Raw genomic sequence first — 243,793 nt, forward strand, 5'->3', positions numbered from 1 at the left:
AAAGAGATGGGCCATATTTCTACAGATCACCTCTGATTTAACCCCTGGATCAACAGTCAGGTTTTAGAGATAAAAGTCTCCCACGAGAAAGTCTACAGCAGAAAGATGATACTAGTTTCGTATACTCGGGGAAGTAAACCAAGTCTCAGGCCAGGGCCGGCTTCCACACTTCGATCTGTGTTGTTGAGATGAGTTTCATAATTGTACAATGGAAGCCACACAGGAATTAAGTTTAGAAAGAGTGTAAGTTAATTAACAAATAATAAATCTATAGCAGGGTATTAAAAGAGACCCAGGGGCATCCAGAATCATTAAGTTCAATGGCCAAGGGCAGTTTCTGTGAATTCACGCAAAATATTTCTTGATGCTATTAGAAAAGACCTGTTTTTTAAAAAAAGGATAAAAGGTTAAAGGTGTAAGTGTGTAAGTGTGGTGTCTCTTGAGAGGGTCCAAGGAGGAGAGAAATCAACTTGTCCCCATAGGAGTGACCAGGGCCACTAGGAAATGTTAGGGTTTCTCTCAAGAAACAGCAAAGATGACCCCTTTTCAAAACTTTTTTTCCTCTTTTTGTAAAAGATGATTGATATTTTTGGCTGATGATTAGGTCCAGGAATTAAAACTGCAGCACAAAACTGAAGGAGAGTTTTGGTTGGAGACACAAACTTAACCTTTTGAGGATGAGATACCAAGAGCTTCCTGGGGTATAGCTAATTTTCAGAAGAGACAGGGGCTCTTACAAGCAGCCTTGGCTAGAGTCATCTTGACATTCTGACCCCGTCCTTGGAAAACTCATCCAGAGTTGAAAAAAAAAAAAGAAAGAAAGGACAGGAGCCCAGTAGCTTCAAGGAACACAAAGTAGTGTGATACCTGTGGGGGAAGGATTCTCCCCAGACTTCCTGAAAGGAACTTCATCACTAGGGAGAGTTGCTTGATTATGGTGGCCATCAGTGACAGCAAGGTCAGCTTCCCAGGCACAAGCAGTAGCCACATTGCCAATTAAGGCCATGAGGTAAGCTACAGTCAGAGCTAGTGAGCCTTTAAGTAAAGCAAACTGCATTCACCTCCAAATCACCTGCTTTTGTCCTTCCACAACCTCTGATACCTTTTTTTTAATAGACTAGACATTTTAGGTTTACAGAAAAATTGATCAGAGAGCACACATAGTTCTCATATACTACCTCTATGCCCCCTATCACTCACTCACACACACACACACACACACACACACACACACACACACACACACTGTCACACACACAGCTTCCCCTATGATTAGCCTCTTGCATGAATATGGTAAATTTTTTTACAACTGAACCAATATTGACACATTACTATCAAAGTCCATAATTTATGTTAGGGTTCACTTTTGTTTGTACAGTTTTGTAGTGTTTTGACAAATGCATAATGACATGTGTCCATCATTACTGTAGCATGTTAGGTAGTTTCACTGACCTAACATGTCCTACTCCATCCATTCATTCCTCCCTTCCTTCCTATTAACCTCTGGCAAACACTCCTCTTTTTAATGTTTCCATAGTTTTGCCTTTTCCAGCTTGTTATATAGCTGAAATCATAAAGTATGTAGCCTTATTGACTAGTTTCACTCAGCAATATGCCTTTAAGATTCTTCTGTATCTTTTCATGGCTTGAAAGCTCATTTCGTTCTAGTGCTGAGTAATATTCTGTTGTCTGGATGGACCACGCTTTATTTATCCACTCACCTTCTGAAGGACATGTTGGTTGCTTCCAAGTTTTGGCAATTACAAATAAAGCCAATATACATATTCATGTGCAAGTTTCTTAATGGACATAATTTTCCACCTTATTTGAGTAAATACCAAGGAGCACAACTGCTGGATCATCTGATAAGAATACATTTAGTTTGATAAGAAATAGTCCATTTGTCTTCCAAAGTGGCTGTGCAATAAACCCGCAATAAATCAGAGTTCCTGTTGCTCCATATCCTCACCAGCATTTCATGTTATCAGTGTTTCAGATTATGGACATTTTAATAGGTGTGTAGTGGCATCTCATTATTTTAATTTGTAATTTCTTAATGATATATGCTACAGAGCATCTTTTCATATGCTTATTTGTCATCTGTATATCCTCTGGTGAGGTGTCTATTTATATCTGTTGTTTATTTTTAAACTGGGTTATTTGCTTTCTTATTGTTGAGTTTTAAGAGTTCTTTGTATATTTAGGATTCAAGTTCTTTGTCAGATATATATTTTGCAAATATTTTCTCCCACTTTGTGGTTTGTCTTCTCAGTTTCTTCACGGTGTCTTTCACAGAACAAAAGTTGTTGTTGTTGTTGTTTTCATTTTAATGAGGTCTTATTATCAATTTTTTTTCTTTCATGGCTTTTGATTTCCATATCTATCTAAATACTCATTGTCGGGGTGCCTGGGTGGCTCAGTTGGTTGGGCATCCGACTTCAGCTCAGGTCACGATCTCGCGGTCGGTGAGTTCAAGCCCCCCGTCGGGCTCTGGGCTGATGACTCGGAGCCTGGTGCCTGCTTCCGATTCTGTGTCTCCCTCTTTCTCTGCCCCTCCCCCGTTCATGTTCTGTCTCTCTCTGTCTCAGAAATAAATAAAACGTTAAAAAAAATTAAAAAAAAAAAAAAACGATAAATACTCATTGTCAAACTCAGAGTCACCTAGACTTTTTTCCTATATTATTTTCTGGAAGTTTTATAGTTTTGTGTTTTACATTTAGGCATATGACCCATTTTGAGTTAATGTTTTATGAAAAGTATAAGGTTTGTGTCTAGACAAAAATTTTTTCGCATGTAGATGACCAATTATTCCAGCACCATTTGTTGAAAATGCTATCCTTTCTCCATTGAATTGTCTTTGGTCTTCTGCCAAGGTCATTTGGCTATATTTGTGTGGATCTATTCCTAGACTCTCTTTTCTGTTTTAGTGATGTATTTGTTTATTCTTTCCCCAATACCAATTTTGTTTCAATTGCTGTCGCTTTATAGAAAGAAGACTTGAAGTTGCATAGCGTCAGCCCTCCAACTTTGTTCTTCAAGAATGTGCTGGTTATTCTTGGTCTTTTGCCTTCCCACATGAACTTTACAACCAGTTTTTCAATGTTCACAAAATAAATTGCTGAGATTTGGGCGTATGAGGAGGTTGTGTTTGAATCCATAGATCAGGCTGGGAACAACTGACATCTTGACAATGGTGAGTCTTCCTATCCATGAATATGGAATATCTCTCTATTTATTTAGATCTTTGATTTCCTTCATCAGAGTTTTGTTAGATTTACACCTAAGTTTCTCATTTTTTAGTGCTAATATATATAGTGCTGTGTTTTAATTTCAAATTCTAATAGTTCAGTTTTACTTTATAGGAAAGCAATTGACTTTTGTATTTGAACCTTGTATCCTGCAACCTTGCCATAATTACTTGTTAGTTCCAGGAGTTTTTGTTTTTGTTTTGCCAATTCTTTGGGAGTTCTTTCAGATTTCTTGATATGTTTTCCTGTTATTTTTATGTAATATTTATTGAGCATCTTGACAAATATTTACTTTTGTAAGCCTAAAAGTTATTCTTTAAAAGTTTAAGGAAACTTGACCAAAAGCACTGGTACTTGAATGTAAAATGTTACCATATGCATGAAATTACATATTTCAGGGTAGCACGAGTTTTCAATGTTAAATCACACTAAACTTTTAAGTCAAATTAAGCAGACCTGGTATTGACAGTGTAGCTATAACTTTGATGTTAGTAAAAACAAAATTGGCAACTTAGAATTAAATCATGATAAGGTTTTGATACCCTTGTTTTAAGTTATTAATGAAACACTTCAAAACACTGAAGTGTCCAGATTCTCAAATGTTTGTTGCATGAGTTTTGTTTCATTGTGCGTATCGTTTTTCAGTGAATTTCTGGTATATCTCAATCCTCAAACGTGATTATCTTTGTTGTATTGGCATAATCAGTGATTTTTACATTCAACAATAGCATTAGAACAAGTTCTATCAGCAAGAAATATTTTCAATGAATAAATAAGATTTCATAAATCATGTAAGAATGGATTTAAGCTTGCTGAGTGTAAAGACTGAAACTCAAGTTACTGTAGCTGTAGTGACTGCTTATTGTATGAGCTTAGATGCTAGCATTACATTGTGCTATATGTGTTCTGATTTTATTAAAATGTTGAATTACAAAAAAATCATGCCAACTGTAAACAGTTTTATTTTTTTCTTTCCTGATCTGTATATATTTTATTTCCTTTTCTTGTCTTATTACATGTCATGTTCATGTCATGTTCACTTCCTTCTGAACATCTTTTTAATGGCCATATCCTTATTGTTGACTATTAGTTACTAACTATGAACAATTTTACTTAATTCGATATGATTTGATTGAATGGGTTTCGTTTGATTTGATGTGTTTATGAAGCTTCCCTTATACTCTAGTTACCAAGTTTCAGCAATTGTGGTAAACCAGCCTCTCAGGGGTGAGTGATGGACCAGGGAAATGACAAACTGAAATGTTCATATTCCTGTGGGATCTAATTGGCCTAAATAGTGGCTTGGCAGGCACATTTGTAAGAGAGCCTGTTCTATAAGAAACATTTTATATTCTATCTAGATAAATAATTTCTTATCTATTTATTCTAAATGAATATCTATAATATTCACTTCCATTGATTCTGCAGGTGAAAATCCCCAAACACAATGTCTCCACTTTAAAAACAACTGAAAAAATCACTTTCACTTCTATGATAAAATTTACCTTAATTGTATTCATATAAATAAAATGTGACATGTCCACAGACAATGATCAAAAGTCAGTATTTCCATAGTGAGGAAGCGAGTGTTCTTAAGGTCTAGCAAGATGTGGTGGTATAGGCAATTGCTTAATTTGCTTTCATCTATGACTGCCCATCACACACACACACGTGTGTGTGTGTGTGTGTGTGTGTGTGTGTAGCCATCTTATAACCTTCATTGTGAGACTCTTTCTCTACATAGAGCAGCTAACTTTCTGCATCCTTCAACACTATAAGCTAATGCCTACTTTTATACACCAGTAAAATGCAGACTTTCTTTTCCTAAAGTGCAAATATTAATGAAGTTACTTTACTCCTAAGGTGATATGCAAGACAGCACTTGTGGTAAGGAACACAGTTGAAAAAATACATTGGTAAGGAGAGCATAGCTACTCTTGAAAAGAAAGTAAAGGACCATCTCACATAACGTTGTTGCAAATCTCAAAACAAAAGACAGGAGGAAATTACAGGCTGCCATTTTTATTTACAACTTTCCTCCAACCAGAGCCTACACTTACAGTGCTCCATCTGAAACTAATCTTTGTGGGAAGGTCTCAGAGGGAAGGCCAGCCAACTGGCACATTGTTGCCGGAGCCGCCGATGCCACAGCCTCTAACAGGTATGGCCTCTGGCCAAGTAACCCATAGCATCTACCATGAAAGAATTATTGTGCAGAAGATGGGCAGCAATGAGGGGGGAAGGGTGGGAGAAGGAAGAAATTATGAAAATACATTTTTACAATCCAAAATGCAATTGAAATTCCAGTCTTAATCAAAAACAGTAACAGCCTCTGCTAAATACCCACAAAAGCCTGCTAAAAATATGTGAAGTTCATCCAGAGTTCAAATCTCAGAATTATTGTTATTTCCCAGCTTAGGCCTATCAAAACCGCCATGAAGCCTTTTGTTGTTTTAGTGAGAAGATTGTCTGTGCAAATGGACTAATGTGTTATATCACAAAAGGAAGCCAGAAGTGAAAGAAACTTGACAAATCTTGCCATTTCACTGAAGTTTCAGAGCATTGTGTTTGAAGTCAGTGAACATGAATTTGAACTTACTAGCTTCCTGACAACTTCACTGAGCTTCGGTTTCTTAACTTTTAAAACGGATTGTGTTAAGCCACCACACTGCCTGGAATAGAAAAAAGGTAATAATTGCTTTCTTCCCACTGATGTATGGCTGGTTTGCATCCTGTGTAAGCCCTCTCTGTGGTCAGGCTTAACACTTCTTGTATTCGCCCTAAGTGGATGAAAACTTGTGTCCACAAAAACCTGCATACAGATGTGGATAAGCAGCTTTACTTATAATTGCCAAAACTTGGAAGCAAACTAAGATGTCCTTCAGGGGTGAATGGATAAACTGTGGTACATACAAACGATTGACTATTATTCAGCACTAAAAATAAATGAGCTATCGAGCTATAAAAAGACATGGAGAAATCTTAAATGCACATTGCTAAGTGACAGAAGCCAATCTGAAAAGACTAAATATTGTATGATTCCACCTCTAAGACAATCTGGAAATGGCAAAACTACGGAGACAATAACAAAATCAGTGGTTGCCAAGGATTTGGGGATGGATTAGAGGGATGAATAGGAAGAGCATAGCAGACAGTGAAAATACTCTGTATAGTACTATAGTAATATATACATGTCATTATATAATTGTGCAAACCCATAGAATGCTCAAAACCAAGAGTGGACCATAACATAGACTATAGACTGCGGATGATCATGATGTGTCAATGTGCATTCATCAGTTGTAACAAATGTACCGCTCTGGTGGGGATGTTAACCATGGAGGAGGCTATGCATGTGTGAGGCTAAGGGTATACAGGAAATCTCTGTTCCCCCTCAATTTTGCTGTGAACAAATGGAAGTACTAGCTTTAAATATCCCAGACAATATTTATGGCTAAATTTGACTAACCTGAAGCCAGAAGGAATTGGCAAGCCTGAGGCTGGGATGCGTTGCTGAATTATCCCTGACCATTCATGCCATTTCATTTTGGTATAGTAAATGACTTATGATATTTACTAGATAACTGTCTTTTGAGGTATAATAGGCACCATTTATTTAGTGCTTATGATATGTCAGGCACTGGGCAAAATTATTATTCAGACACTATAAAAATCCCATAAATTACTGCTTTTACAAATCAGAAAATGATGCTCAGACATGTTAAGTAATTTCCCTAAGGTCACACAGCTATTTAAGTGCTGAAGCCAGGGACTACTGGACTCAAAAGGCAGTGTTTTTAACCACTGTCCCACCTATCTATTTTTTTTGAAGTATCAACTCACAGAAAAAAGAATAACGGTATTCTCAAATTATATATTAATTTGCATTCAACATGAAACCCATTCTGTTAATTATCTTCTTTGTCAGAAACAATATCTTTATGTGCTGAGGCAGTTTGTGCTCATTGGTGTCCAAAGGAATAAATAATGGCAGCTTTGCTCAATGAAATATTATTTTCTGGTCACTAGCATTCAGAAAGAACCCCTAGAGATTAACAGCCAAACAAACATACAGGAGTCATAAGGCTTCAGAAGAATTCGTAGGCAAAGAGATCATGTTTGAAACTTAAGCCACTGACTCCGGGTTGGAAAACATAGAAGACTTTAACTCCACATTAACTCAAACTACAAAAAAAGCACATTACATCAGAATTTCAAATTCAAATTTCAAATTAACATAGCACATATGAATGATAAATGAGAGTAGCTATAAATAAAGAAAGCCCTCCCGCTTGGACTCCACCATGTAGTACTTGCTTATTATAGCCAGATGTTTCCGATCACCTGCATCTTTAACTTTCAGGAACGATTTATGCCGCATTATAAATAATGGACTGAGATGTTTCCTTATTGAAGTGTGACTGGCTTGGTTACACTTTTGGCACTTGTTTTCCTACTCCTCAGTTATTATTTTGCAGAGATGTTCTGGGAAAGGTGCAGAAAGTCAAGTATAGTCTGTGAGGATTGCAGTCAACAGTGCCAAACACTGACCATGGACCAATCAAGATAAAGACAGTCAAGAGTCTATTTGATTATGTGACAAGGCCACTGGAAACTTTGACAAGAGAAATGTCACAGATTGGAAAGTGTCGGGAGCGAGGGAGGGCTGAGAAAGTGGATTCAGGGAGTACAGACTACTCATTTCAGAAGCTTGGCTGTCAGGACAAAGATGTGAGCATGTTAAAACCCCGTGAAACAGAAGCCAGGAAAGAAGAACAATCAAAGTAAGAGAAAAATAGCTGACAGTTCCTGGTGTCCCAGAGGGCAGGAAGGAATGTCACCCTTGGGGCTCTGGTGAAAGCACACTGCAGTTAGGGAAGGCTATAGGAAAAACTTGCTACTCCAGGGCAAAGGGAAGGAGCCCCTGAGAATGACAATTAAGGAAGAGGCAGGAGTGCTGGAAAAATGACATCCTTAAGACCCAGGGACATACTACCTGCTGAAACCTGGAGCTTAATCAGCAGAACAGGAAACTCCCCTCATCTCCCACTCGAGTTTGTTACGCTGGGTAACAAGGAACAGCAGAAAACCACTGGGAGAGTTGCAAGAGCGTGGAGACAGGCCCACCGTGAGTGCAGAGGGAGGACCCGAAGCTGAGGTTGCAGCAAACATTGTGAAAACCTACCGACAAAGCAGCCCCACCAGAAACACAGGTATCACTAGAGGAATTTGAAGTCTGTGGTGCAGAGGGTAACTCTAGGAACAGCAAGCCTCAAACCTAGCTTAATTCCTAACTAAATTAATTCACATTCCCATGACAAAGGCCTAGCAGAAAGGAAAGGTATGCCCATTTCCAGGTATAAAACAATCTGCCTCAGCATCTCCTGTCTTATAGCTTTCAACAGAAAAATTATGAAGCATAGGAAAAAGTACACATTGCCAAGAAACAAAAGCAATGCGGAAACTGAAAACTTAATGGTTAAGATGCTAAAGTCTCTACTAGAAACGATGGGCAACATGCAAAATCAGATGCGCAATCTCATTAGAGAGATGGAAACCATGGGGGGTAAAAAAGAGAGATAATTCTTGGGGAGGGTATAAACAAATCTTGGATTGGAAACAATCTTGGGATTGTTTGTGGGAACAGGAATAGAAGGTGAAGGAGAATGAGGGGTTAATAGCTGTGATATTATTTACTGAAGATGAAAACATAGGAAATATAGTTTGGGGAGGAATTTTCCTTATTTCAGATTTGGACAATTTGAATTTTTTTTTTTAATTTTTTTTTTAACGTTTATTTATTTTGAGACAGAGAGAGACAGAGCATGAACGGGGGAGGGGCAGAGAGAGAGGGAGACACAGAATCGGAAGCAGGCTCCAGGCTCTGAGCCATCAGCCCAGACCCCTTCGCGGGGCTCGAACTCACGGAACGTGAGATCGTGACCTAAGCTGAAGTCGGACGCTTAACCGACTGAGCCACCCAGGCGCCCCTTGGACAATTTGAATTTAAGGATTGGTGGAACATCCAAGAGTGTGTTTTCAATATCAATGGTAAATAGAAATTTAAAATTCTGGAGAGACATCTGGGCTAAGATCAGCAGGATATGGATAGTTGCTTGAATCACTGAAATGGACAATACCCCTCAAGGAGATTGTGTGCACTGAGAATGTAAGAGGGCAAAGACTGAAAACACTGCGAGAACCAGTGTTTAAGGGTTGGGCAGACAAAGAAGGAGTCACCAAAGAGACAAAGGAGCAGAAAGAATGGCAACAAAGTATGGAAATGGTGTAAAATGCTTCAGAGAAATTAAGTGAGATAAATGATCACTGCATTTGGCAACAAAGATGTCATTGATAAGCAAGAGAGTCAGGTAACTCGAGGAACAAAAAGTGCGTTGGGTGAACAAAAGAAAGGATAGAAGCAGGAGAAAATACCTTTTTCAAGAAGCTTGGCTACAAAGGTAAGAAGAGAAATAAAGCAGTAGCTAAATGGAGACACCTTATCATGAGACTTTTTTTGCCATGGAATCAGCTTGAACATATTGAAGTGCTGGTGTGAAGGATCCAGGTTGAAGACAAAGGAAGGGGGAATGGGGAACTTACCTGATTACATGGCTTCAGTGAAGAGATCAGTGTCCCAGTGTCAACTGACTCTCTTTCATTCTTCCAGCATTTATCTAGTGTCTATTATGTAGTATGTGATGTGTCATTGAACAAGTCATGGCCCTTGACTTACAGGAATTTATGGCCTACAGAAGCATACAAAACAGTAAGAAAAAAAGATATTGCTAAGCAGCAAGGTAGGAGTTATAGCTTAAACCCAAGGGTCTATGAGAACACATAGAGAGGGTACCTAACTCAGTTTTAGGAGGTCAGAGACAATTTCCTAAAGCCAGAAAATGTAGAGAAGGAGGAGTTGCCTGATTTCTAAATGAATGATATAATTTGTGAATTATCCATGTGACTGAGCCATGGTGGGCAAGGCATGTGCTGAGTGGGGAGAAAAAGATGCTGGAGAAGGAACCAGATCATGAAGAGCTTTGTTAAGTCATGCTAAGGTCTTTGGAATTCAGGCAGGAAAGTGGATAATCCTCAAAGTGTTTTGCCTGAGAAATGCAACGATCAGGGTTAAGTTTAGAAAGCTCATTGCAGTTGCATGAGTAGAAATGATTGGAAGGAAGCAAGAGTCCCCTTAAGATGGCTTAGAACAAATAGGAAGGTGAAGTGGGAGATGTGAATAAGGCTTACATTGGAAAAATAGACTGATTGCCTAGTCAGTCTGATAGTTGACTCAGACCTTAAGATTATGGATTCATAATAGCATTCATATATGATTGTGTGATTCCTTCCATGAACATTTGCCAGCTTACATACAGGGCTGTAGAAAGCCAACATTTGGATGGCATGGTTGAGTTCATGCCAGGTGAGCACAAAGGAATACAATGGGTCAAGCTGAGATGAGGGTGTTGTCGAGGGGTTTTGAAATGAGGGACCATGTTGTCTAAGCTGGGTCAGAAAGAAATTGAAGGAGGAAGGGCTATTGGGAAAATATGGAGAGTTCCAGGAATGGAGGGAAGTTTTAATAAAATCAAAGAACTTGCATAGACATAGTGTCCAAGGAGAAATCTGGAATGACATAAGATTGTGGTCAAACAGAAGCTTCTTTGAATGTTAAGATTTTATTCCAGGTGAATAAAACAAGTTTCAGGATGTGGCCATTGAGTCAAAGTGTAGTATAGGCTAGGTGAGCAATCACACCAAAGATTGGCTTGAAAATTTTAAAAATATATTTTTAAAATGTGAAATGTTTATTGGAATTGAACACTTGATTTGAGATATTGTCTCTGTACTTCTCATCTCTTTAAAGTGAAAACTATTCTTTGAAAAAATGGTGATGGGGTGCCTGGGTGGTTCAGTCAGTTAAACATCTGACTCTTGATTTCGGCTCAGGTCAGGATCTCACAGTTTGTGAGTTCAAGCCCACGTCAGGCTCTGCACTGGCAGTGCAGAGCCTGCTTGGGATTCTCTCTCCTTCTCTTTCTGCCCCTACCCTGCTTGCTCACTCGCTCTCTCTCTCTCTCTCTCTAAAAAATAAAATAAACATTTTTTTAAAAAATGAATGAATAGTGATGATGTAAGCAATTTAACAGAGTGGCACAAGGGGTCTCTTCCTGCTTCCCCCAGGAAGCTTTCCATGGAGGAATGTCTGCCTTCGCCTGCAAAGACACTTTAGAATCTCCTGGGTCTCCCATTTCCAGGTTAAGGATGGAAGTTAAGTGAAAAGTGGAAATAGGACCTTCAGCCCAGAGTTTGCAGATTGCTGCCTGGACAGTACCTAGAGTTCACGTCCCTCTCATCTGGCTCCCCACCAGCATCACTTGATTAACTTCTATTCAGTGTTCTGGTCTTTTAAATGCCACACTATTAGGCGTTTATTGACACCCAAACTAATTTAGTTCTTCCTTTTATAAGTGTTCATGGCACTTCCCATTCTTGTTTCTTGTCACTTATCCCAGCTGTTAATGAAAGAATGTGTAATTATTTGTTTTATGTTTCTCTCCCCTCCTGGACCTAAGTCCCCTGGAGTCAGGGACTGCGACTGTATAGTTTGCAAAGGCATATGTAGTCTCACGATAAATGCCTGGAACCAAAAATGGCATAATTATGCCTCCCCTTATGTCTGTGGGGAGAGTCTAAAGAAGAACTCACTAAAATGTGTATCACTTAGAAGCAAAGCACATTAAAACCGCCTGAATCTGATTCCTGACTGCCGGCTCTGACGTCATCCCCTTGCAGAAGCCTGGACAGCGCTGCTCACAGCCCACCTGATGTAAATGCATCAAGGTGGGGTCTATTTTTAGCTACAGCAAATTACCATTCCTTTATGCTTTCAGGGTTTCATCTTTGCAAATGAGTTCTCTTGTTCTTAACATTTTTCAGAGTAAAGTAAGGCTGATGGCTTTTATGAAGAAAGAAAACAGTCTTTAAGACAAAGAGCATTTCTCCTTTAATCTCCACCTCACTCAGAGGTTCAAAGAGCCTTTACAGGGATGCTAGATGCTATTCCTCAGAATAGGGATGGTCCTTCAGACTTTTTGTAAAGACACTGCAAACTTGAACTTGCAGAGGAAACTCAGCCCAAAGTAAACAAAACAAAAATTTGATGGTGAGTCTGGGACATGATGTTCCACAGTGATGCAACTGGTTAATAAGAAATTGACATCATATAAACATTTTTAAACTATATTTGTAAATATGTTTGTGTCATATAAAAATGAGCTACATGAGTCCACAAAATAAATGCAGTTTATATAAGGTCCTAAAGATTAGGGTGCACTTCATATCAGTCAGGTCACTTCCTGTATCACAAGTGATATAGACAAGGTCAAAGTTGTCAGCTAAAACATGACATCAGCACATAGAGAATCCTATTTCCTGGTGTAGGGGAGTGGAAAGACAACAGAGGGGCCTGTAGATCAGGTAGACTGATGCAGGGAGTAGAGGTGTCGCTTTTTACATATATTGAAATATTTGAAGTATAACTTTATATATATATTTATTAATGTTTATTGATTTTTGAGAGAGAAAGTATGAGTGGGGGAGGTGCAGAGAGAGAGGGAGACAGAGAATCCAAAGTGGGCTCTGCACTGACAGCAGAGAGCCTGATGCAGGGCTCAGACTCTTGAACCTTGAGATCATGAGCTGAGCCAAAGTTCGACTCTTAACTTACTGAGCCACCCAGGTGCCCCCTATAATTTTATATTTTTAAAAATATTGTTTTAGAATACAAACACTAAAAATTAAAACTTGGTGTACATTTTTTGATTAACAAGGATATGAAAAAAAAGTTTCAGAATCACTAAGGAGTCCTAACATTTTTATGTTCAGTAGGAAGGCATAGGCCTACAAAGGCATAGACCAGTCATAAAATTGGCCCCAAAGTAGGATAAGTAGAAGGAATAAGATTAGGTCGGTTCAATTTTACCTTCTACCTTTTTCTCCCTATTTTAACTTTTTCTCTGCAATCAGGAACACCATGTACAGTCCTGTTTCCATGCATTTGGCAGGCAGAATAATGATTCCCCAAAGATGCCATGTTCTAATTCCTAGAACATGTAAATATTTTACTTTACAAGACAAAAAGGACTTTGTATTAACATTAAAGTTAAAAAATTTGAGATGAGGTGAGGTACCTGGGTGACTCAGTTGGTTAAGCATCTGACTTTGGCTCAGGTCATGATCTCATGGTTTGTGGGTTCAAGCCCTACATCTGGCTCTGTACTGAGAGTTCAGAGCCTGGAGCCTCCTTCGGGTTCTGTGTCTCCCTCTCTCCTTGCTCGCTCATGCTCTCTCTCTCTCTCTCAAAAATAAACATTAAAACAAAATTTAAGAATTTGAGATGAGAAGATTATCCTGGATTACCTGGGTGGGCCCAATCTAATGTCATGACTCCTTAAAAAGTGCCAAGAATGCAGAAAGATAGGTCAGAGATAGATGTGAGAAGGGTTAAACCCACCACTGATGGCTCTGAAGATGAAGGAAGGGGACCAGAAGCCAGGGAAAGTGGTAGCCTCTGGAAGCTGAGAATAGGCTTTAGTTTAAAGCCAGCAAGAAAACACAGACCTCAGTCCTACAACTGCAAGGAGCTGTATTCTTCCAACAACACAAATTAGCAAGAAATGATTTCTCTCTTATGGTCTCCAGAAAGGAACACAGTCTGCCAACACTTTGGTTGTAACCTGGTGAGACTATACTGAACTTCTGAACTGTAGAACTGTAAAATAATAAACTTGAGTTATTGTAAACCACAAAGCTTCCAGTAATTTTTATGGTAACAATAGAAAACTAATGCAATGTCTTCCCTACCCTTTTTCTGTGTTTGCGATGCCCTTCCCTCACCTACACTCGTTTAAATACCACATTGTCAGTGAAGCCATCTTGACCTCATGGATCTCTCCCTGCTCTGTTCTACATGATTGGCACATATATAAAGGAGCCAGTTATTTGCTCATACCTATGTTCTGGCTCCGTAGTGAGATTTTAAGACCCTTAAGAACAAGGATGATGTATCAGTGACTGTGGTCCATTGCAAAAAAGCGCCACAAATCCTTTCCCTGCCAGTATCCACACTCTTGCAATGTGACTTTGAAGATACTCTCACCAAAAGATGGATTATATTCCTCCACCCCTTAAATCTGGGTTGGTCCTGTAACTTGCTTTGTACATAATGTACATAAGCAAATGTAGCTGAAGCAGAAACTTGACTTTGAGATCACCATCATGTGAACAAACCTAGACTAGCCCAGTTATCCAACTGCTAGCCCAGCCAATGGCTAATGAAATGTCACACAGGTGTGTGGACCATGGGCCGCCAGCTGAGGGCAGGCTCAAGAATGGGTTCAGCTGACCAGAATAAGAACCACTCAGATGACCCCATCCAAATTTCTAACACACAGGTTAGATTTGGGGCTAGTTTGTTAAATAGCAAAAGCTAATTTATATGTAGCTCAATGCTCTGCGTTGAGCTGTTGGTCGATAATTTGGGATGATGCTTTTGATGATGAGGATAATGACGGTGATGACAACAATAACAATGATGAAAATAAAAAAGAAAGCCGATTCTCTCCTAGTAAAATGGAGGGTAAATGGCATCATTTCCATATTCTAATACCAGGCAATTCCAGTGCTTATTAGTTGAGGAGTTTCAAAATTTTTGTTCAAGTAAATTGGAAAGCACAGTATCTAAAGGTTTTAGGCTATACACACTAGAGTCTATTATTAGTCTCTAACAAATCCAAAATAACTCTGTACTAAGCTTTGTATTGGCAACTTTTATTATTTCAATCTCTCTCTCTCATTGTGTCAAAACAGTAAAAGGAGACAGACTGTTACTCTACTGCTCCAGTTCTAAACATACAAGTAGACTTTGGCTAAAATCCTCTCAGGACTTTGTCACATGAGAAATTCAACCAGGAATTGTCATCAAAGGTAGCTTTTACATGGGAGCCAACAGTAGCTTATCTCTCATCCAAATAATCTTCTCTATCTGCTCAACTCACAAAAAAAGTCTTCAAGTGTTATGTTTATAAATGTTCTTAAGTGAATTAAGTAGTAGGTAAGCCCTGATATTTAGCCTGAGTGGTTTTAGGTACAATGTACTTCTTTCAGTCTATATTCCATAAAAGTGTTTGAGAATGAGGTGGGAACAAAGAGCAGACCCACAGAGACCAGCAGAAATAAGGCAAAGTCACCAAGAATGTGGCATAGTCACATTCCAGTGCCCAAGGAGGGGCATCCCTGATCTGCTAATCTTGCTTCTCTTTTGGCTGGTGTGGGTAAAGTTCTTGCCAAATACATTCCTTCTGACTAATCATTTGAAATGTCATTAGCCCAGCGCAATAGAGGTTTTGTCACCTCCAAGCAGAAGAAATATTATATAATCCTAGAAATTCTATTTGAAAGGCATCTCTGAGTTGATCTGATAAAACTTCCCACATATTACAGACATCCTTTCCAGAGTTAGTCGTCCACACCCTACTTGAATTCCTCAAGTGTTAGGAAAATCACAATTTCCTGAGACAGCCCATACTATTTTGAGCACCTATAATTGAGATGGAGTTCTTTTTCATATTAAACTGAAATCTATCTCCCACCCACTGAGCCAAATTTTGCTTCTAGAACTGCACACCATACATGTTTCCTCCCTCCCCTGCAACTGGGTGCTGTGTTTACAAGCCCATGCTCTGGCGTCAGCAGACTTAAGGTCAATTGTCAGCTCTTTCCCTTGCCAGCTGGGCAACCATGAGCAAGTCTACCTCTCAAAAATCAGCATTCTCAACTATAAAAATGGAGTCATAATACCTGCTTTATAGGGTTATTGTGAAAAGGTAACACATTTAAGGTGCATAGTAGTGTCTGACACATAGTATGTTATGAGTAAATGGAAGCTGGCATTATTACTCTGCTTAACGACCTTTCAGATATTTGCAAAGAACTTTATTTTTCCATAAAGTCTTCTCTTCTCCAAACTGAGCATCTCCTTCTTCAATCATACTTCAGAATATGGCAAAAATTCTTCTTTCCTGGATCTAGATACTGTATTTGCTTACAGCTTATATTTGCATTTAATGCCTAGTTTATTATTTTTTCAAACATTTATTTTTGAGCAACAGAGAGAAGGGGAGGGGAAGAGAGAAAGAGAGAGACAGAGGATCCAAAGCAGGCTCTGATCTGTCAGCACAGAGACTGATGGGGGACTTGACCTCACCAACTATGAGATCATGACCTGAGCCAAAGTCAGACACTTAACTGACTGAGCCACCAGGTACCCTTAGTGTCTAATTTAAATGATACATGGCTAGTTATGGAAAGAGCCCAAATGTCCATCAACTGATGAACAGATTAAGAAGATGTTGTATGTATGCACACACACACACACACACACACACACACACACAATGGAATACTACTCAGCGATGAAAAAGAAATGAACTGCTATTTGCAACAACGTGGATGGAACTGGAGGGTATTGTGCCAAGTAAAATAAATCAATCAGAGAAAGACAGCTATCATATGATTTTACTCATATGTGGAATTTGAGAAACTCAACACATGAACATAGAGGAAGGGAAGGAAAAATAAGATAAAAAACCTAAGAGATTCTTAAATAGAACAAACTGAGGGTTGCTGGAGAGGGGGTGGGGGTGAGTTAAATTGGTTATGGGCATTAAGGAGGGCACTTTTCAGGATGAGCACTGGGTGTCATATGTAAGAGATGAATCACTGTAAGAGATGAAACACCACTCCTGAAGCTAAGACTACACTGTATGTTAACTAGCTTAAATATAAAACAAAAAAACAAACAACAAAATCACTCAATATCAGGGAAATACAAATCAAAAGTAAAAGCTATCTCTCCATACCAGTCAGAATGTCTAAAAATGACACAGAAAACCACAGGTGTTGGCAAAAATGTAGAGAAAGGGGAACGCTCTTGCACTATTGGTAAGAATGCAAACGGGTGCAGCCATTCTGGAAAACAGTATGGAGGTTCCTCAAAAAGTGAAAAATAGAACTACAGACACAGAATTTGCACTACTAGGTAGTTAGCCTATGACACAGAATTTGCACTACTAGGTAGTTAGCCAAAGGATACAAAAAGGGACACATGTACCCCAATGTGTATAGCAGCATTATCAACAAGAGCCAAATTATAGAAAGATCTCAAATGTCCATCGACTGATGAATGGATAAAGCAGAGCTGGTGTATATATATAATTTACTCAGCCATCAAAAAGCATGAAACTTGGTCACTTGCAATGATGTGGATGGAGCTAGAGTGTATTATACTAAGCGAAATAAGCCAGTCAGAGAAAGACAAATATTATGATTTCACTCATATGTGGAATTTAAGAAACAAAATAGATAAACAGAGATAAAAATAAAGGCAAACCAGGAAACAGACTCTTAACGATAGTAGACAACTCTCCCGAATACAACTGGCAGTTTACCTATTGCCAGAAACTAGAACGAATTTCCTCTAGCTGATAAAACTGGACAGAAAGCAGGTCCATGGCTCACTGGGGCAATTCCATCATAAGTCTGTCTGTCCCTCCTGATGGCACCCTACTTCAATATCACAAGGTCTATACTTTTGGAGGAGAATGACTCTTTTGTCATTCATTTGGTCTCCAAGAGAAAACATTTTTGCTGGTCTTGTTGCATCTTTTAGTCTACCTCTTTGAGGTGAGGTGAATCAGCTGGTGGATAGACAACAGGCACTAGCCAAGTTTCTCAACAGAGAACACCTGATTTAACAATGTCATGAGCACAAGAACTGTGGCCTCTACATCTGGACCAGTGAGAGCTAGTTGACCTGCTTATTCTAACCACTAAACCAGTAGGAAGGGAGTTAGTAAGCTCATTTTGGCACTCCCATTAACTTACATCCCCCCACCCTGCCTTCTTCATTATAGAGATGATATTGTCCCTCACCATTTGCACACTTCATGTTCTTATTTATCATATGCTCAGTGAGTGAGGAAAGACGCTATGTACCTGCCACCTCCAGACCCCAGTATGTTCTGGCCATAATCTGGACACAATCCCATTGCAAGAGCGCTAATGTCTGAAGAAGCCCAAGGGGCTGCTCTGGCTCCCTGCCCTGCTCCACCCGGAGCAGGAGTTCTCTGTATACAGTCCATCAGAAAACCATTCTGAGAGGGATAGAAACAGAAAGAGACCTGGTGGGTCATAGCTTTTCACATGCTCCATCTGTTCAATGTCAAAAAGCTAAGAAATAGGTGTCACAGAAGATCCTATTTCAGCACAACAGACTTAAAATAAATGACTTCTAGACACTGGAAATTGTTACTCATTTTAACCTGCAGTCAGCTATAAGTTCTGAAAAAGAGGTAAGATCTACCGAGTAGGTAGGGCGCAGCACAAATGGCAAACCATCAATCGTGTACGACGACAAGAACTGGATAGACTTCTCATGATAATTTTTTAATGCAAGATATTCACAGCTCAGCTTCCTTTAGGAGTGGCCATGTAACCTACTGCTAGCCTTTTGGGGGAAGAGTCTTTGTGGGGAGCTTCTTAGAGTTTCCTGTTTTATGAAAAAGAGCTAGCTCTGTGCTAGCATGTGATTACAGCAGCCATCTTGGAATCATAAAGCCACAACATTGAGGTTGACCCAGTAGAAGGATGCAAAGAACCTGGGCCCTTGATGACATCAGGATGCTCCTGAACAATTTACGGAATTGCCAGCCTGCAGACCTGTCTGTTTATGGTGACAAAATGTCATCATTGTTTAAGCCATTTTTAGCTAGGTAGTCTGTTACTTGTAGTGAAGATATTCTAATTGTTACAGGCACTAGTGGCAAACAGGATGGAGGCCCCTCTTTGTAACATCTCTCTTCTGCTTATACTTTTTAAATATAGTTGAGTATGTGTGTCTGTATGTGTGTGTGTGTGTGTGTGTGTGTATATATATATATATATATATATATACACACATATCCAAACAGGCCTAGATCCTATTTGCCACTAGTGCCTGTAACAATTAGAATATAAGGATATTCTATAAGATATAATTTATATTCTATATATTCATAAATATATATATTTATATATTTATGAATATATAAAATATATTGATATATATGTATATAAATCACATACACACACATATATATATGTCAGTATATACTTTCTGGCTTTAATTACATACAATTAAGTGTACATAGGAAAAGAAATTTTAAAAAGAGTAGATAAGTACAGTAAAATGTTAACAGTGGTAACTTTTGGGAAGTAGAACTATGAATAATATAATTTCTATGTCTCTATATTTTATTTTTTTAGTTTTTAAAAAAAAATTTTTAATGTTTGTTTATTTTTGAGAGAGAGACAGAGCACAAACAGGGGAGGGACAGAGAGAGGAAGACACAGAATCCAAAGTAGTCTCCAGGCTCCAAGCTGCCAGCACAGAGCCAGACTCAGGGCTTGAACTCAAGAGCCATGAGACCATGACTTGAGCCAAAGTTGGACACTTAAATAACTGAGCCACCCAAGCGCCCCATGTATTTTATAATTTTTTTTTTTTTTTTTTACAAAAACAGACATTAAACTTTATATAGAAAAAAACTTATTTTCAAGAAGCAAAACTTTCATAAGGGCAAATTTTGGTAGTGACAGGGGAATTCAACCGTGTTGACATTTCACAGAATTTTCATTTGGCTAAAAGGAGAGTATCTGTTATATTACTATACAAAGAATGCTGCATAGTTTCCTACTAACTGAGAAAAGAAAAATAGGAAATGGGCCTAAGTTACACAAGAAAAGTTGAAAAATTAAAGTACTTTCTGTCTAATAAAAATAGCAAGGAGCCAGGCTGGATGATCTCCAGGTCTACCATCCAGACAAGAAGAGGTAAAGACATTCCCACAGTTATTTCTCTAAGAACTCTAGCAAAATACTATAGCCACTGATTAGAAATGTCTAAGGATTGGGAAGGAGCCAAGATGGTGGAACAGCATGGAAGTCTTTTGTGTGTCTCGCATCCATGAAATACAGCCAGACCAACACTAAACCATCCTACACACCTAGAAAGCGGATTGGAGGATTAACACAACAATCTGCACAACCTGAACCACGGAATTCAATGGGTGCACGGCATGGAGAGATGAACTTGGAGAGTGGGAAGCGAGGTGCTTTTGTGGGCGGAGAGAGGAGGGAGACTGGGGGGTAGGGGAGAATACAGGAAAAGCACCTTTCGCCAAAAGCAGCTGGAGAGAAAGTGGAAAATTGCAAACAGCCGCAGGGGACTAAACTAAAAAGGGAGAAAGAAGAAAGGAGAGGGTTTAAATTCCATTAAGACTGTAAACAAGGGTAGCGCAAAGGCTGCAACTCCGCAGCTCCATACCTGGTGGTGCTCTGGTGGGAAGGGTGAATCCCCAGGAACAGAGTAGCGTCAGGGAGGTTCTCAGGCCACACAGGGAAAAGCGGTTCCACTGCCGGAAGGACATTTGGTAGAGACTGTTGAAGCCACCTGGTCCCAGCAGACCCCAGAAAATGGCCACATTCGCTGGTGCTGGAACAAGGTCGTTAAGGGTGAAGCCTGGTGCCCGATGTGTGTTGTGATTTTCCATGGTCCCTCAAATGCTGCTGCTACACTATCTCAGGAACTTTTTCTGGGGCGGGCTGGCACTTGGCCACAGTCTCGGGGCACCAGCAGCAGCAGGGTCCCACAAGCGTCCCTGGGTGCAGCCGACATTCGGCCATTGCTCGGTGAGACCCTCCCACAGAGGGGCGGAACCGGTCAAAGACGCAGTCCTTCCGGTTGGGGAGACATCTGAGACAAAACTTGGGAGAGAGGTACTGCCTGGGGCTTGGTCACAGACTATTAAGAAGCAGGGAGTGGACGAAAGTGGAAGACAGAGGACGGTGCGCAATTGTTGATCAGGGAGAACAGAGTTCGATACCTGGGTACCTGTGTGACTCCATTTTCACCGCCCCAGCGCGTGCGCATGCGCACCTACAAGCCGTGCAACCATCCACCCCAGTAGGCTAGCAGCGCCATCTAGCGGAGAACGGAACTGTTACACTGAGCCCCGCCCAACTGGGCCAACCTCGCTCTTCAAGAACACAAGTCTCACTGCCTATTTAGTTTATGGACTATCAACTATTACATAGTCTGACTTCTAGGGGAAAGCGAAATAGTTTCGGTCCTATTTCAATCTGTTAGCAGGTTCATCTATTCAATTTTCTTTCTTTTCTTTTTTCTATTTACACTACTTTGATTTTTCTTGAATACTGAAAGAAAAAATTCATTTTTATTTTCAATATTTATTAAAAATATTTTTAATTTTTTACTATATGTTTTACTTTTGTGTAAATTTTTTTTCAAATTTTATCTTACTTCCATCATTTTATTTTAGTCTACTTCAGTGTATTCACCTTTTCAATTTTCAAACGATTTCCTTTTTTTATTTTTTCTTTTCCTTTTTTCTCTTTTTATTTCTTTTCTTTATCTTCAATGCAGAAAGAGCAAAACTTCATTTTTACTTTCAATTTCTATTAAAAATATTTTTCTTCAATTTCTTTTACTATAATTTTTGCTTTTATGTACATTTTTTCAAATTCGATTTTACTTCCATCATTTTATTTTAGTCGACTACAGTGTACTCACTTTTTCAAATTTTCAAACGATTTCTTTTTTCTTTCTCTTTTTTCTTTTCTGTTTCTTTTCTTTTTCTTGAATACAGAAAGAGAAAAAAATCATTTTTATTTTTAATTTTTATTAAAAATATTTTTCTTTAATTTTTTTCTACTATATTCTTTACTTTTGTGTAATCTTCTCAAATTCTATTTTACTCCCATCATCTCATTTTAGTGTACTTCAGTGTATTCATTTTTTTAAATTCTCAAACGATTTCTTCCCCTCCCCTTTTTTTTCTCTAATCTGTCAAACCACTTTCGACACCCAGTCCAAAACACACCTAGGATCTAGCCTCATTTATTAAATTTGTGTGGGGGTGTGTGTGTTTTTAATTTTTTAATTTTAATATTTTTTTAATTTTAATTTTTCTACCTAATTCCTTTTCTCCCTTCAAAATGACAAAACGAAGGAATTTGCCCCAAAAGAAAGAGCATGAAGAAACAACAGCCAGGGATTTAACCAACACAGATACAAGCAAGATGTCTGAACCAGAATTTAGAATCACGATAATGAGAATACTAGCTGGAGTCAAAAATAGATTAGAATCCCTTTCTGCAGAGATACAAGAAGTAAAAAATAGCCAGAATGAAATTAAAAATGCTATAACTGAGCTGCAATCATGGACAGATGCAGCGGCAGCAAGGATGGATGAGGCAGAACAGAGAATCAGCGATATAGAGGACAAACTTATAGAGAATAATGAAGCAGAAAAAAAGAGGGAGATTAAGGCAAAAGAGCATGATTTAAGAATTAGAGAAATCAGTGACTCTTTAAAAAGGAACATCAGAATCATAGGGGTTCCAGGAGAGGAAGAGAGAGAAATAGGGGCAAAAGGGTTATGTGAGCAAATCATAGCAGAAAACTTTCCTACCTGGGGAAAGACACAGACATCAAAATCCAGGAAGCACAGAGGACCCCCATTAGATTCAACAAAAACCGACCATCAACAAGGCATATCATAGTCAAATTCACAAAATACTCAGGCAAGGAGAGAATCATGAAAGCAGCAAGGGAAAAAAAGTCCCTAACCTACAAGGGAAGACAGATCAGATTTGCAGCAGACCTATCCACAGAAACTTGGCAGGCCAGAAAGGAGTGGCAGGATATATTCAGTATGCTGAATCAGAAAAATATGCAGCCAAGAATTCTTTATCCAGCAAGGCTTTCATTCAAAATAGAAGGAGAGATAAAAAGTTTCCCAGACAAACAAAAATTAAAGAAGTTTGTGACCACTAAACCAGCCCTGCAAGAAATATTAAGGGGGAGTCTCTCAGGGGAGAAAAGATGAAAAAATATATATAAATACCAAAAGCAACAAAGATTAGAAAGGACCAGAGAACACCACCAGAAACTCCAACTCTACAAGCATCATAATGGCAATAAATTCATATCTTTCAGTACTCACTCTAACCGTCAATGGACTCAATGCTCCAATCAAAAGACATAGGGTAACAGAATGGATAAGAAAACAAGATCCATGTATATGCTGTTTACAAGAGACCCACTGTAGACCTAAAGACACCTTCAGATTGAAAATAAAGCAATGGAGAACCATCTATCATGCTAATGGTCAACAAAACAAAGCCAGAGGAGCCATACTTCTATCAGACAATCTAGACTTTAAAAGAAAGACTGTATCAAGAGATGCAGAAGGGCATTATATCATAATCCACAGGTATATCGACCAAGAAGACCTACCAATTGTAAACATTTATGCACCAAATGTGGCAACACCCAAATATATAAATCAATTAATCACAAACATAAAGAAACTCATCGCTAGTAATACCATAATAGTAGGAGACTTCAACACCCCACTCACAGCAATGGACAGATCATCTAATCAAAAAATCAACAAGGAAACAATGGCTTTGAATGACACACTGGACCAGCTGGACTTAACAGATATATTCAGAACATTTCATCCTAAAGCAGCAGAATATACATTCTTCTCCAGTGTTCATGGAATGTTCTCCAGAATAGGCCATATACTGGGACACAAATCAGCCCTGAGTGAGTACAAAAAGATCGAGATCATACCGTGCATATTTTCAGACCACAACGCTATGAAACTCGAAATCAACCACAAGAAAAAATTTGGAAATGTAACAAATACTTGGAGACTAGAGAACATCCTACTAAAGAATGAATGGGCTAACCAAGCAGTTAAAGAGGAAATTAAAAAGTATATGGAAGGCAATGAAAATGATAACACCACAACCCAAAACCTCTGGGATGCAGCAAAGGTGGTCATAAGAAGAAAGTATATAGCCTTCTTGAAGAAGGCTTTCCTAAAGAAGGAAGAAAGATCTCAGATACACAACCTAAACTTATGCCTTAAGGAGCTGGAAAAAGAACAGCAAATAAAACCCAAAACCAGCAGAAGACAGGAAATAATAAAGACTAGAGCAGAAATTAATGCTATCTAAACCAAAAACAAACAAACAAAACAAAACACAGTAGAACAGATCAATGAAACCAGAAGCTGGTTCTTTGAAAGAATTAACAAAATTGATAAACCCCTAGCCAGTTTGATCAGAAAGAAAAAGGAAAGGACCCAAATAAATAAAATCAAGATTGAAAGAGAGATCACAACCAACACAGCAGAAATAAAAACAATAATAAGAGAATATTATGAGCAATTTTATGAGCAATTATATGACAATAAAATGGGGAATCCTGAAGAAATGGACAAATTCCTAGAAACATATACACTACCAAAACTGAAACAGGAAGAAATAGAAAATTTGAACAGACCCATAACCAGTAAGGAAATCGAATTAGTAATCAAAAATCTGCCAAAAAACAAGATGGCCAGATGGCTTTCCAGGGGAATTCTACCAAACATTTAAGGAAGAGTTAACACCTATTCTCTTGAAGTGTTCCAAAAAATAGAAATGGAAGGAAAACTTCCAAACTCTTTCTATAAAGCCAGCATATCCTTGATTCCAAAACCAGACAGAGACCCCACTAAAAAGGAGAACTATAGACCAATTTCCCTGATGAACATGGATGCAAACATCCTCAACAAGATATAAGCCAACCGGATCCAACAATACATTAAAAAACTTATTCACCACGACCAAGTGGGATTTATACTTGGGATACAGGGCTGATTCAATATCCATAAAACAATTAACATGATTCATCACATCAATAAAAGAAAGGACAAGAACCATATGATCCTCTCAATAGATGCAGAGAAAGCATTTGATAAAATACAGCATCCTTTCTTGATAAAAATCCTCAAGAAACTAGGAGTAGAAGGAGCATACCTCTAGATCATAAAAGCCATATATGAATGACCCAATGCTAATATCATCCTCAATGGGGAAAAACTGAGAGCTGTCCCTCTAAGGTCAGGAACAAGACAGGGATGTCCACTCTCGCCACTGTTATTCAACATAGTATTGGAAGTCTTAGCCTCTGCAATCAGACAACACAAAGAAATAAAAAGCATCCAAATCGGCCAGGAGGAGGTCAAATTTTCACTCTTCGCAGATGACATGAAACTCTATATGCAAACCCAAAAGATCCCACCAAAAAAAACTGCTAGAATTAATTCATGAATTCAGCAAAGTTGCAGGATATAAAATCAACACACAGAAATCAGTTGCATTCCTATACACCAACAATGAAGCGGCAGAAAGAGAAATCAAGGAATCAATCCCATTTACAGTTGCACAAAAAACCATAAAATACCTAGGAATAAATCTAACCAAAGAGGTAAAAAATCTATATACTAAAAACTATAGAAAGCTTATGAAAGAAATTGAAGAAAACACCCAAAAATGGAAAAAAGATTCCATGCTCCTGGATAGGAAGAACAAATATTGTTAAAATATCAATACTACCCAAAGCAATCTACATATTCAATGCAATCCCTATCAGAGTAACACCAGCATTCTTCACAGAGCTAGAACAAATAATCCTAAAATTTGTATGGAACCAGAAAAGACACCTGAATAGCCAAAGCGATCTTGAAAAAGAAAACCAAAGCAGGAGGCACCACAATCCCAGACTTCAAGCTATGCCTAAAGCTATAATCATCAAGACAGTATGGTACTGGCACAAGAACAGACACTCAGATCAATGAAACAGAATATAGAACCCAGAAATGGACCCACAAACTTATGGCCAACTAATCTTTGACAAAGCAGGAAAGAATATCCAATGGAATAAAGACAGTCTCTTCAACAAGTGGTGCTGGGAAAACTGGACAGCGACATGCAGAAGAATGAACCTGGACCACTTTCTTATACCATACACAAAAATAAACTCAAAGTGGATGAAAGACCTCAATGTAAGACAGGAAGCCATCAAAATCCTCGAGGAGAAAGCAGGCAAAAACCTCTTTGATCTTGCCCACAGCAACTTCTTACTCAACACGTCCCTGGAGGCAAGGGAAACAAAAGCAAAAATGACCTCATCAAAATAAAAAGCTTCTGCACAGCAAAGGAAACAATCAGCAAAACTAAAAGGCAACCGACAGAATGAGAGAAAATATTTGCAAATGACATATCAGATAAAGGGTTAGTATCCAAAAATCTATAAAGCACTTATCAAACTCAACACCCAAAAAACAAATAATCCCGTGAAGAAATGGGCAAAAGACATGAATAGACACTCCTCCAAAGAAGACATCCAGATGGCCAACCAACACATGAAAAAATGCTCAATATCACTCATCATCAGGGAAATACAAATCAAAACCACAATGAGATACCACCTCACACCTGCCAGAATGGGTAACATGAACAACTCGGGCAACAACAGATGTTGGCGAAGATGCGGAGAAAGAGGAACTCTTTTGCATTGTTGGTGGGAATGCAAGCTGGTGCAGCCACTCTGGAAAACAGTATGGAGGTTCCTCAAAAAACTAAAAATAGAACTACCCTACGACCCAGCAATTGCACTACTAGACATTTGTCCAAGGGATACAGGTGTGCTGTTTCGAAGGGACACATGCACCCCTATGTTTATAGCAGCACTATCAACCATAGCCAAAGTATGGAAAGAGCCCAAATGTCCATCGATGGATGAATGGATGAAGAGCAATCAAAAAGAATGAAATCTTGCCATTTGCAACTACGTGGATGGAACTGGAGGGTATTATGTTAAGTGAAATTAGTCAGAGAAAGACAAAAATCCTATGACTTCACTCATATGAGGACTTTAAGAGACAAAACAAATGAACATAAGGGAAGGGAAACAAAAATAATATAAAAACAGGGAGGGGGACAAAATAGAAGAGACTCATAAATATGGAGAACAATCTGAGGGTTACAGGAGGGATTCTGGGAGGGGAAATGGGCTAAATGGGTAAGGAGCACTAAGGAATCTACTCCCGAAATCATTGTTGCACTATATGCTAACTAATTTGGATGTAAATTTTAAGAAAATAAAAAAGAAAATTAAAAAAAAAAAGAAAGAAAGAAATGTCTAAGGATTGGGCGCCTGGCTGCCTCAGGTGTTGAAGCGTCTGACCCTTGATTTCGGCTCAGGTCATGATCTCGCAGTTTGTGAGTTCAAGCCCCACGTCAGGCTGCGTGCTGCTAGCTCAGAGCCTAGAGCCTTCCTCAGAATCTGTGTCTCCCTCTCTCTCTGCCACTCCCCTGTTCACGTTCTGTCTTTCTCTCTATCTTTCTCTCTCTCCCTCTCTCAAAAATAAATAAAAACATTTAAAAAAAGACATGTTTAACGATTTTAGAAATCAAAAATACACAGCTTTTCTATGCAAGGCCCCACAAAATAATTGTATGTATAATTACTGAATATTTGTTCAGAACATGAACAGTACTTGGATAACAGGAATTTAAATCTCCCCCAAATGACAGCACTGACAGCTTGTGATTTATACACATGGTTCATAATCCCCATATATTGCTACTCTGAGATATTCCTTGGCAAGACAGGAGTTGAGAAATGTGATTTATTCTTGGGTCTATTTCATTAAGAGAAAAATATACATGCAAGGGAAAGAACCAGATCTTTTTTACTTTCAAAATTACTGCTTTTAACTATAAACATATGTTAATCATCTAGTATATTTCACATAACCAGTTACTAAAAGATAAGAGGCAGTATTTGCTCTAAAAACAATTGAAGGAATAAAAAATAAAGCAAAAAATTTTCCTAGTTTTGAAGACACACACATTACCACAGAGATGACACAAAAGATTATGTGGTGAGAACAAAGCCATGCAGGAATTCTGCAGAGGCAGAGCTTATTGCTGGGGGCGGAGGGGCGGTGGGGAGGCCTTTGGTGGAGAGGTAGAAACTAAGTGAGCATTCCTGGAAGGAAGGATGGGGTCTGGGTAAGTGATGAGATCAAGGACACTCCGGGAAGGTCTTTGAATGAACAAGGCTCAGACACAGAACATGGGCCATGTTTAGAACATGGACCAACGAGGCTATATAGGCAAACGATGCAAGTCCAAGAGAGCGAGAGATTGGGGAAACTAGGGAAAGGTCACATCATGGAGGGAGTTCCACACCTGACTAAAAACTTCTGATTTTATCCTACAGTACAGTGGTTACTTCCCACGCTCGAGTCAGACAAAAGTTTTTCCACTTAATTGCTACATGACCTTAGGGACATTAGTCACATCTCTTTCTTGGCTTTTTCATTCCCTTCCTTCCTTCTTTGCATCTTTCTTCTTTTCTGAGTTTTGCTTTACTTGTTTCGTCTTTCATTATGAAAATTTTCAAAGATACACCCAAGTCAGGGCAACTGTGCAATACATCCCACGTACCCATCGTTGTCTGATCTCCACCCTTCCCTCTCTGTCCTCAACAGCCTTCTTACCTATTGCATTAGGGCTGATATGATTAAGTATCTGGGAGCACCTGGTTAAGGAATTCCCACAGGTGGGAGGAGCTAGGAAACGCTACCTGAGGAGCACCTACGTGAAGGCAGTATCCACCTTAAACTCAAGATACACGGGCCCCAACTGGGGTCTCATGCTTTAAAGGAACTGCTCCCACCCTCCTCTGGCCACTTTCCTTTCCACAGGGAAAGGAGTCCCAAGAAAAGTTACCTGCCTGGAGCCTGAGCCTCCTCAACAAGCCCTGATAGCTGGAACCCAGGAATTTCCTGCCTAAATGTCCTTGAGGCCACCTCTTGGGCTTGCTGTTTGCCTGTATGTGCACCAAGTCCTAGAGGAGAGCAGGTGGTTGCTTGAGAGGTGAGTGTGGGCAGAGCTTTGACCTGCGGGCTGAGGCTCCTCACCTGTGTGTGAGGTCCCTAAAAGTACTAAAGAGGAGAGTAGAGGGAGAAAGAAAGAGTCCCCCAGCCCCACCTTGTTCCACAGACCAAGAGCTCCCATCTGGATCTCCATTCTTGCCCCACAACCCACGAACATCAAGGGCAGACTTCTGAGAGGAAGTGCCATCTACAATTTGTCTCAATGTTCCTGAATTTAAATTTATGCCACTGATGTCTTTTTTCAGGTCATCTCCCAGGACTGCCAAAGAGCTAGATGAGCACTGTCTGAATGCCTGGAGGAACGGAGTAAAGTTTGCACATGACACAGTGAAGTTGGCCAGTATGGTGGTCACCAGAAGAAGAGGGATGCACTGAACCCTGAGGCCGAAGTGGACCAACATTCTCTTGGTGAGAAGATCTTTCCAAGGGCTTTCTCTATCAGAGAGCTACAGCCCTATAGTGTTTACAGCAAAAAATGCCTGTGAATGCCTTTGTATAAGACAGAATTATTGTCTATGAACATACCTCATTTGGGAAGGAAAGAAGTGCTAGGAGTAATACCTATGACATCCTAGAATTTAGCATCAAAGTGTAAGGGGAGGGTGGACCAGGGGGTGCTATATGTCTTAACAGGCATAATACCTAAAGAAAAAAGTAGAAAAGGCAAAGTAGGGCAGCCCACAACAGCAATTAGTTTTTATTCCTGAGTGGATAATATGTGGTTTCATTTAAATAAGAACACAATCTCCATTAACTTAATTTGTAAAAGCAATAACTCCAACACTCCAGCGATTGCCCTAGTAAGGCATTTTTAGACACATCATTGCTACTTCGAAATTAAAAGTGAATCAGTCCTGTGGAGTTAATTACCAGTAAATATAACCTAAAGTAGGTCTCCCAAATGGCACTGAGCCAACATAAGATGGTTCTCAGTGTTAACCAGAAACATTGGAAGATACCAGGTACTTGAAAGGCTAAGTTTATGTGTGTGGCAAATGCTTTGGGGAACAGTGGGAGAAATCATTTGCAGCATTCCCATTAAGAAACAAAAATAAAGGCCTGATTAAAAGAAGACCTCTTTGCTAGAGATTTAGGGAGGTGTCCCCCAGCCCTGTCCCCCAAAAAGGAAAACCTTCAGCTCTCTGTTGTTATTGTAACCTATTCCCCAATTCAATTATGCTTACAGAAAGGAAATCATACCTATTTGTTTTAATGCTGGCATACGACCCTATTTAACTATATAAGGTAGATATAATTTTAGAAACTAAAATAAAGTTAAATAAGGCCAGAACAAAGAAGTTACTTTCATCACCAGTGGATAGTTTGGAATACAGTGTCCTCTGTGACGGTGTTCTCGAGGAGATATTCAAGAAGACCAGAGACAGAAGAAAAAACTCAGAGGTATCATTGTCTGAACTTTAATTAAATATTTGAATCAAGGAAAATGGGAATAGATGAAACCGTAGTGAGAGAGAAATGGTACATGCACAAAGGGGATAGATTAATAAAATGACTGCTGATCTATTATTGGTAATGAACATATTTGTTTTGTTTTACTACAAACATGTCCAAGTTTCCTGCAACTTCCATTATTATTCAAACGCACGCATGTTCCCACTATCCTGATAATGTTCAAGAGTGCAACAACACAAGCTGTTTTTGTTCTGAACTGCACAGTTCATGGAGACTGTTCAGCCCCATACTTGATGTAGTTAGCAGTCACAAGGCTAATACATGATTAGCTTAAGTTACTTTTTTTCCCATTTTAATTTTCTAAAGTGATTTCACATGATGTTGTGTTTCAACTATCTCTAAGTAAATTTAGTAAACCAAAGACGGAAATGACAAGCCTCAAATTCTACATTTTAAAACAGATTCCCATTTGAACTGTTTGCTATATATAACTGAGTTTATGACACCTCCTTCAACAGACACAATATTAATGTTGAGTGCAATGGTAATATATATACGAACTACATAAAGAACAGTGTTGTTTTCTCATGTGTGGCTTGTCTAAACCCTAGGAGAGCACAGACCGCTTTGCAGAGCCAAAACCATTATTATTGATCCATCTTGACTGTGGTTCCATTTGCAAGATAAAGTCCCAGCTGGGAGTTTCTCATAAAGTGGGTCAAGACAAGAACTGTAGGGTGGCCAGCGTATCTCCGTGTCTCTTTTCAAATAACTGACGGCCACTTCTTCTGGTGTCTGGAAGAAGCAAAATGTCCTTGTCTAGAGGGTATTGCTTTAGTATACCACATGCCCAGTAAGTTCTAACATCTAGGAGCATGCAATAGCAGCTAATATCAGCTATGCAGTCATGGTATTATTAGTGTTTAATTATATCATGTGCATTGAGATATTTTAAATGTTAAAGAGAAAACAGAAGGACTTATTCTCTTTAGCAACCATTATAGTACAGAATGTTCAAAGCTGCAATCACACTCATAAGGCGAATAAACTGATTACAAAATGAAGGTAGCCACAAGTGTGCATGCTATTAAAAACATGAAACTGGTACCTAAAATAGATAACCCCCTTATTTGTTTTCAAAATTCCATTGCTGGCTCAGGCCACCAATCAGCACAATGGAAAACTTTCACTTCAGCAAGGTAATGCTAATGTTCAGTCTTAGAAGTGCAAAAACGAGTGTAAAATAATAAATCTGTTTTCTCTTCTCTCACTGGCTAAGATTCTATCGCATTCGGCAAGGATGCGACTTTATAAAAACAAACCCTTTTAAGAATAAAGGGCATGAGGTCTTAATGGCAACTCATACTGGTGTGCATACCTGTGGTCTCATTCTTCGGGTTGATACAAAGGCTAACTTATAACAGAAGCATCATCAAAGATAGGTTACTTTCCTAAATACTTCTTAAATATTATTTCCTTCATCAATATTATTTCCTTTGGCTCATGCACACTCGAGGTGCTTCATCTATATTATAAGACGATGAAGGTGGGAACGGTAATACATTATCAAATCTCTTTTTCAAAAACAGTGCTGAAATAAATTAACCTGCTCTTTTGAAAGGTCGGTGTGCAAGTTCTTGAAGTTTCCGGTGTTTTGATTTTCGGATTTCCCTAAAACACAGAAACAAAGGGTAAAAATCAGGTAGCTGTTCAAAATGACTTCGGGGACCCCATTTAGGGAAAGACCTTGGTTCGACAGGTATCCCACCGGGGTCGAAGGCGAAATCTTCGCACCGATTTATCGGGCTCGGCCAGCAGGAGTCTTCGTTCAGGCAGAGGGTACTTGACGAGAGCAGGAGGCCACGCTGACGTCGGCATCTCGGCATCTCCGCTTCCCTCGGGGCTCCGCCGGGTCACCAGTGCTGGCCGGCGGCGCGGGTGCCCAGCTGCGCCTGGGACACCGCGGGCACGGCCGTGGCGGCAGCGGCGGCCGCCGCCGCGTCGCCGACGCCGGGCAGGACGGAGCGCACCGAGCGACGGAACTCCTCGTTCCTCCACGTGTAGAGCAGCGGGTTGAGCGCGGACAGGGCGCAGCACAGGAGCCAGCTGGCCGCCTGCACGCCCCAGGGCACGGGCAGCGAGAAGCCGCTGGCCAGGCTCACCCACACCAGCGGCTGCGTGGCCAGCAGGAAGACGCAGCAGAGCAGAAGCACCGACAGGCCGCTGAGACGGCGCTGCGCCCGCCGCGGGTGCAGCGCGGGCGGCAGGGGCTGGGCCTGCGCCGGGTGCGCGGCTCCCCCCGGGCCCGGCGCGTGCGGGGCGCCCGGGAAGGCGGCGGCGGCGGCGGCGCAGCCGGGCAGCTGGTGCAGCAGGTGGAAGTTGAGGACGCTGACCCGCTTGACGCTGACGCGCACGCGGCGCACGATGCCCAGGTAGCAGTGCAGCAGCAGCGCCGTCTGCGCCAGCAGCGCCGCGGCGGCCAGCAGCGCCGGGTAGTGGACGCGCGGGGGAGCGGCACCGGGCCGCGGCGCCCAGGGCGGGAGCAGCAGCACGAGGCCCAGGGCGAGCGCCCAGGAGAGCGCCAGCATGCCCGCCGTGTGGCGCCGCTGGTACAGCGCTTGGTAGGTGGCAGGCGCCCGGGTGATGAGCAGGTAGCGGTTCAGGGCCACCAGGCAGTGGGACAGGAGGGACACGGTGAGCCCGAGGCCTAGCAGCCCTCCCCGCAGCAGGCGGTAGCTGCCGCCGGCGCCGTCCCAGTCCGCGGGGGGCTCCGCCGAGCCGGTGGGCAGGAGCCCGAGCACCGCCTCCTGCGGCATCCAGAGGGCGCAGACGCTGAGGTCCGCGGCGCAGCCGTTCACGATGAAGGCGTTGCTGGTGGTCTGCAGCTTTCGGAAGGACGACACGAGATAGATGACCATGCCGTTGGCCAGCGTGCCCCCGATGGCCAGGCCCGAGTACAGAAGGGACACGGGGATGCGCCGGCCCGCCCACGACTCCTCTTCCTCGCAGAGCAGCAGCAGCGATCCCCCGGTGGTGGAGGAGGTGGACGTGGAGGAGGAGTTGGTCATTCTGGCCAACTCTTCACACCTCGCTTGATAGCATCAGCTTCTCACCGCGCGGCCCATCCTGACACCCACCTGCAGGGAGGGCAAAGACATCCCTTCAGCCCTCTGCCACCGACACAAAAGGCTGGAGCAGAATAATGGGCTGGGGGAGGGGGAGAGAAGGAGCTCGAGAAGAACGGGGGTGGCAGATGACAGGTGCCTGCCTCGGAAATGTCTCCAGTGCCAGGGGAAAGGCCTCTTTACATTCAGCAGGAACCAGGGAAGCCCTGGGACAGAGCAATACCAAGAGTCTCCCCATCTCCCCCCAAACACCACACACACACACACACACACACACACACACACAGGGAGAGAGAGAGAGAGAGAGAGAGAGTTGGGAATATTGCCAGATGGAGCCCCTAGTTTCCAAGAGAAAGCAAAGCAGAGATATCCCAGCTGGGGAAAATGCCAGGGGAGAGGGGTTGGGGGATACCTTACTTTTGGGCTGGTCCTTAGCTGGCAGTAGCGGAGGCAGGGATGCCAGGAAATACCTCCTCAGCAGCAGCATCTGTGGTCCCAAAATCAACAGGAGAAACTCAGCTGGGATCAGTGCCAGGAGCAAGTGCTTGCTTCTCCCGAGCAACATCCACACACATGGTCCTAGGCAGAACCCAGCAGCTGCAGGGAGGCTTCCCAGCTGGCAGCAGGGCTGGAGAAGGCTGCAAGCCCAGAAGGGTGGGCAGGCAGGCAGCAGAAGGAAGGATGCTTGGCTGCAAAAGCAGAAGCTGAGCTCAAGAGGAGAGCACCCTGTGCTCAGAAGCAAGAGTGGTGGCTGATGTGGTGAACCCACACGAAGCTCTCTCGTGCTCACTTATACATCACCCAGGGAAAAGGCAGCCTTTCCACGCTTGGCATGAATTATTCAATAGCTTCTATCTTGTGAAAGGGAAAAAAAAAAAATCTTGTTCAGAAAGTCCTGTAATTAACAAGTTTCTCTGTCTTTTCTTTTCTCTCAATCACCTTATTCTTCACCCTGCTTCATTTTTCTTTCCTTCATTTTTTCCCTCCCATCAGTGTTAGAATAAAATTTAACACGCTCCTAATATATGTCATCCTAGCCTCATGCGTTCGGTAGGCAAGAATTTCCTGAGGGACAAATATATTTCTAGCACCCAGGACTGATCTCTTCCATCCCACACTTTCAGAGAGAATTACTTTATGTTCTAAGTGAAATTCATTTTTTCTTTGGTAAGATGCAACATGGACAATTATCCACAGAAAATCCCCACGTCTCAATTTAAATCATAATTTTTATTTTATTCTCCTCACCGAACTCCCTTCCAGAATTTGGCTTGTGTTGGGTAATGAAATGGTTAGAGGGTAAAAATGAAATAAGGTAAAAGTAGGTGTCAGGGAGAAACAAAGAAACCTGAATAATCCACAATGTCAATGACAAAGATGGCTCTTCCTTTATTGAGAACTTTTTATTTTGTGGTCTTAGATGGAGATTTGCAGTCAGATGTTGGAAGTTTCTTTGACGCAGCACTTATTCAGCCATTCCACATGGGAAATTTGCCATAAAAGCCAACCGTCTTTCCCCCTCCCCCCTCCCAGTGATCATTTTTCACTGGGAAACTTATTTATTTGAAAACTTAACTGACTATGGAATATGGTAACCTGGCATGAGGGAAAACAATGCTAGGTGGGGTTTCAGGACACCAGAGTTCTAAGCCGAGCATCCAACAACTGGCCTTGGGATGGGTCATTTTTACATCTTGTCAAATAAGAACTTTTCACCCAGTGACTTCCAAGCCCCCCCTTTTTTTCCCCAAACTTTCTGTGAATACGCATGCATAAATTCAACCCTTCTCCTCCCTAGTTCTGGAAGCGTACCTCCTACCTAACATGTGCTGTAGTCCTGGATCACCTAGCATTAAGTCCTTTCCAGGCTGCCCACAAGGGGAACATTTCAGAATCGAGTGCAAGACTACAAGATGTACCTCCTTGGACTTCCTCATGCCCTTTCAAAGAACCGCATTAGTTAATGACTGTTAAGAACTCTAATGAGGTTAGAGCTAAACACGACTTGATGGGTTTAGTCCTTTTAGGCAGTAATCAAGCAGAATCAGTTGAGTTGGGGAATTAAGGAGAAGAAACAGAGATTTGCTTTTCAGAGGACTGAAGGTTCAGATATCAAGTTTATTGATGTTGAAGAGAATTAGCCATTGTCCGTTGCCTGCCGTCATTTGTCTTTATTGAGTCTGAGTACATCAAGCACAGCACGCCCACAAGAGATTCCTCTAATTGTTTATAGAATCTCTGCAAAGAGATTCCTCTAATCTCATTGTTGAGATTAAGATTTCCTCTCACATCAAGGCGATATTTGAATTCCAGGTTCCTGGTCCCAGCTGTTGCTTGTGCGGGCAGAATCCCTGCTGAGGGGCTCTCGTTGCAGTCACTCACCTTTCTGCCAAGATCATGCCTTCTTTAGCCTTGGCCTGGCAATGACCAAGTTTTTCTTTTTATTTGGTTTGGGTTTTGTTGTAAGCTCCTGAACTTACATAAAATAGGGTGAGGGGTTTTTTTCTGGCTCATTCCCAGCACCAGGACCAGTGCCTGGCATGTAGAAGGTACTCAATGAATAATTACTGAGCCAGTGAATGGATGGCTATATAAATGATGTCATTTTTTTCCCGTGGTGAAATGATAAGTGATTTTCATGACCACTTCTTTCCTCCTGCACCCAGCAGGAACTTGCCCCATCAACCATCCTTGTGATACATGTCTAGTCTCTCTACTCCCACTGGCTGCTTTCCCTCGGCTTCAAAAATGCCACTTTCACCACCATCTAATAAAAACTTCCCCTGCTCTTCATCTCCTTCTCAAGCTGCCTACACAAGCTCACTCCCTCTCCTGGAAGAATGGCTTGGTTTCTGCTTCTACCTCCTTTTCCTCTGAATGCTTTTGCTCTCACCCCCGAGATAGTTTCCACCTGGCTAAAGTTCCTCCTGTATACAAAATTGCCTCCTGGACATTATTACTCGTGTGTTCTATGGGCGTCTCAAACCCCCAGGGTCCAAAACTGATCCCCTCACCTTCTTTCCAAACCAGTCCCTCCTTCTCCTATATTCCAGTCTCAGTGACTAGCATCACCATTATCCTGATGCCTAAGTCAGAATCCTAGCTGTAATTTTTGATTCCTTCTTTTTTTTTTCTCTTCCTCCCTATACCCATCAATCACCAAGTGTCATTATTCTACCACACTAATGTTTTTTAAATGTATTCACTGATCTCTATTCACTCTGCCACTACCTGGTATCAGACAACAATCGTGTCTTCTCTAAATTATCCCAACAAGCTCCTAACTGATGTCTACTTGCAATCTTACCTCCCTCCGACCAAAGTGATCTAAGACTAAAAGACAGCATTTGACAGGTGTTAAATATTTTTTTTATTTTTCCCCACCCTCCATGATAATGTACATTCCTTGAAAGTACGAGCTTTGGGGCACCTGGGTGGCTCAGTCAGTTAAGCATCTGACTTTTGGTTTCAGCTCAGCTCACGATCTCATGGTCCACGAGTTGGAGCCCCACATTGGGGCTCTGCTTGAGACTCTGTTTGAGATTCTGTCTCTCTCCCTCTCTTTCTGCACCTCCCACATTCTTTCTCTCTCTCAAAATAAATAAATAAACTTCAAAAAAAGAAAAGAAAAAGAAAATAGGAGCTTTGGTCTGATTACTAGTATTATTGGAAGCCCCCAGAACAATGCCAGATACATACTATACCCTTAATACTTGTTGGAAGAAATAGTGAGCAAAAGTCACTATTGTGCTTAAATTCTTTCACTAAGACCCTGTTGTCCTCAGGGGAATCGTAAACATCATCATTGCTAATGTTACTGAATACACACCACATGTACTGGGCATTATTTTGAGAGCTTTTCATCTATTGTTTCATTTGGTCCTCATGTCGGGCCTGCCTGCAACAGGGCAGGAGTCCAGATATAAGATCACAGGCCACATGTCCAAATATTTTAACAGCATCAATCAAGCTATCAAACTGTTAAATAAAATGTTCTGTTCTAACTTGACAAACATACTTGCATGACAACTGGAAAGCTAGGCTCAATTTAGAATTCTTAGATTCATAGATTGTTCCAGGCTGGTGGAATGTGACAACTTGGCAAACTTGCCTCTGTCCCACTGTCCACTCCCCTCTCTCCCTACCCTCAGCTCTGTCATCACAAGCCAGAGGGACTTGTTTTATACAGGACACTCCAGCCTGCCCATCCAAGTCCCATCCACACCCTTGTCATACAGCTATCCCTTGGCATCCTCTCAGACCTAAGACGGTACCTGGAAGGCATAGTCAGCCATCAGAAGGACAAAGCCAGACCAGGGAGGTCCACACAGATCATGAAAGTGTGTTCGTGGGGATTCTCAGGTCCTGAAAATGCACTTGAGTCTATAAAGGGTATGCAAACCCATTCTTCCATACTCAACCACCACACTATGCCGCCTCCCTTGGTAAAGTTGAGATTCCTTAACATGGATTAGCTGCTGTACATAAAGCTGATATAACAAGGCGACCCAAAACTGTAGAGGTTCAAAAAACAAATAATTCATTTATCTCTCACAAAGGTGAATGGGCAGTCCAGGTGGAAGGCAGATCTACTATGCAAGGTAATCCAGAAACCCTGGTATCTCCTTAGTTCTCCCCCATCCCTTAGGACAGGAATATTCAAGGTGTGGTCCCTGACCAGAAGCAACATCTGTCTCTTGGAAACATGTTAGAAATGACTCAGACACACTGAATCAGAATTTCTAATGATGGGGCCCAGCGATCTGTTTTAACAAGGGACTCTAATGGTTGCTAAAGTTCTAGAACCATTGCCTTAGGATGCCATCCTTGGCTACGTGGCTGGCACTGTTTCACCACTACCACATCCACATCCCAGCTGGCAGAGATGAAAAAAGAAGAAAGAAGGGCAGCTGGCTTCCTTTTTAAGGATGTGACCTGAAAATTTCACATCTGCATACAGCCCAAACAGTGAAAACTTGAGTCAGAGGGCAGCTGCTTGCTACAGGAGAAGCTGAGGCCACTCCAGCTGAGTGTTCACACGTCCTGCCAGCGCTCCAGGAGGACAGAAGAAAGGAGAGAGCAGACAGTGGGCAGTAGAGGGAAGCCAGTTACCAGGTTTGCCCAGGTTTAAACCTGAAGGTTTGAAACAAGGCTGTTACCATTTGGGCCCTTTAAGCACGGTGCCTTGAGCAGACCAGCTTTTCAAGACCCTTTGAAAATGCTTAATATCTGAAAAAAAGAATTACTGGCTCTGAAATATAAAAAAAGAAAAGTTTGTAATAGAAATTAATATGCTATTAAACAGTCAACTGCAAATCAACTCGTTATTTGTAAATTACTTTAAGGTGGGACGGGGATACATTTTCACATGTTCGATATGATTGACGTGTGATGGGGCCTCCGTAAGTGCTGAGGTCTGCACAGGTCTCACAGTAGCCCTGAACAAGCGCCCGGCCTCTTCCAGCCTCACTTCTGCACCCCATCTCCCTCCCCCAACCCTGCTCCAGCCAGACTGTAGACTTGCTCTCCTTGAGTGGGCCTCGGCTGTTCCTCCTGCTCCTGCCAGGCATGTCCACTTACTCAGGGCATGCCATTCCTGTGGCTGTCTCTTTGCCATCTGGCCCCACTTTTGCCTAGCTAAATCCTTCTCATCTTGCGGATCTGAGTTCAGACTTCATCTTCTGCAAGGAATCTTCCTTAACTCCCAAGACGGCTTGGCCAGCCTGTGTGCCCCAAAACACGTGACCATAAGGCTGCCATGGCCAGGCTCCCGAGGGATTGGTTATTCTCTCCCCAAATGGTAAACTGGTCAAGGGCCAGGCTCCCTTTTTGGTCAGAGTGCCTGACCCATTGTAAATACTCAAACATTTGTTGACTGAATAGGTCCCTTGAGAATCTTTGATATGTAGGATCAAGATTTCAATCTCAATTACCTTCTCAAGAGATACAGCCAGCGTCAGAGGCATGCAGCAAAGTGTTGTCATTGCTGATTTTTCTAAAATACTTTAAAAGCTACATGCAACCATATCCTCATGCTTTATGCCAACAAATTATTTTTAAATAGAGCTCTTGTTGATAATAATCCCCGCTCATACAACCGCACACCCACCCCTGACAGGGTCCGGTGTGTACTTTTCTTAGTACTCAGTTTTAATACTGATACTAGTTTCCTAGTACTCAAAATCCACCAAACATACTCTAGCAACTCTCTCACATTCTTTGGAAAAACCAAAGGGTGAGTGGCTGCAGTGAAAAACTGCTCTTTCCTAGTGCCTTCCCTGTGTGCTGTGAGCCATGCCACAGAGCAACCTCACTCAGCACAGCACTGAGACTGTCTAAAAGCCCATTTCAAACCCCAACTGTATCTCCTCAGATCTTGGTGCCTCAGAAAGAACACAACTGAGAAGTATGTGAGCCTCTTTGGACTATAGAAGAGGTTTTGCAAAGGAACGACAGCTCTGTGTTGCTTGACAGCCAAATTTAGGAGTAATTCAACCACGTGTGAGCATTTAGTATGACAAGAAACCACAATAGTAGAGTTTTTAGAAATTATGAATTTATGGAATCATGGACTGGAAACGACCTGTGCTTTGTTCCTTCCTAAAGCCCTTTACCTGGGATACCTGAAGCCTTGTAATGATGATTCCCAACTTTTCTTCTGCCCTGTCAGACTTGAGAGAGCACATAAACTTGCCTCAGCAACAGCAGCTCCCTACTAAGGGTAGTGTCATCAGCCAGTACCACAGGGCATGGTTCTCATCTGGGGGCCACTTCGTAATGTCTGGAAGCATTTCTGGTTGTCACAAATGGGGGCAGGGGGTGTTACTCCATCTAATGGGTACAGACTAAAGATACTGCTCAACATCTCACAATGCACAGGACAGAACCCCACAGTAAAGAATTATCCAACTCAAAATGTCAACAACGCCCAGACTGAGAAACCCTGTCAGAGAGGTGAAGAGCTCAGGGTAAAAGCCAGAGCCTGTTTGTAATTGCTGGCAAGTTATTTCACCTTTCAGATCTCAGTTTCCTCATTTGGAAAATGCAAATAATGTCACCTACGTCTAAGGGGTTGGGGGGAGTCTTATAATGATTATTTTTATGCAAACAGCTTCACCAAGTAGCCAGGGTGTAAGTGTGCTGCACATGTTAATGACGATGGTGATTCCCAACCTGGGGCAGGAGTGGAGGGCGTAAAGGGACACACCCTCTCAAAGAACAAATCTGGAGGGAGTGAGGCTGGCTTACGAAACACAGGTTTAGATAAACCAATTTTCCAGCTCTGAGTCATTGCCACAGGAAGTCCCTATAAGCATTTTAAGAAAACTGAGATCTTCCCCAAATTTGTGTGCAAACATGTATGTGTGTGTTTGTACATTTTTCTGGAGAAGATTAAATAATTATTTTAGCTTCTCAAAGGAGTCTGTAATCTTAAAGGGTTAAGAATCATTTGATGTTGGGATGTCTGGGTGGCTTAGTAGGTTGAGAGTCTGACTCTTGATCTCGGCTCGGGTCATGATCTCATGATTCATGAGTTTGAGCCCCACATCAGGCTCTGCACTGACAGTGTGGATCCTGCTTGGGATTCTCCCTCTCTCCCTCTGCCTCTCCCCAACCCCTGCTCAATCTCTCTCTCTCTCTCAAATTAAAAAAAGCATTGATGTCATTCAATCTCTTCACTTTACAGAAAATTGACAGTGAATGACTTCCCCCAAATCACACACATAGTGACGGATCTATGCCTCAAACCAGGTTGTCCCATGACACTAGTCCACTGAAGTGGGCTTTGAGAGTAACACAATTTATAAACACACGACAAGGTAACATAATAAACGCAAACACAACTCTTCATTCTAGCACTATCAATTTATAAATCTCTAAATTTGTCATTTCAGAGTTAATTGGACCATGGTCTTCAAATCTCCTATACCAATATCACCTGGTTCTGGATCAGAACTACTCTCTGGGCCCAGGAATCTGATTTTAACAAGCTCCCCAGGCAATTCTTTTCTACACTAGTATTTGAGAACCACTGAAGCAGAGGCCATGTAGAATGATCATGTTAGTTTTTGAGTGTTGATTTGTAAAGTTGCCAAAGCATTTCTTTTCTGAACTACATTTTCAGCTTTTCCAGGAAAACCAATTTAAACTAAAATTGCTTTGGCTTGGTCTCTGTCCAGAAGTGGCTTTTTTTCCAGTAAGGGTTTAATATAGTTTATTTTTTTAAATGTGCTTGAAAAATATTTCTGTCTGGTAGAGATAGGAACTGGATGGAGACCATCCAGTTTCATGTTTTCAAGCATTTAGGAATTATTTTAGGTAATTGAAGTGATGAGATCAAATTACTTTAAAAGAGCACTGTGTGTGTGTGTGTGTGTGTGTGCGCGCGCGTGCGTGTGTGTTTGCGTGTGTGTGTGTGTTTTCTCACATATCACTGATGGGGGAAAAGATCATACGCTCTTCGGTACCTGGCCACAATTATCATCCTTGATTGAAGTTAAGCAGAATTGAGATAAAAAATGAAATTACTTAAGAAAAATCTAAGAAACTGGTCATGTAATTTTAAAGTTTAAATTAGATTGACTAGGAAACAAATAGGACAACCAGGAGCTACTATCCTGTTTCTACCTCATTGAGACAATCACTGGTGGTTAGAAAAACTAATATATTCTATTTTCTTCATCTCAGAAATAAGGAGCCTACTCCCAGCTCAGGAAGCAAATGGACACTGCAGTTTCCAGCAGCCCTTTTCTCAGCATATTTCATTATTCTATAATCCTTGAAAAATTTCCCAAATGCTGGACACAGCCTTCAGAACCTCTGTGAAAACAACTGTCAAATATGTGTTCGAAGCCTCTCTGTCATGGAATTTAAGAGTTAAGGACATCATGGGGAGCCTGGGTGGCTCAGTCGATTAAGCCTCCAACTTCAGCTCAGGTCATGAACCCACAGTTAGTGAGTTTGAGCCCCGCATCGGGCTCTGCACTGACAGTGCAGAGCCTGCTTCGGCTCCTCTGTGTCCCTCTCTCTCTCTGCCCCTCTGCAGCTCGTCCTCGCTCTCTCAAAAATAAATATTAAAAAACAAGAGTTAAGGACATCAGCACATTTCAGACTGCATATTAGACATAATCCACTTAGATGCCTTTCAAATACCATAGATAAAACCAAACTCTCCATGCTTGCCTCTGGTTGGGGTGTGGGGTAGGCGGTGACTCTCTGTGCTAAGCACCTTACAAGCACTGCCTCATTTTGTCCGACCATCCCCCACCCCACATACCACACATTTGGTGGGAAACATAAATGTATACGCAGATCCTGTCTGCAAAGAGGCTGCTCCAAAGATCCAGCTTTCTTCGAGTGGGGTACAGCAATACTCTGTACCATGTCTTGATCGTTATTTCTGAACAACATTGTTCTCCAGGGCTGTCCTATAACATCTTTGTCTTGCTATACAAGTGTCGTGGACGTTTGTTTTGTCTGCTCAGAAAACCCCTTATTCCACACTTTTGGGGGGACTAGGACACCTACTGTCCAGAAAACTACTATCCTTTACCTGATTTCAAAGGGAGGTGCTCTTTTCTTCCGTGAGCCCAACTCCCTCAACCTAATAAATATGGTTCATAAGTCTAGAGGTGAATGTGAATCCCTTCCCCTGGGTATGAACTTGAAACTTAAAGTCAGCCAATGTCTCTCCAGGTGACTAAGGCTTAAGTTGCAGCATGTGACAGTTGTCAGTAGCCCTGCTATCTGCCGTGCAGAGAAAGAGAAAAGGTATTCCTGCTGGTTTCAAGCTCCTGGTTCTACCTGTACCTGAAGCCCACCCACTTCCCAGTCCTTGGGCTCTACAGGCCCCTGTGTCCTCAACTAAAGTTGGGTTTCTCTCACAATATTATTTCCCCAACTGGACTGTGAACTCCTTGCAGGCATGATGAAGGCATGGAGATGACGCCTTCTCATCTTTGTCCCACTTCTTTTTATTCCCCCACAGTTCCTAGCACATTCCCTTGAGCAAGATATTTGTTGACTGATACATAAGAGGGTACTCTTTATTATATCTCAACCTAAATGTCAATTGTGAAAGCCACCCTGAAAAATTAAAATCTTATTTTAAAAAGACACTGTTAAATGGTTGGAAAACTTGGCTTTCTTCTCCCAATTTCTTAGCTCTGGTGTGTACCAGGAATTGCTGGGGAAGTTTTTAAGAAGGAAGGAAGGAAGGAAGAGGGGAAAGGGAGGGAGGGAGGAAGGAAGAGCTTAAAAAACAATTTCAGGCTTATGCCCCACCTTCTAGTTCACTTGGTCTGAGGTAGAGCCTTGGTGCCACTATTTTTAAAATACTGCCCGGGTGATTCTAATGCAGTCAGAATTAAGAATCATAGTTCCATAGGAAGCTCACGTTACAACTGTTTTAGTGTTCAATTTATGTATACAAATCCTTTAAACATGGCCAGCTGAGGAAATGGACAGCCTGGAAAGTTATATTCCAATAAAGTTAAAAAGATTTTCATCTCTTAGTTTTGTCAGTTTGTGGAAAAGCAGTAAGGATTCATCAGGTAGTTCATTTTGTCCTACAAACCATCTCTTCTCCTCTTGGTATCATAAAGTTTAGAAGGTACAGACCATGCTGGTGTGGAGGGCTGGTGGGAACCAGAGCACCAGACGGCTCCACTGGTCTGGAGATGGCTCTTCCTTCTAGTTCTTTACCAGGTTCTTAATTAGAAAAAATACCTTGGGGCACCAGGTGGCTCAGTTGGTTAACCATCTGACTTCAGCTCAGGTCATGATCTTACAGTTCATGGGTTCGAGCCCTGTGTCAGGCTCTGTGCTGACAGCTCAGAGCCTGGAGCTTGTTTTTGGATTCAGTGTCTCTCCCTCTCTCTCTCTGCCCCTTCCCTGCTCACACTCTGGTGCTCTCTCACTCTCTCTCGCTCTCTCTCTCTCAAAAATAAAGTAAAATCAGAAAATCAGAAAAAAATAGATACCAATATTTACTCCTACATCTCCTGCTGCCTTCAAAACCATCTCAACACATGGTCCTCCTCTGGAAAGGCTCCTCTGACCACACCTTCTCTTCAGATTTTTTCCACACTCTCCCCTCAAGAACATCAGCATTTCCCAGGAAAAGGGTGTCTTCAAAATGGATGGCCATTGTTTAGGTGCTTGTATTCCTCAAAAGACTACCAACTTGAGCACAGAAGTTTTCACTTTACAGCTGTATCTCCTCAGTAACCCTCAATAAATTTGGTCAAATGAATGAATGAATAAAATAGCAACCCACAGCCAACTTTCCAATCTCTGTGGGTCAGTGTGAGTTACTTTCTTTGATTCCTTTCTCACTGTCTCAGTTCTTTCTAGACCATTAAAGACACCAGAGGGAGCAGGCCATTAAGTGTTCCCAAATCCTTTCTGATAAAGCCTCTTCAAAGGTCTGCTCCTAGCAGGAAGCTGTCTCAAACCAGATTTCACTCAGATTTCTACATCTAATGGCCAAGGTCTACCCAAGAAAATGAAATTGATGTAGCACTTATTTCTGAAGCACTGGGAGAAGATATGAAAAAAAGTAAAAGTCAAGTGAAATAAAAGGGTCTAATCTATACCTATGATGAGTCAGGTACCTGGGATACAGCAACAAAAAGCAGACATTAAAGATGCCACAGCTTTGTGATGGGGGGGGTGGGGGGGGTGGGGGGTGGGGGTGGCGGGCGGAATTACACTTCACCAAACACAACATATGACAAGGCATCCTGAAGAAGGTGGAAAGTAAGTGGACCACTGAAAGGATTGACAATATATGGCAAGTAATATATATGAGAAGAAACCTTAAAATGTAATTCACAAGAGGAGCCAGGGTCTGTTTTTGTCCAGCATATCATTTTTGTGCAGGAACAAGAAAACACATAACATTCCAGGTATTCAGATAGAGTCATTATTTGAGTATAGAACATGATTTTTTTTTAATGTTTATTTTTAAGAGAGACAGACAAAGCACAAGTGGGGGAGGGGCAGAGAGAGAGGGAGACATGGAATCTGAAGCAGGCTCCAGGCTCTGAGATGTCAGCACAGAGCCCAATGTGTGACTCAAGCCCACGAACCTTGAGATCATGACCTGAGCCAAAGTTAGACACTTAACCAACTGAGCCACCCAGGCGCCCTATATAGAACATGCTTTTGGAAAAAAAAAAAATCTGGACGTATGATCTGTTATCAAAATTCAGGTTAGCCAATTTGTGAGAATAAAAGATTTAAATATTTTACTCTTATTAATTTCTGGGTTTTTTTTGTGAGTCATATTACTTCTTAAAATAAAAGTAACATAATGAGTAAAACCCACAATACATACTTTCAATAAAATGGTATTAAGTATAGGATTCCAGTTATAATATCGTCAGGTGTATTGGTGCATAGTGTTTAAGCCCATTAAAACCAAAAGAACGACACAACTCGGAAAAGAATTTCCCAGAATTTATTATTAGGACAATGTTAAAATTTATCTAAAGAATCCCTTCACAGCCTCAACCCATTTATTAGATGCTGCCCATTGTGTGAGCACAGAAAGAGAAGCTTTTTCTAGAGCGTGTCAAAAAGGTCCACAGGCAGGTTGCTGTGGGAACCTCAAATCTGAACTTTCTGCCTTTGGCCAACTAATCCTTTCAACACTACATTAAAACGAGTTTTTTTTTACAATTTTAAGAATTTCATTTTCTTACATAAGGCCTCATGTATGAATTCTTGGTCTTTTTGGATTCTTCATGCTGGCTGAGAATCAGCAAGAGATTATTTCATAGATGTCTCTAAGGCTCCCTGCCTCGAAACATGGCCTATTTTCAAAGCAATAGCACGGTTTAACCAAACTTTTTCTGGGCCTAACAATATGTGAACCACCTGAAGCTTTAACATGCTGAGACCCATCTTGCTTGAGAGGTTTCTGGTTATTTTACTTTGATGTGCCCTTTCCTAGCAATCAGGTCGTATTTGACAGACTGGCTCTAGGTAACACAGCAAAAATGTCGGGAACTCGGTTTTGCCATTAGCACCATGTTTTAAATCTGGGCTGGACCACCTGCTAGCTGGATGAACTTGGACAAGTCACTTCACTTCTCCACGTCTGTTTCCTCCACCTCAAACCTCTCAGTGCTATCTAGCAAGATAACTTATGGATTTACTATATTCTTAATATACCCACAAGGCTTCACTGCTTTTGCTGGTCTGCAGATGCCAGGCTGGAGATGTAATTGGGATCATTTGAACTGACAAAATGTCTGGTTCATAGGTCTTTTCCTTAGAATATTCCTGGGAATTTTGACTCATATAAAGCCTGTCCAAGGTAGCTCAACCTTGGGATCAGGCTAAATGGGAAGCCTTGGGCATCCGTGACTTTCTCTGTGCAAGCAGCCCTATTGCTTTGTTGAAGGTATTTTAAACTTCTTTATTTTTTTTCTTATTTTTAAAAATCCAGGACTTGTTTGATTTATTCTTAGTTTTAGATTATTCTAGCCCATCCTTTAAAATTTTCAATTCCTGGGGTGTCTGGGTGGCTCAGTCGGTTAAGTGGCTGACTTTGCTCAGGTCATGATCTTGTGGTTCGTGAGTTCAAGCCCCGCGTCGGGCTCTGTGCTGACAGCTTAGAGCCTGGAGCCTGCTTTGGATTCTGTGTTCCCCTCTCTCTCTGCTCCTCCCCAACTCACGCTCTGTCCCTGTCTGTCTCTCTCAAAAACAAAATTAAAAAAAAATTTTTTTCAATTCCTAAATGCTATTATCTCACTGTCTCATTCTTTTTAAAGTTTGTTATTTATTTACTTAGAGAAAGAGAGCACAAGAAGGGAAGGGCAGAGAGAGAGACAGAGATAGAATCCCAAGCAGGCTCCGTGCTGCCAGCACAGAGCTCGATGTGGGGCTCAATCCCATGAACCATGAGATCATGACCTGAGCTGAAATAGAGTCAGACACTCAACCGACTGAGCCACCCTGGTACCCCTCTCACTGTTTCATTCTTTAGATTTGCCTCTTATCTCATTTTAAGCAGTTCATCAGTTTATATAAACATTTTATCATTTCATTTCTATGTTACTATTTTAAGTGTATCTTTTTTATTAAAGCTTCAGTGGTGTCTTTATTTTCACTGCAGTTACTGTTTTTTGCTTTAATTTTTTTCAGTTACTTTTTTACTTCAATATTTTTGAAATTGCGATATTGTTAAAGCTATAATAACCTATTTTTATTTCTTTCACTTACTAAGTAGCAGGTAAATAGTAAGAGCAAAGTTTTGAGACTAGTTCATCTCTGAGAGCAAAGATGATTCAGGGAGTTTTTCGTACTCCAGTTTCCCCTGAAAGGAATCCACTTCTGAATGTATCCATTTAAAAACAACACAGAAATGAGAACTCTGGCCCATCTGGAGCACTGGAGACCCCAAAGGATAGCATTCCTCTCTACAGATCACGGCTCCTGCCCTTCACGAAGAAGCCTTCAGAAACAGAGACTGTGGGTCAACTTCGTAACGTAAAACTGCACATTCATTAAGTGGGCTTTGGTTACTACCAAATTAGTCAGCTAAGATACACAGTGTACAAAACTACATTTACATAGCAGGTTTAAGACTGACGTCCTTAGAAAGGCCTGCTTTCAAGGTTGGCCCTAGCTTCCACCTGGGAACTTGACTGGTACACAGCTCCCTGCACTGACATCAGGCTTTCCCTTGTTATCACGGTGGTTCGAGGTGCCCAGAGCGTGCAAACAATAAGGTTTATGCAGAACACCTGCTTTCCTTCGGGAAGTCTGGAATTTTGGCTCATGCTAATCAGAGGATGCTTACCTGACCAGCCCCCAATAAAAACCTTGGTGCAGAGTCTCTAATGAGCTTCCCTGGTAGACAACACTTCACTTGTGTTGTCACCACTGGTTGCTGGAGAATTAAGCACATCGTGTGTGACTCCACTGGGAGAGGATGCTTGGAAGCTTTTGCACCTGGTGTCCTCCAGGCCTCACTCCATGCACCACTTCCCTCCGCTGATTTTGCGGCTTCCTTTCACTGTAATAAATCTTAGCTGTGAGTGCACCCACATGCTGAGTCATGTGAATCCTTCTAACAAATCATGGAACCCAGGGGTGATCTTGGGGACACCGACAAACAGGGCTTCTCCTAGCTCCAGAATGGCTGCTAATTAGTCCCTGACTCAGTAATTGACATTTAGCTCTCCTCCAGACAGGATGGATGAAATTTTCCTCTTTCGGTTTACTCTAGAAATTAGCAATCCCAACCCCCTGTCACTGAAAAAGGAATCCTTAATTAAGGATAATTTTCCCAACAGATTTAAGTTTAAAATGGATCAAACTATCGTAAAGTCTCAGTTCATCAGCTTGGTCGAGGGTCAGGGTCTCTCACTTCTTGTCGCAATGGGACAGCCATCTTGGGGCCAGTGCCCCTCACTCAGCCTCTGCTGCAGTGTCTGAGAAGGAGAACTCCGAGGCTGGTGTTCCGTGCCAGTGGGACAGGAGACACTCTGAGCTGGTGTTTCTGCTCTGCTTTATGGTTTCTGAAGTGCAGTCATTCAATGTGGTCCCCGGCCATTACTCTGCGGCCATTGAAGGCATGTGATCTAGGTGATAAAGCAGGGTACTGACTTGGCCTGAGGCAGCAGGAAAATCTTGGACAGGATGCTGTACTTGTGAAGGAAATTGGTGTGAAAAATGGCCAAGGGAGAGAAGTGAATATTATATACTTCCTCAAAACAGGAAAAACTAAGGCCTAGTCAACTAACCCCACTGGTCACAATCAGCGGATGCCACGTTATTTACAACCGAAGCTACGTGAGAAGCTAATTGATTACATCTTTCTAGAGTTGAGAAACCGCCTGGAACTTGCCTCGTGGGGTATGGCATCTCTCTCAGAATGTGCAGTGCGGCATTAAAAGTCTCTCTGCCTGCAAGAAACCTAGATTTTTAAAAAGAGTTCCATTTCCTCCAGAGTCTTACTTTCTTTTTAAAGACAAGAATGGATTGGCTCCTCTAATCTCAGGTCTCTAGGACCCCCATATCTCCCAGGTTTTGCTTCTCAGTGCAAAAAAGGCATATGTTATACGTCACAGCTTCATCTCTATCAGCTCTCAGTAAGGCCAGATGTACACCAGGTAGATGATAGATAGATACTTATGTAGACTATCATTATACTATTCTGGTCCCTGATTTCAATTTGTCTTTTGAACTTTCTATTTTATGTCCCTGACAATCATTTTTGGAGATCTGGATGTCAAGATTGACAATCTCACTTGGAGATTATCTCTTCTTTAAAAACATTTTAAACCACTTTATTGAGGCATGACTGACATCCAAAAAGCTGTGCATATTTAATGTATACAACTTGATGGGGTTGGAGGTAAGTACACATCCAAGAAACCACTACCAGTCTTGCCCATCACCTTCAAAAGTTTCCTCCCATCCTCTTGTAATAATTGCCATTATTATAATTTTGTAGTAAAACCACTTAACAGTAAGATCTACCCTCTTAGCAAATTAGTAAAAGGGTACAAAGTAAGTTCTAGAGATCTACTACACAGCTTGGTCTTATTGTTAATAAGCACGTATTGTAGTATTCTTAAATTTTTGAGTAAAATAAATACCAATAAGGTGTCCTGGAGATGAATGAAGGTGAGCATTTAGCGTAAACTTGCCTAACCCGGGAAGAGAGGACCAATACCCTATGACATCTGAGAGGACTATTCGTCTCAGCTTCCGGCTCCAGCATCTGTTATCTCAAAACCTGGTGTCCAAAGCCCCTTTTTTGCTCCTCTGTGATACACCTGGTCCATTCTTTGAAGCCAGTTTAAATCCCTTTGGAAGAGAGCCATGATAGTAGTAAACAAAATACATCTGACAGATCATTACCCCCAAATCTGAAGTTTCATGTAAATGTATAAACATTTGCAGCTGGAATCATTTCTACAGTTTCTACCTTGACCCCTTTTTCACTTAGGAGTCCAACCTCTCAGAACCACTTTGGTCAACTTGATTAGAACCAAAAGAGAAATAGCCAGTGGTGATGTGAATCTTCGTTATTTGGGTGGTATGGTTAAAGAAAGGTATGGTGAGTGAAAAGGTCACTTAGTTTATGTTTGTCCATTTGAAACCAGTTTCCAAGTAACTGTATGTTGCATTAAAAGTAGTCTTTCGAAGACAAAAATCATATGACTTCACTCAGGACTTTAAGAGACAAAACAGATGAACATAAAGGAAGGGAAACAAAAATAATATAAAAACAGGGAGAAGGACAAAACAGAAGAGACTCTTAAATATGGAGAACAAACAGAGGGTTACTAGAGGGGGTGTGGGAGGGGGGATGGGCTAAATGGGTAAGGAGCATTAAAGAACCTACTGAAATCATTGTTGCACTATATGTTAACTAACCTGGATGTAAATTTAAAAAAATAAAATTAAAAAAAAAGTAGTCTTTTGATGTAAGTTTCTACTTGCACTCACCAAAAAGGTTTAAAATTCTCTAGAAAAGCTATTTTTCTCCTTCTTGATATGATTATCATAATTCAATCCATAGAAAAGGAACAGGGTGGGAATATATTAACATTTCAATCCAGCTCAAAATAACTTCATACAATTATTTTCTACGTTCCTTTCTAAGCCATGAATGCCACTACTATGAAAGCTATGTGTAAATAAAGAAGTTTTATCTTCTGCTATAAAGTATATCTTGCTGTAATTGGAAATTCTCTAATTAATCTTCAAAGGAGACAGGCTGAGACCAAATTCTTGCCTTGCTGGGCGTTATAGAGAGGACTGCAGGGTTTTTGCAAGCACCATTAACTCTGCCTTACGAGGTCACTTCAGGAAAGAGCCCAGACTTCTTCCAGAACATGAAACACCACAGAATACTGTCCAGCTTATATACCGACAACTGGTTTAAGTGGAAACCTTTAACACATTGGTGGTCTAACAAATGTCACAAAGGAAAGCATACAAGTGTGAACCATTTTGAAAATACATTTCTGTGGCTTATCGTTGGTAAACTCATGTTCCACCTGTTCATTGCACCCCAGCTGAATAGATATGGGGTAGCCTCTCCAGCTGTGTTTGGAGGTTTATAAATCATCTAGGGACAACAAAACCATGTAAACTCAATAACGGCTAGGTCAGGAAATTTGTTGGAACTGGTTAACTGACTGACTAAATAGTTTGACTATGTTCTTCATAAGAACTAAATCTGCAGAAAAATATTTTCTGCCCTTCATGAATTCCAAAGAACTCTCCTTCCCTAAGATGTGGTCCCATGACAACTTCAGTACCCCAACTGTCTCCTGCAGTGTTGTGAGAACTTCTCAACTCAAGAAGTGAAACTACCTTCCCACCCACACCTTTTTCCCTGTGTTCTGGAAAAAAAAAAAAAAAAGTAAAGACAAAAGAGAAGGGCAAAATCTTAGAAATTTCACAACCCGATGAGATCCAGTTTTAATACATAAAGTATCTTTAATAAGTAGTGTAGCTTCTTTCTCTCAAGCTGCCTCTTCCAAGAGGTGAGGTTTCTTCCATCTGATTTATTTCTATAATTTCTCCTTAAGAAAAATGGCCATTCTTACTCAAAAGGCACCAATCACCAGTGTATCATACAATAGTCGTAAATGACCAAGCAGGACCCAAAACTCTGATCACAATCAGTGTTTTATTAACAGAAAGGAAAATTATGCAGAGAGAAAAACAGCAGGAGCCTGACATTATCTGACTTTTGTGAAAGGCAACGTATAAGGTTTCTTTGTGCTCACTGTCATATACTTCAAAAAATGGCCACAACCTGGAAAGTCAATACAAGATAAACTGAAAATCCAGAATGGAGATCTTGAGAAACTTGAAAGGCACCAACCAGAATGGATCAAATAGAAAATTATAAAGAGACTTCAGTACACTGATAACTCAAAATCCAAATTATAAAAGTCAGGGGAAACATAAATTGCATAAAACTTTTATTATTTATTAGCAGTGCATTTTTCTACACTTTAAAATAGAACAAATTATCTTTTGGAAGGTAAACTATTCATAACAAAATACATGTCAACAATTTTTTTATTTTTGGAGTAGAATTACTTTGCTATATACTTTCTATATTATATACATACACTTCTTGATTTGTCTATGTATGGACATGTGTACAAATAATTCTAAGACATACACATGTTGATACATAGGACTAATATACAACATAATTATGGAGAATTTATAGTAGTCAATTTTACAATCATTTCAATAGCTGCACACAAATTAGTGTTCACAGAACTAAAACTGTCCATATGGTTCCCTTTTCCCCACTTTTCAAACGTCATCTGAATTACTTTTCACTGATTTTTTTTTAAATACTACCATCTTCCTGTACAACTAACCACTCTTTTTTTTTAAAATAACTCATAATAAAATATTTTACTCTTTCAGTTTTAGAAAAGGTATACAATTTAATTTCACTTATTTTAATTTTTGACTCCTAAAACATACAATTCATTTTTTTCATCAGCTTAGTGCAATTATTTGGTACTGCAGTTACTGAAGCTTAAGTAATGAACCTGAGCCAAACATTCATTCAAATGCCTTCTTAAAATGTAAAACATGAACAAGATGTTTTGCCGAAGCATGTGTAATAGCCTCAAGGTACCCCATCCTTAATAAATATATTATAAATAACTCAGTGGTTGAGAGGAAAGCACTTCATGTGGATCCACTTAACTGTCTGAACAGTCCATTCTTAAGCAGCATGGAAGATAATCAGAATCTAAGGCTCCCCACACCCCATGGAAATGAAACCTACGGGCTTCTGAGGCCTGATGCCAGATTACACTTACATAAAAGGGCTGTGAGCACCTGTCAGGGGTCCCTTCATTTCCACGTTAGGTTTCTGACATGCTGGCTTGTGTCTTAGGTGTTCGTAATCTGTTACAAACATATCTCCTTTAATACAGAGAAACAGCAGCATCTTATTCAGTTTTTTCTCTTCGTTGATTTAAAACTGGTGCCAGACCACGTGTGGTTACAGACAACAACCTCGTACCAAAAGCAAAATATTCTAACTGGGTTAAGAACTCTCTCGAGAGGAAGAAAGAAATAAAAGCATTTGGAATGTGGAGTCATTTCATAGAGAAAAACTGTGTTTTCAGGAGAAATGTTCAGTGAATTCTGATCTTCAACTGGATGTTAAATTTTGTTAAAGCCCCACAAGGATGTGAAACTAAACAGCTGAGCAACAAAAACAAAAGGGAAGGGAAACGGTCTGAACAAGCCATATCAAACGATTATCCTCTTGCCAGAGATAAACTTGCATAAACTCATTACATTAGACTGACTTCCCAAAAGAATGAACTGATCTGCCCTATTCATAGGGGACATAAAAAAATCACTTTCTAAAAACTTTCTCCCTTACTTTTTCTTAATAAAGAGGAATTATTTATTCATCGTAGACAAAACCATACTAAATAAATTCAAAATACAAATTTTTGGTAGCAAACGACAAGAAAATCTAAGTCAAAATAGAGTCTAGTTTTTACATAATTTTATAGATTTATAAATTTATCAAAATAGTCTTTTAAAGTTCACAATACATACATAATGTAACACTGTACACGTAAAGGTAGTAGCAAATGTATTACCAAAATACATTAAAAATAACCTTTCAAAATACCAAATTCAACATTAAAACGTTCTTAAAAAGCATTGACATCTCCATAAACATAGTTTCAGTGCATTTATAGTAGTCATTAACCAGAGTTTTCTGGTTTCAAGTCTCTTGAAGGTCTTATGTGAGTGCTCTCCTTAATTTAAGGTAAGAAGGCAGAAATATCCCTCGAACAGCAGTGGCTTTCTCTCTACATTGCTCGTCCAGATGAAGACACTGTGTCTAAGAGTGGAACAGCCTTCGTCGGAGCGGCAAGGCCTTAGTAATGAACATATTCAGACTGAAGGGACTGTGCAGGGGGGAGAGACATAAACTGAGGTTAAAGCCCATCACATACAAGACTCGTGGTACACATCATGCAGCTATTTCCTTCAACACAAGGCAGTTTGGGTCTATTATATAGAAGATAAGTGAAATAAACTAAGAAAAAAATAGAAAAGGCTGGGGGGAAAAAAACAAAAACAAAGCACCTGCTAAGAATAAGATATGCAATTACGTGGAGTGACTGCAAGAAAACTTTGTATTTTAAAAGGCCTACGATCTATTAATAGCAGTTAAAAATGAAGTATTATGTGCAAATTGGTAGGTAGCACTAAACTCACTTCTAAGCTTTTGTGCAATAATGAGTTTTACTCAAAAACATTAAGTGATATTTGTAAGTAAATTGAAGTTTATCAGAATATACTTTAAGATTATATATACTTTAATCCAATGCATATCAAATGTTAAATTTTTTTTTTTCAACGTTTTTTATTTATTTTTGGGACAGAGAGAGACAGAGCATGAATGGGGGAGGGGCAGAGAGAGAGGGAGACACAGAATCGGAAACAGGCTCCAGGCTCCGAGCCATCAGCCCAGAGCCTGACGCGGGGCTCGAACTCACGGGCCGCGAGATCGTGACCTGGCTGAAGTCGGACGCTTAACCGACTGCGCCACCCAGGCGCCCCATCAAATGTTAAAGCTTCTAAAGCAGTAGAGTTAGCAGTCATCTAAATGAATTCCTTAAGAATGCTTGAACTTAACAAATAGCTTGCAAATCCTTTCCATGGAGGGGGACACAAAGCACTACTACTTTTGAAATCTAAGCTCAAGACCCAAAAGCCCTTGTGCAGAAGAATCTTGCAGTTATAACATGATAAATAGCGGGCAGCTTTCAAGAAAAGAAGATACACAAAATCTTCCCCCGTCATATTAGATAATCACATATAAAAGGAACATGGTTGGGATATGTAACCAGAATGCATTGATAATAGACATTATCCAGGAAAAGAGAAAGATAGAGAGGAAAAAATTGCCAAATACTTATATTTGAGCAGCAAACAGCAGTTAGAAAGAAGGAACACAAATCAGTTTCACATGAACATATTCTTTTGCACAATTCTTCAAATACCTTAGAACAACAAAGTTTACTTGATTTGCCACCAAATGTCCTTTTCTACTTCTCCAATAATTATTTTTCAAGTTGATCTGTAGCATGCTATTAATAGGTCTTATCAGTTCTGAGACTGGCCCATTTTGTGGATGGTAGGGGTATCGGTAAAAAGAATGTCAATTATGCAAAAATAATCTACAAAAGATTCAAACTATCTTTGCTCAGCTTCAAAATTCCAGTGAATTTTATACCCTATCGACAGCCATTTACTCAGTAAGCATCTATGAACACTGTGAGTCAAAAAGTCACCAGCCTGTCCTCAAGGGCTAAAGTCCACACTGTCATACAAACAACATGAAGAGACAAAGGTGTCAATGTTCAATAACATGCATAGCGTGAAGTAACACTGTACACAAGAAAGGATCAGGCAAGGGAAGGGAAGGCTTGGGAAAGGCAGAGGCTCCCAAGCCTGCAAGTTTCAAGGAAGAGGTTAAATGTTAAGAGCTGCTAGGAAGAATGGAAAAGGCTGGCAAGTTGACTTTCTCACTACAGGATGCAGTTTATGCCAAGGCTTCAGAACAGGGGACATGATCAAGAAGTAGGGCACTATAATGTAAATATGCCTGAACTCACAGAAAGCCTAAGAGGTAAGACTGAGAAAAGTCCAGTAAAACTGTTCCAATGTCTTGAAGCCTACATAAAATTAACCTGTAGGACCCTCAGTTGCCATCCTAACAATTAGAACTTAAAAGTGGACTATTATTGGGGCACCTGGGTGGCTCAGTAGGTTAAGCATCTGACGTCAGCTCAGGTCATGATCTCACGGCTCGTAAGTTCAAGCCCCACGTTGGGCTCTGTGCTGACAGCTCAGAGCCTGGAGACTGCTTCAAATTCTGTGTCTCCTTCTCTCTCTACCCCTCCCCCATTCACTCACACTCTATCTCTCTCTCTCTCTCTCAAAAGTAAATAAACATTAAAAAAAATTTTAAGTAGACTATTATTTTTCCAGCTGTTTTTCGCAGTTTCTTTTGAAGTCTGGCAAGTAGGCCAAGAGAGCAGGGCCAGGTGGTCCTCCCCAGCTGCAAGTCTGCTTGCTTTACAATGGCCAATGCTTTGGTAGTAATATTGAAATTTTGCTTTTGTTCCAGTTAGAAAAGTTATTTATGTTACCACTAATGGTACTTCTATAGCTCCTCAGATTGTTTGTAAATTTAGAACAAAGTTGTTTCTGCAAGCAGCCCTAAAGTTCCATCAAGTCTCAATAGACAGAGATATAGCAAATGAACAGATACTAGGCAAGTGACCTTTGTTAAACTAACTCTCTTTCAGGGTAAAGTATTTCATATGTGCATCAATATGGAGGGGGTAAATATGTGTATGTACATATCTTTATTTATTTTATGGAATCATGATGCCCACTGAACTGGAAAACAGAAATAGTCTACAATCACTTTAGGGATTTCTATCATTCATAGAAGTATATATTCATATTCACCTCTGGCAGAAGCTTTCCTTACACACAGCAGCGGTCATCACTCTGGCTGCTGTTTCATCTAACCTACAGATACAGTTTAGCACAATCCCTCTTGCTTCCTCTGCCATCCCGCCCCCTCTCCCCCCACATGTGCTCAGTTAATGTTGCCCAACTGGCTCTGAGTCCTCTGTAAACAAATAAAGACATGAGTTGGCTGAAGAATGGACCTTCTGTCATGCTGGGGTAATTCATTCAACAAATAATGATTAAACATTAGTAGTATACATTTGGCACTGGGGGATAAAAATAAGATACAAAAGTTCTTCCACAGTTTGTTTATACGGTATAAAGAAAGTGAAAGGAAATAATAGATCAGTAAAGAGACTTAATAAATTAGTCTGACATCAGCATTTTGTAACAAATTAACTTCCTTTCATTTTCAATCTAAAACAAAAATCTTAATGGAAGTGGAGTTAGGGAAGAAAGAGAACTGGTAAAGTCTACAAGACATATTCACTTGAAAAAAAAAACATAACTAATATTTCTAGGCTTTTTCACTGGGGAAGCAATTATGTGGGATGACAGTAACATTTTGATTTCACATGCTTCCATGATGGCATTGTACTGAGGGTCTCTGGCTCATCTGTTACCTGTATCCTAAAGTTACTAATAAATATCCCAGAAAACACAATAACCCATTATTAGCATTGCTAATTTTTATAGCAAAGATGCAAATGTATTTTGTATCCCACAACCAATATCATTACTGCTGTTGACTTTATTATTCAGGAAATAAAGTACAACTATCTGGAATTCTTAATAAACGAGATATATTACTGAAGAGGTCAATTATTCTGTGATAGATATTTGCTGAGTACTTCCTATATACCAGGCACAGTTCTAAACATTTTATATGTATGAACTCATTAAATACTCCAGACAACTCATTTTACAGATAGGAGATTGAGGCACAGAGCAGTCAAGGACTTTGCCCAAGGTCACACAACAAGGAAGTGGAAGAGCTCATATTTTAACTCAAGCAGTCTGGCTCAAAGCCCAAATGCTTAGCCACCATAGTATAACACCTCAATATACTTCTAGCCTTTGTCCTGTGATCACTGCGTAATCAGTCAGACATTCTCTATCACCCAAACACAAACAATAACCTGAAGCAGGGGTGCCTGGGTGGCTCAGTAGGTTGAGCCTCATGGTTCATGACATGGAGCCCCACGTCTCAGCTTGGAGCCCACTTGGGATTCTCTCTCCCCCTCTCTCTCTCCCTCCCCTACTCTTTCTCAAAATAAATAAACTTAAAAAAAATAACTTGAAGCATGGTGTGATCCTGAGCAAAGAAATATTACAGTACAAAAAAAAGAAAGCAATATTTATTATACCATAAAGGAGATATATACATTTTAAAATGAAAAATCCTTATAGGACCTAATCCAAAGTAATTTTCAGGAATACTCTAAAAATAAATTTCCTTTATAAAAACACCCACACTTCAGTATTCTGATTAAAGTTTTAATTCTGCTTGGCCAATGTTTATCACTATCATAAGAATTAATACCTAATGCATCTGAAATAAAAAAATAAATGCAGGAATGACAATGGATACGGTTATGGAGGAAGCAGTGCTTGAATTATAAATATTATTTTACAAGGTAGCACTTATTTGTATAATCAAGAGATTTTAATTTCTCAAACAGAATATTCAAGTTTCTGTGCCAGTAAGTTCAACGGGGTTATAGTGAGTTAAGACCAGATCAAGTTTATCATGAATATATGGTGTTTTTATAGTGTGAATCCCATAAAAGTAATAATACAGCAATATTCAGCCTGCAAAATAAGGATAAAATTACTTTACACTTGCAGCCCCCAAAATTTTTATGTCAAAATATAAGCTTCCATCAAGAAGTCTTGTTCCCTGAAAGCAGTTAGATTTGACATAAAACAAAGTGTTAGGTAAGGAGATCAAGACAATTTGTTCTGTTCTGGAAATTTGCTACTAATCTGTTTTGGCAGATGTAGGTAGTGACTTTAAAAATTTAGCTATTCTGGAGGTGTTTCTTTTTTAAACAGCCCAGTTACCTAATCACGGTAGAAAAATGTCTAATAATGACAGGTATAAATACTGTAAGATGGTTACTAAATACAACTATACGTTGACTATCAAAAACAGCAAACTGTAAAGAATAATGAAAAATTAAGGTCTTTGCCAGAAAATTAATGAAATGGTGTCTTACTGTTCACATAACTCAGACCAACAGACCCTAGGACCTGGAATGTTAGTTTCATACTCGGTCAAAATCCTGACTCTCAATCGCCACGTGCTTTTGCCATACTGACTTTCTCTCTCCTGTATTTTCCCATCTTCCGAGTCCCTTAAGGAAGAGAAAGTAGTCTACTTGGTTATTGTTGGTTTGAGTTCTAATTACAGAAGCAAAAAGCACCTTAAAAAGTGATTTGCTTTCATGGCATAGATAATTAAAAAAAAAAAACAAACAAACCACATTTGGCAATATGGTATCTTATTTTAAATAAAACTCTGGTGTTGAATTTTAATGAACTGGGGAAAAAAAATAAACATTGATTAATAATAAGTTTATCTATAATTGCCTCTATACTCTGGGGTCTTTTATGGCTTTGCAATAGTTTCCAGTTTTTGTATTGCTTGTATGTTAACGACACGCAAAATGTGTTCATTGATACCATTTCCACAAATACGGTTTCACAAGACTGAATGTTTGGCATTTGCTAGCATAATAATACTTCTCCAACAACACTGGTAGAGAAACATAGCTGCATAAGATTTTTTTGGCTAAGGATTTTGATAAAATCTGCTTTGAAGGAGGTGTAACATTTTTCTATAACGTTCTCTAAGCATTTCAGGGACCCCAAGATTTAACAAGCCAATTTTGTTTAATTAAAATGCTATATAAAAAATTCTTTTACCTTCCCACCTAACTTTTAATATATTCTTTTTTTTTTCTGAGTGAACTTAATTGTGCTTTTCAACAATCACAAAAAGCTCATTTGTTAGATGACAGATGGTTGTTGACACCTTACTTGACTCAGCCAACCATTCCGTGAACGTTTCCAGTTCATCTGAACGCCAAAATTATATTGATGCAAGCTCGGTTAAAATGTATTTTCTCTTATTTTAGTAAAGTCACATTTCTAAAAAAAAAAAAAAAAAAAAAAAAAGAGAGAGAGAGAGAAAGAAAAGAAACTCTCAGATGATTGTATATTAAAGCAAAAGCTGAAAATCTGTTTTCCTTTTTGTTAGTGCTTCATGTGCTGACGGTGATAATGGGCTGCTAAGCACCTTAGCTCTTTGCTTCACATTCGTGGACCTAGATATATTATCCAATTTTTAATTCAATAAATATTTATTAGGTACTCACTGTACTTTGGCACCTGAGAAAACAAAGATGCCTCCAAGAAGCTTAAAAGCTAGTAGAGGGGAGAGAGAATCACATACAGCTGTCTAGAATATAAAAGCAACTCGAAGGTGGGGGGCGGGGTGGGTGTGAATAAAGTCCCACGAGAGTCAAGAAAGATGGGTCACAAATGTTTCATCAAAGAGATAACTGTGGAGACAGGCCAGGAATTATAAAACCAAGCAGAGACAAGGAAAAGCAGAGTGAACCACATGTGTTAGGGTGTGGGTGCAAGGATGTGGCCCTATTGCAGAGTGCTGGTGGGTATGCCGTGGGGAGCTGCTGGAGAGATAGGATGGGGGGGCACAAGGGCTGCCAGGGAAGGGCCCCAATGCCAAGCCAAGGGATCTGACCTCCACAGATCTGTGGACCCCACAGGCAAAGTAGAGACAATGAACAACTGGGAACACAGGAATGGTCTTAGAAATCTAACACTGGCCACAGTATAGAGAAAAGATTAAAGGCGGGAGAGACTTAAGGCAGGAAGAAAATTTAAAGGGCTATTCCAATAGTCCACAAAACCTTAATCAGGGCAACGCTGTTGAGAACGGAAGAACAAAACACAGACAGCTCCTAGGGACAGCTGATAGTACTGAGTGACTGGATGTGCAGAAGGAAAGGCGGCCGTAGTGTCAAAGAGGATTCCAAATTTCTAGTGTGGATGACAACTACTAAGCCAGGAAACAAAAGGAGGAACAGGCAATTGAAGAAGCAGGTAACACCCATAGGAAGTTAGAAATTGCCCAGGAGACAATCACCCAGAGAGAGAAGTGGGCCAAGGTCAGAGCCTTGGGAAAAATCATGAAAGGGTTGGCAGAGGAAGATAGACAGGTAATAATTTTAGGGGGAGGGAGGATGAGAAATAGGAAAATAGCATTCTAAACTCAAAGGAGACAAAAAGAATAAGCAAAAAAGGCAGCTGATATTGTCAAATGCTACAGAAAAACTAAGAAGGAAGAGATCATCTGATCTGGCCTGAAAGAAGTCAGGGGCAGCCTGTGGGAGAGGCTCTCACCAGAATGGGGCTTCTCTGGTCCCAAGGTTGGCCATAAAGGAGACACTGTGAGAGGTTACAGGACCCAGGGAAGCAATTGGCAAGATCACTCTGACCAACCCGGATGTACCTGTTTGCAGGTGAGGAGACAGGCAAATGGAGTGGAGTAGGGACTAAAGACATAAGAGAGGAAGGCCATGGATGAGTGACTCCCTAGAACAGTGTGGAAACAACAGTACAGGGGGGCAGAGTTACCATTGGAAAATGGTAGAAAATAGTAAAGATTCTTTTAACCTAAAAGGAAAGGAAAAAGAAGGACATGTCAGATGAAGGGACACTTTGAGGCAGAGAAGAGGACAGTTAGGGGAAATCACTCCTGATGATTCTATGTTCTCAGTGAGACTCAAGGCAAAGTCAACCAGCCCTGGAGGCTGGGGCAGCTGTATTGACAAAGGATGCTAAGAAGTTTTGGAACAGCCAGTGTGGGGAATAGCAAGGGAGCCAAAATGGGATAACTAAACTACTTATGAGCACCCAAGGGCCAGGTAAATTAGAAATTCATTTAAAATGGAGTTAATTGGTGGCAACGTAATGGGATTTTCTCCAATAGTGCTTAGAAGAGAGAGACTAGAAACAAATAGAAAAAAAGTGGACTTGATCTTATTTTGGAGGCTAGTGATTAAGTGGCTATGGAAAAAAGATCCAAGTACAACAGAGAACATTGGAAAGAGGAAGCAGAAATGACCATGTGGGCCACAGAAGGTGGGGAAACAGGCAGGGACCACAGAGAAGTCTTGGGGAAGGGTTAGTAGGTGGGGTAAATGTCTGAGAGGAGACTTACAGGATTCAGGATATCAGAAGAAATGCTTTAAGCAATAAAAAGGCCAATGAAATGGATTTCGAAGTGAATAAAAATAAAGATCACCGGAGTTCAGAAAGTTTAAAATACAGTAGTCACTGCCTCTCTGAATCTTGACTTCCTCGTCTGTAAACTGGACTAAATAAATAAGCTAATGTATATATGAAGCACCTACTACAATGGCCAGCACATTGGAGGTACTCAATAAGTTACTAATGATGGCAATGATAATGATTAGAAAAATGTTATTGTTGTCGAGAACATTGGCAGTAGCCCAGTGGCTAGAGTAAAGCCTAAGTCCTCAAGGAATAAAGATGAGTGAATGGCAGTGAGGAAGACAAAAACAGCAGCACACCATCAGGTGTGGTTTTCAAAAAAGAAATTACAAATACAGTGTCTAATACATCTTAACTGTAAAGATTTGAGAGTTACCAGAAAGAAAGCAATTTGCACTTATGGGGTGAATAAGGAGAATTAGGTTGGAATAGGTCAGCCTTATTTTGCTCACTTTCAAATAGACTTTAACATTTTCTCCTTTAGTTTACTGCTCGCAATGCTCTTACTGCTTGCAATGGGTTTACTGCTTGCAATGTTTGTGCTCCCCACCCACCAAATTTATGTGCTGAAATCCTAACCGTCAGTGTGATGGTATGAGGAGGGGGCCTTTGGGAGGCAATCAGGACAAAAGAGTGGGAACTCCATGGATGGGATTCGCATTCCTATGGGGCCTGGGGAGCTCTCTCACCCTCACACAGCCACATGAGGATAAAATGTGTGGGAGAAAAGGCACAGCAGGACGCAAAAATATGATCAACTTCTTTAAGCCCACAAACAAACCAAGTCACAGTAGTAGGCCACTGGCTACAGAGATGGAAGTCAGCAGTGACGGCCAAGTGTTCTTGAGGGTATACAGGCCAAATGCCCCTGGCCTAAAACTGAGGCTGGGATCCCCCACCTGTGAGAAGGACTTGAGAGGGACCACAACCACTGCCCTGGGGCCGGGGTTTATGCAGAGCTGCATCCTTGCCTGAGAAGCCAGCCTACTGAGCTCACCAAGGGAATAGAGCCTGGGTCATGAAAGTCTGTTTCTAGACTGGAGGACCGGGGATGGGGGGGGGGGGGGGGGGGCGCGGTTCAAGTGGAACCAAGAAGAAAACCAGTGGATGAGGAGGGAAAAAAAAACAGAGAGAAGTGGGGAGAAACAAAAAACTCCCATCCAGTGTGAACCTACAAGTGAAAATATTGAAACACACGAGGAGGGGCACCTGGGTGTCTCAGTCAGTTGAGCATCCAACTCGATTTCAGCTCAGGTCATGATCTCACGGTTCGTGGGTTCGAGCCCCACGTTGGGCTCTGTGCTGACAACACAGAGCCTGCTTGAGATTCTCTCGATGTCCCTCTCTCTCTCTCTCTCTCTCTCTGCCCCTCCCCCACTCTCAAAGTAAATAAACATCAGAAATAAATAAAAATAAAACACACAAGAAACATGAACACCAAGAGAACTAACAAAGTTTTCAACCAGGAGATGAATTCTCACAGGCTGAAATGCAAACAACAAAGCCATCTCAAAACAACCTGCCATCTGAGATCCTCAAGGTGAAAAAATGAAGAATACCCATAAAAAGAACAAGAAATTATGAAACAAAAATAGGCGGGTCCACATAAAAACAGATGGCTGTCATAAAGAATGAATGATAAATGTTGGCAGTAAAAGACACAGCCATTGAAATCAAAAGGTCAATAGGTTGGGGACACATTCCAGAATGGACACAGTTAAAAGAGAATTAGTGGGGAGTGCGTGGATGGCTCAGCCAGTTAAGCGTCCAACTTTGGCTCAGGTCGTGATCTCTCAGTTAGTGAGTTTAAGCCCCGCATCAGGCTCTGTGCTGACAGCTCAGAGCCTGGAGCCTGCTTCGGATTCTGTGCTCCCTCTCTCTCTCTCTCTCTCTGCCCCTCCCCTACTCGTGCTCTCTCTCTCTCTCTCTCTCTCAAAAATAAATAAACATTTTTTAAAAATTAAAAAATAAATAAATAAAAGAGAATTAGTGGATTGGAAAATAGCAGGAGGAATTCAGTTAGAACACAGCCAGAGTAACAGGAATTTAAAAATATAAAACAGAAGGAAAGAAATACTGAGGACAGATTGAAGGGCTCCAACATAAGTCTACGGGGTATTACAAAAGGAGAAGTGGAGGGGGGCAGGGAGGGCACGCCTGGGTGGCTCAGTCGGTTGAGCGCCCAACTTCGGTTCAGATCATGATATTGCAGTCGTGGGTTCGAGCCCTGTGTCAGTCTATGCTAACAGCTCAGAGCCTGGAGGCTGCTTGGGATTCCGGGTCTCCCTCTCTCTCTGCCCCTGCTCCACTCACAGTCTGTCTGTCTCTCTCAAAAATAAATAAACATTACAAAATTAAAAAAATAAATAACAAAAAATAAAAGGAGAAGTAGGGGAAAGGCAGATAAAATCCAAAAAGATAGTGGCTGAGAATTTTTCACCATTGAAAAAGTCGTCAGCCCTGAGACTGAAAGTATACATTAAGGTCCAAAGATAAACTATATGGAGTCCATATCGAGGTATGTTATGGTGAAACTTCAACGAAAAAGAGAAAAAACTTACAATAATTGGTTTTGTCCTTCAACTATAGAAGCTTTTTAAGCAAAGGATGACATTAGGAAACTAGTATTTAAAGCAGATTCTGGCAGCAGTGCAAAGACAGAGTGAAGGGACCAGAAAAATGACAGCAGATGATCAAGTAAGCCAGAAGATGCCTCCATGGAGCTTTCGGTCTAGTGGAAGAAAATGGCTTATCCATCTTTGTCTTACCGTCCTGGACTAAAACAAGACTGCACTCATGGTAGACACTCATATAAATATTAGATAATTTTTTTAATTGGGCAAGTCTTTACACATATATAAAAAGCACTCTCGTTTGCTCCTGGCTAAATAAATAAGTAAAGCAAGATCAGAAAAAGACTCTTTTCTACTGACTTAGCAGTATTTGGTATTAAGTATTTGGTATTGGTAAAACAGAAAGTGTCAGATTAAGTTGAACAACCAAGCCGATTAAAACTCCGACGTACTTGAGATTAAAGCAAGTTCTATACCTGAAAGAGTCCTTTCAAATGGAGAGTCAAACAAAGCTGACAGACTTTGTACAGGAAATTAATGTAAACCACTATTTAACATGGGAAGCTGAACTGACCCTTAGCTCTATCTGCAAACACTATGTGTACCTAACAGCTGATACACAAATTTAAAGGCACCATCTGAACCATGCTAATCTCAAAGCAACTTGATGCTTTGGCAAGTAACATTCCCAAGTCCACTTAGAAAGGAAACAAAAAAGAATACCAATGCTGAGTAAATGCCAAAGATGTGGTTCAAAGATTGAGCTCACATTCTTGGGGCACCTGAGGGGCTCAGTCAGTTAAGCAGCCAACTTCAGCTCAGGTTATGTTCTTGCAGGTCATGGGTTGGAGCCCCGCCTTGGGCTCTGTGCTGACGGCTCAGAGCCTAGAGCCTGCTTCCAATTCTGTGTCTCCCTCTCTCTGCCCCTCCCCCACTCACACTCTGTCTCTCTCTCAAAAATAATAAAACATTTAAAAAATTACAAAAAAAAAGGAGTGAGCTCATGTTCTTGATATTAACATCCCTTAGCTGAAAAATTTAAGGTAATGCTGAAATTCCATCAAATCTAAGGTATGCCACAACAAAGAGAAGAGAGGGGAAAACCATAACAATTTAAACACACAAGGTTAGAAAGCTAGTACTAATCCTTAGTATCAAATATAATATTTAATCTTTGGTGCACCTGGGTGGCTCAGTCGGTTAAGCATCCAACTCTTGATCTCAGCTCAGGTCATGATCTCACAGTTCATGACATCAAGCCCTGCACTGGGCTCTGTACTGACAGCGCAGAGTCAGCTTGGGATTCTCTCTCTCCCTCTCTCTCTCTGTCTCTCCCCCACTCTCTCTCACACACACATACACACTCTCCTCTCTCTCTTTCTCTCTCTCTCAAAATAAATAAGTAAACCTAAAACAAATAAAAACAATATAATATTTAATCTTTAATTAATCTTTGTGATTCAATATTATACTTAAAATCAGGACAGGATGATAGTTTTTGAAACACAGAACAGGCAGAAGGAAAAGACATCAAATTTAAATCAAGAAAAGCTGTTAACCTCCCACTGGAAAGTAGGAGCATTTTATTGGGAATGGATGTTTAAACAGTCAATAAGCAGTTCATCAATGTCACACAAACATTACTCCAAAGTAAAATTAAGCAGGCTTTTTTTTTTTTTTTTTTAACGTTTATTTATTTTTCAGACAGAGAGAGACACAGCATGAACGGGGGAGGGGCAGAGAGAGAGGGAAACACAGAATCAGAAGCAGGCTCCAGGCTCCAGGCTCCGAGCCATCAGCCCAGAGCCCGACGCGGGGCTCGAACCCGCGGACCGCGAGATCGTGACCTGAGCCGAAGTCGGACGCTTAACCGACTGAGCCACCCAGGCTCCCCAAAATTAAGCAGGCTTTAATGCAAATGCCAATCACTCAGATTTTCACCAAACTGGGTATTTTACCAAGCTGGATCTAATATTTTGATCTTATTCTAAGTCCCACTTTAAGAATCAGTAATTCCTTCAATAAATAAATAAAACATAAAACATATTCCGACTAATGCCAGAACACAGAAGAACTTAACCTATTCGTTGGCTACCAAGGTTGTTCTGACACTGGTCAAATTTGAGATTGAGAATACTGAGAACAAACCGGTGGTTGCCAGAGTGGATGGAGGTGAGGGGCGGGCAAAATGGGTGAAGGGGACTGGGAGATGCAGGCTTCCAGTTATAGAAAGAGTAAGTCACGAGGATGAAAAGTACCGCATAGGGAATATAGTCAAGGCTATTTTAATAGCCTTGTATGGTGATAGACGGTAACTACACTGGTGTTGAACACAGCATGATGTATAGAGAGGCTGAATCACTGTGCTGTATACCTGAAGCTAAGGTAATGCTGTGTGTCAACAGTACTTCAATTAAAAAAGAACTATAGCCAACAAATAAATGTAAAGGGACAAAAATAATATTGGAGACAAAAATAAAGTTGCCATATGATTACCAAAAAAATAAATAAGTTTGAGGTGGAGAATTCATCCACAAAGTCTTCATAACCAAGAGCAGGCTAACCAGCTAAGTCTAAACATGGCTGTGCCCCGTCACACAGGGAACTTAGCATAAGGAGAATGCTACCGTAAAACAGTAGGTATGCACACAATATTTCATCATTTCAATTTTCCTTCCAACTGTAAACTAAAGGAGTATTTTTTTTAATGTTTATTTATTTTTGAAAGAGAAAAACAGAGAGTGCAAGCCAGGGAGGAGCAGAGAGAGAGGGAGACACAGAATCTGAAGCAGGCTCTAGGCTTTGAGCTGTCAGCCCAGAGCCTAACGTAGGGCTCAAACCCACGAGCTGTGAGATCATGACCTAAGCTGAAGTCGGACGCTCAACCGACTGAGCCACCAAGGTGCCCCTAAAGGAGTATTTTTAATTCTTTTCTGTGTCTAGTACTATATTAGAAACGATAAAATATAAAAGAACTTTATGAAACTTGGTATGTAGACCCTCAAAGAAAGTTTAAAAGTTGAAGACAAGTCTCACAGATACAGACAATACGTAAACAAATACAGAAGCTCAGGCATGTAATACCTACAGTATATGTTGATAAAGTACTAAGTATGCTTCAAGGATAGGAACAGAGGTGAAAAAGGAAAACTTTGGGTGGGTTCACTTTCTTGAGGACAAGGGAGCCCACATTATGGAACAAGCAAGGGAAATGAGGTACAAACATACAATAAAGGGAACCGAGGACAGAGGGCCTGAAAGCTCAGGAAAGGAATTTAGGATTAATGTTCTAGCATTAGAGGATCCTGATCACTTCTGACCAGGTGAGTAAAATGATGAGATCAGCATCTCTTACCCAGAAGTGCTTTAAAGTGTGGTTGGCAAACTACAGCTCAGCGGCCACATCCAGCCCACCACCTATTTTTGTAAATAAAGTTTCACTGAATCACAACCATACCATTTGTTTATGCATCGAGTTGGAATTGGCACACAAAGCCAAAACAGGCCCTTTACAGAAAAAGCTTGTGCCCCTACTTAAAGTATGAATTAATTAAGAGACTGAGTTAGGAACAGCCTCAATGAGGCTAACACAATGACAACAAAAAAGGTGAGAAAACAGCAGAAGAGGAAAATGGGAAAATTCCAAGAGACAATGAATGGCATCACTGATATAACCTGAAACATTACCATGAGAATGTCTCTGGAAATGTCTGAAGACCAATAGATAAGAGTGAGTAACAAAGCTTAATATAAGCTACTGCTTAGTAATAATAATCAAATTACAAAAAAGGTTTTAATACATGATGCCCAAAGCAGTTGTCAGAAGAATCTTATTATAGAGCAGCTTATCTTATTTATATTTATACACCCTACAGATCAATACAATAGAAGCTTATTCTGAAAGGCTACTCCATTAGGTCCATAATTAATGTGACCTGTGACACTGGAGTGACAAAAAAATTTTGTAACCAACCGGACACTCTCTCTGTCTCTCTCTCCCTGTCTCTCTCTCTCTGTCTCTCTCTCTATATATATATACATATTTCTTTTTTAATAATAAAGCACATTATTTTATAACTCTTCAAACAGTTCAACTGATGCAAAAAAGATGTTTACTAAGGACCATAATTTTTCTTTGGGTAGTTAAATTTCCATTTACAAAAATACATACATCATTTAAAAATTAATAATAAATATATGGTGGATCTGTTGGTCACATATGATTATTTAATAGCATCAATTCTATTGTGCATATTAAAACACAGAATAATTATTGAAAGTGCATAGATAGCATTTACCCAAGGACACCTACTGAGGTAGGGACTGGGGACAGCAGATAGGGCTCAAACTAGGTTCCCTCCCTTCAGGGTTTCTATCAAGAGCTACCATCCACACAACTGCCAGAATTATCTTCATCAAATCAGATCTGATCAAGTCACTTTGCTTACGAGATTCCAATAGCTCATGGTGCACTTCCCAGTTTGGCTTCCCCTTAACGTCCCAGCCTTATCTACAAGTAACCTCCCCAGGCTTTAGTGACACTGGAAAACTCACTGCTCTTAAAATAATAGTAGCTAACAATTATGGAGCGCCATCTATAAGCAACTCTGTAAACTAGTCCATATGATTGATCTCAGTCATCACAACCACCCTATTACAAAGATCTTATCATATCACCACATAAGCTTCAAGGCTCCGCAGTCAGAAAGACGCCTTTCAAAGTACACAGCCCTATGTTGTATAAAATTTACAAAAATTAATATTTTGTATTCTTTATCTTACATAGGTCCTACCATATCATATAAGCTTCAGGGTGCACAAAACCTAGTCTGCCCTTGATTATTATTATTCCGTTTTACTGAGACTCAGAGAGGTTAAATAACTTGCCAAAGTACTCACCACAAGGAAGTGGCAGAAATCAAACTTTAACCTAGGTCTATCTGTCTTCAGAACCTAAGAGTTTACCTACAGTACTAAAGCTGTGCTTCTGTTCATACAGTTCCCATTGCTTGCAATGGCCATTTCTCTTCTTCCTATTTTCTTAAGTAGACTCCCAGGAGGCTCCTTCCTATTTATGCTCCAAAGCCCAACTAAAATGTTATCTCTTCTGCACATCTTTCTTCGACCCTTCCTGGAAAAATGAGATACCCTTTAGATATCCCTGTATTTTATTTTAAGTTTATTTATTTATTTTGACACAGAGAGAGACAGAGTGCAAGTGGGGAGGGGCAGAGAGAGAGAGGCAGACAGAGATTCCCAAGGAGACTCCACACTGTCAGCGCAGAGCCCCGACGTGGGGCTCAAACCCACAAATTGTGAGATTGTGACCCGGGCCGAAATCAAGAGTCGAACACTCAACCAACTGAGCCACCCAGGCGCCCCTAGATATCCCTGTATATTAAACATCTAATATATATATATATATATTACATATATAATTACATATATAATACATATATATATACATATATATATTACATATATAATTACATATATAATACATATATATATACATATATATATGTATATATATATATATATATATATGATATAATCAAAATAATATGCTTTTTGGAGTCAAACTGACCTATGTGCAAATTACGCCTCTGCTATATATTTGTGGTACAATCTAAGGCAAAATATTTAATCTCTCAAACCCTCTGGAGGAAGTTACTCTAAACACACTGACTCATTTAAACATCTAACCATTCATATATCCATTCAAGAAATACTTAATGAGGGCCTCCCATATCCCAGGCACAGAGCATACAACTAGGACACAGAAAACAGAGGCACCGCCCCTGCCCTCACAGAGCTTACAGTCTACCAGAGGATACAGATAAGTGAACAGATGATTAAAATGCAGAGTGAGAAGAGTATTGATTAAGACCAAGGCAGGGGAGAGAAGAGTTTACGGGGAAAGCATCATGACCTCACCCAGACTTTAGGGGTCAGGTAAGGACAGTGGAGATGAACAGCAATTCAGTGGCAAGTCTCTTAAAAATAAAACAGAGCAAATATTCAAGACAGATACCTCAAGTAATTTCAATTTAATAAAATACTTCCACCCCACCCACGCCATAATCACACGTCCCTCATTTCTTAGGCATTTGAAAACTCCTCTGAATGTCAGGGAGGGAAAACTGATTTTTTTTACAAGTGGGTTAATAAAAAAATGAAACCTTGTGCAGTTTCTACTGGCAGCAGAAACCTCAAGACCAACAGAAGAGGCCAAATAAATAAAAATAAAATCTGATTGTTCTTCAGGATTCTGTCACAACCATAAGAATTCCTTAACATTTGTTCTTGTTTTCTGTGTTAAAGCACTTAATGACAGAACAAGGAAATCATTTTTACATTTTTCTGGGGGCTGAACTGCTGCATAAAGTGAGAGCAATTGCAGCTTTCAAAAGAGATGCTAATTGCAGCTTCTAAAATATTAGACTCTCTCTAAACACCCGTCACCCTCATCCCCTAGGAGTTTCTGGGTCTTTCTTAAAGGTGCTGGGAGGATACTGCCTTACAGACTGCATTTCCTACCCAAGGGCTTAAAAACATTTCTGTTGAGAGATTTATTCCTAGTTCTTCAAGGGTCATATGCCTCACAACTTAGGAAGTGCTGGAAAGAAGAACCATCTTATTTAGACAAGAAACCCACAATTAGAAAAGCTGTACTGGAGTGATAAAGGAAAACAACTTACAACCTCTTTCTTTATTCCTATAAAATGGGAATTTCCATCTTAATCTAGACTTTGTACCAGCAAACCAGCAGGGGTAGGACCTGGAGCCTCCCTTCCCACAGAGGTTTTCTAGGCAAAGATAAAGGAGGGGAAGTCAGCTCTAAGAGACCTGCTACTTCTTACTTCCTGGGAGGGTGAGAGGGAGGAAAATGTTGTCATGCTGGCAATTCTATTTATAAATGCTTCTCTTTACAATGAGATGACAAATTTAAGAGAGAGAAGAGGGGAACGGCAGCAGCTGCCCACACAGACTATTACTTTAAATTTAATTATCAGAAAACCACTCTCTTCAGGCCAGGAGAGGGATGAGGAGAAGGAGGAAAGGTGAAGACAAATATCAAAATATGGAATGAAACCAAAAGCTAAGTTATATAAATATGGGAGGGAAGGGCGATCACCAATCATCTAAAGACTATCCCCATGCTTCAACTAGCCAAGAGGAAAACTGAGATCCAGAAAAAGTAGAATGTTATTCTTGCCAAGCTCCCAATGCTTCTGGTATTCAGCTACAAATGCAGACTACACTAAATCTTCAGCTATGAAATCGGCAAGATAGCTATATAATTATCTATACATCTATATGTGTACACTTTTTCTGAAAATGAACAGATCTGTATTCTGGTCTAACAATGAGGTTGACCCACAATCAGTATATGAAAACACTCACAACTCAATTCCTGCTGGGAAGCACACGACTTGCATATCTTGTTATGAAAAGGTAAATACCTATCCTTTTCCATCTAACCCCCTAGTTACTAAGATTTAAGTTTTTACTGATACAACTATACCCATAATATCATGAGATCAGATTCAGATTAAGTGGTGGAGTGGGCTGGCACTATATAGGAATTTAAAATAATGTTGAAAAACATTGAGAATAAAATCATATCTGGAAAATTATACAGTTGACCCTTGAAAAATGCATGGGTTAGGGGTGCTGGCCCCCGCACAGTCAAAACCTGCATAGAACTTTGATTCCCCCCAAAACTTAACTACTAATACCCAACTGTTAACCACAAGCCTTAGCAATAACATCAACAGTCAATTAATAAATTATATGTATTAATACTGTATTCTTACAATAAAGTAAACTCAAGAAAAGGAAATGTTGGAGCGCCTGGGTGGCTCGGTTGGTTAAGTATCTGACTCTTGATTTTGGATCAGGTCATGATCTCATGGTTCATGAATTTGAGCCCTGAGTCAGGCTCTGAGATGACAGTGAGGAGCGTGCTTGGGATTTTCTCTCTCTCTCTCTTTATTCCTATAAAAGGAATATTTATTCTCTCTCTCTCTGTCACTTCCCCACTCGCACACACATGTGTGTGCTCTCTCCTCTCAAAATAAATGTTTTTTTTAAAAAAGAAAATGTTATTTAGAAAATCAAGAGGAAGAGAAAACACACATATATTACTGCATTGTATTTAGTGAAATAAATCTGTGTGTTAGGGGACCCATGCAGTTCAAATCTGTTGCTCAAGGGTCAACGATATGTGCTAGAAAGGACTGTGTGTGCATAGAAGAGAAAAAAAAAAAAAGGCCTCTTTGAAAAGAGGCCTGAGGTTGAGACAGGAGTGGTAACGTGTCCAACCAACACACACACACACACACACACACACACACACACACACGTGCACTGTGTCCTCATGTTAGAAAAGTGGTCCCCTAAAAAAAAAAAAAAAAAGAAAAAAAAAGAAAAGTGGTTCCCTAAACTACCATCTAAGGGAAGTGGGTCTCATTAATTATTCCATTGGGTTCCTGTTTCCCAAGAAAGGCACACTGCTACCAGCACCTTTTGTCCCCTCTGCTCCCCTGCAGAAATCACTCCCTGGGTAATGGTTGAGGAAATGTTGGTAGAACAGCAGGCATGAAGGAGTCCCAGGCCCCAAACTACCCAGGACACTGGAGTTTGCTTGTGCCCTGACTGGACTCCGTGTTGAACTCTGAGTTGCACTTTGATCTGTGAGGTTGATTTCTCCTTCCTATTTTGTCCTTGTTCTCTCAAATCAACACTCACATTCCCATAGATATGAATTCCCCTTGAGGCAATCAAAATATGTGATTAAAGTGACTCATAGCAGGGTGTGAACCAACCGATTTTACCTAACAGGGATTTCCAGGTTAAAGGGGGGCTTGGTAACCTCAATACAGAGTTCCCGGGGAAAATGTGTTTGATGATCTTTCATCCTGTCTCTAGAAGACTAATAGCTAATTTTAAACATCTTCCTGATACTCTGCCTTCCCCTTCCTTACATCCCAGATACCTACTCACGGGCCCTCCTTATAAACACCTTCCCATTTGCCATTTTGTTAATTCTGGGTCAGTTCCCTGAAGGAGGGGACATATTCCAGAGCCTAATGGTTAGTTCTGAGAAGCTACTGTTCATTCAGCACCTTCCACACTTAAATACTCTGAAATTCATTCATTGATATAAGATGTGGAAAAGCGAAGCTTCCCAATGCCACTGCAACCATAGCAAATACCATCTATGGTGTGAATCAGCTCCCGGCTTTGCACCAGATATTCAGAGTTGATTCAAAAACTTAACTGAGAAGTAACGTAAGTCAACGGTGTCCATGATGAAGGGAATGAAAGCGGTTTCCCTCTGAAGAGGGAAGGAGGAGGAGGGGAAGAAAAAGAAGGAAGGAAGAAACCCCAGTTGAAACTTGGCATTTACTTGAAGAGGAGCCAGCCGAATGTACGTGCATAGACAGGTTCACAGCACAGAGGGAAGGCATCGCTCAGAAGGCTTCCTTGGCGCTATTAAATTTCTTTGGCGGCAGCCTCGGCTGGGGAGGCAAGGCACAAAAGTTGCGTTCAGGGTTCTGAGGACCAGGAGGTGGTGTCTGCGAACTTACGGGGATTGAACGGCTCAGGAATCTCGCTGAGGAAGAAGAGAGGCCGGGGTAGGCGGTCCGAAGAACCGGGCTGTGCTCCTCCGCTTTGACGCCGCCGTGGGGGCTCGGCTGGCTGCTCACGGTGCTCCCGCTGGTGCTGGTGCTTCTGCTGTACTGATTGTTGTTGAGCTCTGGGTAATTTCTGGCAGACGGCTGGGAGCTGCCATTCAAGAGGTTGGTGAACGGGCTGGCTACGAAACCCGCCTTAGAGGACGAGGAGGCCTTTTTGTTCTCTGGCTCCTCTGTTGCAGCGTTCAAGTTCCCTAGAGAACTGGCTAGCCGGGAGTTTATGGAAAAGCTGAATGGAAAACACAGGTGGGGAGGGGGGAGGACATAGACAACGATGTACGCTCATGCAGAGTTTGTGTTTCTAAAATACACAGTTAGGACAAGAGGGGAATGGGATGCAGACAGCTCTGATCAAGGCAAATGGGGACAGAATGGCTTCTTTATCGTCTTGGTGATATTACAACATATGGCCGTTAGTTATACACGTTAACTTCCTGTCTAAGCAGTTCACTGCGACCCAAGAAGCTGGCTAAACCACTCTGACCAGATGTCTTGAGATAGGACATCTGGGGGCTCTATGTGTCCTGAGGTAGGGAGTAAGTGAAAGGGGCTATATGAGAGTAAAAGGTAGACTGAAGTGTAAGATTTAACCCACACAGATTCATTCAAATGTCCCTACCCATTTTAGTTCTGCCCATACACATCAAAGGAGAAATGATGATACCACATATCATTAGTAGGTTCCACTGAACTCCAATTTCTGGATCACATTAGGCAAGCTGGAGCTCCACTATAGAAAGGGATGCCATACAGCACAACCTCCACACGACCCTGTCCCTCAGGATGGGAGACAGAACAAAAGCCTTCTCTGATTTCTCCCCTTCTCCCTGATCCCTTCCTCGGACAAACTTCTGCCAAACTCATTGTCTGCTACAGATTTCCTTTATCCCCCCACCAGCATCTGAGAAGAGGAAGAGAAAAATTACCTTCTTACACTGGCGCCTGAGGACAAAGAACTTCTGTTTATCCTCTTGGCCGTCGCTGAGGGGGACAGAGCCACTTTTGAGGTCTTCAAAGTAGATGCAGATCCTTGTGGGGAAGAAGTCAATCTTTGTGGAGAAAAATGGGCAAAATGTCACCTGAAAGCTGTGTAATCTTAACATTCAGCAATCAACTAAGACAAGATAAACTCATAACATTAAAGGCATCGTGGCAGGTCATGATAACAGTGATAGCAGCAGCAGTCAACACTGACAGCACACTTGCTCCAAGTCAAAAGCTCTTCTAAGAACCTTACAGACATTAGCTCATATTCACAACAATCCTATGAGGTAGCTACGATTGCAATCCCCACTTTGCAGGTGAGGAAACCGAGGCAAAAAGGAAAAGTCACCCAAAGTCAGTGAGCAAGTGACAGAGCTGGTATTCAGATCTAGGATCCAAAGTCCTGTCCTTAACCATGATCTTGCCATGCTTGGTCACTTCCCTTCTTTGATGGAGGCAGTCATTCCTCACATGTCCTTAGGCTACATGTGTGTGTGATTGTGTGTGTGTGTGTGTGTGTGTGTGTGTGTGTGTGTGTGTGTATGTATTTGTATACGTATATATTTTTTATTTCTTTATATATTAAATCTGTCTTCTTCTTTCCACTCTCCAACTGCCCTAGGTGAGGCCACCACTATTCCTTACTCTTGACTACTAGTAACATCTTTTAATCTTATTCATTAAAATTCAAATTCTGAATAGCCTCAGGTAGAATCTAAAATATTTAATTATGCCACTCACTGTTTAAACCATTTAATTTTTACTTGGTGCCCAGAAAGCCTGAGCTCCTTGGCTTTACTTATGAAAGCCTCCAAAATCTGCCATTAGCCTTTGCAAGCAGGTCCTTTCTATCCATGCTTTCTCATTAGACAACTCTACTCCAGCTATACAAAATGCTCGGAATTCCCTGAATGGACTGTATTCACAGCTTCGTCAGGCTTGCACGTGCTGTTTTTCCTGCCAGGGCATCTTCTCCTCTCCTTACCTCCCCTCTGCTTCCTCTCTTCCACCTCCATCTGCCTCATTCCCATTGGTTACCCTTTGAAGGCCCAATCAGTTGGAACCCTATACGGCAAGGCTTCACTGAATTCCCAGGCAGGGTAAGCAACCTGTTTCATCATATATTCTCATAGTAAATCATAGCCCTTATACCATATTCCACTGTCTGATATCTGTCTATTCCCCTTGATATAAGCTCTACTGGGGGCAAATGACTGTCTCCCACTTCAATTCCCAGTGGCTAGTACAGTGCCAGACTCAGAGAGGATGTTCAGTAAATGTCTGCTGAGTGGACAGAGAGGGAAAATTGACTCAAACCTGGACTACTAGGGCCCAGTCACAGTTTTTAATACCAAACCTGTTTTATCCTGAGCAAACCATTTAATGTACCTGGACCTAATGTATCTGTTCTAGAAAAGATTATTTACTTGTAGACTCTCGCCTTCATCCTCTTCCCCCCAAACAACAGCTTAAGTACATGGTTTGCCTCTAAAACAAAGATGGGGAAAGTGGTACAAGGAAGCAGCTCAAGCTTCTGGAGAAGTCTGATCCCTCTCAGAACTGCCTGCACAAAACAGCCCTAAAACCGAGGGCTGAATGAGAACCAGAGGTGAGGGGTGAGTTGGATTTTTACCCCTATCGCATTAACAGTTTTGGCAAACATGTCTATGGCCCCCATTAAGCCCTACACTGCACGCTGGTACCACTGGTACCCAGGAACCACCCTGGGATGCTTTGGGGGACATTTTTGCAGAGAAAAACACTAATGTTTCCTCTTCAAATAGAGGACGGGGAAGGAAATAAAACTAGAAAATAAAGGAGAACAAACACATGTAAAAACTAGGGGCAAAGAGAACTGACAGAAATATTAAAAACTCAAAGGCAAAATCTATCACTGGACTGAAAGGCACATTGCAGAGCAAGGGTAATTTAGAGACCCCACAACGTGCTGGAAGCACAGACTATGTTAACATCACAACGATAGCCACATGGCCCTGTGAGCACCTCAAGAAAACAAAAATCCTCTTCATGGTGAGCATTAAAAATAAGGTGGGTTGTAACAATCTGGAACACAAAGGAAGGAACTTAAAAGGGGAGAGCTGTGCGCGATTTGTTTTCACCAGTTTAAGGGTTGGGAAATGTATCTAAAGGGCAGTGTTTATTTACAAGCTACTAGAAATTCACCTCATTCACAGTACCTGAAAGGCTGGGGCACTGCTCTTAGGTGCCCTTTCGTATCATCCAACCTACGGAAATCAAAGACAAATGCTCACGCACTGCCAGGTTCGCACGTTTAAGCAAAGACCAAAAGGCAGATCATATGGAGTCAAACCAGTACAAATATTACATTGGCAAAAGGGAGAAACCTCCCAAATGTATGATATCAGTACTCATTCCGTTTTTAAAGTAAATCCTACAACCAGCAGGAAACCAATTTTAGTCATTTTGTTTCATCTTGACTTTCATTTACAGCAAATTGCTTTAAATCAGAAGGTGGTGTTGCATCCACTTAGGGTAAAAAATATTTGGGGTGCCTGGGTGGCTCAGTCGGTTAAGTGTCCGACTTAGGCTCAGGTCACAATCTCATGATCCGCGAGTTTGAGCCCCGTGTCGGGCTCTGTGCTGACAGCTCAGAGCCTGGAGCCCATTTCAGATTCTTTGTCTCCCTCTCTCTCTGCCCCTCCCCTGTTCATGCTCTGTCTCTCTCTGTCTCAAAAATAAATAAACGTTAAAAAAAAATTTTTTTTTAAATTTTTGATTGATGACACCATGATGCTGTTAGAAAAAAACTGAATTCCAAAAAATGAAACAAAAATTCTGAGAATTAAAAAAGAAAATAGAAAAATCATATCAGAATAGCCTTGTAAATTTTGGGTAGTGGACAGTCTCTCACTCTTTTGCCTACTTATGTGCCAAGTTATGTGCCAAATTATCCCTCTCTCCCCCTTAAGATTTCTTAAGAATCAAATATAAATCTGATTGAAATTAATTTTAAGCGAGATAAAGCCATTTCTTAAGAGTTTCAAGGGGGGAGATGGTGAGTAAAAGAGATTAGAAATCTTGAAGGACCTTGCACTGACTTAGGTGATATTCATAGCGAGCAGAGCACACTCTGAACAGTACTGGATTTGAAGATCAGCTCCAATCCAAATCCATCCCACCGGGGAGGGGCTGACGTTCTCTAACCTCAAGCAACCAACCCAAATGTGGGTAATGATGCATATCTTTTGTGTTAATTCAGTTAATCCTCATCTCCAAACTAAGTACCTAACGTGGCTCCTGACAGTAGTAGCTGCTCAGTGAATGGTACATCTCTTCAACTTTCTAGTGGTAGTTGGTGGTTATTACCAAGACCAGGCTTGCTATCCCATCTTCTCATGTTACTATGGCAAACGATTACCTTGACTTGAGCTATATACACCTTCATTTCTCAGGTCAGGGCACCAGTACTCAGAGCATAGGTAATGATGTGCTCAGACCTAATCTGACTTGTGTTATAATCCTCCCAAATAACACATGAAAATTAAATCCCCTGTGAGTCTGTTTGACATGTATCCTGCTGGCAAAACACCCCTCTTGTTGTGCATGCCTCTCACTTAAAAGGCAAATAAAAGTAGCCACTTCTCATTATAATCATTTGTGAACTTGTCACCCCAGTAAAGAATCTGGACGATATTCACAGATTTTTGCACCTACATTGATCCTGAAGACTTTCTTCTTTAAGTAATCTGAACCATTAGCAGGATCCAAATGTTGGGATCACAAGTCAAGTTCCATCAGTTGATTCTGATTAGTAATTTTAGACTTTAAGCTCAGGATGGTTATTAACTGTACAGACACAGGTAATAATTGCTTATTCAATTCTCAAATAGAGAACATAAAGCTAAGGTGTTAGGATATACCAAAGCTTGGCATTCAGTACTTTTCTACACATTCTAGATTCAAAACAAAAGCCTCAGCACACCTGTGAGAATAGGACACGACAAGATAGGACACCCACTCGTGGAGGGAGAGTAGAATTCCAAATGGAATTTAGAGCACGGTCCCAGAGACACCTCACTGCACAGCAGTTTAAGGTGGGACTCCAGAGGGGCACCTGTGTGGCTCAGTCAGTAAGCGGCCAACATCAGCTCAGGTCATCATCTCGTGTTTTGTGGGTTCAAGCCCTGAGTCAGGCTCTGTGCTGACAGCTCTGAGCCTGGAGCCTGCTTCGGATTCTGTGTCTCCCTCTCTCTCTGTCCTCCCCTGCTTGCTCTCTGTCTCTGTCTCTCTCCCAAAAAAAAAAAAAAAAAAAAAAATTAAAAAAAAATTTTTTAAAAGAGGTGGGACTCCAGAGACTGAAACTGCAGGAGCTGCTTTCAGTAAGCTTCTAAAACTTAGCTTCTCCCTATAGTGATAAAATAGTTAACAACACAAAATGGCAATAAGCCAAAAACAAAACCAAGAGGTAAGCATGGCACTTGTATAATGATATTCAAAAGAGAAGATTAAACATCCTATCCACAAATGGAGGCACGAGATAAATTTAAAAGCTTAAAATTGATCTACCTAAATGCACAGGATGGTGAGGAGCGTGGCTGTCTCTGACTTTTTAAGGCACGTAGTTTGTCTCCCTGGGTTATACTATTTTTCATTTCCACGTCTTCATCCTCTTCTAAGTTATTCTGGAAAAAAAATGTATGTACCATAGAAAGGTTACTCTAAATAATTTTGCTTTATATTGATTTCTTAATAGACTATACACTCTATATTTCGTATAGCTGATCTTAATATAGATTATCTTAAATAGCTTTAAAACACAGTGAGTTCACATTATCTATCTATCTATAGAAAGAGATAGATATATAGATATAGATATATAGATATAGATATAGATATAGATATAGATATAGATATAGATACACTAACAAATGTTCAACTATTCATCAATTAAATATATCTGTCAAATTCCAAATCAAAGAAGCACAGGTATGGATGCGGTAGAATTTAAAAGGAGCTCCTTGTTACAATGGACCACAACCAAAGAGAATCTCATGCACACAAAAATCATGTTTTGGAATATAGCTCAGACACAGACAGGCTCAATAGACACATTACAAATAGGTTTCCAGAGATTGCTAGGATCCATCACTGCAAATTCTATAATTTACTTACAAAAATGAAAGATAAAACAATTTAGGATATCTATGTGATAACTTGTTAAGATCAATTAACACTAATAAAAACATCCAAGACCTTTTGAGAAGGAGTTAAAGCCTACTAGATTGGGAAAGTGTGTTTCCTGCTGAAATAAGTCTTACAGTTTAAAATATGTAAGTTCCACGCTAGGTCTTTTCACATGCCAGCTCACATTTAACTCTCACAACTCAAGGCGGGCAGGACACTATTACCTATAAAGATTTTAAAAAGGAGGTACTCAAGGCACGTGGGTGGCCCAGTCAATTAAGTGTCCGACTTCAGCTCAGGTCACGGTCAATGAGTTTGAGCCCTGCATCCAGCTCTGTGCTGACAGCTCAGAGCCTGGAGTCCACTTTGGATTCTGTCTGTCTCTCTCTCTGCCCCTCCCCCACTCATGCTGTCGCTCTCTCTCTCCCAAAAATAAACAAACATTAAAAAAAATGTTTTTCATAGTATTCCCTGATAATTGCTTGTATTTCTGAGGGATTGGTTGTAATAATTCCATTTTCATTCCTGATTTTATCTAGTTGGGTCATCTCCCTTTTCTTTTTGAGAAGCCTGGCTAGAGGTTTATCAATTTTGTTTGTTTTTTAAAAAAAACCAACACTTGGTTTCATTGATCGGCTCTACAGTTTTTTTAGATTCTATATTGTTTATTTCTGCTCTGATCTTTATTATTTCTCTTCTTCTGCTAGGTTTGGGGTGTCTTTGCTGTTCTGCTTCTAGTTCCTTTAGGTGTGCTGTTAGATTTTGTATTTGGGATTTTTCTTGTTTCTTGAGATAGGCCTGGATTGCAATGTATTTTCCTCTCAGGACTGCTTTTGCTGCATCCCAAAGCATTTGGATTGTTGTATTTTCATCTTAATTTGTTTCCATATATTTTTTAATTTCTTCTCTAATTGCGTGGTTGACCCATTCATACTTTAGTAGGGTGTTCTTTAACCTCCATGCTTTTGGAGGTTTTCCAGGACTTTTTCCTGTGGTTGATTTCAAGCTTCATAGCACTGTGGTCTGAAAGTATGCATGGTATGATCTCCATTCTTATATACTTATGAAGGGCTGTTTTGTGACCCAGTATGTGATCTATCTTGGAGAAGGTTCCATGTGCACTCGAGAAGAAAGTATATTCTGTTGCTTTGGAATGCAGAGTTCTAAATATATATGTGAAGTCCATCTGATCCAATGTTTCATTCAGGGCCCTTGTTTCTTTTTTCTTTTTTTTTTTTTTTTTTTTTTTAATTTTATTTTTGGGACAGAGAGAGACAGAGCATGAACGGGGGAGGGGCAGAGAGAGAGGGAGACACAGAATCGGAAACAGGCTCCAGGCTCCGAGCCATCAGCCCAGAGCCTGACGCGGGGCTCGAACCCACGGACTGTGAGATCGTGACCTGGCTGAAGTCGGACGCTTAACCGACTGCGCCACCCAGGCGCCCCAAGGGCCCTTGTTTCTTTATTGATTCTGTGTCTAGATGATCTATCCATTGTTGTCAGTGGAGTATTAAAGTCTCCTGCAATTACCACATTCTTATCAATAAGGTTGCTTATGTTTGTAATTGTTTTATATATTTGGGGGTTCCTGTATTCAGCACATAGACATTTATAATTGTCAGCTCTTCCTGATGGATAGACCCTGTAATTATTATATAATGCCCTTCTTCATCTCTTATTACAGTCTTTAATTTATAGTCTAGTTTGTTTGATATAAGTATGGCTACTCCAGCTTTCTTTTGACTTCCAGTGGCATGATAGATAGTTCTCCATCCCCTCACTTTCAATCTGAAGGTGTCCTCAGGTCTAAAATGAGTCTCTTGTAGACAGCAAATAGATGGGTCTTGTTTTTTTATTCATTCTGATACCCTATGTCTTTTAGTTGGAGCATTTAGTCTAGTTACATTCAGTGTTATTATAGAAAGATATGGGTTTAGAGTCATTGTGATGTCTGTAGGTTTCATGCTTGTAGTGATGTCTCTGGTACTTTGTGGTCCTTGCAACATTTCACTCACAGAATCCCCCTTAGGATCTCTTGTAGGTCTGGTTTTGTGGTAATGAATTCCTTCAGTTTTTCTTTGTTTGGGAAGATCTTTATCTCTCCTTCTATTCTAAATGACAGACTTGCTGGATAAAGGATTCTCAGCTGCATATTTTTACTGTTCATCACATTGAAGATTTCCTGCCATTCCTTTCTGGCCTGCCAAGTTTCAGTAGATAGGTCTGCACTAGTCTTATCAGTCTCCCTTTATATGTTAGAGCGTGTTTATCTGTAGCTGCTTTCAGAATTTTCTCTTTATCCTTGTATTTTGCCAGTTTCACTATATGTCATGCAGAAGATTGATTCAAGTTATGTCTGACAGGAGTTCTCTGTGCCTCTTGGATTTCAATGCCTTTTTCCTTCCCCAGATCCAAGGAAGTTCTCAGCTATGATTTGTTCAAGTACACCTTCAGCCCCTTTCTCTCTCTCTTCCTCTTCTGGAATTCCTATTATACAGATATTGTTCCGTTTCATTGCATCACTTAGTTCTCTAAGTCTCCCCTCATACTCCTGGATTTTTTTATCTCTCTTTTTCTCAGCTGCCTCTTTTTCCATAATTTTATCTTCTAATTCACCTATTCTCTCCTCTGCCTCTTCAATCCAAGCTGTGGTCACCTCCATTTTATTTTGCAGCTCATTTATAGCATTTTTTAGCTCCTCATGACTATTTCTTAGTCCCATGATCGTTGTAGCAATAGATTCTCTGCTGTCATCTATACTTTTTTCAAGCCCAGCAATTAATTTTATGATTATTATTCTAAATTCTTGTTCTGTTATATTGCTTAAATCATTTTTTGATCAATGCGTCAGCTGTTGCTACTTCCTGGAGTTTCTTTTGAGGAGAATTCTTCCATTTCATCATTTTGGATAGTCCCTGGGGTGGCACAGAACTGCAGGGCACTTCCCCTGTGCTGTCTGGAGTAACTTGTGTTGGTGGGCGGGGCAGCAGTCAGACCTGATGTCTGTTCCCAGCCCACCGCTGGGGCCACAGTCAGACTGGTGTGTACTTTATATTCCCCTCTCCCAGGGGCAGGACTCACTGTGGAGTGGTGTGGCCCCTGTCTGGGCTACTTGCACACTGCCAGCCTTGTGGTGCTGCTCTGATGGGATCTGGCTTATTAGCCGGGGTGGATCTGCAAGGTGCACAGGGGTGGGAGGGGCAGGCTTAGCTAGCTTTGCTGTCAGTGGTCCCCTGTGGGAGGGGTCCTGCAGCACCGCGAGGGAGGCAGACCCATCAGAGGGATGGATCCACAGAAGCACAGCGTTGGGTGTTTGCACGGTACAAGCAAGTTCAGTGACGGGAACTGGTTTTCTTTGGGATTTCAGCTGTGGGATGGGACAGGGAGATGGTGCTGGCCAGCGCCTTTGTTCACCGCCGAGCTGAGCTCTGTCTTCCAGGGCTCACCACCTCTCCCTCCCGGTGTCCTCTCACCCTCCTGCTCTCCGAGCAGAGCTGTTGACTTTTAACATTCCAGATGTTAAGTCCCGCTGGCTGTCAGAACTCCCGCAGTCCGGCCCCTCCACTTTTGCAAGCCAGACTCGGGGATTCCACCTTGCCAGGCGGGCTGCCCCTCCACTGCCCGAGCTCCCTCCCACCAGTCCGTGTAGCGTGCACTGTCTCTCTGCCCTTCCTACCCTCCTCCGTGGGCCTCTTGTCTACTCTTGGCTCCAGAGAGTCTGTTCTGCTAGTCTTCTGGTGGTTTTCTGGGTTATTTAAGCAGATGTGGGTGGAATCTAAGTGATCAGCAGGACGCAGTGAGCCCAGCGTCCTCATACCCCACCATCTTCTCTACTCACAATGTTGTTTTTTTTGAGAAGAATTAGTTTTTTGAAAAAACAAACAAAATTGATAAACCTCTAGCCAGGCTTCTCAAAAAGAAAAGGGAGATGACACAACTAGATAAAATCATGAATCAAAATGGAATTATTACAACCAATCCCTCAGAAATACAAGCAATTATCAGGGAATACTATGAAAAATTATATGCCAACAAACTGGACAACCCGGAAGAAATGGACAAATTCCTAAGCACCCACACGCTTCCAAAACTCAAACAGGAAGAAATAGAAAACTTGAACAGACCCATAACCAGTGAAGAAATTGAATCAGTTATCAAAAATCTCCCAACAATAAGAGTCCAGGACCAGATGGCTTCCCAGGGGAATTCTACCAGACATTTAAAGCAGAGATAATACCTATCCTTCTCAAGCTGTTCCAAAAAATAGAAAGGGAAGGAAAACTTCCAGACTCATTCTATGAAGCCAGCATTACTTTGATTCCTAAACCAGACAGAGACCCAGCAAAAAAAGAGAAATACAGAACTACAATATCCTTGATGAATATGGATGCAAACATTCTCAATAAGATACTAGCAAATCGAATTCAACAGCATATAAAAAGAATTATTCACCATGATCAAGTGGGATTCATTCCTGGGCTGCAGGGCTGGTTAAACATTCGCAAATCAACCAATGTGATATATCACATTAATAAAAAAAAAAAAAAAAAAAAGATAACCATATGATCCTGTCAATCGATGCAGAAAAAGCAATTTCTGACAAAATTCAGCATCACTTCTTAACAAAAACCCTCGAGAAATTAGGGGTAGAAGGAACATACTTAAACATCATAAAAGCCATTTATGAAAAGCCCACAGCTAATATCATCCTCAATGGGGAAAAACTGAGAGCTTTCCCCCTGAGATCAGAACACGACAGGGATGTCCACTCTCACCTCTGTTGTTTAACATAGTGCTGGAAGTTCTAGTATCAGCAATCAGACAACAAAAGGAAATCAAAGGCATCAAAATTGGCAAAGATGAAGTCAAGCTTTCACTTTTTGCAGATGACATGATATTATACATGGAAAACCCAATAGCCTCCATCAAAAGTCTGCTAGAACTGATACATGAATAGAGCAAAGTCGCAGGATACAAAATCAATGTACAGAAATCAGTTGCATTCTTATACGCTAATAATGAAGCAACAGAAAGACAAAGAAACTGATCCCATTCACAACTGCACCAAGAAGCATAAAATACCTAGGGATAAATCTAACCAAAGATGTAAAAGATCTGTATGCTGAAAACTATAGAAAGCTTATGAAGGAAATTGAAGAAGATATAAAGAAATGGAAAAACATTCCGTGCTCATGGATTGGAAGAATAAATATTGTTAAAATGTCAATACTACCCAAAGCAATCTACACATTCAATGCAATCCCAATCAAAATTGCACCGGCATTCTTCTCGAAGCTAGAATAAGCAATCCTAAAATTTGTATGGAACCACAAAAGACCCCGAAGAGCCAAAGTAATATTGAAGAAGAAGACCAAAGCAGGAGGCATCACAATCCCAGACTTTAGCCTCTACTGCAAAGCTGTAATCATCAACACAGCATGGCACTGACACAAAAACAGACACATAGACCAATGGAATAGAATAGACTCCAGCATTGGACCCACATAAGTATGGCCAACTAATCTTTGACAAAGCAGGAAAAAATATCCAGTGGAAAAAAGACAGTCTCTTTAACAAATGGTGCTGGGAGACCTGGAAAGCAATATGCAGAAGGATGAAACTAGACCACCATTCACAAAAATAAACTCAAAATGGATAAAGGACCTGAATGTGAGACAGGAAACCATCAAAACCCTAGAGGACAAAGCAGGAAAAAACCTCTCTGACCTCAGCTGCAGCAATTTCTTACTTGACACATCTCCAAAGGCAAGGGAATTAAAAGCAAAAATGAACTATCGGGACCTCATGAAGATAAAAAGCTTCTGCACTGCAAAGGAAACAATCAATAAAACTAAAAGGCAATCAACAGAATGGGAAAAGATATTTGCAAATGTCATATTAGACAAAGGGCTAGTATCCAGAATCTATAAAGAGCTCACCAAACTCCATACTCAAAAAACAAATAATCCATGAAGAAATGGGCAGAAAACATGAATAGACACTTCTCTAAAGAAGACATCTAGATGACCAACAGGCACATGAAAAGATGCTCAACGTCGCTCCTCATCAGGGAAATATAAATCAAAACCACACTCAGATACCACCTCACGCCAGTCAGAGTGGCCAAAATGAACAAATCAGGAGACTATAGATGCTGGCGAGGATGTGAAGAAATGGGAACCCTCTTGCACTGCTGGTGGGAATGCAAACTGGTGCAGCCGCTCTGGAAAACAGTGTGGAGGTTCCTCAAAAAATTAAAAATAGATCTACCCTATGACCCAGCAATAGCAGTGCTAGGAATTTACCCAAGGGATACAAGAGTACTGATGCATAGGGGCACTTGTACCCCAATGTTTATAGCAGCACTCTCAACAATAGCCAAATTATGGAAAGAGCCTAATGTCCATCAACTGATGAATGGATAAAGAAATTGTGGTTTATATACACATGGAATACTACGTGGCAATGAGAAAGAATGAAATATGGCCTTTTGTAGCAACGTGGATAGAACTGGAGAGTGTTATACTAAGTGAAATAGGTCATACAGAGAAAGACAGATACCATATGTTTTCACTCTTATGTGGATCCTGAGAAACTTACCAGAAGACCATGGGGTGGGGAAGGAAAAAAAAAAAAGAGATTAGAGAGGGAGGGAGCCAAAGCATAGAGACTCTTAAAAACTGAGAACAAACTGAGGGCTGATGGGGGGGGGGAGGGAGGGGAGGGTGGGTGATGGGTATTGAGGAGGACACGTGTTGGGATGAGCACTGAGTGTTATATGGAAACCAATTTGACAATAAATTTCATATTTAAAAAAAATTTTTTTAAGGAGGTGCTCATAGAAGTTAAGAATATTGCCCAAGCTCCCCTAAGCTCTTCATGACAGCTATGATTTTAAAATCAGATTTCTTAACCCCAGATACAATGTTCTTTCTAAAATATATGCCACAGCACACTAACATTGCACCAGTAGAGATTTTATTTTGCCCATTTCCTCCCCTGAATAATTCATATGAATTTGGTAAGATTCCTTGCAGCCATAAAAGTCCCCCCCACCTCTTTAGAGCTAGAACTCTTATTTGATGAAGGGTATACAAAAATATACTTCCCTCAGTCAAATCCTAATCATTTCTGATAGCCATTCCGGGATCAAAATACTTCTTTTCTCCCTGTCACCTAAGGTGGGTTGCATGAATACCTCTGGGGTGAGTAGGCATGTCCTGGGTAAAAAGACCACACCTTACTACTATAGCTCTGAGTGTAAGAAAGAAAAATAGACCTACAAAGCACACAGCCAGTGGGAAAGAAGAAATGAAGATAAAAGCTTTCTAGAGGGGGTGATCCCTTAACTGGGTCTTAAAAAAGCAGTACAGGTGAAGCCAGCCAATTCACACTTTGTCATCCTGGCAAAGAACAATAGTTCACCAGTCACAGGATCCTGGAACCTTAAAGTCAGAGGATTCTCTTTAAGTCATAAGTTGCCCATAGATAAAAGTCTCCAGAATCCGTAATTGTTCATCTCTGTCCATACAACCCCAGTGGGGAAGAATCCATTACCACCCAAGGAAGGCTGCAGGAAGGGAAATAAGGCAGGCCTGAAGGCTAGGCTTGCTCGCTGGATGGTACACAACACAATCAACATGGGTGTTGTTACCGGTTACTTGTACCTGATGGAAGGACCAGCACATAGCCAAAGTCTCTAGAATACGAAGTGGGGTCAAGAAGTATATAAGCCTTCAGGGCACCTGTGTGGCTCAGTCAGTTAAGCATCTGACTTTTGCTCAGGTCATGATCTCGTGATTCGTGAGTTCCAGCCCTGCGTCGGGCTTTGTGCTGACAGCTTAAAGCCTGGAGCCTGTTTTGGATCCTGTCTCCCTCTCTCTCTGCCCCTCCCCCACATGCACTCTGTGTGTCTCTCTCTCTGAAAAATAAAGATTAAAAAAAATTTTTTTAGTAATAAAAAATATATATATAAGCCTTCATGGGATAGACTTCTTGAAGGACCTGACAGGATCTTCACCCTCATCAGTCAGATTCACTGTCTAATGTGTGCCTTTGTGGGAAAGCCAAGAAAGTCTGTTTGTCTTTCCAACTAGGGGAATCTTTGTGTTCCCAACTTTGAAATTCCTTCAAAATTCTAAGGAAAAGTGATCCTCAACCTAAAATTCCAAAATTCAACCTATCAGTCAAATGTAAAGGTAGAACAAAGATACAAAAATTTACCTCCCACACACTCTTCCTGAGCAAATTATTACAGAAGGTGTCAGGGAAAAGGAAAGAAGATAACAGGAAATCCAGGAAAATTAGGAATCTAACTGAAGAGTGTGAAAAGAAGGCCTCAGGTCAGAACGGTGTAGTGGGGCTAGAGAACAACCAGTCGAGGGTGGAAAGGAGTAGTGTCTTCAGGAAAAGAATGAACTTGGCAAAAAAAAATTTGCTGTGTTAAGATTTTGAAAAAATTCTAAACTGCTTGGCAGAATATGTGGGGGCCAGGGTCAGGGCGGGAGTGGGAAGGGGGGGGAGATAGCATTATCTCTTCCCAAGTACACAGAAAACTATGCAAATAAAAAGGCAATTAACTCACACCTGAACTCATGTAACATTGTGTCAATAATACTTTAATAAAAATAAATAGATAAATATAAAACACTAAAGAAGTAGATAACTAACTCTGCGAAAAACAAAGAGAGGGTCAACAAAGAAAAGAGAGTAGACTACCAAGCTCAAGAGTGAACAATCCTTACACGGTAATAATGTACATATTATTGGGTTTCACAAAAAAATTATGATATATAGCCATATCAGGAAAAGCACAGGGAGCATGTTAACATCTGGCTGGGAGAGCTAAATCCTATCTACCACAACCAGGAGGCAATTGAAAAATGTCCAAAATCAATAAATTGTTTAATATAGCATTAGAAGGGAAACATTTATGTTCAGAAATATGGTAGTGAAAATGTGGATGTAATTTGCTTAGAGGTTTCCCCTTTTGGGAGTTGGTCTAGGGGTACAGAAAGGTGGGATAGGGTACTGATCTTTTTTATCAGAATTCAGTACTTTTTGATATTTCTAAAAGTGTAGTCACATATTACTTGAAAAAATGAATACTAATTTAAAAAGATACACAGTTTAAAAATTAACACTATTTTACATGACAGTTATGTTACATGTGTTTTCTCCCCACTTTATTATGTATCTTAAAAGTGAAATATTTTTTTAATTATAATACATTTCAAATGTAGAAAACAATAAAAAAACTGCAACAGACAGCTAACTACCCAGATTCAATATATTTTCTACTTAAGCTCCTACTTTTAAGGGGTTTAAAATACCCTAAATACTTTTCCAAGAAAAAGAAAATATTACATATAAAGACTCTATGATACTTGTTTGTCATAAGTAATAACAAAATACAGATAAAAGTGAAAAATTATTAAAACCACCTACATATTTACCATCAAAAGCAAAACACATTAGTACTCTGGCATATAGTCTTCCAGACTTTTCCCTGTGTTATTCATACCATCCCCCACCATACTTCTTTCTGACAAAAAGAGGTTGAGTTACATATATGCTGCTCTCTAATTTACTTTTTCACTTAAAAAAATACATTGTTGGAAGTATTTCAGGGTACATTTAAAAAACAAAAGACCAAAAAACCTCTACATGATTATTCTTTATGGCTACATAAAATCCCATGGTCTACATATACCAAATTTTATTTATTTTACCCTTAGTCAGGTTTTTTCTGTCTTTTGTCACTATGAACAGCTCCAACAAATATCCTCCTCTATGCATACGGCTTTTAAACACTGTCCTATTATTGTCTTAAGATAGATTCACAGAAGTGCAATTGCTAAAGACATTTTAAGGTCTTCTGACACATATTATCAAACTGCCCTCCACTTTAAACTCCAACTGGCAATCTTTAAGGTCTTATTTCTGAAATCCTTGCTAATACTGCATACATTCTTTAATCTCACTCAACTTGAGAGGCATACATAGCATCTCGTCATTTAAATTTGTATTTCTTTCATTTTCTAGGGAAGCAGAACATTATTTATGCTTACCAGCCATGACGATTCCCATTTTGTTTTATTTGTGTATATGGTATTTTCACATTGATTTTTAAGAGCTCTTTATATTTAAAAAATAAGCCTAATTTGAATATGTTGCAAACATTTCCTCCTAGTTGATTACTACGAGAAGAATGAACTGGGTAAGGTGAAGACGTGGGACAGGGAGGAGGGGGACCCAGTTAAGTGGCTCATGCAGTGGTCTGGTGAGAGGTGACAGACTGGATTTTAGGGTATGAGAAAACTCGTTTTCTTAATGTTTATTTATTTCTGAGAGAGAGACAGAGCGTAAGCAGGGGAGGGGCAAAGAGAGGGAGACACAGAATCTGAAGCAGGCTCCAGGCTCTGAGCTGTCAGCACACAGCCCCACACAGGGTGCGAACTCACAAAACGCAAGATCATGACCTGAGCCAAAGTCGGATGTTTAACTCACTGATCTGCCCAGGAGCCCCAGGGTATGAGAAAACTCTTAAGTCAGGACCTGGGGAGAGGAGAGGGAGATCTCCCCAGGACCTGGGGAGAGAGAGGAGAAAGATCCAGACATGCAATACAGGTCTGAATAAATCTGCTGAAACACAAATCACATATTTTTTGTCTCAATGCATCACCCTTTATTTTATTTCTGTGGCTATTGTATGAAGCTTCAGCTCAAAGGTATAGAACATATAAGCCATAAAACCCTCAGTAAGAGATTAACAGCCTTCAAACTCTCAACAAAACATTAAAACAATGTTATTCAAACTACATTTAAATTATGGAATTAAGAAACCAGAAAAAGCTGTAAGAAAGAGGATTCTGGCCTTCCGGAATCCTGAATATAACACACAGACATGAATACAACTAAGCTCTGTATTTATCAGGGCACCTAGAACACAAACACCTGTGAGGGGAAACTCTATTAGAAAACACAGTTCCTCTCTCATGAGGCATGAATCAGTTCCAAGAATTGTGGACCTGGGGCAGTTCGAAGACTCTCCTCAACGGGCGCTGGTAGGTCTCATTCTTTCTACCAAATTCATTCCTTATAATAGCTAACAACAGTCACAACTGATGAATGCAGGGAACCTACCCCAGGCCTCCCTTGTGTTCTTAGGCATGAGCCCCTCTCCCCACAGAGTTCCAGTGCAGACCCTCTCTGGCCTGAGCTGCTTAGATTCCCTAGAATTTGCTAAAAAGAAACAAAGTCACGTGGTTGCTGGTGAACAAAGGAAGGGAGCCTCATCCAGGGAAGACCCTCATATCTTTGCTCGCCATGGAGAGTGGTGTTTGGTCAAACTACCCTTTGCCCTCTGGTAGGTCTGAGCACCAGCTCTTTCTTTTGGATACTAGCTTGCTCTACATAAAGGCAGGAAAGTGAGAGCCAACTACGATACCTAAAGAAAGACCATTTTAAAAGATGTACTTATTTACAGAGGATGGTCTAGCAAAACAGCAAATAATAGTGCAAAGTACAAAGATTTATTTTATTTCATCAGTTGTTCTCTATATACACACGAGATGAGAATCAAAATAAAATGTGTTCATAGATTTCCATTGGATAAAGTAATTACTGACCAACGCATTAATAAAATGGTGACAGAGTAAGACACCGGTGTGTGCCATTAAGAGAAAAAAAATCTATTAGATAAAATATAGCACACTAGGGAAAAAAAGACAGAAGAATATAAAAAAATGATATAAAGGGAGAGTTTGAAATATAAATGAGTAAAAATAGAGGTGAAAGGATTGAAAGAGAAAGATGATAATGGATTTTTAGCAGGTTTAAGTGATTTGGCTAGGAAAGGTGGCTGGGTCATCTACAAAATTCTTTCAGCTCTCAGATGTTGAACCTGTGAGATGTAAAAGCTAGAGAAAGACAAAGATGCCATCGTCAAATTAAGTTGCTTCTGATAAATAGAAAGTTTGGATTTATCAGAGCCCCCAAATCTGTCTTCTCTCCTTCCTTGCTGTCACTGGTTGAGACCTTTACCACCCGGGACCCCCCCTCCCCCATCACCTGAGCCTCTCATGCCCGGCCACACACCAACTCCAGCACCCCTTCCACTCCACAGCCAGAGCAGTCTCCCCAAACCGTGGCTCTGTGTACTGGCACTGTCTTGTCCAATAGCCTCTGCTGGATCCCAGTGGCATTCAGATTGGAACCAGAATGCCTTAGTGGTCCTAAGAGTGGAAAGAACAGGGCACCTGGGTGGCTCAGTCGGTTAAGTGTTGACTTCGGCTCAGGTCATGATCTTGTGATTCGTGAGTTCGAGCGCCGTGTGGGCCTCTGTGCTGACAGCTAAGAGCCTGGAGCCTGCTTGGGATCCTGGGTCTCCCTCTCATTCTGCCCCTCCCCCACTCACACTCTGCCTCTCTCTCTCAAAAATAAACAAACATTTAAAAACTATTAAAAAAAAAGAAGCAAATGACTTCAGCTCACATCCATCTCACAATTTGTGAGTTTGAACCCCACATCGGGCTCTCTGCTGTCAGCACAGAACCTGCTTCAGATCCTGTTCCCCCATCTCTCTGCCCTTCCCTGCTTGTGTGTGCCCTCTCTCTCTCTCTCTCTCTAAAATAAATAAACATTAAAAATCAGAGTGGACAGAACAGTGCTTGAAAGTATGGCCTTAGAGATTTAATTTTTGACTTCATGGATTTTTTTCTAAGATGCACCCTGAACATGAGGATTTGATGTAAAAGAGCAAAGGACTTTATAAATTACAGTATCTTGATGTCATTAAAACACTACATTCTCAGGGTACCTGGATGGCTCAGTTGGTGGAGTGTTCAACTCTTGATTTCGGGTTGTGGGTTCCAGCCCCACACTTGGGTGTAGAGATTGCTTAAAAATCAAATCTTTAAAAATTAATTAATTAAATAAAACACTACATTCTTATTTACCTGATTGTCAATTTATGTGAACTTGTCTGAACATTAGCAGCACTTATACCTAATTAATATCTCGAAGTCAAAAGCATCTGTTTGGTGTGCTAATACTGGATTATCACCCTGGAGTAGGAAAAGTTAACAATAATCACAGTTCCAGGAGAAATGTATTAGGATAGGCTGGCTAAGGTTATGTTCAAAGTTACTGATGTATGGGTGTCTGGTGGCTCAGTCGGTTAAGTGCCTGACTCTGGACTTCAGCTCAGGTCAGGATCTCATGGTTCATGAGTTCAAGTCCCATGTCAGGCTCTGTGCTGACAGCTCAGAGCCTTCTTAGGATTCTCTCTGTCCCTCTCCTGCTCACTCGCTCTGTCTCTCTCTCAAAAAATAAACTAAATAAAATTTTTTTATTTAAAAAAAATTACTGATGCAATATACTAAAGCCACATGTAGGACGTCATGGGGAGGCAGCATGATACAGAGAAAGGCCTCACAGTGCATGGCTGAGTACAGACTCTGAGGCCAGGGCACTTCTGTTTAAATAACAGCCCCACAGGGCACCTGGGTGGCTCAGCTGGTTAAGCATCGGACTTGGGCTCAGGTCATGATCTCGAGGTCCATGGTTCAAGCCCTGCATCAGGCTCTGTGCTGGCAGCTCAGAGCCTGGAAACTGCTTCGGATTCTGTTCTGCCCCTCCCTCACCCATGCTCATGCAGTGCCATATATGTCACTGTCTGAGATCTTAAGTGCACCATCATTCAGTGGTATTTCTGAATTCTTTCATTTCTGCACTCTAATTTCAAAAATAATAACACTTCTGAATGGCTAGAGTTAAAGTAATAAATTGGGGGTTCCGGGAATAAGGAAGAGGAAGAGAAACTGCCCAATACCTGAATACATGCTCATATTTAAAATTGACTTAGTTTAGTAAGTCAGAGAAGGACAGACATCATATGTTTTCACTCATATGTGGATCTTGAGAAACTTAACAGAAGACTACAGGGGAAGGGAAGGGGAAAAAATAATTTCAAATGAGAGGGAGGAAAACCATAAGAGACTATAATAAACACAGAGAACAAACTGAGGGTGGATGGGAGGGTGGGGGAGAGGGGAAAATGGGTGCTGGGCACTGAGGAGGGCACTTGTTGGGATGAGCACTGGATGTTATATGTAAGCGATGAAACATGGGAATCTACCCCAATAACCAAGAGCACACTTTACACACTGTATGTTAGCCAATTTGACAATAAATTCTATTTAAATAAATAAATAAATAAATAAATAAATAAAATTGACATTTTAAATTTCAATCATATTTCATTTTTCATCCTCTAGTGAGAAATAAATGTTAATTATTCTTAAATTCGACTAAAAGAGATCTAAAAAAGTATGAGAACAAAATGTTCTAACTACCAGATGTTAGTTTAATACAGATTATGACATAGGAAACATCATATTCCCATAAGATAAATATGTTTCTCAGATAGATGGATAAATTGTATGTGCCTCTTTTCAGAGGTCATAACTCAAAGCCCTGTTTACTTGAACAAACCCTAAGAAGGAAATGCTGACCAGAGCAAGAAAAGTATTCTTGCTTAGCTATATTATCACATTAAAATGTCAGTTCAGATCCTTTTTGTTTGCTTTGAATAGGCCAGACTACTACAAAGAGACAAGAAAAAGTTAACAAAGGCTGTGAACATCAACATGACCTTGGCTGAGATTTACATTTTGTCAGGACAGATGACTCACACCAGTAAACTTGGCCGCTTCATCAGTGGCTGTCCTGGAGTAGAGACCATGGGGCTGAAAAATTGGTTCTTCTGGCAGTCCCCATCCTGTGTCCTTGAAGAAAGCCCACTCTCCCTAGCATAAGCACTCTGGTTATCTTTCTTGGTGAAAGAAACCTGTTTGGCATGCCACTTGTTGACCTAAGAGAGTTATGATGTGTTCCTTCCATTTGGGGTTCCCTGAGGGCCAAGCCGGAACCATAGACTTTTGTTCAAGGCCCTTGTCCAGGTCAAACGTCCAAATAGAATGTAAATCCACACTTGTGGCTTAAATATTTTTAACGGCTTTTTTTGTTCCTTTAGGGACATAAAAATATGAATACAAACCAAGCGCTTAGCTTACCTCAGGCATATTGTGGTAGAAAAAGCTAAACCAGGAGGTAGACTCCTAGTCTCAAGGTAGTCCTACTATTAATTAATGCTGTGACCTTCAGCAAGGAACAGAGTTGGTGGGGCCCTGGTTTCTGATCCGCACCAGAGGGGAAGTGGAACAAATGATTTCAAGGTTGCTTCTAGCTCCAAGAATGCCCATGATCCTACCTGTTGTAAGTCACTTCCATTTTTAGGTAGCAGGGTGTAACAGAAAAAACAGATTCAGAATCAGATAGATGTGGAATGGAATCACAGAGGTTAGAACTTCGGTGACATTCAATTTCCTTACTATAAAATAGAGGGGTGCTTGGGTGGCTCAGTCAGTTAAGTGTCCAACTCGATTTCAGCTCAGGTCAGGATCCCAGGATCGTGGGATTGAGCCCCACATCCGGCTCCACATGGAGTCTGCTTGGGATTCTCTCTCTCTTTCCCTCTGCCCCTCACCCCACTGTCTCTCCTCTCTCTCTCTTTCTCTATCTCTCCCTCTCAAATAAATTTTAAAACCCCCTTTTTAATGGAGATCATACTGCCTAATTCACCAGTTAGTTACAAAGATTAAATGAGACCATGGATATTACCAGTTTAAAGTGGTTTGCTTATATTATAGAGCCTCCATTAAAAAAAAAATTGCCCCTAATTATGTTTTCAACTCTGGACTTTAGAAACCAACATGCATTTGAGCCTTTCACAAAACCACTTGTGGTATATATTATTTTTTCAATTGTCACATTAATTTTTTCCTCTTTATATCCATTTCCATCTTCAAATAGAAACTTTGTTTTTCTATTTCCTTTTTGTAAATACTCTCCAAACCAGAGTACCCTCCTTTACAATTGTGTTCCGTAAGTTACAGCTTTTTTACTTTTAAGGATAACTGCTTTCTTTGCTCTGATTCTTGTTTTATCAGTGGATAACTACACCTAAAAATATTGGCACTCTCAGCATCTCAGAAAGGAGATATTCCTATGTTATATGTGTTCAGCTAGGAAACAAAGAAATGCAGAACATTAGTCTTAAGGAGACATGAAAATCTTCCAGAGGAAAACTCACCTCTCCAAATCTTTCCACGTTTTGTGTTTTAGACAAGTTTCCACCAATAGACATATCATCCAAGCTAGAAAGAATTTTGTTAATACTCCCTTCATTGGATGGTCTATTTTTCATTTTGGATCGGAAAATGTCTCCTTGGACCCATAACGATGCTTGTTTTCTGTAAAAAAGAGAGAAAACAAAATAATCTGTAAAATACATTACTATCATCTCCTTGAAAGTATATCTTCTAAATAAAAAGATTAGCAGATATGCCTTTACAAGGCAGACTAGAAAGATTATGAAATTTTAGAATTTTTTTAAACAGTCATTTTCTGAAAGTCAGAATAAATAATAAAGTTCTATATGAAACACAAATACCTATCTTCCAATACATGTCTATAATATAACCATATATGAGTTGACTATTAAGGTTCTCAGATGTTTATAATACATTTCACAGCAGTAAAGACTATGAGCCCATTTGCCTTTTAAATATGAATCTAGGGTCGCCTGGGTGGCTGAGTCAGTTGAGCATCCGACTTCGGTTCAGGTCATGATCTCGTGGTTTTTGAGTTCAAGCCCCACATCGGGCTCTGTGCTGACAGCTCAGAGCCTGAAGCCTATTTCAGATTCTGTGTCCCCCTCTCTCTCCGCCCCACCCCTGCTTGTGCTCTGTCTCTGTCTTTCAAAAATGAATAAACATAAAAAAATTTTTTAAATATGAATCTAATATCTGTAAGGTATTTCTCAAATAGCAATTTGATATGTCTATAAAAACAGCTGGAGTGAAGTGGACTCAAAGGTATATGTGAAGAAACTTGAGTTAAACAGGGATATTGCCTAAAAGAGTACTAAATACCTAATTGTGTGGCTCCATGAAAGGCCCTGGAAGAACTTCAGAAAGAACTTCAGAAACCTACTCGTCCCACATAAAAGTAAGGTATGTAGCCTCAATTAGCTTATCCTTTAAGAAAAAGAAAATGTTGGGGCGCCTGAGTGGCTCAGTCAGTTAAGCATCCAATTATTGGTTTCGGCTCAAGTCACGATCCTGCAGTTGAAGGGTTCAGGCCCCATGTCGGGAGGGACCCCGACACTGTCAGCACGGAGCCAGCTTGGGATTCTCCATCTCTCTGGCCTCTCCCCCCCACTCACGTGCTCTCGCTTTCTCAAAAATAAATAAACATGAAGAAAAAAAGAAAAAGAAAATATGCTTCATCTGTAAGTTTTCTTTTATTCAATAAGGCACAATTATAACTGCTTTTAAGATTACAAGAAAAGGACTTCAAATATGTATATAAAAGGATACTCTCGGTTTTAAATTTTATTATTAGAGTCAACTTCATGCATTTCTTTTAAGATAAGTTACCCCATCGGATGCTACCCCATTCTATTCTATGTCATATTGTACAGAATAGAAGTAAGCTAAAATTATGGTTCATCATAATGAGTATTAACATCCAGTGAAATAACAGCATTATCAAGGAGATGCTACCAATAAGAACATAGATTTATTTTTTGAGGCAACAGAAAGGCTAAGGAGTACTTTCTCTCAAAGATTCCACATAAAATTCAGGTTAAAACATGAGAAGAAAAACAATGACAAAAAGTCCTCCCTGAATTATGTAATCTCATTGCGCCCTCAAGAAAGGAGTCCACCTTTCCTTTTTAAAAGAGTTGACTTTCAAATCAGAACTTTTGCTTATGGTTAAATACTGTTTAAGTCTTGAATAAAATATAAACTTTTAAATTGCAGCAAAATTTTACATGTGCAATACCTCCAACCAAGCATATACACGTCCAAGTATCACCCTATAGAGATACATGCCTGTATACAAGATGAGAAAATGATTACTGCAGCATTATTTGTAATAAAAAAGAAAACTGGAGATACCTAATGGACAACTGGCTTATTAAATCATAGTAAATCCATTCCGCGAAATATTATACAGCCAGTAGAAATCCTGGGATGGACCTACATGTGGTGATAGAGAAGAGCAGCTATGAAATAAAGCATTAGTAAATGAAAATATAAGTGACAGAGTGTGGAAAGTGTGATCCCATTTTTTTTGTATTAAAAAAAAGTTATAATTTAACCCAAACTTCAGTTATCTGGAAGAATATATAGGAAAACACTGACTGGTTACTCCCAAGAATGAAAGGAAACTTTCACTTTTTATTGCTTGTCTATACTGTTTGACTTTTTTTTTTTTAATGTTTATTCATTTATGAGGGTGGGAGAGGGGCAGAGAGAGAGGGAGACAGAGGATCTGAAGCAGGCACTGCACTGACAGTAGAGAGCCTGATGCGGGGCTCAAACTCACCAACCATGGGATCATGACCTGAGCTGAAGTTAGGAGCTTAAATGACTGAGCCACCCAGGAACCCACTGTTTGACTTTTTAAAAACAATGTGCCTCAGATGCTTTTGAAAATAAAACATTAAGTGATAAATAAACAGATCAAAGCAGACCAAAGCTAGAGTTAGTACAGAAAGGAACCTTTAAAGTTGTTAACATAAAAGATAGCAGACAGCACATCACTAGATTGTTTTAACAACAGTATTTATAAATAACTTTAGAAAGAAGTCAATTTAGTAAGTGCCCAAACGTTAACAGCATAGGATAAGACTGGATGGCTGTGAGGCTTTTTTTTACATATAATATCCTACCTCACTTTCAAATAAGAAGTGGTTTTTTTTTTCTTTTAATTTTTGCTCTTTTCCAAATAAAGCAAAAGGAAAAAGGAACACCTTTAGATCCTATTTCTGAGACAGTATAGAGGCTCTACATATAAAATATGTTGTCCATATATAAGACTAACTTAGCATTTCTAACATTGTTCTAAAATTGGAATTCATTAAATTATCTTAAGAAATTTCCAGCATGTTTTTAAACAAATTAAATTTTAAAACAAAAACGAGGTGAAGGTTTAAATATATGAATAAAATAAAAACTCCAGAAGTCTACACACACCAGTTCCTAGGGAGTGTGGCAGTATCTGCCTTCTATTACGGCAGATTTTCTGAGCTTAAGATATATAAACTTAGGGGCACCTGGGTGGCTCAGTCAGTTGAGCGTCCCAACTCTTGATTCTGACTCAGGTCATGATCTCACAGTTCATGAGATGGACCCCCACATCGGGCTCTGTGCTGAGTGTGGAGACTGCTTGGGATTCTCTCTCTTCCTCTCTTTCCCTCTCTCTCTCAAAATAAATAAACTTTTTAAAAAAGATATATAAATTGATGAGGTTACCATAATCACTGAGTTACATTCAATGTTTCTATACCAACTGCCAAAATACATATTCAAAAAATACTTTTAAGTTTTGCTTCCTTTGTGATAACCTTCATAAAACCATGGTATAGCCTCCATGCTACCTTGCATTTTCAGAAATCCTTGCTTTAATTTTTTATTCCTCCAGATTTTTTCCACTTAATGCTACATCTAGTATAACTCTTTATCTGATGGTTGACTCTCATATCCTTCCAATAGTAATAAACAGCATAGTCCTTGACACGGTATGAACAATTCAAAAAAGTAACTGTTAAATTCATAAATGAGTACCTTGAGCCTCTGGCCAAAACGCTCAGTATTAAAGAACTACTATTTCACAGGGAGAGAAGATTCAGCTTTGCCACAGACAGAGAAAAATTCAGATAAATGAAACATCCAGAAAGGAGAGAGATATACAGATTAAACACAGAATTCCTGTCCCTCAAAAGTTCCCAGTTAAGTACAAGAAAAGCAAACAACTGAAATCCAATTTTAAAGCTCTATGACCAAGACATGCCCTTAACTCAATCTGAAAGAATCAGGAAGAAGATCCCTGAGAATTCAGAAGTATCTAGAAAGATTAGCAGAACTTAGCCAGTAAAGAGTTTTCCCAGAGCAGAGAAACACAACAGGGGCTTGAAGAAATAGTGATATCAAAGAACCCAGCATGTTTGGATAACTGGGCTGTTTGATTTGGCTGAAGCAGAGGATATGACAGAAGTAAGCAGCAAGCAGTTTGTGACGGGCCCTGAACGCCACTCTGAGGAATTTAGATTTTTTTATGTTTTAAGACTTATTTATTTTCAGAGAAAGAGAGAGAGAAAGAGAGCATGAGCAGGGGAGGGACAAAGAGAGAGGGAGGGAAAGTACCAAGTAGGCCACACAATCAGTGTGGAGCCCAACACAGGGCTTCATCTACAACCATGAGATCATGACCTGAGCCAAAATCAAGAATTGGTCGCTTAACTTGACTGAGCCACCCAGGTGCCCCAGGAGTTTAGATTTGATCTCAAAGTTTATCCCAACATTACAAAGTCTTTGGGGATGAAAAACATGAAGTGGAAATGGAAACCGAGGAGTTGGAGGACCGAAGAGGCCACACTGAAAAAAATTCCAGTTCCAAAATGTTACCAAAGGAAAACTCTGAGGCTGCTGCCAACCTAAAGATGGAAAAATCACAAAGTGACACCTTTCACTTGCTTGGTTTAAAAGACTCAATCTGTCCCATCACTGGGAAGACTTGATGTGAACCTGAATATTAAAGATGAATCAGGTGTCAAAGCTGATTTGTGTGTTGCTAAGAGATGCTCTACGCAAGTGCTCCTTATGAAAAAGCAGCACGCCATGCAAATTCCTCTCTTATTGACAATAGAAACCACGCTGGCTTTTATTGTGGTGTCTATTACTCCTTAAAAGCCGCATCTCAAACAGAAGACGTACAACGTGTATTTTTAAGTAGCATTTAAAAATCACATCCTATGAAGCTAACACACCGGCTCAAAGCAAATCTAACGTAGTGGATTTTCTAAGACAGCACGAGCCTCTGCCAAAAGAACATGTGCTTTGAAATAACAGGAAGAGATCTGTCTTGACTTAAACAGAGCCTTTTGAGAGAGGTAGCCAGTGTTGCGGGTCAAGTGTTTTTGGCCAAGTCATGGCCCTGGGTCAGTTAGGCCTGGGACATAAGAAATAATTAACCAGGCTTCATTACAAGTGAAGTCATGGCCTTCACAAGTCTTTTTAAATATCTGCTTTTAGGGGCATCTGGGTGGTTCAGACGGTTGGGTGTCCGACTCTTGATCTCGGCTCAGGTCATGATTCTAGGGTCATGGGACGGAGACCCACATTGGGCTCCATACTGAGCATGGAGTATGCTTAGGATTTTCTCTCTCTCTCTCTCTCTCTCTCCCTCTCCCTCTCCCTCTCCCACTCTCTCTCCCTCCCTCTACCCCTCTCCCTCGCTCATGCATGTGCACAGTCCCTCAAATAAAAAATAATTTTTTTTATCTGCTTTTAAAACTCCTCAAAAGAAAGGCAAGGTAGTTGTATCATTACGGGTGTTTCTGTTTGTAACTGACCTCTTCTCCCTCACACCCTTGAGTCCAAATGAAGCCTATCTCTCCACCATCTTGACTCTGTCTTCATCACTTCTTCCATCCTGGACACATATCTGTCCAGTACCCTAACCTCAGTGTCCATCCAAGGCCACCAAATTTGGCCACTCTTTAAAGAAACCCAGCCCATTTTCTAGTCTGACTTAGGCCTGCTCTAGCTGTGCCTGGAGCACCAGTCTGCCCTGCATGCCTCCTGTACTCCACTGCCCCAGGGCTATTACGGAAACAGAGGTAGTTCCCTGTTTAAAGAACTGGACTGATGAAATGGTCTAACTTGACATCAAAGGTAGACAGACCAGAAAGCAGTACCCACGATTCAGGAGGTGGAAAGGAGACAGGTGTTCAAGTTCACCTCATAGTTTGGTACATAGGGAAGACTTACGGGGAAGATGTTAAGAAAGAGAATTTGAGGGTAGATGGGAAAGCTCTTGATTCTGAATCCCACAAGGACATGTAACTGGAAGAGAAAAAATTAGAGAATTCCCAAAGCTAATTCTATTTAGGCATAGACCCCCAGAGTCAGAAGCTGGTTCAATGGTATCACGACAAAATACAAACTTTACAACTAAACTAGATGCATTATCGCTTACAGTACATTCTTTATCCACCTCTAACCCTTTTCACACAAGAAATAAAACAAAAAGCATTCAATCTCCTGGCTTTAGTAATTGACAAGAGTATTTCAAGGTACATTTCTGATGTCATCATTGCCCACAATTCTTACATATACCTTATCCTCGATACTGGAACCCACATTAGGATTTCATCTTTGCTTAGCTAATAGATTCAATACAATTGGTAGTCAACCAATGAATAAGATGGTGCAATAGTAAATACTGAAGAGCAGTTCAGAAGTTTAGAAATGGGTGTTGCTGCAAAAACGTGATTGTCAAATAGTGCAAACTCGAACCTATGCAATGTGCTTGTTATTCTCATAAATAAACCATGACATTGTCTCTGGCTATTTTAAATTCCAGTTTACAGTAGTCTAGGTTTTAATTTCTGTATTTTAGAAAGATAAATTCTTAAATCTTTAAAATACATTATTAAAAAACTTAATATATATTTCCTGAACTATTTCATGTATCTAAAAAAAAATTACAAAAAAGAAACAGGAGGAATCAATTATAATTAAAAACTCCAGGCATTATTGTTAGATCTCTCAAGAATTTTTCCATTTTCTTGAACAAGTTTTCTTCATCTTATTTTTGGTAATTTCCGAAAAGAAAAGGCAATGGTTTAACTGCTAATTTCTGATGTTGCTCATCCCAACTATGAAACTTACCAAATGCTACAAGCACCCAATTGAATGTGGCAAGTTGATATTTACAGGGTAAGAATGACCCATGGACCCTTGTTATACAATGTGGTTGGGGACCAGCAACATCACATCACCTGGGAGCTGGTTAGAAATGCAGAATCTCAGGTCGCACACTGACCTAGTGAACCAGAAACTGCATTTAATAAGATCCCCAAATGATTCTTTTGCGAATTATTATTTAAGAAGTATGACAGACAACTGAAGGCTTACAGCTAAATTAGAATGTTGACAAATATCCAACTGAATGGAAGTTGATGACAATATCTATGATAATAAAGCAAAAAGGAGGAGTTCTTGATTTATGGATTTAGGAATAAAAGAGAGTCCAACCACAAAATTGTTGCTCCCTTAAGATAACTTTATTCAAAACAGAAGCTCTACTTCACAAAGACAAAACAATCTGCAGAGTCCAGATTTAGGCTTTATGTGAGTTCTCTCTGTGTCAGGAGGAAATTTAAAATTAAAAGAACTTCCATGTTCATGGTTTGGGAGAATTAATACTGTTAAAATGTTGATAGTGTCCAAAGTAATCTACAGAGTCAATGCAATCCCCATCAAGATCCCAATGCCACCTTTCACAGAAATAAAAAAACAATCCTAAAATTTGTATAGAACCCACACAAGACCCCAAACAGCCAAATCAATCTTGAGAAAGAAGAACAAATCTGGAAGCATCACACTTCCTAATTTCAAACTATATTACAAAACTAAAATAATCAAAACAGTATGGTAAGGACATTAATGCAGACATAGATTGGTGAAACAAAATAGAAAGCCCAGAAACAAACGCACACATGTATGGTAAATTAATTTATGACAAAGGAGTCAAGGATACACAATGGGGAAAGGACAGTTTCTTCAATAAATGGGTATTGGGAACCCTGGGGAGCCATATGCAAAAGAATGAAACCAGAACACTATATTACACCATACATAAAGGTCAACTCAAAATGAATTAACGAATTGTACATAAGACCTGAAACCATAAAACTCATAGAAAAAATCATAGGCAATAAGCTCCTTGACATCAGCCTTGGCAATGAATTTTTGCCTCTGAAATCAAAAGCAAAGGCAACAAAAACAAAAATAAACAAGTAGGACTACATCAAACTAAAAAGCTTCTGCATACCAAAGGAAACCCTCAACAAAATGAGAAAAGGCAACCTACCAAACGGGAGGAAATATTTGCAAATGTATGTCTGAAAAGGGGTTACTATCATAATATATGAAGAACTCATACAACCCAATAGCAAAAAAAAATCAGATTTAAAAATGGGCAGAGGATGTGAATAGACATTTTCCCAAAAACATACAGACAGCCAACAGGTGTAGGAAAAGGTGCTCAACATTACTAATCATCATGGAAATGCAAATCAAAACCACAATGAGTTATCACTTCACACCTGTCAGACCTGTCAGAATGACTATTATCAAAAAAACAAAAACAAAAAACAAAAAACAAGGGGGCACCTGGGTGGCTCAGTCGGTTAAGTGTCCGACTCTTGATTTTGGCTCAGGTCATGATCTCACAGTTTGTGAGATCAAGCCCCACATCAGACTCTGTGCTGACAGCATGGAGCCTGCTTGGGATATTCTCTCTCTCTCTCTCTCTCTCTCTCTCTCTCTCTCTCTCTCCCCTTCTCTGCCCCTACCCCCACTCACACTCTCTTTCTCTCTCTCCAAATAAATAAATAAACTTTAAAAAAAAAAAAACAAGAAATAACAAGCGTTGGAAAGACTGTGGAGAAAAGAAAACTCTTGTGCACTGTTGGTGGGAATGTAAATTGGTGCAGCTATTACAGAAAACAGTATCGAAGATCCTCAAAGAATAAAAAAAAATTTTTTTTTAATCTTTATTTTTGAGAGAGAGAGAAAGACAGAGTGTGAGGTGGGAGGGGCAAAGAGAGAGAGGGAGACACAGAATCTGAGGCAGGCACCAGGCTCTGACCTGTCAGCACAGAGCCCGATGCGGGGCCTGAACTCACAAACTATGAGATCATGACCTGAGCCAAAGTCAGATGCTTAACCGACTGAGCCACCCAGGCACCCCTCCTCAAAGAATTTTAAATAGGATTACAAATGATCCAACAATTCCATGTCTGCATGGAATGAAAACACTATTTTGAAAAGATATATATTCTCTCATGTTCATTGCAACATCATCTATAATAGCAAAGTCATTTTAGAAACCAAAGTGTCCATTAATGAATAAATGAATGAATGAATAAAGAAAATGTGAATACACACACACATATTCTGATAAATATCACAATATTAGCTGTAAAAAGGAAATCTTGCCATTTGCAACATGAATGAAACTTGAGGGTATTGTGCTAAGTGAAGTAAGTCAGAAAATAAAGACAAACACTGTGTGACCTCACTTACATGTGAAATCTAAAGGAAAAAAAGGAAAGAATTCATAGATACAGAGAATAGATGGTGGTTGCCAGAATGGGGGACAGAGGTGAAATGGGTGAAGGGGGTTGAGAGGTACAAACTTCCAATTATAAAATAAATAAGTTCTGGGGATGTAACGTGCAGCATCATGACTATAGTTAAATAACACCATACTGTATAACTGAAGGTTGTTAAGAGAATGAATCTTGAAAGCTCTCATCACAAGAAAAAGAAATTTGTAACTAGTTGTGGTGATGGACGTTCTAGACTTATTGTGGTGATTATTCCACAATATATACAAATATCAAATATTATGTTGTACACCTGAAACGAATATAATGTTATGTCAATTACATCTCAATAAAAATTTTTAAATTAAAAATAAATGCATAAGTAAAAAACAACGTTATTATATCAGGCCCATAGAAAAGAATCTTCCTAGGCTAAAGCCCCTGAAGGCTTCCTTTCTAATGAATGAAAGTTTTAATGGATCATGATCCAGAGATCAGCACAGTGCCACAAACTGAGCATTCCATACATAGAATCACACAAATCATAAAAGCAGCCTGATCCCACCTCTGGATTTCCACAGGCTGTCCCTGTGAAGGATGAGTTTAGACTTGGTTCAATAATAAAAGAGATGTGTTTGTGCATCGTTTTAAAAACTTTGAGGATGGTTGGTAGAACACAGATTTGGGGTTCACAGTGGAATTTTCAGCTTAAGAACAACAGTTTCGAGTAGAAGAAAAAAACATTTGATCGTTGTTTTGCAAACGATTTTATTTATATCCTAAGAAAAAACTGAACTATAAGATTTCAGACCATAACGAGGAAGAGGTCTTGATCTGTCAATACGGAAGTTCATCGACTCACGAGGATGCTAATAAACATCCCTTTTACTGCTGGGGAGATAGAGGAAGTTTTCTTCAAGATGCAGAAATCAAACACCTGGCCATATTTTGGTCTTTGAGGACTAGCAGGGTGTGCTTCCCTAAAGTCACAGATTTAGAATTTATCTTACCTAAAAGGCACTGAGTGGCACTTTCACTTCTAAAAGAATATAACCCCTCTAACTTGTACAGTCATTTTTGACAGATGAAAACCTGTCAGAAAACTTTTTAATCCTCTTACTTTTTTCTTAATGAATGTGTGACTTATTCATGCTTTTGCGTCATTGTTGGTGTCACTCTCTTCATCTCTCATCATTAGTCAGGCTTCAAAGCCTGAGACTGACTTCCTTGAAACATTCCTGGTACCCATCCATCTCTAACCCCTCACTCTAACTTCTAGCCCCTTCAACAAGACCCATTCCTCTTACTTTTTTTAATTTTTAATGTGTTTTTTATTTATTTTTGAGAAATACAGAGACAGAGCATGAGCTAGAGGTGGGGCAAGGGGGGGGGGGGTGGTGGTGGGTGGTGGGCAGAGAGAGAGAGAGACACAGAATACGAAGCAGGATCCAGGCTCTGGGCTTTCAGCACAGAGCCCGATGTGGGGCTCCAACTCATGAACCATGAGATCATGACCTGAGCGGAAGTCAGACGCTTAACCAGCTGAGCCACCCAGGTGCCCCAAGACCCATCCCCTTTAGATGGCAATAGTCCTTTTTCAATCTCCCTCTACCCTATTCATCTTACACATGGCTGCATCCCAGTGTTCTTTAAATAACATGTGGATCTCAGGACTCTCCTACTTTAAATAGCCCAAAGTAGCACTGTGATGAATGAGAGAAGTTCAGAATGCCCATGTTCACAGAGGATCTGTGTATCCTACTGTACATAGTTACTGACTATCTACACACATCCATGAGCTTCCTATCTATACAAAGCTGCTCTAACACATTGACAAACACCTAGTGGTTCAGAAGAATACTTATTTACTTTCAAACACTTCTGGAAGTCAGAAGGCCAACATCGGTTTCACTGAGCTAAAGTCAAGGTATTGGCAGGCTTGATTCTTTCTGGAGGCTCTAAAGGGAGAATCTGTTTTCCTTGTTTTTTTCAGCAGCTAGTGGCTGCCCATATTCCTTGGCTTATGGCCCCTTCCTCCAGCTTCAAAGTACATCAGTTCAATCATTGATTGAATTCAATTCAACCTTTGATTGATTCAATCATATTCAATCAATTCAATAGAAGCTGTTGGTGTGATTTGTCATGCATTTCTGCCCAGAGCTGCACGAATGCAGTCATGGAGGCGTACTTGGCTTGTACTCCATATCTGGACTCAGGATCAGAACTGGCCCTTCTGTTCCTGACTCCAAGACGAATTAACGTGCCTCAGCCTCTTCCTTGAGCCAGACCAGGCTGGCCCTTTGGAATGGATCAGGGTGGGAAGAGGAATGTGCAGATGCCCAGGCTCCTAAGATTGTGAGACACAGTTAATTTTTTTTTTTTGAAATGTATTGTCAAATTGGTTTCCATACAACACCCAGTGCTCATCCCAAAAGATGCCCTCTTCAATACCCATCACCCATCCTCCCTTCCCTCCCACCCCCCATCAACCCTCAGTTTGTTCTCAGTTTTTAGGAGTCTCTTATGCTTTGGCTCTCTCCCACTCTAACCTCTTTTTTTTTTTTTCCTTCCCCTCCCCCATGGGTTTCTGTTAAGTTTCTCAGGATCCACATAAGAGTGAAAACATATGGTATCTGTCTTTCTCTGTATGACTTATTTCACTTAGCATAACACTCTCCAGTTCTATCCACATTGCTACAAAGGGCTATATTTCATTCTTTCTCATTGCCACGTAGTACTCCATTGTGTATATAAACCACAATTTCTTTATCCATTCATCAGTTGATGGACATTTAGGCTCTTTCCATAATTTGGCTATTGTTGAGAGTGCTGCTATAAACATTGGGGTACAAGTGCCCCTATGCATCAGTACTCCTGTATCCCATGGGTAAATTCCTAGCAGTGCTACTGCTGGGTCATAGGGTAGGCCTATTTTTAATTTTTTGAGGAACCTCCACACTGTTTTCCAGAGTGGCTGCACCAGTTTGCATTCCCACCAACAGTACAAGAGGGTTCCTGTTTCTCCACATCCTCTCCAGCATCTATAGTCTCCTGATTTGTTCATTTTGGCCACTCTGACTGGCGTGAGGTGGTATCTGAGTGTGGTTTTGATTTGTATTTCCCTGATGAGGAGCGACATTGAGCATCTTTTCATGTGCCTGTTGGCCATACGGATGTGTGTCACAGTTAAGACAGCTCACTCAGGACTGCACATAAGCAAACTTAATGACTGACCATAGATCACACTCAGGTAGTATATGTATTGCCCTGGTGGGAATAGCTAGCTGGAAGTCTCACCTGAGGGGAGGACACTCTGCCCAGGACCCTCAAACAGGACTCCAGCCAGCTCTTCACCAGAGCCCAGGGGGCTTCCCCAGTCAGGAGGGTGGATGTTGTAAGTACTCAGTTTGAGCTTTCTTTGTTTTTCTCTATACCTCTCTCCTTCTCTCCCCCACCCCTCTGTCTCTCAAAATAAATAAATAAACTTTATTTTTAAAAATCAATGCAATCCACCACATTAACAGGCTAATGAAGAAAATGGCATGATCGTACCAATCAATGCAGAAAAAGGATTTGACAAAATTCAATACCTATTCATGATAAAAACTTTTGGGAAAATGGAGGGGAATCTCCTCCACTTGATAAAGTACATCTATAGCAACCCTCTAATTAACATTACATATAATGATGAATGCCTAGATGCTTCCCCCTAACCCCAAGATTGGGAACAAGTAAAGAATGTCTGCTCTAACCACTCTTATTCATCATAGTGCTAGAAGTTCAAACTATACCAAGGGAAGAGAAGAAAATAAAAGACATGCAGATTGGAAAGGAAATAAAACTGTCCCTATCTGCAGACAACATGATTGTCTTTGCAGAAGTGCCCAGGAACTCACATGTGTGCATACACACACACACACACACACACACCCCTAAATTTCAGGATACAAAATAAACATAGATAGAAAATCAACTGTATTTCTACATACTAGCAATGAACACCCAAATTTAAAATATAATACTATTTATAATCACTCAAAAGAAAGTGAAATACTTAGGTATAAATCTAACAAAATAGGACTTGTATGTAGACATTGTATGTAAATCTACATACAAGTTGACATTGTATGTAAATCTAACAAAATAGGACATTATGTAGAAAGCTACACAATGCTAATGAAAGAAATCAAAAGAGATCTAAATAAATGAAGAGACATATTGTGTTTATGGACTGGAAAACTCTATAGTACTAAAGAGGTCAATCCTCCCCAAATAGATAGAGATTTAATCCATGCCTATCCCAATCGCAGCATGACTTTTCTGTAGATATGGATGACATTATCCTAAAATTTACACAAAAAAGAAGAGGATCTGGCCTTCTGAAGACATTTTGTTAAAGAAGTAGAAAGTAAGAGGAACCACTCTTCCAATGTTAAGGCTTACGATATAGGTACAGTATCAAAAGAGTGTGGTATTAGAAGGACAGACATATACACCCATGGAACACACAGAATAAAGAACAAAGAAGTAGATCTATACCTATGCCCTTCATAACAAAGACGTCAAAGCAATTCAAGGGAGAAAGGATAACCTTTTCAACAAACAGTCCTGGAGCAACCGGACATCCACAGGCAAAAAAAAAAAAAAAAAATGAACCTTGACCTAAGTCTCACACCTCCCACAAAAATTAACTCAAAATGAATCACCAACTTAAATGAAAACACATAACTACAAACCTTTTAGAAAAAACCTGAAAAATCATGGGGATCCAGAGCTAAGCAGAGAGATCTTAGGTTTGATACTAAAAGCCTCATCTAAAAAAATGAAAAAAAAATGATAAATGGGACTTTATCAAAATTTAAAATTTTTCCTCTGTGAAAGATCCTATTTAGAGAATGAAAGACAAGCTATAGACTGAGAGAACATATTTTCAAAATATCTATCAGATAAAAAACTAGGAGCGAGAATGTAAAAAGAACTCTAAAAACTCAATAATGAGAAAACAAACAATTCAACAAAGAATGGACAAAAGATTTGAATAGACACTTCGCCAAAAAGATACATGGATGGCAAATAAGTACATGAGAAGTTGCTCATTGTTACTTACTAGGGAAATGCAGATTAACCATAATGATATATCATTATACACCTATCTGAACGACTAAAATAAAAAACAGCAACATTACCAAATGCTGGAAAATATAAAGAAAAACTCAATCATTCATGCATTGTTGGTGAGAATGTAAAATTAAACAGCCACTCTAGAAAACAGTTTGACAGTTTCTTATAAAACTAAACATGTACCACACAACTCAGCAACTGTAGTCTTGGGCACTTATCCCAGAGAAATGAAAACTTATGCTCACATGACAATCTAGATACAAACATTTATAGCATCTCTATTCATAATAGCCAAAAACTATAAACAACACAGCCATTCTTCATGGTTAACAAACAGCAGTACATTCAAACCCTGGAATACTACTGAGCCATAAGAAGGAACACGTTACTGATATGTGCAGCAGCCTGGATGAACCTCTGGAGAATTACACTGAATGGAAAAGGCCCAGCCTAAAAGGCTGCATACTCTATGATTCCATATACATAATATTCTCAAAATGATATAACATATACATGGAGAACACATCAGCAGCTGTCAGAAGTCCAAGAGGATAAGGGCAGGAAAAAAATGAGTGTGGCTATAAAAAGGCAATGTGAGGAACGTAGCGATAGGTCTGTCTCTTAATTGCATAAATGTTAAATCCTGATTGCAGTATTATACTGTAATTTTGCAAGATAGTAGCATGCAGGGAAATTGGGTAAATACATAGGAGCCCTATTATTTCTTACAACTGCATGTTAATCTCAGAATAAAAATTCTAATTAACAGTGTGTGTATACACAACACACACACACACACACACACACACACACACACACACACACATATATATAACGGAGCTTAGGAGAAGGGTTGAGGTTATGTTCAGAATGGTTAGAGAAAGGCATGTAAAATGTGAAATCTACTTTCCAGAAAGTATTGTTAAAAACAGGGAAGGAAATGAACATAGGTATATAGTCACTACAGCACCTCAGGCTTCCTGTGACCCGGCACCTGCCCACCAGTGGGCCACAGCACCACCCTGCAGTGCAATGGAGAGTACCTGGGTACCTCACACTCCTCTTCCAGACACCTAAGCAAGTGGTCCCACTGGGGAGCCTTGCTCATCCCCTTGACCACCATACCCCCAGGAATTGCTTAATAGAAAGTCACCTGATGGCCCTTACCTCAGGGCTTCTACTGATGACCCACCACCTGGCTCTAAAAGACTTTCAGAACCAAACCCATCATGGCACGCACCCTGGCTTAACCCATCACACAACAAGACTAACCCTTCCAGGTCATCCAACATCAACTAGACCCTTATCTCCAAACGACTCATCTCCTAATTCCCTATCCTACCCCTCAAATCCAATTAATACCATCTTATAATATTCTTTTTAGAAAACAGAGATGGAAATGCCTCACAATTCATCTTATGAAGTCAGCATAACCTTGATACCAAAACTTAAAAGTATTACAAGAAAAGAAAATCACCCATCATTACCTTTCATAAATACAGGCACAAAAATCCTTAAGAAAACATTAGCATATCAAATCCAGCCATATGAAAACATAAAAGCACATCATAACCATCATAGCTTCACATTTGAAAATCAATGTGATTCACATTAGCAGAATAAAGGAGAAAAAATTATATGATTATCTCGATAGGTGTAGGAAAAAACTGAGAAAATTCAATACCCATTATTAATAGAGACTCTCAATAAACTGGAAGGAAATGGAAGGAAATGTCCTCATTCAGATAAAAGTCCTCTGTGAAAGCCCCACAGCTACCACCATATTTAATGGCGAAAGACTGAATGCTTTCCCTCTAATATTAAGAGCAAGACAAGAATGTTCATCTTCACCACCTCTAACACTGTACTGGAAATCTTAGCAATAAGGAAAAAAAGGAAAACTACCAGAACTAGCAAGTGAAATTAGTAAGGTTACAAGATATATGCCTGATTTTCAAAAACCAATTACAGCAAAATTTTAAGTTCTGTTCATTAAAAGACACACAGCACATATATTTGACAAAAGACTTATATCTAAAATATACATACATATATCAAATCATTGTTATACACCTGAAACTAATGTAATGTTGTATTTCAGTTACACCTCAACTTTAAAAAAAAAAATCTCACTGAAAAGCAGTGCCTTGTGTAAAGATGCAACATACAACTTTTAACTGCTGTTCCTAATATTAAATAATTTGTAGAAAAACAATATATTTTCCATCAACTCTGTATATAGCAGTGTGAAAAATAATGGTTTTGTAGTAAGTTCAGAAAATGTTTTTAAAATAAAATAATACCTTGGAAATTCTGCAAGAAAAGGAGGGGTGGTGGGAAAAATTAAATATATTTGATGTTAAAAAAATAAAATAACATAAAATATATTTTAAAAACTACTACAATCAACAAAAAGACAAAAAATTTAATAGGCAAAGACTTGGCCAAACATCTCACAAAAGATACGTATGTATATGGAAAGATGTTCAACATCATAAGTCATCAGGAAAATACAGATTCAGAGACTATTTCACACCAACCAGAATGGCTCCACTCTTGACCCAAAAACAAGTTTACAAAACAAAATGTTGGCAAAGATGTGGAACAATTAGAACTCCTACTCGTTCAAGTAGTATATAAAATGATTTAACCACCTTGGAAAATTGTTCTTTATAAAGTTAAACTATATCTAACCCTATGATCCAGAACTTCATTCCTAGGTATTAAATTTTTTTTTAATGTTTATTCATTTCTGAGAGAGAGAGAGACAAAGTGCGACTGGGGGAGGTGCAGAGAGAGAGGGAGACACAGAATCCGAAGAAGGCTCCAGGCTCCGAGCTGTCAGCACAGAGCCCGACACGGGGCTCAAACCCACAGACCGCGAGAGCATGACCCGAGCTGAAGTTGGATGCTCAACCTACTGACCCACCCAGATCCCCCTCCTAGGTATTTAAATAAAGGGAATTTAGACACATATCCACAAAAAGACTGGCAGAAGAATATTCACAGCAGTTTCATTCATAATAACCAAAAACTAAACATCACCCAAATATCCATCAACAGTTGTATGGGTCAATATGTCATGATACATTTACGTAATGGAATACTAAGTAATAAAAAGAAACAAACTACTGATATACTTAACATGAATGTATCTCAAAAACAATATTCTGTGAAGAAAAAAAACCCAAGAACAAGCAAAACAAAGCTATGGTGCTAGAAGTTAGAAAGTGATTAAAAGGGAACCCCTGTGTGCAATGAGTGGGAATATAAATTGGTGCACTTACTGTGGAAAACAGTATGGAGGTGCCTCAAAAAATTAACATAGAACTACCACACAATCTGTGCATTCATATGTAGAGAATAAAAACACTAACTCAAAAAATTATCTGCACTTCATTATAGCACTACTTACAATAGCCAAACATAGAAACAACCTAAGCATGTGTGGTAGATGAACAGATAAAGGAAATGTGTCATATACATATATATATATATATATATATATATATATATATATTTCATTTTACATATATATATGTATATACACGTGTATATATATATATATATATATATATACACGTGTATGTATACACACATATATATGTGTGTGTATATATATATATATATATATATATATATATATATATGTGTGTGTGTGTGTAAAATGAAATATCATTCAGCCATAAAAACAAAGGAAATCTTGCTATTTGTGACAATATGGATGGACCTTGAGGGCATTATGCTAAGTGAAATAAGTCAGACAGAGAAAACAAATCCCATATGATCTTACTTATATGTGGAATCCACAAAACAAAAACAAAAACAAAATAAAACTAAGCTCATAGATACAGAGAACAGATGGTGGTTCCCAGAAGTGGGGGGTGGTTGCTAGAAGGGGGTCAAAAGGAACAAACTTCCAGTTACAAGATAAGTAAGTCCAGAGGATGTAATATGCAGCATGATGACTATTTAATAATACTGTATTTGTATATTTGAAAGTTCTTAGAGAATAGATCTTAAAAATTCTCACCACAAGAAAAAAATTCTGCAACTATGTATAATGACAGTTTAAAACTAGATTTAAAATGTGGTGATCATTTTGCAATGTGTAGAAATCCCAAATCATCACGTTGTACTATCTGAAACTAGTATGTTAAATGTCAGTTATACCTCAATTTTTAAAAAAGAAAGAAAGAGATTGCTTTTGGAGTGTGACGGGGGAAACAAACTGAACAGGAACATAAGAGAACTTCCTAGGGTGTTGAAAATGTTCTGTATCTTGTCTTGTGTTGTGGTTACACAAGTATACATAATTGTGAAAACTCACAGAACTAAGATCTTTACATTTTATTGTATGTGTATTATACCTCGATTTAAAAACCTATGTGAAGATGTAATATATATATAGATATATATACACACAATGGAATACTACTTGGCAATCAAAAAGACTGAAATCTTTCTATTTGCAACAACGTGGATGGAATATGCTATGTAAAATAAGTCAGAAGAACACAGATATCATATGATTTCACTCATGTGGAATTTGAGAAACACAGCAGATAAGCATAGGGGAAGGGAAAGAAAAATAAGATAAAAACAAAGAGAGAGTCAAACCATAAGAGACTCCTAAATACAGAGAACAAACTGAAGGTTGCTGTAGGGGAGGTGGGTGGAGGGATGAGTTAAATGTGTGATGGGTACTAAGGAGGGCACTTTTCAGGATGAGCCCTGGGTGTCATATGTAAGAGATGAATCACTGAGTTCCACTCCTGAAGCCAAGACTACACTGTATGTTAACTAACTTGAATTAAAATTTTTTTTTAAAAAACTTAAAAACAGGGGTGCCTGGGTGGCTCAGTCGGTTAAGCGTCCGACTTCGGCTCAGGTCATGATCTCACGGTCCGTGAGTTTGAGCCCCACATCGGGCTCTGTGCTAACAGCTCAGAGCCTGGAGCCTGCTTCAGATTCTGTGCCTCCCTCTCTCTCTGACCCACCCCCGTTCATGCTCTGTCTCTGTCTCAAAAATAAATAAACATTAAAAAAAAAATTTTTTTTTTAAACTTAAAAATAAATAAATAAATAAATAAATAAGTGAATATATACTCTAAAATAAAAAATCAATTGTATTTCTAAGTACCAGCTTTAAACAATCAGAAAATAAAACCTAAAAAATAATACCTTTTCTAATGCATTCAATAACTTCAAATATGTAGGAATAAATGCACAAAAGACACACAATACCTCTTCACAGAAAACTAGCAATATTTTTAAAATTGAGAGAAGTTAAAGAAGACCTAGATAACAGAAGGTAAAAGCAATCTCAAATACGATCAAAGATGGAGGTTGGGGCGCCTGGGTGGCGCAGTCGGTTAAGCGTCCGACTTCAGCCAGGTCACGATCTCGCGGTCCGTGAGTTCGAGCCCCGCGTCAGGCTCTGGGCTGATGGCTCGGAGCCTGGAGTCTGTTTCCGATTCTGTGTCTCCCTCTCTCTCTGCCCCTCCCCCGTTCATGCTCTGTCTCTCTCTGTCCCAAAAATAAAAAAAAAAAAAAAAAAAAAACAAAGATGGAGGGTTTACACTCCCAGGTACCAAGATTAATTTTAAAACTGCAGCAAATAGGGGCACCTGGGTGGCTCAGTCGGTTAAGCGTCTGACTCTTGGTTTTGGCTCAGGTCATGATCTCATGGTTCATGGGTTTGAGCCCTGCATTGGGCTCTGTGCTGTCAACTCAGAGCCTGGAGCCTGCTTCAGATTCTGTGTCTCCCCTCTCTCTCTGCCCCTCACCCACTCATACTCTCTCTCTCTCTTTCTCAAAAACAAATAAACATTAAAAGAATTAAAAATGAAATAATAAAATAAAATAAAATAAAATAAAATAAAATAAAATAAAATAAACTGCAGCAATTATAACATGGAGGTACTCGTGTCAAGACAGACAAATTAACACAGACTGGAGTACAGAGTCCAGAAACAAACTCACATGTGTACACACACTTGGTTTATAATAAAGGTGACACTTTAGAAATGTGACAAGGGTGGTCTTTTTGATAAATTCTCCTGGGTCAAGTAGGTATCCATTCAGGAAGAAAAAAAGGCCCTGGGTTCCTATCTCACAATATATTCTTAAAAAATTTTTTTAATGTCTATTTTATTTTTGATAGAGGGAGAGCACAAGCAGAGGAGGGGCAGAGAGAGAGGGAGACACAATCTGAAGCACACTCCAGGCTCTGAGCTGTCAGCACAGAGCCTGACGCAGGGCTCGAACCCACGAACCGTGATCATGACCTGAGCTGAAGTCTGATGCTTAACTGACTGAGCCACCCATGCGCCCCTCATAATATATACATATTTTTTAAAGTAATTCTTGCTCAATTATCAATCTAAATATGGTGGGGGAAATTAGTAGATCTTGTGGAATAAAACATAAAAGAATATGGTATGTTTTGGGTTGACAAAAATGTCTTCAGTAGAATATAAAAAGCATTACCTACAAAGGAAAAGATTAATGAAACTGGACTGCTTCAAAATTAAGAAATTTATTCAAAAGACAATATGGGAACAATGAAAAAGCAACCTCAAAAGTAGAAGAATATATCTGCATTCCACAGAATGAACAGTGTGCATGTAACCAGAATACTGAGACTCCTGCAAATCGACAAGAAAAAGACAGTCTGATAGAAAGATAGGTAAGAGATAAGAAAATATATTTCATAAAAGAGAATACACTAATGGCCAATAAATACATGAAAAGTTCAACCACATTAGTTATCAGAGAACAGCAAATTAAAACTACAAAGCAAACTGTCACTGCAAGCAGAATATAATGACTTCAGTTAAAAGACTGACAATATCAGGGCTCCTGGGTGGCTCAGTCGGTTAAGTGTCCAACTCTTGGTTTCAGGTCAGGTCGTGATCTCATAGTTTTGTGGGTTCTAGCACCGCACTGGGCTCTGTGCTGGTGGTACGGAGCCTGCTAGGGATTCTCTCTCTCCCTCTCTCTGTCCCTCCCCCACTCGTGCTGTCTCTGTCTCTCTCAAAAATAAATAAACTTTAAAAAAATTTACAAAACAAACTGACAATATCAAGTACGTATGTGAAGAAAGTGGAATCCCACTCACTGTTGATGGGAATATAACCTGGCATATTTACTCTAGAAAAGTCTTTAGAGATACCTGCTATATAACTGAATGTTCCACTCATAGGTATACATCCAAAGACAGATGCACCAAAGATATGTAATAGCCCCAATTTTTTTTCTGTTGTTGATTTTATTTATTTATTTATTTATTTATTTATTTATTTATTTGGATGTTTTAACTTTTTTTTTATATTAAACACAATTTTTTGTCAAATTGGTTTCCATACAACACCTAATGCTCATCTCAACAGGTGCCCTCCTCAATGCCCATCACCCACCTTCCCCTCTCCCCCAACCTCCATCAACCCTCAGTTTGTTCTCAGTATTTAAGATTCCCTTATGGTTTGCCTCCCTCTCTCTCTGTAACCTTTTTTTCCCCCTTCCCCTCCCCCGTGGTTTTCTGTTAAGTTTCTCAGGATCCATATATGAGTGAAAACATATGGTATCTGTCTTTCTCTGTAATAGCCCCAAATTGGACACAACTTAAATATCCATCAAAAGAAGAGCTAATATGTTACACATTCAAGCAATGGAATTTTATCCGGCAATGAAAATGAATACACTCTTATTAAACATAACAATAAAATAATGCTGATTGAAAGAAGCCAGACACACATACTATCTGATTCCATTTGTATAAGGTTAAAATCAGGCAAAACTCATCTATGATGTTAGAAGTAAGGGTAATGGTCACACAGGCAGAACTGGTTGGTGAATGGAAGGGGCACAAGGGAGGCTTTTGGGTGCTGGTAAATGTTCTATAGCCCAATCTGGAAAGTGGTTTCATGGGTATGCCCACTTTGTGAAAATTTACTGAGCCAACCTCTCAAACCACCCACTCCCAGCTCATTATATTCTACCCACACTAGCCTTCTTTCTGGGCTTCAGAAACGGTGTGCTTGTTGCCATACTAGGACCTTCGCGTGCCCACTGCCAAGGACACACATCAGGCTGACAGCACCCGCTCCTTCTCACCCTCAGGGTTCTGGCTTTCCTTCAAGAAGCCTTCCTTGACCACCAATCCAAAGGGCTTTCCCGTCCCCTGCAATCACCCCCTCCCCTACCACTCATCTCCACTGTCACATCACCGTCAGAAATCATCTCATATAGGGGCACCTGGGTGGCTCAGTCGGTTAAGCATCCAAATCTTGATTCTGGCTCAGGTCATGACCTCATGGTTTGTGAGTTCAAGCCACACACTGGGTCTCTGTGCTGACAGCACAGAGCCTGCCTGGGATTCTGTCTCCCTCTCTCTCTCTCTGCCTCTCCCCTGCTTGCTTTCTCAAAATAAATAAACTTAAAAAAAAAAAAAGAAAAGAAAGAAAGAAACCATCTCCTATATGCACTTACACATTTGTTTATTGTCCTCTCCTTCCCCTAGAGATATTACACCCAGGGAGTACTCCTGTCTGTCATGTTCAATGCTGCAACCCCAGGCCCAAGAGCACTGCCCGACAGAGAGCTCACACCTAACAAATACCTGTTGGATGAGTGTCACAAATGTACTAAGCAATGTCTTCCACTCTGCGGTACATCAAGACCCAGGCTTGGAAAGGAAAAATATGAGAGGAGAAGAGGAGAACAAAAGAAGTGTACACAGTCAAGTAAAGCACAATGCTACGTCTGGGGCCACTCAGAACTATAAAGATCGGACGCCTACCTTGATGGAGGTGATCTAGTAAAGCCTGGGAAAGCCCGGGAGTGATGTGGGCATTTTCCCAAGCTAGCACTATCAGAAATATTGCAAAATATGGAAGGTCTAGTGCTTTAAAGAAAGAATCTGCCTTCAGGAAGGTTCTGGCCTAAGCTTTAATGACTTATTTTAAGACTGATTTTGGGGTGCCTGGGTGGCTCAGTCGGTTGAGCGTCCGACTTCAGCTCAGGTCATGATCTCACGGACCGTGAGTTCGAGCCCCGCGTCGGGCTCTGGGCTGACAGGTCAGAGCCTGGAGCCTGCTTCCGGTTCTGTGTCTCCCTCTCTCTCTGCCCCTCCCCCGTTCATGCTCTGTCTCTCTCTGCCTCAAAAATAAATAAACGTTAAAAAAAAAAAAGACTGATTTTAACTGAATGACTTTAATTAATGACTGATTTTAGTGCTTCAGTTATACAAGGAAATCATTCCTGCACCTCGATTCTTACAGAAAAAATACTTAGAAAACTATAATACGGACTCACACCTAAGGAATTATCCTGAGTTTTCTAGCTTAAGTATCTGTAAGTGAAAAAAAAAAATACCTTTCTTTGATCTAGAGTGTCTGTGCCTCATAACCTCATTTCTTCTGTTATTATTTTGAGATGTGGCAGAGAGAGGAGGCATAGCAGGGAGGTAGGAGGGAGGAGTGTGCAGGCATGCGGTGGGAGGATTGTGGTATCTGACATCTCAGGAAAATTAGGTGCAGTTCTCAGCTACATCTCTTCACCTTGTGAGCTGCACCCGGCAGCAAGGTGACCATTTGGTAGGTACCCAGTAAATGAACATTCTTCCAAACAAGGATTTTAAGAGATTGATTGAATGTCTTTAAAGAACCAGGCTTATGGGTGTCTTGGTTTCTGTCTCCTAATGCTAAGGCCATGTACATATTTAACTTCAGCAAGCAATTATTACAACAAGCATCTGGTAGATACACAGCACCAAGCTCTATGCTACAGACACACATAATGCAAAACAGAGGAGACTACTGAGACTCTGGTAAAGAATACACTTCTAAAATAACAGAATTACTTTAGTTGTATCTCATAGGCCAACCCTAGGGAACCTGTCTTCTTAAACATCCTAATCTTGGCTATCTTTTTTTTTCTTTTGATTTCTTTCTACTTCTGTATCATCCTTTGAAGCAAAGGTAGAAATTCACAATTCCAGCACTATTTTCTTATTCCCTGTGGGACTGGCAACTAAAGTAACTCCTCAGTAGGATTCCTCAAGTCCTTTTAACCATTTCAGATGCTTATGGCTTACTTAGAGCATCTTTCTGGGAAATCCATGACCATTCATTTCTCACCAACTTAAAACAATTTAAATGGAAAAAATTTTAATTATATAGAAAAGAATGTTATTCAAAGCACAGCCATCACAGCATAAAAAGAAAAAAAAATAAAATTTCTGTATGAGATATAACTGATAACATTTTAGAGCTGGACCTAAATCAGCTAGTGTTAATTTCATCTCCTCATTTTATTAATGGATAAATCTGTGATAATTCCAAAAATTTTAAGGGGAAACCAGAAAGGGTTGTTTTCTTATGAGTTAAATCTCTCCACCTTATAGGCTAGGGTTTGACAAATAGTTAATGAGTATGTGATTGAATGAATGAATGAATGACTTTATAAGCATTCTTGCAAATAACAGTAGTAAAGCTATTTAGCAGCATGGCCAGGACTAACAACCAGTTCTCTTTTTTCTTCCTTGGTAACTTCTCAGTTGCAGCTACTTTATTCATTTAGTTAGTTGTCAGGAAAGCAGCAATGTCACCAAAATCACTGACTGACCTTAGTTGTGTTTTTTTTTCATTCTGCTTTTAGACATGCAAACAAAAGAAAAGAATGAAAAGTGTCAAGTGGGATGACATAAGAAAATTGCACTGTAGCCAGATCACACATAAAAAATGACAGAAAAAAGGTAGGCAGAGATGGCTCTGTGATTTTCCTCTCTCACCTGATCTAAGAGATAAAAAAGGTACAAAGTTAGAATGCATTAGCTGTCAAACCAACAATATTCCATTAGAGGCACAGACTTCTCTCACAACACAGCCATTTTATAACCATGGGCTTGACATAGTCCACAACCAGGAGAACAAGAGGTAGAAATGATCAGAAAAAGGATGGGATACAGGAAGGAGGACCATATACTTACTCTTCCAGGAAGTGCTGCTGTGGTCCTATAATAGAGCCTGGCCGACATATTCTGATCCAAGCAATTATTTCCGCGTGTGTAAACCTGTAGTGTTTCATGACATAACAGGCTATCAACGTCCCTGTTCTCCCAAGACCAGCTGCAAGAAAAGGAAACAGACCAAGAAATACAAAATAGTATAGCATATGAACCCACAAAAACACTGAAATCAAACCGTGCCCAAAACTGCAATGGTTTCCAGTATACTAGTGTTTTAAAGCCAGACGATAATGTAATGCTTTGTATGTGATGTGGGATTAAAAGATGATTCTAACTCCGGCAATCAAAAAGAATGAAATCTTGCCATTTGCAACTACATGGATGGAACTGGAGGGTATTATGCTAAGTGAAATTAGTCAGAGAAAGACAAAAATCATATGACTTCACTCATATGAGGACTTTAAGAGACAAAACAGATGAACATAAGGGAAGGGAAACAAAAATAATATAAAAAACAGGGAGGGGGACAAAACAGAAGAGACTCATAAATATGGAGAACAAACAGAGGGTTATGGAGGGGATGTGGGGGGGGGGGGGATGGGCTAAATGGGTAAGGGGTGCTAAGGAATCTACTCCTGAAATCATTGTTGCACTATATGCTAACTAATTTGGATGTAAATTTAAAAAAGTAAAAAATAAAATTAAAAAAATAAAAATATAAATAAATTTTTAAAAAGATTCTAACTCAAGAAGTCTTCTAAAAATAGATCATATAATTAAAGGAAGCATATATAAGAAAATAGAAAAATCAGAGCAGGGGTCTGGAAAAACTATCAAGTTCAACCCCCGAGGGCCTTTGGGAATGACTGTCATTGTGAATATTGTTAGGCCAATGCTGGTTCGATGATAAGCACTTGCAAAATATCATCTGTCAGGTGTCTCCACCCTCCCCATCCTTGGCCCCAACCCAGGCTGAGGTGAATCTACAGTTAACAGTTTGTGTGACCCCCTGAGTTACCAGTGTAACTGATTATATTATCACACCCAATTTCTTAACCTATTTAAATGGTTAAGTTGGTTTTTAAATTTATTTTTTTAATTTTTGAGAGAGAGAGAGAGAGAGCAAGCGGTGGAGAAGCAGAGAGTGGAAGACTGAGTATCTGAAGTGGGCTCCATGCTGCCAGCACAAAGACCGACGTGGGGCTCAAACTCACTAACTGTGAGATCATGATGTGAGCCGAAGTCAGACACTTAACCGACTGAGCCACCCAGGCACCCAGGTTTTTTTTATAACTTAATTTAGAATAAGGAATCATAGAAACAAGTTGGAAGACACCATAGATGTCATCAAGCCCCATCAACTACCTAACCCACAAATGGTTAGGTCAATACTACCTCTATCAGATGATCATCCTAACCTCCATTTCACTCCTTCAGAGACCAGGATTTCATGATTTCCTCAGCCAGTAGGTACTGATGGAGCATCTACTATTTCCAGGTAGGAGCTAGGGACACGGTGACAAATAAAAGAGACACGGACCCTGCCCTTGGGAGAGCACACAGTCCACTGAGAAAGAACAAAGAAGCAAAAAGAAGTGCTCGAATTTCATTTCCCCAGGCTCCTGCATTTTCTAACAACTTTTGTGTTGGCTTATTTTCTTTATGTTGAATCCAATCTCTGTTACATAAGATTAAGTAACACAGGTAGAAATGAATTTCCATGAAATACTGGTTATTATCGTGAACTCTGATTTCTTTAGAGTGTTTTTAACCATTGCTGTATTTTTTCCTCTCTCCAAAGAAATAAAGGTGATAGGACTTTATTTACATTTTAGCCAATCTTTTTAAAAAAATACACATTGACTCCCTCCTTTTGCAAAAATATTCAAAAACTTTATCAAGCTAGAGACAGGTTCTCAAAAACAGTAGTGGTTATTCATATACCAGAACAAATGTGGCCCAAAGATATCAACCAATTCACTCATATTAGTATAACAAATGAGTATGGAATTTAGGACTAAAATCCACACACACCCCCACCATGGCCCAGATTCTCATCCCAGAATTCTTTCCACTCAGCTCACATTCTGTCACTCGTTTTACAGGTACTGACTGAGACCAAATGTGTATGAGGCACTGTGAAAGATCTGGAAACAGAAATACGAAGACAAGTAGAATGCTTGCCCCTCACAAACTATATAGGGCTGAACCAATAATGCTTACTTACAAGCATTTTCTAAATCTTTCTACATCTGGTTTCTCAGAGTTAGATTCAGTACTGTAAATTTTTATTTAAGTATCACCCATGAGCAAGGCAGTATGCAGTTATTTTTCCACAACTTAAAATCTGTATCATATGCATTTTTTCCTATAGAAAAATAGTGGCTTTGTCTTTGTTTTTAAACATTAAATTCAGCCAGTCAAGTGTTTATTCAAGATGCCCCGGACAGGGTTTTCGGCTCACAAGATACAGGTATAAGCAAGTATAGGATATAATTTTTTACCACGGTGAGTATCAGAGTGGCCATAGAATAGTAAGCGAGAAACAATACCAAAGAAATGAAGTTTGACCTGGAACTGGACTCTCAGAGGAAAGGAGAAGGGACCGCGTGAGCCACTGGCGTCTTCAAAGAATGTGTCATTGCCAACAAGGACTTTAGCAGACACTAAAGAATAGGAAGGTCACAGAATATTTTCAGCAAAGGGTGCGGTGTACGAAAGCCTGGCTGGTCTGGAGAATTGTAAGCGTGTGTCGAGTGCAGAATGAGGTTGGATGGATGAGAAAGGCCAGAATAAAGAGCATCCCTGAGTCAAGAGGAGGGTTCCAGGCTTAGGTGAGGAGGTTCCAAAGACATGAAGGACTGCCGAGCTACTGTTAGGAGACCCCAAAGCCAGGTCCATGGTGCTCTGGGCACTGATTAAGTCACAGCACCTGCATATATGCGTTATTACTCCTCAGATATGTGGAGATGATGCTTTGATGAATGAAATTCAACTTGTTTAAAAAGAATTACAGAATTCGTGATATCAACAGCTAATCAACATCAACTGCTATCATGCAAAAATCTGTATTTTTTCCTTTAACTAATGGAAAGGGCAAAATAAAGCTGCCATGTATTTGAGGGGGCAAGAAAGTGACATGATAAAAGCAGATGGATCTGGTGGCAGCACACGGGCCATGCTGGAAGGGCCAGAGAGCAGCTGGGGGGATGGGGCAGGAGGCTGAGGGGAGTTGATGGGGGCACGGATAGGGCAGCGTGGACGTGGATGGAAGGTGGTGGAAAAAGGAAGTACTGAATGAGAAAGACATTTGGACTAGGTCACAGGGAAAGTCAAAGATGACTGATATTTCTGGCCTGGAAAACTGGTACAAGGTCAATTTCATCCATGAAAAGTCTGTCAGCACAGAGCCTGCTTTGGATCCTCTGTCCCCCTCCCTTCCTTCCCCTCTCCCACTTGCACTCTCCCCAAAATAAATGTTAAAAAAAGAAAAGGAAATGGGAAAGTTGAAGGCTTTGTTTCTAATTTTTTTTTTACATTTATTTATTTTTGGGAAGCAGAGAAGTGAGCAGGGGGAGGATCAGAGAGAGAGGGAGACACAGAATCCGAAGCAGGCTCCAGGCTCTGAGCTGTCAGCACAGAGCCCGATGGGGGCTCAAATTCATGAATGCAAGATCATGACCGGAGCCGAAGTAGGGCTTAACCAACTGAGCCACCCAGGCACTCCAGACGGCTTTTTTTTTTAAATGTTTAAGAATCTTTTCCCCAGAAGGAAGGGTCCTTTTGTCAGGTTTCCCTAGTCAAAAAGTAGAGAATATTTTCTCTAATCTCTCCAGTACTTCGAAATACACTATGTCTCAGCAGATCTAAGACACCATCAAGTCGTCTAAGGGTGTAATATGCACCCTTGTTTAAGTTCTACTAAGTAAGAAACAATTACTATAACATGCTACCAGTGTTCAGATCCATCCTAGTTCCATAAATGTGAAAGTGCGAAAAAGCTGTCTTAAATCAGTGTTTCTTTCATTAGTGTCTCCTCCAGGAGCCTCTTTAAGACATTTTTTCCTGATTGTCCCCCATGATGAAATTTTACTGCCACAGTATACTGCGTATCTCTTTATGTATTGTGTGTACATCTGTGCTTCATACAGAAAAAGAATGATAGGGGTATAGCTCAGTGGTAGAGCATTGACTGCAGAAAAAGAATGTTCCCCCCCACAAAACAATTCTCCCCCTTGGGGGCAATAATGCCAGGTTGAAAATACACGGCAAAACTGCAAATAAGGGTTGCCTGGCTGGCTCAGTCGATGGAGCATGCAACACTTGAACTCACGGTTGTGAGTTTGAGCCCCACCTTGGGGGTAGAGATTACTTAAAAATGCAAATGAGGGGCGCCTGGGTGGCGCAGTCGGTTAAGCGTCCGACTTCAGCCAGGTCACGATCTCACGGTCCGTGAGTTCGAGCCCCGCGTCAGGCTCTGAGCCCCGCGTCAGGCGCTGGGCTGATGGCTAGGAGCCTGGAGCCTGTTTCCGATTCTGTGTCTCCCTCTCTCTCTCTGCCCCTCCCCCGTTCATGCTCTGTCTCTCTCTGTCCCAAAAATAAATAAAAAAAAAACGTTTGAAAAAAAAAATTAAAAAAAAAAAAAATGCAAATGAAATTATAATCAAGCTCATGATTATAGATGCTTGACATTCCCTTCCCTTCAAGCCTTCCTTTTTAAATATTATATTTACACTGTTCTGTTAGATGAAGGGTGTGTGTGTCTGTGTGTGTGTGTGTAGCCTGTTTTCATCTGAAGTACCTTTTGCCCCAGACCAAACGTCAATATGCTTTAGAAAAGAGCAAAGTTTAATTATGGTCTCAGTGGGGCTCTCCCTTTAATGTTGGCGTTAAGAATAATTCGCCTTTCTGTTTCTGTCCAGAGCAGATACTCGCTGCCTCTGCAGAGTTGTTAACTCTCGACATCCAATGAGACTATAGGTGATCATGGGGAAACACAGTGCGGCGGCCTGGCATAGGAACCTTGGCGGGAAGCTCGGTAGGAAGCTGCATAGGACCCAGGGCGCAATGACCTTCCAGAGCCCCTCCTTGGAGTCACTGATGCCGGTGTCCGTCTGGAGAGGAGGTGTCCTTTCCGGAGGCAATGCTACCTCTGACCGCTCCCCTCCCGTGCAAGGGTCTCATTCTCTCAGTCAGGCTCCTAGTCACACACACTCACAACCAAAAAAGGTGATGCAGAAAATTTTCAAATTTCTCTGAAACTAAAGTTGCTTCCCCGTTTTAAAAAGAGTCTATAATTTAGGTCTATAAAAAGAATGTACTTAGCACTCAATAGTTAGGAGCTCTTACCACAATTCAACAGAATAGGAACATTTCACTAAGTTTCTATAAAAACTTTAACAAATTTCTTAGAGCATTCATAATTAAAGGGCTCCCTGACACAGCAAGACAAGACGTTGAAAAGTATTCTATTTATACCCAGTTAAATGCTGATTCCCTTACAGTGGCAGGCACTTTCTGAAATCCTATAGAATATCAACAATCACATATCAGAACATCACAGTGTTCCCATTTTTTAAATTATTGTTTGTGCTAGAAATTTTCAGAAATTCATAGTCATCCCTTTTAACAACCAGAAGGTAAACTATAGATACTCAATCATCGTTAAGATTTCACACATTCCCAGCAAATTAATTTCTAGTTTGATTCTATATACAGCACTTTATGTTGAGGCAGGACATATTCATTCTCTCTCCAGCAGCTATGAAAGTTCATGTGACATAGGATAAGATCCTCTCTCCCTCCTCCTTGTACTTCAATTAAAATGCTCAGTGCTGCTTCAATTCCCAGAAAATTAAACTGACTTAATTAGGGCAGATGTCAAAATAATTAACAGGCCGATAGTAGATAAGTATGCTATTAAAAGCAATACAGCTGTAATTAAACTGAAGGTGTAATCTTTATAAAAGAATCCTACATGTGTGTACAAGTGGAAACAAATGAAATAACATTATCCAAAAGATGTCACCACATGTAAATGTGACCTTCCCATACAAGAACTCAGCTCGATGCTAACAGTTCTGATTTTAAATAAAAGTATAAAAACCTCTCCAGTATAAAATACACAGACACACTGTATTTTTTTTAATGTTAACATTCACACATCTAGGATATAATACAGACAATATCTGTAATAAGAATGCTGAACACAAGAAGTTTCATTTTTATAATTTCAGTTAGGTGACAAATGCTATCAAGAGAGATGCTGATACCCAAAAAAATGAAAACACTAATTCAAAAAGATATATGCACCCCTATTTATTGCAGCATTATTTGCAATAGCCAAGATATGGAAGCAACGTAAGTGTCCATTGATAGGTGAATGGATAAACAAGATGTGATTGATACACACACACATGCACGCGTGCACACACACACCCACACACACACACTCTCACACACACTGGAATATTACTCAGCCATAAAAAAAGAATGAGCTTTTTTGCCATTTGCAACAATATGGAGGGACCTAGAGGGTATTATGCTAAGTGAAATAAGTCAGACAGAAAGACAACATACAATTTCACTTAGATGTGGAATCTAGAAAACAAAAACAAACAACAAAAGTAGAAATAGACCCATAAATACAGAGAACAAACTGGTAGTTGCCAGTGTGGATGGAGGTAAGGGACAGCCAAAATGGGTGAAGGGGAGTGGGAGGCACAGGCCTCTAGTTAAGGAATGAATTAAGTCACAGGGATGAAAGGACAGCATAGGGAATACAGTCAATGGTATCATAACAGTGCTGTGTGGTGACAGATGGTGGCTACACTTGTGGTGAGCACAGCATTTAGACTCGTCCAATCACTAGGCTATACACCTGAAACTAATGTAACACTGTGAATCAACTATACTTCAATTAAAAAAAAAAGATACTGAGTTTTAATGAAGCAACTATACTTCAATTAAAAAAAAAAAAGATACTGAGTTTTAATGAAGCAACTATACTTCAATTAAAAAAAAAGATACTGAGTTTTAATGAAGCAACTACTGAGTTTTAATGAAGCAACTATACTTCAATTAAAAAAAAAGATACTGAGTTTTAATGAAGCAACTATACTTCAATTAAAAAAAAGATACTGAGTTTTAATGACAGCTTTGCATTTCTTCTCCCATGAATTTGTCAATCTAAGCATGACACACAGATCAGCTCTATGAGTTGGTAATCATAAAATTAACTGACTAGGAAATAAGGCCAAATTAATCTGAGGAAAAATACTGATTTTTATGACACAAAAATACACTTTAAAAAAGGGCATAGGAGTATCTCCTAAATGTTGGTAGCTGCTGTAAGCCCATCAGCTCTGGAGTTCCACTGATACTTGAAATGCAAGAAACTCAGGCTTCTTCTTGTGCCTGGGCGATCTTTACCAACATGAGCTGGAAAGGCAAAGTTGGAGGGCCCACGGCCCACACCCAGGGCAAACCAGCTCTCCACCACTGCGACCTGATCACAACTGAAAGCAGTCTGCAGGGAGCCAACGTGACACCCTCCTAACGGAGCCCCCCACACCATCCCAGAGACAGGACGTCCTGCCGGTCAGGGCCCCCCATCCTAAGAAACGGCTAGAGGCTGGGTGGAGGCTCTGTTGACGTGGATGAAGCCTGACACAGGGAACCCTCATGCAAACCGGGGCCACGTGCAGCTCATTTTCATCTCTCTGGGTCCCCGGCGAAACGCAGCTCCCCGTCGCCGCTCACATGTCAGCCAAGTACCTCCACCTACTCGAATCTTAAACATAGAAACAAAGGCCTACAAAATGGTATTTCAATTTCTGTCAGCACCGGAGCCATGCTTGTCTGAATAAGTCAGTTAGAGCAGCACTAGGTACTTGAAAAGAACAGTACAATCAATCCCCAACACCTACTAGACAATTAGCATAAAACTCCACAGAAACCAGTTATCAGACTTAAAATCGTGACAGCAGCGCCACCCAGTGGCACTAGGAAATGCTGCATGTAAGGAACTAGACTCCATCCCAGGGTGGCCAGAGAGGTCTCCGGTCGCTCAAATCAAAGACCCCAGTAAAACACCTCACACCATGCTGGAAAATTTAAATGGAATTTGAGGGGCACCTGGGTTGCTCAGTCGGTTAAGCGTCTGACTTGGGCTCAGGTCATGATTTCACAGTTTGTGGGTTCAAGTCCCACGTCAGGCTCTGTGCTGACAGCTCAGAGCTTAGAGCCTGCTTGGGATTCTGTGTCTGTCTCTCTCTGCCCCTCCCCTACTCACCATCTCTCTCTCTCTCTCTCTCTCTCTCTCAAAAATAAACATTAAAAAAATTGTTAATAAATAAATAAAATGGAAATTGATCCTCCTCAGAGTCTAACAACCAGGCTTAGAGAAAATGTTATTTCATGTTTTCTGAGTAGCCAACACAAGGGCACCAGATAAGATGCAGAATGTATGTTCTGTAACATATTTGAAACATACTAAAAAAAAAAGGATTCAATATTTATCAAAAATTCAAATTTAACTGGGCATCCTGTATTTTTATTTGCTGACTCTGGAAACCTCAGGGCTCCTATAATCTGAAGGACTCCTGCCCCAAAGTACCCACCCCTAGAGAGCAGAGATTCATTTATATAATCAAGTCTTTCAGTTCACTCAAAGAGGCAGGAACACATCTGCAGCAAGTAAGAGCTGGCTTACCCCAGGATGGTGCCATCCACTAGCAATGGGCAGGGAAGACACTCTGGTCCATTAGGCAAAAGACTAGCTAGAGAAGGGGGAAGTAGAGGGCAAAGTGGGGGTCCAGACGGCTGGGTCATAAAATGGGAGCATGAAATGTCAGATGGGTGGAGGACGGTAGAAAGGAGAGAGGCAGTTCTGGAAGAAAGAGGAAAAAAAAAGCTAACAAATAAATAAATAGATAAATAAATAAACAAACTAACTAACAACTCTTGCCTCTTGACAACTGTACTTATCTAAGCTGTTCCTGCCAGTGCATAGACCGTGCTACTGTGATTTCCCTCATGGGGCCTGGTGTCAGTGAGCAGGGCTTGGTAAGGGAAGGCCAGAAAAAGTGCCTCCACCGATTATCCACATCCAGGCAAACCTTTCCTTAGGAAGGAATTATTAAAATGGGTTTGTGTTCCAGTTTTCTCAAACAAAATAAACTCGTGTTCTTTTTCCTAAGACTCTAACTGGTTTTGTTTCGCACGATTTGCTGTTTTTGCCTCATCCCCTTGCAGAACCACAGTGACCACCAAGGCCTCACGCACCTTTGCAGTGAACCGCAATCGCCCCATCCGTGTTCTCGCAGATGTTCAGGAACCTTCGCACGATGTTGTCACTGGGCGTGCTGCCATCTATGAAGAAGAGGTCATAGTGCTCGAAGCCGGCGTCTGTGAAGCGCTTTGCCTCATAAATCTTTTTGTTCAGCCTCACGACTGCAGTCACGTTATGCTTTTTAAAATAAGGAAAGTAGGCTTCAGGGGCGTGCAGAGGATAGCCTGAAGAGAAAACGGAGCTGTAAGCACAAGGCAGGCGTTCCACCTTACACACCCAGAAGCACAAAAGCCCTTCACAATAAAGTTCGTGAATCTCAACAGAGCCTAGGAAGAAAGTGCATTTCCCAAGAGGTCGAAGCACATTCCTAAGGCAGCAGCAGTCTGAATAACTGGAGAAAAAAAAACACCGCAGGAGAGGAAAAACCTTTTCTGAGTATTGGAAATAGCTTATGAAAAGTCAAACCTCCACCCATAGGATTCAAATCCTGGCAGCATACGTCTCCCAAACTGAAACAAGGAGCTTCTGGATGCCCTGGAATGTGCTCAGTAGGCCTGGAAAGATTCTTTGTGCTGTTTCTTCCACTTGACAAATACTTTTCAATTACAGTTAAACCCCTTTCGCCAGGGGATTAGTTTCCATCCATAGTGCAATCCGTGCCACAAAAGAGATTAATAATTATTAAGCACCTACCATGTGTAAGTAACCATCGCATATGACTTCTTTAAATTCTCAAAACAGCCTGTTATGGTAAGAATAGTTCATCCCATTTAAGAGACTGAGAAACGAAAACAGTTTAATAATTTTTTGTAGACATTTTCTCTTTTGAAGGGTGGGGGTACAGGTAGTGAGCCTCTAAACCCCCTTTTGTTTCGAATGGGTCCAGCATCGTGTGAGTATTCCCAGGAGCTACAGACCTAGACTTGGCCAATCAACAGAGGTGACCCCTGGTGGCTTTGGCCACTGCAGCCCTTGCCCCCAGCCCCAGCTACTAACAGGGGACTCATTTCTCAGCACCCTGATTACCGCATCTGGAACTTCTTCAGGGTTCACGGACTCACAGCATACCAGGTGAGACAATCTACTCAGAACACATTCAGGGTGGTGAGCCCCACACAAATGGGCAGCAGCAGCCTGCACAGTGAACCAGCAATGGCTGCCCTATGACCTTGGCTACATTTCTTGTTGCCTCAGACTCTGCCTGTGCTGGTCATTTCCTATATTCTCTCAGCTGCGAGCCAACCCTCCCATGCTGGGGCTGGGGTCTGCGGATGGCATTTGCAGCTAGCTTCCTTTCAGTTCAAAAAACAGGAGGCATGAAGCACAACCAGAGTGACTGGAGGCCAGAGGAAGGAGAAGGGACTTCCCTGTGGGGGCCAGCAAGGCTTCGGCAGCAGAACACAGGAGCGGCCAGAGCTCCCAGCACCAGGCTGCAGCCCAGCCCCTACGTATCTGCTCCTCAGCCCCCAAATGCAAACACCAGCTGGGCAGCATTCTCTTCCCAGCTCCTGATACCAGCCTGGCTGCCCTCCCAAGACCCTGGCTGCCAGTGACCTCACTTTCTCCCTTTTTAAAGGCAGTAGCTGTTTCCTCCATAACATTCTGGTTTCCTCAGTGTGGTCCTTTTCCTGTTTAGCCTTCTCTGTAACGAATCCCTTGAATGAAACTTACTCCGTTTGAAATGGTGTGGTTTCCATTTCCCTGCCTGGACCCTGCTGAGACGTGATCTCCCTTGGATCCTGTTCATTTTCTAGGCCTCACTCTCCAGCCTTCCCTTGGAGGCTGTGAGATCCCCAGCGTAATCCCACGCAATGCCTTTTTGGTTTAATTTACCAGAGATGGGTTCTGTTGCCTGTAACCAAGCCCTAACTGGTCTACCTGGCCAAGGTCACACAGTGGATGGCGGCAGAACTGGAAGGCAGGTCGAACTAATCCACAGCCCAGATACGTCATGTTTACAGGCCATGCTGCTTCCAAGCAAACAGGTAATACAGGGCTTATTTTCCATCTTCGGTGTAGAAGCAGTAACTTACACACACACACATTTAGAGAAAACGGGTGCTTTTCTACTTGGAAAAAACAAATCTGTTTTCCTACCAGGCTCAACTTATTTTCCAGCAACAGATTCACAGCCTAAAGGAGAAAAGAACTGTGGTCGGTAGAAGGAAACAAGAACTTTCCTACCATGTAAGAACGGGAAGAAGAGGACTCACAAACCTATGGGAAGCCTTCCCTTGGTGTGGTAGGCTGATGAGCACTTCTGACCCTGGGTTCCTAGCATACCTGGTACCTCCGTGATGGCACCTGTTACCTGATGTGCTATGGCTGGTTTAGCGTCAATCCCCTCCCCTCCTCTGCCAAGACTGGAAGAATATTTCTTTTCACCTATTAATTTCCATCAGGAGTAAATGGCATTATAGGTAATATACTTAAATCAACTATTAAGAGAAACTATGTGTCCATTTGGATAAAAAAAAAAAAAAAAACACTGGACAGTTATCCAAATATGGCGATAGGATACAGAAATAATAATGATAATGGTAATAATCGTAACTAACATTTACTAAGCACTTACTCTGTGCCAGGCACTAAACTTAAGTGCTTCAGATAGGTCATCTCATTAAACCTTGCAATTAGCCAATTACTGCTGCCTAGAAAAGTGAACGGGCTCACACACACAGCTGGTAAGAGGCAGAGGCGGTATCTGAACCCTGGCAGTCAGAATCCAGGGCCTGTGCTGGGGCTGATTTCAAGTAAGATCCAACCTGATTCTATCTGTTAGGTCTCCAAATAAAGGAATATTACATGAACATTAGAGGCTGCACTTCCTAGAGCTGGTGAGCATGTTTCTTTAAAATCCCTCAAACTCTTTCAAGTGAGCCGTAACCAATGACAATGACAATATCCTACAACCTCTGAATAACTGTGGGTATTATCACTGCATTTGGGACTGATTTTAGCAACGTGCAGAACGGAGCATTCATCAGCCCCGTCCTCTATTTGGCCGCTAGATGGCGCCCTGGCATCAATAAAGCACAGGCAGAGCCCAAGAGCAGAGTGAAATCTGAATTTCAGAGCAGAGAGATTTAAAATTCATCTCTTCCCAGCCCCTCATTTAAAGCTGAGAAACTGAAGAACAGCAAAGGACTAGTCCACACAGGCATTATTAAGAGTAAAAACCTCAAAATGGGCAGGCAAATGTAGGACGCGATAAAATATGTTTATTAGGCTAATTAATGAGAAAAATGTAATCAGAATATCTGCTATCTAATAAGCACCTATTATGTGCCTGACGCTGTGCCAGACACTTCATATAATATCTCTAATCTTCACTACATGCCTGCATTGTGCATCCTATTCCCCCTCGTCCCCCCTCCCCCCATTTGGTATACAAGGAAACTGAAGCTCGGAGAAGTTGACGGGGTCTGGGAAGTTCACACAGCCAGTAAGGGGCAGTCAGGCTCCATGGCCCAGCTGTGCATACCTGCTTCTGTCATGAAAGAATCAGGCAGAATCGGCTTCAAATTGTTGCAATTCCCTCTCAAGCTTTCTCTGTTCTTTTTCTTTCTTTTTGTTTTAAATAGAGATAAGAAGGACATTGCCATCGGAGAGTTTGGGGGATTTTTTGGAAAACTGGAAATCCAAAATACGTTTATTTCTACCACTATATTATTCACGCAGCATCTCAAATTTAAGCAAAAAAAGGTAGAGCTCAACAACAACAACAAAGGTAAGGGCCCTTCTCTCCCTCACCATCAAAATAATGTGAACCAAGACAACTGTAAAAATTGTATTTGCTCTCTGTGGACACAACACACACTTGAGACTCTTACAATGCATTCTGCCCAGATCCCAAGATTTTAGGGCTTCTTTTGTTACATCCTAACAATGGCTATTTGAGTGTTCATTTCTTTAAAATCTACCTTCTCTACTAACCCCTAAATGACTTTCAGCCTCCTCAGGAAACACAGAGTTTCTCAATTAAAAAAAAAAAAAAAAGCACCCAGATTACACTGTAATTGGATCAAGTTTATTAATCCTATCACACAATTATTTTCTTAAGCTCAAAAAACATTTACAAAGTAGTTAAAGCCCTTTTACAAAAACTACAATGAAGCTTCTAATGAATATCAGATCTTAAAATGGGGAGTCCAGCAGAGTATCAATATTTACCAACGACAGCCTTAAGTGAGAATGCTCTAGGCATCATAAAAACCAACAAATACTAGGTGAGCAGCCCTTTCAGAACTTTTTTTCTCAATGTAAGAGGGTACAATATATGCAGGGGGGGGGGGGGGGGAAGATGTAGATAGAGCAATATTTTAAAGGGCTTATTTCTAGATTATATAATTACAAGTGACTTTCCTTTATATTGCTTAAATTTTCTATAGTAAACATGTACTTCTGTAATAAGATGAAAAAGAACATAGAATTTGGAATCAAAGAGACCTGTGTTTGAATCCATGCACTGCCACTTTCTGGCTGTGTAAACCTGGGCAAGTCAGGTAACTCCTCTGAGCCTCTATCTTCTCTTCCATAAAATAACTACCACCTCCCCCAGAGGGTGGTTCTGATTATTTCGAAGATATGTGCACAAAAGGCTTAGCACCATTCCTGGCATATAAGCAAATGGTAGCTACAATTATTTCCCAGTATTACAATATGCAACCAAAAAGAATTTTTAAAGATTTTTGACAATTAAGGAAGTACAGTCTTCCCTTTATAAAATAAATAAGACACAGGGATGTAATAGACAACGTAGGAAATATAGTCAATAATATTGTAACAACTTTGCATTATGACAGATGGTAACCAGACTTAACGTGGTAACCATGTCCTAATGTATAGAAATATCAAATCACTATGTTACACACCTAAAACTAATACAATATTATAGGTCAACTGTTATTCAGTTTAAAAAAGTTGTTACATAAAATATTCATAGCCTTTTATCTGCTGATTCTACTACTTAAGAATTTAGAGAAGAAATAAGAACTACAAAGAAAATGCATGAATGTGTTTGCCAACCATGACAGTTTTAAAAAGAGAAAAACTGTAAACAACGTAGATTTCATTGAAAAAGTAATTAATTAACAGCATTATGGCACATTGCTGAATAATATACAATGCAGTCATGGAAAAGTATAATGAAAATCTACATTTACTACCATGGAAAGAAGTCTGTAATATGTGAAGTGAAAAAAGCTGATATGAGACAGGAATCATGATGCTATACTTATAAAGAAAGAAAGGTTTACTTTTATAAGTGTGTGTGCGTATTCCACTGGAAGAGGGGGAAGTGTGTGCAAGCAAATACAGAGAAGCAGATGGAAAGAAAATTAAAACCCCTATTATCCCACCACCAACTATTAACCCTTGAAAACTTGGGTAGAATTACAGGTCATTTTTATGCTTTTTTTTAATTCACCTGCATTTTATTTTTTTCATATATTTTTTCATATGTATTACCTCTCAAAATTTTTTAAATGATTCTTTCCATTACACCTCTCATCTTCTCTTTAAGAAAATGTCACAAGGGGCGCCTGGGTGGCTCAGTCTGTTGAGCATCTGACTTTGGCTCAGGTCATGATCTCTTTCATGAGTTTCAGCCCCACATCAGGTTCTGTGCTGACAGTGCAATGCCTGGAGCCTGCTTCGGATTCTGTCTCCCTCTCTCTCTGCCCCTCCCCTGCTCTCACTCTGTCTCTCTCTCTCTCAAAAATAAATAAACATTAAAAAAAAAATTTTTTAAAGAAAAAGAAAATGTCACAAAACATGTGAATCTTAAATAGCAAAACTCTTTCAACTTTGTCAAATGAACACCCGCTGACAGAGCCACTACTGAAACCATGCACCTACCAAGATGTTCTGGGTCTGAGTCAGATTGTTTTGCACAGGAGGCCAAAGGTAAGTGTAATCAATCCTGTCTTGAAAGACCAACCACCAGAAGGCAGTTTCCCTGGGCACATAACATGTTAGTCCTAACAACCCTCATGACAGAGGGTTAGTTAGTCAATGTCTGGAGCAAAGTTCATTAGCAAATTCATGAATGAGAAGATGTAATTCTGGCTTCAGTACAGAGGCCTCCTATTTGAGAGCTTAAGTCTCTAGACCCGCCTTCCCCATCACAGGGAAAGCATGATTCAAGGAGAGTTCCCTGGAAGGTGTGTCATGGGCGTGAACTGAGGAGCACATGTGTGGGAGTGCAAACAAATTAGCAAATCTAAATGCATGAATAACAACGTACAATGAAACTAGAGTTTAGAATTAATACTTGGGATGACGTGGGATTCCTGAGTGGCTCAGTCGGCTAAGTGTCCAACTTTGGCTCAGGTCATGATCTCAGGGCTAGTGAGTTTGAGCCCCTCGTGGGCTCTGTGCTGACAGTTCGGAGCCTGGAGCCTGTTCAAATTCTATGTCTCCCTCTCTCAAAAATAAATAAACATTAAAAATTTTTTTTAAAATACTTATGATGATGATAATGCAGAAAGAATAAATCTCAATCAGGGGTTTTTGGATTATGTTCCTTCAAAACACTGATGTTCCACTGAGAACAAACTGAGGGTTGATAGGGGGTGGGAGGGAGGGGAGGATGGGTGATGGGTATTGAGGAGGGCACCTTTTGGGATGAGCACTGGGTGTTGTATGGAAACCAATTTGACAATAAACTTCATATATTGAAGAAAAATAAAAAAAACACTGATGTTCCAGAGCTGTGAGCAGATAAGGAGCTATTGTGTTCATAAGTGAAATTTTTAAATTTTATGTACTCCTCCCATAAATTATCCTTAAATCTTTGGTGCCTATCAATACTTGTCTTCTAGGAAGGTAACAGATGAAATTAAGTAGAAAATAAACATTAAAGGGAAAACTCATGTAGCTGATCATATGTCATTCAAGAGGCTTATTTTTTTGTTTTGCTTTTTTTTTTTGGCGTCCTGAGTATGTATGCCGCTGGCTATACCTATACTGCAAATGAGTAACTTAATGACTGTCAGCTAGAAAAGTATTCTTGTCATCATAATGGAACTAAATAAATAGATCAACATTTATTTGATGTAATAAATAATAAAAAAATAAATAGATCAACAATAAATAGATCACTAAATAAATAGTGGCAACATTTAGAAGCCAAGCTCTGGGATGGAGTACTAGTTCCCCCATTACTCTGGACAAAACCCTACTCATAAGCCTCCGTTTCTTCCTCTGCAAAATGGAGATAAATGTACCTATACCTCATACAGGGTTGAGTGTGCATTAAGTGAGATAATGCTGTGACTGGCTAGTAACTAGTGCACAGCAAGCACTCAATAAATGACACCTGTTGACACCACCATCGTCATTACTGTGCCACATGATGTTCCCCAGAGCATACCTTGACATAGCACCCCACCACCAAATCTCAGAACAACGGACAAAGTGCAACAATCTGCTGATTGGTTTGACCAGTTTGCTTCTCAGATTCTTCTTTCATAACTGGGTCAGGCAAAGTGAGCATCCTATTTATGGCAATCTAAAAATTTTCTAGTTTTTAAACAGTGATTATTTACCACCTACTAAACTATAATACTTAACACACTAATTACTACTGTTCGATTTTTGACTAATAGATATTCTTTGGAGAATATTATCAAAAGAAAGGATTATCTGAAGAAATTAAAGAAGATGAACTGAAATAAATGTTTGGATGGTAAAGTAAAGAAAAACCTACCATTTTCAATTTTGCTTTTTGGATGTGGTCCACTAAATGCTAAAAATTTTCCTGGAACAATCCAGTTGAAGTCACCATTTTCAACTCGCTGGCAGAATTTTGTGAGAAAAGAGAAGAAAAATATTTTATAATTCTTATACAACTTAGGAAACCCTTACAAACAAAACTGGTTTTTACTCTGTTAGTACTATTGGACGTACATGAAGACAAAGTAATATAGCTTAAAATAAAAACATGCATCTGATTCTCAAAATTATATTTCAATACACTTCAGAAAAAGTTTTCTGTAGACTGTATGAAAAGTTAGGAAAACTTTATTTAAAGTGGGGGTACTTTGCTTAAAATAATTTTGTGTCCTGGCTACTCTGCAATGACATGAGATGAAAACAAATATTACTTGTCCCTGCAATAAATAAAAGGGCAAGAAGATAAAGGACAGAAAATATAAGCACTTTCTATGAACACGGTAAACATATTTTAAAGAATGAAAAAAAAATTATAAATATCAGGGTCATAGTGAACACACTTCCTTTTTTTTTTTTTTTTTTTTTTTTTTCTGTTTTTATAGGTGGCTACTGTTGTCAGGGCTGATTTTTAGACTGGGAAACAGAAGGAGACAAGAGTGAGAACAGAGGATCATTAAACCCTCAAGGTATACCACAAACTCAAGTCAGCCAAGGTCTATGGCAGGAGTGGCAAACCCAAACAGCGACACGGGTCTGACAAGAGACATAAATAAAGGCAGGTGCGGGGCGCCTGGGTGGCTCAGTCGGTTAAGCGGCCGAATTCGGCTCAGGTCATGACCTCGCGGTCTGTGAGTTCGAGCCCCGCATCGGGCTCTGGGCTGACAGCTCAGAGCCTGGAGCCTGTTTCAGATTCTGTGTCTCCCTCTCTCTGACCCTCCCCCGTTCATGCTCTGTCTCTCTCTGTCTCAAAAATAAATAAACGTTAAAAAAAAATTAAAAAAAAAAAAAAAAAGGCAGGTGCTCCTCAGCTCTGGCTAATTTAGTCACCTTGCAGGAAAGGCTAACTGAATGTGGCTGATTTTCTGAATTCATTTTCAGGTGAAATCTCTCTGTATGTAATATTGACTATTTTAAGTTTTTAAATATTATGAAACTAAATAAAACACACCTGCGGGTCGACTTTGATCATCAGTTGTCAACCTCTGGTCTACACTCTCTAAAATATCCTCAGAAAAGACCTGAAGACCAGCATCCTCCCACTGCTCCATTATCTCCTCCACTGTCTTACCTTCCCAACATGCCTCTAAACCCATGGAACACTGGGGCAGGGCTGAGGGTACCCAACATTTTGCAGGGAATTAGGACATATCTGTGCAATGCATCATAAAATACATGTGTCGCTTCTCTCCACATAAGCATTCTTTAGCCCACCTGCAAACCGCCCCCCCCCCCACCCACCCACCCACCAGGCCCACCTTCTCCTCCCCATCTCCACCCTCAGGGCTCTCTAGCACTGCACAGATACCTCCCCAGGCTGGGAAGGAAGGCAGTTCTCTTTACTGGGCCAAGAGTATCCATTAAAAAAGCTCTCTCCTCCACCACTACATGGCAAAGACCTCAATGGTAAGAATATTTATCAAATACAGTCTACACTCTACCACAGGAGCTCTTAAGTATTTGTTAAATTAATTGGGAGTAATGCTATCAAGGAAACGGAACCTCTATTTATACTACCATTATCATTTCCCATTTTCATGAAAATCAAAATTTAGCTGTACAATTTCTATGTTTCAAACGAGATGTTTCTTTCTAGTTAGCAAAAGTTACAAAAATGAAACTTTTCATGACACTATAAACGTCTGAATTGTGTTCATCTAACTGTAATAAATATGATATCCCCATAATGCCAGAAATAAAATCTTAGGAATACTGTGAGTGCTATCACATGCCAAGTTATATCTCAGGTATAACTATCTATTTATAACAATTTGAATAAAGAATCTAATATATAGCTCTATGATAATTAAACTTTTTCTTGTTTAAAGAAAGCAGTCTCTAATGTTCCAATATCCCTCTTAAATAATTAATAAACTTAAAACATTACTTAAAAATTCAAAAATAAAAGTCTGCTCTAATCATCAAAAGGCTAAACGCAATTCTTTATGAACAGTAAAAGAAAACAGGTTTCTGTGTTCACTATTTCTGTATCCTTGACCACTAGGTAAGCCTAGATAAATATATTGTGTTACGTCTGTTAATTTGGATTACAGACATCCATTTGGTTAAACAGTAACCTTTTATAATCAATCATATGGAGAAAGGCAATGGACTCACTAAGATACATTCACTCACAAAACCAAAAGAATACGTTTGCAAATCTGCCTACCCAAAAAGATAAACATTAGGTAATACTAGACTATATTCAGTAGCCTGGATAAGGCTGATGGAGTAAACGAAATTTGGGTCTCAGATCCAAATCTGAAAAAAAGTTAATAAGGAAGTTACAGCTTTTAACTGACTAATGTAACATAAGCTTACTTTGGTAAGGTTCCCAAATTAATATTTGTGCCTTCTATCACAGTGAATGATACAAATGTCAATATTTATCAATAATAAAATATTTAAGATGACACAAATTGGTTTTCTAATTAAATACACACACACACACACACACACACACACACACACACACACAGACACTTCAAAGAAATCTAAATCAGACAGGAACTTAAGGTACTTTCCAACCCTACCACATTTTATAAACAAACATCTCAGCAAGGGCGAGGCAAGAGGATGGTTTTACCGCTTACATTCCAAAGCCTACTGCCTACCAAGTACTACTTAGGAAAACCACACATTCTTCACTATAATAAAATTTAAAAAAAAAACAAAAAAACTGAATTCCTGAAACTGATACATTTAAATGTTAATATTCACTTTACTACAGGAGTCTTTAGTCTACAAAAGATTCGCCAGGTTTCTTTGAAATAGTTAACTGTGCTGGTGCATTTAAAATATCATCTGAGGGGCTCCTGCGTGGCTCAGCTGGTTAAGCATCTGACCCTTGATCTCTGCTCAGGCCTTGATCTCAGGGGTGTGAGCACAAGCCCTGCCCAGTGTGGAGCCTACTTTAAATAAATAAAAAAATGAATGTATGTTTGGAAAACAAAGAACTCAAAGTTGCTTACAAAAAAGTAAATAGCAGTATTAAAACTGAAAAAATAAAAAAATTAAAAGTAACTGACTTGAAAACATAAATTTTTACATCTAAGAAATACATCCATGCCAGTAAGGCATACCTCTGTTGTACTGGTCACAAAATATATTTTTCAGTCCAAATGCTGAAAATCAATTGGCCTTACACCACTGTAATAGACAGTAAAATAGAAAAGACAGACCTTGAGCTTAACAAGTACAGGATTGATCCCCTTTATCAACAGATAGGTTTCCTAAGACAACATGGACAAACTGTTTTTAAGCACATTTCAACATTCATTAAAACATTTGCTGAGCCTTTATTATACATTAATGACTATCACTCAGTGTCACACATAAAATAATAAAAAGTATCTTCTCTGTGATCTTAAGGAGTCTGAAAGCAAGTGGGAGTGACCAATAACAGTAATAATAATAGATGCAAATACATATTTACCACCAACTCTGTACTAGGCACTGCTCATTCAGTCCTTACAGAAATCCTATGAGGTGGGCGCTACTCTAGTCTCTATTTTACCCATTGCTACAGACTGAATGTGTGTGTCCCCTCAAAATTCACACATCAAAACCTAATCCACAATATGATGGTATGTGGAGGTGGGGTCTTTGGGAGGCGGTTAGGTCATAAGGATGGAGCCCTCATGAATGGGACAAGCATCCTTACAAAAAAGACCCCAGAGAGCTCCCTTACCCCTTCTACCATGTGAGGACCCAGGGAGAACACGACCACAGAAGAAGGCCACCAGACACCAAACGTGCTGGTGCCTTGATCTGGGATCTTCCAGCCTCCAGAACTGTGAGAATGTTTGTTGTTTAAGCCACGCAGTCTATGGTATTTTTGTTACAGCAGCCCAAACTAAGACACCCATTTAAAAAAATAAAAAGAGTTGCATTAAACTTTGAAACGTGGGGCGCCTGCGTGGCTCAGTCAGTTGAGTGTCCAACTTTGGCTCAGGTCATGATCTCATGTCTGTGGGTTTGAGCCCCACCTCAGGCTCTGTGCTAACAGCTCAGAGCCTAGAGCCTGCTTCAGATTCTCTGTCTCTCTCTCTCTGCCCCTTCCCTGCTCACTCTGTCTTTCTATCTCTCAAAAATAAACATTAAAAAAAAGTGCTATAATAGAAGTATGTAAGAGGTTTAACAGTGGCACAAGACTATTTGAAAAATCAAAAAGAGGGGCGCCTGGGTGGCTCAGTCGGTTAAGCGTCTGACTTCGGCTCAGGTCACGATCTCGCTGTCGGTGAGTTCGAGCCCCACGTCAGGCTCTGGGCTGATGGCTCAGAGACTGGAGCCTGCTTCTGATTCTGTGTCTCCCTCTCTCTCTGCCCCTCCCCCGTTCATGCTATGTCTCTCTCTGTCTCAAAAATAAATAAAATATAAAAAAAAAATTTTTTTAAAAATCAAAAAGAACTAAAAAGTCTCTTTTTATTCATTAAAAAGCACCTTCCTTGGGGCGCCTGGGTGGCTCATTCGGTTGAGCATCCGACTTCAGCTCAGGTCATGATCTCACAGTTTGTGGGTTCAAGTCCCGCATCAGGCTCTGTGCTGACAGCTTGCTCGGAGCCTGCAGCCTGCTTCAGATTCTGTGTCTCCTTCTCTCTCTCTGCCCCTCCCCCGCTAATGCTCTATCTCTCTCTGTCTCTCAAAAATAAATAAATGTTAAAAAATTTTTAATAAAAGCAACTTCCTTATATTTTCCTACTTCTAAAACAATAAAATAGTGTTGAGGGGCGCCTGGGTGGCGCAGTCGGTTAAGTGTCCGACTTCAGCCAGGTCACGATCTCGCGGTCTGTGAGTTCGAGCCCCGCGTCAGGCTCTGGGCTGATGGCTCGGAGCCTGGAGCCTGTTTCAGATTCTGTGTCTCCCTCTCTCTCTGCCCCTCCCCCGTTCATGCTCTGTCTCTCTCTGTCCCAAAAATAAATTAAAAAAAAAAAACGTTGAAAAAAATAAATAAATAAATAAATAAATAAAAAAATAAAATAAAATAGTGTTGATGGTATAGTTGTATTACATAAACACAAATATGCTGCAGTGATTGGTACTTTATGTGCTTAAAGCAAAGCAAATATTTGAGTTATTTGGTTTAAATTAAAATGGCATGCCATCTGGCATCTTAAATAATCAAACTCTAGATTATTAATTTAGATTTGCTGTTGAGAGACAGTGTGGTGGAGGGAAAGAGGAGGGCCCCATGTGGATGACTGTTTCACCTCTGCTAGCTCCAGCTGGGGTGGGGAGACACTGATGGTAGAAAACACTTGGGGGAGGGGCTGGGTGGCTCAGTGGGTTGAGCATCTGATTCTTGATTTCAGCTCAGATCATGATCTCACAGTTCTCGAGATCGAACCCTGCATCAGGCTCTGCACTGAGAGCATGGAACCTACTTGGGATTCTCTCTCTCCCTCTCTCTGCCCCTCCCCTGCTCACTCTCTCCCTCTTTCTCAAAATAAATAAATAAACTAGGAAAAAAAAACAAAACACTTAGGGGACTGCTCCAGCAGCTCAAACCAATGACGCCTCTGCTGATGCAGCCACAGGGAGCACAAACCCAGTGTAAGTTTGCAGGTGCCCTCCAGTGCTCAAGACATGATTATTTGAGGCCACCAGCACATACACGATTGTTGAAAACTGGAAACAGGTGCCCTCACCCATGAAGAGTGTGTTCAACCACAAACCAGAACCCTAGAGAGCAGCAGCATTTCAGGTGGATAAAGGAAGAGAAAGTACTTGCAAAGGAGACTGAGAAGGATGGCCAGAGACTCAAGGAAGAGAAAAGCAAGAGATGGATCCTTACAAGTTAGGGAAGGAAAGTGAGTATCCAGAATTAGAGAGTGGCCACAGGATAAATTAAGTAGGAAGAAGACCAAACACAACCATCTGGTTTTGCTAACTTTTGTATTAGCAAGGACAGGTCCAGCAGACTCACAAAAGTAAAGACCAGACCATAATCAACCAATGACTGAATAATAACAGAGTCAAGACTGCTCTCTTAAGAAGCTTGGAGGTAAAAGAAAGGATAGAAACCAAACAGCAATTAAAGAGGAAGGAAAAAACCATGGGAAATTTCTTAGGACAAGGTAGACCTCAAAACATTTTATAGAGTCAACCAACATGACCTTTGAGCCAGCAATAGGTGTAATGGATTAACAGATGTGGAAACACTGGGTGCCTCCACATTTGCAGGTGCAGTGTCCAGGAAGGAATTTTGCTTCCTTGAACTTGTAGCCTTTGAGTGGTATACTCAATACTACAAGATAGCCCCAGGGAAATGCTTCTAATAGTTCTTTGAGTAGTCAAATCACTGTGGGAGGCATACCTCCACCGTTCCTCCAGGTGGTCAGGACATGCTCACATACCTGCATTCTGGAGCTTGCTTGACCCCAGTCCTATGGCAGGAATTCACAATTACAAGGGCAGAAATTCACATTTTTCCAATTCCATAATCCATGAACAAGAGGGCAGACCAAGCAAGCAGCACCGAGATTACATTCTAGTTTGCTCTACAAACTCTAACCCAAAGCAGTCTTGAAACATCATACCTTAGGTGTTCAACAGCATTGAGTCCTGCTGTTGACCTGAGGTGACACACTGAGCAAAGGAAAACCCAACGAATGTTACCAGTTCTCAAGGTACATACAAAAAAGCATCCTCAGGAGTCTACACCACCTGGTCAGTTTGACAATTTACTTATTAACAGCAATGAAGGATGACAAAGTCAACCTGGAGACAGTCTCTGCTCATACATTAAACTAAACTGATGTACATGGACTCCCTGCTTGAAGATTATAATCCCTAGCAATCCTGTGTTACAAATAACTGGTTAAAAAAAAAATCTCACTATCAGAACACAGACTGGCTGGTAATGAAAGAATGAAACATCATTTACTGATGCTGTCTACCATAGTTAATACCTTTTTCTCTTGGAGTTTACTACAAAATCAGAATGAATTCTTAATTAATAAATCTTGGTCACTTTCATTAGAAAGTAGTTATTTTTAGCAAATTATATAAAATATTTTGAAATACGCTACACTCCTGTTTTTAGTATGCATTCGGTCATGTCTTTATTCTTTCATTTTACAAACATTCAATGACTGCCCACTATGAGCATACTATGCTACTGGTTACTTACTCAGACAAAGATGAGTAAGACTCGGTTCCTGACCTCAAGTAGCCAGAGTGCAGGGAAGACACAGATGTGTAAATAGAGCATCAAGCAACACTGTGTGAGAAGAGCTCCCACAGAGCTAAGAATAACTTAGACACATGCACATAAATATGGTGGGCAGGAAAGAAGGGATCACAGGCAGGAGGGGGGAACAAGAGCATGCCGGAAGGCACAAAAGCATGCAGCTGCAAAGCCCATGAAGGACTTAACATAAGAGACTGATATAATCAGACACAATTTCTAAAACATATACTCCGATAGTAATATGAACACTTGATGGAAGAGGCCCAAGAGTCAACAAAGACCCTTGGGGCACCTGGGTGGCTCAGTCAGTTGAGCATCTGACTCTTGATTTCAGCTCAGGTCATGATCTTACAGTTGTGGGATAGAGTCCCACATTAAGCCCCACATCAGGCTCCATGCACAGCATGGAGCCTGCTTAAGATTCTCTCCTTCTGCCTCTCTCCCCTGCTGTGCTCTCTCTCTCTCTCTCTCTCTAAAATAAAATTGAAAAAGAAAGAAAGAAAGAAAGAAAGAAAGAAAGAAAGAAAGAAAGAAAGAAAGAGAAGGAAGGAAGGAAGGAAGGAAGGAAGGAAGGAAGGAAAAGAGAAAAGGAAGGAAGGAAAGACCCATTCCCAGACATGTAGAATTGACCAATGCTTCCTTATAAACAGTTCCCACATGGGCTACATTATAATGTGGCTAAGATAATGTGAAATCACCTTCTAGAATAGCAATGCTCTTTTACCTAAAGAATAACCTGTAGGTGAAAATAGCAATAAAAATGACTTATTGCTAGAAAAATCACTAGAATATCTCAGGAGCAAAATTTTCCACATTCAGCCTGTCATGAATGAATGAGAAATTCTGTGTAGACAACTGATCTGCTCAGCAAGAAAATGGGGCTTGTGGTGAAGGTCAAACATGATAAATTCACAGAACAAGGCAGAGGGATATATAGATTCTAAGATAGCAGATGGTAAGAATAAAGGTTCTCACCCCATACATGAAGAGATGAAATTACAGGTAACCTCTTGAGAAAGAAAAAAAAAAAGACTGGACCCAGCAAATATACTGAGCAAATAGAAGGTATTTAATAAGTGTTCAATAAACAAACTGAAAAGTAATCAACTGAAGGCCACAAAGAATGTAATGCAGCTTCTTGACCCCCATCTAACAAAAGTTTATCTGTACACCGTTATTTCTGTAGAACAAAGCTTTCCAACAAAATGTAGATCCCTGGGCAGAGATGGGGACAGCCAGAGTCCTCTAGGCCAGTCATCAACAGCTATGAGCTATGACCACAGGGTGCTGAGCAAATATTATTTTCCATGTGTACCTTGAGGAGAGGAACAAAAGGAGGCCCTACGCAGTGACTCCACACAGGCAGTAACCAGTCTTTCTGTCACCAGGTCTGCAGTAGCCAAGCATGGCTCTAACCACGTCCATCAAGTAACCACTGTTAACGTGGTCCAGGTTTGTCAGCATGGAAAAGCAAAGGGCCAAGTCCATAATTCCAGGACATATCCTCATACTGACAATGCTGCTTCACTGAAAGCATTTTTTTTTTTCTCAAAAAAAGGAATGATTTATGGGAGGGGGGGAGATAAAAAGATAGTGGAAGATATAAAATAGCTCAGAGAAAGGAGTCAAAGTGATTTCGTAGTTTTTTGAAGTAGGCTTTACATAAACTTTAAGCTCCATCTAATCCCCAAAAAAGTATTTACGGCAATTCCTAGGGATTGCGTGGGCCAAATTCGGGATGGGGTAATGAACATAAGCCACAGCGGTGAGGCATATCCACGTGCTGCCACTGAAGCTTGTTTCCTTGCACTTCTCTCCTCCTCCCGTCTCCCCAGGACAGGGTGCTGCTGAGTTGGTCTGTGTGTGGCCAACATAGACACATCATCAAAAAGGACAAGCCTTCTGGTAAACAGGAGAAAGCCCCTCGGAGACAACCAAACCACAAACTAAAGACACAACTTCAAATTCTCTTTGATAAATAACAACTGCTTAAAAGCAGCACCATTAATGATTAGTGGCGTGTAGGCAAGGCCTTATTTACCCAAGAAAGAATGTTAAAAAGATTGACCGAAGGGGCGCCTGGGTGGCTCAGTTGGTTGGGTGTCTGACTTTGGCTCAGGTCATGATCTCACGGTTTGTGGGTTCGAGCCCTGAGTTGGGCTCTGTGCTGACAGCTCAGAGCCTGGAGCTTGCTTCAGATTCTATGTCTCCCTCTCTCTCTGCCCCCACCCCACTCATGCTCTGTCTCTCTCCCTCTCTCAAAAATAAATAAACGTTTAAAAAAATTAAAAAAAAAAAAAAAAAAAGGTTGACTGAAGGCAGACTCAGTGGATGGATGCTGTTATTTCTAGGTCTCCCAAGCAGGACATCATGAGCAGTAACAGTATAGAGGTATGGCCAGGGTACAGCTCCTCACGTCTGCTTAGGTGCATAATTTGAATACTCAAGCTCTTTCATCTTCATTGTTGTTTGCCAGGGCAAAAGGTCTATTTCCATTTTTCAAGTGACCTGATTAATGGCTAGGTTTCGAAAGAGTGGCTGCTTTCTTAGTTTTGCGAAAACCCGAAAAGAAATCTGTTGGGAAAGTATGAATGTTTTGACACTGGTTCTTAGTAGAAGCTTTTGGACCACATTCTCACAGTTACTTCAGGGGACCTTGGTGGCCGAGCTGCCAGAATTACATCTGTTTGATCAGTGCAGATGTGAAAAATGCACAGGCAACAGCTTGGCAAGACCTGAGAGGCCACATGTCGGAAGATACTTTTGGTCATCAATTATTAATGGGCCATTTTGCAAGTCACATAAAAATAAAGCAAGAGCCTGAGATATCTTACCCCAAGCCTTCTAAATATGACAGGACCTTAACTCTTAGGTGAACAATTAGATTACCTGAAGCAAGAAGACATAACCTGTTCTGCTTATCCAAGGCTTCACGTCATTCCGAAGGACCCCGACTTTCATGGGCAAGCCTGTCCTTGTGGAATCTGCCCTCTCCCGGGGGCGCCTGAGTGGTTCAGTCGGTTAAGCGTCCGACTTCAGCTCAGGTCATGATCTCACGGTTTGTGGGTTAGAACCCTGCATCGGGCTCTGTGCTGACAGCTCAGAGCCTGGAGCCTGGAGCCTACTTTGGATTCTATGTCTCCCTCTCTCTCTGCCCCTCCCCTGCTTGTACTCTGTTTCTCTCTCTCTCTCTAAAATAAATAAACAAAAAATAAATAAAAAGAATCTGTCCTCTCACTACACATGGCTACTGAGCCCTTGAAATGTGACTAGTCCAAACTGAGACATGCCATGGAGCAAACTACACACCGAGTTTTGAAGGCTTAGTCTCAAAAATACAAACGTTAAAATACATCATCAACGATTTTTATATTGATTACACGTTGAAATGATATTTTGGGTAAATTGCATTAAATAAAATATATTTAAACTAATTTCATAATTGTTTTTTTCTAAATGTGGCTACTAGAATGTTTAAAATATATATAAATACTTTTCATTATATTTCTATTGGACAGCACTGCTCTAGACCCATGAATTGCTGGAAAGATGGATATAACCTTTTGCAGAATGAGCAAACGTTTATCTATAGACCTTATAAAACAAGTATTTCTCATATTCTGCTGACCTTGTCATTAACAACATTTTTTTTAATATGAAATTTATTGTCAAATTGGTTTCCATACAACAGCCAGTGCACATCCCAATGCCCTCCTCAATGCCCATCACCCACCCTCCCTCCTTCCCACCCCCATCAACCCTCAGTTTGTTCTCAGTTTTTAAGAGTCTCTTATGGTTTGGCTCCCTCCCTCTCTAACCTTTTTTCCCCTCCCCAATGGTCTTCTGTTAAGTTTCTCAGGATCCACATAAGAGTGAAAACATACGGTATCTGTCTTTCTCTGTATGACTTACTTCACTTAGCATAACACTCTCCAGTTCCATCCACATTGCTACAAAAGGCCATATTTCATTCTTTCTCATTGCGACATAGTATTCCATTATGTATATAAACCACAATTTCCTTATCCATTCATCAGTTGATGGACATTTAGGCTCTTTCCATAATTTGGCTATTAACAACCTTTTTAAGTAGAGTTCTTATCATAAATATCACACATAGAGATGCAGTCTCATTAATTTAGGCTCTTTCTTGAGCCAATTTATATATGAAATGTAGTACAGTCAAGTAGTGCCTTTGAGGGGCACCTGGGTGGCTCAGTGGGTTAAGCCTCCAACTCTTGATTTCATCTCAGGTCAGGATCTCAGGGTTCGTGAGATTGAGCCCCATGTAAGGCGCTGTGCTGACAGCACAGGGCCTGCCTGAGATTCTCTCTCTCCCTCTCTCTCTGCCCCTCCCTGACTTGTGCTCATGCTCTCTCTCTCTCTCAAAATAAATAAACATTTTTTTAAAGTGTCTTTGAAAAGCTTCATCCTGACATCCCCCAATAATCTAAGATTTACATTCTCCTAATTTGCCATCAATGATAAAATTTTACTTTGAAAACCACAATGTCCCTTCAAAACTAAGCGGATAGAACTAGAGGGTATTATACTAAGCAAAATAAGTGAGTCAGAGAAAGACAAATATATGATTTCACTCATGTGGAAAACAGATTAACATAAGGGAAGGGAAGCAAAAATAATATAAAGACAAGGAGGGGGACAAAACATAAGAGACTCTTAAATACAGAGAACAAACTGAGGGTTGCTGGAGGGGTTGTGGGTAGGGGGATGGGCTAAATGGCTAAGGGGCATTAGGGAGGACACTTGTTGGGATGAGCACTGGGTGTTATATATAGGGGATGAATCACTGGAATCTACTCCTGAAATCATTATTGCACTATATGCTAACTACCTTGGATATGGATATAAATATAAATATAAATATAAATATAAATATAAATATAAATATATAAATAAGAAAACCACAATGTCTTCATTGCAATACCAACTTTGCTGGGGCAAATGGAATATGTGAATCTAGCTATCCCCCACGTTCAGCAAATGTCCAGAGTCACTAAAGCAGGTGGGAGAACAGTGAGAGAAATTATGACAAGAAAGGATTAGGCCCACAGATTGTCAAAAAGAGAGTTCCTTTATTTATTCAGTAAGCAGCATTTATGAAATGCTCACTCCCTGAAAATCATGCTTCTATTTGTGATTTTCTTTTCCTAGGCTTAATGATAGAATGGACATATCATTCTCAAAAACGGAAGTAATTTGACATTTTCTGTCAAATGTTCACCAACTGCCACCTGTCTCTCATTACCTGAGTTTTGTTGTTATGTTGTTGTTTATTCAGGTGAGGATATGACCACATTCTTAACAGATTTTTTTGGTTGGCTGGTTGGTTGGTTGGTTGGTTTGCAAGAATGAAACTGTACTGTTTCAGGTTTTTCAACAGCTTTCCAACTACTTCTCAACATCAACATTAAAGTTTACAAAAAAAAAGATGAAGGAATAAGTAAAGTGTCAACTAGTTTTCTCTATTGTGCTATTTGTTCCTTCCTCTCCCTCTTGAATCCCCACCCCAATACCTTCTTTTAATGGAAATGGCTTTTGTTTTCTGCCATAGAATGTTCTCCATGCTCATATACATGGAACATGAAACTTAACAAATTTGGAAGTCCACTTTAAGAATATAAAATTATGGGGGAGCCTGGGTGGCTCAGTCGGTTAAACATCCAACTTCGGCTCAGGTCATGATCTCAAGGTCCATGGTTCGAGCCCCGCATCGGGCTCTGTGCTGACAGCACAGAGCCTGGAAGCTGCTTTGGATTTTGTGTCTCCCTCTCTCTCTGCCCCCCCACCCCACTCATGCTCTGTCTCTCTCGAAAAAAAAAAAAATTAAAAAAATTAAATATATACACACACACACACACACACACATATATATAATTATGAATATAAAATTAGGTATAGGACCTTTCTTTTTTTTAAGTAGGCTCCATACCAATGTGGGGCTTGAACTCATGACCCTGAGATTAAGAGTCACATGCTCTATCAACTGAGCCAGCCAGGCACCCCTTAAAATTAGGTATAGGACCTTAAAAGGTGCCCATGCAAGTGGGGGGGGGGGTCTCTAAAATTTAAGCTTTGTTAGCTTCATAGGAAATAGCTCTGCTCATATAATACAGACATAATATATGTATATGCAGGGTTTGAGGGGCAGATTCTTTGGTCATTACTAAAATGCCATGATAACAATGCTTTTGTGGTTAAAAAAAATACTTAAGGATTTTAATAAATTGCACTAAACTTATTAATAAATTTAGCACTATTTATTGATTTGAGGAGAAGTAGCAGCTTTATGATGTTAAAACTTTCTATCCAAGAACTCAGTATAAATTTTTCCCCTTAGTCATGTCCCAAAGAATTTGCAATCCAATAAGAAAAAATAAAAGTTTGTACACAAATAGCCACAATACAGGAAAAGTGGAAAGTACAAATTGTAACATGTGAAACTGAAGAGAGAAAATACTCAAGAGAGTAAGAGCTGATCTGTGTAGATCTGGCACGCATGAAATGGAGGAGGGGAACCGTTAAAGGAGATGGGCACCTGGCAGAAAGGAAGCTCGGCCAGGGCACAGGGACACTCAAGAAGCAGTAAATATGCAGCTCGGTGGGGCTGGCATGCAGAGGGCACACGGTGAGCAAAGTGAGACAAGGAGAGCAAGAGGGCTGGAGCCCATCCATGCTAAGAATGCCAGGACAGAGGACTCTATCCTCAATTCTGCAGGGCAGTGCAGTTTGGGGCCAAGACAGGCCAAGACGAGAGCTCTGTTTTAAGATCAGTCAGTCAAGTGGGTGCAAGACCAATAGGAGAAGGGCCAGGGCTCATTAGAGTGGTTACCATAGTCTACGACAGAGGGTGTGAGACCTGCACCAGAGTGAAAGAAGTAGAACAGAAAGGACCGGAAAGATGAAACATACCACAGGGCACCAGCAATGAGAATGCAACTACTGGTTAGATCAGGGAGGGAAAGAGAAGTGTTTCTGTTCTTATGCCTGAGTGAAAAGCAGGATGGTGGTGCCATTAATACAGATGAATGAAGTGGAAGACCATGTTTGAATGAAAGACAGTCAATTTCTTTTCACATATGTTATATGTGAAGTTTAACATGTAAGCAGGCTATCCAAACAGACATCCTGAACTAAAGCCCAAAGTGGGAGGGCTGCCCTCTCTTGCTAAGGAGGGGGACACATTTCACAACTCCTCTGGAGGACCCCAACAGAAGAGCTCCCTTTCATAGAATGTTGAGCCTACTCACATTCTACAGGCTTCTCATCTTCCAGAGAAACTAACTGCTTCTAGACTCTTCCTCCTCCTACTCAGAAAGTGCTCTCCTTCAACATCTTAGAGCACAGCCTAGCTGGGACAGCCCTTGACTAAACTCTGCATCGTTGAGCAGGCAAGACATTATTCAAAAGCTTTGTGATGCCACAGGAAAAAAAATTCACCCAACCCATAGAACTAGGTAAATTTAGCCATATTTCAAAATAAAATTTATGCAGCAGAAACCAATACAAGGCAAAAGTCCAATTTTGTTTTAAACAGAACCTGAATTTTTAAAATAACAGTAACTCAGTTTCACTACCAAACTACACTTTGAAATTATTTTTTCTTATAAACTAAATGTGCAAAGTCATTACTAATAGAGGTTTGATACGAGAATATTATAGATACGACATTTTCCCAAACTAAAATTTGGGTGACTGCTGGTTCAAAGGTAATAGCCAAAGCTGAAAGGACAAAACTGACAGCTATGGAAAACGCCAGAATGCGTTTATTTTAGCAGTCACTAAATTTGCAATACTTGAGTGTTGGGGGGTGGTGGGGTACAGGGGATTTTAATTAACATGAAATTATATCTTGCAAAACATTAAAATGTACAAACCTCGTAATGTTCATATTCATCCACATCAAATGTCTCAAAGTCAAAAAATCCATGTTGTAATCCCTAAAAGCAGAACTTGAATTAGTTTTTCCACACCAAATTGATAACTTTTAGCCATTCCTACTCACAAATGACCCTCACTAACCTGAAGGAAAAAGCTTGAAACCTTTCATTTATAACACCTATCTAGAAATCATCTAATATTAGTAATTTTGCTTTGAGACTTTCTTACAAGTGGGACTGAACACTTAGAAAAACATGAAAATATGTCCTGCAAAACAGATCTAGAGTCCTAATTTACATTGTTTTGTGTGTAAATAAATTAATTATGTATATAGGGGTGCCTGGGTGGCTCAGTCGGTTAAGCATCTGACTTCGGCTCAGGTCATGATCTCACAGTTTGTGAGTTCGAGCCCCAAGTCAGGCTCTGTGCTAACAGCTCAGAGCCCGGAGCCTGCTTCGGATTCTGTGTCCCGCCTCTCTCTTTGCCCCTCCCTCACTTGTGCTCTGTCTCTCTCTGTCTCTCAAAAATAAGTAAATGTAGAAAAAAAATTTTTTTAATAAATTAATTAATTATGTATATAAAATGGAGCATACTAGCAAATATATAGTTAAAACCCATTTGGGAATGACGCAATTAATTCATATCAAACCATGACAGAATACCTAACAGTGATTAACTTTTCATATAGGAGAAGAAAAATCAAATTTGTAGGTGCTTTTATTTTCCTTTCAGCATTAATGAGATACTTAGCAAAAAGGGCATTTTTACTCAATAGGCCCTTATTTGTCCCTGCTTTGAGAGAATTTGTTTTACAGTAATAGTTTCTGACAGAGTACAAGTGTACTAGACTGCTCGTACACTTTAGAGGAAGAGCTGATATTTTTAACAACACAAAGAAAACGTGCATTACTCCTTTTCAAAACGATCCAGCTTGCTCAGATATAATATTTTGAAGAGGACAGAGTCTCTTCTTTTATGTCATGAAGCTATACAAATTATAATAGAGTACAAACCCACAGTCGCTTTTAAAAATTATGTATTCAAGTCATTAAAAATAGGAGAAACTGTTAAGCCAAGCTGTGGTGCATCTGTATTTGAAAATATTTTACAGACCAGTGTTTTCCAAAATGCAGAGCATGGACCACCTGCAGCAGAAGCACTGACGGTAATTTAGATCTAAAATACCAATTCCTAAACCCCATGCCAGAACTATTAAATGTGATGCTTTAGGGGTAGGACCAGTATTTTAACATGCCTTCTAGGTGATTCTTACACACGATAAGGTCTGACAACACTGTTTTGTCGACCCCTACCGTTAAGAGCAAAACAAGTTGTTTACATTATTTCATCTTTAAACAAAGCAACTCAGTCGATTCCAGTGAAAGCAGTGAGAAGAGTAAACCCTGAGCTGTAACCTTCCTTCCTTTCTCTTCATTTAAAGTGTGTGTTTGTTTATGTTTCTGTGTATAGTTCACACACATATGAACTATGCGTGTGATGATGCCCATACAACAAAATCACAAAGATATGCTTCCTAAGAAGGTAAAACTGCAGCTGTAAACTGTCTGCACTCTTAGGGGGCATGGTACTCATTGCCAAAAAAATTGCCCAGACCATGATGGCTTGTATAAGAGAGTGTGCAGGGGGACAATGTGTCTCAGTCGCTTAAAGACATGTTGAACACTCTTATCAGGTCTTTCTAAAATCTCATCTACATTCAGGTAATATTAACCCAAACATTTGATGAAACAAGAAATTTACAGAAGATGTTTTTCATGAACAAAGTACAGCTTCCCTCTATAACAGGAAGGATGTCATAAATTTCTATATTGAGTTACCAAGTTACCATAACAGGTGGGGATATTCCAGGGTGAACTCTTTCTGAACTTCATAAATTTATAAAAGAAACAGCCTGTACCAGATGGCAGAATAGGCGAAATAATAATAACAATAAAAATAACAACAATAACAATAAACAAATTACTTTCTTTCCCTCAGGCATATTTTTTAAATGCTATAATTAGGGTTCTTAACTTGTGTTACTAGAAGTCTATGTTGGTGACATTATTTGTGGGGTGGGCTAGAGTATTTTGACAGTTTTTAAGTGAAAAGAAAAATATTTGAAAACTATTTTAAAGTCTTACAGAGTTTAAATTCATTTTTAAATGAAGTATCAAAGTCAAAAAACATACATAAAACAACAAGGATATTTATCATACCAATTTTCTCAACTCAAAATGTAGCAATTATATTATTATATTATATTATATCATATTATATTACATTATGGTAGAGAAAAGAAACTGGAACAAGAATCACTGCCGATAGTGTGTTTACAGTCCTTGCCAATGGATTCTGCAACATGTACATTCCTGACTGATAAATCATGGCTGTATGTTCAAGATGGAATGATGCACTTTGAACCTTCATTCGAATTCACACTATAACGTGCATGACTTCTCAGTAAATTAGTGTTTCTAGAACACATTCTTAAAATTCTCAAAAATATTTTAGATTAACTTCTCCATTATATATATGAATAACTAAATAACTATGCCTCTAAACTATACATACAGTGCATCAAATCACCCAGGGGGATTGTTCAAACAGACTGCAGGGCCCCACTACCACAGTTTATGGTTCAATCAGTCTTGGATGGGACCGAGAATTTCATCTCTAACAAGTCCCACGCTTTGACAAACCACTGATTCATAACATACCCTTGATATGGTAGGGAAATCTGAGTAAGAATTAGCCCTGCTAAGAACTCCCTGTGGCTCTGAAACTGACTTCACCTCTCTGGGGTTGTTTCCTCATCTATAAAGATGAGATAATATCTGGCCTACTTACTACTTCACAGAGGTGTAATAATATCCAGGTAGGAAACCAACATGGAAATGTTCTCCACACTGACAGAGGTGTGGGTTGGCTTCCTGCCTCTCCCACACCAAGCTCTAGCTTGATAAGGAAGCTGAACCAGTGACAAAGCAATGTCACAGGCAGAGCAGCAGATAGGAGTGATCCATCTGCCAGGGAAAAGAAATAATTTAAATGAGAAAGGGAAATCCCTTCTACCTCAATAAGGAGTTACAGAGTTACCCACAGACACCCCTTCAATTTGTCCAACAATCTATATTTTACAGATCAATCATTGTTCAAGAAGTGGAAAGCCTTCTGCTTACTGCCTGTCCTCTCTTCTCTCCAATGAAAAACAAGAATATTGACATTATTCCTTTCTCGTATTTTGAAACTACTGTGTCAACTACAGTAAGGAGAATTATTATTACCTTTCTGATTCCCTGCAAACAGTCGAGGATGGTGAGATTGTAAGTGCAATTTCCAAAGGAAGCATCCCTATAAATACACACACACACACACACAAAAACAAAACAAAAAAACAATACTAAAAATGTACATTCAGAATATTCAAATAAGACAATACCAAAGACAATTGAAGATATGCTTGTTTGGCTTCACAGCTGTCAACATGGTAAATTTATGCAACACATCAGGTACTACTTGTTAACTACTCTTACATCTTAACTGAAGCATTTCTGAAACTGCTTTAATCCAATAGCCATAATTAATAAGAAAAGCAAATTCAAGAGCCTGAGTTCACAAGTCAGATTGCCTTCATTCAAGTTCCAACTCTGCCACATACTGGCTGGGACCTTGAACAACTTATTTTACTTCTGTGAGTCTCGGTTTCCCATCTCTGAAATGATGTTACTGATGGTATTTACCATTTACAGGATTATTGTCAGATTACATTTAATAAGTGGAAGTCCTGGAGCGCCTGGGTGGCTCAGTTGGTTAAGTTGTCAAGTCTTGATTTCGGGTCATGTCATGACCTCATGGTGTGTGGGGTCGAGCCCCACACTGGGCTCTGCACTGACAGCACAGAGCCTGCTTGGGATTCTCTCTCTCCCTCTCTCTCTGTCCCTCCCCTGCTTGTTCTCTCTCTCTCAAAATAAATAAATAAACTTAAAAAAAAAGAAAAATAAATGGCAAGTCCTTCATATAAGAGCCTGGCACATAGGAAGCACCTAAGAAATATTATGGTTTTTCTTGGTATTATTAACAATGACCTGAACTGTTCCATTAAGTAAAAGATTTATAATCACCAATGGTATTCTCATAGAGGAACAACCACCTATCAGGAATATGGTAAATACAAGCATAAAAATGTAAGGAGGACAATGTAGGCAGGTCACCAGAAGCTAGCTGCTATTTTACTGGATTAAATGACACCCCTCCTATCTACCCTCCCCCCCAAAAAAACAAAAAACTATGGAAAAAGCAGTCATTCTTCCAAACAATCTCCTCTCAGGATCCAGGAGAACTTCTAATGCACCATGAAGTGTTGTATCAAAGGGAGTGGGAACCTACTGCACCGAAAATTGAGTACTTCATACTTTATTTAAGTTTTTAGAGCAACCTGCTTTAGGCAACATAAAACTGAAGTATCAAGTTCAGGTGAGGTTAAGCAAGAACTGGCACTGGAGCTTTAACACTAGCAATGTTCCAAGGTGTCCAAGGCAAGAAACTTGACCTCCAGGCTCTCAGTCTCCCTGCCCAGCCCCCAATGCTGACCTGAAGGAATAGAGCTGTCAGGCACCTGCCAATGACAAAGTCGAAGGCACCACACAAAGTTGGTTCAAGGGCAGCAGTAGGGAAGGTGCCAGAAGATGATGCTCCATGGGGAGAAAAGGACCTTTAAGTGTTTTAACATATAATTAACATAAAACTGAGTTTTATATCACAACCATCCAATGTAACTTGAACCTATGGCTGCTAAGTCATGAATTAAAATGAAGCTTCAATGTCACTGGATTTCAACATCCTGATAACCTAATATAAAAATAGGAAGTAAGCAAAGCAACTTAAAAGAAATGTTTAAGTTCTGAAGCTTCAAAGTTTTTTGTTTGCTGAAGCCTCGCTCAACAAGGGGCTTAAACCCATGACCCTGATATCAAGACCTGAGCTGCTTAATCGACTGAGCCACCCAGACACTCTTGAAACTTCAAAGTTAACCTATGTTAATAGGAAGGATTATTCTACATATGTAAATCTGATTTCAAGACATTTTTTTAATGCTATCTGAACTCATGGGTCAGTGCAAAGCAAAGTAGCCCCTTTTCCAAATATCATGTAAAGACAAACCATGTATTAAAAAGCAAATTTTAATGGACTAAACCAGAGAAAGGTATAGCTTGGGATCTAAGACAAAATAGCAGTTTATATAAAGAATCACATACTCCTTTGCAGGCACTTGTCTCTTTGGGTCAAGGTTTCAGAATCTTTCATGTGTCATGGACACCTTAGAAATCTGATGAAGCTTGTGAACCCCTCTTCTCAGAATGATGTTTTTAAATGAATAAAATAAAATATATATGAATAACAGAAGACTAATTCAATTAAATTTATCAAAATATTTAAAAAATAATTTATAAGACCATATTTAATTATTTACTGTTTTATTAATATGTAACAAGACCTAGTAGGTCTAGTGATGACTATAATTTTGAAGAAGGAATGAACATAAATAATAAGAGATATGAAATATATAAGATGCATGTAAAAATTATAATGGGATATAAAAATGTCTGTAATTTCTATTGTGACATTCATATTGCTAATACTACTATAGTTTATTTCCAACATTTATAATTGAATATAATTAAGATAAGTGAAAACAAAGACACTTTTTGTCATCCAAACTCAGTGACTCTCTGAACTATCTCTGCAGACCCAAGATTAAAAATTACTACTTCAATAAAGAAAAAATAAAACAAAAACAAAAACTTTCTTATTTAAAATAGTAAAACAATTTTAAGAACTGGAGGTACTCTTATTCTCTGAAGTATATTTTCCCATGCCTAGACTCACCTAAATGAATTCACACAGATAAGTCATAGAAATGCTCCAGACCCAGTCTTTCTGACTGTCTGCAAAATTTGGTGAGACTATCATGATATCTCTTGGCCTATCACAGCCACAAGTTTTACCAGTGACTGAAAAGAGACCTCTGGTGACCTGGTGATCAAATCTATAGACCTGAGAGAGGAAGACGAGTTAACATGCCATGTGACAGAATTAGGATATAAAGCAGTCACAGCAGGATGGAAAGACAGGTAGAAATTTACAGCTTGAAATATAAGGGATACGATAAAATTAGGTCACATTCTCAGAACTGGGGAGAGGAGATGACACACCAAAGGACATTACACCCATTCCTCAGGAGAATTAATCCTCATGACAGCCACACAAGGACAAATAGCTTCCCAAACCTGCCTCCACACTGAGCAGGAGAAATGGCTTATTAGTGGAACCTGACTCCTACTTAGACAAAGGAGAGCAGCTATAAAAGTGAACAGACACAAAAACATGTTATATGTTCTCTGGGGGGAAAAAGTGAGAGAAAGAGAAGGTAGAGATGGCAGACTGAACACATGTATCTACCAAATCCACACTAAAAAGAGAATTTTGAAAGGCTTTTTAAGAAAGAAATCCAACAAGCTCAGGGAGAATAAGAGAGCAGAAGATAGCAATAAAATTGTGAAAGCTGGAAATCAGAGGAGTGGTAGTAAATTAGAAAACCAAGAAAAGGGGGGCACCTGGGTGGCTCAGTCGGTTAAGTGTCCGACTTCAGCTCAGGTCATGATCTCACGGTCTGTGAGTTCGAGCCCCGCATCAGGTTCTGTGCTGACACCTCAGAGCCTGGAGCCTGTTTCGGATTCTGTATCTCCCTCTCTCTCTGACCCTCCCCCATTCATGCTCTGTCTCTCTCTGTCTCAAAAATAAATAAATGTTAAAAAAAAAATTAAAAAAAAAAAAAAAAGAAAACCAAGAAAAGGGAATATTAAGGTGACAAAGCCAGAGAATCCACCTAATTAATACTAGAAACGTCCCATAAGGCTCAGGAATTGGCAGCACTGGGTTCTTCTGGAGATAGAATGAAGGAAGTGACTGACATAAGATTGAAAGTCCACTTAAGAAGCTGAGAGATTTTATTCTATAAAAGAAACATTATCTCCCATGTTACAAATCAATCTTCCCTGCTTCCCTTCCCTTCCCTCAACCACCCAATACAGTCAGAAGCATCTAAGAATGATTGGCCCTGGAAGGCAGCAAGATACCTGCCCCATACTACGTTCAAGTTTGAATTGGAGGATTGCTTCAGGATTCTTTTTCACCTATTTTTTTCTAAGAAATGGAGATGGAGGTTAGGAAAATACCAGGCTCCGTTAACTACAGAAGTCCCTTTGAGTCTGAAACTGTATCATTATTCAACACAACTGATGATCACTTTCTTCTCCAGGTATCTCCTCTGGGTCCTTCCCAACAGAATTTAAACACTTTCAGGTCTCTACCATCTTTAAAAGAAAAAAAAAAAAAAAAAAAACTGTCCCAAACTTTCTTGACTCGACATCTCCCTTCAACCACCACCCTCTCTTGAGACTCCTCTTTAAAACAAGACTTCTTCAGGGGCGCCTGGGTGGCTGAGTCGGTTGAGCATCCGACATTGGCTCAGGTCATGATCTCGCAAGTCATGAGTTCAAACCCCGTGTCGGGCTCTGTGCTGACAGTTCAGAGCCTGGAGCCTGCTTCCAATTCTGTGTCTCCCTCTCTCTCTCTGCCCCTCCCCTGCTCATGCTCTGTCCCCTGCTGTCTCTTAAAAAGTAAAATAAAACGTTAAAAAAAAATTTTAAAACAAGACTTCTCTGAAGAATTACTTCTCCCCCTGCTCCATTTTCCCTCCTCTCACATCTTAACACCCTCTGATCTGTTTCCACCCTCGTCCACACCACAAACATGTCACACTAAAGTTACCAATTATCTTCATATTGCTACGCCTAGGAGGCTTTGTTTTTAATAGAGATAAAATTCACAATTTATCCTTTTTAAAGTGTACAAGTCAGTAATTTCTTTTAGTATATTCACAATTCCTATTACCACTAATTCCAAAAGAGCTATAGCCCCCGAAAAAGAAATTCGGTGCCCATTTACAGTGACTGTTCACTTTCCCTCCCCACTTACTGGCAATCAGTAATCTACTTTCTGTCTCTCTGGATCTGCTTCTTCTAAACCCAGGGAACATTTCCCAAGCATCATTTTACTGAATTTGTCAGCAATAATAATACTCCTTTGAATACTGCTTTCGCTGGCTTCCTGGATTTTTCTTCTACATCTCCACACACTGCTACTACCCAATCTCCCTGGCAAAGCCATCCTTCTACTCCAAATCCTTAAAAGTTAGAGCTTCTCAAGGTTGAATCCCAGACTCAAATTCTTCTCACTCCATGCTCTCTCCCTAGTCCAGGACAAGTTCCCATGTATCAGCATCACCTGGATGGTTCCTTAAACTCAGAATGCTGGACCCCACCAGAAATCCTGATCCAATGGGGGCAGAACCTGAAAATCTGCATTTCTAACAGGTTTCCAGGAGGGTACTGATGAAGCTGGTAGAAAGGAGCACATTTTGAGAACTGCCCTACACAATCTAATCCATATAAACTGCCATCAATCTACCAGTGACCCTCAAATTTCTGTCTCTAGCACAAACTCCTTAAAACTGCAAAACAGGGGCACCTGGGGTGGCTCAGTGGGTTGAGCATCCGACTCTTGATTTCAGCTCAGGTCAAGATCTCAAGGTTCGTGGGAACCTCCCTCTCTCTGCCCCTCCCCCACTTGCTCTAACTCTCTCTCTCTGTCTCTCTAAATAAATAAATATATATATTTTTAACCACATACATGACCTTCTCATTTGGGTGTCTTAAGGCATCTCACATTCATTGTGAAAGAAGACCCTCTTGCAGCTGCCCCCCCAAAACAACAATGATAATCCAGTCCTCCAGCGCTATCCCGTAAAAGACGCAGCTTCCACAACCCCTCACGCTAGAACTCAGACGTCCCTGCATCTCTCATTCCCCTTACCCTGTCCACCACAGTGTCCCACTACCTTTCCCTCTTAACTGCCTGCACTGACTTCTCTCTGATACCCCGCCCCCGCCACCTCTCGGGTGGACTCCCGCAACAGCTTTTCCACCCCCCCCCACCTCTCCTTGCTAATCAGTCTTCTAGCAGCAACCAGAGTGATATCTGTTTTAAAGCACATCAGATCCAGTCACTCTTCGACTATAACCCTTCACTGACTTCCGTTGTTCTCACAGGAAAGTTCAAAATGTCAACGAATGTATCCTGGTGGTATCTGGCCCTGCCTGCATAGGCCTCCTCATTTTATGCTCCTCTACAATCTGCCCATCACACCTTGTCTGAGGTCCTCCGAGAGGGCTCTCTGATCTCACCACAGGACCTTTGCTCCTGCTGGTCACATGTCTCCTGCTGCCTTTTGCCTAAGTTACCTTACCTGTCCTTCAGATCCCAACTCAAAGATCAAAGTCTCCAGGGAAAAACCTCAACCCCACCCTGGCTAGAGCAGGTCCCCAACTTTTTTTTTATTGTACTTAATCAACTATAGTTTGACATATTGTGGCATGCTTATTTGATTCTCTGCCTCTCTCTGTAGCAGCCTCAAAGAAGACAGGATCTATACATTTTTTACTTACCCTTCTCTCCCTAGTACCTAACATACTGCTTAGCACAAAATAGAGATATTGAATAAACATTTCAGTTAAGTAAAGGAGCTTGTTAAGTGATATTAAACACACTTTTATTTTAACCCAGACACTTTAGAGAGACTATAAAGAGCTTTTACTTACATCACTACACTAATGTGATATAAAGTTTTAAACTCCCACAGTTTTTATCGCAACTACAGCTCCCAATTGTTTACATAACTCCCAGTTTGCTTTTTCACTCATTTATCAATGTATTCATTCACTCATTCATTCATTCATTCATTCACTCATTCATTCATATTTATTGAGCCAAATATTTACTGAGTTGAATAAGAGGACCTATATTGTTCGTTACCTCTCCCACAAAGGACCACTGAAATCCACAGACTTCAACTGTGGGAAAAAGTATGCACACCCAATGCTGTCTGGGGACACCACAGCTCTTACCTTTATCTGTCATGATAGTTTTACCATGCATTGCATTAACTCCCTTAAATAGGTAAACACCATGCTGCTCTTCATTCAGAGAGAAGTTCATATCCCAACACCCAGGGTTTCTAATCACTCATCTCTGCTGAAGAAGAAATCCTACATCCCTCCCCAATATGGAAGACTAAGGTTACAGACAACAGTTGTCTAGACACATCCAAATACAAATTTAACCCAACCTCATGCTAGACCATCTAAACTCCATCCATCGCAACAACTCTCTTTGTAAGTGTGACGTCCAGCATAGTAGCCAAATGAACCATGAAAGTATTATGAAATGATTATAAAAATCCACTAACTATGACCTTGGGAGTGGCTGGCAGTCAACAAATATTTGTTGAACGAAAAACTAAATGACTGAATATTTGAATAGATGAAGCAACTGGAACTTTATTATGTTTTTGTATTTATTTTCCAGAGAAGCAATAGAAGAAACATTAAATTTAAGAAAACTAGAACCACCATCCACAATGAGATAAAAAGAGAAAGTGCTGAATCCCACTATTGTCATAGAGCATAGGCTCCCACCAAGTGATTACTGAATATTCAAGAATTTTCAGAACCCAAATTAGCATTGGTGGCTGTATTTACACCACAGAAATCAACAAACCCTTTTTACTTACAGAGCCTGTTTACCAATATACCACTGCTTGTAGCCTAAGAATCTAGACATCACTGTGAAAGAAGCAACCTTATAAATGTTAATAATGAGGAGCCAAAACGGGAGATGAAAGAACATATTCACACAAAGCAATAAGAAGGCATTTCCGGTAATGAAGCTGTTGGAAATGAAGAAAGAATAAAGAACAGAGTCACAGGGTTTAAAATGTAGAGACTACAGGGGCACCTGGGTGGTTCTGCCGAAGCGTCTGACTTCAGCTCAGGTCATGATCTGGTGGTTCATGGGTATGAATCCCATGTTGGGCTCTGTGCTGACAGCTCAGTGCCTAGAGCCTGTTTCGGATTCTGTGTCTCCCTCTCTCTCTGCCCGTCCCCCATTCACACTCTGTCTCTCTCTGTCTCAAAAATAAACAAACATTAAATAAATAAATAAATAAATAAATAAATAAATAAATAAATAAAATGTAGAGACTACACTGAAGAATACAAAAGAGCTGACAGAAGAAATATTGGGGATGGTTATGATCTACGTATGTTTTAATTCCATGATTCTCTGTGAGTTCTCTGGATAACAAATAGTTAGGAGGTATGCCAATATCTTCAGAGCAATGGGTTGGAAACCATCTCAAAGATTCATCTAAGCACCTTCCAAGCACTGACCTAAATCCAACTACACAACCGCACAAGAACATGAGCTTCTTTTAAAAAAAAAAAAATTTTTTTAACGGTTATTTATTTTTGAGACAGAGAGAGACAGAGCATGAATGGGGGAGGGTCAGAGAGAGAGGGAGACACAGAATCTGAAACAGGCCCCGGGCTCTGAGCTGTCAGCACAGAGCCCGACACGGGGCTCAAACTCACAGTCTGTGAGATCATGACCCGAGCTGAAGTCGGACGCTCAACTGACTGAGCTACCCAGGCGCCCCAAGAACATGAGCTTCTTAAGGACCGGTAATGTGTCCTTTATGTCTGCATGCCCAGAGTCTAGCACAGTGTTGGGTCCATTAATGTTTTAGACGTCAAATGAATGAATAAATGATCACTACCAGGAAATCATTCATCTTATATCTGAACAACTCTAGTGGCTGGGAACAACTGACCCAACAAAACAAAAATTATATAAAACAATTTTGAATCATAAACTATGTACAATAATGAAAATTCAATCTAGGTCATTGCTGTCCAACAGAAATATGATGCTGTCCACAAAAGAGAACCAAAATTATAATTTTAACTTTGTTCAAAACCATATTTAAAAAAGTAAAAAGAAACAAGTGAAATCAACTAGTAACACATTTTCTTAATCACCATAATTATAAAGAAGACATTTTACATTTTTTATACCAAATCTTCAAAATCCAATATATATCTTTAACTTACAGTCTCAGTTTGGACTAAACAAATTTCAAGTGCTCAAAAGCACACAAAGCTGCTAGCTACCATACTGGACAGTTCAGCTCTAGACTATATTGTATGGATACCTGGGAACTAGACAATGCACCAAAATATTCACATAATTATCCAAACTATACTTGACTTCCAGTCTCTGAACAAATCCATGACACATATGTACTAGCTCCAGAGAAAAGAAAGAGCTGATTGCTTGTATCACCTAGGCTACAAGATGAAAAGGTATTTGATGAGAATTCGTAGGGAGAACAGAGCCATCTCCCACTCAAAGAGCAAAATCAAATGACTTCATGGGGCAGCAAAATCAAAAGCTGAACACAACCAGTACCTAACAAACACAGAACACAGAATCTCCTGCTTTTCAGATTTAATGTAAGGCCATACAGTAATCCCTCTGTTCATCTAAAGAAACGGATATGTAAAAATTCATTTCTAAATCATGGCTTAAAAGGTTATATAAAGTCAGCAGAATAGGATCTGTTTAGAACTAACAATAACGGGCACCAAAAAAACAGATCAAGCACTATGCTCTGGGCCTTTTATCAACATGTGAGTGCCACCCATTTAACTACATTAATTCTGCTTCACAGATAAAAATAATAGTAAATTGTCTTTAATCCAGGTATCGAAAAGAGCTTCATCTACAAGACATTCAACAAAATAACTATGTTCATTAATGTAAATGATTGCAATCTTTTTCTAAACCACCTTTATCACTGACTCTTCAGTAGAAAGTTTGGTAACACCGATCTGGGACCATAAAAATAAGAATAACAAAAAAGTTATCTGAACCAATTTTCACATTGAAGCACTGCCATGTTCTCAAAAACAGAATAGATGTAACTCACTTCCTTACATGTAGTTAGTGGGTTATAAAGACCCTGACAGTTGTTTCTGTTCTCAGATCCTATATAATGGTGCTTATTTACCACTATAACAAGAAAAATCTGATAAAGAGACTGCTTTTCATGGTAGTCCAAGTTACTCAACATGCCCTAGCTGTTGAAAATGGATTCAACAGTTTGTACTGGATAAGCCATCTACTTTTATCTATTTTCAACACTCAGGAAACTGGCACAACCTCAGTACTCAAAACTAATGCAGATCTTTCTCATCATACCAAGCATTAAAAACAAAGGTTTATTAAAGATCCATGAGGGCAGAAATAACCCCAAAGATCACCACTGAGAAGCAAAGAGGTAGCCGTCAGAAGGAAAAATTGAAAACGAAAATAAAATCTTTAAAAGGATAAAATAAATTTCGTTTCTATATTTTTGATACTCAAGAGAAAAACATGGTAAGGAAAACTTTCCCTTTGAAATACAAAGTTAATTGCTAAATACACTTTGACAAAAATCACAATATCATATTTAAGTTAACAAATATCTGGCTCAATGTTTCCTGTGAAGAGATAGATTTTATAATAACATCTAACATCTACCAGCACATGTTTACTTTGCTTTAGAAGAAAGAAGGCAGCCTAATGCCAAGTTCTAAGTGGTTGACCCCTTTGAGCCTTTGTTCAGAGACCTACAAGTTCTGGCATGCCCAGATGATCTAGAGTCATTGCTTCAGAGATTTCCCACTAAGACTCAGCCACATTAAGACACAGCTCAGCAACAGGGATATCACTAAGGGTCATCCCCAAAACACAACAAACCCCTCCCTTAATACAAACAGTACGGATTCATTTTAATGACAAATGTCATTAAAGGACTGCCTTTGGGAGGTTTGTGGGTCCTCTGGTAAGAAAGGTTTTCTAGTCTCACACGTGCTCTAAGAGAAAAGTTGTATGTTCCTGTTCATAGTAGATAAAATGCTATCATTTGACAAGCCATCTATTTCCAAGACTCTCAGGAAACAACATAAAAACAGTTCCACAAATGACAGCATATTATTCTAATCCCAAGAGATCCACTTTGTTCCACACAGGTGTGGATCAGGAAATGTGTCCTAAAATGTTTCAGAACACTGGTGCTGCCGGATAGGAACAGAAACTGCAGGGAGTGGGAAGGGATTCAGGATGAAGTACTTTGGAAGAGCTGGCGTTAAACTAAGTCAAACAGATCTATTACTCAGAGCCGTTCAGAATCTTTAAAATGAGAATGTGCTTTTCATTTTTTTATTTTAAGTTTATTTATTTTGAGAGAGAGAGTGAGCACATGAGCAGGGGAGGGCAGAGAGAAAGGGAAAAAGAGAATCCCAAGCAGGCTCCTCACCATCATCATGGAGGCCAAGGTGGGGCTCAAACTCACAAACTTCGAGATCATGGTCTGAGCAGAAACCAAGAGTCCTACGCTCAACTGAGTGAGCCACCTAGGTACCCCAAGAATGTGCTTTTTAAACCTCCAAGATGGAGAGTTCTAAACTTATTTGACCTTTGAATCTTTTTATTTGTTTATTTTTATTTTTATTTTGCCACAGCAGATCACATACAGCCATGTTTCTCAAACTTGGCAGCATACTGGAATTATGTAGAAAGTTTCTGAAAATCCCAATACCCAAACCTAATACCCCAGACCAATTATGTCAACATTTCCAGGAGTAGAACCAGGCACCAGTATTTTTTAAAACCTCTCAGACTTTTTAAAACCAAGCATAAGAACCAACATAACTTTGGGAAATACTACCTATAGGTCTAGCCTCTTCTCCAAGCTAAAATAAAATAGCTACACAAAAATGCATTCCTGGGCCTATCCAGGAAGAGACTTGCAAAAAACAAAAAAAAAAACAAAAAAAACAAAACAAAACCAAAATAGAAAAACTAAACTAATAGCTGGAGATGGAACATTCAACATTCAACCAGCTTTATTCCATTGGGTATCAGCAGAGCACCCTTACCTCAGCCTCACCTCTGTACCTAGTCAATGTTTGTCATGTCATGCTTTCTGTATTTGTCTTCAAAACTGGGACTCTGGATGTTCTTTATTGTCTGTACTGTTTCACTCCCCACTTAATATTATATGTCATAGAAAACTTGACTTTAGCAGATTTATGAATCATCATCGATACTAAAAAAACTTACCAAACTGACACATATGGATCAATAAACAAAGGAGTAAGGGTAAAACAAATTTAAAAGCACAAAAGAGATCAAAATGAAGAGTTGTGCAATTTCCATGTTTTGCAAGGCTTAGAGTTTTCACAAATACTGTTTTATGAACGTCAGAGAATGCAGATTTGAAAACCACAGCCACTGACTGCCAAGAAAACAATCTGAGAACTGCACTCAGAGTTGGTGGTCTCATGGGACCTTAGACAAGCACAATTAATATGAGTTTGTAGAACAATTGGTCAATAGTATAGACTATGAATCTGGTAGTACGCTGAAAGGAAAAGTACCTAAGAAGATTCACACCAGGCTTGCCAATTCAAACTCTGCTGACTCTGACCCTAGAACTGAAAGGCCCTTGTTCCCTGGAAGGCCAACTGCCAAGCCAACACTAAAGATGGATGGACTCAAAGAACTGAAGTAAGTGAAAAATACCCTCTTCCTCTAGTTTTCAGCCAACGTCACTCTTGACAAACACATTGGCTATCCTTAATACAAGCAAAAGTACATTTTTTGACACATTTACTTTACAATTAAATGGAACATCCTAATACTGACTTGCAAACAGTAACATCATAGCAAACACTCCTTGAGTGTCACAACAGCCAGAAATTCAACTATCTCTAAAGTCTACTATAATCAATGTAATCAAGACTAAGCAGTAAATGGGGATTCGGGTGAAGGTGGTCAAAGGTACAAACTTTCAGTTATAAAATAACTACTGAAGATGTAATGTACGACATGATGACTACAGTTAACACTGCTGTATGGTAGACTTAAAAGGTGCTAAGAGAATAGGTCCTAAAAGTTCTCCTCAAAAGGGGGAAAACTTTTTTTTGTAACTCTTTGACATGATGGATATTAACTAAATTTATTGTGATAATCATTTTTTTTTAATTTTTTTTTTTAACGTTTATTTATTTTTGAGACAGAGAGAGACAGAGCATGAACAGGGGAGGAGCAGACAGAGAGGGAGACACAGAATCTGAAACAGGCTCCAGGCTCTGAGCTGTCAGCACAGAGCCCGACGCGGGGCTCGAACTCACAGACCGTGAGATCATGACCTGAGCCGAAGTCAGACGCTTAACCGACCAAGCCACCCAGGCGCCCCTATTGTGATAATCATTGATGTCAATTACATCTCAATAAAACTGGGTGAAAAAAAAGAATAGGCAGTAAAGTTGCCCAACTCTTTTTATTTTTATTTCCCTCATCTTTACAGAATGTTTACCTAAGGTAATATAAATCTATAATCTACAGTTTTTTAAGATAAATCCAAAAGAAAAACCTCAGTCAGACAGTCCTTTCAGTTATAGTAATGTGCCTGTACTGCAAACATCATAATGTATAATATCCTGCCTAACCTACCATTATAAAAGACAAGCTAAGCCATGCAAATGAAATCACAGCACCTAAAATCAACACCTGGATTGTTATTTTCCAGTTTTCATCCTAACATGAAAAGGCAATCGTGGTGCCTACCTCTAACATCTCCTCCAATCCCCAGTTTCAGGTTTAAACCTCCTTCTTCAGTATTCCCATAGTACCTATCTCCTGAATTGAACAAAGCACGACAATTGTCTTACATACCTACACACTTACAAACTATGCACTGAGTTCCCCAGAACAAATACCTTGCTGTCCTTATCCTCCTAAGATCCATAAGACTATCACAGTGACTAGCACAGAAAAATCCATAAATAAATTAATGTATCTATTCCCTGGCACACAAATAAGAGCCCAATCCCAGTCCTCAAGAGAAGAGTCAGCCATATTTGGTGAAGAGTCACCCATGCAAACAAATAAATACAAGACATTTGGTTTAATTATGTATGTAGCAAATGTAATACACAAAATGCAATACACAAAATATAATGGGGAATTACAGGCAAAGGACCTACCAAGCCTCTCTAGAAAAATGAGGAAAGGCTTCACAGAAAAGATTGCTTAGATACATTTTTATTAAATGAATAAATCTTGAAGTAGAGCATTATTTAAGTTCACAGTAGCCTTAAAACTTCTTTATTAGAAAAACATTAAAAGTATAGAGCACAAATGGAAACAGGAATTTGATGGAGGGGCACATAAAGATACCAGCCATACTTTGACAAGCCTTCAAACTGGTCTTCATTTTTTAAAAACTTTAAATAATAAAGCAATTGCACTTAAATAGAAGTTCTTTCAAGGCTTCTTGTTTTTTATTTTTTTATTTTTTTATTTTATTTTTTTTTTTTAAGGCTTCTTGTTTTTTAAATAAAAGTGTTAAGGCAGGAGTAGATTAAAAAAAAAAAAAAATCTAGGGTGGGGCACCTGGGTGGCTCAGCCGGTTAAGCGCCAGGCTCTTGATTTCCACTCAGGTCATGATCTCACAGTCGTGGGATCAAACCCCATGTCTGACTTCATGCTGAATGTGGAGCCTGTTTGGGATTCTCACTCCCTCTCCCCCTGCTATTCTCTCTTGCTTTAAAAAAAAAAAAGTCTAGGGGCCCCTGGCTGGTTCAGCAGGAAGAACATGCTACTCTTAAGAGCATGCTACTCAGGGTCATGAGTTCAAGCTCTATGTTGGGTGTAGAGATTGCTTAAATAAATAAAAACTTTTTAAAAAAAGGTTTTTAAAAATCTAGACAATGAAGAGAAAATTATAATTTAGCAACAAACAGTGTAAGAAACCTAGTGGATGACAGAATCCAGATTACAAATAAAGGCCAAGGCAATGATGGCTGACCAGAACTGTAAGATGGTTGTTAACAATATTACATTAGCCTTAGTTGGCCTGAGGTAGAGACTAAAATCAACTCACATCTTATCTTGATTAGGAAAAAATTAAGCTTCTTCAGTCTAATTCCAGAAAACTATTCTGGAATAGTATTCTTTCAACTAAATTCTTTACTAAAATTTAAAAAAAATAGGAGGGGAGCGGACACCTAGCTGATTAAGTTGGAAGAGCAAGCAACTCTTGATCTTGGGGTCATGAGGTCAAGCCCCATGTTGGGTATAGAGATTACTTGAAAAAATAAGTAAATAACAATAATAATTTTAAAAATTAATGCTTTACTAAATCATAAATATACTACTTTGTGGTATTTTCTTTTTCAAATGTATGGTTTATGAAGAGTTTGGAGTTAGAAATAAACACAGCTTAATGTAAACACAACCCTTGATGTCTTGGGTTATCAGAAAGATACAACTTAGAGTGCAGGGCGCCTGGATGGCTCAGTCGGTTGAGCATCTGATTCTTCGTTTCAGCTCAGGTCATGATATCATGGTTCGTGTGCTCGAACCCCAAGTTGGGCTCTGTGCTGACAGCAAGGAGTCTGATTGGAATTCTCTTCTCTCTCCCTCTGTCTATCCCTCCATCACTTGTGTCCATGTGCTCGCTCTCTTTCTCTCTCGCTTCTCAAAATAAACAAATAAACGTTAAAAAAATGAAAGCTCAGTTTAAATGAGTCTGATCCTTTCCCATATCTCTGTCAGAATTAGTCTTGTCTTCTATTTTTGTACAGCCTAACTATTTGACAGTTAATTATGTGCCTAGAGGTCTGCCTGCCCCAACTAGAAGCTGTGATCATTAGGAAGAAATACTTCCTATTCATATTTATATCCTTGTGAAAAATCCTTATTTCTTATTAATAATAGTAACAGTACTAATAACAAGGAGAAAAACAAAAGCCAGGCATAATCATAAATGAATTACTTCATTTAATCCCCAGGATAGCCCTAAAGCCATTTTACAGAAAAGGAAACTGAGGCTCAGAGAGAATAAATAACTTGCTCAAGGTGCTTGTACTTACCACATGTAGTAAAAAGCAGAATGAGCCTTTAAACCCAGTGTCTCTGCCTCCAAGACATATATTCTTAACCGCTTTGTTTAAAACTTAGTAGAATGATTAATATTATTATTATTACCACAATGGACTGAATGTTAGTGTCCCCCCAAAATGCACATGTTGAAATCCTAATCCCCAAGGTGATGGTATTACGAGATGGGACTTTTGGGAGGTAATTAGGTCATGAGGGTGAAGCCCTCATGAAGGGGATTAGTGCCGTCATAAAGGGCACCCCAGAGATCGTTCTCACTCTCATTCTACCATGTGAGGATACAAGTTAGCAGTCTGCATCCCCAGAGAGGGCCCTCACCAGAACGTAACCACCCAGATCCCGCCTCCAGAACTGAGAAATACCTTTCTATTGTTTATAAGCCACCAAGTCCATGGCACTTTGTTACACCAGCCCAAACTGATTGAAATAATTATCTTTTTCTAAAAGTTAGGATTGTATTTTACAAAGGGCTTTCAAATTATAGAAGCCAGTAGAAGGGGAAGGCAAAAAACAAGCTTTGTCTCCATGCTAAAAAGCTCCTATACATAAACTGTCAGTTTTTATCTGTCCTTCAATCTAATTCGTTCATACTCTAGATCACTGGAGGACATTTTCCTCTCACTACTCTCCTCTGACTTCACTGAGACAGTCAAGCGGATCAAGAAGATCAAGCACATTAGGGCAATATCTCCCCCATTCCTCCTCCCCACCTTGGCACCCACCCTGTGCCTAATCAAGGCCCTCTCCTGTGGCCTGAGAAACAGAGGTGGGAGCCCCTTGGATCTTAAGGGATTTAGTATTGATTTATTCATTCAAATATTTACTAAGAGCCCTTTTAAGTGTCGGGCACCAGGACCTGCCCTCTGAGTTTACAGGAGAGTAAGGAAGTCAGACAAAGAGGCATCCTCAATCTTTGCTATTCCTTCCGTTCATTGTAATTGGTAATATGAGATTAGTAACAACAATAAGAAATGCATATGCTTGTAGGTTTGGACATACAAATAAGCAAAAAGGTAAAACTGTTAAAATCATTCATAATTCTATCAGAAATGACTGTTGTAGGAGTTTGGCTGTATGTTCCCTTCCATTTTTTAAACAGGCTCAAGTTTACCTGAAATTTTTAAAAGACCATCAGCTGATGGGGCACCTGGGTGGCTCACCTGATTAAGCATCTGACTCTTGGTTTCAGCTCAGGTCATAATCTCATAGTTCTGTGACTTCAAGCCCCACATTAGGCTCTGCACTGATCCTGTGGAACCCACTTGTGACTCCCTCTCCCTCTCTCTCTCTCTCTGTCTCTCTCTCTCTCTGCTCCTCCCCTGCTCACTCTCTCTCTCTCCCAAAATAAATAATAAACTTAAAAAAAATTAAAGACCTTCAGCTGATACTTAAAAAAATATTTCCCAACCCTGTAATGAGAGACAGCCTTCCTCAAGACATAGAAAGGGTTCAAGGAGAAAATTAATTCCTAAAAAGAAAAAGCTAGGGGTGCCTGGGTGGCTCAATTAGTTGAGCGTCCAACTTTGCATCAGGTCATGATTTCATATTCATGGGTTTGAGCCACACGTCAGACTCTGTGCTGACAGCTCAAAGCCTGGAGCCTGCGCTGAGTTCTGTGTCTCCCTCTCTCTCTGCCCCTCCCCACTCGTTCTCTCTCTCTCAAAATAAATTAACCCCAAAAAATATTTTTTAAAAAGCGATTTTATTCTTACTTAGATGGGGAGGGGGGGAACTCTACAAAAATAAAATAAAAACTAACATCTCTTTTATTCCATACAACATCATAGTCACAGTCTAAAGACAATTAAAAAACAGTAATCCAACTCTACAGCGGCAGCTGCCTAGCCAAGTGCCATTAGCCCAAGTCTCACAAGAGTTATACCTGAATGGAAGATAGGGGGGGTTTGAGCCAGATAGCAGTGCTCTGTAGGCTTCTTCTGGTGTCTTCTTTAAGTAGATTACCTAAGACAGAGAAATAGCAACATTTAGAACACCATCAAAGAATGATACGAAACTAATTTACTCACCAAATTTGCATTTCCCCTTTTCCACTCTGACAAACTGTCAGTCATGGTGACAATTAATGCTGACCTTTAAAAGATAGCAACTGAGCTGCCAAAATTTCTTTTCCAGCTTGAAGCTGAGCTGCAGCCTTTGGCTGAGGAATGGATAGAGCTTAGAGACAGACGGCAGATCCATAAAGAGGCCATCCAGGGCTGTTTACAAGGCGCATTGAACAGGCACAATGGCAGTGCTTTCCCTTTGGGGAGCAGAACAATTCTACTTCCATTATTGGACTGTGCACTGTCAGCACAATAAAATAAAGTACAGTAAAATAAAATCACAACGAAGCAGGTGAAAATGAATGCAGGTAAGAGCATTAGAAAACACACTGGCTGGACTGTTGATATCCAAGATACTTAAATCCCTCTGGTCCAGCATGATAAACTAATCTTAAAGAAACAAAAATGAGCTCTTAAAACCAGTAAACAACTTAATCAACATATTGACTGTATGATATGTGGCGGGCACTGTATCAGGTACTTCTGTTCTTGTAATAGAATTTACATTCTAATGAGACAAAGACAATAATTAACAAAAATAAATACCATCTGAGTTAAGTGCTCAAAAGGAAATAAACACGGTTCTGGAAAGAGAATAGAAAGGGGCTGCTTGAGAGGGGTGCCCGGGAGACATATAGGGTAAGATATGCAGGGGGAAACCCAGGGGAGAGCAGGGGAAAGGAAGAACGGCTTGCCAGGCAGTAGGAATCACAAGGGCCACCATCCTTGCAAGGGAAAGAGTGTGGTGAGTTGGACAAGGGATCAGCAGCGTGGCTAGAACATGGGAAGGAGAAGCAACTAGTGGCCAAATAGTGAAGAGCAATACAAAGCATTGGCAGACTTTGATTTTATTCTAAGTATAATGTAATATTTTAATTTGGGGCTGAGGGCATCAGTGCTTTTCCTCTATAGTTGGAATCAAATTTTATTCCTAAAAATCCTCTCCACCTAGAATTAATGGCATTATTTGAACACCCTGTACATTTCAACAAGAGGGGCAGTTCCTAAAAAGTAGGACTTTCCTCTTTACTTGCAAATTTTCTTTGAGTTTTGAGCTACCCCATTAGCAATATATTATGTGTATTTACTTATTAATAATTTCAGGACTAGAAAATACCTCAATTCTGTCTTCTCTAAAGAAAGGAAACTGGGGTGCCTGGACGGTTCAGTCAGTTGAGTATCCAACTCTTGATTTCAGCTCAGATCATGATCTCAGCATCATGGGATCAAGCCCCGCATCAGACTCCACACTGAGCATGGAGCCTGCTTAAGATTCTCTCTTTCTCTCCCTCTGCCCCTCTTCCCCACTCTCACTCTCTCTAAGTAAAAAATAAAAAATAAACAGAAAACTAAAATAAAAACATAAAAGATACTTCTAGCTTTAAAAAGAAAGCTCCATATTCATTTGGCAAGTAAACCTGGAGGTCTGATAAGGCACAAACCACCAAAGCAAATTGAACATGAAACAAAAAACAGCACAGAAAATGAAACCACTGTAAAAGAACGATCTAGATGTGAGTCACTGATTCTACAAATGGAGAATCAGAACTCTAGTTGCAGCTCAAATAATCATAAAAATCCATTTAAACCAAACGTAGCTTTAAAGACCAATATTAAAACAGGATTTTGCTGTGCCCTAATGGGCAGGTTATACCCTATAAATAGAGTTGGTTATAATGCACTGATTTCTCAAGCCTGAAGATGCAGCAGTATCGCAAAGTTGACTACTGCTGCTAAAAGGGAAAGCTGCGGTAAAAGCCTTCTGTGTTTGGATTACATAATTAAAGCTTATACAACAACCTTTGAAAAGCAAAAATACATTTCCCTCCTCAGGAGCAATTACATTAATTCCCTTTCATTTTGAGGCACCCATTCTGCAGGAGAGAGGCGACAGCCCACATGAAATACTTCTTTAGACTGGATACCCCACAGGGTACTCATCTTACCTGCATGACTTAGCACACATGACCCATGTTCTCACACTGTAAGATGAGAGTCTGTTTTTATTTTTATCCCAGTGCTCAATTATTAATAAGTGCAAAGTGAAACCCAGCAGAGGCCATCTAAATTCCAGGAAGATTCCAGGGGCAGGTAAATTCAGTGACCTTTTACAACCTGACAGTAGGTGAAATGTAATAAATGAGTGCATTACTGAATGCATGCAGGCTAGGGTCATTAAAACAACAAATTCTATTTAAAAAAAAAACCAAACATGTCATGGATTCTTATGCCAGATCTTCTTAGATATGTCTCCTATTAAAAGAGAAAGAGAGACAGACTAGGCCTGATTAAAGCTCAGAAGAAAAGGAACATTTACTAAGGGGTAATTGCTGAGGGGCAATTGCTGCTGAGGGGCGCCTGGGTGGCTCAGTCAGTTGAGCGTCCGACTTCAGCTCAGGTCACGATCTCGCAGTCCGTGAGTTCGAGACCCGCGTCAGGCTCTGGGCTGATGGCTTAGAGCCTGGGGCCTGCTTCCGATTTTGTGTCTCCCTCTCTCTCTGCCCCTCCCCCGTTCATGCTCTGTCTCTCTCTGTCTCAAAAATAAATAAATGTTAAAAAAAAAAAATTTAAAATTAAAACTAAGCCTTGCTGCTGAGAAATCTGAAGCACAGGAAGGTAAGGAACTTTCCAAACTCGCACTGCTGTTCTGTGATGGAGTTAGAATTCCAACACAGATCTGACTCCAAAGCCCAAAGTACTTCCATTCGCCACATATGCTTGAAAATATAAACACAGGCCACAGCAGCACAAATTGGGAAAAAAGATTCCTACTCTTCCAAATTCTTAAATGCCATTCCACTTGACTTCTTAAAACTAGGTGACTTCAAACTGTTAATAGTAGTCGTGTCTGAGAAATAGGGTTGGGAGAGGACTGGAGCGAGAAAGGAAAAGAGTACTTTCTACTTTACTGCATGTTTTACATTTATAGTTTCCACGTGTTTTACATTTTGTACTGACATGGATTAATTTGTTTTTCAAATGTAGAATAACTCAATCAGTGAAACAGTAAATATCTACTCTTTCTAAAAATAAAATCTATATTTAATATTCAAAAGTTGGGTTCCAGATATTCTAATTTTTCTAAAAATATTTTCTGAATAAAATTAATTTCAAAGCATCTTCTAAATATTTTTATTTTCCTTTTCTGCTTCCCAGGGAAAAAAATAATATGCGGTCTATTCTCTTCACTAGATATTAGCATATATAAACCCAAACTGAAAGGACCTTCCCAAACTTTTGAGTGATAAAACTTAACAAAAGCCCTCTGCATGGTGTTTGGTGTACCATTTACCAATTACTAATTGACCCCTGGAAGAGTGAGCACATGCATTACTTTTATCAAAGGACACTACTCTTGCCAGGAAGTCCTAGAAAACTCTCAATAGAATAATAGCAATGGACATATGCTTTCTTATTTCTAACTACTAGAAGTAAACCAATTAAAGTGATTGTGTTTTTGCTTAATCAACTTTGATGCTAGGTACCAAGGATCCAAATAACTCTCTCAATTTCCTTTTTTAATTTTTTTAATGTTTTCTTTTATTTTTGAGAGGGAAAGACAGACAGACAGACCACGAGTAGGGGAGGGGCAGAGAGAGAAGGAGACACAGAACCCGAAGCAGCTCCAGGCTCTGAGCTGTCAGCACAGAGCCCGACACAGGGCTCGAACCCACAAACTGTGAGATCATGACCTGAGCCAAAGTCGGACGCTTAACCAACTTGAGGCACCCAGGTGCCCCTAACTCTCTCAATTTCTTTACTAAAAGATTCTTAAAAAGCCAGCATTCTTAAATACATTCATACATACATACATACATACATACATACCAGCCAAACAACCAACTAACCACACAATGGCTGCGAGTTTTTATTTAACAACATTATTAAAATTATAGTACTATAAGATAGCGTAATTTATATGGTTTACCAATACACCAATGTTTCCCACACTTCAACTAGTCATGCATCAACCTACCCTACTTCGGCAACCACACAAAGCACCCTGTATTACCATCTCTCTTTAAATAGACATACTCTTTTAAATCAATTTATTCTCAAGTGTTTTACATCATTGCTATTAATTGAAAACCAATATCATTTGCCATAAATGACACAAATGAATATTAAAATACATAATTTAACATTTTTAAATCGTGTGCATACCACACATTGAGAAACAAAGCTGAAAAATATCAAGTTTGGACTGATCTTATAGAAGAATAGCAAACCAACCTGGGAAGTTAAATAAAATCCTCTTAGAATTAATCCGCAAATACTCCTAAATCATTTCTTTCCACTAAATCCTATGGTCATTAAATCTTTAAAGCCTGTCAAAAAATAATATATATGAATTTCAGAAGCATTTTGGAATTTACAATGATATTTCCTTACTCGGATAATTTAATCTTTCTGATACCTAAAAGGTGATTCTTCAAACAAATGGCTTACTATAGAAGGGCAGAACCAGACCCTGAGTCACAAATTGCCTGATGGTCTTTCTCTGGGCACATTTGCTTCAGTTCTTACTATGTTTCTAGCTTTGTTTTGAGGTGCTATTATTTCCCCCAAAAAGACTTACTATAAAATACAACATGTATACGTGTACACAACCCTAATATAAAGACGAAACCTGTGCCCTCTTTTAATTACACTTATATTTTGTGGTCTGTAAAGTGGAAATACTCATGAGGATTTGATTTGGCCATCTGAGAGAGTATTCTTTAGTTTTGGCATTTGATTTCCTGTTGTTTATTATTTTACTTGTTTGTAAAAGAGAATAAATGCTGAGAACAATCTTTCCCAGTCAGGTACTATCACTAGAACATTGACATAATAGCTGTGAAATCAGCATTCCAACAATTTCTGAGTCCATTAAATTTCTTCAAAATAGAAGTTTCCAGAAAACAGATGTTACAACTTGAAAATAGTCTAGAAGCCCTAAAATTTACCAAATATGGGAGATTTAAACCAAAAGAGAAATTCTCTTTAAAAGTTTCAGACAACTAGGTTCAGCATATACAGAGTGCTAAATGTGGGCTTTACAAAGATGTCCCCTATGTATGATATGTGCTTTGGGTTCTAATCCCTTAACAGTCACACCCCTTTCCCAAGCCCCATATAACTTAAAATCATCACACTTGCAAGACAGCAATTGAGAATGGGATGGGCAGAGGCAAAAAAAAAAAAAAAATTCTTTCCCTGGTAAAGCTAATCAGTGTAGAGCACCTCCTTGGTTTGAAAGCACTGCTCCTTAACTGGCTTCTCCCATCATCCCCCTGTGTCTGTCATCCAGAGTTCTTCCTGATCAGCCAAACTCAATCTCCAAAGTCACCTTTGACTCTGGCCTCTCCTTCAATGTGTCCACCCTCATCCAATCAATACCCTGACTGATTCTTTCTTCTAGAGTCTCTGCAGCCTGGGGGTCTGAAACATAACATTTGGAGAGAGAAAAAAAAAGATACAAATATCTTTTCAAATTTTATAAAACCACCAGTAGGGTCTGTTCAATGACCTTGAGAGAGAGGCCCAAGCATGTGAAAGGCCCTGAATCTTTTTTTTTTTTTTTTTTTTTTTATTTATTTTTTTTATTTTTTTTATTTTTTAATATATGAAATTTACTGTCAAATTGGTTTCCATACAACACCCAGTGCTCATCCCAAAAAGTGCCCTCCTCAATACCCATCACCCACCCTGCCCTCCCTCCCACCCTGCCCTCCCTCCCACCCCCCATCAACCCTCAGTTTGTTCTCAGTTTTTAACAGTCTCTAATGCTTTGAAGGCCCTGAATCTTAAACTTCATTCCTTTGCTGGTGAATCTGCATTTGATCTTTCTTTCATGACTATTGCCATCACCTTATTTCAAACCCTTATCATCACACACTAAGACTAACATGATTTCTCTCTGCCTCCACTCCTGCCTACTCCAGCAATTTTGGAACAGGATTTTAAGAGTCTCAATCATGCTCAAAAACCCCAGCCAGACTGCCCATCATTCACCAGGATAAAGTGCCAACTGATCTCTCTAGGTGAATTTCTTTTTTCTTTTTTTTAATGTTTTATTTATTTTTGAGACAGAGAGAGACAGAGCATGAGCAAGGGAGGGGCAGAGAAAGGGAGACACAAAATCTGAAGCAGGCTCCAGTCTCTGAGCTGTCAGCACAGAGCCCAATGCGGGGTCAAACCCACAAACCGTGAGATCATGACCTGAACCAAAGTCGGACCCTTCAGCGACTAAGCCACCCAGGTGTCCGGGTGAATTTCTCATTGTTACTTAAATGAACCACATCTGCTAGTCTGGACTCCTCACCATTCCCTAAGCATACTTGACACCTTCATCTGAGGTTTCTTCTGGAATACTCTCTCCACACCATCTCAGGCTACGAAAATTCTTCTATTTCATTAGACTTACCTCAAATACCACTTCCACCACCTTCCCTGACTCCTTAGACTCAACTATAAGAATGAAAATGACCATGATAATGATGATAATAATAAAAACAAAAAGTTACAAGGTGCCTTCTATGTGTCAGGCGCTATTCCGTGCACTTTACATAATTTGGCTCCATAGTCCTCACAGCCACCCTGAAATAGGTTCCATTATTAACCCATTTCCATTTATACAAGAAATGCTGAGAATCAGTTGCTCAAGGTCACAGAGCTAGCTAGGGTGTGGTGGAGTCAGGCAGTCTGGCTCCCCACAGCACGCCTAACCACTTCCTGATGGGCTCCTGACAGCTCTGTTGTAATTATTCTCCTTTATACTGAAGTATAAAGCACCTGAAGTGCAGTAAACATGTTTTTATACCTTTATAAGCCTTACAGTGCCTCCTATCAGATAGATGCCTAGTAAATATATGCTCAGTGGATAACTGCTTTAAACTTGTAAGGTACTACAACAAGTGCATCCACTCTAGTGAGTTAATTTAACTTAAATAATAATTAAGTGAATAAGACTTTCTAAATGTGTCACTACAACGTTAGTGATAATGCCCAGGGGAGCTAGTGAAATTAACCTTCTGAGCCCAGTTATATAAGAGCATAAAACTAGGTGTAGTCAATTCTTCAAGGATGTGCTAAAGGAAAAAGTAAGATAGAGATGGATTTAAAAATAAGAGCTCTAGCTCAGATGACTTCTGTTAGCTTATATAAAGCATTTGGAGGGTCCAGGCATACTTCCTGACCCAGACATTCACAGTCCCACTTCCTGTCTGTTCGGAGTCTACACTCTGCCACTCTCAACACCTCATACAAGGCAGGAAGCAGGAGGTGGAACAGAACAAGTAGTCACCAAAGATCCAGGTGTGTGTACTTAATGTTTACAGATTTTGTACAGGAACCTACATACACACCAGGACACAAGGAAAGTCTGCAACCTCGTTAAGGAAGGGCTTAAATAAGGCCCTTGACAAGGGCTCTAAAGAGAGCTGGGGAACAGTCCATGAAGGGACCAAACTTGACTCAAGTCTTCCTTGCACCACACTAGCATTTAGATGGCCACCTCTTCACCTTCCTTGGGACCACAGGTCTAAGTCACTCTGGTGTGGCTTTGGTGACCCGATGAGTTCAGATCCCATCCTTATGTTCTCAAAGCTTCCTTCCTTCCTCCTTCAAATTCTTACCCAAGTTGGTCTTCACATGTTTCTGGGGTGATTTTAGTCTGTCTCCCTGGCTAGGTTATAAGTCTGAGAGCAGGATTCTTGCCTCCTCTCTATCTGCGGGACTCAACACCGCCTGGCATGTAGCATATACTCAAAAAATGTTTGATGGATGCATGAACAAATAGTGGAGAGAAAGAGGGCGTTTTATGTGAGAACAAGTGTGACATGGTCACAGAACACAGATCATCTATCTAGAGAGCAGGTGACAGTGTATAGTGCTTAAACACCCCAAGTCCGCAGCCAAGCTGCCTGGACTCAAATCCAGGCTCTTTCATTTATGAGCCATATTGTATAACTCTCTGTGCTTCCATTTCCTTACGGAGTCGAGACAAGAACTGTAACTGCCTGGCAGCCTCATTTGACTGCCAGGAAGATTAAATGAATTAATAATATACGTAAAGTGCTCAGATATTTCTTTTCTCCTTTTTACCACCTGTATCCACATGAATCCCGAGCCACAGCTGTTATCTCTGACACCTGAACCCTAAAGCCTGTCTACATGTATAAATATCAGAACATGAGGTTGTAAATGTCCTCCATGACTGTTATATACCAAAACCATAACTGACCATCCTTTAATTCAACTCTCTCATTTGAAAGTACAGATGTTGTCTGCCTCTTCAAATGGCCTCCTGAGTCTCCCGGTGCCTTAGCATCAACAACCATAAAATAAATGCTGTGGCCCGTTTTATCAAATCCATTGTCAACATATCAGAAGATCCTTGAGGTGGCCCACGTATTTCCCCAACAAAGTACATGTAACCAGAAGAGAGCTGATGCTATACCCATTTTTCCTTATGTGAACTTCTCATGAACAAAAGAATAAGAATACCAGGCTAGGTTTGTTTTTTAGGAGAGGAAAGCAATTACCAGTTACTGGCAAAGAATGAGCCACAGAAGTCCATGGAATGAACATCTACGAAAACACACAACGAGGTGAGAAACTCTGCAAAGAGTTGAAACATAAAACTTTTAAAGTCTCCTCCTTGGCTCCCAAACCTTCAGTTCTCAGACTTCTTAAATGTCAGGGCACTTAATTTATAAACTGCTTTTTCCTGAAGACAGCATTAAGTCTTAATTGTCATAGGCAAGCACAAACAAAATGTTTAATTTTACTATTTTCAGCAACATTTCTCTTCTTAATCATTTCCTGTCATTATAACCAGTGACTGAGAAAACAATACCTACATTCAGCTCTAAAACTTAAAAAAAAATAAATAAATAGAAAAAAGCCAAACATTTCTCAAATGTACACCGATCCTACTTTTGTTCTAATTGTTTATGGAAATAAAAATGTTCAGTGTTAAACAATCACTTACAAATTAGATACATAAGTCTGATTACAAACCAGAAATCCAACTGAATATTTAAAACAGTATTTCATTCAGTCTATTTTAAATCTATTCTACTGAATAGTCTAATTAAAACAAGAATGAACGCACCTTCTCTTGAACACATTATAAAAGAAGGTAAGTTGTTTTTCCTGTTCTTCCAGTTTTGAGACTAATATAAATCACAGACTATGAAGCCTGCAAAATGTAAGACAATGCATCTGCCTAACAAATATGGCGGCAACATTAAGTACAGAAGTAAGGCAAAACCTGATGCCAGGCCTCCATCTCCATCACCTATTTTTGCCCTAAATTACTTAACACTCATCTGGCATCCTTATGAGAACAAAGGTATAGGAATGACTGTGCTTTTGGGCTGGGGTGATGTTTGCTCTGAAATACTCTCAAGTGACATCTCTCTATATTTGAATTTGAATTTGAGATTTGATATATGGTGGACTTCATTCTTTGAGAATTCATTTAGAACACAAACACGGCCTCTCATGGGCATGATGAGAGTGAAACCAGTGGCTCTTTGACGGGCAATTTAGGAAAACTGTAGACATTAGCCATGTGTCTTCTTTTCTTAAAGCCATGGTTTTTTTTTTCTTAAGATTTGATTTTGAAGTAATCTCTAAACCCAACGTGGGGCTTGAACTCATAACTCTGAGACCAAGAGTCACATGTTCTACCAAATGAGCCAGCGAAGCACCCCCCTCCATGTGTGTCTTCCCATCTAATTTGATGGGAACCAGAATTTCAGCAGCCTGAAAAGACGTTCTTCCAGAACTGACAGCTACAGCCAGGACAAATACACATCTCTCGCTAACTGCGTCTCAGTAACACTGCAGACTTTTCCTGCCTGAAGAGAGCTCATGTTCCAACACAGACATTGCTGAGCTGGTTGTATCTCATTGAACTAGCCCAGCCTCTTATTAAAGCAAACCAAGGAAACACTAAGCTAATGTTCTCAGTACACAGAAGCCTAAAGGGGCCCTTTTAAGGGGGAGAAGGAAAAAATATTTGGTTGTAAGAAAACCTGACTCCCCAGTCTCATACAAGCTGAGTACAAGGCTGTTATGTTACCACACACAGCAAACATAACCCTGTATATCATTCATCATTAGAAGGCAGTCTCTGTATGAAATATAAAAACAGACTCACTCCAGAACATTACTTGAATAATACATACTCTTAAATGGAATGGTTGCAGGTTAAAAATTCCTCTTGCTGAGTTTCACTGCTTACCTCTGGATATAGTATGAATTTTATTTCATAAAACCTCTCAAATTAAGAAAGAAAAAAAAAGTGGAGTGTGCAAGGACTGTATTCTTTAAACCAAGGACTGAATCTGATAAAGTTTAGAAGGCAAAGAACCATAACTTCATTTATGATGAAGATACAGATGATAGATCCACAATAGACCAAGCATCAGTACTGAATTCGCCTAACACCTATAACCAATAATAAAAAGTCTTTAACTTGCAAATGAATTATATAGTAAAACCTTCATTTGCGAGCATAATTCATTCCAGAAACAGGCTTGTAATCCAAAGCACTTGTATATCAAAGTGAATTTCAAGAACCATTGGCTCAGTGGTGACCATGTGACATTCGGCATCATGTACTACTTGAATTGCAAGACACCGCTCATTTATCAAGTTAAAATTTATTAGAAATGTTTGTTCATCTTGTGGAACACTCACAGAATAAGCTACTCACAATCCAAGGTTTTACTGTATATCCTAAACGTTTATTTGTAAAGGCTAATATTTAGATCTTTGGAAATAGTTTCCCAAGATAAAACCTTCTGGTTGTCAGTCTCTTTGGCTAGTCCAAAAATGATTATATATTCCACATTATCATTAAAATCATGTAGCCAAAATAAAATGTGGTGGAAAACATTATTTGAAAAACTAAAAACTAAAACAAAATAATTAAAGAGGCATGTTTGCTTTCTAAATTATCTACCTTCAATGCTAATACTTGAGGAAAGTCTAGGTGAATAAAACATGAGGAAACCAATGAACATGTATAGAATGACTTTAAAATGAACCTTGAATTATTTCAAATGTTTGGATGGGTACCTTAATATATTGAAGTTCACTTCAAAATGCATAGCTTTCCTCAATATTTGGCATTATGATTAGGACTGATTCCAACTTGAAGCAATGGGAGGTATGGCAAACCTGAGATTTTCTTGATGTAACCAGAGGGAAAAAATTGGGAAGAAAGGTAAGCAAGAGAGATCAAAAACTTTCTGGACAAACACAGGGGGGAAGATGTGCCAAACTCGCCAGGAATGGAATGCAAACAGGGTGGGAAAGAAGTATGACCAAAGTATGGCTTGTTTCCTCTGAACTTTCAATTTACAGAGCTTAGGCAGAAGGAAGGAGGAGGTAAACCACACAATCAGATGTATTCATGTTAGTAATTAGAACAAGCACCTGAGGGACATGGACACACACACACACACACACACACACACACACACACAAGCCTTTTCAAATATAGTCATCTTATCCTTTTCCAAATAGAAGAAGTTTGTAGGTGAGATGTTATCCAATCTTCTAAGACAGAATCCACACAGCATGTGAACTAAATCTCAGATGTAGAATCTCATAGTAACTTGTAAGCTACTGTTCTTTGCATTGACTCAAGAATAGAAAATCAACAATGAACACAAACAAGGGGCTGGTTGTTCTCTTCCAGTATGTACAAAGATTTGTTGCTTAGAGAAAGCAGGAAAAACAAGAGCTTTGCCCATCAGTCAGTCAGGTGTTTGCAGAAAGGATTCCAGGGTTATTGTACTGTACACAGCCCAAACTATTCAAATATATGCCACATGACAGAACTGTCCTTCAAGAGTATAATAGAATTAATCATTCTTGAATGTGTATAGATTTTTTAAAGAAGTAACCATGTTCCCTAAAGGTTTATTAATGTCACAAATAGTACAACTAAAACAAGTGAAGGCAATTCCAACTTAAATAAAAGTAACTTAAATCCAACCAACAGATCTATTGTATACATACCCAATATATATAACATACAGGAAGTATATACGCCTTCCCTGCAGCTACTGGAAATTTCCCTCCCTTTCCAGCTCACTACTGTAGGTAAACCTCACTACTTCCAGAAAGCAACGCCCCCTTCACCCTGGTCAGTGATTTCTCACCCTGTCTTTTGATCAGCAGCAAGACTTGCAGTACAGATTTACTTATAGTAAGAAAAAGGAAGGAGAAAAAAGGAAAAGGAGATGAGCAGTGTGTTTTACACACAGGTGATTCATTTCTCCATTCGGTAAAGAACTACTGGTAGCAGGCACCATGTATAACACTAAGAACAAGGCAAATATGTTCCTAACCTCAGAGTATCTCTTGTATGTTACTTCTTTTTTTTTTTTAAGTTTATTTATTTATTTATTTATTTATTTATTTTGAGAGAGAAAGGGGGAGCGGGGCAGAGAGAGAGGGAGAGAGAGAGAGAATCCCAAGCAGGCTTTGCGCTGTCAGCACAGAGCCCAATGTAGGGCTCAAACTCACGAACCGTGAGATCATGACCTGAGCCAAAATCAAGAGTCAGACGTTCAGCCAACTGAGCCATCAAGGAGCACCCCTCCCTTCATGTTACTTCTTATCTTCTAAGCCAGGGGATCCCCCACTTTGAATATGCCTCAGAAAAGCCTTTTAAGCTGTTTTAAGATATAGATATCCTGATTTCTGCACCCCTGAGATTCTGATTCACCGGATATGAGAGGTCTGGCCCATGGGTATTTCTGTAACAAAATTATGGTTGAGAACCACTGTTGTAATAAACGCTACAGAAGTCAGAAGGCTAAAAACATGAATTATATCACAGAACTACAAATACATATTATTTCATTAGCTTTAAGTGATAGTTGATAAGGAAGCCTACATTCTCAGTGAAATTCCAAGGGCATAACAAAAGGTTTGCCAATGTCCTTGACAACCCATGTGTCAAATCTACCTCTTCATTGATGTGTCTACTAGTAGGGACAGAGTTACATTTTAGGGATATAAAAATGAAGACAATAGGGAAGGCACATATGTTAATAATCAGACCACTATGGCTTAGTAGCAAAAGAGAAATCTGAAACACAGAGATAACAGTACCATGGAGAGCTTTAAGTAGAGTTCTAAAAGATGAGTCTTTTAGGGATGCCTGGGTGGCTCAGTCGGTTAAGCATCTGATTTCAGCTCAGGTCATGGTCTCACAGTTCATGGGTTCGAGTCTTGTGTCAGGGTCTGTGCTGACAGCTCAGAGCCTGAAGCCTGCTTTGGATTGTGTCTCCCTCTCTCTCTGCCCATCCCCTGCTTGTGCTCTATCTCTCTCTCTCAAAAATAAATAAACATTAAAAAAATTTTTTTAAACATCTTTTAAAACAAGGATGCCTGGGTGGCTCAGTTGTTTAAGTATCCAACTTTGGCTCAGGTCATGATCTCACAGTTTGTGAGTTCGAGCCCTGCATCCAGCTAGCTGCTGTCAGCACTGAGCCCACTTTGGATCCTCTGTCTCCCCCCTCTCTGCCCGTCCCCTGCTCGCACTCTCTCTCTCAAAAATATATAAAAATTTTTAAAAACAGATTTTTTTAATGAATAAATTGTCTGGGGCACCTGGGTGGCTCAGTTGGTTAAGCTTCCAACTCTTGATTGCGGCTCAGGTCATGATCTCACAGTTTGTGAGATCAAGGCCCAAGTCAAGCTCCACATTGACAGCACCGAGCCCACTTGGGATTTTCTCTCCCACACTCTCTCTGTGCCCCTCCCCTATACGCATATGCTCTCTTTCTCTCTTTCAAAATAAATAAATAAACTTTAAAGACTATATTAAAAAATGAATGAAGAGTTTTTATTAAACAATGAAGGCTCCAGGAGCCCTCTACTTCCTCCTTTCGACTAAGCTACCAGGAAATTCATTACCAAGTTTTGAGCTTGAGCATGTCAGAGCCAGTTCCTGTGACATGTAACCAAAAAACTCAAATTATTACATTACTGCTACTCTCCATAGAAGCCAATTAAGAAAGAAGGAGGAGCAAAGGAAGGAAACCAAGCAGAAGGAGAGAAGTGACCATAACAGAGGAAGAAGACAGAGGTGGAAGCAGCAGGGAAGAAACAAAGATGCGGAAGGAGAGCCACACAAAGATAACTAGGAGGGGTGGATGAGTGACAGGCATAAATGAAAGCTGAGAGCAAAGTGTGAGAAAATAGGTAACTGGTTATTTCACACAGTGGTGCTAACTGGGACTACAGGGGCTGCTAAGGGAGAGGGGAAGAATGAGTGGAATGCCAGCACTAGAGGGGTTCTTGTCCTCTCCTATTCTAACGCTCGGGCCAAGTTCTTTAATTTCTTTGGGCTTCCTAGCACAATAAGGAGGAGAAGCAGCCAAGGGTAGGGGTGGGTCAGCAGGGCAAAGAGAAGACCTCTCTCTAAGATCCGTCTGTTTCTGTAACTTACAGAAGAATCACTCTACTACATACAGATCCAATGGAGCAATTCTTCAGAGGAGAAATTATCTCTCAATTGCTACAGTAGATATGGTAAAAGCCAGAATCTCATCCTACAGTCTTTGCATTTATTCATTTTTTTCAATGTTTATTTATTTTTGAGAGAGAGCGCAAGCAGGGGAGGGGCAGAGGCAGAGAGGGAGACACAGAATCCAAAGCAGGCTCCAGGCTCTGAACTGTCAGCACAGAGACCAATGCGGGGCCTGAACCCATGAACCACAAGATCATGACCTGAGCAGAAGTCGGGTGCTTAACCAACTGAGCCACCCAGGTGTCCCTATAGTCTTTGCATTTAACTTGAGATCTAGGTCCTTAAGAAAAAAAAGTAAAATAGAGCTTACAGAAAAAGTCCAGTGGCCCACATTCAGGGTAAATCCCAAATTTTTTTCTTGTAATAGAAGGCTCTTAATCAACAATTTAAATCTGACTTCCTCTTCCATGAATTCAGAAGTAAAATACTGTCATCAGTGAATATGCATGCATAAAATTTAATATATAATTTTATTTTTAACCCTGTGCTAATAATGGCATAGCCCAATGCCAGGATATCCTAAAACATGCTGTGGTTGTGTTTTAATTCATACATCTGATTTGGAACAAAAAAAACAAATGATTTTAGAAACAGGTTTTTTTTTAAGTTTATTTTTATTTTATTTATTTTGAGAAAGATACAGAGAGCACATGGGGGAGGGGCAGAAAGAAAAGGAGACAGAATCTCAAGCAGGCTCCATGCTGTCAGCGCAGAGCCTCATGTGGGGTTCAAATTCATGAACTTTGAGATTATGACTTGAGCTGAAATCCAAAGTTGGATGCTCAACCAACTGAGCCATCCAGGCACCCCAAATGTTTAGGTTTATTTTTTATTAAGTTTTTATTTATTTATTTTGAGAAAGAAAGAACGTGACCAGGGGAGGGGCACAGAGACAGAGAGAGAGGGAGAGAGGGAAAGAAAGAGAATGAATCCTAAGCAGGCTCCACACTGTCAGCACAGAGCCCATTGCAGGGCTTGAATTCACGAACCCCAAGATCATGACCTGAGCCAAAATCTAGAGTTGGATGCTCAACCAACTGAGCCACCAGGCACCCGATTTTAGAAACTGTTTTAAAATGTTGGAGCACCTGGGTGGCTCAGTCAGTTAAGCCTCCAACTTCAGCTCAGGTCATGATCTCCCTGTTTGTGAGTTCGAGCTCTGCATCAGGCTCTGTGCTGACAGCTCAGAGCCTGGAGCCTGCTTCAGATTCTCTCTCTCTCTCTCTCTCTCTAAAAATAAATAAAACATTGAAAAAAATTTTAACGTTAACCACATTTTGTCGCTTTTTCCATTATTTCACAGATGTGTTTCCAAAAAAAGAATAAAACTTAAAATATGGCTCCAGGTAAAAGATGTAGCTTGCTGCTAAAACTAGTACTCACTTACAGACTTTAGGAATTTTCTCAAAATTCCAGACATTTTGAAGGGAACATAAATAACTTATCACATTCAACTAGCAGGATTTATTTTTATTAACTTTTCTTTTTAATTTTTTATTTTAGAAAGAGAGAGCGCTCACATGAGCAGGGTCTGTGAGGGGCAGAGGGAGAGAGACAGAGAATCTCAAGCAGGCTCCACGCTCAGCACAGGGCCGGACGTGGGGAAGATCCCACAACCCTGGGATCGTGACCTGACGCAAAATCAAGAGTCAGACGCTCAACCGACTGAGCCCCCCAGGTGTCCCTCAGCTAGTGGGATTTAAAGTGTCCCCAGTTCTAAGACAGACAATACCCTGCAGTGCTATTAGAAGAATTACAGCATATTCCTCAATTCTTTGTACAGGGTGGATCCATTCCCACTGATTTCCACAAGCAGTTGATTTCAAACTGAAAGCATTGCAGCCGAGACCCTGGTAAAGAAGTCAAGCCAGGACCTGGGGGTTGGAGCGGTATGATACAGACCCCAGGTGTGGAGTCCATCCACATCCTTTCTCACTAGTAACACAAGATCAGTCACCACGGAAATGCAAATTCCCTCCAGGGCTGTCTCATACATCCTTCATTCCTTTATTCCTTAAAACAACACATAGGCCCTATGCTAGGCACTGGGGATACAAACACATGGAAGAGTCATCCCTTCACTCAAAAAGTTTACTCTGGTAGGAGAGAAATGGCGAAGCAAGTGATTGCAAAAAGCCTACTCTAGTAGCTTACATTGTACATAATAAATTGTAAGACAAGGTTAAAAAAAAAAAGCAATAACTAAGCCATGGTCTGGGTCAGGTAATAAGAAACGACAAAATAAACAATTAAGGGGTGGGGAAGGAGTGGGCAAACAAATTATGGAGAAAACATCAGGAGAGATTCCTTTGAGAAGGGAATTCTGGTTTTCTTTCATTACTTAGAAATTTCCCAAAGCAAGCCCCACTAAATGACTCACATATACCCTCATGAAAGAAGTGAAAAGTCTGGTTCATCCTACAGTACATATCTTCACGTGGAAAGGCTGGTCTGTCTACTCATTAACATGAAATGACAAACCATGAATGTTACTCCCCTATCAAATAATTCTCTGAGGTCCTGCAGCAACTCCAAATAGTTCTTTCAGGCTGAGGTTACACTTTCCTAGTCCCACTATTCCCTCTGATTAACCATGAATTTGCTAACCACATCCCTGACTTTCTCCATAATGGAAACTCAAGGGCCCTAAAAGTATTTGTCTCGGGAGGTGGGAGGGAGTGGGCACAGGGGATGCAAGAGTGAAGCAGAGGAGCAATGAAGAAGAGAACTCAGACACAGGAGCAGGGTGGCACTAACACAGAAACCTAGGAGCTGACAAGGGCATGGTTAACTTACAGGCATAATCACCACATTTTGGGCATGAAAAGTCTTTGGAATAACTCAACACACAGCAACCTCAATGGAAGCTCCAGTGAGCTCCTCCTTTATTTAAAATTTCAGAAAACACCTACAGAGAGGGCTTTGTCCATAATGGGGAAAAGACTACTGTTTGGCTCACTATATCAAACAGAAAAGATTTTGTGAAATGAAACTTACAAAGATTAAAGTTATGTATTCAAAACCTCTTATAAACCTAAGGTTTAAGATTAGGTGTCATGAAGTGCATAGGACATCCCATACCATCAGCATGAATATAGAAACTACACTGGATGGGAGCACCTGGGTGGCTCAGTTGGTTAAGTATCTGACTCTTGATTTTAGCTCAGGTCATGATCTCATAGTTTGTGAGATCAAGCCCCACATGCGGCCCTGCACTGACAGAGTGGATTCTGCTTGGGATTCATTCTCTCTCTCTCTCTCTCTCTCTCTCTCTTTCAAAATAAATAAATAAACATTAAAAAAAGAAACAAACAAACTACATGGATAAGGCACTCACATAACAGACCCAAAGAGACAGGCTGGGCACTGGCTCCTTAGCACCCCCAGTGCTGACCTGAGCACAGGCTTTCTCATTCAAGGTTGTCACAAGTGAATAAAGGCACATTTTGGTGACCAGGAAGAAGGAGATGAGCAGGAGTTTAAGAGAAACACTAGTGATTCAAATCAAAGTGACATAAGGAAAGATAGATTGTATTATTTGAGGTCTTGAAACAAACAGCTTTTCCTAACAATCAAGTATCAACTGAATCAATATTATGTGGAAGCCAGTTGGACAGCTTGATATTTAGGCATGGGAGCCTTTTGAGGAATTGAGAACACTTTCCATTTTCCTTAAGCTGTTCAGGTTAACCATAGGGTAACCCAGAAGGACCAAACAGTCACCTGTGGGTTCAGTGCCAAACGGATGGTGAAAAAAACATGCAAACACGTTTCAGATCTAAGCATAGGAAGCAGATTCTTTAATGGCTGTTTTGCAAGCTGCAGGTAATTTGCAAACTGCAGGTAGCAAAATCAATCGAATGGGTAAAAATTTTTTTAAATAAAATAGGACAGAATATAAAATGTCAGTATGCCTCGCCTATTGTAAGGTAAGAACTGTTTCATGGACATTTTGTTTCAGTTATACATGTGAATAGTGTGTGTACTATGTGTGAGAGTGTGTGTACTAAACTGCAATGTAAAACACAGTTCTTATTGTGGTTTATAGTGAAAAGAGCTTGAAAACCCTGTCCTAAGATACAGCCTAACCTACTTCATGTCATTCCTTGGCTCTCCTGTTCTCCTATCACTCCTGACACTTAGACCTACTCTAAGACATCCATGGACATCGCCAAAGTACATGTGCAAAGAGCTGCCGCTGCGTCTGGCTGGTACACAAGGTATTTGGGATGTTAGTCCCATGAGCCAGAATTAGAGCTCAGAAGCTACCTGGAAAGGAAACTGTATGACTGAGTGAAACACTGCCTTGTACTGGAAAACTCTGCCCTTCCACACTACATGCTATTTTGAATTTTCTGCAAAATATTTTGGTTTAGATGCAGTATTATTCCAAGACTAGCACTGCTCAGTTACATGCTGTGAATGGATAAAGCTCCAACTTAGGAACTTGGGGATTTGGGTTCTAGTCTCTCACTAACTGGATTTATTCCTTGGGCAAGGTACTAGATCTCTCTGGGCTCAGATTCTCCAACTAAAACATGAGAAAGCAGGACTGGAGCAGAGTTTTTCCTTGTGAATTTCTTCCGGGAGGTACTTTGAGGAGTCTGCAAAAGTGAGTCTACGTTTCTAAATTAAAATTGGTTTATTTTTAATCTAAGAGAAAACAATAAACATAACCAAATGGATTCAATATTGATTTTTACCATGGTGGAAATCACCACGGTAGTTGTTTAGCAACCAAATAACCTCATTTTGCATTAAACTTGGAAGTATTACCTCCAGTCTCCGTATATATTCTAGTAAATGTCTCACCAATTAGGAAGCCTATAGTGTTTCACTGGGGATACATCTAAATGTGAGTCTGTTCAGTCTGGATATTTGTATAAAATTGAACAGAGATGGCTCAGACTCACGTAATTGCTAAGTGAGGCCCAGGCAAACATATATAGGACATGTTAATTGCAAACTAACCGAGATGGGCCAATCACCTGCAGTCATATCAGGCATTACAAATACATTTCAAGTCATACTCTAATAATGGACATTATCTTCAAGGCTTTGGGTACCTCTTTTAAAAAATTTTTCTAGGGGCGCCTGGGTGGCTCAGTCGGTTAAGCGTCCGACTTCGGCTCAGGTCATGATCTCGCAGTCTGCGAGTTCGAGCCCCGCGTCGGGCTCTGTGCTGACAGCTCAGAGCCCGGAGCCTGTTTCAGATTCTGTGTCTCCCTCACTCTCTGACCCTCCCCTGTTCATGCTGTGTCTCTCTCTATCTCAAAAATAAATAAACGTTAAAAATAAAAATAAGAAAAAAATTTTTTTTCTATCAAAAAATACGTTCAGTTAAAATTTTTAAAGATTCAACTCTGATTAAAAATTTTTCTAGTACTCTTCTTCCAATCTTTTGGGTTATTTCTTAGTGAATATTATCCTAAAATTTCAAGGACAGCTGTTAAAAAAAATTACTGACATTCGTTAGCAACTACCTAACGTATAAATAAGGATTTTCCCCCATTGAGAAAAACAAAAACTGCTGAGGCCAAAATTAAGACTACCACCCATAATACTGATTTCAAACGGTTGTACATATTAACAAAGCCCATTTCAGTTCTACAATTGTAAAGAGTTATATAAAACACCTTGTTTTACTCAGTAACTTTAAAAAAAAATTAATTAATGCCTCAAAACACTACGATTCTTGCTGTTAAAAGTACTACAGCTTTTAAATTACTCCATATTAATCTTTCAAGAATTGTAGAAAATTACCTTTTACTTATCGGTGTTTTTCTCAATGTAATTAATATTTATCTATCAATTAAACATTCAGTCATTCATACCACAAATATTTACTGAGCACTTAGGATGTTTCTGACGGTGTTCCAGATGCAGTGGTTGCTGTAGGGAACAAAACAGTTCCTTCCCTTGAAGGGAGAGATAATAAACAAGTAAATACACAATCCCAAGCAGTAAAACAGTGCATCCCATTAATTCAGTATATAAATGAAACAAATGGACATCAGCTTTTTCACAGAGAAAGTATATGCCTTTTCGAGGCTACTAAGATTCCAAAATTCGTAAGCTATGGTAAATATACAGTGTGTCAGTACTTAAATATATAGTACTAAGTACCATGCATGTGTGTGTTATGTGTGTACATATATATGTGTATATAAATCTGTTAGCTTATTCACAGCACAGAGGAAGCTTGTTATCAGGATGCCACAAAGAGAACAGAAAAACAAAACAAAACAATTATTCAGTTAAACTTGAGAAACAAACCTTTCACAGATGAAAAGCAAACAGCTCATTTTCCCAGCCCACAGCTAAATGTCACACACAAGGAGGGTTGAATAAAAGATAATATTGCTCTATCTGTATGCAGAAGACTAACAAAAGTTCCAAATTCAGAGTTTAAAATTGAAAATGCTGTGTGATCTTAGGGAGCCTCACCTGTTTTGAAAGCACCAAAAATATAAGCCTACGAAGATAAAAGCCTGACTGGCCCTTTTACAGGTAATATCACAAAAGCATTCTTGTCTATCAAGCTATAAAAGGAAGGAACTGCAAAACAGGAAATTGCCCTGCCCCAGCCATGCCACGCCTCCCTTCCTCTCCACAATTTCCACAAGCAGAAGCAAACGCGATCTGTTAGATTTACCGAGAAGCCACAGAGGTTACAGAACACTAGTAGCTGATATATCACTGTTTTAATAAATATTTAAGGTAAATGCCTTTATTATTTTGAACAAACATTTTTTTTGAGGATTTTACCTATCTTTTCAGATAACGTTTGTTTAAACCATAGCCTTTTGATGACAAGTTAGAGTAGGTCTGAAACTGCAATTTACAGATGAATTGTGAGTTAGAGATAAAGGAAATTTAACATGCTTGTCCCAAACTTTTATAAATTCAAAGTTAGTTGGCCTGGTTTCCATTTTTCAATGGGCTAAGCACATACACATAAACCATTTTTAAGTATTACTACTCTGAATATAATTTTGTATATATTCAGTAGATCACTAGGTATTGGATAATCAATAGATCCATTATCAACAGTTCCTTTGTACTGAGGTAAATAGAAGTACTTATTAATATAGCATCTGTAAAGTAACAGAATTTAAGGTATATGCACTTCCTAATTTTGTAAAGAAATTTGGACTAATGGGTGTGATTTCTAGCGATCTACCTCTGTTGATACAAATTAGACTCAGGGAAATGACTTCTTTTCTTAAAGGAAAGAAGAGGCTGATACTTTTCAACTTGTAATGGTCCAAGTAAGGAAACATCCAACTATTTTAAAACACCAGCTATTCAAAAGTTAATAAACCTACAAATAAAACTACAGGAATAATAAGTCTCATTAATAATAATAAAAAAAGATTAGTAAAACAATGAGGTATCATTTTCACCAATTAAATTTCTAGATCTTTAATGTTTATACCCAATATGCAAAGGTACAGGACATTGGAGAGGACATTTCACTTAATACCAAATTTAGTGCAGACTGGTTTAAATATGGTAATATGCTGCAAGAACCTAAAACTTGCTTGCATTTTTAAAATCTATGAATCCCACTTCTGGCAATCTAAAGACAAAAATCCACAAAAAGAAACATTTATAATGTCAAAAGTGTTTGTCACATCATAAAAAATTTGAAAGGAACCTAAAATGTTAAACAAATAATGGTATGCCCTCCAAATGGAATATTATTTGATCATCTTAAGTAGCAATAAGGCAAAACGTATGTAGGACAAGCAAAAAATGTTCACAAAACTACACCGCAATTATACTTAAGTGAATATTCATGTTTAGAATGATGTCAGTGCAGAAGAATTTTCCTAATTTTCTTCTATGATGTGGTTATGCCACTTTTTAAGTTAAAAAAATTTTTTTTCGATTAAATTCATTGAATTATCCCCTTTTCAAACTAGATATTTAAAATATATTTAATCACTTCCCCACCCTTCCTCCCCCCCAAGAAAACATGCTACCCCCCACACCCCTCAATAGTCCTTCACCAGCTTAGCCTGGGGTTGATCCCTCCCTCTCCTCAGGTCTGACTCTGGTCCCTAAACACTCCCTCCAGAAGGCAGACTATGTTATTCAATACCTTAGCATCCTCAACCCTGAGAACAAGGCCTTATGTATAATAAGGGTGGGGAAAACACTTGTTGATTTTTATTTATCCAACTTGGCACCTACTGCACACTTTTCTCAATTATTTATTACTCCCCTGTCGCCCATTTTAAGCCAGGTATTCATTCTTTTTTCTATTTTTCTTTTTTTTTTTTATATTCCCCAGGGCCCACCATTGTGCTGGGTAAAGCTCCCCTGAGCCAAATAAATATTTACTGAACTAAAGAATGCCTGAACACACATGTCAAAAATAAAAAATTTACTTGGTTCAGACAGTTTCTTCCTTTAAAATGCAAATAACATCCTAGAAAACAAAACAAAACAAAACAAACAAAAAACACCTCCTACTACACCTTCTGGTGATTTATCCCAAGCAACCAACAGACTAACAACCATCTGAGTGTTTCTGAGCTAAGAAAGGATGTAAATGTAAAATGGGGTGGGGAGGAGGATAGGTTTCAGCTCTTCAAGGGAGGTAAGACAATAGCTCAGAAAATTTTCTGGAAGGCCACACAACTTTCCTCCCTAGAGCTGCCAGCCATTCCTAAATGCTTCAAATGCCAGGCATTGCCCCGGGACACCTTCATCAGCGTGACCTCCTTCACTCCTCACCACAACTATGTTAGGTGGGGTGTTATTATCTCTATTTTAAAGATGAAAAAAAAAAAAACCAGGAATTTAGAAGAGTTAAATAACTTGCTCAAGACATAAAACTAACAAGTGCATTCAAGGTCAAGCCTGTGGCTCTGCTAAGGTCACTGTTCTCAACCAAAACACCAGGTGGAGGACAGCTTCTTTGCAATTAGCAGTAGACTTAGAGGTAGAATAGAACTACTAAGGTGTTAAGTGTAGTCTACATTATAAATAGCAGACACAGACATGATTACAAAGTCTACAAACCTTAGCCTTGTCATCTCTAATTCAGACATGACATCTGGCTCAGCCTTGTCCCAGTTAATCCATAATTAGACCCCTTATTTGGCAATATGAGGACTTAACACGTGGGTTAAGGAAAACACATTGTGGTTACCGCCTCTGCTTAAGCCTCCTCCACATATCTAGGGGAATAAAAAAGAAACCTTAATTTTTTAACTCTGAATTTCATTTTCTAAGCTAAACCATCACATTTATTCTAACTTCTCACACATAATTTTTCCAATCACCTAGTCATCATGTGCTTCATCCAAATTCTCCTTGACCTCTTTATCATGGTTCTGTGAACCGAGAGCAAAATAGTAGCAAGCGAGGATGTGGTCTGTAAGCTCATGGCAAGAACCTAATTAACTTCATTAATTAATGAAGAAGAACCATCTTCTTCAAACTCATATGAAAGTGCTGTGGATGCCACTATGATCCAAGCATCCTAATTCCCAACTCCAAAACTGCATTGAGTATAGTCCTGGGAAGGAAACACCTTCCCGACAAAGTTGATCTCTTCGTAAAATCTGTGCCCTCCATCTCAACAAGTATAACGTCACAGCTTAGGAATAAAGAGACACTTCCTGAGTAGGGACTTCCCTGAAACGGCGCCTGTCATCCATCTGTCCAGTGTCACTGTGATCCCCAGGGGCCACCTCATTCTAGCAACCCTGGCTTTCGAATCACTCACAGAGAAGGGTTTGTCGATTTCCCACTGAACATGATGTTCCATATTTTATCTCCTTCTTAATGCTCATGACAGTTCTAGGAGGTAAAACGTAAAAAGGCTCTCCCCTACTTAGAGATAAGAAAGTAGAACTACAAAAGCTTGTGTGACATACTTAAAGTCACCATCTAACGCAGAGCAATACAAATGTACCTAATACACTATGAAGACTCATCACAAGAAATAAATGTTTTCCAAACTATGTATGGTGATGAATGTTACCTGGACTTATCATGGTGATCATTTTTCAACATCTACAAATATCAAATCATTACACTGTACACCTGAAAATAATATAATGATATGTCAATTATACTTCAATGAACAAAGTAATTGAGAAGAAAGAAATGCCTAAAACAGTAAATTTTATATTGTATGTATTTTACCACAATTTTAAAAATTGGGGTAAAAAGAGTTTATCAAAAACAACAACAAAGGCGCCTGGGTGGCTCAGTCGGTTAGGCGTCTGATTTCAGCTCAGGTCATGATCTCACAGTTTGTGGGTTCAAGCCCCACATCCAGCTCTGTGCTGACAGCTCAGAGCCTGGAGCCTGCTTCAGATTCTGTCTCTCTCTCTCTCTCTCTCTCTCTGTCCTTCCCGCGCTGGCGCTCTCTCTCTCTCTCTCAAATAAACATTAAAAAAAATTAAAACAACAATAGCAACAACAAAAGGCAAGGTGATGATGTGACTTTTGTGCAGGTGGTAACTGCCCTTGGGCTCTGATCTCTGCTTTGAATCTGCATCTTTAAAGGCCATAGTTGGCTCAGTCAAGACCACAGCATTCTGATAAGATACCACTTTACCCTCTATGTCCAATTTGATGATTTTCAGTTTCCCTCTGAAGTTACCTTCCTTCCTTCTTTCATATTTTGTCATCTCATTATTCATTCATTGAGTAGATATTTACAGAGCACCTACTATGTGCCAGGCACAGTTCTAAGAGTTCAAATACTGAAATAGTTCCATACCAGTATGTAAACAGCTGCTGCCCACAGCATGCCATGGCCCTCCGCACTGGCCACCTCATCTCTTCCCTGGGACACCCCCTCACCTGGACTTCCTCATGGCTCAGCATAACAGGAAGGCTCCATTGTGGCCAGCTTCCAATTCAGCTGCTGACTCCCTGGGCCTAACCCCTTGTTAAGTATTTTATCACCTCCCAGACACAGCAATGAACGGAGCAGACAAGGTCCCTACCCTCTAGTCTAGGAAAGAGATAATAAACAAGTAAATATATAAATGAATCAGATAATTTCAAATAGCAGAGCACTATAAAGAAAATAAAACAACAAGGAACTAGAGGGTGACTGGAGGTGGGGAGAACAGAGTAAAACTTGAGAGGAAGTCTTTCTGAGGAAGTGATTATTATAAGGAATCAGGAATGCAAAGGTCTAAGATAAAAACACTCCAGGAAGAGAGAACAGAAATATGAAGGTCTTCAAGTGGGAATAAGTTTGAGGTTTTCATGGTTAGAAGGCCAGTGTGATGGGGGCATCCTGAGCCAGGAGAACACAGAGGTAGACACGGCCAGATCAAGGGGGATCTTAATGGCATTGGTAAGGAGGTTGAATTCAATGCCAAGAACAGTGAGCAAGCATTAGACAGATTTGAAACAGAGCCATGAATGATCTAATTTATATTTTTAAAAGATTACTCTGACAATTGTGTGGCAGCTGTGATTAAACAAAGGCAAGGGTGTAAAAAGGAAACAATGTATGATGCTCTGGTGGTCAACCAGGTAAACAGAGACAGTGGCTGGAGCTACAGGATAACAACAGAGATGGAAAGAAGTATTCTGACTCAATATATGTTTTAGAGGCAGAGTTGACCAAACTTACTGATGAGTATAATGTGGGAAGAGGAAACAGGAGGAATGAAAATGTACTATTCTTGGATTCAGCAAGTCACTGATGGCAGTCCACTTACTAAAAAGGCAATGACTGTGGGAATAAATAGGTTCATGGAGAAAAGGAATAAAAAGTTCTGTTTTGCCAAGATAAATGTGAGATACCATGGAGATACAAACACGTAGTTGGATATCTGACTTTAGTAACAGGAAGATTCCCCCAGGAGACCATGACTTATCCAAACAGCAACATTAATGTACGTGTAACTTCACTGAGATGTTTGTATAATGCACATTACAGACTCTCTTCTTATAAGACTTGTGCCAACAATTAAATGCATACACACAATACAAAGTAAGGCACAAAATTCTCTTTAAGGGAAGAATACAATTCTTGGTTTTCATTTTAATTAAGTGTTGTGTCAAAAAGCTTTCTGGGGAATGCGTTTTCAAAATTGGAAACGACAATCAATGAGGAAACGAACAGTACAAGAAGAATTACTTTACACCGCTTTTCGAACTAGTGTGTCAGACAAGCTCATGCTGCCCTCAGCGCTTCTTCAATCCCTCTGAGACTGCTTCTCCTTCATTGGGTTACATTAAAGTGGTGGAAACTTCTGCATCTGATGTATTTTATCCCCAGCTCAGTGCATTTATTATGACTGAACTTCCTTTCAAAACTCTAGAGGTGCCATGATAAAATTAAAGATGACACCAGAAACAGGAAAGACGGGCATTAAAAAGGAAAGAAGAGGGGCGCCTGGGTGGCTCAGTCGGTTAAGCATCCGACTTTGGCTCAGGTCATGATCTCACGGTCCGTGAGTTCGAGCCCCGCGTCGGGCTCTGTGCTGACAGCTCAGAGCCTAGAGCCTGCTTCAGATTCTGTGTCTCCCTCTCTCTCTGACCCTCCCCCGTTCATGCTCTGTCTCTCTCTGTCTCAAAAATAAACAAACATTAAAAAAATTTAAAAAAAAAAAAAAAAGAAGGAAAGAAGAGAGGAAGAGGAGAGGGCAGGGAAGAGGAGAAGGAACGAGAGAGCAGTAGATGACCTCTTCCTGATAATCCCTTATGACAAAGGGCTCGCAGAGAACATGCTCACACAGCATCACCAAACCCCTCAGGAAAGACACCCTTGTTTACATGGCTTGAATCCAAAGGTTATTACAGGCTCTCCATATTCTAAACACACTGTCAATTATCAGTCCCAAATGAGTAATAATTAATTATCAATGTAAAGTGAAAAATAAGCATGCTTGCTTCATTCAGCTTACCAGCACTTCACTAAGCCTTCATGCCAACAGCCAGCTTTTCATGTGTGCCTTTAAAACAAAAGCAATGGCCTGGCGGTGCTACAAATAATCTTTGTATCCTCAGAATTTGAAGGAAACTTAGAGGTCATTATATCCAACCCTATCATTTTACAGATAAGGAAACTAAATAAAGCAAAGACAGATAAAGTGGCTTACCCGTCATCCCAGAGCCACTTCAGGATGAAAAAATGTTTTTCTGATTCTTAGTCAAGATTCTTTGTATTATACCCTGCTGCCTACAGAGTGAGAAAGAAAAGTACCACAAGGGATGGCCCACGGCTTCATGGTGGCCACACCACAGGGAGAAAAGTTGGCCAGAGCTGGGCATCTCAGCCCTGGAAACAAGGCCCCAGGCTGCACTCAGGCTGTCAGCCTGCCGCTACTCTCAGCCTATACCCTGCAACAGCTGACAGTCTTTCTAACACCACATCTGTCTGGGCTTTTTCCCCTAGAGCTTTCGGTTTAATGTGGCAGAGTGTGATACATAGTAGCTGGTGCCTCCTTCCGTCAAGATCTTCAGGAGGGCCTGGAAAGGTCACACAGCAGTGTGTTTTCAGGCTTCAGAGAAGCACAAACCCTCCCCAAGGATGATGGGAAGTGACACCTCTCTCCCCTGCCTTTAAACCAGCCTATTCCTACATGGATATCACACTTGTCCCTAAAAAGTTATTACAGGTTACAAATGAATTTTAGCCTTGGTGGGCTTCTGCCTTCCAAGTTTTTGTCCAACCCCAGTACATATAGAAAATCCTAGAAATATTCACACCAAAACGCTGTAGCACATTCACATGGAACTCACATTTACGTTTTAGTACTTACAGAGAACAAAATTTGCAATCAAAATGTTTCTGGGAAAGTCCTGTCTAGTTAGTAGGGAAGTGTAATATATGCAGGACCTATATTTGGTTTGCCTACTGCAAACATGTATATAGATTAGTAGATGGATAATGATAATATAATAATAACAATCCTTCCCCATGCAATCTAGGATTTCCTCTTATGCAAAAAAGGAACACCTCAACAGTCTTTAAAAATCTTCCACTATATATTCTTTTCCCTGGATATATTCTTTCTGGATATTCTTCTTTTAAAAACACCCATACAACTGTGGGACCCAAGCTCCCCATTGTGGTTCTGAGACTCTGTCATTAGATACTAGCAAATAAAATCTGAGAATTAAATAGCCCATGGATAGTAGTCCACACTTTCCATTCCACATCAATTCCCAGGGTGCTAATAATTTTCACCATCTCCCAATTCCACTGAAAAACTGGCCTGGATTTTATGTGACAGTGTTAGCATTCCCTTGGCCTGATTATAGAAAATAATCATGAAAAAGTACTTACAGCATAAGCACCTATTAAAAATGCTGCATTTGCTCTTTTCCGTTGATCAAAACAGGTGTAGTGCACTATTTTCTTTCTTGATAAACTGTATGACTAAAAAGAGGGAATAAAAAGAGTGTAACCATAGAGACAGTGTTAAAATATACAGAAGGTATACATCATCTCAACTTCCAAGATGTGTCACAATCAGTGAAATGTACCAACTTTCAACTTTCATTTCTATGGCAATTGTCCATGAGCATATTTGAGGGATGAGGGTTACTGGCTCAGACTTTTTGCAGCCCAGTCATAATGCGGATTTGACAATATAACAAACATTTCTCTCCAAGAAGGGAGACATACAATGCGAAATAATTAAATTATTGGCATCTTTATTAATGGGGACCATTTTGGAAGATTTACTCTAAATCTTATACACAAAGTCTAGTCATCCTTTTTTTCTTTTTTAATTTTTGTTATTGAAGGATAGTGGAGATACGATGTTATATTAGCTTCAGGTGTACAACATGGTGATTCAACAGTACTATAGATTACATAATGTTCACCATGATAAGTCCAGTCACCATGTGTCACCACACATTATTACAATAGTATTGACTATATTTCCTCTGCTGCAGTTTTCATCTCCATGACTTACTTATTTTATAACTGGAAGTCTGTACCTCATTATCCCCTCCATTCATTTCACCCATCCTTCCACCCCCGTCCTCTCTGGCAAATACCAATTCATTCTCTGTATTTATAAATCTGTTTCTGGGTTTTTTTCTTGTTGTTGCTATTTGTTCATTTGTTTTGTTTTTTAGATGCCACATATAAGTGAAATCATAGGGTATTTGTCTTTCTCTGTCTGACTTATTTTACTGAGCACCCTCTAGGTCCATCCATGTTGCCACAAATGGTAAGTTCTTTTTTTACAGGTATTTGTTCATCCTTTTTCTTTCTCTACATACCATACCCAGTTCCAGAAAAGTTATCTTTACTTTTCATATTAGACAGTTTATTTTTAAATGTGTCAATCAGTCTATTTTCTTCTAAAATTTTCAAGTGCCTATATTAACTAGAACATCAATACTAATATTTTCTTTCTAGAATGTTCCATAAAAATCCCTTTTTAATTATCTGAAAATAAATGGCTAGTGGGAAAAGGTAAGCCATCAAAAGGGTCACATCAGCAAATATCTTAATGCAATAACCATATGTTAAATTCATGGATTCAAACAGTTTTATTAAGGCACCTGCTATATGCCATGCAATATGCTACATGCTCAAGGATTCAGCTAAATCCAAAATAAGCAACTTAGTATGTTGCATACATGCTAAACATGACAAGAAGTGTGCAAATAAAAGATGTGTTAAAATGAAATCAAAGTATTAAGCAAACTCAAACATAAAACAATGAGAACACTGACGCAACTAAATGAAATCTGCTCAATTTCTTCATATTTCAAAACAGTCACAGTATTTTGACAAATGGCTTTCAAAACACAGATACATGGGTACCTTTTAATATTTGTCTACAAATTCAAACTGACTGTAAAAGCAGCGTTCTATACCTTACACATTGACTACAACCCACAGAATACCTGCTTTTACAGCCCCTTTAGAAATGTAAGAGACCTCAACTACGTACCTTTCTTCATTTACCCTGCTGTTTTCTGTAAGTTAAGAAACTCTTCAAACTCTGAAGTCCATTCTACATGAAATTGCAACATTCTGGCTTTTTTAATGTAACCACAGAAAATGCAGCTATATGTATCCCAGCAATGAGCCTGGAAACCCTCACCACCCCAAGTCAGGCACTTCCTTCCTAACCCAGAATCACATGTTCTGAAAATGGCACTGCTCTTCTTAATTGAACTTTGAGGAGCATCTGGGTGGCTCAGTCAGTTAGTTAAGCGTCCAACTTTGGCTCAGGTCATGATCTCACGGTTCGTGAGTTCAAGCCCATCATCGGGCTCTGTGCTGACAGCTCAGACCTGGAGCCTGTTTCAGATTCCATGTCTCCCTCTCTCTGCCCCTCCTCTGCTTGCTCTCTCTCTCTCTCTCTCTCTCAAAAATAAACATTAAGAAAATTTTTTTAATTGAACTTTGAAGAGTGTTTGCCTCAAAGCGGGTCTCATTACCAAGGTCCTTATTTCCAGACAGGCTTAGTAAATTATCCCTATGAAATAAAGCTTTAAAAAGTACATTTTATTCAATTCAGTTCAGTCAAAACGCTGAGGTTATCTAAAGACTTCAAGGTCACTATCAATGGTGCTGACACTTGTCTCCTTGCTTTCTCAATTCGAGAAAACTGTCTGCTGGACATTTCCTTTTGTTATTTTATTATTTGCTTGTTGCAAGTCTGTCTTTTGCTTTGTTTTTGCCACCTATTGTTCTCCATCAATAAGTTAGGCTTGATTTACCCAACGGAGAGTCAAAGCCCTTAAGATATAAGCATATTTTATGGTGTCTAATCCCAAACACCTAAACACTGCCTTAAACAGGCCAGGCCCCCATAAACATGAGTCAGGCTGAGCCTAAGGGACTCAGCTCTTCTCGTTCCCAGCCCCTAACTAATTACATTTACTGGTTCCCTAAAACACTCGTGGGGAAGAAAAATATCCACAACTGATCCTGAAGTCTGGATTATGTGTTTTGATGCCTTTTTCCACTAAGAATTTAGATTTCACAGCAAACAATTGCTATCATTTAATAATGTGGAATTAAATTTATTTTACAAATCCACTTGCCAAAAGGGACAAACTCATAATGGTGTGCTTCCATCACCGACAGTTTTTTTGGTTGCTTTCAAACTTTTTGCTTTTGTTTGCTTTTTGTTTTTTTCTTTCTTATTCTAAAGTATTTGGGATGCAGAGACCTCCCTGAACCCTCCAGCAGCAACCATGAAGCTACAGGATGAAATTCTGAAGGAAACTTTTTTTTCACTGTAAATTTAAAAATGCATTAAAGTAAATATAATACAAATTAAAATTTTACGGACTCAGAAGAATTTTTTAAACTTTACAAGCTTACAGAAATTACATCAGATAAAGAATATTCTTCATAAAATATACCTACAAATTTTAACTTTTTAAATATCTCCTACTAGAAGCTGCCTATAGGATGAAAACATAATTTTTTAACATCCATCACCATACACAATTACAAAATCTTTTTTCTTATGATAAGAACCTTTAAGATCTGCTCTCTTAGCAACTTTCAAATATATAATATAGTATTACTAACTATGAGCACCATGCTGTACATTACAATAGCTAACTTTTTTATATCAGTTAAACGATAGTTTCCATCTAATTTTTAGGATAATTTTTAAAGCTCCTAGCATTTACCTTGCTTAGAGGTTTTTGGAATTCAATTATTTTTCTCAGTAAAGTCTCAAAAGTATTACAATCAAGAAATGATCTGCTTAGTGAAGCTTGGCCAGTATCTCCCAGGTCAGATCACTGAGGCTCAGTTCTCACTCAAGGAATCAAAACTAATTCAAAGTAAATGATAACAGAGAAAAATCTTATGTCATACTGGCCTTTTCCTAATTTTCTGCCTTGCCATGGCCAGGCCTCCCTCTTATAGGTCACTCTGCCCCAGTCTTACACCAGCAATGCTGTTCAACATAGCAGATAACCTGGTACTGAAATGAAAAATTTCAAGGATAGTGTGCCTGGCTGGCTCAGTCAGTAGAGCATGCAACTCTTGATCTTGGGGATCATAAGTTAAGCCTCACACTAGCCATAGAGTTTACTCAAAGCAAATTTTTTTTCAGGGATAACAAAACATCTTGCCAATTGTTTAGCTAATGCTTTGTATGATTAGATATACATAAACTAATATTTTCTACTTTCAAATATTAACCATGTCCCTCTGTTAAAAAAAATAAAATAAATTTTAAAAATAACCCACAGGGATGCCTAGATGGCTCAGTCAATAGAGCATTCTACTCTCGATCTCAGGGTTGTGAGTTCAAGCCCCATGCTGTGTGTAGAGCTTACTTACAAATAAGAAAATTAAAAAAAAAAAAACCTACTACATATTAAAGCACTCCAGAAGAAATGATACTATCCATTGGAGACACTGATGATTCCAGTACCTTTAGAGAAAACTTTGGCTCATTTTTAAGATCTTTCATGGAGGAACTTACCATGGAGAAGAAGAAAGGGACAGTCTGCAGATAAAAGGATTCCATTTTATGAATAAGCCCAGTAGGTATTTTCTCATACTCTACCCCAATACCAAGAGAACTTAATGCCTCTAACCAGAATTGCTTCTTCCTTACTCTGGCCCAACTCCTCTGTGGCCGGGTATGCTGACTAGGCCCTTCAAGGAGAGCCCTTGCAAAGTTAGACCATCACCTCTGGCTTTCAGTGAGCTATCTGCTCTTAACGAATTCTTTTTGCTTTACATGAGCAGCTCAGAGATTATAAAAACACTGTGTACAATAGCAAAGTAATGCTAGCCACTGGAAAAACAAATGAATATAGCCTTAAATACAAAAGGATCGAGGATGTCACAGAAGGAATACTAAGACCTCTGGCCTAGTTGCCTGTTCTTGCACATGACCAATTACAAATGATAACCTGCAGCCCCTATCCACATTTATTTCAGATTTCTACCTAGCAACTGCAGTATATATGCAGTATATATCCTTCCAAGCCTTCTTAAGTGGACACAGCCAGCCCCCTATAATAACAGCTAACATTTATTGCTACAGTCCATCGTTTCCTAAAGCATAGCAACAGTGCCAGAGGGGTCCAATTTGACCAGACACAGAGTGACTCCCAAACCAGAGATCGTGGGCAAGGCCGAAGTATAATGAATATTCTGTGTCTCTCTTTTACCAAGAGAACATAAGCCAGGAGCCAAAGACGGCCTGGCTTATCACACTTGGCCAATATATTTCTCCTATGTCAGATCACAGACAGTTGGGTTCTCTCAGCAAATATGGTAGATGTTAGAAATTCAGAAATTTCTCACTGAGTTTTATAGTTTTGGTAAATCTCAATTTATAAGGTCACAGTAAGTTTCATGGTGCAAAATTTAAATAATTCTCAGGTCAACAGAATTGGTTGAATTAATCAATCTCACTAAAACTTTTCAGAAATAAAAAAAATCAATCTAAATTATATTTTATTATTATATTTAATCCTGTTAGCAGACTGGCTCAGGGTAACCTAGAGAGCTTATTAAAATACAGATTGCTGGGCCTCAACCCTAGAGTTTTTGACCAGGGCCCAAGAATTTTATTTCTAACAAGTTCCTCAGTAATGTTGATGTTGACAGTCCAGGGACAGCACACCAAAATCCACTATGCTATTGCATAAAAATGTGACTTGTCACCCCAGGAAATGTTTTATGTGGCTCCTAAAACACTATCCATTTGGTCGAGTAGCCCCAAAAGACATTTAACTTCTCTTAGGAACTCCAAATCATGCTAAATGCCTTTTAAAAGCATGTCATAAAAAACACATTGCCCCAGATACCTCAGAAAACTGTATCACAATTTGTAAATTCTTGCACTCCAGATGATAACACCTTAGGAACAAGTTCCTTTAATGATTCAGTGACTGAGCTGCCTTAAATGGCATTTTTCCAGAGGGTCCAAGTTCAGATGCTCTCTGGGGCCAAGAATTTGAAGTGGGTCAGGTGTTAAACCAGAAGAGCATGCCCTATCCCAAGCAGACTTAGCTCCAACCTCCTACTCTCATGTAGGAAACTGAGCCCACTATCACACACTTTAATATGTAAAAGAAGCCAAAAATTCAGAATTAAGTGGAAATTTTCATAAATTACAGATGTTGACCATGAATTCAAAGTTTTTAAAGAGCATGCATGCCTAAGAAAGCATGACTGAACTGAATGCAGCCCCCTAGGCAACCAGTTTGCTGAAGCTGCAGGCTGGGTTACTGTGGCTGAAGTCTGTGGGTTCTGTCAGCATGGACTGAGCAGCTGATGTGTGCCAAACACAGTGTTGAGCGACATGGTAACAAGGGGAGCAGAACCTCAGTCTCCAATCTCACAGCACTCACAGTAGAATGAATATTCGATGCTAACCAAGGGAGAGGTACTGGCCAAGGATTATTACAAACAAAAGAGAAGGACTACCGAGGAATGCATTCACAGCATAGCTAGGAGCAATGGAATGATCTTAATTAGAGGTACAGTAATTATTTCATGTAGCAAGGTAAAAACTAGATAAAAGATAGAATATAGTATTGAATATCTATCAATTAATATAACTGAACCTATAGAAATTTCCAGACCTGGACTGCTTACCTGAGAATCAGACTTCTACCACTGCTATGTAAATCATGACAAGCATGCAATCTAGCATATAAACATTTAACAGTACTTATAAACTGAAGTACGACAACTGTTATGAGAGAACAATACAAACTAAGATGAGGGTATTGACCCTAGGCAGCCATTTTCTATCTCAGAAAGGAAAGCTATGTGAAACCCTGCATTCTGGAGGGCTCACTCCTGGAGAAAAACCAGTCACAGCAACTCAGAAAGAGAAAATGTTGACATGCTACACAAGTCACAAATAGCCCAGGCTCTGCTCAGATGGCAGTGACATAACAAATCATGCACTTGTTCAGCTTAGGGCAGGGGACCACAAACTACTCAACCATTCCAAAACAAGAGGTGGTCGAAGATAGTGCAATTCAGCTCAAAGCCAAAAAAAAAAAAAAAAAAAAAAAATCAAAACGCAAAAAACAAAAACAAGAGCTCATGCATCATTCAGAACAACAGATTTTTTAAGTAGCCTTCCAGTAAAGTTGTTTGCCATGCTTAAAAGTAAAATCTTCATATCATTTAGTTAGAATACCATGTTTAATTAAACTATAAATCAGCCTGATGGAGCTCAGGAAGACATTACTGCGGCCTGGACAATATGCTCTTTAATTAAAAACAAAAACAAAAACAAAAACAGAACCCATGCACTTCCCTAAACAAGCAAGCTCTGCCAGTGATGGTGCTCAGATTAAGTAGATTATAGCATGGGGACCGTGGTGACCAAGTCATCATTCTCTTACAGGTGACTAGGCTAGCCCAGCAATGGCTGCAGCAATCAGCGTCTCCAAAGCAATCAGTTGTCACCTCATTGCAAAAGCGATAAAATGAACAGGTCTTCCTGTCAGCAGCCATGACCTCTACATGTTTTACCTCCAACTTTCCCAGGAAAGGGATATTCTTGAAAATTTTCTTTGGCTGTACAAAACAAAATATGTTTTATGTTTTCATTTAGAGCTAAAACAAAATAGGTCGAGCAGTTTCTTTAAAAAGAAAAAGGTGTCTCTGTGTGGTCCATTTTATTTCAAACCCAATATGTTTCATTAATGAAATGGCACATGTGATCAGAGTAGAAATCAAAATGTTAGAGAAAAGTTGTTCATAAAGATTTGGTGGAAGGCATTTGGGGATTCTCCATTAAAGAAGTTCTTGCCTGAGGATTTCTGAAGGAATCAGGAAGGACTCTGTACCTTGCAAACTCTATGTATGCCTACTCCCATGTGAATTAACATTGCTTTAGAACGCCGGATACCTCTTTAAACTACATGAACTGTCTCCAGAATAATTTGTTTTTCTTCCCCCCAAAGCCCATGAACCTGAAACAGAATATAACCTCATGAGGAAATCTCAACATGTATTTGTAGTTATAATAAGAGGGTGGTCTGATCATTATATCAAAAGAGTTCTTGTGTACAAACTACCTGATACACTGGCAGGTGCCTGGTTACCGGATAGGATTACTGCACTGATTCATTCAGCAACAAGGACATTCCCAGAGCCCCCACCATCTGCCAGGTACTCAGTGCTTTAATACAATTGTCCATTTCACCAGGCCCACCCCCCTTCTCCTTTTAACCTGAAAGGCCTATGTGGGATGTTTTGTACATTTAAAATTACACTTCTGTCAATATTCTTTCAAAGCTTTTGAAAACAGTTTTCAAGATTACTATAAGTATCCTGTTGATTCATAAGAGCAAGTATTTAAAAAAAAAAAAAAATCACTGCCCTAGAAAATGTCCCCTTTTTTCAGTGATGTTCTTAGATAGTTTTTTCACAGACTGAGGTTTTAGTTTTCTCAAAGGAAAAGTGAAATCAGCAGTTAAAACTGTATTGACCATTTTAGGAAAAGCTAGTTCAATCATAGGATTATAAAACTTTCATATTATTGTATCAGTCATTGAAAGATTTTCTTAAATGACCAAGTTTAAACAAGGTACTTTTTTTTTTTTTATATCACTATGTTAACTTTTGTTAAAACACTCTTCCCTTTTAGAAGCCTGTATATCCTAGCCCAGTGTTGTTACCATTGTCTGTGCCAAGAATCCCTTTAAGAATCTGTTAAGGGGTGCCTGGGTGGCTCAGTCGGTTAAGCATCCAACTTCAGCTCAGGTCATGATCTCACAGTTTGTGGGTTCCAGTCCCAGGTCAGGCTCTGTGCTGACAGCTCAGAGCCTAGAACTTGCTTCGGATTCTGTGTCTCCCTCTCTCTCTGTTCCTCCCCCATTCATGCTGTCTCTCTCCCTCAAAAATAAACATTTAAAAAAATCTGTTAAAAAGTTATGAATCTTCTAAGAAGAAAATATAAATACACACAAAATTTTAAATATAATTTCAGGGGCTTATGGATTTCTTGAAATACCAAATTAGCAAGTTCTGGTCTAATGTATCAATCACTGATGGCATTTTACATTAAACAACTTACACAGTTTTACCAATTGTTCTCATTTCAACAAATCTTCCTTTTTTTTGGACTATCTCCCTCATTACAGTAACTACTGACCAGAAACTGCAAACTACAACCTATTACTGCATAACTCTTAGTACTTACACTTTTTAAAATATAGTTTAAAATTTTTAAAAATAGGTTTTTTGTTGGTGATGGTGTTTTCTGCCTTTGGTTTTTGAAACTAAGTCGATGTTTGCTGGATAATTTTCCATTCTAATCAACATAATTATAGTAAAGGTCCCTGGGAATAGAGGGCATACTGACACACACACAAAAAAAACAGCAATAAATCACTGCCTCAAATCATCAACTTGAAAAAAAATACCTTTTGAAAATATAAAAATTAAAAATTTAGGTTTGGAACAGAATGCACTGCAAAATATTACCTATCTACATAAGGTGTCAAATAAAAGAGAAAAAAATCATAAAAGCTTTTTTGGAAGAAATAAAAATTGTCAAAGTAGAAAATAACATGTTGCCTAAAAAACCTAGGAAACCACACATGAACAGTAGTCTAAGAAGCTGTTATCAGTTAAAATAGTGCCAAATTAATGAGAAAGAATGAAATATGGCCCTTTGTAGCAACATGGATGGAACTGGAGAGTGTGATGCTGAGTGAAATAAGCCATACAGAGAAAGACAGATACCATATGGTTTCACTCTTATGTGGATCCTGAGAAACTTAACAGAAACCCATGGGGGAGGGGAAGGGGAAAAAAAAAAAAAAAAAAGAGGTTAGAGTGGGAGAGAGCCAAAGCATAAGAGACTCTTAAAAATTGAGAACAAACTGAGGGTTGATGGGGGGTGGCAGGGAGGGGAGGGTAGGTGATGGGTATTGAAGAGGGCATCTTCTGGGATGAGCACTGGGTATTGTATGGAAACCAATTTGACAATAAATTTCATATATTAAAAGAATAAAAAATAAAATAAAAATTAAAAAATAAAAAATTTTTCTCACTGTAAAAAAAAAAAAGTGCCAAATTATTCAGAGAAGTAGGGTTTGAGGACCAAGTAAATACCATCATATCTGGTCTTTAAGATGTCTCTAGAGCAGTTTCAGCAGGGTAAGGAAAGCAAAAGTGAGACAGCCAAGGATTAAGAAACCAGTGCGTAGTGAGGATGAAAATAGTGAGGGCAGAGTATTCTGAAACCTCCAGAGACAAAAAGATAAAAGAGCACCTGTAAGTCAAGGGGATCGTGATAAGGTCAACAGAAGTTTGTGTGTCTGGTGACCCTGTGCTGGGCACTGGGGACACTGAATTCTATGACATGTCTCCATCTGCTAGGAGGGTATAGTCTAGTGAAAGAGAGCAATGTACACAGGGAATTATTCATCAATAATAAAGATCTCCAAACGGGAGGCACCTCCAACCTTGTTCAGAAGGACAAGGAGATGCTTCCTAGAAGCCACGGTGTCTGAACAAGGTCATAAAGAACAAGGAGTGATCAAACCAGGGGAAAAGGACATTCAAGTCAGACTGGACGTCACAAGCCATTGTGTGGGGCAACTGGTGTGGTTCAGGGTAAAGTGCACAGCCAGCAGTGGCAGGAGTACCGCAATCTTGAGTAAATCAGTAAGTTAGCGCATGAAATCATCCACTGGGAAAGACACCAAGGGTGGGAGCTGTGAGGCCAAGCAAGACAAAAGGCATGGAAGCAAGGTGCCCAAAGGTCTTACCAAAATGCATGAACACAGGCTGCAGACGAGAAACACCAACAGGGATCCGACTGAGAAAATAGAGAGCCTGAGGGCCTGGAGATTACACGAAGGTGAGAGAGACAGAATGCGGGAGGTATGCAACAAGAAGGGTACATTTAAAGCAGGAAAGCCTGGAGTCTGAGTTCCTGGAAGAAACATAGTTGGAGTGGCAGTAACAGTCACTGGAGCAAACGAAGCAGAGGAGCCTCAAGGCCACTATGGACATGTTTTCAGGGCAAAGTCAGCTGGGGTAGTGCTGTGGGTGAGCGCATGAAGATTATAAACCACAGAGGCTCCTCCAGTGATGAAGGTGGAGAGGAGCATGAATAAGTCACAAGCCTTGAAATCTAGCCCCCACTTTACCTTGTAGCCTTGGACAAGTCACCTGCTTCTCCTGGGCCTTCCTTTCTGCACCTATAAAATGAACTGGCTAGACTAAATTGTCATTTGGATCCCTAAAATTACATCAAACAGCTTTTGCATATGGAAATGACAGCCAGGAGACTGGGAAGGTGTTCATAACCTTGGTTGAAGAAATGTTATTGTTATTTCCTATTCAAAGTCATCAATGTTCCATTAGTAACTTTCTTCTGTAGAAGACGTTAAAATTTGCAAAGCCTTTTGCAATATACTCCTAACCACCCCTCTATGAAAGCTCTATAATCCCTATCTTATAGCTAAAGAAACTGAGATTACACAAGGTTGAAGCAATTGCAGCTTCAAATTGGTAGTCAAGTCATTTCTCCCAATGTAGAGATTCTACTCGGATGCTTTGAGATAACGCATGACTTATCAACATCTGGGTTTTGAAAATTCATTCCTTCAGCAAGTAACAGGGTATCTACTAGCAGTACTAAAGCAAAAACTGTCCTTCCAGGCATCCATCAGATTACCTGATCCCTGAAATGAACCAAGGGACTGCTGAACTCTATTAAACTTGCATAATGTTGAAAGAAAGCTTTGTAAATGAAAACAAATCAAAACAAGTCCATGTATACACTTACCTATACAGTTTGGTGTAAAATATGGTAGAAAAATAGCCTTACTCAAGCCATCTACTTTTATGTAACTGATATAAGCAGAAGACAGAGTCAGACCAAAAAAATTATTTTTGAAATAATGATTCTTTTCTCTTCGATCTTCCAAGTAATGGTCAGGTCCTGAACTGTTAATTATAATACCCAGTTCATACCAACTACATACTAACAGGACTAATCAAGAAAGCAAAAAAAAAAAAAAAAAAAAAAAAAAATTCCTAGGTCCTCAAAAGGCAGTAATAGCCTTCAATTATTTATGGATTATCCTTTCCTTGTTAATCATCCACTAAAAGTCCACTTTATGTTTTTATATTAAATCCTTTTTAGGATATTTGCTTCCTTGGTGATTACAAAAGTTTCCACTTTATTTTCTAAACTATAGGCAGTAGCTTCTTTTCTGAAAAATGTAGACCAGTTTAGTTAAAGGAATTTACGTACACCTTTTCAAGTCAGATAATACTTTACAAATTAATTCTTTAAACAGTTGATTGCAACAGACCTTATGTTATATGATTATTGACTAAAATAAAAATCTCTCTTTGGTATTCATTCCATGACCATTTAGCATTTTCAGATCAATGACAAAAATCTGTGAATTCATAAATATACAACATATTTTGCAGGAAATTCTCCACTACAGACAGTCTTTTATCCCTAAGTTCAATAAAAATCAATCAAATCAAAAGATCACTAAACAGCTAATATGTACAAAGTACTGTACATCGTCACACCAGTGACACTGTAACTAGCAGAAAGAATAAGCCACCTGAGCATTATAATTTCGCAGTTATCTTTAACAGCATGCTGTGTAGTATTTGACCTTCCAAACTGAAACGTTACATTTAAGATCCTCATTTTGAACACTGGAAGACAAAGATAAATATCTCTATGTGATGAAATAAATTTACCAAAACCAGGATTACATGTAATGCTTTTCCTCACGTATCTTTAGAGTCTAAGAGGAAAAAAAAAAACATGTAAATCAAAAATACAGATGAATACTGAATGTATGATCCAAATTCTGTCACAACAGGTAAAGTCCCTGTTGTATCACTACTAGCTCATCCATCCCACTTGGCTGCTAACTCTACAAAGATGACCTCCAAGAAATACATAAAAATTTCAATCTTGATCAGACAGGAAAAGCTTGAGAGCTACTGCGATGCCGTGATGAGTGCCTTCATCACCTGGTTTCAGATAAACCATCCTAGGGAGGAATTTGATAGACTCATTAAACAGCAACCTGAAAGGTATTTGTGCTTTCTTTCTTAGATCGCTATTCCAATGACTTCATTCAGCTCACATTTCAATTCATCCTGAAAAATGGAAGAGGTTAACATGTCCTTTATGGGGTAATCAGGTGGATCAGTTTCAACTTCTCATTTATATGAGAGTAAACTACTCAAATAAATATCCAAAGATCAAGATTACCTAACTAAATGGTGTGTGCACGGCAATCCCAGTGATCAGATTTCAAAGTTAAAATTTCCAATAACAAAATATAAACATCATCATAGTACTCACTTTCAGTTTCTTGTTTAGCTTACAGCAGTATCTGTACACCATTGCCAAGTTCAGAGGTCCAAAATCTGCATAAAAACTGGGATTTAAAAAAAAAAAGCAGTATTTAGTAGAAAAATAATTTTCAGGAACATCAATGCTCATTTTTATTTTCACTAAAATTGCAAATTTCAGTTATCTTCAGGAATATGGGTCATTATATAACTGATTCATATACTCCAAATAACTAATGATTTCACCCAATTACTGTAACTAGTCTCTTAACAAGGAACTATTTGGACATTTTTGAGTTCCACCTTGTTTTATCTCCCTGCCAGGACACTCAGTAAAATGATTAAAAAGCAGGCCACAAAAGAAGCAAGATGAACATAACATGTGCATTCACTTCCGAGTTGGATTTATCACCTACTTAGTCACCAATTCTAACTACTCCACTCAAACTTTGCTCTCAGTTCTCGAGTATCTTAAACCTAGTGGTCTTCTTGCAGTTTTCTTCTCCTTGAACATTCCACATTTTATGACACACTGGTCCATCTCCCTCTCTGCAGACATCTCCAGGATACAGTCAGCGGTCTGCAGATCTCTCTTACCCACTATCATGAATTTCACTGATGACCCTACAGAAGAGCGATGGCTCCTACAAGTGAGACCCAGGATCAGTCTTTTCATCTCCAACCACCTCCGAACCTACATCTACAGGTCCTTCCGTCACCTGGAACTTAGAACATCTAAAACTCAACCCATCTAAGGGAGCCTCGGTGGGTCAGTTAAGCATCCTACTTTGGCTCAGGTCATGATCTCACAGTTCATGAGTTCAGGACCTGCATTGGGCTCTCTGCCATCAGCACAGAGCCTGCTCAGCATTCTCTGCCCCTCCTCTGAACTTGCCCTCTCTCCCTCAAAAATAAATAAACATTAAAAAAAATGTTTTCTCGGGGCGACTAGGTGGCTCAGTCGGTTAAGCATCTGACTTTGGCTCAGGTCATGATCTCACGGTTCGTGGTTTGAGCCCCATGTCGGGCTCTGTGCTGACAGCTCAGAGCCTGGATGGAGCCTGCTTCTGATTCTGTGTCTCCCTCTCTCTCTGGCCCTCCCCTGCTCATGCTCTGTCTCACTCTCTCTCTCAAAACTAAATAAACATTAAAAAATTTTTTTCTTTAAGAAAAAAAATGTTTTCTTAATAAATAAATAAAATCAACCCATATTTCCTTCAAATCAGCCCACCAGACTAAAAACACTTCTTGCTTCTCCCAGTTACTTGGGCACGAAAACTTTCAATCACAAAAGGGCAACAAATAAATATCAATTTCATTTTCATTTACCAGAAAGGCTACTCCTCTAAGTCATCCCTTGCTTTTCTAGTCCTATGTTAGCAACAAAAGTGCAGGGGCTCTTCATTTCACATCCTCACTGTTTAAATTCCCTCTCCCCTGCCCAATCATCCTGTATTCCACTCCAGAGATTAATCTTCACAATATCTCACTTCTCACATATCTTCCCACCATTCAAAGGTGTGTAATGGCTCCTTACTCCCCTCAGAATAATTCCACAGCCCAGCAATCAAAGCCCTACATTTCATGTCCCTAGCTTCCAAGATGACCTTATCCCCTAATGGGTCCCATATGGAATCTGCATTTCAACAAACACATCCATTCCTTATTCCCAAATACTCCGTGCAAATTCTTAATCCAAGCCTCTGCTCACATTGATCTCCTTGCCTGGAGTGCCCTCCTATTTCTCTTTCTGTTCCTCTCTAGCTTCCTCAAAATCCCAGTTCAAATCCCACTTTTCCAGTCACCCTTAGGAAACACTAGCCTCTTCTCAAAGTTCCCCAAACTTACTATCTGAGACACTATCGCATGCTGTGAATTATCTTTAAGTGTAGATCCTACCTGCCCAACTACAGAGTAAGCCTCTCACACAAGGATTGTATCTTAGACCTTACAAGCTTAAAAGAATATCCTGCTCTTAACATTAAAACTTCAATGAATGAGTTCTCATTATGAATTTTTGCTCATTAATGCTCAAATTCAATTTAGCCTGGACCATAAATTTTCTAAATATCAACAAGTCTCAAAAAAAACCCATCCCCAAATGACCTTTCTTTTGAGGGAGTCATTGAATTTTTTTCTGCTACCTAAACTACAGTATCATAGATATGTCTTTGCACTGCATCAAATCTGCCAGAAGCCACTTGCCTTACATAAGAATACTAAACTTGTATATTTTATCTACATTAAGCAAGTGTGTAATATTTTGGAACTTTATATTCCAGGTAACACCAAATTTTCCTGTCCCTATACACAGGCTTCATGAGAGTAAAAACACAGGGTTGCCAAGAAGGAAAACGTGCAATGATTGGAAACAAAAGGATATTTATTGGGGCTCCGGGGTGGCTCAGTCAGTTAGGCATCTGACTTCGGCTCAGGTCATGATCTCATAGCTTGTGATTTCAAGCCCCACGTCAGGTTCTGTGCTGATAGCTCAGAGCCTGGAGCCTGCTTCGGAGTCTAATGTCTCCCTCTTTCTCTGCCCCTCCTCAGTTTGTGCACGCACTTTCTCTCTCTCTCTCTTTCTCTCTCTCTCTTTCTCTCTCTCAAAAATAAATAAACTTAAAAAAAAAATAAAATAAAAAATAAAAATATATTTATTTCTAAAGTCCCCAGTGTGATGCTGTGTTGTAAGTATGTACAAAATACACATGAATCCAAAATGAACTGTGCTTATTATACCTAATTACAGACCAGTCTTGGATGGTGAACCAGAATCCATTCAAAAGAATCAAAATGAAAAGAATATAAAATAAGCACCTACCAGCATGATTAAAGTAGTCCTAATTCTAACACAGATTTCCTTGTCCTTAAGTTATTGGAAGCAACGCTCTTAACTAATCTGTTTTTCCCCTACTCAAACATGACTGTTGACACTTGCAAAATGTTAAGGTAAATCTAGAATTTTTAATTATGGTTTTATCAGCATTTTAGATTCACTTTGAACAAATTTCAGGAAAGCACAAGGAATTCAAGGCATCTAATTCCATTTTTGTGCTAACCATTAGAAGCCAACTTCAATCTCAAACTCAAAGTTGTAGAGTTTCTAATTGCACAGCCAACTTAACCACATGTCATTTTGGAAGCAACATAGTTAACAAACATACCAGTTTCACCAAACATCAGATAAGTAAATTAGTATACTCCAAAAACACAGGAAGAAGTAAATCAAAGACACACTACATCCTTAAGTCGATTTGTACTGTCCAACATGGTAGCCATTAGCCACCTGTGGCTATTTAAACTTAAATTAATTAAAGCTATGCACCCTATGTCTATTGCAGCATTATTTACAATAGCTAAGATATGGAAGCAACCCAAATGCCCATGCATAAATGAATGAATAAAGAAGATGTGGTGTGTATGTATACACACACACACACACACACACACACACACACAAAACAGTGGAATATTACACAACCACAAGAAAGGATGAGATCATGCCACTTGTGACAACATGGATGGACCTAGAGGATATAATGCCAAGTGGAATAAGTCAGACTGAGGAAGACAAATACCATATGGTTTCACTCATATATGGAATCTAAAAAAAAACAAAAACAAAAACAAATGAATAAACAAAGAGCAGAACCAGAGGTGTTAATACAAAGAGCAAACTGCTGGTTGCCAGAGGGAAGAGGGATGAGAACAGGCAAAATGGGTGAAGGCGAGAGGGAGGTACAGGTCTGCAGTTGTGGGATGAATAAGCCACAGGGATGAAAGGTACAGCCTAGGGAATATAGTCAATGGTATCGTAAAAGTGCCGTAGGGTGACAGATGGCAGCTACATTGGTGGTAAGTGCAGCATAATGCATAGAGAAGTTGAATCACTATGCTGTACACCTAAAGCTAACGTAGCTTTGTGTCCACTATATTCAAATTAAAAATGTTTAATTAACTATTAAAGTTAAATAAATTAAAAATTCAGTTCTCACATCATATTAGCCCATTTAAAGTATTCAAAAGCTACATGTAGCTAATGACTACTGATTTGGAAAATGAAAATATACATTTCCATCAATGCAGCAAATGTTCTGCACCGATAGAAAACAATGATCAAGATGAAAAGATAAAATGAGAACAAAAATAACTATACAAAACTGGAGAAAATACCAAGTACCACGAGTGAGGTACAGATAAAGTGTTTGAAGACAGTTGATACCCTTCCCCTTCAGACACCCACATATTTCCCTAAGTGAAATTAGGCTCTGGTAATTCCTACCCTCTTTTGTTCAAGGGAATCATATTTCCAAAAAGACAACTTGGAACCTAGAACAGGGGAGGATAGAAAAATAGAAAAGAATCCTGTCCCCACTCTCCTCTACTATCTCTCAAAGAAACAAGTTGCTGTAAGAGCATCAGATGTCTACAATGAAGAAGGTATACCTCCATCTTGGCCATAGCACCATGTTAAAGGTAGAAGCAAAACAACCGGAACCCAGAGAATTTCCCACGTCACAAAATCTTGAAGCTCAAAGAGCCAGCTTTTATATTTCACAAAACGTGGGGTGAGCTACAAGTCATACTAAGAAATTCAGTCAAAACCTTTGCATAGCCAAGAACAATTTATTTTTTTTTAATTTTATGTTTTATTTTATATTTCAGAGACAGAGAGAAAGAGAGTGCAAGCAGGGGAGGGCCAGAGGGCCAGAGACAGAATGTGAATCAGGCTCCGGGCTCCAAGCTGTCAACACAGAGACCGACTCGGGACTCGAACTCACGAGCAGTGAGATCATGACCCGAGCCGAAGTTGGACGCTTAACTGACTGAGCCACCCAGGCGTCTCCAGCCAACAGCAATTTAGAACAGGTCTTCAAAAGTCAGAACTTCCACAGGCAAATACAAAGCCAACAAACTCTATCTTTTTTTCTTAACGTTTATTTATTTTTGAGACAGAGAGAGACAGAGCATGAACGGGGGAGGGTCAGAGAGAGAGGGAGACACAGAATCTGAAACAGGCTCCAGGCTCTGAGCTGTCAGCACAGAGCCCGACGCGGGGCTCGAACTCACGGACCGCAAGATCGTGACCTGAGCCGAAGTCGGCCGCTTAACCGACTGAGCCACCCAGGCGCCCCAACAAACTCTATCTTAAGGCCATTTTATATATCCTCTCCTCACAATGCCTGCATTGCTAAGAATATAACTGCATTTATAATAATATTGTTTTATGTTTCTGTATTGTTTTCTGACTGTTTTCTAAATGATCCTGAAAATGTCAAGATCATTGAGGCAAAAAACGGTCACAGCTGGTTCCACCACTCTGGGTTATCACCAACTTTTGATATAATAAAATGCCATGAGTAAAGAAGACACCTTCCAACAACAGTCTCCTTTTCTTTCTTTAGGTTTTTATTTAAATTCCAGTTAGGTAAGATATAGTGTAGTATTAGTTTCAGGTGTACAATTTGGTGATTCAACACTTCATACAATATCCTTTGCTCATCACAAGTGCACTCCTTAACCATCATCTATTTCACCCATCCCACCCCCCTGCTGCCCTCCCCTCTGATAATCGTCAGTTTGTTCTCTACAGTTAAGAGTCTGTTTATTGGTTTGCCTCTCTCTTTTTTTTCCCTTTGCTCACTTGTTTTGTTTCTTAAATTCCACATATGAGTGAAATCATATGGTATTTGTCTTTCTCTGACTGACTTATTTCACTTAGCATGATACTCTCTCTAGCTCCACCCATGCCATTGCAAACAGCAAGATTTCATTTTTTTTTTTTTTAATTTTTGTTTAAGTTTATTTATTCACTCTGAGAGAAAGAGCACAAGTGCGGAAGGGGCAGAGAGCGAGAAGGAGAGAGAATCCTAAGCAGGCTCTGCACTGTCAGCACAAAGTCCAATGTGTGCCTTGAACTCACAAAACATGAGATCATGACCTGAGCCAAAGTCAGATGCTTAACTGACTGAGCTACCCAGGCGCCCCTCATTCTTTTTTTTTAAATTTATTTTTACTTGTTTTGAGAGAGAAATATAGAAAAAGGAGAGGACGGGAAGAGAGAGAGGGAGACAGAATCCCAAGCAGGCTCCACGCTGTCAGTGCAGAGCACAATGCAGGGCTCAAACTCACAAACCATGAGATCATGACCTGACCCAAAATCAAGAGTCAAACGCTTAACCAACTTAGACACTCAGGCACCCCAAGATATCATTCTTTTTTATGGCTGAGTAATATTTCATTGCATATAAATTGCACATCTTCTTTAGCCGTTCATCTATCAGTGGATACTTGTGCTGTTTCCATAATCTGGCTATTGTAGCTAATGCTACTATAAACACTGGGGTGCATGCATTCATATGAATTAGTATTTTGTATTTTTTGGGTAAATACCTAGCAACAACATGCTTCTTCATAAGAATTCTCCTTACCAGCGGTGGGAGGAAATGGAAACACATTTAATAGGCCAGATCATTACTAGAGAGAAATATTAAAATACAAAAACCAACTGATATCAATTGAAGTAAGTCAAATGTGCTAAAAAGCATAAAATATGTACTTCAGCAACTTGCAAATTGCAGCCAAGGCAAGAGAATGAAAAAGTTGGGCTCAGGGTAGAAGAGAAGAAATGGAAGGTCATCAACCTGGGAACAATGAAAGGGGATGAGAAATGGCAGAGAGCCCTGTAGAGACACAAGAAAGGAACCTGAGGGCTGAATGGGCTCCTAAGCCTGAAATTAATGACTCTACATAGAGTCTTCTCCATTTTGGCAATTCCCAGGAAGAGGCCTCCAGAGCCACAGCCAAGCAATGGCCACCTCTTTTTTCTTGGGTGGGGGAGAGATGGGTAATCTGGTCTCATGTGGGCTCATTTGGGCAAGGAAAACCGTGGATCCATTATTTTATTATTTCAGAGCACCTTCAGCTTTCCCTCTAAATGAATGAATGACCGATCAAATGAATCCCTCTTATCTATTCGTAAATTTCCCCTTGTAGGTTGGCCAATTATGGGTCAATAACCAGAATGAAATTCATGAACTATTAAGTAAAAATCATTTCATCTATCTGTTATTCAGTAAGTATAAAAAGCTAAAATCAAACTCTTTCCTGTTTGGGGAGGAAAGAAATTAAAAGAATTGGGAGTCCTGCAAGTGGGGAGGGTCATCTCCTTCTGAAGAGGACAAAGAAATGGGAGCCCAAGGATCAGAGCAAATGTAACCAGGGTCATCCACTCCCCACAGGGTCACCCAGTACCCACAGGTCACCTAACACCCATAGTGCTGGTCCTACAGACTTGAAGGGAAAAACAAGTTGGACCTAGAAGCCTTTTTGTTATACCCAAAATGTCTAGCTCTTCTCACAAGATTTATGAAGTTTATGACATATCATTATTTTGTGTTTGGTTTTTCAAAGAAACTTTAAGTGGGCCCATTCCCAGAGGAACCATTGCTTAAAGCACTCTTGTACCTTATTCTACATATAAGAACTTTCATCTAAAAATTTTCAACTCCTCAGCAAAAAGATGAGCTATATTCCAAGCAACACACATTCATTCAATACAATTTATAAGCACCTACTCTGAGCAAGGCACTATAAGTTAGCACATTAATCAGAGTGCTGACAATACAAAAAAAAGGGGGGGGGGGGGTTACCTGCTTTATAAATAGAGGAAAAATTCTATAAGGTCATTTTAAGGCATACCAACTCATGAATTTTTTACCAGTGTTGCTGACAGTTTTTGTCTATTCGTTCATTCACTCACTCAAATATTTACTGAAAGCCTGCTGACTGCCATTCCTTACTCAAAAGGTGCTCACCACCTAATGAGAAGACAAGTAAATATGTTATCTCAGTGTGATAAATGCTAAGTAGCAATACCTTTCAAAGCACAGTGAGATTCTATGTGTGTGTGTGCATATAAATTTTTGGTGACATTAATCAGCTAATACCTTCCCTATCTCTGGAATATTATCCACACTCCTCCTTTCAGATGATAAAGCTCCTATACATGGCTGAAACCCCTAATAATCAAATTTCAAAAAGGCTTCAATTGATCAGCAATCTAAGATCAAAGTATAGTCTGAAGCTCTTACAAGCTCAAGGCTTATGCTCAAGCCCTTGTAGCATAACAAACCACAGTCACATTGATGTTGTCTGCCTGGGAAGAGAGTCGGCACATGGAAGAAGTTCCCGAGCCCCATTCAGTCAAATAGAGTCTGACAGAAAACTAAAGACCACATTGGGAAGCAAAGGGTTCTAGTCCCCACCGGATCACTCAATGCCCCTGGGCTGGTGCCTTAGCCTCTCTGGGACTCCACATCTTCATCTATCAGATAAAGCTGCTGAAGTAAGACTTCTAAAGTTCTTTCCAATATCATATCATATCATATATCCAATTTCCAGCCATTATAGACTATAATATATATTGTAATATATATTATGTGTATATATGTGTGTATATATACATTTACATGTATATAAAATAGAGTCTAAAGAGTCTAAGACTCTAGTTATACATATCGGACAAACCCATTCAACAGTTCACATGTTTCCCAAGGGCTAGTCACCCTATTTGATACATTCTGCCCTCTCAGGGTGTTGATTCTGGGTACAAAGGCATTTCCCTCAGAATATCCCCTCCAGGAAGGGGAAGAACCTTACAGCCTTCTCCTTGAAATTCACTATGCTTTCTGCACAGCTGGGGAACAAACCCACAGACCAGAAAGTGGCTTCATACGGTAGGAAGCTTGATCTCATTACCCTTTACTGATCTGCGTGAAGTTTGACATTTGTTGAGATGACAAAGTAAGGAGAGAACCCCAATATCCACTCTGACTCCTGTTCTTTGGTACATTAGTTTAGGTTTTTAGGAAAGACCAGGTACACAACACCGGAAGTATGAGGAAGCGTCCTCCACTTTGTACCTTCTTAACCTGGGGTGAATAGCAAGGCCCTGCTGCTGCTATAAAATGGGTTAGTGTTGCAACTTTGCCTTAAAGCCAAACAACAGACTAGATGGTATCAAGGAACCTTCCAGCATCAGAGTCTGTCATTCTGTGACTTCCCTCTTTGGAGCAAGTCAATGAATGAAAACCCCCTTTGAGACTCACAGGAATGAAAACAATACATTTCTTCAGGAATGCACGGCTAAAATTAAAATTCACTCCCACAGAAACATTCTCAAGCAGTATAAATTAACCCCTTTATTCAATGGCAGGTATTAAAGGCAAGAGGACTATGAGGACAGTATCCTTGTGGCTTTGGTAGAAAACAGAAGGATGACTGATGTCCTGTACATAAAAGACTAACCTTCCTCACATTTCATAAAGCAAATAAGGCCTCGAAAAGGAAAATAATTACTCTAAAATCCAGTGATGATCATATTACCTCTCTAAGCTCTTGGAATTAAAAGCAAAACTCGCACACTTGCCTGTGAGGCCCAGGGTGGTGCAGCCCCTACCTATCTCTCTTTGGGGCTTCATTTCCCTCATTTTATTACTGGTAAGCTCCAGCCAAGCTATTTCTTTTAGTTCCTGCCTCAGACTTTACCACATCACCCTCCCAGACCTAGTTAACATCTACCTACCTTTTAGGTCTCAGCTCTAGTCACACTTCGTCAGGGGCTTCTTCCCTGATCCCTCTCCCATGCCCACCTCTTAATATTTGATTAATATCCTCCCTACCCATCCCCCCACCCCGGACTATAAGCTCCATGAACACAGGGCTGCGTTCAAATGTGCTCGTTGTTATATCCCTAGCACCTGGCACACAGATGGCTGAGTAATGAATGAAAGATTGAGACGTGGTTGCTTCATCTGCAAAAAGTACTGCCTGTTAGAATTTAACCCTTCTAAACTGTACACCAGGTTCATGTGGGGAGAGATACCAGATATCACATTGTACTAGCTTTGGGTGCACACTAAGACCAATTAGACAAAATTGACAAAAATGACCTAAGAAGGAAGGGCAGTAATGGGGACAGAGAATAGCAAGATGACCCGCCTCTCTAGTGCAGGGTAAGGTCAGGAACCCAGCCCTACCGTCTCCCCTTCACCTTGTATCTTTATTACCGGCTTATTCCCAGGGCAGCCCCGTCCAGAAGTAACCCCCAATCTAAAAGACTCACTCCCACTATACATCAGCCCAATTCCTTTTTTCTTAGGAGCCCCTTCAATTCTGAGAGTTTGCCATGTTAAAATCATCTTAAGCCTTTACTTCTGGGTTTTCCAGAGCTGCAGGCAATCTGCTGTAGGGCTTGTGGAACAAGACACAATGTTTGACAGTAGTGAGGGTCTTAGCAGAACAGGAGAGGCAATATTTTTATATTTTACAAGCCCACTGTTACAGCTCCCTAGAAGAGACCTTTTTAAACCTTTTTATCTCACAGTTAGAAACAAAAAATGTTTTTAATGTTTCAGATTAATTCAGCTGCAAAGAACCAATAATCAACTACCAGGACTCATGTAAATGCTGTATTAATGCCAGACCCTCTTAAAAGATAGAGAATTGTACAGAATAAGACATCAGTTATCCAAGAATCTCAAATTCAGAAATCTCAATCTGGAATAAAAATGAGAATCACAGTGGGACACCTGGGTGGCTCAGTAGGTTAAGCATCTGACTTGGCCCAGGTCATGATCTCACAGCTTGTGGGTTCAAGCCCTGTGTCAGGCTCTGTGCTGACAGCTCAGAACCTGGATCCTGCTTCAGATTCTGTGTCTCCCTCTCTCTCTGTCCCTCCCCCATTCCTGCTCTGTTTCTCTTGCTCTCAAAGTAAATAGTAAACATTAAACAAGTTAAGGGATGCCTGGGTGGCTCAGTAGGTTAAGCATCTGACTTGGCTCAGGTCATGATCTCATGTTTTGTGAGTTCAAGCCCCATGTCAGGCTCTGTGCTGACAGCTCAGAGCCTGGAGCCCGCCTCAGATTGTGTCTCCCTCTCTCTCTGCCCTTCCCCTGCTTGTGCTGTCTGTCTGTCTCTCTGTCTGTCTCTCTCTCTCTCTTGCTTTCTCAAAAATAAACCAAGATTAAAAAAAAAATGAGAATCGCAAGTAAGCCAAAAACAAAGTCATGTTGTTTCTTCTAAAGCCTGCCACAAAATCCAGGCCCTTTAGCTGCATTTATAAGAGAGTCCCATTCTCATGCTGAGTCTAGTTAGTCTTATTTTGTAGCAAAGGCTAATAAAATGTGATGTCTGGTTTCCATGCACATAGTATATTAGACTCATCAGACGGATCATAGAGAGGAGGCGGCTATTAGAGGCTGGTACATTGACGGTAATGCCAAAAGCAGCACCTAAAACATACTCAACTCATAGCAGTTAGTCACCAATAAAAACTGAATAAATTAAAAACACTAAAAGACACAAGATGTTTAGCAAACAGGCACCATCTGCTACATAAGCAGAGAGCCCTTGATTCCTTAGGAGTGGCTGGAACCATCCCTGAATTATGGTGAAACTGTACAACCAATGTACTTATAATAATACAGTCTGAGTACTGCAGAAAAAAAAGCAAACTCAAAAGCAATAAACTCTTCAAGAAGAAGAAAATGCAGATTCATCTTAGAAAAGTTCCACAAATTACAAAACTGCTTTCATATTTCAAGATGTGATTTCCCAACTCTTTGTAGGAGCTGCCTCACTAGAATGCCACATTCCCAGAAAAAACTGGATAAATGCCTTACTAGCGTATATCCACCAAGGAGAATAAAGGTGAAATAAACCATCTTTTCTGGTTCTCCAAATGAAAATTAAATTTTATAACAAAAGAACAGGTCCAAACTAGTAAATTCTCCACTTCATCAATTGGATGTGAATATCTTTAAGACCAAAATAGTAAATGTATAAATTAGTAAGTGAAACATTTTATTCAAAAACTATAGTTCACACAAACTGTTTCCTATAAAGGAATTCACTGTCAATGACAAAGAAAAATTGTGACCATTTACAAGATGTTTTCAAGTTGTGAGGACTGAGAACAGTACATGCTTTCAATAAATAAAGTGATATTTTTGATGGTTCTCATTCAACATCTGATTCTTTGGTGGTCCTGGAAGTATTTGGATGACTAGCAAAACCAAAGTTTTTTTAGGTAAATTGAAACTAAAGCATGTTTTTTTAAAGAAACAATAAATTTGACATTTACCCGTAGAAATCCCAATTCAAATCAGTGAGCCAGAAAGGAACTTAAGATCAGTGTCCCACCCAACTTCTCAGTTTTTAAACAAGTAAATACCTAAATATCCCAGGCAGGCATTGTCTATTTTCTCCTTAAAGATCACAAAAGACAAAGACTCCTCTTTTACTTTCATTATTAACTCCCCTTCTTACTTCCTTTGCCCATCCCCAAAATAAAACCAAGCAATAAAAAAAGTAACCCTTCCTTCCAATTTACACACATTCTACTTTAAGGTGCCACTTTCTCCCAGTCACCCAAGCTAGGGACCTTGAACCTACCTTCAGTTCCTCACCACCCCCTCCCCACCTCCCAACGTGGTCAATCCCAAATACGCTCAATCCATCCTTTCTAGCCTCTTCCTCCATCTGGCCTTTCTGTTCCCATTGCTACCGCCCTAATCCAATCCTGCCACAGCTTAAACAGAGCCATCCCCCCCACACACACCCCCCCACCCCACCCCTCCGCCTCCCAGCCTAAAGCAGAGCTCTAATCAGTCTTTCTGCCATTCTACAGCACAACCTAGATCCCGTCCCCACTATGTGTCCAGCCTCACCTGGGACCTTTCTGCATTCAAATATTTCATGTCACCTAATGGAATATTGCCAACTCCAAATACTGGAAATCTCTTCTTTCTCTCTTTTCCTTCCTCTTTCACTCACTCATTCATTCATTCATTCAGCTAAAATTTCATGAGCACCACCTCCATGTCAGGCACTGTGCGGGGTGTAGGGATACAATGAAAGCAAAAACAGATAGTACTTGTCCTCACAGAGATGATAACATACACTCTTTGCTCTTACACACCCTTCAAGAGCTAGTTCAAATATCACTCTGTGGAGTCTTTATCACCCCGGGCAGTAATAACCTCTTCGTTTCTTGGATTCCCAACACATACCTTTGCAGCTTTTGTCATATATCGCCCTTCACAGTATTTGTTCCGACTGCCTTCTGTACGTATTTGTCTATCCTCGAAGCATTAGCACAGCGCTCTGCACCAAAATCTATCCCATCTAAATGTTTCTCCTCCAGCAATTTTCAACCACCTCTAAGTCTTAAGTCCCGCTTTTTTCACTTCCTGTGAAAATGTGTCAAGGGTCTTTTTTCTTTTTCTTTTTGCTTTTGTTAAGCACAAAGGTGCATTAAGCTCTGGGTTAGTAAAAGTCATTTGCTTTCGGCTTTGGAATGTGTTTATGAACTTACAACTGAGAACATCTGATGTCTTAGGAATCTACTTCAAACAAAATAATGAAGCCGCCCCACGGTGACTTGGCATAGTCAGAACTTGGACGGCCAACTGCTCCCCATTGGACTCTCTCCTACAGCCCGGCTATTTGGATCCATGTGTCAGGCAGCCTGATTAAGACCAGCCCTGTTAGTTTTAACTGAATCCTTAGCACCGTAGTTAAATTTTATGTTTCTGTCAGGCTTATCTCAAACAAATTGAAAGAACTAAAAAATAATGTGTCCTTATGAAGATTAGAGACAGACTACCCATTGTGAATGCCTAACGGGTCCAAAACAGCAAGTATTTAAATAAATCTATACCTAGAAAGTGAAATTTGGCTCTGGTATGTCACTGAATTTAAAATTGGCTGGTTAGTGTATACAGATTTGTGCATTTCCTCATCACATATACTATGTAGTACTGTTGGTTAAAATACACATATACACACACACTTAAAAGGCATGTGTTCAAAACAGAGGATGAAAAAAGTGGCCCTGAAAAAATACTGGGTAATTTTTGCAAGGTTAGGACATAAGAAAGGAGAAAGGGAGAAGGAAGTGTAAACCCACTGTCTTTCAAAAGCTACAAAGTTTTCTGAGTTTTAAGAGAATTCTATGCACAAATTTATATCTTAAGTTACACTACTTAAGCAGCAAGAACATTTCACTGGACAGCCTGCAAAAGAAGTTTTCATAAGCTTATGAAAACTGGACTGCTTTTGTTTCATCCATCCTATTAATACATAATGATAATTAGCTCAATTTATTCCTTCCCTCTCTCTCTCTCTCTGGCAGTCCACCGAAAGGAGAAAAAGCAAAATTACACCCACAAAGTGGGAAAAACACTTTAATTACCACCACACATTCCCAGATATAACCTGGACATAAAGTTGGTACACGCACTGTCGGTGGCACTTTCTTACCAAAGCCATTCCCCACTCAAGTCAGAAGGGCCAAGTGTGTGGGGCAGGGGTGTAGAGCTGATACTGCACCCTCCCCACCAGCCTCGGGCTCAAGACAACTGGGAACCTGCTGGGAGCATAACAGCATGAACTCCAAAGCCAACTACCTATGGCTTGAATCCCAGCTCAGCAACTTAACTACTAGCTCAGTGACCTTTGGCTCTGCTTACCCGACCTGAGCCTCAGCTTCCTCATCTGTAAAGTAGTGATAATAATAGCACCCGACTCCTAGGTGCTGGCCCAGGACTATAAATGTAAGCTGTTATTATGATTTTATTTTTATTCCCATGGGGGAATGTGTCTCCAAATTCAACTATATCTTCTCTTCTGTCAATATCATAGCAATTTACAATGACAGCTGGGGTACCAAATGATGGCCCTAAGACTCTATATGATCATACGTGTGTGAACGTGTGCATGTCCATAAATGGCATTAGTCTTTCCATTAAATTAGCCTACTTGCTACATATTAAATTTAAAATAAAATTTGAAAACCAAAAGGGTTTCTTCTCACCTAAAAACTCCAGTCCCACAAATATTTCCAGGCAAGGGAAGTTTTTCTGTATTTCTCTCAAAGATGTCCTAGGTTCACATTCTGACTCAAACCTATTTTACAGACTATCAAAGAAATCATTCTTCTATACGTGATTTATCCAAAAATTCCTGGTTGCATTAATACAAGAGTGTTTTAATAAAGTTTAAGTGAAAACTGAACATTTTAAATTATTTAAATCTTCAGTTTAGCTAATTAGTCCTCATTAGAGGCTGTTCATTCTTCCATGCAAAACCATTTGGTGAAATGCTTCGAGTCACTTCAGACACTGCTTAATATTCAGTCCCCAGAGTATGTCCATGAAAATTCTCTCCTGCATTCTCAACACCTTTCCTTTGCAAACATAAGGAGAGAAGAAATGAAAATGGACAAGGCTAAAAATAAACACCCTCTCCACCACCCTTCATAGCAAACTGGCTTTCTATGCATTAACATCCAACCCTATACCCATCATCACAGTCAGAAGGGGCATGCAAAGGTTATAACAATTAACATACTTCATTTTTCTAACTTTTGAGCCAAAAAAACTTGAGCCAAGTTATAAAAAAGTAAGCCTCTATTTGGATTACAGGGCCCAATTCCAAAACTAAAGAATTAGCCTTTCTGGAGAGTTGTGTATTATTTGTACCTTAATCAAATACAGATAAATCTTTGAAAGGCTCTCTTTTTATTGGGCTACTTTTGTGCCACAAGTGTGTTAGTTCATGCTCTAATTTTTATTCTCATCTGTGAAATCCTAACCCAAGGACAAATGTATGGCTTTCTTATCAACCACATTTTACTAAAACTGCTCAAGCCTTTATATTAATGTGATAAATTCTGTTTTAAGATCAAGCAGAAAATTCAGACCCTCATTTCTAATAAACAGCCACACATCATGAGGCCACTTTGTTAAATTTTCTCCACCAGCTTCTCAGAAGGTTGCCATTTCAATCATGGAGTGCTATCATCCTCTTAGAACTAACTAAACACCTGCACAAAACACAGCTGCGTCCAGAGTACCTACAGCCTAATGTTTAAAGAGACTACTTACTGATTCATAAATAATAGTTGCATTTTCAAGGTGATAATTTATCCAGAAAGGCAGCATTTCATTTATACATTCAACAAATAAGTACAGAGTTACAAGGTTGAGCAAGGCCTGTGTGACAGTGCATATAAACATACTCCTCTCCTTAGAGACATGTACATTATGATATGATAGTCAAGATTTTTCCCACCACAAGACTTCCTCCATAGACAGAACAGAGGTTACTACACATTCTTCTAGGGGCTTTGCAATCTCTCTCATTCTACACATCCTAAAGAAGTAGAGCTGACAAGATGGATTCCCAGGCTTCTGTCCCTCCTCCCTTTCTTCTCTCTCTCCAGTGTTTGTCCACCTCTGTTTATTTCCTCCTCCTTCCCCTGCTTCCTCTTCCTGGCCCTGCCTGTGAAATACAGACCTTAATATCTTCTCTTTCTCCCCCAAAATCACATCATTCTCACAGTTTTATCATCTCTTTTGGAAAAAAATCCCCAAGTTTAAGAACTTCAAGTCTATGTGGTATCTCTTAAATTCCTGGGGCGCCTGGGTGGCTCAGTCGGTTAAGCGTCCAACTTCGGCTCAGGTCATGATCTCCCGGTCTGTGAGTTCAAGCCCCACGTCGGGCTCTGTGCTGACAGCTCAGAGCCTGGAGCCTGCTTCAGATTCTGTGTCTCCCTCTCTCTCTGACCCTCCCCCGTTCATGCTCTGTCTCTCTCTGTCTCAAAAATAAATAAACATTAAAAAAAAAAAAATTCCTTAAATTCAACCTGACCAAAATGGAATGCCTGATCTCCCCACTAAAGCCGATTCTTCTGCCCTACTTCTTGTTCAGTTAATGGTCCCAGCAGGCTCACCAGGACCCAGGCTGTCTTAAGGCCTTCTTCACCTCCTCCTTTTCCTCAGCACCCCCCAACCCACCCACCTGATCTACTGCCAGTCACATGGACTCAGATCCCTTCTTTCTATCACCATTGCTACCAATCCTCACCTAGGCACTTATTTCTTCCCCTTGAACATTCCAGAATTTTTCTAAGTGGGCTTCTACTTCCACCTTAACTCGTTTTAAGGATGCTATCCTATTAACTTTTTTTTTTATTCTTTTAATGTTTATTTATTTTTGAGAGAGAAGAGACAGACAGAGTGTGAGCAGGAGAGGGACAGAGAGAGAGGGAGACACAGAATCTGAAGCAAGCTCCAGGCTCTGAGTTGTCAGCACAGAGCCCGATGCAGGGTTCAAACTCACGAAGGGTGAGATCATGACCTGAGCCAAAGTCAGACACTTAACCAACTGAGCCCCCAGGCGCCCCAATCCTACTAACTTTTTGAGAGAAGACAGATGTACTCCAGAACCAGAGGGCTCAGTTTCAAATTCCAGCTCTGCTATATCTTAACTCTGTGACCTTGGGCAAGTTCCCTAACCTCTCTGTACGCTACTTTCATCATCTCTGCACGCTAAGGATAATAGTACCAGCCTCACAGAATTGTTGTGAAAATAAAATGAATTAATAATTAAGCATTGTGGGGCACCTAGAACAGCAACTAGCATGTATTTAAACACTCAATAAATGTTTACCACTATTTGCAATTAGCCCAGATCCAGTTATACCATGGACTGCCCCAAAACCCACAGGAGGGTCCAATGGTATACAAGGAAACTGCAGATCCCCACCCTGGCATTCAATCTGCACCCCACTGACCTTTTGACTTCATACTGCACACCCCCCTTGGACCTGCATACACACCAGGCTAATTGGGGGACTTCCTATTCCCTGAATCCATTCCGGAGCCTCCCTCCTCATCCTTGCTGTTCTTGCTTCTGGGATCTCTCCTCTCACATCTCTGCCAGATAAAACTCTGTCTGTTCTTCAAACCAATTGTAACTCCTCCTCCACGAAGCCTTTTCTAAACACAGCAATCAAATGTGCTCTCACCTGCCTGGGAACTCTTCTTAGTACAGGGGCTATGTCAACCTAAAGTCAGTTCTCTTTCTATCCCTTTGACTGCACCGCTGTCATCCTCCCTACAGGCGTGCGGCTCCTCGAAGGTATTATGTGCATCCATCGCCGCTGTATCCTCTCCAGCATCTAGCATGTGTAATAGGTTGGGATAACAAAAAAAGATGGAATGATGGCTAATCAGAACCACAGCCACTGCACTGGCACAGTAGCTGGGCACGTCCAAACTGAAAGAGGTATATGCTCTGCCCAGGCCGGAGTCCTCTTTATAGTTTCAAATGACATCAAAACTCACAACATAATTAGGATGGTCTCTCCAGCAAGTCTTTCTTTATAAGACACCGGAAACACAGGAGAATAAATACAAGAGGAATGTGTGGAAGCCTGGGTGGCTCAGTCGGCTAAGCGTCCGACTTTGGCTCAGGTCATAATCTCATGGTTTGTGAGTTCGAGCCCCACATTGGGCTCTGTGCTGACAGCTCAGGGCCTGGAGACTGCTTTGGATTCTGTGTCTCCCTTTCTCTCTGCTCCTCCCCTGCTCATGCTCTCTCTCTCTCTCTCTCTCTCAAAATAAACATCTATCAAAAAAATTGTTTTAAATACAAGAGGAATGTGATTTGTAGCCCTATCCTAAAATACCAACCTTAAAATGCACAAAAAAATGTTCTCCATATATCAATACTACAATCAAAAAACCACTGAGTGCTGCGTTCGGTGGCTACGTGTAATTTTCTGCTAGAACTATACCATTTAGCAATCTCTAAAGAAGCAATTCAGACCTCAATGACTGAAGCTTGTTCCATGACATCCGAACAACCTCTGGCCCGTCAGCCACTGCAGAGTGGAACATAATGGCACATATACAGTCCCTACTGTCAGACTCACAAGAGTCAGGTCCCCAAACCTGAAACTCACTAAAAGAAAGCAACAAAAATGCACACTCCCAACAATATAGTGAACACTCAATAAACACTGCTAGCAGTGACATCAGCCAGGTACACGGGGTAGGGTCGGGGGAGCAGGCCACACATTACTCCGTTCCGTCTAGGAGCATGGCTGCAATCTGACACCAGGGATTTAGACCTCCTCCCGGCAGCATTCATATGCAGCAGCAAAGGGCTCTTTCATTCCCACTTTGACTTCAGCCATTCAAGAAGCATCCTGCCCCCAGTACTACTAAGAGAAATGTTCTGAAGACATCAATTTCAAGAATCCCTATGATGAAGTGACAGTTAAAGATGGTTTGCCCTCAAATAAAAGATACACTCTTCGAAGTCGAGAATACTCTCACTCTTCAAATGCCTTGGTGGTACCCACAAATTAGGCAGAACCGCCAAAATCCCTTTTAACAGGACAAGTCCTAGGAAGCTTATGAGGGTCACTATGGTTCATTTAACTATGTTCATTGAATTGCATGTTTGGTTTAACAACAAGAGAGTAAAGTTAAATGTTTAAGTTAGAAGATATTGGACTACTCTGAAACACCAGCTCTTTTTAATGAGAGTGTAATCAAGTCCATTCAGCCTTCTTATTCCTTATTATCTGTTGCTTTTATTGAACAGAGATTTATCTCTCTTCAATTAAATTTTTATTACCCTTGAAATATTAAGATATCTTTTTCCTGTAAACTATTGGTCTTTCACAAACAACAGTTCCCTATTCTTATTTTACACTCTCAAATCCTAATTCCCATAGAAGAAGCAAAGTAACCAAAGAAAGTAAATCACTCCTATACCACTTCCTCAAAGACAAAGAAAGTACTACTCTGAAGCTTGGGGCAACCAAATAAAATAACTCAGTAATTTCTTGTACAGGTAAAATCTTACTCATGGATATGACTTAGGTACAGCTACCTCCAGCTAAACAGGTCCCATTTTCCAAAAATGAGCCGCAGAAACGAAAACATCCTGAGAGACAACAGAAGCCTTGTGAACTGTAAAGCTGAAGCACCTGTAATACACACGCTTCCCTATACTCTGTGGGTGCTCCATAAATACTGGGTGGCTGATTCACAAGCCAATTAGAGAGTCTGGCAAGGACAGTGTCTCCCTGGTCCTACTCTGGGGAGTGTTAGGTATCTAGGGTTGCAGTTTGTGGTGGCAGTAGGAAGAGCTAATATAGACAGAGGTCTAAAAGGACTGGGGTGTCGACAGGTTCAAATGATGTTAACTTGCTCTGCACCTCTCCTCAGGCATCTGAGTCTTCCGGAAAATGGTATTGTTACTTGCACCATTGGGGGAAACTGAATAAACCTTCCATAGAGGCACATAGTGTTGTTCCCTCACCAAAGAGCCAACAAGCTAAACGGTTGAGGGGGGAAAAAAAAAATAGAAACTTACTTTTCATAGACCAGCTCCTCATCGATGGAGAAATAGTGGGTATTTACTGTGCTTTTTGGTCTATTCCTTAAAGTAGCAAAATATAACCGATCTGAAAGACAAGTTTAAAAGATGGGAGAAAACATATGAGAAGTAGGGAAGCTGAACGGTGGGCAGGGGTGGTGGTACTACAGGAAAGATCAAACTAATAACTGCTACCCATTATTTAAAGATTCTATTAACACGTGGAATTCTTGCAGAAACCTGATCTCTCCCAGAAACCCAGAGACTCAAGAGCACAACAGAGAGGCGAGGAGGGGACCTGACTGAGAGACTCAGCTGGGGCAGTTCCCATATCTCCCCTGTTCCAGGCGAACGGGCCCAGATAGAAGCTGGGGGTACCCATAGAACTGAAGATGCAAGTTTGGTTCAGAAATCTCCAGACCTCAGCCACTGCAGAAGGGGAAGAGAGAGGCGAGCCTGCAGCATCGAAGACTTCAAGAAGAGGAAAGGAGTAAGAGACAGGGAGGTGTGATGCGGGAGCGGGGGGGGGGGGGGGGGGGGGGGGGGCGTGGGCAGGGAGGGAGTGTCCCGAAAACCGAGCGGGATAAAGGAGACTAAAAAAACAATCACCCAGAGCGGGATCCCCACCAGCCCCTGCGTGCAAAAGTCCGGCGGAACCCCGCGCTGTCCCACTACTGGGCAGGGAGGCCATCCGAGGGAGCTGCAGAGGGAACCTGGGACGCAAGACAGACAGAGAAGCCGGAAGCAGGGGGTCCTCTGGGAGAGGACAGTAGCGAGAGGAGACGAGAGCGCGCGCAGCCGCTGCAGGACACTGGGGACCCCAAGAGAAGCCGGAGGCGGCGGTTGGGACATAGGGCTAGAAGTGAAGAGTTGGGGGTGAGGTAGGGTTGGAGGATGTGGGGCGGCTGCTCCTCACCTTTCATGAACTCGCAAGCCCCGATTAGTTCCCCTGACTCCGCTGCCATCTTAAGCAAGATACGCACGGGGGAGGGCTGGGTCGTGGACAGCTGAGGTCACCCGCCCCCGGGGGCTTCCCCACTGCCCAGGAGCCGGGAAGCTTGCAGTCCCGAACACCAAGCCCGCCGGAGCGAGGCAGCAGGCGCCGAAGGCGGAGGCGGCTGGGGAGTCAGCGCGCCGGGCGCCCCGGGGACATTCCGTGGGGAACCCGAGCCCGCTCCGCGCGGGGCGCACACGCCCCAGGCTGTGGGCGCTCCGATTCGGACCCGGCTGCTGCGGCTGCTCCGCCGCCGCCGCCGCGCCTGGAAAACGCAGACCAGCTCTCACGGCAGGGCAAAGTCTTCCCCCCGCTCCCAAAGTGATCATGGAGGAGGAGACGTCTGCCCCGATCGCGCCCGTGGCTACTCGTGCGGCAGCGGGCAGAACTCCGGTGCCCGCGGGCTGGCAGCAGCTGCTCCGGCTCCTCCTTCGCCACCTCCTTTCAGCAGCAACTCTTCCTCCTCCTCCTCCCCCTAGGTCCGCCCTCAGACCTTCCTCCCCGCCCTCCCCCGGCCCCCTCCACTTTCACGGCTCCGCGGCCATCCCTTAAAGGGACAGCCCCGCTCCTTTCTCGGCGCCGGCCCCGCGCCCCAGTTACCAGGCGGCCCACATGTCACTAGGAGCCAGTTGCTAAGGCTTTGTTGCCGTCCACCAATTGCTGTACAGGAAACGGGGCCCTGGGCCCAGGGGAGCCGGGCGGGGCCTTGAGACTAGAAACTTATGAATGAAACGGTGGAGTAGGGAGTAGGTAGGGAAGGGCGCTTTTGCGGCTTCCCAGGCAAGGATGCGCCGGCCCCCCCTTCCTTTTCTGCACTAAGTCTTCTCCCACTCCAGATTTTTCTTCTCTGTCTCTCTTGCGCGCCCCATCACCCACATTCTCTTAAACTCTTGCGCGAACGCACACACACGCACACACACACTTAAAAGACCTCAGAGCTCCGCGCTCCGCCTCCTATATATAGCAAATCTTTGTAGCAACCCTAGCCCCCCACCCCTGATGGATCTCCACCTTTATAAAAAATAAAATTAAAAAAGCGCTACCTCCTAGCTCAAAAGAACATGTACCGGTTTCCTCTACACATACTGGACTTTGAAATAACTTGTGCTTTGTTCTCACAGGGGAAAACGTTCCCATCCGGTCCCCCACGTCCTCTCATTTGGACTGCCACTGTGGCCGCAAAATCATCACAAATGCCTCACCTTTATCTTGCTCTGGTCGAGGAGGGGGGCGGGAAAGCGAAGCCAGCCGGGGCGGGAGAGGGGTGGAGCGGGGAGGGAACTAGCGACACACGAGAGGGCCACTCGTCCACGGGGGAAATTAACACAAAAGAATCTCTTTACGTCTCAGCTTAAGTGCTGCAGGGAGTGGTTCGTCCCAAAAAGCCCTTGTCTTGTTTCTGTGAGGCTCCTCACACTGTTTGAACAACTTTAATACTGGGTACCCTACAGACGTGCCTAATTAAAGCCTTCGGTATGAAAATGGCGCTACAGATCCACCATCGTAAGAGCATGCGCTCTATGTGGTTTCTCAGAAACTGAAAGGGATTTGCGCCCGCCTTTGGGAGAAAGGGGGCGCACAAGTGAAGAGCTGCCGGGCGGACTTTGAAGGAGCGCAGTGAGGCCAGCGAGTAAAACTCAACTCCCTGGTCTTAGACCGTTAATCAGCTTTGCCGATTCTCCAAAAAGCTAAATGGGAACAAAAAATAAATATGAAGTGCTTTTGGAAACCTGAGTGGTTTGATTTTTTTGTTGTTGCTCTCATAAGTTATATGTGTGTGTGTGTGTGTATATTTCTTAGCTATTCAGAAAAAAGAGAACACGTCAGTAATTCTAATCAAACACGTCCTTGTAAGAGAGTAAAAAACAAACAAACAAACAAAAAAAACCCTAACATCCAAATCTTTAAGGACAGAACCATATAAATTTAAAACTGGAAGAATCATTAACCAGTACTTACTATACCCTATACCTATACAGCATCATCTGTACCCTAATCTTCACATGAGGAAAAAATACCTCAAAAGAGTTTTTTAAAACTGTAAAAGTCCTGAAAGGTGAATTGTAATGTTCTTCAGTGTTGAGATGCATTCCATGTTTTATAGTCCACTGGTCATGGCTGTGGAGTTCTAAAGGAGAAGACATCTCTCAAACGTGTTGTCCGCAGTCATACAATTACTTGAATTTTGCCTGATATTCTCCCAGTCTTGGTGTCAACAATCATGTTGGCCAAATCAAATTATTTTACTGAAAATTTCTAACAGGTTTTATATGTGAAAGATACAAAAGCAAAGCAAATGAATGTCTCAATAAACTTACCCCCTTTGTTTAGAAGTCTGAATTCAATGATGGCAATCTGTTTCCAAATTCGCCGATTTAAATTTGGGTAGAATCTAAATTCACTTGCAAATTTCCTAACAACTTTTCATCCCAGTGTTGTGTTAGAAAAATTGCATGAGAAAAAGAAGCCCACGTTCTCATTCAACACATAAACTTTTAATTTCACAAATAGTCTAAATGAACTCTAAACCTGTATTTTCAGAGACAGTAGCTTCAACTGAACAAAATAAATATACAAAATATACAAAAAACATTTCTTTCATATAATTCGCTTGTTTCGAAATTTTGGTTATAAAGAAATTTTGGTTATAAAGAAATTTAGTTATAAAGAAATTATGACCTGAATGAAAAGAAATCCTGCAAATTAAGAACTCAAAAAGAAAAAGTTTATTTTTCCTTATCATATTTACAGTATGTATATTATAATGAAATTTTTGAAGTTAAGACTCTATAAGTAATTTTTTAATGTTGCATGAAAGAAAAATAAGTGATTATCAGTATAATCAAATTTTTCTAAACCAAAATCTACACAATCTAAATGATATAGAAAATTCTACAAGGAAAATTGTAAACAAGCTAGTGCACACACAGCACACATCCATGTCAAGATTCTAATGAGATCATAAAACACTTTATTCTCTCAATTATCATGAGGTCAGTGTTCCTATTGGCTGTAGTTTCATAATAAAGGCATGATTTCAGTCTGTGGAGGAAGATAATGGAAGAAACTTCTTTCCAATCATCCAGCTTAACAGAAGTGGTAGGAAATGACTTTTATTTTAAACAACCATAAAGAAAGTTATTTCACATATAAAGAAAATGCTAAGAGAATTAAGATGTCATTCAATGAAGAAAAGAAAGGTGATGTTAAACATAGACATTTAACAGTTAAGTATAGAAATGTCTCAACAACAGTGACTCTTTGAACATCCCTTGAATCCTGCCTTTCACACCCTGAAAAACAGTCTGCAGACTATGCTTGTGCACACTGGAGCTAGAAAACTCACTGCTGGAGGCAGCTCTAAAATACGATATGGCACCAAAATATGTCTGGTTCTAATTCTGCCCCTTGAGGCCATCCTGAACACCCTTAGTCATTCTTGAACATGACACCTCTTCAAAAATGCAAAGGCAGCTCCCTCAGACCACTTCTTCCCCTTAGTCTTACCCAGATTAAAATCCTCAACCTTTCTTTCAACCTCTTCTTAAATTACATGGCTTCAAGTCTAGTCACGGTCTTCTCCAATCTGTCTATACCCCTCATAAATTTAATGTCCCAGTGGTGACCTAGTGTGACTAGTTCTGAGATTGGAAAAAAGCACTGAGAAAAGATTCAGATGAGAGAAAAGCAATGAAAAATGTAAAAGAACCAAGTTTTATCATTTAGCTGCAATAAAAGGGAAAAATATTCTCTCTTGTTGGAGAAGGGTAAGGAAAAAGTTGGTTAGGCTAATCAAAGACTTGACAACGGTGATATTCACTTATTCTATTCAAAGTATCACTTCTTATTAGAATATATTATTAGAAGATGCTCTTTTAGTTGCTTGCTCAGTCATGATGATGTTATATGAGCAAGTAAAAAATACATAGAATACATATTTTGAATTCTTTCTAAAAATTAATTTTCTGTTTAGTTGTGAAACAAGGAGCTGTAGAAACCTGCCCTTCTGAGTAATTTGAAATTCAAAGTAAGTTGAATTATTGGGGCACCTGGCTGACTCAGTCGGAAGAGCATGCGACTCTTGATCTCAGGGTTGTGAGTTTGAGCCCCACATTGTGTGTAGAGATTACTTAAAAAAAAATCTTTAAAAAAAAGTAATTTGGGGCCTGTGGGTGGCTCAGTTGGTTAAGCATCCAACTCTTGATATCAGGTCAGGTCATGATCTCACAGTGGTGAGATGGAGCCCCTCGTGGGGTTCTACACTGAGTGTGTGGAGCCTACATGGGACTCTCTCCCTTTCTCTCTGTCCCTCCCCCACTTACGCTCTCTCGTTCTCAAAATAAATAAATAAACTTAAAAAAAAAAACCTATTAAAATGTGAATTGTTTAAATATTTTGATAATTCCTTGCCTGGTACCAAAAATATTTTAAAGCAATTTTTTATTATATATATAAATTATTACAGTGTAATCAGAATACCAAAAATATGTAGATAATGTAACTCATGAGATAGCTGCCTACGGATGCTAAGATCTTGGCCTAACCCAGCACTGCACTAATCACCAATGCCTGTTTAAGAACTCCAAACCAGAATCAAAGATGGTAAAAACCAGGAAGGACCTGGGAGATCAGCTACTTCCAGTTTTCAAACAGGCTCCATAAGGCTTCAGGTAGCAGAAACCTGACCTGGGGATGGGGGCGGAGAGTGATGGATGAGCACACAGGGATACTACAAAGTATTTCACTCCTAAAAATGATGTGGTAAATAGAGGAAAGAAAAGAGAAGAAGCAACTAAGGTCCATGGTGGGTAATTAATTTTCTGAAGTCACATAGCTGATTAGTGGTAGAAATAAGACCAGTTACCAACAATCTTTTCTCAATTTTCTCCTAACTTAGCTCATCTTACATTTTTTAGCTCATGGGTTCTTAAACCTTTGAGATAATAAAATATCAAGCAACAATAATGTATATGTATAATATCTTTTCTTCAAATTTTTAGATAAAATATTGAAATAATGTAAACTCAGAATGAAAAAATTATCTGCCATTGCTATTGTTGTCACGTGGCTTCTTTAAAAATCTGAATT

General features: G+C 39.9%; 2 protein-coding genes across 8 annotated transcripts; both read right to left on the bottom strand.

Moving 5' to 3' along the window:
* Positions 1–32,390: 32,390 nt before the first annotated feature.
* On the bottom strand, positions 32,391–35,531 carry GPR88 (G protein-coupled receptor 88). The gene is made up of 2 exons (XM_060621922.3): positions 34,132–35,531; positions 32,391–33,726 (listed from the first exon to the last, which is right to left on the bottom strand). Exon 2 carries the CDS (start codon positions 33,655–33,657, stop codon positions 32,503–32,505), a length of 1,155 nt encoding a protein of 384 aa, XP_060477905.1. The 5' UTR covers positions 33,658–33,726; positions 34,132–35,531; the 3' UTR covers positions 32,391–32,502.
* Positions 35,532–52,359: 16,828 nt separating this feature from the next.
* On the bottom strand, positions 52,360–239,865 carry CDC14A (cell division cycle 14A). Of its 7 annotated transcripts, XM_078451614.2 has the most exons (17): positions 239,749–239,863; positions 237,709–237,799; positions 217,481–217,556; positions 204,484–204,576; positions 175,474–175,553; positions 157,907–157,973; positions 154,616–154,678; positions 139,344–139,431; positions 131,626–131,856; positions 122,362–122,500; positions 97,152–97,311; positions 80,378–80,493; positions 78,028–78,075; positions 75,772–75,894; positions 74,738–75,074; positions 60,286–60,396; positions 52,360–54,659 (listed from the first exon to the last, which is right to left on the bottom strand). In XM_078451614.2, the coding sequence occupies exons 1-16, from the start codon at positions 239,840–239,842 to the stop codon at positions 60,358–60,360; spliced, it is 1,845 nt and encodes a 614-aa protein (XP_078307740.1). In that variant the 5' UTR covers positions 239,843–239,863; the 3' UTR covers positions 52,360–54,659; positions 60,286–60,357. The 7 variants fall into 7 exon arrangements, with proteins under 7 accessions (XP_078307740.1, XP_078307742.1, XP_078307737.1 ...); XM_078451616.2 differs by lacking the exon at positions 60,286–60,396 and having other exon boundaries at positions 74,557–74,936; positions 239,749–239,865; XM_078451611.2 differs by lacking the exon at positions 60,286–60,396 and having other exon boundaries at positions 74,557–75,074.
* Between the last annotated feature and the right edge of the window lie 3,928 nt (positions 239,866–243,793).

This window comes from Panthera onca, chromosome C1 (genome assembly GCF_046562875.1).
Source record: "Panthera onca isolate mPanOnc1 chromosome C1, mPanOnc1 haplotype 2, whole genome shotgun sequence".
Classification (NCBI taxonomy): Eukaryota; Metazoa; Chordata; class Mammalia; order Carnivora; family Felidae; genus Panthera; species Panthera onca.

Bases quoted from the DNA above. Each gene is read 5' to 3' on its own strand.
- GPR88 (XM_060621922.3), bottom strand. From the start codon at position 33,657: ATGACCAACTCCTCCTCCACGTCCACCTCCTCCACCACCGGGGGATCG.
- CDC14A (XM_078451611.2), bottom strand. From the start codon at position 239,842: ATGGGAACGTTTTCCCCTGTGAGAACAAAGCACAAGTTATTTCAAAGT. The intron at 78,076-80,377 runs GTAGATCAATTT...TGATTTCCGTAG, and splicing joins TCACCATCCTGTGCATTTAG to GTTGGATGATACGAAAGGGC. The intron at 75,895-78,027 runs GTACTGTGAATG...TTCTCCACAAAG, and splicing joins GCAGTGCCCCAGCCTTTCAG to ATTGACTTCTTCCCCACAAG.